The sequence below is a fragment of the Saccoglossus kowalevskii genome, chromosome 7, assembly GCF_978046115.1.
Source record: "Saccoglossus kowalevskii chromosome 7, keSacKowa6.1, whole genome shotgun sequence".
In the NCBI taxonomy this organism is placed as follows: domain Eukaryota; kingdom Metazoa; phylum Hemichordata; class Enteropneusta; family Harrimaniidae; genus Saccoglossus; species Saccoglossus kowalevskii.
In genome coordinates, this window is record NC_140647.1 from 8,022,982 (window position 1) to 8,278,729 (window position 255,748).

The following is a 255,748-nucleotide window of genomic DNA, read 5'->3' on the forward strand; positions in this document are numbered from 1 at the left end:
ACGAATTTACAGATGCAGATCCAGTCAACGGCTGGTGCTATACCAGTCAGGAATGAAAAAGGTCAGTTCAGTTAAATACGTATTTTTGCAGTATTACTAATGAATTGACTACTCATACAGTACCACGCTGACAACAAAAGTCGGGGAACAGGAACCGGGGAACAGCATGGCTCAGCTGAAGCAACGTCACACTATTACATGCAAATACATTAAATCGAAAAGTGTAAATAAATAATGCTTTGTTCACTTGCTTTCTGATATTCAAAATCAATTTACATATTTTATATGCTACCCTGGAATCTCCTCTTACTAATCCAATATTAAAGAATTGTGCTGTGTTCATTCACGGAACTGGACAAGTTTTGGAAAGAGTTCTTTAAGGCCCCCTTACCTTAACCCTAACACTCCACCCCAATGTAATTCACTATGCCCCTCCAAATAACTACAAGTGACCTGAAGAGGAGTATATACAATATGAAATGAAGGGAGGGGCAGGGTTTGGATTTGAGTTATAGGTGAGGGGGCTCTAAGGAACTTTTACCCAGGTGTTTGTTAGAGCCTGTCTGCATGATAATATTACACTATTACCAGACAAATATTTGTTTACCTTTGCAGTTCCCACCTCCAATATGTGCCCATTTTTAACAAAACTAAACTCACTCTAGATAATGCTGTTGTTTGTGTACTATATTTGCATTTGAAGTTTTGATAATTTTAATGAGAGTACAGATCACAAAAATTAATTATATAACCTGGACAGAAGAAAGCATATTTTGCATGTCTCTATGCTGTAATTATGCATTTTTCCAATATGTGTAACTTCATGCAGTAATCCTGTAAATAGGATTTGAAGTTCACAACTGGGGAGATGCAATATTAGGTGTTGCTAATATGCTTTTTATCACTAACTCCAAGTGTCAAAACGATGGAAGAATTGCGGTTTTACACAACCACACTAACAAATCATTTGCTAATTAGGCACATATTGATGATCATGTATTTGCAGTTACAATAATTAGCAATTTTTTTTCAAAATAAACTTTCGGTTTTCCTCATTATGAGTTATTGTCATTGCATCGTGTGAGTAATTGTTGTTATTCAATCTGAAATTCTCGTATTGCAGCGATAAATATGGTTCTGACACATGATTTGGCTTGCTACCCGTACTCTTCAAGCACAAACTAGCTGATGACGTTTAGCGTGAAATCCCAGTTAGCAAATTTTCACTCTAAGTGCTGCTACTGTGTATGACATGCACCATGGTTTAGTATGTGGTAATAAATAAATATTTGTGTTTTGTTTTAAGGTGAACTTACTATGCAGAAGGTGAAGGTGCAACGTTATGTATCTGGAAAAAGGTAAGCATAATAGCTGCAGAATGATCTAATTTGCATATTAATTTACCTGTCATAAATGTGTGCGAAGAAAAAAGTGCTCTAATTTAAAGCAATGGATGTAGATGTAGATGATAACACTTTTTAGTCAATCAATGCAAATGGAATTAACAAGCATCACCTTGGAAGACATTGGCGCTATGTTGTTGAAAAAATGTTCATCGCTACCATATATGGATGCTGTTAGTTACTTGATGTGGGACTTCATGTCTTTGATTGGATAGCTGCTTGGCCCTGTATTAGTGCAAGCTTGCTAGATGACGAAACTTGGGTGTAAATTGGATGTCACAGTGTTATTTTTTGGCAGATTTGTATTTTTTCTACAAAGCTCCATCCGAATAACACTGTCATTGTGTGCATGACATTTTTGCCAAACCTCTTGATGCATATTCATTTGTTTTTATGATAAATGTGTACATATACCGGATTCTGCCATAAATTCGCTCATCCGAAAAATCGACCTGGGCGGTTTCACTGCTGGTGGGCCATTATTTGGGGGTTCAAAATTTCAAAAAATGATCATCAAATATTTGGAGGGAGGCTTATATTTTCATTGAAAAATCCTCCTATGCAAACTTTCGACGCTGGCCAGTTGGACCACCCAAAACAAAAGAAACTATTGCAGAAGCTATTCTAAAATTTTATATATTTTTTTTCTTGTTTAAAAAGTAGGCCGCGCATCTTTCTCCAAAAACACACCCAACTGCATTGCTTAGTAGCAAATGATCATGGTAGCGCAATCCGGTCATGCCTAGTAATGATTATAATAACATGCAAAAAATAAATTTGTTAAATTGTTATGAAATGCAAATAAATTTATTTCATCATAAGCGAATGATTTTGATTGCATTTTCAACGCTCGATGCTGTAGAAATGAATATCCGCCATGTTTTGACCTGGGACGGTGTTCTTTGACCTGACAGCCTCGCAGGTCAAATCGCTAATTAACCAATAAAAACGATGGATGATGCCAAACGTGTTCAAATTATCCTAGCTTATTTAAATATGTTAATGATATTGAACCCAGCACGGAAGAGATTTGCCGATGCTGTTGTATGATCTTTTGGTTTGGATTTTGATGGGAAAGCGACATAATTTGTTTTTAAATAAAAAAAATTGGCTGTTTTCAAGAACTAAACTAAGCATTTGAAGAATAATTTAACATTGTTTACAGCGATAACAGCTTATTGTCGAAACGAAGCTTACTCGTTCACGCTAGTCGCAATAAACATCAATGCTCTTGAATAGGTGTCAATGACTACGGCGAAACTTTTAGGGATCAGAAAAGATTAAAGTAACACCTTAAAAAACTGCCGAAAAAATCCGAACTGCCGCTTAACGACCCAGGGCGAATTTAAGGCAGAATTCGGTATATTAAACAATGTGTGCAGTTGCTTGATGACACACTGCTCAACATATGTAAATGTATCTGCTTCGGTGAACAGAGTACCAGTATACTGTGTATGAAAAGCAATATACAATTGTACTAAATTTCCTTTTTGTATTGTGTTAGTACTGCCCTTTAGCCATGTTAGCCAATGCTAACTGAAATCTATGTGGCTTAATTCCAATATGATGCAATTTTATAGCACAATGCTTGATGTAAGAAAATCTACTATAAAGCTGAATACCTATATCAGGAGGATTTTTCGATGTACATAATAAATTGAAGTATTATAATTTATATGCAGCTAATGATAGCTTTGTGTGACTAATAACATGCTATACAAGGGCTCATTGCTCTATAGCAGATCGGTGTAAATAAAGTTATGAAACAAATAATGTAAACACATAGTGCTTAGTGGAAAGTCTTCTACCATTTTTTGATAACTACAATACTATTATTCTATAATCATAATTCAATAAAGATTTCAAGATAATAAATTATTGATCTTGTTAACAAAGACTGATAGAAAACAAATACAGGCTTTGCTTTCAAAACTGGAAAAAATTAGTCCTCAATCTTTGAAATGAGTAATGATTGATTTTCCAGATAAATTCCTGCATTAACTTAATAATGAATCATATAATGAAGGATTTTTGTAAAAGTCAGAATAGAGCAATAAGAGACTGAGAGTGATCAAAAGATTGGATTTACTCACTTTTATTTTTTAGTCCCCGTTCGGACATAGTCCGAAAACGGGGACTTATGTTTTGCCCTGTGTGCGTCTGTCCGTCCGTCCATCCGTGATCACCTGTATCTGTATCCTGATCTGTATCTGTATCGTGATCACCTGTATCCTGAACATGCATGGACCGATTAAGTTCAAACTTCACTCATACATCACACATTATATGGGACATATGCACATGCATTTTTTTCATGATCCGATTAACGATAGCCGAATAGCGGCCATTTTAAGGCCGAAAATGCATCAAAATCACACATTTTCACCATTCCGGACCCGGATCTCAGTTATGCATGGACGGATTTTGTTCAAATTTGGTACATACATTAAACATAATAGGACCTTGATGCACGTCATTTTTTTTTTTTGGATCGGGTTTGAAATGGCCGACTGGCGGCCATTTTATTTTAAAGAATTCAGTTCTGGATCCGTATCTGAGACATGCTTGGATTGATCGAGTTCAAACTTCACACACACAAGGTACATCATGTCACAAATATGTATGTGCATTTTTTTCATGATCTCATTAACGATAGCCAAATGGCGGCCGCTTTAAGGCCGAAAATGCATTGAAATTGCACATTTTCACCATTCCGGACCCGGATCTCAGTTATGCATGGACGGATTTCGTTCAAATTTGGTACATACATTAAACATAATAGGACCTTGATGCACGTCTTCTTCTTTTTCCGGATCAAGTTCGAAATGGCTGAATGGCGGCCATTTTGTTAAAGAATTCAGTTCTGGATCTGTATCCGAGACATGTCTGGATTGATCAAGTTCAAACTTCACACTCACATGGTACATTATGTCACAAATAGATATGTGCATTTGTTTCATGATCCACTTAACAATAGCTGAATGATGGCCATTTTAAGGCCGAAAATGCATCAAAATCACGTATTTTCACAATTCCGGAACCGGATCTCAGTCATGCATGGATAGATTTTGTTCAGATTTAGTACAATGTGTTGTACATATGCAGGTGCATTTCGGTCATGATCTGCTTTGAATGTATATGTCACTCAAATATGAACGGAACAGGGACGTGTCATTGACAATGACTTGTATTTTATGAAAGTTTGCAGTGATAAAATTAAAATATATAATACCCACAAATTTAGTCTAACTTACATTAGTTTAGTTAAACTTTCACCTCTTAAATTTTCTTGAAAGTTTATGCATCTTTAAATCTATTTTGTTTGGGTTTGTTTCAGACCGGACTTTGCACCAGAATCAAGTGATGAGGATGATGATGAACAGCTGCAAGTACCATTCATAGGTCTCAAAAGAGTTGTGCCAGAACCTGAGATACAGGAGCTTAACGAAGAAGAGGAAGACAAGCGCATACAAAGAGTGAAAGAACGTCATCGTGAAACTGAAGATCATGAGGAAGAGCAAATGTTTGTATTTATTTAAACTATGTCTTTGTGTGTGTGTGTGTGTATGCGTGTGTGCACATGTCATTTCAGTTAAATACAACAAGGGAGCACTACTGTAAACTGCCTAATTTAATTTTTAATGCTAGAATTTTTTTGCGTTTTGATGGTTTTGATTGCATTTGTGAAGACAAATTTTGCAAAAGTCCCTGACATTCCATTCACAGGAACCCTGAGGAATATCTTGCTTTTCACTTACTCGCGCAAAATTTTATAAAGTTTATCATTGTGACCATGAAATGGTTACTGTATTTTATATTTGCATATTGTATTTTAATTGTTACATTGTATGTATTAAAATAATGCAGACACAGAGACATATCAGGCCCTGAAGTACTATCAGCCAGTGAAGATGAATACCAAGGTGAGAGTGATGATGATCGATACAGACAGAGAGTCGGAATGGATGTCGAAGAAAGCAGTGAAGAAGAGGAAGAAGAACTTGAAGAGGAAGAAATAGAACGACGGCGACAATTGATGCGACAGCGAGCAAGAAACCTTTTACTTGAAGAGGAGGTGATGGATGTGGAGGAGGAGGAAGAAGAAGAGAAAGTCGGATCAGAAGAGTCATCCTCCGAATATGAAGAATATTCTGACTCTGAGGAGGAAACTGGGCCACGGTTGAAACCTGTGTTTGTTTCAAAGTAAGTCTTGAGCTACTCTTTGTAGATTCTTGTCAGCAGAGGGCAGTACATATAGCATGCTAATGATTTACATATTGAGTTTTCTCATGCACTGTGACTAATTTGCATAACCATAGTATATGTTAATCACCTCTATTTTTACCTTGCTCATAATGCTAATGAAGTGGTATGGTATAGTGGTTATAATGTCTGTCATTGTCATCGTTAATACATCTTATGGCTAAGATAACTCAAGTAATTGTTGTACAGTGTTATCTTATAATCATGATTTTTCAGGGTACCCCAGAGTAGTTCTAATGCTTTGGAAAGAACCCAGAGTAGTTCTGGCTCCCTGCTCCATAATGCTTTGGGAAGAACCCAGAGTAGTTTTGGGTCCCTGCTCTATAATGCTTTGAGAAGAACCCAGAGTAGTTTTGGGTCCCTGCTCCATAATGCTTTGGGAAGAACCCAGAGTAATTTTGGGTCCCTGCTCTATAATGCTTTGGGAAGAACCCAGAGTAATTTTGGGTCCCTGCTCCATAATGCTTTGGGAAGAACCCAGAGTAGTTTTGGGTCCCTGCTCTATAATGCTTTGAGAAGAACCCAGAGTAGTTTTGGGTCCCTGCTCCATAATGCTTTGGGAAGAACCCAGAGTAGTTGTTGGTCCCTGCTCTATAATAATCTGGGAAGAACCCAGAGTAGTTTTGGGTCCCTGCTCCATAATGCTTTGGGAAGAACCCAGAGTAGTTTTGGGTCCCTGCTCTATAATGCTTTGAGAAGAACCCAGAGTAGTTTTGGGTCCCTGCTCCATAATGCTTTGGGAAGAACCCAGAGTAGTTGTTGGTCCCTGCTCTATAATAATCTGGGAAGAACCCAGAGTAGTTTTGGTTTTCAATAAGAGTAATGACCTTTTTATGATTGGGTCCACAAAGACGTGTATATACTGATTCATACCTTTCATAAAGTGTTCAATTGCTGTTGTCATGGGGTAACTCCTAATAAAATACTTTGTGTACTATTCTCGTGGAGTGGGTACATTGACACAAGGAGAAAGACAGAACAGAACAGAATGTAAATAAATGGCTGAATATCAAATGAACATCCTGTTTAGCTTTATTCACGTTCTTATAGTGTTTGTGGTTCAAATGAGATCACTACACTCTGCATGTGCAATGAAAATTATAGGATTTTGAGCATATTTCAGACACACATCTCTGACATGCCTTGCCTGTTCGTGTTCAAACATTATGTGGGACTATGTGATGACATTACTTGTTTTGTTTTGGTGACGTCTAACCTCATGGCTTCAACCCATCCAACTGGTCTTACATGTGTATCTTTTATCTTTCTTTCAGAAAAGACAGAATCACGATACAAGAGAAGGAGAAAGAAGCTCTTAAACAGAGGGAACTTGAACTTGAGGCTAAAAAACTGGCAGCTGAAAGAAGAAAGCAGTCAATAAAAGTACATTTTCTTTAAACCCATAAACTTGTGTCTATAAACTTGTTGGATTGATGACCTTGATCTTTAAACATGTGATTTGATTCCATGAAACTTAAATGTAGTTCAAAACAAGGATTTATGATTTGGACTTTGTATGTTCATTCATTTTCATTTTTCAAACATTGACCAGTTCAAAGCTGGAGCACAAACAAGTCATGATGGGAGATTTAGGTAAATAGTTTCATAGATCTTTGGCCGACTTTAGTAAAAAACAAACATACATTTGAATATGTCATCAACCATTTCTCACGCATACATGAACGAATTTCATTCAAACTTGATATCAGTCATAGTGGGTTACTGATGCACATCCTTTATTTTATGATTTGATTCAAAACGGCCAACTACAACATTTTTTTTTACTTTTATTCATGCTACACTATTTTATTTAGGATGATTTTAGTTTAGTTCATGAAAGATCACTTTGTTACTAGTGTTATTTATTGTTACCGAGAGTAACTGCTGCTTTGTTTCTTGATAGATGGTTGAGACTGAAGCCAGAAAGGAGATGCAAAAGGAACAGAATGCGGAGGACCCCACCGACGTTGTCAATACTGATGATGAGAATGATGAAGAAGAATATGAATCATGGAAGGTTAGAGAATTGAAGAGAATTAAGAGAGACAGAGAAGAACGTGAACAGTAAGTAATAATTTAGTTATTAAAAAGCATGTATATCATGTCTATGATCTGTACATTCAACCAAACTCTTCTCTTCTCTTCTACTAGCTTCTTAGTACTTAGTAGTCTGGTTCGTATATAATCTGTAAAGCAAATCCATGTCTAATTCTTGCTGCTTTAGAATGTTTCTTGAAATTCTTCTCACAAAATGAAATAAAAGTCATGCTTGGAATTGAGTTACAGAGTAATTGATGACATGAACCACACGCAATACACACTGTGTTTAGTGTGGTTTATGTCATAACCGAGATTGATGTAATAATATACAATAGACTACAAAAATGTTGTGTATGTTTATTAGTTGTGTTGCTTACCATCCTTGTAAATCAAGCAGTTTAATTTTCACCAAACTTATTGACAATTCCATATTTTCAAATTCAGGTTAGAGAAAGACAGGCTAGAAATTGACAGAGTCCACAACATGACAGAGGAAGAGCGAAGAGCCGACTTAAGGAATAACCCAAAGCTTGTGACAAACAAACCACAGAAAGGAAAATACAAGTTTTTACAAAAATACTATCATCGTGGTGCCTTCTTTTTGGACAAGGAAGATGGGGTGTTCACTCGGGATTTCTCTAAACCAACGTTGGATGATCACTTTGATAAATCTATTCTACCGAAGGTTATGCAGGTTAGTTTGGAACATGTTTTTTTTTTTCACTGTTGACACCACACTAGTGTCATTAAGCATGTATAGTAATGAAACAAGTCTTGTCTACATGTTCTTTTATTGTCTCCTCAGTAACAAAAAAAATTTTGTTTGTAGCAATATTTTGTTTTTATTCCTCTTCATTTTGGTGTCAATATTCAAATACTTATGCTATACCACAATCAAAGATTACTGATCAAAAATCAGTGTATAATGTAATATTATTAAATATTTCTTTCCTTGTTTAAGGTTAAAAACTTTGGTCGTTCAGGTCGTACTAAGTATACTCATCTTGTTGATCAAGATTCTACACAGTTTGAATCTCCATGGTCGTCAGACGGAGCTCTCAACCTTAAGTTTCAAAATCAACATGCTGCCGGGATGAAACAAACTTTTGAAAGACCCACCGTTCGAAAAAGAAAGAAGTTAACGTAGTATGCACTGCCAAGATTATTTTTCAACAGTATGTTGACAAATGACAGCAAGAAAGTTTTCCATTGCCAAGACTTTTATATTAATTGATGAACTACTGCTGAGAAAGAATGATGAAGAGAAGCAGTACTATTACACTTGGTCCAAAAAACTATTACATGGTTTAAGACCAATGTGTGTATATATGTACAATAGACATGGTGTGTGTGAAATTCTGCCTGACGATGTAACACACACTGTCTGATGTGTGTGTTTCACTTGCCATGTAGTGTTGTGATACATATTTGAAGGATTATTTAAGTAACAGTTTCATGACTGGCTACAATTGAGATAGCAAAATGTATTGAATGATAATACCATTTAAATTCACCAACACTCAAAATATAAGCAAGCTCTGTTGAGTTTCCCGTCTTGTTTTGTATACTTTGATATCTATGAGTCTTTGTAAGTTGTTCATAACATTCTCCAGACAGGATCAATGGGATGACAATATGGTATTTGAGTTGTATGTGTTTTGGTGGATATAAACCCTCCTTGCACCATTTCTCATCTCTGCGTGTATGGCCAAAACAAACATGATTTGTTTCTAGTCAGTGCATGTATAAGCTCCCAACTGTTTTGTTTGGATTCTGTCGAAAGATAAAGAAATGCGAAGCTTGTCGCATAACATTTATATCATCTCTCACCCAAAAACAAATGTTTTTTATCATTTTGACAATTTGGTATTTTAAAAATTACAATAATAAATTCTTTTTGATGGTTGCAAAATAAAATTGTAGTAGTTTTAATACTAGTATTGTATTCCAACTTCGTAAGATCTGCAAACAATTTCACACTGACCCCTATAAGCATCATAAGGGCTTTGAATTTTGTACAGTTCATGAGAAATCGTATCCAACATAATCCTGAAATCAAATTTAGAAGATTCTTCTAAAATAAAGTAAAATGGCCTTGAGTGATTACAACAATGGTAGAGTACTGGTATGTTTGATTTGGTAACTGTACACCACAGCTTCAGTGCAGTCGAGCTTCAGTGCTCCAATATTTCAGAATTTGTTACCAAACCAACTGAGTTTATCATTTCTGTTAGTAATTACAATAATCAGTGGAAAGTGAGTGATCTGTATATGATACAAAATGTGAATACAACTTTAATAAACTCTTCCCAAATATATAATATTATACCTATGTCACTGTAACGCCACTGTAAGTTACAGCATGCCTTAATTTTGCGGTATTTTACGGGGTATTTTCATCCTACCATATAAGGAAATGCGAATTCCAAATATGGAATGATTACGCACGTAAACAAACATGGCTGCCACCAGGGTTTGACTGGAGTCCACACAAAGAAGTTTGCTGATTCTGTTCTAAACATTTTGGCATTCCCATGGTATATCCCTAGAAAGAAAAGATGTATAATAATAAGGTTATTACGAGAATACCTCAAAGTACCGGTATGTACTCTGACAGTAACGTGGTCACATCGCCCTCCGCGCATACTCCCACTGTACTGTCTTTGCGTATATTTTTAGGTATCCTCATAATAACTTTGTAGTATTGCTGACTCGATCTGTCCCATACGTTTAAACTTGTGACAGAATACCAGACAGAATACCAGAATTTACGTCATTGTACATCGCATATGTTATTGTCCTTAACAATTCACGTTACAGACATTGCCTAAATAAATTTTGGTATTCTGTGAGGAACCCTGTATTCAATATGAATTCATTATTTTGAACATGGTAACATGGAACCATGTACTGTATTTGTTATATTATTATCACCATGTGTTTACAAAAATGACATGTTCTGCATACAGTAAGTGCAGATTTTGGTTAATGCATGCATCTATTGATGTATTTTTCCAGATAGAGCAAAGTACGTTATTAATTTTCTCAGCTTTCATCATGCATTCACCAAAGACTTTATATAAATGTAGTTTCTGCCACTCTAGTGGAATGTGGTACAGCAGTCAGCTGTGTACATAATGCTTTGTGTACTGAATAACCATTACTTTGTAAAATGTTAAAATAACTGTATTGCATTCATCTTTCTGTGTCTCATCAGTTGGAGGGGGGTGTCTTGAATAAATCAAGAATGTATCATTTTATGGAATAATTATTTGTGGTGATCTTATTGACCTCTGAACATCAATTTGTTGTCTGCTGATATAACTGTCACAGCGACAAATTGTCAGCATTTATACATTATTTTTTTAGTTCCTGTTTCCGTACGTGTGCGTATTCAGAGCTGTATCTGTACCCTGGAAACAATTCTCTTCAAATCTCATAAATATTCTTAAAAAAAAAAGTGAGAGACAACACTTACACTCTATGTCCAGAACTGTCGCCTGGTACAAAAACATTGAAAAAAAAAATATCTTAATACCCTATCTGTTACAAATGCGGTGATTCCGTGATTCAGTCTATCAAATAGCAGCCATTTTTATTGTAAAAATACATGAAAAACTGATATTTTGAGAACTAAATCTTGGGCATGTGTTGATCAATTTCCTTGGTGGAATGATTAACCATTATGGGTAGTTTATGCACACCACTGATTTGTAAATGGCCGACTGGTGGCCATTTTGTTTTTGACAAATTCTATTTTAGACGTGCATCTCGCACATATCGCGGTACAATGTTATCTGATCAAGGACAGCCAACCGCTGACTGTTTTAATTGTGAAAAACACACTAAAAACAGTTATGTTGACAGAACCAGACCTTGGATACTTATTTGATTTTCTTCTAACTTAGTGGAAGGAGTAACCATTATTCAAGGTTGATGAACATCACTTTGATCTGTATAGTCTAAACTCAATCCATCTGGTCACTCAAGTACTGCATTATACGCAGGACAAGGAAGAGTTATTTTTAATTGTGTATAGTGTCATTTCATGAGTCACAGTGAATATTAATAGGAACCTTTATACTAATAATTTGTGCTATGCTGTTGACATTTGTTTTCTTGCTATGAAAAGATATCATTCATTGACACACAATGTGCATCTCCTTAGTGAAAAATACCGCAAGATACAGGTTTTCATTCCAAAACTACTTTTATGACTCACTTTATAAAACACTATATGCTTATTGTCTTCAACATTAAATACACAACGGAACTGTGCATTGCAAAATGTTTGTATAAATACATCGGCGTATGCTTTGGTTCTACCCAATGAGATGTCTTTGATTGCATGCGTGTCATGAGTCCACAATGGGAAATGTGTAAAGGAAGCAATATCAACAGAATTACAATTTTGGACAGTTGTACTCTGAATCCGAGATAAAAGTATTGTGGATGAAACGCTGAAACAATGATTGTAGGTCAATCATATTAGATCATGACATAAGTCAACTTGCATCTGTGTAAAACAATGTCTCAGTACCAAGTTTTATTACCAGTATAGTGATTACTTTAATCAAGTTACAAATCAAAATTAGAGAAGCATGCAATATAAAAGTCGACCAATTAAAAAAACAAACGGAAAAGAACTTGATGTAAGCTAACATGCGTTAAAAAAAAAACTAAGTTTAAACCGAATTAGTCGGTCTGTCTGTCATAAGACTCACTGATGAGTGAAGAGGGTTCTCATGACGTTAGTGTTTTTTTCAATATATACTAGTAGGTCATACATTTTAACTTGGCTACCACATTACATGCGAAAACAAATGGCGGAAGAGGAACGTCATGTGACAGTTTCAGATATCAAAATTGTGCTGTATACTAAGGTCACTAATTATTATCGTGATGGTTAATCTGAACAAAACTATGCATAGTAGTTCACTTTATTTGATACAATTAATCCAGAGTATTTAGAAAATGGATTTGCAGAATTATATGAATTATATACTGAAAACGAATCGTAATAGTGGTTAAAATATTAATCTACATTGATCATGAACGAAGCCAGTATATTCAGGACGTTAATGGTGCCCTCTGGTGGTGAGGAATGAGAAATTAAAAATGTTAGCAACTAACTGCCAATTGTATCTGAAAGTAACTAACTTCCTTCCTTCCTAAATAACAGCAACCAAAGCATCTAATTAACAAAAATAATAATAAAATGAATTTATCTCAAATATCCCGAATTCACAATAAACATCAACAGTCCTCCATCTCGCATTGAAAAGAGGCTTGAACTAACGGGTGAACAAGTCATTGTCAATGACACGTCCCCGTTCCGTTCATATTTGAGTGACATATACATTCAAAGCAGATCATGACCGAAATGCACCTGCATATGTACAACACATTGTGCTAAATCTGAACAAAATCCGTCCATGCATGACTGAGATCCGGTTCTGGAATTGTGAAAATACGTGATTTTGATGCATTTTCGGCCTTAAAATGGCCATCATTCCGCTATTGTTAAGCAGATCATGAAACAAATGCACATATCTATTTGTGACATGATGTACCATGTGTGTGTGAAGTTTGAACTTGATCAATCCAGACATGTCTTGGATACGGATCCAGAACTGAATTCTTTAACAAAATGGCCGCCAGTCGGCCATTTCGAACTTGATCCGAAAAAAAAGAAGACGTGCATCAAGGTCCTATTATGTTTAATGTATGTACCAAATTTGAACAAAATCCATCCATGCATAACTGAGATACGGGTCCGGAATGGTGAAAATGTGCGATTTCAATGCATTTTTGGCCTTAAAGCGGCCCCCATTTGGCTATCGTTAATGAGATCATGAAACAAATGCACATACGTATTTGTGACATGATGTACCTTGTGTGTGTGAAGTTTGAACTTGATCAATCCAGACATGTCTCGGATACGGATCCAGAACTGAATTCTTTCAAACAAAATGGCCGCCAGTCGGCTATTTCGAACTTGATCCGAAAACAAAATGACGTGCATCAAGGTCCTATTATGTTTAATGTATGTACCAAATTTGAATGAAATCCGTCCATGCATAACTGAGATCCGGGTCCGGAATGGTGAAAATGTGCGATTTCAATGCATTTTCGGCCTTAAAATGGCCGCTATTCGGCTATCGTTAATCGGATCATGAAAAAAATGCATGTGCATATGTCCCATATAATGTGTGATGTATGAGTGAAGTTTGAACTTAATCGGTCCATGCATGTTCGAGATACAGGTGATCACGGACGCACGGACGCACGGACGGACGGACGCACACAGGGCAAAACATAAGTCCCCGTTTTCGGACTGCGACCGAACGGGGACTAAAAAACTCGTAACGTATAGGACGCTTGAAACACTGATTTACAGGTTTGCCTTCCCAAATTCCGACTGTCCACACTCTTACGCCACAAAATCGTGTTAATGATGGACCATTATGACTAGAAAATGAATTTTACACAAGTGGCCTTGCTTCACTTTCAGGCAAAGGTGATATCCCTCTACATCCGATCAATTAACAGTATGGTTACAAATCATTATTGTCGTGGTTTCGTGTCAGCATACGTGATACCATATCTGACAATATATTGAATCAATGTGAATATGAACGAAACAACTATTGCGTTGAACTGTATTGTTTGCAGAAAAAACATCCAGACTGACTCTCAACAACATTATGTTAAAACCGTCAGAGTTAGTGTGACAGTTAGTCTATCTATGATCAACCGTATGATTCGCCCACCGACGGAGGACTAAACAAACTCATGAAATTTGCTAATTCAATAATGTAAGGCTGTTTCTTGCGTGGAAGTTGTAAAATGATAGTTGGTACTGTGTTTAATCTCTCCATGTAGCTACTCTAAGATAATTGTCTGTTGCGTTATTGCATTGAACATAGCTGCTGTACTTTGAATCTGAGCGCTGATCATCATGTATTATAGGGTTATTGTTATGATAAATAAACAAACATTTAACAAACCAAATGACAACTTGTATTTCCTAGTGTTATATCTATATTAATGCAGTTCTATGGCCACCGGTTATTTGTAAAAACAACGATACAAAGAAATTAATTATAGGGAGTTATTTCATTTCAATTCCCGGCGTTAAATTCATAAAATACAAACTTGTATTTGAACAGTTGGATCTTTTGTTTTCATTAAAACGTACAATTTCCATTCTAATGGTCTAAACGTGAAGTCCTCTAAGTGGCTCGTACGCAGGGAAAACTAAAAAAAATATGAAATTATTATTACATCATTTTTAGGCATTCTCTTTTAGTGCCATCTCTTTTCCCTGTTTCAATTGGTGGACGGTCGACTCGTCCCAAATCACTTTCATCCCAGAAGTTAATTCGTCCCACAAGTTTATTCGTTTGGCCACAGTCATTCTATAAACTATAGAGGGACTGTGGTTCGGTTTAGGTTAATAGCCCGATACTAACTCGTGCAATAGGCGCAAGTGGTCTGAGATCTAATCGTGGTCAAGCACTCATTGTGCATATAATAGGACAGTGCCCCGAAGACTTAACCCCATTCGTTTATTGCTTCACATTTGGCAATACGTTATTTTAATCCGTCAATTGTCAAATCAAGTTTATTCATATTTCATAATTATAGTGTAATTAAGTAAGAGGCAGCGGCACCAAATTTGGCATGGGGTGAGATTTGCTCACCAACCTTGTGCCGAATGCGCGACTTTACTTGGGGGTCCGGGGGCATGCTCCCCCTTAAAAAAATGAAATATAGACCCTCTGAAACGCTATTTCCTGCATTTTGAAGGGCAAATTTTGCTGACCATGAATTTCAGCTTGATATTGGAGGCGCGACGCCCCCAATATTTTTTCTGCCTCCCCGTCTGCCCGTGCCACCGCCACTGTACGTACATATTCCTTCATTAAAGTATACAAGTAGCCTGAGGTATGTTGGTCCCCTGTTGTTATATAGCAGACATGTCAGTAACAAGTAAACGGCTGGCCGAACCCACGATAGAAATCGACAAGACTTAGCACACGTAGGAAACTTCTAGAAGATAATATCACAAAAATGGCTTACAATGAGCAAAATAATTCCTCTTATGATTATACATTGAAAATATCCTTAAAAATAATAATCTAAATTCACTTTCCGAAAATAACTTGTCAAAGCTACATTAAAAAAACAAACTTATAAATACTGTTAAAGCAAGTATTCAACAAAGTAACAAACATCAGTCTTTGGAGAACACAGATTACAAAAGATGATAGCAGACTAAGACATTTTGCTAAATTCAAAATGGAGTACAGTTATACTTTACTATGTACCTGTCAATTCATTTTTCTTTTATTTGTTCAATGTTATTTTGTACTGTATGTTAGTCTAGTTTTTGTAGACATTATTATTATTATTATTATTATTATTATTATTATTATTATTATTATTATTATTATTACGTCTAAATTGATATTAAATAGGCATCACCATGCACAAGATCGTAATTAGACTGAACAAAGTCAATGGAACGAAAATGTATTGGGACGAAAGTGAATTGGGACGAATCGGCTAGTGGGAAGAATGTGTTGGGACTACGTATTAAAGCATATTATTATTACCAAACGCTTCAGCGTGGTATTAAGAGTTTGTTTTCAGGGGTGGGTGATACCAAGGTGGGAAATGGATGCACATATGGGGTTAATTCCTTGAATTGCAATATAGAGGGTTCAAGCTGAAATACAATATATAGTGTTTTCATGTTTCGTCTGATATTTCTGTGGTATTCTGCTGCTGTAAGTAATGCACGATTTGTTCCGAAATTCAGTATATTGTGTGTATTCCAGGGTTATTCGTTTTTTGCTAAAAACACCCCTATTTTTTTAGTGGCAGAGTCGAATAGTCTCACTCCCACTGGGAAATCTGCATTGTTGCTTGAATGTGAGTTAAAAAACACCTTTTCCAGACCGGCGAAAGAGTATACAACAGCCAATTTTAACAGCCTGTCACGTGATTTTAGTCTGAATGTCAACATGAAGAGGCTAGTCCATTTTACGCAGGAGTAATTGGGAGTAGAAAATGTGAGGGATAGTATCAACAGAGATGTGTATAGTGAAAAGTAATATCTATCCTTCATTTGCATCTCTGAGCATTTCTGTTTTAGTATATTGGTTTGAAAATGTTGAACTTGCATGATTTGCAATGTGTTTTTTTAATTGGGACTCCCCTATTGATCGAATCCCGGGTTTGAACGAGAACGGCACACCACGTGATTCGTTTGAATACAATGCTGATGGCAAACATGCCGTGTTACTGCACTACTGCACTGACGGGATGACTTACTGGTACTGCATGCTACAACTTCGCTTGTGATGTTGCTTGTTAACCATGGATTACATGAATCTTGATTACCAGTCAAATGTTGCTCATTTGACGTTGGTAATCTTTATTTGGAACTGAGTAACTTCCTGGTACTTCGTACTATGATAAAAATCAGTCAACATACATCAAGTTCTCTCAATCGTAGTATTCCATGTGATGTACACCTAATATGCCAAAAATGTTGCTGAACGATTTGAACTGAATAAAAATAGCAGACGAAAATTTGTTTACAAAATAAAAATACTTCGGTTGCCAATGAAAACCGGTAAAAAACAAGCAATATGTTTTCGGCTGTTATCATGGAAGGGACATGAACGTGAAGCTAACGTCTGTTTATAACTAAAACCGGGCACCTTATAACAGGTTCGCAAAATAACATGGCAGTCATTAGATGTCACTTTATTTTATTGTTAGGACGTATTCAGCCGTTAAATGTATTATTTCCAACCGTTTTGCGATAGTATTTTCTAGATTGGAGGCAGCATTTACATTTTATTCAAAGTTCAAAGCTGCGTTGGGATTCCGTTGACAGTGGTAACAATGTCGGCGCCGGTGATCTCTTACCAGTGCGCAACGTAGCCACAATAAAAGGCATGATCATTTGGGCACTGCTATTACAAGACTTTGGCTGTTGCCATGGTAGCGGTGGGTCAGGATTGTTTTTCCAATTAGTGATGGTACGACCTGCCTGTCAAGTATGAAACGTGACAAAATCAGCCCAGCCAAAAAAAATCACAGAAGAGTTAAAAAGCCATTCCTGCTGAACAGTTACTCTAACTTCGGGGTCAACTTTCTCATTAATGAAAACAGATATCAAAAATTCAAATAGTAACTTTTTGCCCACACTCAAGCCGAGTACAATGAGCTATGTCTGAGGTGTTGTATCACCACAGGGAGCCCAGGAACTATAACCAACTGTAATACGCAGTCTCTATGAGCGGGGGGGGGGGGGGGTATCGGCTGGTATCTAGTGTAAGAAATAGACAAGGGATGAAGGCTCCAGCCAGCTCACATTTTTTAAACTCGAAAAAACAGACGAAAAAAATAAAAAATAAAATCTAAAAAAAATACCAGGTTGAAGAATATTAGTTGCTCCTTCGAATTTCGCCAAAGCCTTACCTACATTTTACCGATATCTGAATAATAAACCAAGAAAACTACACAAATTGACTCCATTTAGGAATTCCTAACGGTTAGTCTGAACGCACGACACCGTTGGAGGCGTGACCTGTTCAGCATTTGTTAACAACCAATCACAAGACTGGTTACGAACCAGTTGAACAAGGCTAACCGAGTCGTGACCTCGATGTGGTTCGTAACCAGTCTTGTGATTGGTTGTTGACAAATGCTGAACAGGCCACGCCTCCAACTGTGCCGTGCGTTCGGGCAAACCGTTAGGAATTCCTAAATGGAGTAAATTTGTGTAGTTTTCTTGATTTATTCTGCAGATATCGGTAAAATGTAGGTAAGGCTTTGGCGAAATTCGAAGGAGCAACTAATATTCTTCAACCTGGTATTTTTTTAGATTTTATTTTTTATTGTTTTCGTCTGTTTTTTCGAGTTTAAAAAATGTGAGCTGGCTGGAGCCTTCATCCCTTGTCTATTTCTTACACTAGATACCAGCCGATACCCCCCCCCCCCCCCGCTCATAGAGACTGCGTATTACAGTTGGTTATAGTTCCTGGGCTCCCTGTGGTATCACAGGGAGTTGGACAAACTTATGTATTTTAATAAATTATTGAATAATAAAATGTTATATAACTTTTCTTTTACCCCCCTCCCCTTCCTGGTATCTATTTCAAGTATTTTTGTCAGGTTCAAATCGTTCACCAGCATTTTTGGCATGTTAGATGTACATCACATAGAATACTAGGATTGGGAGAACTTAATGTTTGTTGACCACCTGGAATCTGAGTTTTATAAATCTTGAAGGGCTCTCGGAAGATCCACCCGCTGCCTGGACCCGCAGTGAAATCTCCGATTAATATGGAGCCGCAACCATCAACATCGACCAAGACTCAGTCCATCCACGACAAGCAAGCAACATCACAAACGAGGTTGTAGTGTGCAGTTCACGAGTCAGCGACGACCGATTTCAACGAAAGTCATTCCGTCAGTGGAGTACTGCAGTTGCACGGCATGTTTGCCAATGCACAGATCTGTGGAGGAACTTTTAACTTCAACATCAACCGTGTATCGTAGTCGCCCAGTTTAAGTTCTGGTTCTGTCGTGGTCCCAACTAAAGGGCGACAGTCGTCGTGTCGCGTCCTGTTCAATATGGGACTCATAGCGACGTATACAACGCGTGTAAAATACATTGTTTATTTACATGAAATTCGAACACGCGCTGCGCTACGACCACCGCGCTTAAACATCCACGAGTTACTTATTCGGACAATGACTTAAATTAGACGTCTGATTATTTTATTTTCACATGTACAGCGACACGCGTTCTACACTGACAAGCGTTGCTAGGTCGCAGCACTGTCTTGGAGCATATTAATGGGCAATTGGGTTCCCCGATCTAAATTTCTATCCCGGTTTGTTGCACGTTCTTTTTTTAATATGAAATAATCAAATATGGGACATGTGTATAATAACAGAACCCCACACCCTCCCCGTGGCTTCGCTCGTGAAAGTACGGCAGCAGGATACACCGCATCACTCGTGAAAATAACTTCCATACGCAATGAAAGCCACGGGGAGGGTATCTGTCATAATACTTCATTATCACTGAAAACATTTTTCCCCTGAAATAAATTCCAGTGAATATGCCATTTCCCTCATACTCTATTGAGACACAGCGCAGTGAAAATTGGATTCACATGTAATGCTTGAAAACATGTCAGAAAAAATAAATTAAGTGAAATTCTACGTGACTTCATAATAGTTGGAAATGAACACATTACACCCGACCCTACCACTCTATATACAATGTAAACTACACCCCAAAACATCCTTTCACTCACAGTTACTACCGTGTTTCACCAGTGTATTCTATTTGACGTCAGGAGAAATTGAAATAAACAAATTAATTATAATTTCAGCCTCTAGTTGACCACTGATTAAAGAAACTACCTCGTCTTTATGTCAACTTGCAGTTATTCGTTGCCTACACCAGTGACTTCAAAATATATGTTTCAATCCCAGGAATTTCACTCGCTGTTAATTGCATGGGAGTGGCAGTCTTTAATGAATTTCTATTGTCATGTCAATTTCTTGCGATTAATCGAACATTAAGCTGTAACCACATACCGCCTAGGTGCTGTAATTAAATCCTGGTGTAAGCACCATATGAACTATGAACAATGTATGTGAAGCCAGCTGTGGGGTATATTCAATCCTATAGATTTCTCATTGTTTGGTAACTATTTGCTGCAAATGCAACAAAAATCAATATAAAAAATATTACCCACACAGTATTCTACAGGTTACTTGTTAGCAGTAGTAGTTATTGTCAGTATTGACTTCAGCGCGACATTAATCAGTGCACTGTGGTTATTTAGTGTTTGTTATTTTAATTCTAGCCATAATTGAGGCCTGAGGCATTACAATCGTTTGTTAGTCACAGAGCTCCTATAATCCAATAGTAAAAAACTGTTTACATTATTTGACTAGTAAATAACTAGTTTTTGTTAAGATCAGTCTTTTTTAAATGCTAATTTATATTTTTAGGAACCCCCTTCTGTCATTGGGTTGACTCGGGCTTCATTGGTGCCAGTAATATAAGAGATCTGTTACGAATACATGGGGAAGATAAACAACTATTTATAAGATCAGTTATAACTCGCAGTTTTATACTTTCCATACACATGCTTGGAACCCGAAGGGGGGGGGGGGTAGTGGTGGTGACGTAATGATGTATCCGTCCCATCAAATTGCCATGATAATTGATCCTGTCTGTATATCTTGAACGGATGAATCTGATTGGTCGAGAGATCCAAATATAGAGCATCCTTATACTGCTGACATTTGGAAAATAATAGTTAACAACAAAACGCAATATGAGCTAAACTATTAAAAGCTTTAAAATGACAATACTTATTGTGATTAATTATGTAGACGAGCGTGGTCGTACGTGAGAGTTTACTGTCGAATACTTCCCCCATCCTCGACTAATAGAAAGAGCCGTTACATATGCGACAAACATGTTGCCGCCATGTTAACCTTCATAAATGAAGTGAAGCTTACTTTAACGATACATAATTCGTCCGCATTATGAGATATTTTCGTAACATATTTTAGTTATATGCTTATGTATTTACATCTCTTAATTTTATATCCAGTAATGACTTACACACTCCATCTATATTTAATTTAAAACGCAGCCATATCAATTAAGTTCTTCGAATAGTGTATTCACAAATACAACACTACAGCCTAAGTTTTTTCCGGAGGGCAGCAATGGCGACCCTATGTTAGCTAAATGACACACTTGTTTTATAATTTTTCCGGCCCTCTTTCCGGCTCCTTCATCGTTGCACTGTTGAAACAGTTACTCAAGCCCAGAGTTAAGGCGTCACAAGATATACCCGCCGTCTTTCGTCTTATCTAGGCTTCTTGGTAAGTTATATTTTAACTAAAAAAAGTTGGTCAGTTAAGAAATTTCCGGTTAAAATGTAAAGTACGACGTTTGACTTGTTCCGCCACCAAGCCCAGTTTCCGCCATAATACTGTTCCAACATATCTAAAACGCCAAGCCACGTATTTAAATCTCATGTCATATCTGGTTATTATTTTCTTTAGAAACGCAAAATGATTTCCATATTCGAACGACAGTTGTCACGCTTGCTGCTGGCGCTGAAAACGAGGAAGTGAATGTACTTGAGTACTCGCTCTGATATGCCAACCCAGGCGTGAACAATTCACTTACTAATATGTCACCTTGCATGTTAATTTCAGTGATTTCATCCAGTTCGTGTGATTAATTTATTGATTGTGCATGTCGATGTTTTGATTAATTGTGTGGAGTACATGTTGTGACTGATTCAGTGATTTCAAGTTTCATCCCACCATTATTAGTACTGGCGACTAAACTTCAAATGCCTGTTACCCCTGTATCGCATTTAGCCTCATAAAAAAGTAACTCTATTCTTCATGGCATGGTATACATTAGCTGTGGTTCTGAAGCTCCAGATTTTGACCCATGTTACCGTAGCTTTATTTTATTCTTGTTTGATCACCATGTTTACCTATTTGAGTTACTTTCATTTAGACATACTGTGATAATATAGATCAACTCTCTCGTCAATGTAGATGACGCTAGGTAACATTAACATATAAATTTTCAAAACACGATTGTGAAATTTTGTAATAAAAATATTTCTTTAAAATAGACTACTATTGCCCCAAAACAACAAAAGTTCTGCCATTGATATCCCATATTTCCTAGCACAGGCTGAACAAATTCTAGCTTGTTGATCAGGGAAATTCATTTATTTACATTGTCAAATGACCATTAGATACATTGGTTATGTTCACAGGGAATACACTATTGTTTTGTCTAAAACAAAATTAGCCTGTGGATTTTTGTTGGGATTGAGCCATAGACAGCAATTCACAGACAAGTAATTAATTGTGTTTTTTTATTAATTTTTCAATATACATATACTGTAAAGGGGGTAATTATTCACTGGGTTTTAATTTAGCTTATTTCGCTGACTGGAAAAATGCGCTAAATTAAAACACAATGAATATGTAAAATTTAGCATAGAACACATTATCTAAATGATAAAACCGTGAATTTAAAACCCACTGAATATGCCTGAAATGGCAAATCAGTGAAATTTAAACCCAGTGAAAATTAGTCATTTTACAGTATTCCACAATGTACAAGATAGAAATGCAAGTCGTTGCACTGTAATGTTATTTGTTTCCATTTCTGTCCACCAGCATGCAAATGTCTAAAAACAAATTTTGCGAACTGAGCGATTCAAGTTGTGATCTGCTGTGTGAACGTTGCCTTGTAAGTTGTTAAATTAACAGGGAGGCATACATGTACATAACAATAGCAGTGAATATCATTATTTTATCTGGGATGCGAAAGACAAATACTTAGCACCCAATCATTGTGACTGTGTATAAACTACACTCGTGAGAGATGATTAGCATGTGCTTACGTAAGTCACCAGTTAAAACAGTAAGCACAAGTTGACCTGCATCTAATCAAAACAAGATGGCCCACAAGTTATTGTAGATGATGTTCTAATACAAATATAGTTTGAGATAGCACTGTGGCATCATGGGACATTATTGTCACATTGTGAATTTCTACATAATGTACATTGTTAATACAGTAGTCTGGATTCACATACGGGTTTAACATTAAAAATTAAAGATGGAAAATATGAATACAATATAATTTGAAATATAATTTCCATCATCCTATCACAAGTCTTAAAAACTCTTGAAGGCAATTTTGGACTACTGAATTTTGGTCGGGCAGTGAAAAAAACTGAAAATATACTAAAAGTATCTTTATTAACCTGTTCACATGAACATGCAATTTGTAAATTTATTCATTCGAGCTAGAATCTGCTTGTCTGGGACAGGTGGACAGACCTTAATAGAACAGGGACAGGCAATTTGTACATTTACGCATCCCAACTAAAATCTGTTTGTCTGGGACAGGTGGACAGGCCTTATATTTGTAACTATAATCTGAGTTTTTTTGGATACATTTATGGCAAGTATCAGGATACCTTTTTAGTTACCATCAGTTTCACAAATAGAAAACTAAATTTAGATTTCTGCCCTGTTGGGTAAATTCTAAAATGAAAGCTTTGTGTACATGTAAAATCTTATTTTTATCAAAAATATGCTTGTCAAATCGTGAAGCTTCCACAATATTGCTTCTTCAGTTAAATTCAGAAACTTCCACATAGTAGATGACATCATATTATAGCATGTTTGCAACATTGAACGAGATCATATTCAAGATGTCTGTTAATGTTGCTCTTAAGCCAAATATAAACAAGCAAATATAGTAAATTTAATTTTGTTCAGGTTCAACATGACTAATGCTAAATGGCATATTAATGGTATAAGGTTTTAGTGTCAGATCTCAAATTAACAGTTCTTGAAGCCAGCTGGATTACCAGTTTTAAAAGTTGTTTCCATGGTAATATTGAGTAGTCTATTAGATCAGTACAGGCTTTTAAGTAGCCACCTGTCTACAGGCATTCCACATTTTAAACATTCGCAAACACATGTGATTACTCATTACATGTAATTTGTTTAGAATAAGCTTCAAAGTCAAACTTATAAATATCAAAATTATTTATGTTGTGTCAATTTCTAGTGTATTTCTAGAACTTTGGAAAATGAAAACTTGTGACAAAAGTTGGTGACTGCATGTCCTTGGGCGACTGTTTATTTTGATGTCTGAGGTCATGAATGATTATTATCTATATAGTTAATTTTTTTTTGTATGGCTTCACCCATTGTGTGTGGCCTGTTGTGCGTGTTCAGGTTCTTTGGAGGCTTGTTGATTCTGTTGTGCATTTTCAGGTATATCAGTACAAAATGTACCTGTTTTCGAGTCTATCTGTATTTTGGAGGTTGGTGAATTCAGGCTTGGAATCATCTTCAATATGGTTTGATGTAGTGATGTGAAACAGTTGTGATTATTTATGATAGCTTCAAAAGCATGCATGCATGCACGCAGTTGGTTGTAAAACTCGTAATAAAACTGTTTTACTCTATTTATTTAACTTTTATTTTGTTACTTTTGTTATTTTCAATCCAATGAATATAAATTCTAGTGATGTTTTGCATTTTTGTAATTATGATATCGTTTGTGAAAGTCCATGAGACTGTATTTAGGACTCCTGTGAAATTTAGCTATTTTCACTCACTTGTGTAATTTGTAATAATTTGTCTATCAGAAAAGTTAACCACTTGATAGTATTACAACTCAAATACATAAAATTTGTCACAGCTGAATTAAAACAGTATTCCATAAGTTTTAGTTATCTTGTTATTTTTAAATCTGGAAGTAAAACAATATTATCATAAAACTAAATCTGGTTTACCTCCATGGTATCACTGGCCACTCCCTTGCCCAGATCGTGCTTGATTGTTTGAATATGCAAATTGGTGTCTGTAGACACAATGAAGATGGTTGTGGTGTGACCTACATGTCAGTGTAATGACCTTGTATAGACTGAATAGACAAATCGTCATGAATATTGTGATACGCTAATATCCTTTCTTTTTTCACTAATATGCGTTATATATGTACATTTATAAGATAAAACCAGATATCTGTAATATATAATAGTGTGGTCAGACCTTTGTAATAAGGTTTGTGGCATACACATGCTGTTACGTATCTGTTTTAGCCCAACACTCATTAAGGTAGAGATGCAGATTCGTGGGAGTAAAATTTTTTTTTTTTGCTTTTTATTATCCAAACAGTCTTGGCTATAGACTGTTGAAATTTTGTAGAATTGTGAATAGTGGAACATACTCAAAAAACGATTTTAAAATATAGATAACAGGTGCAAACATTATCTCGTTTGAATGCTTAGCAAGATTTAGCAAGGCTGTACATAAAAAAGAAACATGTTGAAAAAAAGAAATGACAGGATCTCCATATTATGCACTATATTTAACTTTTAACAAAACGATAATACATTTAAATTTGGAAATGTTACAGCCATTTTAATTATGAACATTAGCAAACTTCTTACTGCGTGAATTGTTATGCAAATTAGCAATTATCTCGGCTTCTTTTTAGTGCACATCCCAGAACTTGAAAAAAAAATAGCTCCTAGACGCTTTGACCTTTTGTTTTGAAATTTTCACAAATGATTGACAATGTGTTTATCTTCAAAACGCGGTTGGGGCATTGTTTTTGGTTGAACAGTGTTACAACAATTGTACAGACAACTAGCCTGGGTGTTAATTTATGCATAAGCTTGAAGTAGTGAAATTTGAGCTGCTGCCCTGCAAAATTGACAATTGGTAGACAGTTTTCAAGACGGCACTTTTTTCATAGTAAACAAATGTACCCATGAACCAATTTTGACAGGAAGCTGAAGCATGGTTTAGAACCTATTTTTTTTAAATCACTTTTGACCAAAAAAGCACAGTTTTGTGCATATTTCAAACTACAGTGTCCATAAAAAAAAAATTCTAACAAAATTTTAAAATTCATACAATAAGCTTTCCGAAAATATATAGTTTTGTGGACAAGGGAGGTCATCTTGGTGTCCTAATTAACTGATTAAAATACCTGTCGGGTAAACTGCATCTCTACCTTACATGGATTCATAAATAACTTTTTTCTAGATTGACAAAAAACTCAAAATTATATTTTTAGTAAAGTCCACTGAAATTATTTGTTTTCTTAACATTACGTGCATCAGTTAATATTGTGTGTTCCATGATATTTAGAATTTTAAAAAAAAGCAAATGAAAAATCCAAATTTTAGTGGAATTTCACAATAGAAGCACATGTTTCATGTTAAAACTACTACACATTGGTAACAAATTCATCAGTCGTTTTTTTTTTTTCTGGGTCTAATACACATATGTACATGTAGCTGTTATTTTTTATTTACGTTATTTAATACATTTCGCTGGCTAAAACATTTTAAAGCTGCCTGTTTGACATACTGCAGTGCCATTTACCAACTTGTTAAATGCAACAGGTAGTCAAAGGATAAAAATTGAAAATTAGTTCACTTTTTTTGTATGAGAATATGTGTATGTATATAATTAGATTTTACTATGCAGTTAAACATTCACAGAAACAATATGTATAATTTACTGTTCTGTAATTACCATAGGCCATGACCTACATTATTGCTAACACGTTTTCATGTAGTCTTACGTCTTAAAAAAAGTGATTAATGTGTAAAAAAATAAATAAAGTCCAGGTCAACCTCCTCGTCCTGTTTTGCCACTGCACAGAAATCTACTGTAGAATACTTTATTTTCGCTTGGAATTTATTTTTGCTATTTTCGCTGAAAGGATGATTCTGTGAAAATAAAATCCAGCGAATATACTTTTTTTCCTATATTTCTTATTAAACTCATCAAAAATCAGTGAAAATAAATTCCATACAAAATGCCCAAAAGCCTTTTCAGCAAAAATTAATTCCAGCAAAAATAAAGTATTCCACAGTATGTTGAGGAATTGATTAAATCTGCAAAATGTGTGCTTCATCAAATATGTTTTAAAACAAAATAATCACTTCGTTCGACCTGAAATATTTGTTTGCAAGGCCTTTCAACTGAAAACCTCCACAGGTAACCTGGGTGGGAAAGTGGGGGTGTCTCTACATGTATCTAATAGTAATTTGCCATTTGACTTGTGAAGGGTTAGCTTGAAGCTGAAGGTCATACAGTTTTAAGTTTGATGGTAGGAGCATTTGTTAGTTTATTTGTGGTGGAACATTTTTTTTTTAATTATTGTGTAACAATTCCTGATGCGATGCCCACCTTTTCAATTTTGTCGATCTCATCTTAGATACAATTAACAATTCAGCATAATAAAAGTTTTGAAATACATTAAACAGAACAGTGTGTCTACATGTAATAGTGAATACATTGTTCTACCAAGGCTGTGAGGCATTCATTTGCCAACCAGGATTTATAGGCATATCATCATCAAACTGCTGCAACACTACTACTACATGTATTTTGGCATGTTGTATTGAACAGCAAGTTTATTTCAGTTATTGGTGCCAATTGACCTTTGACCCTCTAAAGCCAACCCCTTTTAGATTACTAGTATGCATGTAACATGAGGATCTAGGTGTAACAGTTTATATAATAAAAACTAGGCCACTTCTGCAGATATATTAACCTGATACATGTATGTGCTTGTATACATCATTACATGTACATTCTATTTGGTTTGTCAACTAGGCTCATTCAAATTTCTACTCTGTTTTTACACACTTGCATCAACTTTTAAGCTGATATAACTGTTACTCTCACTGATTGTTGATCCAAGAATATTAGAGAACGTTTTCAAACTTTGCGAGGGGAAAACATATTGTCTCTTCATGTATTCGCATATTTCTGAGAGATCACCCCAGTGTTGTACTGGGTGTATTCTTAAAAATCACCTCGGTGTTGTACTGGGTGTATTCTTAGAAATCACCTCGGTGTTGTGTATTGGGTGTATTCTTAGAAATCACCTCGATGTTGTACTGTGTGACGACCCACTGTTGTTTGTCCCAGAGTGTTGATGGCATGTCTTGTATCATAGTACCCTCACCCAACCCACTGTTATTTGTCCCTGAGTGTTGATTTCATGTCTTGTACCATACTACCCTCACCCAACCCACTGTTGTTTGCCCTTGAGTGTTGATGTCATGTCTTGTATCATAGTACCCTCACCCAACCCACTGTTATTTGTCCCTGAGTGTTGATGTCATGTCTTGTACCATACTACCCTCACCCAACCCACTGTTATTTGTCCACGAGTGTTGATGTCATGTCTTGTACCATACTACCCTCACCCAATCCATTGCTGTTTGTCCGTACCTGTTGATTTCATGTCTTGTACCATACTACCCTTACCCAACCCACTTTTGGTTTTTCCCTACATGTTGATGTCATATCTTGTACCATACTACCCTCACCCAATCCATTGCTGTTTGTCCGTACCTGTTGATTTCATGTCTTGTACCATACTACCCTTACCCAACCCACTTTTGGTTTTTCCCTACCTGTTGATGTCATGTCTTGTACCATAGTACCGTCACCCAACCCATTGCCGTTGATAACAAATACCCTGCATGTCATCGCACTTTTTCTCCTGGTGGTAGTCCGTTATTCAAGACAATGTCTTAATGTGAACACTCTAGAATATCTGCCACAAGCAGATGTCTTAATATTTCCTGTCTCAAGCAGTTTCTATGTTTGTCTCCTGGAAGAACAGGATTAAACAAGCTGTTTTTACTGATAAGTGATCTTACTACTGACTGTATAATGTATAGTCTTTAAATTAAAAAAATAATTTAACAGAGCATACATGTATACGGTATGTTCAAGCATTTGGTTACCTATTAAGGTTAATATTTTAATCTTTTAATAGTTTTCGTAAATCAATTTTGCCATCTTTCACAGAAATAAATCTGCATAATTTTTTTCCCATATTTTTTCTCTAAATATTTGGACCTGTAGCCAATAATTAAATATTGTAGTTTTAATTTTCTCGTTATCATGGTCTATGAATTAACTTTATTTTTGTGTGAATCTACTTGGTATAGACATTTTTTTACTAATCAGTAGAAATCACTCTTTGAAATAGCCTTCTTGCCTTTTAGTAAATTTTGATGAATTACTGAGCTTTAATTTAGTTAAAATATCTGTATCATGAAGTTTGTCAGCTTTTCAATTTTGAGGAACCAATTCTGAAAGTTATGGTGTTCACAAATTACACTGATCAAAACCTTGTATTTTATATGTTTGCACATCCAGTGCAACTTCTTCAAATTTTAGTGAATATTTGTCATTTTGGTTTAAAATGCTCGTCCCAACTTTGAGTTAATAGGTTTTGTAATCAGTAAAGTATATGAGTAAATTTGTTAAAAGAGAATATTTTATTTTCTCTAGTTTGAAATCCTGTGGGGACTAATAATGTAGTATCTGTTTGTCTGTTCATCCGTCCTTGCTTCCTGAGCCATTTCTCAAACATGCTTCGACCAAAATCGCTGCTTGTAATCGTGTTCAGGGAGATTTCATTCAAACTTTATATCATGATTATGCATAATGCGTTTCAGGGTCATGTCAATTTTTTGGGCTCAACGGACCATATGAGCTGAGCCTATGAGATGGGTTTCTGTCCTGTGTCTGTCGTCCGTCTTTCTGTCTGTGCACGACTTTTTCTCAAAAACTGCCAAACCGTTTGACTCGATTTTTGGTGTGTGGATGCCTTGATGAGTGTAGATGGTAATTTGTTCATGAGTAGTCAATCTGCCAAAAATTATGCAAATTAGCCCCCCAAAACTCTAAAATTTCTTCTATGCTACTACGACACTAAGTGGTCTACAGTGCTGATATTGATAGTGCATGTGCCTTCAGGTGTCCTCTATCAGTTTTGTTAATTTGGTAAGGAAATTTTCATTTTCTTAATTTTGGCGAATATTTTAAAAAGGTCATTTTTTGGTCAAAAATTATATTTTTGACTTCTTCAATACCGGTAGCCTGAATGCTTTGATATTTGGTGTGTATGTACCTTGTGTTGACATCTACTTGATTTGTTTATCCCATGGGCATATCTTTAATTCTCTAATTTTGGCAAATATTTTTGTCATTTTTGGTTAAAAATAGAATTTCAACTAACAACTATTTCCAATGCTTTGGTGTTAGGCATACATGTGTTTATTATTCCATTGACAACTTTGTGTGGTTGTTTGGCGATATTTCATTTAAATGTGTATAGACATGATTGATTTTAATGGAAAATTATGCAAATTGCTCTATTTACATACCAATATTTAGGCTATTTTGGTGATATCTTGAGAACCATTTAATTTGTTTTAATAAAACTTGGTGCATAGATGTGTTGGGGCAGTTTCAAGATATACTTAGTTTTTGGTGGAAATTTTTGCAAATTATCTAATTTGCATATCGGCTAGTGAAATTCAAGCTATTTGGGTGCTATTTCAAGAACCATTCAATATATTTCAACAAAATTTGGTATATACATGCATTACGAATTCAAATAATTGCAAATATGATGTTATGTTATTCTCTCAACACACTGGAGTTCTTTTTAAGCTTTTTAATTCTAATTTATTGAATATTTGTTATTTTTGTAAAAAATATCACTTTTAGCATTATGTTTTATTGTCTCACTCGCTGCCTTTTGCGGTATTTGTCATATACAGCACTAATCTTTTGTACAATAGCCGTTGAGCAACAGGCCAATGGCTTATTTTTTAATATTCAAATAGGAATGGCCAACTGGTGGCCGTTATTCTTTTGGTTTTTTTGGAATTTTTAACAATAGTAGAAAGTGATCTCATGAGCTGAAACCATTTGGGTGTGGTTGTCATAAACTAGTAATAGTCAAGTGTATGTTGTAAATTGCTTATTCACTTCCTCCTTGTATCATTATACATTGTGCTGGCAGAGATATGTCTGTTCATATATTTTTGCATCTGTACAGAATCATATCAGGAGCACTATTGCAGGTAAAGACAGTTGAAAGGGTTGCATTTCAATCTCTCCTGTCGTCAAATTAGAGTCTAATTTTGGTTTTCATAGTCACTGATGCCTATTTAAAAGTATGTTTATTGTGGCTAGCACGAATTGGTAAACTTCATTTCGACAATAAGCTGTTATCATCGTAAAAAGTGTTAAAAATTTGTCTTTAATGCTCAGTTTATCTTTTGAAAACTACTAATTTCTTGATTTAAAAAAAAATTCCCACCCAAATCAATGCCAAAAGGTTGTACTACAGCAGCAGTAAATCTTTTTCGTGTTGCGTTCACACAAGGTCACTGAACTGTCATCAACATATTTGAATGAGCTATTGTATTTTTTTTTTACTAATATTGTTATTTGTAAATTGTTATTTTTCTTTTACTAATATTTGATTTGTAACCCTTTTCATCCCCTCCGGGGGATGTTGTGTGTTAATAAATAAATTGTAATTTGAACACATTGGCACCATCCAGCATTCTGAAGAACACAGTTTCAGATAAACTCCTGTATGGGGGAAAACATGGCATGCACCTGAAAACATTCATCTCTGATGAAACGTTAAATTTCACTTGCATTTCATAACAATCCTTCGAAAACGAAAGTTATTCACTTGTGAAACACAGCATGACCAGATTGCACTGCCGTACCCTGATCATTTGCTACTAAACAATGTATTCTTGTTTGTTTTTATTTGAAAAATCTTTCAGACTATGTTTCGTTACCAACAAAATTAAAACCAATGTTTTTTAATTTTTTGTCCTTTAAAAATACCGACATTTTTTTTTTTTATTGACTGTATTCTTTCAGCGTTTCATGATGCCTATTTTAGAACCAAATTATGGCCTTTCACTCTCACACACCTAAATTAGAGATTTTAGGGTACTACATATTTTGCTCAGAGCAAACTCCTCCATTTTCAATCTAAAACTAGTCTATTGTTTGCATTTACCAGTCAGATGGTGTTGGCAGGGTCACCTATTGACTTACACAGACATGTATGTCAACTTGCACTGATATGGTAGTAAGATTTGCTATTTTTTCAGACTTGGTATGGCAGGATAAATAATTCAGTCACAATGTAAAGAAATAAATCATTCAGACGAAATTAAAACTTAGGACCCCTGTAGGAACCCTGCCTTAACATGGAACATTCAGTTTTATTACCTTGCCCGTAACATCAAAGATAGAAGGGAAGGTATATTAAGGGAAAGATTTTTGTCCGTCGTTGTCGTTGTTAATAATTGTTATTGTGTGCACAATAACTTTACTAATTCTATTCCAAACTTTATCAAACTTGGTCACCATATTCATCAATATAAAGTCTTCCCCGAGTATGAACAACAGTTGTCGTCTATGAAAATATCATGCAAAAATTGAGAAAATCTGATAAAATATTTTGACTGTTTCTACTTGTTTCATAATGTATTGCTACATGTACTTTTGTAATTGGAAGTCCAGCTCTTTAAAGGCCCACATTTATGTTTGGTGGGATGGGTTGAGCTTAGTATTCTAATTTGACTGATTATTCAACAACAGCAACTGTCAATCATTTAATGTACGCAGATAGTCAACGTCTGCGCTTATCTCTTTGTGTGTATAGTGAAATAAACAGTTCTGGTGATGAGGCAGCTTGTTGGAATCCTAATTCAAGTCAGGTATTCGAGTTTGAAATAAAACAGTTGACCCTAAATAACATTTACATGCGTGCATCAGCGTTTTTTTTTTTTTATTTCATTCATTGAATTTGGGGACACAGAAATAATCTTTGTTTATATGTAAGTGAAATTTCACAGTGACAACTGCAATATTCCCCTGCTACCGGACAACCCAGTTTATTTAGTCCATGGCACAACTTAGGAAAATCCGTTGTAACCAGAGACATGCATTTTGATAAAATTCATCTCCCTATCTACCAAATTTCTAGTTGGATTTTCTCAACTTACGTCGGGTAAGCTGCAATAATAAGTGTTTTTGTCTAGAATATGCTTCAGTGCCAAGAATACATACAGAATTTGATGGAGGAGACATTCACAGCAATCAATTCAGAACATTATGAGAACTGTGAAACTGCTTTGCTAGAGGATTCGTCAGTTACAAAGGACGGCATAATTATGATGACTGATGCGAATTACTCATTTCGTATACGCAATAGAAATTGTCCATGAATGTCATGCTGTGGTGCTTCATGCCACATTAGATCATCCTCGCTACGAGCCGAAAAAAACGACTTATTATCAACCAGCATTGCGGCAGCGAATCTTTGGCTCATTTATTCAGAATTCTGTTATTTAGAAAAACACTGAATACTACGTCCACGCCCCTAGATTCCAGTCATGTGGAAAGCTTCAACAATTCGTAGAATGTTTTTCATGATATACCCAATACATTTCATTCCATGCGATTCTACATTGGAATGAGAATGTTGATCGACCAGACACCAGCCTGTGAACTTCACCCACTGACAGCAGTAGACGTAGGTTTTCTAACAAGTCACATCAAGTGCACGTATCATAACTAAAGGCAAACATGATGGAATCAATACTATTTATCGTTGATAACTTGTTTTTAATTATCTTCCATGTTTTCAAACCAACATTTTACATTTTGTTTAGTTTTGACAATGTCATGCCCCCCCCCCCCTCATGTTGCAAAGAAGCAGATCTTTTTGTGGAGCTTTCAGGTACCATTGTTTCTGTGGGCAAGGTTGTCTACATTTGAATAATAGACTCCACCTGTTTACATACCATGTCGGTCTCTAACAATAAACATAACACAATATGTGACATCCTTTTCCGATCTTGTGATGTGTTATAATTATCACTCGATGCTCAAGCGTCAAAAACATTAAAATTTACTGTTTATGTTTATTTTATTGCAGTTGGTGAGCCATGAGTTGAAGCCAAACCTTGTCACAGGAAACAACAATGTACACACCTTGTTCTCCTACCTATGTCCAGCATCTATGTAAATGTATGATTGCAACGTAGCATGAATACATGACAATTGATAACTAAACCAAAATGGCCAAAAAGACTGATAAATCTTTCAACATAGCTGTGGTCGGCCTCTCTGGTACTGATAAAGATAAAGGCGCTTTGGGAGTTGGGAAATCCTGTCTCTGTAATCGCTTTGTGAGTCCGCATGCCGATAGCTATACGACCAACCACATCTCAATTCTTAGTCAGACTGATTTCAGTGGACGAGTAGTGAATAATGACCATTTTCTTTATTGGGGAGAAGTCTACAGACAGTGGGACGATGATGAGCTCACATTCCATATCATAGAACAAACAGAGTTTATTGATGATACATCGTTCCAGCCCCTGAGAGGAACCAACACTGCAGTTTACCATAGGCGATGTACTGGAATAAGGCTTCATTCTGCAGAAAAACTCATGTATATTTGTAAAGATCAGTTAGGTAAGTTAATGAGGCAGTGTCATCATACCTGTATCATCATACCTGTATCAACTATATACTGTATACAACTATATCAAGATCATTAGTAGAATAGAAGAATATGAACCTGTAGTTTTAATGATAATAGTTTTTAAGTTACACTCTGATGATTCCTGTAGAGGGTTCTCAGGATTATAATCTGTTATAGGAAATGTTTTGGTCTGACTGCTGGTGATTGTGTTTTGGTCTGACTGTTGGTGATTGTGTTTTGGTCCGGCTACTGGTGATTGTGTTTTGGTCTGGCTACTGGTGATTGTGTTTTGGTCTGGCTACTGGTGATTGTGTTTTGGTCTGGCTACTGGTGATTGTGTTTTGGTCCGGCTACTGGTGATTGTGTTTTGGTCTGGCTACTGGTGATTATGTTTTGGTCTGACTGTTGGTGATTAGTCCCCGTACAGACACAGTTCGAAAACGGGGACTTATGTTTTGACCTCCATGTGTCTTTACGTGCACGTCAATTTGTTTCACGATCTGACTCAAGATGGCTGAATGGCGGCCATTTTTGTGCTAAAAATCATCAAAATCAAGAATTTCTCGGCTGTTTACAGATGGATTTTGTTCAAACTTGGTATATACATTAGACATTATGGGACCTTGATGCAAATAATTTTGTTTTTCAGATAAGATTCAAAATGGCCAACTGGTGGCCATTTTGTTTTAATGAATGTGGTTCTTGTGCCACATCTCTGACTTGCTTTCACTGATTATGTTCAAATTTTAAATATTCATTATACATCATGTCATAGATAGACAGATATATTAGTTTGACGATCCTATTCAAAATGGCCAAATGGTGGTCATTTTTGTGTTAAAAAATCATCAAATATCAAGCATTTCTGGCATTTATGGATGGATTTCGTTCAAACTTGGTACATACATTAGACATTACAGGTTCCTGATGCACATCATTTATTTTTCAGATCGGATTCAAAATGGCAGTCTGGCGGCCATTTTGTTTTAATGAAAGGGCTTCTAGATCCATATCTCTTAAATGCTTTGACTGGGGTCTGTCACAAGTACACGTGCTTATCCATAACATAACATTATGTAGTGACATAATATTTTATGACATGATATTTTAGCTCTATATTGTAACTTATAGGGAAGGTAGTACATGTATATTTCTACCATTACTTACTGTACATGGATTGCTTGGAATTCTGAATAATAATAACCATGACCCAGCACTTCAATCTGTGATAAATGGAACAAAGGCTGTGCTCTCTCTCTGCCATAAGTGAATGCAGTAAATTAAGAAACTTTCCCAAAATTTACTGAAAATGATTCAGTAACAAAATGAAAATGAATGATGAAAAAAAAAATGTTTGTAATTTCTTGTTTTCTGTTATCATATCACTTTTACTATCACTTCAGATCAGAGAGCACCCAGCCCAGCTATGTAATCATTCAGTGTTCTGACTTTGCATTAACCATTCTCATCAATTTTTCAGCATTGGAACACGAGTACCCACAAAAGCAGCTTCCAGATGGAAAGATCAACATTGATGGATTTTTATGTGTCTTTGATGTTAGTAATGTCAGCAATCGTACACTGGATCAGCAAACAAAGTTTCTGGACTCTGTACTCGGCTCTATTAGCAAGACTAAAAAACCTGTTGTTATTGCCACTACAAAGTGTGATGAGGGTTTCGAAAATTACAGAAAAGAAGCAGAGAAGTATGCATCAAGCAAGAAAGTCCAGATTGTGGAGACGTCTGCACACGAAAACGTCAATGTTGACACGGCATTCCTGCTACTGGCCCAGAACATTGATAAAAAGATTCGTGTAAAGAATACGCCGTACAGTGAGGCATCAAAGCATCAGAAACAACTCATAGACTCAGTCACAGAGAAGTACAGTGCACTTTTAAAAAGTGCTGTTGAGGACTGCCACACACTGTGGAAAATTACGAAAGAGAAATTTGTAAATAACAGAGACTACTTGAGATACGTAGATGTGTTGGGTGAAAAATCTGCTCATACTATATTCCGAAAACACATAAGGTTGTTGAAAGACACTCATCAAACTAAAAAACTTGTACATTACTTAAACACATTACCTAAGGCATTTGAAGAACTTCTTCCAGATTTGGAAACTATAGATGGAAGGTAAGTTTCAGATCTCCCTAATAGCGTGGTGGTTGTTGGATCTAGCGTGTGATCAAGTTCTAATCCTATTTTGAGTTGATCACTCGTTATGTCACAGACCCCAACACTTTTATGTTGCAGACTCTTACCCTGTTGTGTGACAGACTCTTACCCTGTTGTGTCACAGACTCTTACCCTGTTGTGTCACAGACTCTTACCCTGTTGTGTCACAGACTCTTACCCTGTTGTGTCACAGACTCTTACCCTGTTGTGTGACAGACTCTTACCCTGTTGTGTCACAGACTCTTACCCTGTTGTGTCACAGACTCTTACCCTGTTGTGTGACAGACTCTTACCCTGTTGTGTCACAGACTCTTACCCTGTTGTGTCACAGACTCTTACCCTGTTGTGTGACAGACTCTTACCCTGTTGTGTCACAGACTCTTACCCTGTTGTGTCACAGACTCTTACCCTGTTGTGTGACAGACTCTTACCCTGTTGTGTCACAGACTCTTACCCTGTTGTGTCACAGACTCTTACCCTGTTGTGTGACAGACTCTTACCCTGTTGTATCACAGACTCTTACCCTGTTGTGTCACAGACTCTTACCCTGTTGTGTCACAGACTCTTACCCTGTTGTGTCACAGACTCTTACCCTGTTGTGTCACAGACTCTTACCCTGTTGTGTCACAGACCCCTACCCTTTTGTGTCACAGACCCCAACCCTTTTGTGTCACAGGCCCCTACCCTTTTGTGTCACAGGCCCCTACCCTTTTGTGTCAGACCCCTACCCTGTTGTGTCACAGACCCCTACCCTGTTGTGTCACAGACCCCTGCCCTGTTGTGTCGCAGACCCCTACCCTGTTGTGTCGCAGACCCCCACCCTGTTGTGTCGCAGACCCCTACCCTGTTGTGTCGCAGACCCCCACCCTGTTGTGTCGCAGACCCCCACCCTGTTGTGTCGCAGACCCCCACCCTGTTGTGTCGCAGACCCCTACCCTGTTGTGTCGCAGACTCCTACCCTGTTGTGTCACAGACCGTACCATTTTGTCTCACAGACCGTACCATTTTGTGTCACAGACGGTACCATTTTGTGTCACAGATCGTACCCTTTTGTGTCACAGACCATACCCTTTTGTGTCACAGACCCCTACCCTGTTTCAGTCACAGACCCCTACCCTGTTGTGTCAAGACCCCTACCATTTTGTGTCACAGACTCCTACCCTGTTGTGTCACAGACTCCTACCCTGTTGTGTCACAGACTCCTATCCTGTTGTGTCACAGACTCCTACTCTGTTGTGTCACAGACCCCTACCCTGTTGTATCACAGACCCCTACCCTGTTGTGTCACAGACCCCTACCCTGTTGTGTCAAGACCCTTACCCTGTTGTGTCAAGACCCCTACCCTGTTGTGTCACAGACCCCCCTACCCTGTTGTGTCACAGACCCTTACCCTTTTGTCAGAGACCCCTACCCTGTTGTGTCAGACCCCTACCCTGTTGTGTCACAGACCCCTACCATTTTGTGTCACAGACCCCTACCATTTTGTGTCACAGACCCCTACCATTTTGTGTCACAGACCCCTATCATTTTGTCACAGACCCCTACCCTGTTGTGTCACAGACCCCTACCCTGTTGTGTCACAGACTCCTACCCTGTTGTGTCACAGACTCCTACCCTGTTATGTCACAGACTCCTACCCTGTTGTGTCACAGACCCCCCTACCCTGTTGTGTCACAGACCCCCCTACCCTGTTGTGTCACAGACCCCTACCCTGTTGTATCACAGACCCCTACCCTGTTGTGTCAAGACCCCTACCCTGTTGTGTCAAGACCCCTAACCTGTTGTGTCACAGACCCCCCTACCCTGTTGTGTCACAGACCCCCTACCCTGTTGTGTCACAGACCCTTACCCTTTTGTCATAGACCCCTACCCTGTTGTGTCACAGACCCCTACCCTGTTGTGTCACAGACCCCTACCATTTTGTGTCACAGACCCCTATCATTTTGTGTCACAGACCCCTACCATTTTGTGTCACAGACCCCTATCATTTTGTCACAGACCCCTACCCTGTTGTGTCACAGACCCCTACCCTGTTGTGTCACAGACCCCTACCCTGTTGTGTCACAGACTCCTACCCTGTTGTGTCACAGACTCCTACCCTGTTGTGTCACAGACCCCCCTACCCTGTTGTGTCACAGACCCCCCTACCCTGTTGTGTCACAGACCACCCTACCCTGTTGTGTCACAGACCACCCTACCCTGTTGTGTCGCAGACTTCTACCCTGGTATAAATATTACTGTAAATACTCTAATATAGGCATCATTTCCAGTCCAATTTTCAATAGTCAGTAATGCTCTATTATAGAGTACAATGTTTATGGTGAATGAACCACATTCGACAATGAGCTGCTATCACCATAAAAAGTGTTAAAAGGTCCACAATGCTCAATTTGTCTTGTATTTGTAATTTTGCAAGTTATGCCATTTCCTATCCAATGGCAAAAGATAATACTGCAACAATAGTAAATCTCTTCTGTGGTGTGTCTGCCATTCAGTGAGGTAGCTACCTACCTCATTAACTTATCTAAATGAGTTGTGCTAATTATACACCTTTGCACCATCAAGCATTCTTATTGGCTAATAATCTGTTTGACCAATCTGGTCAAAGAATACAGTTTCAGGTCAACTTGTGTACTTGGCGAAAAAAATGGTGGATACCGCATCAAAAATCTATTCTGATACCGATCTTATTGGAACTTTAGTGGTCTATTCTGTTACCGATCTTATTGGCACTTAGTGGTCTATTCTGATACTGATTAATTGGCACTTAGTGGTCTATTCTGATACTGATTAATTGGCACTTAGCGGTCTATTCTGTTTATACTCATCTTATTGGCACTTAGCGGTCTATTCTGTTACTCATCTTATTTGCACTTTAGTTGCCTATTTAGTATGTGTATTGCATCCATGAATTTATTTTTTCTATCCTACAGACCCTGGCAAGCTTGCCATCAGATAATTCTTAATCATCCTAACTTTGACAAGTGGTTTGTGAAGTTAGGTGTTGATGAGAACTGGAAGGAAAGTGACTTTATACATACTGAAGATCCCAGAATACCATACGATGTGCTCACCAGAAATGAACAAGACACTGAAATGATATTCAGGAACCATATCAATAAGCTTAATGCTGAGGAAAAGAAATCCAGGTTAGTGGTCCCCAGTATTGGCAATGTTTTTAGCTCCCGTGAAATGGAGCTTATGTGGTACCGGTGTCTGTGACTCTGTGACTCTGTTACTCTGTGACTAAAATTTGTTCCACTGATAACTCAAGATCTACAATTTCAATTCAAATGAAATTTGGCACACAGCATATACACACATATATGATGAGTAGATGCGCTGATTAGATTTTGGTGCAAATCCATGCATATTAATTAGTCAATTATTGCATTAATTACCGGTAGTCCCCATTCAGACGCAGTATCTGTATCTTAGAAATGCCTGGACCAATCACAATCGAACTTCACACATACATCATACATGATATTATACATATGCACGTCAATTTGTTTCACGATCTAATTCAAGATGGCTGAATGGCGGCCATTTTTGTGCTAAAAATCATCAAAATCAAGCATTTCTCGGCTGTTTACAGATGGATTTTGTTCAAACTTGATATATACATTAGACATTATAGGACCTTGATGCACATCATTTTGTTTTACAATCTGATTCAAGATGGCCGAATGGCGGCCATTTTTGTGTTAAAAAAACCTAAAAATCAAGCATTTCTCAGCTATTTACAGATGGATTTTGTTCAAACTTTGTATATACATTAGACATTATGGGACCTTGATGCAAATAATTTTGTTTTTCAGATAAGATTCAAAATGGCCGACTGGCAGCCATTTTGTTTTAATGAATGTGGTTCTCGTGCCATATCTCTGACTTGCTTTCACTGATTATATTTTATATATTCGTTATACATCACGTTTTATATATACATGTATTCAAAATGGCTGATTATGAATGCTGTTCCAGAGCAATATCTCTCAATATGGACAATGTCAAATGTCAATTTTAATGTTAAAAATTCATATTCCTGACATGGTTATATTCCAGCCATATTACTATAAACAAAACTATTTATCTTAAATTTGATAACTAACAGGGACTGTGCCATGCATGGCTTGTTAAATTATAACTTAGAGTCTTTAAAGTTTCTTAACAAATATTTGCATATTGCAATAACGTATTCTGTAGCCAAAAAAAACTGGTAATAATTCATTGGAAGGTCTGCAAACGTGCGAATTTTAGTATATAATGATTTATTATATCATGATGGATGTTATTTGAGCAGATACAGCGACTAAAAACATCAAATGTATGTGAGTATGGGGAGTACGTATGCGCAGTTACAAGAGTGATGCGGCCAATTTTTCAGTTTGACAAAAAGGCAGTACCCTTTCCGAAGACAAAATGGCGGTAGTTTTGTGTAGGGTCGATCGCGATCTTCGGTTTGTATCAAAAGCACGTCTCACAAATGAAATATTTATATTTTGAGCGATAATTTGATAGCAATTAAACAAATTTCAATCGTTGGCATATGTAAGGGCCGGATCACTTACTTTCAAGGGCTCAAAGTCCGGACGAACATTAAACTACGATGTTTTTATTTATCTGTTCTAGGTGTGTTGTACAGACTTTTTAGTTGTACTATTTTGATGATTTAATTTCAAGAATCTGTCAATAGCGAAATTTGCCCATTGCATCAGGAAGATCTATCCTGATTTGCTGCACTGAGGTTAATTGCGGTTTTTACTTCTCCATCGCTAATGACACTAATTACCAAGAATTAAAAAAACAAGTGAAATTAAGTCGCATTGGGAAAAAAAACCATAAGAAAATCAAAGCAAATATTATTCAACTGCAGACGAGACAAACCCAACCCTCTAGAAATACCTCATTCATAGAGTGCCTCATTAGTGCCCCTTGTTTACAAGTATAGTGTCCTTGCATGTTTTTCAAAATGCTCATATCAAAATCATGTGTTTCCATATACAGCATGTCATAGATTCTCAGACATCTTGATCAATTTTATTGATAGATTCACCTACCGTACTTATCCGGGTAGGAGCCCATGCCTGGACAAACGCCCACCCCCCACTTTTGACACAATAAAGAAGTTGAGGTCATATTCCGGGCACACGCCCAGGGGGTCTTTTTCTACCCAAAACAAAAAACAAAAAAAACTATTTTCTATTGGTTGACTGTGGTTGTATTAACAGTTGACTTTCTTGAAGTCTGTCGTGATACTTATAAAAATTGTTAATTGTGTAAAACAAGGGGTGAACCCAAAATAGCTGTGACAGCTTTCTGCCTTCAGGGCAGCGTGTTCACCGCTGATTTTTTTCAGAATCATAACAGTCAGCAAGTCTATAAAAATAAATATTAAAGCAGAAACGGTAGTTTCCTTTTTGAAATATGTCGTGGCCGTTTGGTTTGTGCTTCCTTAGAAACGATTCAAGCCAATCGTATAAGGAGAGCTGCTAAGCAAGTGTCGCACTCGTTCGGCTATAGCGTCGTCGACAATGAAAACAATGTTGCAATATTGTAGCAACCCGTACCTGGGAGAATGGTTGAAATCACGTTATTTCGGCTTTATAAAATATTTTGTAGCAGCTTGCAAATCCATAACTGGGGCCAGCAATTTTGCAATGTCACGCCGAAGACTGCCAACTTTTTTACCATCTTTTATCACCGCTATTGCATTTCTGTCATGAAAACTATTCTTCTGTCGTTGGATAAAAAAAAACTTCCTATTTCAAGTCCACCGCGATATCCATATAGTGAGACATTCCAACCGCCGGAACTTGCTGAATGATAACTGTGATTAATAAGCGTTGAGTCTGATAAGAAAGCAATGTCACGATTTGACCTTTATGATGAAATACTAGTAGTGATGTCATTCTTAGCCAATCAGTAAAGCAGATGCATAAAGGTCAAAGATGATTGCTAGACTGTAAACAAAAGCACCGTGTGCAATCGCAGCAGAGCGACCCCATTTTTCTTGTCTCTTTATTATGATTAGACATGAATGAAAAGTGCCAAGCTGACAGACTGCGAAATCCGTGGATTAAAAGTCCAAATTGTGTGGGACGATATCGACGAACTTCAGGAATAAGTTGTAGGGATTTTGTTCGACTTGGACATTTGAGGGTTTTGAGTTTGACGAAGATGGCAATGAAAGTACAAATAAAGATCTGAGAAGTTTTTTCAAACAGCTATGAATTTTTATAATTTTTACTGTGTAAATTTGTAAATTATTATTGATCTTGTATGACAGTTGATTCGTAATTTGTCGAGACCGGAAATCATTTTTCGCAGTTTAACCCATTTTAATTTTGACATTTTAATTGATTTTAAGTTCACGCGTATTTTGCGTGTTTGTCAGTGGGAAAATCCTAATTCGAATGGTTCTTCACTGTCGATTTTTATTATTTCTGGTTTATTTGTCACATTATAAGCAATACATTATTTTTGTTATACTTCTAGTGTTGCATATTGTTCATTTATTTCCGTTGCATGTATTCATTTGCCGTTCTATTCCTTGCCGCCGTTCGATCTGCGTGTTGACAATTTACGTTTTTTTGCCGGGGATCTCCTGGCAAACGCCCACCCCTTCTTTTTGGCAATTTTCCATGTTCAGGACCCTGGGCTTATACACGGATAAATACGGTACATGAAATTACATTCACTTGTTAGGCAAAGCCTATACCTTTATAATACATGCTCTGATCACACAGGAGCTATTTACAGTTTAACCTTGATTTGGGTTGAAATTTCCTAGAACTAATAAAAACGAGTTTCTTGCAGTGATACAACTGAAGTGGTAGAATGATTGTCACTGCCTCCAACCAAAAAAGTATTAGTACCATACTTCCCTTGAGTATAAGCCCCTCCCCGAGTATAAGCCCACCCCTCTGTTTTTGGACATTTAACGAGTTGAGGACATTCCCGAGTATAGGCCCAGGGTGTTTTTACCGGGCGTCAATGCCATTTATTAAAATATACATGTAAAAAGTATATTTTATTGCATAAAAATCATGATTGGTACGCTAGTTTGATTCCAGTTTTTAGCTCCGCTGTCGACTTGTCGAGCGGAGCTTATCATATGAGTGATTGTCTGTCATCGTCCGTGTCAATGTTTTACTTTTTCGACTTCTTCTTGAAAACTACAAGCCTGAATGCTTTGATACTTGGTGTATATGTACCTTGGGTAGACCTCTCTTAGGTTTGTTCATTTCATGTTGATATCTTCAATTCTCTAATTTTGGTGAATATTTTTGTCATTTTTGGTAAAAAGTGATATTTTCAACTTCTTGTTAAAAACCGCAAGTCCAATTGCTTTGATATTACATATATAGGTACTACATGTGGACCTCTCTCAGATTTGTTCATTTCATGTTCATATCTTCAATTCTCTAATTTTGGTGAATATTTTTTGTCATTTTTGGTAAAAAGTGATATTTTCGACTTCTTGTTAAAAACCACAATCATTAATGGTAAAAATTGATATTTTTGAATTCTTGTTGAAAACAGCAAGTCCCATAGCATTGATACTATTCATATTGTTCATTTTATAATATCTTCTGTTCTTTATTGAAATGTGCATTGCTAACAGCGGGGCTATCTCAGCCGAGAGGCTGCTTGTTGTAATTTCTGGTAAAAAGTGATATTTTCAACTTCTTGTTAAAAACTGCAAGTCCAATTGCTTTGATATTACATATATAGGTACTACATGTGGATCTCTCTCAGATTTGTTCATTTTGTAATGATATCTTTAATTCTCTAATTTTGGTGAATATTTTAGTAATTTTTGGTAAAAAGTGATATTTTCGACTTCTTGTTGAAAACCGCAAGTGCAATTGCTTTGATATATTATACATATAGGTACTACATGTGGACCTCTCTCAGATTTGTTCATTTTCTAATGATATCTTCTGTTCTTTAATTGCCATTTGCATTGCTAACAGCGGAGCTATCTCAGCCGACAGGCTGCTTGTTAAGACAAAACTTGCATTCATTACACGGCACAGCGGGCGAACGTAGGTGGCGGAACATAGTTCGCATGTTTTCTATTACGTTATTTACTCCGGATAAACCCTGATGTTGCAATACTGAAATAATCCATATAGTATTTTTCCAATCGGCAAAAATGTGATCGTCAAGTTGTGAAACCTGGTCACTGATCATCGATTTTATATCCGAATAATCTTGTCTATTGAAACTCGTGAATGGGGTGTGAACGAGCAAACTATTCTTTCACTTGACTTATTGGCGGCCGTAAAAGGTGTGAATACTTCCCTCGCCCTCAGTTTACCATTCAAAAATTGAGAATCAACAGCTTTTAGTGAAAAACGTCACTGTTTGTTATCAAAATCATTGTTAACAGATCGCATTTTAACACCGCGGTAATTCACTTCCGCATTGCGTTAAAAAATACTTTGTCAATAATCGGAAAACTTTGACTGTATGACACAGCATTTTCATTGGTTAACGAAAGATGTGAGCTGTTAGGTCGAAGGAAGTTGTTCAGGTCAAATTATGATGAAACCATGGTGGAAATAGCTTTGTATCAAGAGTTTGTGTACGATCTTGCCTTTGACCGTTTTCCTACAGACCCTACCCATTTTTGCACCGTAAATTCAGACGGTATGTAAATCGTATTGTAATAAAATGTTTGTATTTTTATGAACACGTTTGTTTCCTCATTATAAAAAGTGTTGTTGAAATCAATGACGACTCGTTTCGCCTTTTTCCCCCTCAAAAACACGCAATATCCTTCCGAGACCGGCGCTGTGAACGAGAAATGCAATTTGGATAATGTTTTGAGGTTGGGAAGATGGTTACTGTTTTAAATGCACCAAAAAAAAATTTTTCTGAGGTGGTCCTCGAGTATAAGCCAACACCTTATTTTCCCCGATTTTACTTGTCCAGGCCCCTGGGCTTATACTCGGGAAAGTACGGTACATGTGAGTGTACCTATAAGAATGGCATGTTCTTATGCAAGTATTTCTAAAAATGCTAATAGGTTGATCGAATTGAATTTTCTGCAATTTTGAATGTTTTTATAACCACATAAAGATGACCAAATCAGAATATTGTTTTAGGCACAATTGGATGGGCAAAGTTGACCCTACACAAAATAAATGTTATATAAAATATAATGTGAATCCATACATGTAGGCACGGATTTGAGATGGTGGTGTAATTATCATCTTAATTCTCTGTTTTGAACACAGAATGAGGCTTGATTTCAAGAAGCTGCTAGAAAAAACGGGCACCATTACACCGGGCAAGCCCTTTGATGATGTCATTATATTCCTAATGGGAGACGAAAGTTACAGGTTACTTGATGAACAGGATAAAAAGAAAATCTATCATGCTCATCAAAGAGAATTGGCTGAAGGTGCTAAGGAAGACTTTAGGGAACTCCTGTTTGAGCATTCTGAGTTGTTTGCTAAGCTGGACTCTAATAAGAATGTCTCAAAGGAAGACTTGAAAGAAATACACGAGGCCCTGAAACGAGAACCAAGGTAGTACATTTTGTCTTATTTGTTTTTGTTATATTGAATCGTGTAAACTTATGGTCTGTGTTTTCATAAATGTACATCAATACACTGTTATGTCATACATTGTCTATATATTCAGTGGTTGCTACTATAAACATATCTACTTACTGTTCATTTTCCTTTATAGATATGCTGCTTTGAGTCTGGTTGAAAATGACAGAGATGTTCTCCTCCTTCGCCATATTGGTTTTGTCCACAACCCAAGAAGAGAAACCTGTCTTAGCGCCGACACGTGTATGGATAATCTTGTAGAAAAATGTTTTGATGGGAATGCACACAGGTAAGAGATACATTTGCATGAAGGACTGTTTCCCTGTATCTGCTGTTTTGGCTGTATATGCTTTATAATCTCTGTAACTGACTGCTGACTACCACTCTGGTGAGGGACTCTTTCTTTTCTGGCAGGAGGACAACAATCAACTATTTAACTAACTACTGTTCTCTAGTTCTCTACACCTTTGAAAGTCAAACTGTCAGAAAAAATGTTTGTTTTTTTAAAAAAAAAATCATTTTGACAATTGCTTATTTTTCTTTTTTTTCTTACAATAATTTCTAAGCAACAGAAGAGTTAGGTAAGATTTGATTCTAATTCAGTCCTCATCTCCACAGTTTAAGCCATGCCATGCTGTTGTTGTTGTTCTCGTGTTTAATATTATTTTCAATTTGCTCAATATAACTGATAGTTGTAATGCTTGTTATTATACGCTGCTAGTTAGATTATATGCTTATGGCTGGAATGTTTTTTTTTTGTGTTTTTTGTAAGTGTATGCCCCCATCATATTAGCATTCCATTATCATTTATTTATTAGCTAGTCTTTTATACTGTTTTTTCTTATCATTCATGTCACCAATTTTGTTAATTGTACCGCTAGCAAACAGATTCAGTTGATTTAAAGTTTGCATATTTTTCTGTTTACATTTTCAAAGTCAACCACGTGCAAGTGTTGTTAGAGCCTTTTCAACTTCCCACTTTATATCAGATCACCTTGACACTAAAATATATAGGTGTTGCTGCAAAGCTGTTGAATTCAATTCATTTTTTTTTCATTTCTTAGCAGTCATGAACTCTGTTTTAACACATTGATGGCCATTGTGCCAATGACATACCAAAAAATCACTTGTGAATGCAATTGTATGATGGTGTCATTTTTATCACGTATTGACCATATTCAGCTAGTTTCATTGTCCCATACAATAAATAGCATGTGTAATGTTGACAGCATATTAATGATATCCACAATTGCATCTTTATTAAATCAATATTTTATGAAAAGACCATCTGCTGATTTATTTTCTTGAAAGAAAAACTTGTGTAGTCCTGATAATGTTTTTGTAAAACTTAATGACAATTATTTTTAGCTGCAGTTTTTTTTTTCTAATCACTTTTAGTTTATTTAATGTTTAGCTTCAATCTCCAAAATGTTACCGGGTACTTTTAATTCAAATTTCAACCACATTGTATTGGTCACATGATCAAAATCTAGAAAGTAAATTCACTATTTTAATGTAGTGACATGGTTTTCTTCAAAGTAAATTCGTCTTCACAAATTTTATTCAAACTAGCCATGACAACTTCAAAACCAACCATGTTACCGTAAATCTGTTCTGTAATCTCAACATTAATTGCTGTTTTAATTAAGTAATTAAAAGCACATTCCACTATTCAGTTTTTCCTAAATCATTTAAATTATTTTCTTTAAATGGTTGAAATCTGTAGAATCCAGTTTTACCGTGTCACAATATGTGAATATGTAGGCTGGATGAAACCAGCTTGGTTGACATTTCCATGGATTCTTCAGCCACCTGAAAACATTTGACATGTTCATTGGGATAGTGTATTCAAGCACCTAGACAATATTTAACTCTAAATTAGCTGCAATGACTGTTACATTGATATATCCATGGTATCGTTGTGAATATTTTTTTTCTTCAATAAAAAACACAAAGAACGTGTGTTGTGACATTCAAGCTTGAACAGTTTTTACTGTGCAGGTATAGTTTGTAGTCCCTGAAAGGTCAAATGGTTTAATGGACGCTACTTACTTTAAGAATTGCGTATGAAAGAATGTTTGAATGACCTCAACTAAAATTTAGAAAACACAGGTCGCTGTTTCAATGTGTTATACTATATTTGAAACTATGCTTATATTGTGACCTAACTGAATCACCCTAACATCGTGAAAGTATTCATCATAGCCTAATGCCTATTTAACTGAAGAAATTCAACAAAGTTTTCTGGACAAACAAGAAGGAGGATTATCTGCCAAGAGATTCTTGTTTTTTACTTTACATTATGTATATTGTTGTGGAGAGAGTATTTGGTATTTAATTATTATCTTTTGTTTTGTTTTTAGGCCGTCATCTTGGAACAGACATTCTTCTTATGTGGAACCGAATAATAAGCTGAACGTAGTCCTCTTAGGAGCAGACGGTTTAGCAGACGAGCTTGCAAATGAGATCAGGGTAGGTCTACTTTTAGTATGGTTAAAGGTGTGTTCATATTGGCATGGTTACAAATATAACATTGTTAAATCTGCCCTTTTCAATTTGTAGGATATGTGCACTTATTAATTTGCTAAACCAAGATCTGTTATGTGAATTTTTAATTATGTCAAAGTACTTTTCAAATGAGAAATCTGATTTTCTCCCTTGTTGTCATCATTTAACGCTTCTGTAATATTTTTAGTCCCCGTTTGGACACAGTTCAAAAACGGGGACTTATGTTTTGACCTCCGTGCGTGCGTGCGTCTGTGCGTGCGTCCGGACAAACCTGTATCTTAGAAATGCCTGGACCAATCACAATCAAACTTAACACATACATCATACATGATATTATACATATGCACGTCAATTTGTTTCACGATCTGATTCAAGGTGGCCGAATGGCGGCCATTTTTGTGCTAAAAATCATCAAAATCAAGCATTTCTCGGCTGTTTACAGATGGATTTTGTTCAAACTTGGTATATACATTAGACATTATAGGACCTTGATGCACATCATTTTGTTTTACGATCTGATCTAAGATGGCCGAAAAATCATCAAAATCAACAATTTCTTGGGTGTTTACAGATGGATTTTGTTCAAACTTGGTATATAAATTAGACATTATGGGACCTTGATGCAAATCATTTTGTTTTTCAGATAAGATTTAAAATGGCCGACTGGCGGCCATTTTGTATTAATGAATGTGGTTCTCGTGCCATATCTCTGATTGGCTTTCACTGATAATGTTCAAATTTTAAATATTCATTATACATCATGTCATAGTTAAACAGATATATTGGTTTGACGATCCTATTCGAAATGGCCAAATGGTGGCCTTTTTTTGTGCTAAACAATCATCAAATATCAAGCATTTCTGGCATTTATGGATGGATTTTGTTCAAACTTGGTACATATATTAGACATTACAGGTTCCTGATGCACATCTTTTATTTTTCAGATCGGATTCAAAATGGCTGTCTGGCGGCCATTTTGTTTTAATGAATGGGCTTCTAGACCCATATCTCCGACTTGTTTTGGCTGATAATATTTTCAAATTTTAAATATTCATTATATTTGACTATCCTATTCAAAATGGCCAAATGGTGGTCATTTTTGTGCTAAAAAATCATCAAATATCAAGCATTTATGGGTGGATTTCATTCAAACTTGATACATACATTAAACATTACGGGTTACTGAAGCTCGTCATTTTATTTTTCAGATTGAATTCAAAATGGCTGACTGGTGGCCATTTTGTTTTAATGATTGGGCTTCTAGAGCCATATCTCTTAAATGCTTTGACTTATTATATTTAAATTTTATATATTCGTTATACATCATGTTATATATATACATGTATTCAAAATGGCTGATTTTGAATGCTGTTCCAGAGCAATATCTCTCAATATGAACAAGTACTTGTTTGACGATCAGATACAAATGTCAATCATTTTAATGTTAAAAAATCATATTCCTGACATGGTTATATTCCAGCTATATTACTATAAACAAAACTATATATCTTAAATTTGATAACTAACGGGGACTGTGCCATGCATGGCTTGTTTTTTTCAGAATTTAATTTTCAATATTTTGTTTTCGGATTTTGCCACTTCCCTTACATATTTCATATTTATCATATTTAGATGTTTAATGCTGAATACCCAGTTTTGTATTCCAGCATTGTCTAGTTAAATACTTAGTTGATTATCTTCCTGAGCCCTGTGTGTTTATTGGCAGTGTGTTTATTCTTAGTCAATATTTCATAATTTGTTTTATGCCTGACAAAATAAGGCAGAGGCTCTCTAGTTCTAACAAACAAGCTAGGTTTATTGCTCTACTATTTGGCTAGTATATAAATAAAAGCTCATGACTCGTGGAGTAAAAAATATGGAATATGGTTTTTGCTAAATGCACTTTATACTGTCTTGTAGTTTTGTACATGCACTTGAAAATTGAAAGGAGAGACTACAATCGAATTCATTGTGCAATAAATATTGGACTTGTTTTTTGAAGAGATCCAAAGTCAGTTGGAGTTGTAACTTGTTTTTTTCTGTTGTATACAGTCGCAGTCATGTGAAGAAGACTATACTTTAGATGGCAGCATCCATAGTTTAGAACTTAGACCAATAGAAGGAAATGTATCACTAGCAATGTATGGTTTTAGAACACCTGAATTTTCACCTAATGGTAAGAAACATTACACAACTCAATTTGTACACAGTAAATAACTCAATTTGTACACAGTACATAACTCAGTTTGTACACAGTACGTAACTCAATTTGTACACAGTACATAACTCAATTTGTACACAGTGCATAACTCAATTTGTACACAGTACATAACTCAATTTGTACACAGTACATAACTCAATTTGTACACAGTACATAACTCAATTTGTACACAGTACATAACTCAATTTGTACACAGTACATAACTCAATTTGTACACAGTACATAACTCAATTTGTACACAGTACATAACTCAATTTGTACACAGTGCATAACTCAATTTGTACATAGTACATAACTCAATTTGTACACAGTACATAACTCAATTTGTACACAGTACATAACTCAATTTGTACACAGTGCATAACTCAATTTGTACGCAGTACATAACTCAATTTGTACACAGTACATAACTCAATTTGTACACAGTACATAACTCAATTTGTACACAGTACATAACTCAATTTGTACACAGTACATAACTCAATTTGTACACAGTGCATAACTCAATTTGTACACAGTGCATAACTCAATTTGTACACAGTGCATAACTCAATTTGTACACAGTACATAACTCAATTTGTACACAGTACATAACTCAATTTGTACGCAGTGCATAACTCAATTTGTACGCAGTGCATAACTCATATGGTACGCAGTGCATAACTCAATTTGTACGCAGTACATAACTCAATTTGTACGCAGTACATAACTCAATTTGTACACAGTACATAACTCAATTTGTACGCAGTACATAACTCAATTTGTACACTGTACATAACTCAATTTGTACACAGTACATAACTCAATTTGTACGCAGTGCATAACTCAATTTGTACGCAGTACATAACTCAATTTGTACGCAGTACATAACTCAATTTGTACACAGTACATAACTCAATTTGTACATAGTACATAACTCAATTTGTACGCAGTACATAACTCAATTTGTACGCAGTACATAACTCAATTTGTACGCAGTACATAACTCAATTTGTACACAGTACATAACTCAATTTGTACACAGTACATAACTCAATTTGTACACAGTACATAACTCAATTTGTACGCAGTACATAACTCATTTTGTACGCAGTACATAACTCAATTTGTACGCAGTACATAACTCATTTTGTACGCAGTACATAACTCAATTTGTACATAGTACATAACTCAATTTGTACATAGTACATAACTCAATTTGTACACAGTACATAACTCAATTTGTACACAGTACATAACTCAATTTGTACACAGTACATAACTCAATTTGTACACAGTACATAACTCAATTTGTACACAGTACATAACTCAATTTGTATGCAGTACATAACTCAATTTGTACACAGTACATAACTCAATTTGTACACAGTACATAACTCAATTTGTACGCAGTACATAACTCAATTTGTACGCAGTACATAACTCAATTTGTACGCAGTACATAACTCAATTTGTACGCAGTACATAACTCAATTTGTACGCAGTACATAACTCAATTTGTACGCAGTACATAACTCAATTTGTACGCAGTACATAACTCATTTTGTACGCAGTACATAACTCAATTTGTACATAGTACATAACTCAATTTGTACATAGTACATAACTCAATTTGTACGCAGTACATAACTCAATTTGTACGCAGTACATAACTCAATTTGTACGCAGTACATAACTCAATTTGGACATAGTACATAACTCAATTTGTACACAGTGCATAACTCAATTTGTACGCAGTACATAACTCAATTTGTACGCAGTACATAACTCATTTTGTACACAGTACCTCCTGGTCGCACGTTTGAACACAAAAGTAACATTTCACAAAGTAGTCTTGTATTATTTTTTCCTGTCTTTTTTCAAAACTTCTGAATAAGATATGTAGCTGATCGGAAATTATATTTATTTGATCCAAAATTTATTGAAAAATAAAAAATCATTAAAAAATGCAATTGTAGAAATTGTAAAATGCAATTATCTAAACTGACATTCTAAACTGACAATCTAAACTGACAATCTAAACTGACAATCTAAACTGACATTCTAAACTGACATTCTAAACTGACAATCTAAACTGACATTCTAAACTGACAATCTAAACTGACAATCTAAACTGACAATCTAAACTGACAATCTAAACTGACAATCTAAACTGACAATCTAAACTGACAATCTAAACACACAAGGCAGGCAGGCTGTGTCACGTTGTTCATGTCGCTCCAGAAAAACGTTAAATTTTCTTGCACGCCAGTAAGCAGTTACTGCACTATTACCCACACTTGAACAGCAATGAGGTGTGACGACTGTGGTGCAACAAGGAAAACTGTAAAGCTTTGCCAGGGAGATCTTAATCTCTGCAAAAAATGTGAATCAACTCGATTCCCATCGACATCACCACCCAAGATGGCTGCCAAGGGAGAACAAAGCTTGCCACACCCTGACGTATCAAAACTGGACACCATACAGGAAACACTACTCGAACGAACATCGAAGGTGGAATCGTTTGCAGATGTTCAAACCGAACTAGCAAATCTTCAAAAGTCAGTCACATATGTATGTGACTTTTTTGAGGACTTCAAAACCCAGTTGATTAGCCTCAAAAATGAAAACAAAGATCTACGAACCCAGCTAGCTAGAACGCAAGTGGATTTGAACGATCTACAGCAATACACACGCCGCAATAACATTGAAATTAAAGGAATCCCTGTTATGGAAGACGAAGACACCGACGACATAGTAATTAAGGTCGCGTCGAGTTGAGATCACCCGTGGCAACATCGACATCTCACACCATCTACCAAGCAGATCTACTCGCCATGACTACAATCAACTAGAAGAAACACGACATTCAACGATTATTGCGAAGTTTACAAGACGTACTGTGCGTAACAAAATATACAGTTCCAGAAAATACCTGAAAAACAAAACCACAAATGATATTGTTAATACCGGCAGCAATCCAATAACGAAAACCTGACTTTATTGAACAAACAACTATTCTACAGCGCAAATCAAAGACGCAAAGCAGCTCAATATCGCTACATATGGACCAACGCTGGTAAAATATATGTAAGGAAGGACAAAGGTGAACCAGTGATAAGTATAACACAACTTAGTGACATTCATCGCATCATGTAACTGTATTCAGTTTTAGCATCCATTATTATCATTATCCACAACCATGGATTCAACACCTTTAAAGTACAATTGTAATTCATATACTGTTAACCAATTCAATAACAGTCTTAATTCTTCCTCACAATCATGTGCTTTTATTCACCTGAATATTAGATCACTGTCTAAACATTTTGATGAGCTAACAACTTTTCTTAATGTATTGGAGAGAACATTTATGTTTTTTGGCCTCAGTGAAACCTGGCTGCATTCTGAAACCAATTGCGATTTATATAATATTCCAGCTTACAACTTCACTACAAGATCACCAATCACAGAGATAACTTATGGGGTGGTGGTATGGCACTGTACATTCATAGCTCTTTGTCTTTCACCCCTATTGACATTAATATTATGCACTGTTAATCGGTCTTTGTGGAAACTACCATTAACAACAAAACAGTTATCATAGGTGTTAATTACAGAAAACCCAATATTCCCTATTCAGAATTCCTCAACAGTTTAGAAGCATGTCTAGATCAGCTGTCTGCTAGTGGTAATGAATGCATTATCCTTGGCGATGTGAACATTGACACCTCTTCAGATTCACCATCTGCCTCCCAATATCTAACATTAACAAGTACTTACAATTTTACCCAGGTAATTAACATCCCAACACGCGTCACTGACAACACAAGCACGACCATCGATCACCTCCTTACTAACATTACAAATTATTTCTTCGATTGCGGTACTATTCAAACCGATATTACTGACCACTACCCCATATTTGGTGTCATTGAACGTCTTAATCACGTGTTTCAGACAGATAATCATGTTCAGAAATACGACTTTTCCTACTATAATAAAGACCGGTTTTTGACCGACTTAAGTAATGCATCTTGGTAGTCAGTTTATAATTGTACCGATCCTAATGTCGCGTACACATTATTTTATAATATTTACTAGGGTATTTCATCTAAACATCTTCCAATTAAAACCATTCACGTTAAATCTAAATCTCTTCGAAAAACCTGGCTATCCCAAGGTATCCTTAAATCGGTCAAAACCAAACATAAATTATTTGGCAAATTGAAAAACAAACCAACTGATATTAAATTGTTAAAAAAATATAAAACCTACAGAAACTTGTTAACTAAATTACTAAAATTGGCCAAGAAACGGTATTATTCAAACAATTTTTCAGCATCCCGTAGCAATAGCAACAAAACATGGCAAGTGGTCAACGAAGTCCTTAATAAGTCTAATCGTTCAACCGTTCCACAGAAATTAATCTCAGGCAATTCTGGCAAAATACTGACCACTAGTTCAGATATTGCAGATGAGTTCAATGACCACTTTGTTAATATCGGTCCAAATCTTGCCGCTCAAATTACTAGCTCTGGTGATTTCATTGATTACCTCACTGGCAATTTTCTAAACTCTTTCTTCTTTCATCCTGTAAGCGACATTGACGTTTTCAAAGAAATTATTTCCATTGACCCAAAAAAATCTGTTGGACATGACAGCATTCACCCAAAACTAGCAAGAGACGCCACGCACCTAATCTCTCATCCTCTCGCACATATTATCAATTGTTCACTGAGCCAAGGCATTTTTCCAGACTCTCTCAAAACTGCTAAAATTACCCCAATTTATAAAAAAGGACCTACTACAGATACCAACAATTACAGACCCATATCTATCCTGCCTACATTTAGTAAAATTGTTGAATCAATTGTTAATAAACAGCTGATTAATTTCATAGAGAAAAAAAGTATACTTATCAAAACACAATTTGGTTTTCGTAAAAAACACAGCGCAACACTTGCCCTAGCCGACCTGATCTCAGACATAGCCGAGAAACTGGACAAAGGTTATATTACTTTTGGAATTTTTATCGACCTGAAAAAAGCCTTTGATACTATAGATCACAATATTCTGTTCCACAAATTACAATATTATGGGATCAGAGGGCTCCCGCTACTCTGGTTTAAAAACTACCTTTCTGTCCGTTATCAATCAGTGAAAATTAACAATATTACATCTACATATAAACCAATAAAGTGTGGTGTTCCACAAGGATCGATTCTTGGCCCACTTTTATTCCTAATTTACATAAATGATATCAATAACTCAACTAATGCTTTTGACTTTCGCCTATTTGCAGACGATACTAACCTCTTTCAGTATATTAAAAGTAACACAATCAAACTTGCACATACTAACAACGATTTTCAAAGAGTCTGTGAATGGTGCAGTGCCAACAAACTTACAGTCAATGTAGAAAAAACCAAATGCATGACTATTAAAACGCCTCATAAACACCTGGGCATTGAGGGCAGCTTGGATATAAATGGGTTTGAGATAGAGGGCGTTTGTTCAATCAATTATCTTGGCGTGCCCATTGACCAGCACCTCAACTGGAAACCTCACATTGAAAAAGTAAAAAAAATAATTGCCCCCAAAATTGGTATTATCTCCCAGATCAGACATTATGTGCCCAAATCAGTTTTACTTTTGTTATACAATTCCCTGATTCTCTCGCATATTAGTTATTGTTTAGAAATATGGGGAAACGCCTATCATACACTATTAGAGCCTATCCTTCTTTTGCAAAAGAAAGTTGTACGGCTTATCTCATTTGCTGTTTACAATGCACATACTGCCCCTCTATTTAAAAATCTGGGCATACTTGATATTCACAAGTTGTGTAAATTTAAGATATGTCTGTTCATTTATGATCTGAAAAGCAACCGCTATGCCCATACTATCAATGACTATCTCTCCCCTCTACCTCATTTATATCCAACACGACTTGCGTCAGGTAATAACTACTATGTCCCCAGGATGAATCTTTCACTTTCTCAACATACTTTAAAATATACAGCCGTAAAACATTGGAATTCTCTACCTGAGCCAATCAAACAAATTACTAATAGTCTAAGAATAACTTTCAAAAGTTCCCTAAAACAACATATACTGAACAACGTACTTTAATATTTAAATACTAGCTTTATCATATGTATGATACAAATATTATTTGCAGCTAAACTTTATTTGTACTTGCCCACGATTGTTCCACTAATAATATGATGTGCAGAGTAGCGCATTAACAGCTCCATTTTTTTTTTCTTCTTTCTTTTTTTCTCTCATTTTTTTTGTTATTATTATTATTTTACTTATTTATTTCTGGAGATTTTGTTTTTTGTTTGTATGTGTATATATGTATGCGTGTGCATGTATATATACATATATATATATATATATATATATATATATATATATATATATATATATATATATAGCCTGCATAGAAATGTATATTGGTTAGGATTGGGCCACAGACTAGATTAGTTCGGATGAACTACCTCTGTGGTCCACACCAAGAAATTATTATTATTATTATTATAAGATTACTAGAATTGTTATTATTATTGGTGAAAATAAATCATATGTCAAACTGACAATCTAAACTGACAATCTAAACTGACATTCTAAACTGACATTCTAAACTGACATTCTAAACTGACATTCTAAACTGACATTCTAAACTGACATTCTAAACTGACATTCTAAACTGACATTCTAAACTCACTATCTAAACTCACTATCTAAACTTGCTATCTAAAACTCACAATCCAGTTACTTACTTATGTGAGAAGCTTGTTTCTTACAAACCCTCTATACATATGCATGAAATTCAAAAGAAACTCCCAACTAAATTCATTTACTCTTGCTTAAAACTTACTCATCTGTGATATCTGGAATTAGCTTATAGGGAAGGAGGGGTATGGGTGACCAAAAAAATAAAATGAATTTATTGTTATTTTTGTTTTTTCCCCAGCCTGTATATGTGTGTATACTAATCAGCCATCACTGGAATACATCAGTAATAGTTTACAAAAAACTGTCCTACCATCAGAAGAAGTACCAAAGCCAGAATTTCCTGGTCTGCCTCTGGCTATTATATTTGCCAGGGAGGTGTCAAACTCTGATGCAGAAAATTTGGAGCTTCAGCAAGCTGGACAATTGTTGGCAGACAGGTGATTATCGTACCTCTGACATGCTTTGACTGATTATGTTCAAATTTGTAGCTCTGCTGTTGACTTTGTTGAGTGGAGCTTATCATATGAGTAATTGTCTGTCATCATTCGCATGAACTTTTTACTTTTTCGACTTCATTTCATGTAAATATATTTTATTTTCTAACTTGGGTGAATATTTTTGTCATTTTTGGTAAAAAGTGATATTTTCGACTTCTTGTTGAAAACCGCAAGGCCGATTGCTTTGATATTATACATAAAGGTACTACAGGTGGACCTTTCAGATTTGTTCATTTCATGATGATATCTTCAATTCTTTAATTGAAATGTGCATTGCTAATAGCAGAGGTATCTCAGCCGAAAAGCTGCTTGTTTATATTCATTATACATCATGTCATAGATAAACAGATGTATTGGTTTGATCATGCTCAAACTTTTTATGCATCTTGTCATACATGCATGTATGCACATTTCTTTGTTAATCTGATTAAAAATGGCTGAATGGCGGTCATTTTAATGGGAGAATGCAAATGCAGTTCTAGAGTCATATCTCTGACACACCTTGACTGACGGTATCAAACTTTACAACTACTTTATACTTCATGTCATTTTCTTCATGTTCTAATTTACATTGACTTATTTCAGTGTTGTTTACTAGTGATTACTTGTTTTATATATGAATACTTCCACACAAAGCTGTCTGGTTCAACACTGCAAATATATTACATTATCCTTAAACCTCTGTTTTTATTTTTTTTAAATCTTTCTTCTGTAGATTACAGTGTGCATTTGTAGATATGCCAAAAGATCCCCTGTGGCATGGCAAACGATTTCATGATGCGCAAATAACACAGTCTTTCCGTGCTATAATAGCAACTATTAGAATACGAAGTGGTCTCAGCGGAGGAGAAAATAACCGAGAAATCATGGAACCAGACATCAAGTAAGAATTTAAATGCACATGAACTTGTTATAATTTGTATCTTGGATCATTTAAAGTTTCAAAAGTTTCCTATCAGACACCGAGTCAATACATTACATGTTTACATCACACAGGACTCCTATCAGACACAGGGTCAATACATTACATGTTTACATCACATAGGACTCCTATCAGACACAGGGTCAATACTTTACATGTTTACGTCACATAGGTCTCCTATCAGACACAGGGTCAATACTTTACATGTTTACATCACACAGGACTCCTATCAGACACAGGGTCAATACTTTACATGTTTACGTCACATAGGACTCCTATCAGACACAGGGTCAATACTTTACATGTTTACGTCACATAGGTCTCCTATCAGACACAGGGTCAATACTTTACATGTTTACATCACACAGGACTCCTATCAGACACAGGGTCAATACATTACATGTTTACATCACATAGGACTCCTATCAGACACAGGGTCAATACTTTACATGTTTACGTCACATAGGTCTCCTATCAGACACAGGGTCAATACTTTACATGTTTACATCACACAGGACTCCTATCAGACACAGGGTCAATACTTTACATGTTTACGTCACATAGGACTCCTATCAGACACAGGGTCAATACTTTACATGTTTACGTCACATAGATCTCCTATCAGACACAGGGTCAATACTTTACATGTTTACATCACACAGGACTCCTATCAGACACAGGGCAGACATTAAAGTTGTCATGTCTGAAAGTGCTTCACATTGAATATCTTTATGTAATATAGTCCATTCTAATTAAGCGATTCAACGGCTAATTGACATCCTGAAATGCTGAAATACACAACCTAAGCTACAGTACTGCTTGATGATTTTCAGCTATTGGCAAAGCAGATATCTTGTGAAGACCGTATCAGTTGTACTATTACAGTACACATTTGACTTTCCATTTCAAAGGCTTCAAACAATATTCACTTACAATACAACTTAATCATGCTTCTGCAGCTTTTTAGCTTAAATTTGTAAAACTGAGATAATTTTTTTACATGTATGCCAAAATTGAATTATTTTCTGAATTTTTCGGAATGTTTAAAAAAAACATTCCTATGACTACACCATTCACTATTAAAAGATTTCTGTGAACTGAATTTATAAAAAAAAAAAAAAAAATTATGGTGGTGCTTCTGCCAATAATTGATTATAAACTAATATTTTTTTTCAGAATTCAATTATGTATGATGTGTGGGGATCCCTACCCAGCTGATCTAGTCTTAGGTCCACTGGTCAACCACCAGTGCTGCTGGATCAATCCAGACAAAGCCCAAACCATTGCATTAGATACATTCCTCGGATCAGAGAAAAGAAAAGTTGAAGTTATGGCTGTATCCTACCATCAGGCAACAACACTGAAGCAAGACCTGCACCATGGTTACATCTTAGCTTACTCTGCCAAAAGAAAGGCCTCGTTTTCAATGTTAAAGTAAGGTTACATATCATAGCAAATAATTACATTGTTTTTTCACAGTGAAGTTTTTAGTCCATTTGTTTTAGTAATCTATGATAATAATTTGAAAGAAACCCCACCAATAACCCGACGAAACAACTTCCTGGCATGTTTCTATGTGCTATAAAAGGTCATGATTTTTATGGCAGCATGTCATTATGTACAATTGAATCATTATCTTTTCAAGATGTAAACTAAAATTTATTGACTATTCAAATCTGTATTGTTTGATTTAATGTTGCCCATAGCATTATTATCATTGAAAATGTAGCCTGTTTTAAAGGTCATACAGTGTTCCTATCACAGGTTTTGAAACTCTGGAAACAAAAATGTTCAGGGCATCGAGTTCAAACATGTTCACTTAGTCAACACTGTTGAACATATAGTTTTTGAGTAAGAAGAAAGGTGATTTATCTCACTAGCTCAAAATAGCTAAATTTATGTTGTGTTATTACTACTTGATAATACGCAAATAAAATGAGAAAGGAAATTGCTCTGAACCAAATTAATTGTTGGCAAGAAGAGTGCCACCATTAAAAAGATAATTATAAGCCAAACACTACTACTGAGCATGTTACTGCACATGTATGCAGTGCATTATGGGAGAGAACTTCTTATAGTAAAAATTGGCATCCTAGAGGCCGACTAAATTAATATGTAATTTTTTTTTAACTTAGTCTAGTGGAAATTTTTTGAAATGTTTTGACCAATCTCGTTCAAACTTCATATATGTATTTGTATTTCAGTCAAATATTGCTGACTGACTGCAATTTTAGTCAATCTCATGATTAAACATATCCAGTACCATTTTTCAGGGTGTTTTGTTTTCATTCTTTTTTGTGCTGATTTCTCATATATTGCCAGATTCAGTTCAAAGTTTGTACATGTACATAAGTTTATACCCATGGATGTGTGGTATTTTGTAATTTGATCAAATTGCGTGCATGTGTGCGTGCATGCGTGAGTGCGTGCATCCATGTTTTTTGGGAACAGCTGATGTTCGGACAGTGTATTGTATGTACTTTGTATTATTGGTTATTTTATGTATATCATTTGTTTCAGAGCATTTTCTCAGAAAGTGACCCATGTTCCTATCTTGATTGTGGCAGTAACTGATACTGACATGTTTTTCTCGGACTCTGATGCTCAGAAACTAGTGACTGAAGGGAATAAATGGGCAGATGAACTCAAAGTGAAATTCATCACAGCATCAGCAAAATTTAGACAGCAAGGTAAGTTAGCCAGTTTGTGTTTTAAGGATGGGCGTCGTGAAAATAGTAAAAATTTAAAATTTACCCAAAATTGTTTCCATTGAATTTGTGATTTTCCCATAGTTTAAACCTCTACTATAGTGGCTATTCTAAATTCAAAAACGAGTTCCCTCAAAATTTAAATAGCTAACCACAGAAAATCTGTGTGTCAAAAACTAGTTGTTCCATCTGTGTGTGGCAAAGTGTATTAGCTGCCAATAATTTCTTCTAACAACATATTAATGTACACAGATTTGTTTTTTGGAACTATACACTAACATTGATGACTTGAACTATCTGTTTATTCACAGCTGCTGTGTTTACATCATTCTTTAAAGAATCATTTGATAAGAAATCAAATTCTGAAGCTCATTTCCGATTAATACGCAGTCTATCAATAGAAAGTGTGAATACAGGACCAGTAATAAATATGCGGACACGGAAGCCAGAACCCTTGCCACCAGGAACACGACTTAGTTTGTATAACAAGTATGCTCAATAATGGTTTTAGTTTGTTTTTGTTTTGTTTTTTTTTGTTGTTTTTTTTTTGGGGGGGGGGTTAGTTAAGTCCGTTATTCATGTAGCTCACCTTTTAAGATTTGTGTTAATAAGGAGGGTCGGTAAGGGGTATTTTCATAAGATGTAATCAATTGTTTTTATTGTCGTAATCCAAATAAATAAAAAAACGTAAATTTGTAGACATGGGCAAGGTGTAAAATGTAATCCAATGTTCTATTCATCCGTAATTGGTACTAAATATTTTTTGTAATCGTATAAAGCGTTTCCACATTAAATGTCATAATTTGTACGCAATTTCCAATTTTGATTCTTGAACACAAATTATCAAATATGTATAAAAATGAAAAATGTAATTAGGAATTTGCCTTACCTGTAAAATTTAAAAACCTATTTTTTTTTTTACTTTAAATGGAACTTTCATTTTATTTTCTGTAAAAACGTGAAATGCCTTTTTCATTTCCTGTACACTGTACCAGCTATCCTGCCTTGCCCCCCCCCTCCCCCAATAAGGGCTGTTGATAGTGATGCAGTAACATGACATTTTTCTTGTGTATTTGCTATTTCAGAGCCTCTGACTATTATGATGTGGTCACTCCACCACCAAAATATAACACGACTGGCAGACCCCCCAAAAAATCTAAAGGTGAGTTACCAATATGTGTACATTCTTACTGATCGATAATTTGATAATCTTCTCCAGTCCTAATGCTTTCCCGGTCATAAACACCCTTACATTCGTATAAACCCAGCCCTTATCTCCTGGCATGTCAGCAGGGAATATAGTGGTCACCAATAAATATTGAAAACATTGCACATTTTTAATGACCATATATGGTTGTGTTATCTCATTAAAAATGTATAAATAGCTCATCTGGAGCACTATTTCAGATAGCCATTCAACCAGTCAACATATTCAATAACCATATATGGTCATGTGACTTTAACATTAAAAATGCGTAACTACCACAAATATTCTTACTAATTTAGGCGTCTGACAAGAGTGAAAGCCTAATTTGGTTCTAGAATAGAATTGCTATCAAACAAAAAATTTGTTGGTATTCCAAATAACGAAACTTACCCAGTGATTTCTATTAATGGTTTTTGTTTTGAAGGAATTTCAAATAAAAACAAATATGACTGCATTGCTTAGTAACAAATGACCACAGCAGCATAATCTGGTCATGCACAGGTGAATAACTTGATTTCAAAGTGTTACAAACTTAAATTATTGCTCAGTCATGATTACAATATTGTACAAAAATCAATTCGTTGATTTGTTATGAAATGCAAATAAAACTTGTGTTTTCAGATTAGATTCAAAATGACAGAGTGACAGACATTTTGTATAAATGATTGACTGATTGCATTTAAACATTTACACATTATGTCATACATACATATTGACATTTTGGGAATTTGTTTGGGAAATTGCTCACTCATTTCAGTTGTGTTTACTGTGAAACAACTGGAACTGTGTCATGTTATTATTTTGTCTTGAAAGTTAATTCAGCCAATTACAAACAGTGATTTCTGAAATGAAGTGAATTCCTATTGTTTTCTGCTTCAGATGCAATTGATCTGATACATAACACAAGCATTCAAAGGCGACCACCACCACCAACACCGCCAAGCAAACCACCACGGATATCTGAGTCACCACATGAAGGTAGGATACAAATACACATGAATCAAGGAGACTACTTGAATTTTTTCACCCATATTGGTAGTCTCTTCGGGTATTTTGATTCAATTCTCAGCAATGCCTGATCTACTGTGAATGAAAGAAGCATTTTTACCAATGAAAATGTTTTTTCAAAAACATTTGATCATAACCTGCAGCCATATTATTATGTATATTTCATTGAAAATTAGTAAAACAATTTTAAAAGAATACATGAATATTTTCAAATCAGTTTCACTGATTTCATGACTGGATATTTTTAATCCATTGTTTTATGATATACTCATCCTGTATACCATGCTCCAAGGTTTTTTCAGTTTAGATAATTTTACTTCAATGTCTTTAGTTAAAACTTGTCAGATATGTTGCACTTTTCATAGTTGTTTTTGTATTTTGCAATCTATTTTTATTATATCACAATAGCTGCATTTATCTAATGTTGATAATATGGCCCAGAAAAATGAATTACTGTTTCACTAACATGGGTAATAGTTTTGTGGTTTCACAAACAGAAAGTTGTGTTGCATGTGTTGTTTGGTTAATCAGCAAGTTTTATAATTTCTGTTAATAATGTTAAAATTTTTTCTGGTCACACTATTATTCAGGAACAATTAATGAATATTAGGTATAATAATACCCCATTTGCTTTGAGTCATTTAACAAATACTATTACCATTTTGCTTCCTTATTAATCAGAAAACATGCATGTCTAACCCAATGCATGATAACTCTTGCAAGCATCATCTTCATCCCATTTGACAATCCTACCATCTTACATAATCGAATGTATTGTTTTGTTGCCTGCTTCATATCTGCGCATGTGTTCACTGACTGGCCTGTCCATATGTATTTCAGTCTGTCTTCCATTATTTACAGATGGTGATGTGTGGGTTCGTAATAGTGTACCTGCTGTGTCGTCACCCAAAGAACCTGCTAATACTGGTATATGTTATATCTACCTCATCTACTAGCTTGCATAATCCAACTGTTGCACTCCCACACACTGTAGTACAGTACTCCTTATTGCACCACCACCACCACCACCAATCAAACTTAGTTGCAAGCTATTTAGCCGTGTATGTTTTCATTTGCAGGATGATAGATGCATTCACTTCTTAGTTTCTTCAATTCATGGCATGACTTGTAGTAGCATACATGTGGAAATTAACATTTCCATCCACTCTGCTGTGCTGTACATTCAGATCGGTTTCAACCCTTATAAAGGCATCACTTTTTACATCCACCAGTATGGAACATTCATGCCAAAGTGAAATGCATTTCTTCTAGGAGGTCAAATAGAACAGTTGCTGGAACATGTATAATTATCAATAAACAAATGTGGATATATGGAAAGTTGTACAATGTATATAAATATTTTAGTTACAATGCAGTGAATGCAGTAAAAAAACGTTACCAGTCGCCAGTAGTTGCTATTGGTTAGTTGCTCAAATCACTAGAAACAGAAATCAATGGCCAGTGTTTCCTCCAAATAAATTTAGCACTGAGAAATTTGCCATTTCATCTCAAAAACTACCTTGAATCAGATGTGTTTGGAAAAAAATGCATGAAATTAAAAGGAATGCCTTTGTCCAATTTCACTAAAAATCTTGGGTGAGTGTTCCACAGCAGTATTCCCTCGATACCTTGCAATGTATCCTTGGGTGAGTGTTCCACAGCAGTGTTCTCTCAAAGCCTTGCAATGTATCCTTGGGTGAGTGTTTCACAGCAGTGTTCCCTCAAAGCCTTGCAATGTATCCTTGGGTGAGTGTTCCACAGCAGTATTCCCTCAAAGCCTTGCAATGTATCTTTGGGTGAGTGTTCCACAGCAGTATTCCCTCAATGCCTTGCAATGTATCTTTGGGTGAGTGTTTCACAGCAGTATTCCCTCAATACCTTGCAATATATCCTTGGGTGAGTGTTCCACAGCAGTGTTCCCGCAATACCTTGCAATGTATCCTTGGGTGAGTGTTCCACAGCAGTATTCCCTCAATGCTTTGCAATGTATCCTTGGGTGAGTGTTCCACAGCAGTATTCCCTCAATACCTTGCAATATATCCTTGGGTGTGTGTTGCACAGCAGTGTTCCCTTAATGCCTTGCAATGTATCCTTGGGTGAGTGTTCCACAGCAGTATTCCCTCAATACCTTGCAATGTATCCTTGGGTGAGTGTTCCACAGCAGTGTTCCCTCAAAGCCTTGCAATGTATCCTTGGGTGAGTGTTCCACAGCAGTGTTCCCTCAAAGCCTTGCAATGTATCCTTGGGTGAGTGTTCCACAGCAGTGTTCCCTCAATACCTTGCAATGTATCCTTGGGTGAGTGTTCCACAGCAGTGTTCCCTCAAAGCCTTGCAATGTATCCTTAGGTGAGTGTTTCACAGCAGTGTTCCCTCAATACCTTGCAATGTATCCTTGGGCGAGTGTTCCACAGCAGTGTTCCCTTGATGCCTTGCAATGTATCCTTGGGTGAGTGTTCCACAGCAGTGTTCCCTTAATACCTTGCAATGTATCCTTGGATAAGTGTTTCACAGCAGTGTTCCCTAAATACCTTGCAATGTATCCTTAGGTGAGTGTTCCACAGCAGTGTTCCCTCAATACCTTGCATAGTACCCTTGGATAAGTGTTCCACAGCAGTGTTCCCTCAACACCTTGCACTGTATCCTTGGGTGAGTGTTCCACAGCAGTGTTCCCTTAATACCTTGCAATGTATCCTTGGGTGAGTGTTCCACAGCAGTATTCCCTCAATGCCTTGCAATGTATCCTTGGGTGAGTGTTCCACAGCAGTGTTCCCTTAATACCTTGCAATGTATCCTTGGATGAGTGTTCCACAGCAGTGTTCCCTTAATACCTTGCAATGTATCCTTGGATGAGTGTTCCACAGCAGTGTTCTCTCAATACCTTGCAATGTATCCTTGGGTGAGTGTTCCACGGCAGTGTTCCCTTAATGCCTTGCAATGTATCCTTGGTGAGTGTTCCACTGCAGTTTCCCGCAACACCTTGCATAGTATCCTTGGATAAGTGTTCCACTGCAGTGTTCTCTCAATACCTTGCAATGTATCCTTGGATAAGTGTTCCACAGCAGTGTTCTCTCAATACCTTGCAATGTATCCTTGGATAAGTGTTCCACAGCAGTGTTCTCTCAATACCTTGCAATGTATCCTTGGGTGAGTGTTCCACAGCAGTGTTCTCTCAATTCCTTGCAATGTATCCTTAGGTGAGTGTTTCACAGATATGTTCCCTCGACACCTTGCAATGTATCCTTGGATGAGTGTTCCACAGCAGTATTCCCGCAATACCTTGCAATGTATCCTTGGGTGAGTGTTCTACAGCAGTGTTCCCGCAGCACCTTGCAATATATCCTTGGGTGAGTGTTCCACAGCAGTGTTCCCTTAATACCTTGCAATGTATCCTTAGGTGAGTGTTTCACAGCAGTGTTCTCTCAATACCTTGCAATGTATCCTTGGGTGAGTGTTTCACAGCAGTGTTCCCTTAATACCTTGCAATGTATCCTTAGGTGAGTGTTTCACAGCAGTGTTCCCTCAATACCTTGCAATGTATCCTTGGATAAGTGTTCACAGCAGTGTTCCCTCAATACCTTGCAATGTATCCTTGGATAAGTGTTCCACAGCAGTGTTCCCTCAATACCTTGCAATGTATCCTTGGATAAGTGTTCCACAGCAGTGTTCCCTCAAAACCGTGCAATGTATCCTTAGGTGAGTGTTTCACAGCAGTGCCCCCTTTAAGCCTTACAGGAGGACTGCTAATTTGTGTGACTTGGGAAACATCTTCTTTAATTTCACACATATTACCTCTCTATCACAGACTTTAATTGGAAGGCCAAATCAGTAGATGTAAATTAAAAAAGCATTTCATTATCCACATTTGGTATTTTGTAGTATGTATAACAGTAATATTGCTCTTGTTAATCTTATTCATGGTTTGTAGGAACTGACCTCTTTCCTTCTTCAAAGCCAATACTAAACATTAATTCTTTCTATCGAGATATATCTGGGTTTTTCTTTTCTTATGTAGGTTGGGTATCTAACACTATCTATGAAAGTATTGATCCTATTTCAACGAAATCAGTTCCTCCTTGGCAACACAGGCCTCTACCACACTCTCTCCCACCTGGTGATGGTCCATATCCCACTGAGGATATTGGTAACTTGCATACTTTGCTTTGTCTTTTCTTGTAATGTTTTTTTTAAGTGCTTTTCAATATATACGAACAGCATGAAATTCACTCTGCCTTTCTAAATGAACCCTTTTATCTCAGTTTAATATAAGCCTAATCTCATATGATGTAGATCATTGTTAAATGCATGTGCTGGGTTCTTGACAATCATACTAGATTAATTATGAATCATCTAACCTTTGACCCTTAACCCAAGGCTGCTGCTTCTCTCATGACTCCTGTTTATAACAACGTTCATACCTGACTATTTGTTTTATATATGATTTACAAACTGGTTATGAAATAAATACTTGTCAACTTTACTCCTCCAATAATTATGCTCTATCTTGTTAGAAATCCCTGCATGTTTTATCCCTTATACGTACACTGTAAGTGTTATATTGCTCCGTAATTCTAACTCAGACACTGTGGAATTCCTCTAAGCTTATCACTCAGACTTCTGCTTCACATGTACATGTATTTCTTTCATTTTTGTATAAAAAAGTGTGTGTGACATAGAATGAAATTAAGACCGGGCCAAATGATTTTTTTTCTTTTGCCTCTAGTGCATTATTAATTTATGAATGAAAAATAGTAAATCAAATTTTCATTTAGTTTTTTTTTACTTTTTGGTAAGCTTTGTTAAATTTTACTGTAGTTAGATTGTGTAACAGGGATGTAGTCTCTGTATACGAGTTTAGTATTGACTATTCCTGGTCGCAATACTACCATACTCGACCGGCCCAGCACCTAGGGTACTCAGCTCCAAAAATTGCGTGTTTTAGTGAGCTGGCGCTTATCCAAGCACCAGGCTATTGCCAGGAATTTGCAACTGCCAGTCCAAAAGAATTCAACTCCATTAAAATGTAGACCAGTACGCGCACGGGTGACCAGTACGCGCACGGGTGACCAACTACGCGCACGGGTGACCACTACGCGCACGGGTGACAAAGAATAGAAGTTTCAAGGAATCCCTGTGTCACAAGCGTTAGTTCATCTTTCAACTTGTTTACAAATATATAGGAAAGGTTTCTATAGTTTCACTTCGCTAATCAGATTTCATTCTTTTCCCAACTCGCATACATTTTTTCCAAGAATTTGATCAAAACAAATTATGTCCATTTAGTTCAAAATTTTTGAAAAAAAATTGAAAAATGTTCAAATTTAGGTGGAAAAAGTTTGTGCTCAAATGGTTAATCTCGAAATGAGTACAGCATTTTAGCTTTTTCTCTCCCAACTTGTCATATGACTAATGTAACTAACTGATTTTTCCTCTATACAAGGGTGGAAAACTTGTGAAGTTTATGAAAGCGTGAAAGATAGCCCTGCCCGACAGGAACACACGTTGGTAAAGAAGTCTCATCCACCTCCAGTTGCCCCAAGACCGGCTCTTAAACCCAAACCTAATGTAAGTGAACATATAGTTTGGAGTGTGTAAAACAAGTCTAATCTATACTAATCATGGTTCACCCTGCTTTCATGTTGCCTAAACATTTCATTTTTGATGAGGGTTTTTAAGCTTAGCTGCTGTGTAGATGCATATGGGTTGAAGGTGTCTTATAGCATGAAAAAGTTTGGCCACACATAACACAATCTGTTGAATCTTTGTACTGTTACTGTCTTCTTGCTCATGATGAGTGAGTGGCCGACCGACCAGAGTTTCAATATTCCTGTGATTTGATTTCTGATCTATATTTCAATTGACTAAACATCTGTGAACACATACATGTGCACACTGGCTGCTTGGTGTCTTCCTACGCCTCAGTTGTCGTTTATTTCACAGGTTGGAAAATTAGATCTTTCACAGTATGCAATCAGTAAAACTGAACTAAAACTTCCAAAAGCAGCACCGTTGGCTACGCCCGATGAAGACGACTACTCGACACCTAAAGATTATGTGAAACCGCCAAAGCAGGGGGGAATCTATAGCGATGTGGCAGATGTTATGCCAAAGGGGAAATCGGTAAGAGACTTCTACTAATCAGTGACATGGTTTTCCTGCCTTGGGGTGCAACACTGCTGCTGTTAATTTTGCTTCTAATAGATCAGTGGGGCTTTGCATGGCTTTTTGTTTAACTTGGCGGTGTATGATTTCATAGTGGATTAATATTTTCTTTTTAAGCTTTTTTAATAATAATGCCAGTGTAATAATAATAACAGTATAAATAATATTTTATAGTATTTTAATTTTTCTGAATGATGCACATGTAAGACTGTCTGCCTTCATATCAATGTCACTTGTCAATTGCAAATCTAGAATGCTTGCCACATATGCAAACTGTTATAACCTCTGTTCCCATACAATAACTGACTATATTACTGTATGCATGTATGCATGTTCATCTTCATAGTTATGTTCCAACGTAATCCATAGGTATCTGACATTGTCACTATTCATGTTTGTTGTTCCTCCCATGTAATAGCTGACTGTATTATTATATACCGGTATACATGTTTGGATTCAAAGTCAATGTTTTTGGAAATGTTTGTGAATCATTATTTCCTCAAATATTTTGTCACTTATTTTTGGTCACTGTTACATCGAGATATCGGTTGTTGTACATGTGGGTTTCATAATGGTTGTTACTCAAATATGGAGAAGATATCTGAGAAATAAGTGTGTACATGGCTTTTGTTATTAGAACAAACAATTTTGAAACAGGAAAAGTTTGTGTTTAATTTAAATAGTTATACTTGAACTAAAAGCTTGAAACCTTTGTTATATATTGACTACAGATGATGGTTAGGGTAGCTGCTCCGCCAACTGACAGTGAAAGTGACCATTCTTCCCTGGAAAGAAACAAAAAAGGCAATGATGTGTATGCTATGGTTTCGAAAAAAGAACACAAAAAGAAAAGTAAGAGAGGGGCTCCTGAAAAGAGTTCATCATCCTCCTTGTCGGATCCGTCAATACCGCCACCATTGCCTGAAATCACAAGCAAGAGATTGGAAAGTAATGGTAAGATTATAAAATCAACAGCTAATGGTGCGACTCATCAGTTTTGCTTGACTGTTATACATCGCACCTTAGCTTCTTACTATAAATTACATTTTGTGAAAGTGAGTTCATGTTATAATTATAAACTTGATATTTTATTTATGTTCAGAAACGAGTAGTGACAGCGATGGAAAGGCTGAACTAGCTACCACCAAAAAGCCTAAGAGACGAAGTCTACGTCGCAGTCAAAAACAGATAGTTGAGAGTGGAACACCATCAGATGAACAACTGCCTGGTATGTATGATGACTACCCAGCCCGTGTACGAGTGTTACCACCATCAGCGCATGAAGACATTGAAAATGAGGATGTAAGTACTAGTAATTTGTCTATTTTTTGGGGGGAAGAAAGTGAGTTGGTGAGGTCACTGTGTCAGGTCACAGCTCAAATCAGGATTTGAAGGAACACTCGTCTGGTTCTTGTCATCAGCTTTAGTTTTCATCTTCAGCAAGAGATGAAGATGATGAATTTGAAGCTTTGGCTGTGACTGTCTGGCAATGCATTGCTTTGACTTTGGCTGTGACTGTCTGGCGATGCATTGCTTTGGCTGTGACTGGCTGGCGATGCATTGCTTTGGCTGTGACTGGCTGGCGATGCATTGCTTTGGCTGTGACTGCCTGGCGATGCATTGCTTTGGCTGTGACTGCCTGGCGATGCATTGCTTTGGCTGTGACTGCCTGGCGATGCATTGCTTTGGCTGTGACTGCCTGGCATTGCTTTGACTGTGACTGCCTGGCGATGCTTTGCTTTGATTGTGACTACCTGCTTTCTTACTGCCCAGTGATTCATTGCACTGCTTTCTTAGTACCTAGTGATTCATTGCACTGCTTTCTTAGTACCTAGTGATTCATTGCACTGCTTTCTTACTGCCTAGTGATTCATTGCACTGCTTTCTTGCTGCTTTCTTACTGCCTAGTGATGCATTGCACTGCTTCCTTACTGCTTAGTGATTCATTGCACTGATTTCTTACTGCCTAGTGATTCATTGCACTGCTTTCTTACTGCCTAGTGATTCATTGCACTGCTTTCTTATTGCCCAGTGATTCATTGCACTGCTTTCTTATTGCCCAGTGATTCATTGCACTGCTTTCTTACTGCCTAGTGATTCATTGCACTGCTTTCTTACTGCCTAGTGATTCATTGCACTGCTTTCTTACTGCCTAGTGATTCATTGCACTGCTTTCTTACTGCCTAGTGATTCATTACACTGCTTTCTTACTGCCTAGTGATTCATTGCACTGCTTTCTTATTGCCTAGTGATTCATTGCACTGCTTTCTTACTGCCTAGTGATTCATTGCACTGCTTTCTTACTGCCTAGTGATTCATTGCACTGCTTTCTTACTGCCTAGTGATTCATTGCACTGCTTTCTTACTGCCTAGTGATTCATTGCACTGCTTTCTTACTGCCTAGTGATTCATTGCACTGCTTTCTTACTGCCTAGTGATTCATTGCACTGCTTTCTTACTGCCTAGTGATTCATTGCACTGCTTTCTTATTGCCTAGTGATTCATTGCACTGCTTTCTTACAGCCTAGTGATTCATTGCACTGCTTTCTTATTGCCTAGTGATTCATTGCACAGCTTTCTTACTGCCTCGTGATTCATTGCACTGCTTTCTTACTGCCTAGTGATTCATTGCACTGCTTTCTTACTGCCTAGTGATTCATTGCACTGCTTTCTTACTGCCTAGTGATTCATTGCACTGCTTTCTTACTGCCTAGTGATTCATTGCACTGCTTTCTTACTCTTACTACTCTAGTTTGGGATTCTATTGTTATTTTGTTTTGTAGCCTCCTAAAATTAGTGCCCCCCCCCCTCTCCTATACATAGTCGTACTACTATTCTTCTGACGTGTCAAGTATTGTACCCATGCTTGATTTGGGCAATGATGATTTAATATTTCATTCACTAGGTCAATCATGATGAAAAACTACAGAGGAAGAAGAAGGGTAAAGAGGAGAAAGAGTTAGAAAAACAACGCAGGAGGGAGGAGAAGAGACAAAGAGAAGAAGAAAAGAAAAAGCAGAAAGAAGAAGTAAGTGAACATATTCGTACTACCGTTAAAATCCTATTATAAACCGCGGTTTTTATTACAATGTATCAAATAAAAAATTGGGATCAACAGCTCAAGTTTGGGGGTGCGGTTTCTATTACGTACATATTGCAATCACTAAATGGGCATGGGCATTTTTTCCCACATCACAAAACAAACAATACACCGTACAATATTTTGATTATAAGTGTCACGTCATAAAAAAAACTTCACATGAATAAAATACTCAGTATATTTAATGTAATATGCATTTATTTTTATTAATTTTCTTCGTAACGGAAAGTACATTCTGACACGAGTTTCGAATAAAAACAAACATTAATGCATTGCTTAGTAGAAAATGATCATGATACGGCACTAAAAAAGTACAGTACCGTGGCTACGGTAACGCAATCAGGCCATGCTTCGGCTCACAAGTGAATAACTTACTTGTTTTCGAAGTGTTGAAATTGTTGATTATTACTCAGTAGTAATTATAATAACCCACGAAAAATACATTCGTTGAATTGTTATCAAATGCAAGTAAAATTCAACTTAGTTTCACCGTAAGCAAATTATTTCGGTCACATGTAAACGATCGATACGACATGTACGATACGACATCCGCCATGTAGTTTGAATGCACACGAGACGTTACTTGACCGGATAGGTCAAGCCACTAATTAACCAATCAAATTGCTGGATGGTGCCCACGTGTTCACCTTAGTTCACCACCTTAGTTCATTTAAATATGTTAATGACAGGTCACCGACTTCATGGTGAACGAAACGCGGAAGTGATTTACCGATAATGTAGTGCGATCTTTTGGCTTTGATTTCCATGGGAAAACGACATGACTTTTTTTTTAAATCAAGAAATTAGTTTTTTTCGAAAGATAAACTGAGCATTGAAAATGAATTTAACAGTTTTTCGGTGATAACAGCTCATTGTCGAAAACTTGCGACACACGGACGTATTTATAAGGAGTATTGACAAAAGTTGTCGCAAGAACAGAAGCAGTTTCACTGTGCGATTGACATCCTAACACTACTGAACAATAAAGAGGTGTGAATATTTTTAGGCATGTTGACGAAACAAATGAATAGGATTAGGAACAATGTACCAGCTGGTTGAAACAAAGTCAGTCACGGTCATGTTGAATTGGGGGTGCGGTTAGTAATAGGTACTTTTCATGTTTTCAATTTTTGTTGAGAACTCTTCAATGCTGAAGCCGAAATCAGGGGTGCGGTTACTATTAGGTATGCGGTTTATAATAGGATTTTAACGGTAATTCATGTCGATTCATATTCATGTCAACAATTTAACAAAAAACGTCATGTTCATGTTGTGTTTTTTGTGACATGATGGCGTGCCATTCACAGTGATGATTCCAATGGTTCAATGTAGTGTTTTATTGTGACATGATGGCGTGCCATTCACAGTGGTGATTCAGATGGTTCAATGTAGTGTTTTTACTGTGTCATGATGGTGTGCTATTCAGTGGTGATTCAGATGGTTCATGTGTTAACTGTGACATGATGGCGTGCCATTCACAGTGGTGATTCAGATGGTTCAATGTAGTGTTAACGGTGACATGATGGTGTGTCATTCACAGTGATGATTCAGATGGTTCAATGTAGTGTTTTATTGTGACATGATGGTGTGCCATTCACAGTGGTGATTCAGATGGTTCAATGTAGTGTTTTTACTGTGACATGATGGCGTGCCATTCACAGTGGTGATTCAGATGGTTCAATGTAGTGTTAACGGTGACATGATGGTGTGTCATTCACAGTGATTATTCCGATGGTTCAATGTAGTGTTTTATTGTGACATGATGGTGTGCCATTCACAGTGGTAATTCAGATGGTTCAATGTAGTGTTTTATTGTGACATGATGCTGTGCCATTCACAGTGGTGATTCAGATGGTTCAATGTAGTGTTTTACTGAAACATAATATAGTGCCATTCACAGTGGTGATTCAGATGGTTCAATGTAGTGTTTACTGTGACATGGTGTGCCATTCACAGTGGTGATTCAGATGGTTCAATGTAGTGTTTTCAGTGACATGATGGTGTGCTTTTCACAGTGGTGATTCAGATGCTTCAATGTAGTGTTTTATTGTGACATGATGGTGTGCCATTCGCAGTGGTGATTCAGATGGTTCAATGTAGTGTTTTACTGTGACATGATGGTGTGCCATTCACAGTGGTGATTCAAATGGTTCAATGTAGTGTTTTATTGTGACATGACATTAATATGCTTTCTACTGTTACGTTCACAGGAAAAACGAAAGAGAGATGAAAGGAGGAAAAAGCAGTCGGTGCAAGCAGGGAAAGGAGGTGGCACTCCATCAGTGTCTTATAATTACTTTGGAGAAAGTTTAGAGGATATAGTGACGGATGAAGAGAGAGTGCCTTTGTTTGTTGTCAAGTGTGTTGAGTATTTAGAAGAGCAAGGTAAGGCCATTTATCATACATTGAGCAATAGCAGTACAGGTATTTACTTGTGATAACCTTACTTTAATTCTGTTTTATATTACGCTGTAATCAATTGATCAATACATGTATTCGATGCTATTTTGAATTTGGTTTATACTTCTCTTGGTCATTTGTTTGGTTGATTGTGTTAAAATTGTGTTAAGTCAATAGTATTCAAATGAGAGCAGTAAATGAGAGATATTTGTGTCTGTTCACCGTGATTTTAGTGAGTTATATAATACACCAATATATATGTGAATATTTACAAAAATAGTTCTGTTTTTTATCTTATTTGTATCTCAGCATGCAAGCATAGTTAACGTTAACATGATGCATGTTTATTTAATGTTTTAAAAGCATTTTGTTTCCATTGCCAGGACTCACTGCAGAAGGCTTATACAGAGTTCCTGGTAAAGCAATTGATAGTGACCTTATTCTTCAGAAATTTGATGAAGGTATATACACATCAAACAATAAATTTTTCACTTCAATATTGAAATTAAAAAAATGTTCATTCTACTATTACATTCTAAGCTGCTGAGGCTTACTTAGAGTTTATCTTTTGCTTAACCTCTTCATCAATTTGTCCAATTATTTTGTTTGCATTGCTCTATTACCGCATCATGGTCTTCTCATTGTTGCTCACGTCACATATTTTGATCCCACATTTTAATGGACCACACTTGGGGAGGAACTGACTCAATCATGTTAAATTTGTTGTGTATAGAGTGATTCTTTATAAAAACTAATTTGCCCAATCTCTGGCTTTGACACATATTAAATTTTCTTGGGCGATCATAGAAGTTATAAGAAGCCAGTTAAAATGGTGAAATGTGTGTTCAAATGTGATAATATATAAAGACTGTGCCAAAGAAATACTACAAGTCTCGTAACTTTGTTTCATTTTGTTGCAGACAACACAGTCAATATTGCTGAACTGAATGTTGGTGTAAATGCTGTAGCAACAGCCCTCAAGTTTTTTTTTAGTGAGCTACCTGAACCTGTCATTCCTGTCAGTATGCAAAGAGATTTTCTTGAAGCAGTTGGTATGTCCTATAATAGTTGATTGTCTTAAATATGGGAAAGGCAAATTTTTTTTCTAATAATATATGCTGTCAATAAATAAGGCCCAGGTCAGATAAGCACCTGCAGACTTCTAGTGCAGATTTCTTCAAGGCCACATCAATTAGTAATTTCAGACTTTTCAGTGAAGTTTATAGCCTTTTTTTTGTTACTTTAAGCGTCCTAATATTTCCTACTCAGATTTTGGTGCAACTGTTTGCCTGTTTTTATTTATTTTCTATCATTTTTTTTTTCTAATTTTGGACGAAATGCACATAATTTCCTATAAACTATAAATTTTGGTGAAAATATAAAAAAAAATGTGGGTTTTATATAATTATGTTGTGAATTGTGACTTTAGTGCTCAATGGGTTAAGAAATGAACACTACATTATTGGTATGTTTGTATGTTTTTATATTCATAACGTAAAATTATTGTTGAAGATGTTTAAAGCATCATATTAAAATATACTTGTAATTTGTACATATAGGTAGACAAGATGATACAAAGCTGACTGAATTGAAGAGATTATTAGGAACATTGCCACATGCAAATGCTGATGTGTTTGGTTATATGATGACTCATTTAAATATGCAAGTAGCCAATTCTTTTGTTTAATACCCCCGATGACTAGTTGGAATGAGTCCACATTATCAAAAAACAAGTAGCCAGAGTTAAATATGAAGTTGATGAAACTTTTGGCAATTTGTTTTCAGACTTTGTCCAAACAGGGACTTGTTTGGTTGGCTTAGGGCATGTATTCATCAACCTGTACATATCCAGCCCTATCTCGCACATGCTTGCACCAAACAAGTTCAAACTTAACACATACATCATACTTCAAATTGTACATATGCACATGCATTTGTTTCATGAGCTGGTTCAAGATGACCATTTAGCAGCCATTTTATCACCAACAATTTTCTCAAAATCACACATTTTTACGATTTCGGAACCCAATCTCGGTCATCCATGGACAGATTCTGTTCAAACTTTGGGATCTTGAAGCACTCCGTTTCTTTTTTCGAATTGGATTCAAAATGGCCAACTGGGGCAGTTTCTGATCAATATATTTAACATGCCAGGGCCAATCAAGTTTAAAATTCACACATATACAAGACATCATACCGAACAAATGCACATGCATTTTTATTGCCTGCAAATTCAAAATGGCTGACTGACAGTCATCTTGTTTAAACAAATGTAAATTCATGAAGCCATATCTCGTACACGCCTGGACCAATCAAGCTTAAACTTCAGTCATAATTATGTCTTAAATATACTCGCATCTACAATACAAACAGGGACTCTGTCAATTACTTGTTACAATAAGAGATGTATGATGGACAAAAACATGTATTTTATTTGACTGTTGTTGTTGGATACTCCATACTATATAGACCAAAAACTAAAAGTATAGTTTTCACTAGCCTAAAAATCAATAAAGCTAATACTCGCACTAATACGCATGTAGTGGTTGTTATTGTACGTACCAAAACAACCAGTGTTCATACTTATTAGAGAATTTCATTGTTTCACAGAACGAATACTCAAATGTGTGCTGAAAAAAAAACTTTTTATGAAGACATGTTTATGTGTTGATAAATCGTAATCTAATGTATCTATCTATATACAGTGTCAAACAAATAATACTGACAATTACACGTTCTCATCGATATTGCATCTTTAATATAGCAACATACTTTTTGACAGATTACTCATTACAAGCCTTTTGTTATTCTGTGATAATTCAACATTACTTCTCTCAATTAACGCAAGTTTCGTGACTTGTGAATCCAAGTGCTTTGTTTCTAATGCATTTTTTGTGACAACATTTTTGTAGAAAGTGTCATATAGTACGGTACATACCTTGCATTCACACTGTTTTCTGTATGATTAGTGTATTTATTCTTTTACCTTTATTTTCTGTTTTATTAACAGGGTAACGCAGTACAGTCAGGATAACTTAATGAACTGTGAGAACTTATCCGTATGTTGGTGGCCAACCTTACTACATCCTGAATTCAATTCTTTTGAAGCGATGGCTCAGAACATGAAAATGAGAGATATTATTGAACTCTTCATTTCGAAAGCTAGGTATTTTTTTGTGCCAGAAGAGACGTAGCTTGAATGCATATATAATTAACATAGTAATTTCCTAGTCTACACCAGGACTAAGTTAGCAAGGTTCTTTCAGTGCAAAGTTTTAGTCAACACTGTTTTTTTTTTTGTTTTTTTTTTACAAACTAAGTTTGGATGGTAGGAATTATTTACCATTTATCAGCTCAGAATATAATATCACGATGAAAATATTTGTCTACAAAGTGCAAAAACGTATAGCATAGCTTCATGCATTTTTTTTAATGAATAGATATCAGGGTTATAGATGAACTGTGGAACTTTAATGGCAAAATATGACGCATCATATTCCCATTTGTAATGGGTGCAGTTTTCTAACCATGATTCAACAAGCAGTAGTAGTAGATGTCTCTGTAATTTTCACCATCTATGAGACTTTATTAACACAATGCAGTCCATTACATTTATTGCTGAATTGTTACTTAGGGGTGCCCTCTGACTCGTATAGGGGTGCCCTCTGACTCGTATAGGTGTGCCCTCTGACTTTGTTAGGACCATGTAACCCTTTAAATATCATATCGAGGATACAAATCTGTGAATCTGCATTGCTACATTGTTTCATGAAATTAAAGATTTAAAAAATAAACTGATTGGCAAAAAAACCATCAAAAGCTAGCATATTGCAAATACCAACTATTTAAAATAACATGGTGCTTCAGCTGATATCAGAACCAGCCTCAGTGTGAGGAAACGTGGAAACACAGATTTGACACAATAAAACTTAGTCACTCAATTGAGATAACAAATCTTGTATGTACTCTGACCCTGACAGTATAAGCTAACATTTAGTTATCATCACATTACATGCTGTGTGATCAGTACAATGATCATTTTGTTGATTCCTGTCAATTCACTTTAATTGAAAATTGAAAACAATTGTTGTTTGGACGTCAGGCTGTGTTCTGTACTACTCATTGTTCAGAAGTTGTGTACAATTTCCGAATCACATAATTTAATAGTTTGTAAGAAGCAAGCACGTTTATAATTGTACAACATGTAGCAATACAGCATTGGATTAATTGAGGACATCATTGTGTTAATTAAGTTGTTGATTTTGTAAATGAAATGAATTAACACATTGCCAGCTAACACCTTCATTTACCATTCATATCAACTATCCATGAAGGCAGGCCATGTGTTGAATACGATACTATAGTTTATAGACTACACTCTATGCGTCAAATCAAGCCACAATTATTGCTGGAATCTTTAATATTCTACACTGTGCACAGATTTTAAAGAACATGTACTGGTACTGCATTTGATGACATGATCTGAATTTGGTCATCATTAGGACCTTAGTCAGTTTGGCCGTTGGTGCACCCATGACTTAACATCCTTGTGCCAAGGTACCATATGGGAAAAAAGTGCTAAGCCTGTACATTTTTAAAAAATGTGTAACACAAAGGTCATTATGATTTATAAAAATTACAATGCTTGCAGAAGCGCTGTACTATATCACCACTACAAGTGACAATAGATGTATTTCTAGGACATTATTAGGCTATTCTTGCCATATCAGAAGTGGAAAGCCAGGCATTTTTTGATTATGACACTAACTTTATAAATAACGATTCAAATCAAATTGCTGATCATGAACATTTTTTTTTGTAGCATAGAATGCCTTCTGATAATATACAGCAATGACGTAGTGTAATATCCAAATATGAACAATATTGAAAATATTATGTATTTCAGATACAGGAAACCTTAATTAATAGTACCCAGGGTTGTATAAATCATTGCTTTTGTTGGATGCTATTTAACTGTTTTCACTGACACAAATCTTAGTGAGGGGATAATTTGATTGATGCGGCTGACCCTGTTGTGTTTACTCCTACAAAATGTTTTATGTCTCTCCCCTGCTTGAAAAATTCAAAATTATGTCTCACAAATCAGATATGCTTAATGCTAACGGCCTCGGTATTGCCATTTGAATCAATAACTACCAACTCTGATTGGTTAGTATATTTGCTGTTCTCTTTGCTACCACGAGACAATGCAATACACTTACAGAATGAAATCATTTCACGTATATACTCTCAGTTATTCCCACTTCCATCAACAGGTGGATTAAATCATTTGAAATTTACATAATAAAAATTAGTTTTGTTTTTTTTCTTGATTAAAAAATCATGCATTTTCTAATTTCGTTGAAAGTGCTAACAGACGAGTGTGTTTATTTTTCAAGATTTACCTAAGGTATTTTTCTTATTAAATTGACAATTTAAAAAAAAAAAAAAATCATGCTTAAAATATGTAAGATAACATTTTTACTAACAATTGTATGTAGATATAAAACTTTACTCTGGAAACTGTGCATTAGTCTGTCACAGAAAACAAATTTTGTATAAAATGTAGTTAGTAGTTTTAGACTCTAATAATAATGATGTAATTGATTTTAAACTGCATATATCATGTACATCAAAAATGACTTATGAAAAATAGTGAAACTAAATTCTTTTTTACTTTGGTCAATTTTTATGAAGAAGTTTAGTTTTGAAACATAATTAGATAATAAGTCACCCAGAGCACAAGTTGGGGAAAATTTTGAACAGGTAATAAACAGACCAGTTAACTTGGTTACCCTAGAATAGGTTTCAAGCAAGTCAACTTTTGAATTTCTATAGTAGAATGTAAATTTCATGATCTCTAACTTTTCATGCACTTTAAATGATTTTGACTTGCCTGACTTTACATATTTCTCATTCTGTGGATTTACTTAAACTCTGGAGTGTCGCTATGGTGATAACAAAATAGAACCTAAAGTCTGAGAATTGGTGCTGTGTTTACAAACAGATGCATGTTGTTTTTCATGGCTCTGTACTGCACTGAACTGAAATACTAAAATCAATTGTAAAACTGGTGTGCTTTATGTCTTTGAGTGTATTGAGTTCTTGCAATAAAGTTGTATAGCACTCCAATACCTCATGGTTCAAGATTTCTATTTATTTCTCTAATAGCGACATGCTTAGTCTGTGTTTTGTAAATTGACATTTGTATGTCATGCTGTACTATGAGATTTTGCTCACTCAATAAATTCCATAATTCATTCATGCTGCATACTTTCCTCCAATTTCAAAGCCAACTGAAATACAGCATTAACTTAATTTTGGAATTGCAAAGACAGATTCCAAGTCTTCCTCATTCTCACAGATCCTTCATTTCAAATTTCAAGTGCATATTCCATCTATTGTTTGTATTAGGTGTTAGAAACTGAAAATACTCGCTATTCTGTGTTTATTCTATGTTTGATCAACTTTCTTCACATTGTCTGGTACAACATATATCCACTTATAATACCGTGCATTGTCAGTTTTAACTAACTTGTACGTTTTTATATACGATTGTTTCTTTTCTTATTTTTCAATTTTTTTTTTTTTATTAACCAAACTATTATATCTAGATTTGAATGTTATTGATAATATACATAGAGCAAGGCATAGCGATATTGATGAAAGTGATGTAAGTGATGTATTTTCATTCATCAACACTCTCACCACCCATTGGTGTGTGTATTTTGCTTCACTTTGATTCATCAATGCTTTCGCCACACATTAGTGTTTTTTAATCGATGTGTATATTATTCATACGACTTGGTGAGAATACAGCACACAGTTTTGGTGGTGAAAGCATTGTTTCCTGAATTGATACTTTTAACCAAGTTTAAGATAAATTGTGATCATGTGACAATCACTGCTTTTTGGTGACAAATATTTGAAGTTGTACTGAAACTGATTAATTGACCAACCACCATCAAGTTTCATATGTAAAGCAACTACAGTTATAAAAAAAACACTGCTTACATCATGCAGAGATTTGTACATATTTGAAGGTGTTTGTAGTCTTGCTTAGTTTGATTGTACCTAACATCTGTAGTAAAAGGCTCTTCATCTTCAAAACAGATGTTCATAATTCCTGAGAATCCACATAATAAATATGTTTGCATTATATAGTATCAGAATTAAAACCAAAAAAAAAATACTAGTACATATGAATTAAAATTATTTCTATTTTGGCATTGTGCGACATTTACATTGGGTGATTTATTACGGTGACTGTGGAATTGGGATGCTGCACTAAATGTTGTTTATAATTCAGAATGGGGAAGGAGAATGTCTTTTTGCATTCATTCATTCAGCTCTAGCTAGCAACCAGTTTAACCAGATATGTTTTATACTAGTCTGCCATTTATTCAATGACAACCAAGTGTTTCTTACATTTTATATGCATACCATATGTTTGATTTTGAGATGGTAATGGTCACTTTGGTAACCATATTCAGTTCTTGTACATCTATCACTAACATGATAATTCTTTTCTGTCACTGTGTCATGGATTGCTAGCTTTTTATGATTATTAATTAAAAGCAAACTTTAAAAATAATGTGCATATCTAATGTGTATAGGTTTGTGTATGCATGACTGGTATTTGTAAACTATTTTTCTCTATCAATATTACAAACCAGCTATGATTGGTTTATCAGTGTCTTGTACCCCCAGAAGTCTCATCTCAAGTGATTGCTGCTTTGACTCTAGTTACTCAGCTAGACAACAGTTGAGTGTTCAATATATGCTTGTCTGTTTGAAATGGTACAAAATAAGCAATAGACCACTTTCCCTGGAGTAGCGAGACTGGGGTGCAAAAATACTCGCACTTTGTTGTGGCTTAAAATACAAACATGTCAGTTGGCTGACAGTCCATAGAAAGGAATTTTATTTTTGTGACGTTTGGTACACCTAGAAGCACAATATCACACCCCTAATCCATATGTGCACGCATGGGAAACCCTGTATCTTTGACTTTCGAGAAAGTAGTCTATAACATGTGATTGACCATAATGCACCTTGCTCCAGGCTTTGGATGGAAAGCCACATGGCTAAATATTTACTTCAATAGAGGTTGATATAATTATCTGTTATCAAATCAAACTCAGAAATGCATTATTTTACATTTTAAAAAAAAATGTAGTCTTGACCCTGACCTGCAATATGATAAAGGTAAACAATTATTTTTGTTCAGATTTAAATGAAACTTTATGGATACTATGGGATATTGCTCAGACCTGATTAGTTTTGGGTTGACGTATTCGTATTAATGATTTTATTTGCAAAATTATGAGCCGATTTTTCAAGAGCTGTACAACATATTTCGATGAACCTTGGTATACAGATGTATTGTATTAATGTACAGACCTGATTAGAATATTTGTAATGCATCAAGTTCCCTAATTAATATGCAGTAAATAAAATTACGTTTAGAACTCGCTCCTGCAAAAAACTAGTAGTGCCAAATGAATGACCAACATATGCCATGGATTGTAAACACATGGCAAAGTCTACAATTATCAATATGACTAGTTTTATGCAAGGGTACAACACTATCAAATGAATGGCCAACATATGCCATGGATTGTAAACACATGGCAAAGTCTACAATTATCAATATGACTAGTTTTATGCAAGGGTACAACACTATCAACTGAATGGCCAACATATGCCATGGATTGTAAACACATGGCAAAGTCTACAATTATCAATATGACTAATTTTATGCAAGGGTACAACACTATCAAATGAATGGCCAACATATGCCATGGATTGTAAACACATGGCAAAGTCTACAATTATCAATATGACTAATTTTATGCAAGGGTACAACACTATCAACTGAATGGCCAACATATGCCATGGATTGTAAACACATGGCAAAGTCTACAATTATCAATATGACTAGTTTTATGCAAGGGTACAACACTATCAACTGAATGACCAACATATGCCATGGATTGTAAACACATGGCAAAGTCTACAATTATCAATATGACTAATTTTATGCAAGGGTACAACACTATCAACTGAATGGCCAACATATGCCATGGATTGTAAACACATGGCAAAGTCTACAATTATCAATATGACTAGTTGTATGCAAGGGTACAACACTATCAACTGAATGGCCAACATATGCCATGGATTGTAAACACATGGCAAAGTCTACAATTATCAATATGACTAATTTTATGCAAGGGTACAACACTATCAACTGAATGGCCAACATATGCCATGGATTGTAAACACATGGCAAAGTCTACAATTATCAATATGACTAATTTTATGCAAGGGTACAACACTATCAAATGAATGACCAACATATGCCATGGATTGTAAACACATGGCAATGTCTACAATTATCAATATGACTAATTTTATGCAAGGGTACAACACTATCAAATGAATGACCAACATATGCCATGGATTGTAAACACATGGCAAAGTCTACAATTATCAATATGACTAATTCTATGCAAGGGTACAACACTATCAAATGAATGACCAACATATGCCATGGATTGTAAACACATGGCAAAGTCTACAATTATCAATATGACTAATTTTATGCAAGGGTACAACACTATCAAATGAATGACCAACATATGCCATGGATTGTAAACACATGGCAAAGTCTACAATTATCAATATGACTAATTTTATGCAAGGGTACAACACTATCAAATGAATGACCAACATATGCCATGGATTGTAAACACATGGCAAAGTCTACAATTATGAATATGACTAGTTTTATGCAAGGGTACAACACTATCAACTGAATGACCAACATATGCCATGGATTGTAAACACATGGCAAAGTCTACAATTATCAATATGACTAGTTTTATGCAAGGGTACAACACTATCAAATGAATGACCAACATATGCCATGGATTGTAAACACATGGCAAAGTCTACAATTATCAATATGACTAGTTTTATGCAAGGGTACAACACTATCAAATGAATGACCAACATATGCCATGGATTGTAAACACATGGCAATGTCTACAATTATCAACATGACTAGTTTTATGCAAGGGTACAACACTATCAAATGAATGACCAACATATGCCATGGATTGTAAACACATGACAAAGTCTACAATTATCAATATAACTAGTTTTATGCAAGGGTACAACACTGTCAAATGAATGACCAACATATGCCATGGATTGTAAACACATGGCAATGTCTACAATTATCAATATGACTAGTTTTATGCAAGGGTACAACACTATCAAATGAATGACCAACATATGCCACGGATTGTAAACACATGGCAATGTCTACAATTATCAATATGACTAGTTTTATGCAAGGGTAGAACACTATCAAATGAATGACCAACATATGCCATGGATTGTAAACACATGGCAAAGTCTACAATTATCAATATGACTAGTTTTATGCAAGGGTACAACACTATCAAATGAATGACCAACATATGCCACGGATTGTAAACACATGGCAATGTCTACAATTATCAATATGACTAGTTTTATGCAAGGGTACAACACTATCAAATGAATGACCAACATATGCCATGGATTGTAAACACACGGCAATGTCTACAATTATCAATATGACTAGTTTTATGCAAGAACACAACACTATCAAATGAATGACCAACATATGCCACGGATTGTAAACACATGGCAAAGTCTACAATTATCAATATGACTAGTTTTATGCAAGAATACAACACTATCAAATGAATGGCCAACATATGCCATGGATTGTAAACACATGGCAAAGTCTACAATTATCAATATGACTAATTTTATGCAAGGGTACAACACTATCAACTGAATGGCCAACATATGCCATGGATTGTAAACACATGGCAATGTCTACAATTATCAATATGACTAATTTTATGCAAGGGTACAACACTATCAAATGAATGACCAACATCTGCCATGGATTGTAAACACATGGCAAAGTCTACAATTATCAATATGACTAGTTTTATGCAAGGGTACAACACTATCAAATGAATGACCAACATCTGCCATGGATTGTAAACACATGGCAAAGTCTACAATTATCAATATGACTAGTTTTATGCAAGGGTACAACACTATCAAATGAATGACCAACATATGCCATGGATTGTAAACACATGGCAATGTCTACAATTATCAATATGACTAGTTTTATGCAAGGGTACAACACTATCAAATGAATGACCAACATATGCCATGGATTGTAAACACATGGCAAAGTCTACAGTTATCAATATGACTAGTTTTATGCAAGGGTACAACACTATCAAATGAATGACCAACATATGCCACGGATTGTAAACACACGGCAATGTCTACAATTATCAATATGACTAGTTTTATGCAAGGGTACAACACTATCAAATGAATGACCAACATATGCCACGGATTGTAAACACACGGCAATGTCTACAATTATCAATATGACTAGTTTTATGCAAGGGTACAACACTATCAAATGAATGACCAACATATGCCATGGATTGTAAACACACGGCAATGTCAACAATTATCAATATGACTAGTTTTATGCAAGGGTACAACACTATCAAATGAATGACCAACATATGCCACGGATTGTAAACACACGGCAATGTCTACAATTATCAATATGACTAGTTTTATGCAAGGGTACAACACTATCAAATGAATGACCAGCATATGCCACGGATTGTAAACACACGGCAAAGTCTACAATTATCAATATAACTAGTTTTATGCAAGGGTACAACACTATCAAATGAATGACCAACATATGCCATGGATTGTAAACGCACGGCAATGTCTACAATTATCAATATGACTAGTTTTATGCAAGGGTACAACACTATCAAATGAATGACAAACATATGCCATGGATTGTAAACACATGGCAATGTCTACAATTATCAATATGACTAATTTTATGCAAGGGTACAACACTATCAAATGAATGACCAACATATGCCATGGATTGTAAACACATGGCAAAGTCTACAATTATCAATATGACTAGTTTTATGCAAGGGTACAACACTATCAAATGAATGACCAGCATATGCCACGGATTGTAAACACACGGCAAAGTCTACAATTATCAATATAACTAGTTTTATGCAAGGGTACAACACTATCAAATGAATGACCAACATATGCCATGGATTGTAAACGCATGGCAATGTCTACAATTATCAATATGACTAGTTTTATGCAAGGGTACAACACTATCAAATGAATGACAAACATATGCCATGGATTGTAAACACATGGCAATGTCTACAATTATCAATATGACTAGTTTTATGCAAGGGTACAACACTATCAACTGAATGGCCAACATATGCCATGGATTGTAAACACATGGCAATGTCTACAATTATCAACATGACTAGTTTTATGCAAGGGTACAACACTATCAAATGAATGACCAGCATATGCCACGGATTGTAAACACATGGCAAAGTCTACAATTATCAATATAACTAGTTTTATGCAAGGGTACAACACTATCAAATGAATGACCAACATATGCCATGGATTGTAAACAGATGGCAAAGTCTACAATTATCAATATGACTAGTTTTATGCAAGGGTACAACACTATCAAATGAATGACCAACATATGCCATGGATTGTAAACACATGGCAATGTCTACAATTATCAACATGACTAGTTTTATGCAAGGGTACAACACTATCAAATGAATGACCAACATATGCCATGGATTGTAAACACATGACAAAGTCTACAATTATCAATATAACTAGTTTTATGCAAGGGTACAACACTGTCAAATGAATGACCAACATATGCCATGGATTGTAAACACATGGCAATGTCTACAATTATCAATATGACTAGTTTTATGCAAGGGTACAACACTATCAAATGAATGACCAACATATGCCACGGATTGTAAACACATGGCAATGTCTACAATTATCAATATGACTAGTTTTATGCAAGGGTACAACACTATCAAATGAATGACCAACATATGCCATGGATTGTAAACACATGGCAAAGTCTACAATTATCAATATGACTAGTTTTATGCAAGGGTACAACACTATCAAATGAATGGCCAACATATGCCATGGATTGTAAACACATGGCAAAGTCTACAATTATCAATATGACTAATTTTATGCAAGGGTACAACACTATCAACTGAATGGCCAACATATGCCATGGATTGTAAACACACGGCAATGTCTACAATTATCAATATGACTAGTTTTATGCAAGAACACAACACTATCAAATGAATGACCAACATATGCCATGGATTGTAAACACATGGCAAAGTCTACAATTATCAATATGACTAATTTTATGCAAGGGTACAACACTATCAAGTGAATGACCAACATATGCCATGGATTGTAAACACATGGCAAAGTCTACAATTATCAATATGACTAATTTTATGCAAGGGTACAACACTATCAAATGAATGACCAACATATGCCATGGATTGTAAACACATGGCAAAGTCTACAATTATCAATATGACTAATTTTATGCAAGGGTACAACACTATCAAATGAATGACCAACATATGCCATGGATTGTAAACACATGGCAATGTCTACAATTATCAATATGACTAATTTTATGCAAGGGTACAACACTATCAAATGAATGACCAACATCTGCCATGGATTGTAAACACATGGCAAAGTCTACAATTATCAATATGACTAGTTTTATGCAAGGGTACAACACTATCAAATGAATGACCAACATCTGCCATGGATTGTAAACACATGGCAAAGTCTACAATTATCAATATGACTAGTTTTATGCAAGGGTACAACACTATCAAATGAATGACCAACATATGCCATGGATTGTAAACACATGGCAATGTCTACAATTATCAATATGACTAGTTTTATGCAAGGGTACAACACTATCAAATGAATGACCAACATATGCCATGGATTGTAAACACATGGCAAAGTCTACAGTTATCAATATGACTAGTTTTATGCAAGGGTACAACACTATCAAATGAATGACCAACATATGCCACGGATTGTAAACACACGGCAATGTCTACAATTATCAATATGACTAGTTTTATGCAAGGGTACAACACTATCAAATGAATGACCAACATATGCCACGGATTGTAAACACACGGCAATGTCTACAATTATCAATATGACTAGTTTTATGCAAGGGTACAACACTATCAAATGAATGACCAACATATGCCATGGATTGTAAACACACGGCAATGTCAACAATTATCAATATGACTAGTTTTATGCAAGGGTACAACACTATCAAATGAATGACCAACATATGCCACGGATTGTAAACACACGGCAATGTCTACAATTATCAATATGACTAGTTTTATGCAAGGGTACAACACTATCAAATGAATGACCAGCATATGCCACGGATTGTAAACACACGGCAAAGTCTACAATTATCAATATAACTAGTTTTATGCAAGGGTACAACACTATCAAATGAATGACCAACATATGCCATGGATTGTAAACGCACGGCAATGTCTACAATTATCAATATGACTAGTTTTATGCAAGGGTACAACACTATCAAATGAATGACAAACATATGCCATGGATTGTAAACACATGGCAATGTCTACAATTATCAATATGACTAATTTTATGCAAGGGTACAACACTATCAAATGAATGACCAACATATGCCATGGATTGTAAACACATGGCAAAGTCTACAATTATCAATATGACTAGTTTTATGCAAGGGTACAACACTATCAAATGAATGACCAGCATATGCCACGGATTGTAAACACACGGCAAAGTCTACAATTATCAATATAACTAGTTTTATGCAAGGGTACAACACTATCAAATGAATGACCAACATATGCCATGGATTGTAAACGCATGGCAATGTCTACAATTATCAATATGACTAGTTTTATGCAAGGGTACAACACTATCAAATGAATGACAAACATATGCCATGGATTGTAAACACATGGCAATGTCTACAATTATCAATATGACTAGTTTTATGCAAGGGTACAACACTATCAACTGAATGGCCAACATATGCCATGGATTGTAAACACATGGCAATGTCTACAATTATCAACATGACTAGTTTTATGCAAGGGTACAACACTATCAAATGAATGACCAGCATATGCCACGGATTGTAAACACATGGCAAAGTCTACAATTATCAATATAACTAGTTTTATGCAAGGGTACAACACTATCAAATGAATGACCAACATATGCCATGGATTGTAAACAGATGGCAAAGTCTACAATTATCAATATGACTAGTTTTATGCAAGGGTACAACACTATCAAATGAATGACCAACATATGCCATGGATTGTAAACACATGGCAATGTCTACAATTATCAACATGACTAGTTTTATGCAAGGGTACAACACTATCAAATGAATGACCAACATATGCCATGGATTGTAAACACATGACAAAGTCTACAATTATCAATATAACTAGTTTTATGCAAGGGTACAACACTGTCAAATGAATGACCAACATATGCCATGGATTGTAAACACATGGCAATGTCTACAATTATCAATATGACTAGTTTTATGCAAGGGTACAACACTATCAAATGAATGACCAACATATGCCACGGATTGTAAACACATGGCAATGTCTACAATTATCAATATGACTAGTTTTATGCAAGGGTACAACACTATCAAATGAATGACCAACATATGCCATGGATTGTAAACACATGGCAAAGTCTACAATTATCAATATGACTAGTTTTATGCAAGGGTACAACACTATCAAATGAATGACCAACATATGCCACGGATTGTAAACACATGGCAATGTCTACAATTATCAATATGACTAGTTTTATGCATGGGTACAACACTATCAAATGAATGACCAACATATGCCATGGATTGTAAACACACGGCAATGTCTACAATTATCAATATGACTAGTTTTATGCAAGAACACAACACTATCAAATGAATGACCAACATATGCCACGGATTGTAAACACATGGCAAAGTCTACAATTATCAATATGACTAGTTTTATGCAAGAACACAACACTATCAAATGAATGGCCAACATATGCCATGGATTGTAAACACATGGCAAAGTCTACAATTATCAATATGACTAATTTTATGCAAGGGTACAACACTATCAACTGAATGGCCAACATATGCCATGGATTGTAAACACATGGCAATGTCTACAATTATCAATATGACTAATTCTATGCAAGGGTACAACACTATCAAATGAATGACCAACATATGCCATGGATTGTAAACACATGGCAAAGTCTACAATTATCAATATGACTAATTTTATGCAAGGGTACAACACTATCAAATGAATGACCAACATATGCCATGGATTGTAAACACATGGCAAAGTCTACAATTATCAATATGACTAATTTTATGCAAGGGTACAACACTATCAAATGAATGACCAACATATGCCATGGATTGTAAACACATGGCAAAGTCTACAATTATCAATATGACTAATTTTATGCAAGGGTACAACACTATCAAATGAATGACCAACATATGCCATGGATTGTAAACACATGGCAAAGTCTACAATTATCAATATGACTAATTTTATGCAAGGGTACAACACTATCAAATGAATGACCAACATCTGCCATGGATTGTAAACACATGGCAAAGTCTACAATTATCAATATGACTAGTTTTATGCAAGGGTACAACACTATCAAATGAATGACCAACATATGCCATGGATTGTAAACACATGGCAAAGTCTACAATTATCAATATGACTAGTTTTATGCAAGGGTACAACACTATCAAATGAATGACCAACATATGCCATGGATTGTAAACACATGGCAATGTCTACAATTATCAATATGACTAGTTTTATGCAAGGGTACAACACTATCAAATGAATGACCAACATATGCCATGGATTGTAAACACATGGCAAAGTCTACAATTATCAATATGACTAGTTTTATGCAAGGGTACAACACTATCAAATGAATGACCAACATATGCCACGGATTGTAAACACACGGCAATGTCTACAATTATCAATATGACTAGTTTCATGCAAGGGTACAACACTATCAAATGAATGACCAACATATGCCACGGATTGTAAACACACGGCAATGTCTACAATTATCAATATGACTAGTTTTATGCAAGGGTACAACACTATCAAATGAATGACCAACATATGCCACGGATTGTAAACACACGGCAATGTCAACAATTATCAATATGACTAGTTTTATGCAAGGGTACAACACTATCAAATGAATGACCAACATATGCCACGGATTGTAAACACACGGCAATGTCTACAATTATCAATATGACTAGTTTTATGCAAGGGTACAACACTATCAAATGAATGACCAGCATATGCCACGGATTGTAAACACACGGCAAAGTCTACAATTATCAATATAACTAGTTTTATGCAAGGGTACAACACTATCAAATGAATGACCAACATATGCCATGGATTGTAAACGCACGGCAATGTCTACAATTATCAATATGACTAGTTTTATGCAAGGGTACAACACTATCAAATGAATGACAAACATATGCCATGGATTGTAAACACATGGCAATGTCTACAATTATCAATATGACTAATTTTATGCAAGGGTACAACACTATCAAATGAATGACCAACATATGCCATGGATTGTAAACACATGGCAAAGTCTACAATTATCAATATGACTAGTTTTATGCAAGGGTACAACACTATCAAATGAATGGCCAACATATGCCACGGATTGTAAACACATGGCAATGTCTACAATTATCAATATGACTAGTTTTATGCAAGGGTACAACACTATCAACTGAATGGCCAACATATGCCATGGATTGTAAACACATGGCAAAGTCTACAATTATCAATATGACTAGTTTTATGCAAGGGTACAACACTATCAAATGAATGACCAACATATGCCATGGATTGTAAACACATGGCAAAGTCTACAATTAACAATATGACTAGTTTTATGCAAGGGTACAACACTATCAAATGAATGACCAACATATGCCATGGATTGTAAACACATGGCAATGTCTACAATTATCAATATGACTAGTTTTATGCAAGGGTACAACACTATCAAATGAATGACCAACATATGCCATGGATTGTAAACACATGGCAAAGTCTACAATTGTCAATATGACTAGTTTTATGCAAGGGTACAACACTTTCAACTGAATGACCAACATATGCCATGGATTGTAAACACATGGCAATGTCTACAATTATCAATATGACTAGTTTTATGCAAGGGTACAACACTATCAACTGAATGACCAACATATGCCATGGATTGTAAACACATGGCAATGTCTACAATTATCAATATGACTAGTTTTATGCAAGGGTACAACACTATCAACTGAATGACCAACATATGCCATGGATTGTAAACACATGGCAATGTCTACAATTATCAATATGACTAGTTTTATGCAAGGGTACAACACTATCAAATGAATGACAAACATATGCCATGGATTGTAAACACATGGCAATGTCTACAATTATCAATATGACTAGTTTTATGCAAGGGTACAACACTATCAAATGAATGGCCAACATATGCCATGGATTGTAAACACATGGCAAAGTCTACAATTATCAATATGACTAGTTTTATGCAAGGGTACAACACTATCAAATGAATGACCAACATATGCCATGGATTGTAAACACATGGCAATGTCTACAATTATCAATATGACTAGTTTTATGCAAGGGTACAACACTATCAAATGAATGCCCAACATATGCCACGGATTGTAAACACATGGCTATGTCTACAATTATCAATATGACTAGTTTTATGCAAGGGTACAACACTATCAACTGAATGACCAACATATGCCATGGATTGTAAACACATGGCAATGTCTACAATTATCAATATGACTAGTTTTATGCAAGGGTACAACACTATCAAATGAATGACCAACATATGCCATGGATTGTAAACACATGGCAATGTCTACAATTATCAATATGACTAGTTTTATGCAAGGGTACAACACTATCAAATGAATGACAAACATATGCCATGGATTGTAAACACACGGCAAAATCTACAATTATCAATATAACTAGTTTTATGCAAGGGTACAACACTATCAAATGAATGACAAACATATGCCATGGATTGTAAACACACGGCAAAATCTACAATTATCAATATAACTAGTTTTATGCAAGGGTACAACACTATCAAATGAATGACAAACATATGCCATGGATTGTAAACACACGGCAAAATCTACAATTATCAATATAACTAGTTTTATGCAAGGGTACAACACTATCAAATGAATGACAAACATATGCCATGGATTGTAAACACATGGCAAAGTCTACAATTATCAATATGACTAGTTTTATGCAAGGGTACAACACTATCAAATGAATGACAAACATATGCCATGGATTGTAAACACATGGCAAAGTCTACAATTATCAATATGACTAGTTTTATGCAAGGGTACAACACTATCAAATGAATGGCCAACATATGCCATGGATTGTAAACACATGGCAAAGTCTACAATTATCAATATGACTAGTTTTATGCAAGGGTACAACACTATCAAATGAATGGCCAACATATGCCACGGATTGTAAACACATGGCAATGTCTACAATTATCAATATGACTAGTTTTATGCAAGGGTACAACACTATCAACTGAATGGCCAACATATGCCATGGATTGTAAACACATGGCAAAGTCTACAATTATCAATATGACTAGTTTTATGCAAGGGTACAACACTATCAAATGAATGACCAACATATGCCATGGATTGTAAACACATGGCAAAGTCTACAATTAACAATATGACTAGTTTTATGCAAGGGTACAACACTATCAAATGAATGACCAACATATGCCATGGATTGTAAACACATGGCAATGTCTACAATTATCAATATGACTAGTTTTATGCAAGGGTACAACACTATCAAATGAATGACCAACATATGCCATGGATTGTAAACACATGGCAAAGTCTACAATTATCAATATGACTAGTTTTATGCAAGGGTACAACACTTTCAACTGAATGACCAACATATGCCATGGATTGTAAACACATGGCAATGTCTACAATTATCAATATGACTAGTTTTATGCAAGGGTACAACACTATCAACTGAATGACCAACATATGCCATGGATTGTAAACACATGGCAATGTCTACAATTATCAATATGACTAGTTTTATGCAAGGGTACAACACTATCAACTGAATGACCAACATATGCCATGGATTGTAAACACATGGCAATGTCTACAATTATCAATATGACTAGTTTTATGCAAGGGTACAACACTATCAAATGAATGACAAACATATGCTATGGATTGTAAACACATGGCAATGTCTACAATTATCAATATGACTAGTTTTATGCAAGGGTACAACACTATCAAATGAATGGCCAACATATGCCATGGATTGTAAACACATGGCAAAGTCTACAATTATCAATATGACTAGTTTTATGCAAGGGTACAACACTATCAAATGAATGACCAACATATGCCATGGATTGTAAACACATGGCAATGTCTACAATTATCAATATGACTAGTTTTATGCAAGGGTACAACACTATCAAATGAATGCCCAACATATGCCACGGATTGTAAACACATGGCAATGTCTACAATTATCAATATGACTAGTTTTATGCAAGGGTACAACACTATCAACTGAATGACCAACATATGCCATGGATTGTAAACACATGGCAATGTCTACAATTATCAATATGACTAGTTTTATGCAAGGGTACAACACTATCAAATGAATGACCAACATATGCCATGGATTGTAAACACATGGCAATGTCTACAATTATCAATATGACTAGTTTTATGCAAGGGTACAACACTATCAAATGAATGACAAACATATGCCATGGATTGTAAACACATGGCAATGTCTACAATTATCAATATGACTAGTTTTATGCAAGGGTACAACACTATCAAATGAATGACCAACATATGCCATGGATTGTAAACACATGGCAAAGTCTACAATTATCAATATGACTAGTTTTATGCAAGGGTACAACACTTTCAACTGAATGACCAACATATGCCATGGATTGTAAACACATGGCAATGTCTACAATTATCAATATGACTAGTTTTATGCAAGGGTACAACACTATCAAATGAATGACCAACATATGCCATGGATTGTAAACACATGGCAAAGTCTACAATTATCAATATGACTAGTTTTATGCAAGGGTACAACACTTTCAACTGAATGACCAACATATGCCATGGATTGTAAACACATGGCAATGTCTACAATTATCAATATGACTAGTTTTATGCAAGGGTACAACACTATCAACTGAATGACCAACATATGCCATGGATTGTAAACACATGGCAATGTCTACAATTATCAATATGACTAGTTTTATGCAAGGGTACAACACTATCAACTGAATGACCAACATATGCCATGGATTGTAAACACATGGCAATGTCTACAATTATCAATATGACTAGTTTTATGCAAGGGTACAACACTATCAAATGAATGACAAACATATGCCATGGATTGTAAACACATGGCAATGTCTACAATTATCAATATGACTAGTTTTATGCAAGGGTACAACACTATCAAATGAATGGCCAACATATGCCATGGATTGTAAACACATGGCAAAGTCTACAATTATCAATATGACTAGTTTTATGCAAGGGTACAACACTATCAAATGAATGACCAACATATGCCATGGATTGTAAACACATGGCAATGTCTACAATTATCAATATGACTAGTTTTATGCAAGGGTACAACACTATCAAATGAATGCCCAACATATGCCACGGATTGTAAACACATGGCAATGTCTACAATTATCAATATGACTAGTTTTATGCAAGGGTACAACACTATCAACTGAATGACCAACATATGCCATGGATTGTAAACACATGGCAATGTCTACAATTATCAATATGACTAGTTTTATGCAAGGGTACAACACTATCAAATGAATGACCAACATATGCCATGGATTGTAAACACATGGCAATGTCTACAATTATCAATATGACTAGTTTTATGCAAGGGTACAACACTATCAAATGAATGACAAACATATGCCATGGATTGTAAACACACGGCAAAATTTACAATTATCAATATAACTAGTTTTATGCAAGGGTACAACACTATCAAATGAATGACAAACATATGCCATGGATTGTAAACACACGGCAAAATCTACAATTATCAATATAACTAGTTTTATGCAAGGGTACAACACTATCAAATGAATGACAAACATATGCCATGGATTGTAAACACATGGCAAAGTCTACAATTATCAATATGACTAGTTTTATGCAAGGGTACAACACTATCAAATGAATGACAAACATATGCCATGGATTGTAAACACATGGCAAAGTCTACAATTATCAATATGACTAGTTTTATGCAAGGGTACAACACTATCAAATGAATGACCAACATATGCCACGGATTGTAAACACATGGCAAAATCTACAATTATCAATATGACTAGTTTTATGCAAGGGTACAACACTATCAACTGAATGGCCAACATATGCCATGGATTGTAAACACATGGCAATGTCTACAATTATCAATATGACTAGTTTTATGCAAGGGTACAACACTATCAAATGAATGACCAACATATGCCATGAATTGTAAACACACGGCAATGTCTACAATTATCAATATGACTAGTTTTATGCAAGGGTACAACACTATCAAATGAATGACCAACATATGCCATGAATTGTAAACACATGGCAAAGTCTACAATTATCATTATGACTAGTTTTATGCAAGGGTACAACACTATCAAATGAATGACCAACATATGCCATGAATTGTAAACACATGGCAAAGTCTACAATTATCATTATGACTAGTTTTATGCAAGGGTACAACACTATCAAATGAATGACCAACATATGCCATGAATTGTAAACACATGGCAAAGTCTACAATTATCAATATGACTAGTTTTATGCAAGGGTACAACACTATCAAATGAATGACCAACATATGCCATGAATTGTAAACACATGGCAAAGTCTACAATTATCATTATGACTAGTTTTATGCAAGGGTACAACACTATCAAATGAATGACCAACATATGCCATGAATTGTAAACACATGGCAAAGTCTACAATTATCAATATGACTAGTTTTATGCAAGGGTACAACACTATCAAATGAATGACCAACATATGCCATGAATTGTAAACACATGGCAAAGTCTACAATTAACAATATGACTAGTTTTATGCAAGGGTACAACACTATCAAATGAATGACAAACATATGCCACGGATTGTAAACACATGGCAATGTCTATAATTATCAATATGACTAGTTTTATGCAAGGGTACAACACTATCAAATGAATGACCAACATATGCCATGGATTGTAAACACATGGCAATGTCTACAATTATCAATATGACTAGTTTTATGCAAGGGTACAACACTATCAAATGAATGACCAACATATGCCATGGATTGTAAACACATGGCAATATCTACAATTATCAATATGACTAGTTGTATGCAAGGGTAATGACCAACATATGCCATGGATTGTAAACACACGGCAAAATCTACAATTATCAATATAACTAGTTTTATACAAGGGTACAACACTATCAAATGAATGACAAACATATGCCATGGATTGTAAACACATATGACATGGTCTACAATTATCAATATGACTAGTTTTATGCAAGGGTACAACACTATCAAATGAATGACCAACATATGCCATGGATTGTAAACACATGGCAATGTCTACAATTATGAATATGACTAGTTTTATGCAAGGGTACAACACTATCAACTGAATGACCAACATATGCCACGGATTGTAAACACATGGCAATGTCTACAATTATGAATATGACTAGTTTTATGCAAGGGTACAACACTATCAACTGAATGACCAACATATGCCATGGATTGTAAACACATGGCAAAGTCTACAATTATCAATATGACTAGTTTTATGCAAGGGTACAACACTATCAAATGAATGACAAACATATGCCATGGATTGTAAACACATGGCAAAGTCTACAATTATCAATATGACTAGTTTTATGCAAGGGTACAACACTATCAAATGAATGACCAACATATGCCACGGATTGTAAACACATGGCAAAGTCTACAATTATCAATATGACTAGTTTTATGCAAGGGTACAACACTATCAAATGAATGACCAACATATGCCATGGATTGTAAACACATGGCAAAGTCTACAATTAACAATATGACTAGTTTTATGCAAGGGTACAACACTATCAAATGAATGACAAACATAAGCCACGGATTGTAAACACATGGCAATGTCTATAATTAACAATATGACTAGTTTTATGCAAGGGTACAACACTATCAAATGAATGACCAACATATGCCATGGATTGTAAATACATGGCAATGTCTACAATTATCAATATGACTAGTTTTATGCAAGGGTACAACACTATCAAATGAATGACCAACATATGCAACGGATTGTAAACACATGGCAATGTCTACAATTATCAATATGACTAGTTTTATGCAAGGACACAACACTACAAGGCCGTAGGAACCGTACCGGCTATGGCCGGACCACTTCTGCACGTCCCCTCTAGCAGACATGGTATATCCGCCCACGTCATCATACGCCTCGGGCCTACGGCCCTCGATAGAAGGCCGGCCCAACTATTTTTTTCTTCCTACGGCCTTGCACTATCAAATGAATAATAATAACAACCTTTATTGATATCGTATCCCTTCTGGGATCTAGATTAGAATACAATAAGGATATAAGGAACAATAAAATACATAAGTAATAATAATAATAATAATAAAGAAATAAATAGTAATACTGTGAAAATATTATTATATAAATATTTTTTGGTGTTGTTTTGAGGCAGCTGGTAAATTGCTTTTCATGAAATTCTCTCTTTTAGTGAAACAGTCGCTGATAAACTTGGCAATTGCTTGGACGGTTTCAGAATTTTTGTTATTGAGAAGTGCTTTCAGATTACCGGATAAGTTTACGTTTTCAAACAAAGCATCTCTTTCAAATTTGTACAGGTTACAATTGAAGAGGAAGTGTTCTTCATCTTCATTTTCATTGGAGTCACAGAGAGGGCATGTTCTATTTGAGATATCTATGTTGTGATATCGCCCAACTTCAATCTGAAGTATGTGGGCACTTATCCTCAGTTTAGTCATAGATGATCTGTGGATGGGGTTTTTAATAATTTCAAGGTATTTTAAGTGCAAATGAATGTCCAACATATGCTACGGATTCATCATGTACCAGAAATTAAAAAAATATATATTTACAATTTTAGCAGTTCCAAAAATGAAACCACATTAGCACGATCATATTTGATAAAAAACCATTTTGAAAACAATCATGTCATCTCTTGCAAACAGTTGTTTTGAAAATATAAGTAATACCAGAGGTACATTACTTGGGGTTTGCAACGCGCATAGTACTGTATGGTGACATTATGTCAAGATCCCATTCAAGTCTCATCTCGTAAATAGCGAGACTGGTGCTACGACCTTCTGACATGAGATAGGCGGTTTGTAATAAAATAATAAAACATGTATTACCACATTCATAGTGAAAAAATGTAATACATCGAAAATGTAAAGAAAATATAGTTATCGTAATCCGTCATATCGTGAGCAGCTATTTTGATCCACCTGGACATTCCAGTATCCTAGTTACCTCGGGCATGCGCATTCGAATTTTTCTGAGTTGGAACACTTATGCGAGAGCGAGATTGAAACGGGATCTTGGTATCATGTCACCGTAGTTGCAAACCCCAAGTAATGTACATCTGGTAATACTGGGTTTTTGTTCTTCTTTTGATAGGTTTTGGCATTAGCGCCACCAGCGATGAACAATTGAAATTGACCGACGCCGCCATATTGAATAAAATTACAAGCATGACGTTCATGTGTCGTTGATGTCCTATTTTCCCGAGGAATTGAGACTGTTTTAATACATAATCACAGAGTGATCCTATACACGACTATACATACAACCTGAGGATGCCGGCAGAGGTAACAAATCCGGTCGAGGGCAACAATCCGAACAATGAAGACGACGCTCCATCGAGTAGCGGGAAGCGCATTGTTGGTATTATTTATCCACCACCTGAAGTAAGAAGTATCCTTGTACGCTTTGGTCTGGGGTGATAATGTGCATGTTACTTTGTGGTTGAATAGGTAACTAAACTTACTATACACAAAAATAGTTTGATTTGATTACACCGTGTCCTAATTTGGTGCTGCGGGCTTGATCATTTCTGGCAATTTTTAATGTGCAATTGCCCCTTCAATATTGTCTAATTGATCACGGCTGTATGGTAGCCCTGCGTACAGTGCTGTGTGTACGGGGACGCGTTCGATTGATAGATGGGGACATCTATCAACCGAACGCGTCTCTGCACACACAGCACTGTACGCAGGGCTAAGCTGTATGGTAGCTACAGGTCTACAACATTTCGTCAAAATTAAAAATCATCAATATTTAAAGTGCCTGTGAAATGGCTGCTATTTTTACGCCTAAAATTATCCATTGATACATAAATATTATTAATTTTTATGTTTCTAAGCATGAATTATTTTTTTGAGTGAAAAAATGTGTTTTCAACTCAATCCACGGCAACTTTATTTTTGTGTATTTTAAAACGAGGCTCCTCATTAGCTTCTTATTTGCATACAGAAATTCCCCTTGTGACGTCAGAAGGGGAAGTCGTATGGCAGCTTGCATTGCCGATACGTGTAAATAAGGCAAATTTCTTGTGCAGTTTTCTTGTCTTTGACTAAATTTTCACTTATGTACTTGTTCGTCGAGGAGGAATGGACCATAATGAACACATAGTATCAATTTTTGTTGCATGGGGTTGAGTTAAATGCGAAATATGTCCGTTCTGGTATAGCTGGTCACCGTGATCGTCACCGGCACACGTTTGTACACTGTCGCTGGACAAAATAGGTTACTAGTCACGTCACAACACTGTTTTATTTCATCGTCTGAGTAAAACTTTCAAAATTAAAATAAAAGAGAACATATTTTGACATTCTAAACATTAGACTATAGTGATCACTATAAAATAATTACAAAATGACAAATCACAGTTATTAAATAAATGACAGCCATGTGGAAATAAATTGAAATTTTGTTGAAATAGGTGAACGCGTCGGGTCACGTCGAGGGCAAGTGCGTTAAAAGCGGCGTTTAATTGGATAACAAAAATAATCGAGATCGACACACATACAGATAAATTCAGAGTGGATTCGAGTTAGCGTGCTTCAAGGAGTGATTGTCATAATGAGCTATAACTGAAGTGTTTTATCCTAAATTTGTAACATCATAATATAACTTTATTTAGTGGAAACACATTGACCAAGCCCGGATTCTTATTTCATAAATTATTACGCAGATCAAGCTGCAAGCATGGAGGTAAAAAAAGAACAGAGGTGTGAATTCGACATTCAACACCAATCACCAAACAATTCAGAAACTTTTAGCCTTCGAAAATGAAAACAATTAGCAATGTGTAAGGGCTGTGTAATTTCCTGTTTGTCCGACGCTTCGTTTTCGTGTCACTGTCAAAATTATTGCTACTCTTTACTTAACAGGGACTAAATGGTCTTTATAAAACGATAATCAGGATCGCAAAAACAGTCAACTCATTTGAAACACTTGCCATCTCTCTCTTCTGAAATCCGCCTCGGTGATCATGGTCCGGAATCTATTTCTTTCAAAAGTTGTTTTTTTCATGGACGAGGACAGTTTTTCAAAAAAAAAGAAGCTGAGGTTAAGTGGCTTTCGTCCACTGATGTCGCACTTTCGGATCGATTAGAAACGTGTGAATACTTACACTATGACTATACGTTTCACTGCAACTGCCTGTAACACAAATCTAAAAACTCTCTCTCTCTCAAAAAAAAAAATGGACAAAAAAAAAGGGAAAAAAACGGCGACCGAAAAATGTATATCGTTTAAAAGTATACTAAATGACCAGTGTTATTACGGCTCAGGGGTATGACTTCCTCTCACATTTTGGCATTTGGTGGCGCACTTTCGGCGAGAGTCGGAAATCCGGAAACAGTCAACCGTTTCAGGATAGGTGGGCGTGGCTACAACACAAGAAATATTCCCAATTTACTTGGATACGAGTAATCATTTTCAGCAAAAAAATCAATAACTGCCCGTTTCAGTGGGACACAGGTCTAAAATGGGAAACGTGAGGGTGGGCATTGCACAGGCACTTTAAGTGTACATGTATTAATTACTTACATTAGTAGTCAAAAGTGTATTTAAATAACCTGTCAACCTGTGTAGACAGTTAAATTTGAAATTCTGCAAAAAAATACTAGGTGTGAATAAATTCTACTCGTGTAAAGCTGAACTTGGTAAATTTCCATTACTCGTAGATATTCAGGAAAATCTTATTAAATGCTAGTATTATATTAGTGTCTTACCAGACAGTAATATTACAAAACAAGCATTTGAAGAACAAAAACAACAAAATTTACTTTGGTTTACACCAGTAAAAAACATGGTCTCTGAAAATACTACCAATTTGTCCTTGTCCATACACTAAAATAAAAAACGTACGAAAAAACATTCGGCAGGACTCCAGAAGACGTACCTACACTTTATGCAAATTTGTTTTAAATTATGCTAATTTATTCATGACGTAGCAGTTTCTGTGCTCATGAATATTCATTCATTTGTGGGTCAATACATTTTAAAAGGGGCGATATATTATTTTGGGGGGAAGAGTTAGAAAGGGGGATCAGTAATCCTTAGGGGGTCAATACAAAAGAAGGGACCCATTTGGAGAGCAGCCATGCTCCTCGTGTCTGTTGTTGCACGTGACCTACAGCTGTCAACTGTGTTCGTTCTTCGTCGACTTCGACTGGCTTCCATGTGAGGTAGTATTCTTGTGTTCTGACTTGAGTTTTTGAATCCGGTGTTTATGTTTTTAACGTCTTTCATGTCTTTTGTAGGAGTGTCCAATCCGTGATTCGAACTTGCGATCTTTGAGTTCCCAGCGCACTGTCTTGTCCACTGTACCACGAGTGTCTTCACACAAGAGATAGGATTTAAGTCCTATTCATAGGAGCACTGTCTTCACTAGCATTCAAAAATCTAACTAAACATACTGGATTTGAACCAGTGATCGCTCACATTGCTGACATAGTACAAATCAACTGAGCTATGTGGGTAGTCATGAAAATTGAATAATTTGTTGTCATATTTAGCTTTATTGCAAATAGTGTTTTCGAGAAAAAGATGTGTAGGCAAGGGAATTGAACCCGGGTCCTCCTGATCACTACGTAGAGAACTGACCCACAAGACCACGATAGATTGACTGGTTGTGTTTGCATTTGATAGGAGTATATAGTGTGTATATATAGAAATACAACATATTACAATTACAATTGTGCAAAAAAATTGCAATTTTGTGTTTTTACTTGTGTAAACTATATACATGACATAACCCGTTAGTGTACATTTTGCCAATTGGGTGTTTGCCATTTGCGTTGCCCATACCTGACCCGACCCTAACCCTAATGCCAAGACACGTTCCTGTTAATAATTGCTCAATAATGATACTCTGTTGTGCACTGTCTGTGAGCATTGATGTCAACTGATTAAACAAGTTGCGTTTAAGCAATTTCCAAGTTTTAACAAGTTTTAACAAGTGATTAAATTGTGAGACTAAATAAGTGGACATATATTTGAGACTGATTTTGGTGTAGACACAGTGTTTAATTAATTGTCATCATTGCAGGTTGTGAGAATAAACCTATTGTGGGTTGTTTGAAATGGAATTTAACTCTGGGCAAATGTTTAATATGGCCACTTACACTTATTCTATAGTTGTGTATAAATTTGGTATTAATTTCATGTTACTTGTGTGAGATTTTATGTAATGCAGTGTTCAATGAGTGAATGAGTGTGTGTGTGTGTGTGTGTGTGTGTGTGTGCGCGTTTGGATTTAATGTAATGGTAATGTGGATGCAAAGCACATTAATGAACTTGTGCTATTTATACTCTATTTTTGGATTTGATTTGGTGCGGCCACCCTCTGGGTGAAACCGCGTGTGTTTGCGTGTGCGTTCTTGTTTAGGGGGGTTTAACGCTTTATTGTTTGGGAGACGGGCTTGTGACCTAAAACGGCCCCATATATATATACAACTCGTAACCCCGAGTAGGGACCCGGAACAAGGGACTACATGTACCAGCCGGGCCAACTGGACCTTGACAGGGCTATACAATTTGTATAGCCAATAACTTGAAAATAAATTAGTCTGAACTCTCATCCTCCAAAGAATGAAGAGGATAAAGAAAACGGATATGCTGAAGAAGTGGCGACCACGCTTCGATCTTATTACCAAAATGTTTTCGCCACATAAACTCATATAAATAAGAAGGAAACAATGCCCTAGAGGTAGTCGGGACATGTTTTTTGACATGACTCCACATGCCCTCGGCGGTGTTGGTACAGGCGCCGCTGTCAGGATCTACATAATGCATTGAATGGTTAACAGTTAAATGATAATACGGAGAATCAGGAGAACTGAAAGCAGAATAAGCCTTCCATTGGTCGGACATGATTGTAGTACCCGGTAAAATAAATTTGTTAATAAGAGGAATGAGAGTATCAGCGTCCCGTTGTTTGACGGGAACTAAAATACAACGACCCGTCCCCCGTTCAATGGCGCCAAAAACCCACTGCCCTTCTCGCCATCTGCCCCGGTTGTATTTGTTTTTGCCGAATTTGGATTCGTCGATTTCGACAATACAATCGGGGCCTCCTAATTGCACCGGGTTCTCCGCAAAATACTGGTGATTGTATGTTTCATCGGCCAGAATCGCGAAACAAACCTCTCTGCAGAAATTATAATAGTTAATAGCAGTAGTAACAGAAACACCCAAGTGAGTTTTAGCGTCAGTAACCGGAAACTTAATACACCAAAAATACAGTAACTGTAGAGTGGTAGCAACAGAAAGATGGCTGTTTGAAAACCACGTTCCGTTGCGAGCAGAAACACGCTTTCCACAAGCGCGATGGTTACACCGCCACTCCAGTGGTTCAAGAGCTGGTGTGCGCCTGCAGAGAGTCATGTTTCTGCCACATGCATCACAGGAACGTGATTTCGCAATCAGTCCGTTCTGCTGACACCATTCCACAGTTCTCTGCGGGTTAGAAGTTAGTGAAAACAGAGCAGGCAGAGTAGGCTGTTTTCCGTCGATCTGGCCAATCTTGTTGATGGACGCTTGAGCCATTTTTTGAGTGAGACTGGTCCTTGCTGCGAAGTAGTAGTAGTAGTATAGGAACATGAAATAAGTTTCTATTTCTGATGCAACGAAAGTTACTTGTTTGTCGATGCTTTATATATCTGTGCATCTGTGACGTGTGCCCCTGCAATTCGTTACATCTGTTTGGCAAGTGTTTCTATTATTTGTGGCTTGATCTGTTTGCGGGGCTGGACCAATGAACATCAGTTATCCCACCCCACTTCTAAGTACATTGTTTGTGGCGTCCGAATGTCTGTTTGCTATTTGACTGCTAATTAGTAATAATAGTTTGAACTCGATACGTGCCGGACTAACCGCAGCAGACGCATATCTATCTATTTATTTATTGCTGACCAGGTTTGTTGTTCTTGTGTTGTTAGTTCTGATGGTTAAAAGGTCACTGGAGGCAACATTACCAACAGTGATTTCTAAGGCGTACGAAATGCTTGCACTAAACACTGCAAGCGATTGTTGTATTTATTTTCTTTGAAAAAGTACTATTCTTCTGAAACGACGATTTCGTTCTACGTGTGTTAACTCACTGTATTACATCCACATAAATGACACTTTGACAGTAAATAGTCAATATTGCGAAATCAATGTTGTCAGTTTTATACAACTGGTTGTGTTGGTACTACTAATTACTCCTGTATTGCCATCACTGTGTTTCCAAAACAATGCAATAAAATACTTTCTCACGAACTTAGTGCTTACTGAAGTCTAAGTAGTAAATCGTTTATGTATATTTGTAAAATTTGCCAATGTGTTAGAAAATACTATTACTTGTCTTTGCCAAAATTTAGCTTGTGTCGATCTTCTATTTTCTTGCTTTAACTTTGTCGTAACTTGAACTGGACTCGAACCCACCACGTTTTTCGCTTTATATTTCGTTTTAATAGCACGCTTGTGTACTATGCCACGACGTTGGTCGCTAGAGGCAGGAGTTTCGAAGTGTTACTTAAACCTTATCAATTGACTTGTTCCAAATAGCAAATCTCTGAGGCGGCAGTTAAAACGTTTTGTTTTTGTTATTTATCTCGTGTATTTTATCTTGTTTTCGCTGTGTTATTTATCTCGTGTATTTGACATTGTTGACGGTTTTGTTTTATTTTTTCCTAGTTTGATTTTTATCGTGGTTGTTTTCGCGTTGGGGTTCGAACGATCTAACATTTTACTATTTTGTTTAAGTATGATGCGGCACGCTTGTGTACCACGCCACGACGTTGGTCGTTGAGTGGTGTTCATTTTGCTAACTACTTCAATGTTCTGATGAGTTGAACGGAAAAGCCAAAACGATTGCTGGTTTTCGATTGCTTCGGTTCTGATAAGTGTGTATCTAGTGTGATTCGAACCCATGTATTGGGCGGTTTTTCATTTCCCATGTTGGCTACGCCGTAATATGCAACCACTTCCCCGTTTTATTATGATTTTGTGAGTGTACAATGATGCCTCGCCCGTCACGCCATGACCCAGTTTCAACCACACGGCCATTTTGGAACACAGTTCGTGACCCTCGGCGTGACCCGACTGGCTATATGATCGTTCTGTTCAACTGTTAAGCTAGGATTTATTACCGTTATTATCATTATATTGTCACGTGATTTGTTTTACCTTATGTATAATGTCTTAAGTATCTTTATTGTAATTTGTATATACCAATTCGTATATACCGAGGAAACGACCCCGATTGAAGGTCATGTATTTTGTGACGTCACCAATTCGTGTGTAGGTACGTCTTCTGGAGTCCTGCCAAACATTCAACAAAGGTATGTAGAGTTCTGGAAGTTGAGTGTAACAAATGATCATAGAAAACTGAGAATGTGTAAAAAGACTCGTACACTTTTGAACCATATTTGCTCTTATGTAATCTGAAACATAAAATCTTAACGACTCGTTTCAGAATAAGCATTTCTTCATGAAATGTCTTGGGTACCAAACAGAAAGACAAAAGTTATTTAATAATATCAATATAGAATAAAATTCAAATTCAAATATTTTATCTGACACAAGTTTTCACTTCATACATTATATTCTTCAGTTTTCTGAAGCAATTCACACAATTTAAGCATGATGAACCAACCATGAAGGTAATGTCTCCATCAGTGTGACTTCTGAGTCATTTTGACTTGTCATTGATCCAAAGAGATCCCAAGTAACACACTGAGAAATAGTGATTTTTGATGGGTCATTGAGCAATGCAATCGAAAGAAATATGATTCATAAAAAAAATGTACCTTAAAAAAGGTTTGGTAACAACGTTTGGGAAAATAGTGAAAATAAGGCATTGGTTTACTGAATTAATTTTACATAAATTGCACCAGATGCCACCTTTCGTTCTCTAAAAATCGCTAACTGATGAAAGTGAGAGTGGGGGCACCCAACTACGGAACTGTAAAACACCCCCCCCCCCCCATTCATGACAAATCAAATGAGATATTTCGGTAGGCAATGTGTAACACTACCGGTACTATTCATTGTTGAAGTTTGAATTGAATCACTCAAATTTGTATTTCTCTTTTTTGACTCACACAAATCACAAACCTTCATAATGTTAGAAGGCACACTTGTCTCAACTCTTGTCAACAGAGCTTCACATGGTACATGTTCTATACTGATTGTGACAGGCATTTGATTTTTATTATCCAATCTGCTCAATGGGCATGCAACTTTTACTTTTTAATTAGAACCACAGTATAATTGAATAATGCAAACCATATGACTTATAGTTTCCTGAACCTTGCATCCAGATATCGTTGACAAGACTGCCAGTTTTGTTGCTAGAAATGGTAAGTTTTGCTTTATTTTGTTTCAGTTAAAACTATTATATTTTGATCAGAGTGACTTTGAGGCTGTGGATCTGATGAATTACAAGGGTTTAAACAAGGGATCACAGTAATTTTGAGACTGGATCTGATGCATCACAGGGGGTAAACTAGGAATCACAGTGACTTTCTTTCGTACAAACATCCTCAAATTTTCTAATTGTGTGAACATTTATAACATTGAAAATCAAATACTTGTTTTATCTTTTGTTGTTACGTTACTATCCTCTCGTGTATGCATTGTATCAAATAGAGAATGTACATTGATTTATTTAATCTACCGATATTTAAGTTCTACATCAATCAGTTTCATTCAGTTCTGTATGATTCACTTTTCACAGGGCCGGAGTTTGAGACGCGTATTCGCCAGAATGAAATAAACAATTCCAAGTTCAATTTTCTGAATCCCAATGATCCATACCATGCATATTACCGACATAAAGTAAAAGAGTTCCAAGATGGTACGGCCACTGAGCCCACTGCTTCCACACTACCCAAGGTAAGTCTGTATACCATGAATATTCTTATTTAGACGTCAGGCAAGAGTGAAAGCCTCAATTTGCTTCCTAAATAATGTGGTATTTTCTCATAGTTAAAAAGAAATGTAATATGCATTTGTTTTGATTTCTTTGAAAACATAAAGTAAAGTATACAAGCACATTGTGTAGTAGTAAATGATCACAGAAGTATAATCTGGTCATGCTGTTTTTCTGATGAATAACTTATTTGTTTTTGAGGTGTTACAAATGTTGATTATTGCACAGTCATGATTACATGTATTGGCGATCCGCAATACTAGGATTGCCCTTATAATCACTTTTGTCGTTTTGTGTGTGTGTGTATGTGTGTGGGTGGGTGTGTGTGTGTGTGTGTGTGTGTGTGTGTGTGTCTGTGTGTGTGATTTCCAGTGTTTTCACGTATGATTTCTTCTGTGATTTTTTTTGGCTTGGCTGATTTCTTTCAAACTTGGCAGGTAGGTCACACCTTCACCCTAGTTATTAGGAAAAATCTGAAAAATTGTTTTGACCCACCGTTGCCATAGCTTCGCGCCAAATATATCTCCTCCTACAAATTTAGGATAAAACACCGAGAAATTTGACCCCAAAGTTGGGGTAACTTTTCACCAGCAACGGCTTTTAACTCCTCTGTGATTTTTACAAGTAGGTCGTACTGTCATAAATTGGAAAAAAATCCTGGCCCACCACTGCCATTGCAACATCCAAAAACTGATTTTTGAATACTTTCGCCCCAAATGTATTACCTCCTAACAGTTTTGTAATAGCAGTGTTCAAATGACCGTGCTTTCTATTTTGGCTACGTTGCGCACTGGTAGGAGATCACCGGCGCCGACAATGTTACACTGTATCAACGTAATTCCAATGCAACTTTGAACTTTGAATGAACTGTAAATGCTGCCTTCATTCTAGAAAATACTATCGCAAAACGGTTGGAAATAATAAATGTAACAGCAGAATACATCATAGTAATAAACTAAGTGACTTCTAAAAACTTAATGGTGTTCAGTGTTCTCCACAAGGGGTAAAAAGCTTGCATTGTTCTTCCCAAGCCTAAACAAAAGTGTAGTTGCCCAACCCTTTATTTTGCTATTGTTTCAAGAGTCCAACAATGACCACTGGAAGTCTACAAGCAGTTATCAAGTGTATTCTTGGCAATGTGTCAATCGCCTGAATTCATTGTCGCCCGACATTGTTGCCACTTATTGCTCACGATACACAACTACAGTGGTTTCAATTTACAGCTGTAATTTTAATAATCGTCTTCCGATCACGAAAGAAAGAAGTAAATACGAACGAAATGTATATGCACAGAAAATAAACAAATATATTAGCAGATTGCATGTAAACTCGAACAAAAATTAAAATTCTAGCCGTATTTACAACCTTCGCTCGATTTCCATTGTGAAAACAGCATGGAGAAGGCAAACTGGTGACTTTTTGGCCTACCCCATTCAACGACCGTCTGCCAGCCACCGCTGTTGGCGCTGTAACGATTTTGTATCTAAGTTGCATAGGGGAACAGCGCATTCTGGGTGTTCCTGTACTGAATTCAGAAAGTGGTAATAAACATTAAACATGGCTGCCGGATTAGTTTACCGCAAGTATTTGTAATTGAATAATATTTTAGTTATCTTTTCCACGTACTTTTTTCAATTTATCCATTTTTTATGTCTAATTTTTCGAGAACATAGCAGATTCTTTTATTTTGCCGATTGCTAGCATTTTTTCTTGAATTCCAAAACAACATGTGAAAACGCAACGTATCGTGACCGTACATGCGTAAATGCATCTTACCGTCTGTCGGTACGGGTGAGTACTGATGCCACAAATAAAAAAAATTATTAGTTTTATTTTGACAAATCGTCCGTTTTGGCGTCGGGGACAAATCACCTCGTATATTTTCTACATGTTTTGTACTTGCTCTTGGTTACTCGAATTGCATTTCATGAACGCAGAATAATTTGCGAACGTATAAATCACAGATTTGAAAATTTTTGCAATTCGTAAATATTATAATAGTGACCAATCTGTTTGTATTTCAAAAAATTTTAACATGTTTCAATTAAATTAAAAAGAGAATAGTAAATAACTTAGCGTGTATTGCAGTTCATGACATAAATGCTAGAATGACGTATGTGAATATGCAAATTAATATGCAAATTTATGTTAATTAGGCCGCCCACCAGCTATTTTGGGTTGTGGAGAACACTGGTGTTTGCGAACTTCGTATAGGGCCCATTTAGTTTTAATCCGACATTAGATACATGTTTATGTCACACCATGGAAACAGCCAAAAACATATTGCTTGTTTTTGGGCGGAGCGGATCGCCAACCAGCCTACCGTCTTGTAATCATGTTTGTTGACATACATGATGAGTTGACCTAAAACTGTGTTCTTAAAACTGATAGGTCAAGTTGGTTATCAACCAATCAGAATGTTGGTTGGTGTCCACCAACCATGATATCTCATTTAAATATGATAATGAGGGTTCAGAGACCTCACTGAGTGGCAGACACAAGTTGGAAGATGCATGATGTTCCCGTACAATATATTGATTTTTATAGACATGAAGTCAGATATGAAATCAATATTTTTGTCTAGATATTTTAGTAATCAGAAATGTTTTCATGGTGATAACAGCTCATTAGCGAAATAGTCTTTACTCATGCAAGCTAGTCATAATAAACATTTTATTCTTAAATAGTCATCACTGAAAAACATAAATTTGACTGAAATCTAGGTGCCAGGGAAGATTGAAAACTGATGCCTAAACTAGCTTTAGAATGTTTATGGTACATTTTTGCTGTCACCCATGATAGTTATTTCACATCTTATATTTCCTCTAAAATGTCATTACTATGCTAATTTTTAATATTTTTCTATTATTTCTTAAAGTCAAATTTTGTTCTTTTTATGCCATCCTAGTTGATGCAGTTGACTGCTAAGCTGCCAAGTCAGGTTCAAGTGGAGCCTGCTGTACCTAAAGAACCACCCCCAGAGTACGAGTTTGTGGCGGATCCACCATCCATTTCTGCTTATGACCTGTAAGTCCGCTCTGTGATTCCATTTTTATATGTGGCAATATTTCAGCCCTGTCCTCACTAGACAAAAATAAGTAGTTTCTATCTGAATCAAATACAAATCAAAGTCAGTTCTGTTCCCACTTGAGACAATCGTGTTCAAAACCATGTTAAGGTAATTTCGAACAAGTTTCAAACGGAACTAATCCAGATTAACTAAATGTGGTTTATTGATCCAGTGTTGAAAGCAAACAACTTTTCACCTTGACTTCTAGGATGGAGTGTGCACTCGCATGCTATGTGTAATTGTGTGTTAATTTTACTCAACATAAGGTGTGAAAATTGAATGTCAATGACAGGCAAATGACGCTAGTAGGCAACATACATATGTTTGCTTTGATCCTGTCCCAGAGGTTTGACATGGTTTCTGGAAAAGAACACATTTTTATTTGAGTCCTCGTCAGATTAAAGTGTGCAGATTGAACCTGAAATGACAAAGCAAAACTGCCTAATTATACACTAAGATTGTCACATTACTGCATTAGTGAGAATCCAGATTCAAAACATGAATTTGCCAACAACCCCGGGCCACAATCATCCCAACTATTTTCTCTGGACACATCAAAAATAGACTATGAGTTCAATGTGTCAAGTTTAATAGCATGTGAGGACAGATAACTTGTTCAATTGCTTGATAATTGCAGTGCTGACAGAAAGTACCGGTAGTTCAAATTAACTGAATTGAATAAGTGAGGACTATAATAAAACAAGGAGCACTCAAAGATGAGAATGCTAGAATCTATATTTAGTGGAGTGAGATTTTTTTAACCATATTAATATAATTACAATTGTAGAGATGTGGTAAAGCTCACTGCTCAGTTTGTGGCTCGTAATGGACGCCAGTTCTTGACGAATCTGATGAACAGGGAACAGCGAAATTTCCAGTTTGACTTCTTACGACCACAACACAGTCTGTTTCACTATTTCACCAAATTAGTTGAACAGTATACCAAGGTAATTGTATTTCATGATTATTTATTTGTTAAAATTTATCTTAAAGGAAAAGAAATGTGAAAAAATTATAGGATATTTGATGTCAAAGTCATTACTAACAAGACACAAACAAAACTATGTAAATGCACGACATTGTGGTAAGAAACTTCTGGGCTGTTTAACTTGCCACACCATGGCAGTTCATACAGAGGTTTAGCTAACATCATTTATCAAAGATGTTCCATAAAATATAAAATGAGAGAATTCTTTACATTATTACATGTGATGTTTTTTTCCATGGTCCGCAGGTCTTAATACCGCCAAAAGATTTGATGAACAAACTGAAATGTGACTCTGAGAACCCTAAACACATCTTAGATCAAGGCAAGCACCGTGTGGAGTGGACCAAATATGAAGAGAGACAAAGAAAGAAACAAGAAGAACAGAAGGAGCGAGAACGAGGTGAGATTTAAAAAAACAAAGTTGTAGATTATCCCCAAATCGTAATTGCACGTATTTTACTTTGAATAGTCAAACTTGTCATGGAACAGAAGTGTGTTCATTGTTGTATGATCCTGTCTTCTGCAGTTGCTTACTCTCAGATAGAGTGGCATGATTTTGTTGTCGTGGAGACTGTTGACTTTCAACCCAATGAGCCTGGTAACTTTCCACCACCAACCACACCACAGCAAGTTGGTGCCAGATTGCTTGCCGAAGAGCGTTTTGAAATTTATGGGGTAAGTAATTTGAGGTATTCTTCTGTGACATTAGCTGTTTTTATTACATGCATGTACTTGACATTGCTCAAGGGTGGTTGACCACACTAAATTATATGCAAATAGAAATTGAGGTCTTTCAATTTGATCATGTTTCCTTGGAAGCCAGATGGTAAATAGCTAAATGGTCATCTACTTTTAGTGGTCTTCATGGGTGCTTTGATGGCATTCATTTAGTGGTTTGCATGGAAGTTTTGATGGTATTCATTTAGTGCATTCATGCACACTGTATGTTCATCTAATCATTAATTTCTTGTTTAGTGGTTGGAACTAATAAAGCATTCATCTTCATTCATTAGATATAGTTGAAAGTAAAGTTAATCAATGTTTTGTCGTTTCTCACAAAAGCAAGATGATCAACCAGAGATGGTTGAAATGGAAGTTGAGTCTGATGATGATGATAGCGACGAAGAAGAAAAGGCAGACAAGAGTAAAGCAGTTCAACCTCCGCCTCCTCCTCCACCTCCCCCTCTAACTGATGAAGATACTGAATTGCAGGATATGGATGAGGTGAGTACACTGTTACTATCAGTTACTTTATTACCTCTGATTATAACAAATAGACATTTACCACACCATGACATACAGCTACATAGATATCCTTCACAGATATTGTTCTTTTCACTTTCAACCAGGATTGTAGCTAAAAAATGGAAAGTGTCTGTCTAAAATCTCTATTGAAATACAAGACAGTCGCTGCTGGTGTATTGTGACAGATTTGTAGTCTTGTTGTTGTTGATAATCAAATGTTTATGGATTCATGGAAATTTAGCTTTTGTGTCAGGTGACTCACTAAAAGCCTGTCTCAACCTTTGTTTTATCTTCATCAGGGATCCTCTGATGAGGATGAGAAAGGACCATCAATGGCTCCACCACCAGCTCCACCTGCTAGTGATAGACCACACCAACCACCATTACCACCCATGCCCAATGATAGCAGTGTGGAAATCAGAAGAGATTACGACCCCAAAGGTAAGATTACCCACAATTTATGATAGATAAAGTGGCTCAATAAACATTTCCAAAAAAGTTGTGCCCACCAGCCACAAAGTTGAAGGAAGGCGTTCATCTGTTGTTCCTGTAATGGTCTTTCAATAACAAATTCAATGATTTGCTATGTTGTATTTGGCTTATCAGTAGTGGATGCACGTAATGCATTTGACAAATATGTTTGTAGTCAAAGTCAATAATATTGAAGGATTCATTATCCCATGATTCAATTGTTCATATGCATGCACTTCTATTGAAACAAATACGATAATTCTAAATGACAAACATGAACATATACAAAGTATTTTATTACTGTAAATAACATAACTTTTACCATCTATACATTTCGACATTACCATATGTGTGAATTCTACTTATAACAATAAAAGTAAATGCACACTTCCATCTATTGACGCGTCTAGGCATTTTGCACAGAAACCGTATTCTATGTTTGGGTCGATGGTAGGTCTGTGTAACAATCTTGTTATCATAAAATTGACTCATTATTTTCCTAAATACAGTGTATGTATGGTACAATTACTTGCCTACTTTTTTGATTGAGTAGATCATTTATTTTGCTAATTTCAGCCCCCAAGGCACCTCAGATGTCGGATGACAAGTACCTGATATCTCCTATCACGGGTGAGAAGATCCCAACTGATAAAATGCAAGAACATATGAGAATTGGTAAGTTTGTATCACCTGAAATGAATACAGAAAACAACTGTTTTGGTGTTAATTTCTCCAATGGAGGAATGGCAGTTCATAGAGGAAGTGATAGTTAGTGATAACTGATATCATTTGAATGCAAAAGAAGACTTTTGTTTTCTTTTAGGAAAATAAATATATTTTCAAAAGTATTTTGATCAAGTCCTGTAGTTAACAGAAATATGGCCTTTTTATCCCAAATTACCAAATAATAGAATAACACAAAAAAGTAACGTATAAATTTGCAAAATGTTACTCCAAAAAACTATAATTTAATATCATGATACTATGATCGAAAGAAATTCACACAACTGTGCATTTTGCTTGCTAGGATTACTTGATCCAAGATGGCTGGAACAACGAGATAGAATGATGCACGAGAAAGCCTCACAGGAGGAGGTATTTGCAGCTGGTTCTGCCATTGATAGTAGTTTGAAACAGTTAGCTGAAAGACGTACTGACATCTTTGGTGAAGGAGATGTGGAAACTGCCATTGGTAAAAAGGTAAGGGTCACAAAAGTTAGACAAGAATAAATGTTATTTTTTATCACAACACAAGATGAAATTGCTTCTTTGTGTTCCAATTAATTAAATCACATCAAATACTACTACTGTTTCAATACCATATGAAGATCTGCAGCATTGTAATTACAATATGACTGTAGATGACTCGCATTCATGATTTTATTTTATACAATAATGATCTTTATATTTAGATTGGCGAAGAAGATATAAAACCGAAAGAAAAAGTGGCCTGGGATGGACACACTGCCAGGTTAGTGGTATTGCTAAGTAACCATGGTTACAAGTCACACAACCTATGCATTGGCTTGCTAATTGATACCTCTGGAGTGAATTGTAAACCTTAACACAGTGGTTTCATAGTAACCAAAAAAGTAGTGACACCCATTCACATTTTAGTTCTTTCAGTTGTATACAAATATTGATCCCAGCCAAGGTCAATATGCAGATTTGTTGACCGCAAGAGGCCTTTGGCTTCAGCTCTGTCAACAATGCTTTCTGATGGTCAAAAAGGGTGTCAATGTTTATTTATGATGTACATACACAAACCAAAACAGCACACTGGGACCACTCAGCTCAAAATAAAAAAATTAACCCACATAAATGTATGACATGCAAGGAGTCATAAAATTATCTTGATAAAGTACATTGAACTAAACAAATTCTGAAATGCTAGCCATGTTAAAACTGACATTCCCACCTTTGGATGGCATAACAAATCATTGCATGATCTTCCACACCTGTAGAGACATATGTGATGACTACAAACAGTGATGCAATTATACCAGCAACACCTTATACTATCTCTTCACATTAATCAATTTATTTTCATATTAGTAAAATATAATTATTGCTGTAACATTAACCCTTTTCCGGTCAAGTCGGTGAAAAACCGCCGTCAATATGGGTATGCTAGAATTTCCCACTCCAGCTAGCTAACTGGTTAAGTCGTTGAAAAACGGCCTGTTATTTAGGTTGCTCAGACGGTCAAGCGTTTATAATACGTTGTACGGAACCTGATATTTTACACTTGCGAAATTATGGAGGGAGAGAATTTGTTTTCGATTACGCCAAGTCAAATAAATTAACCAAGTAATAAAGAATGTAATTCTATACTCTTGTCTGCTCATTTCACTATTTTACCGTCACAACGCGACGTTTGCGACGACGTAAAAAAACCGCCTTGACCACATTGCAAACTGCAGCATTACAACCGTATTTGAACGACACGATTCACGGTTATAACGGTAGTAACGTATTTTGACCAGCTTGGCAAATAGTCCCGGCACTTAGAATGAATAGCATAACGGATTCCAACGGCTGAGCTTGGAATGTCGGCAATCACCAACGTAAAATGACCGGGACAGCTGGTGGGAAATATTAAAGTCCACGTGATTTCACCGTCTGAGCTAGCATATGCAATTTTATGTGTATGCAAATTGTAACCAATCTGTGTTCGAAAAAATAACATATTTATTTACATAACAATAAATATTCAAATTGTGGGGAGATGCAGTCTTGTGGACATCTGGTCGTTCAGTATAAATATGGCCGAAGAAAGTGAGATAAAGCCCAGACTCGCTGTGTGCCTCCTTTCCGACACATACGTTAATATGCCGTCCTATACAGATAGAAAGTGTTTTATGAAGGCAAGAAGGAAACTGAAGAAAACGCGTCAATCGTGCAGTGGCACGGGGAGTGATAAGTTTGACATTGACACGACAGATTTTTCACCAGCAAAGCGTGGAAAAAGAAAGAAATCCAAAGCAAAGGAAACATTTGACGTCGGTGAGTTACCAGCCGAGCGTACCACGGACACCAGTGATAATAGTCCACTCAAGAAAAGGCGTAAAAAGAATAAGAACAAACGCAAGTCGGAGACTGTCTCCTCTGTCAATGAACATGCGATTACAGAAGAAAACCGTTTGAAGGACTGCAGGGGCAAACCAGGAGGCAAACGTAAATCGAAGACGAACCGTAAAGTGGTTGAATCGCCAGCTGCCGACAAAGCAGATGCCGAAGAAACGGAAGTTGGTCACGCTGAAATACAACGTGTCGTCGAAGATGTGATACAATTTTTGCAAGACAATGTTTGCGATTCGGAACCGTCGACATCCGCCACAACTGCCAACGCAGAAAAGCAGGGGCCTGAACATATCGACCCAGCGAGTACGCAACAAAACGTCGATGTCACCAAAGAAATGGTACAAGAAAATGTATGCGGTACAGAACAATCAACACTTGCGAGTTTCCCCGAAAAACAAACTATTAAAAAACGTGTTGTGTATGCACACGCATCGCCAATGGACACGCGTGATGATGAACTTGTATTGGACGAAAAAACGGGTGAGCTACGACACAAAATACCAGATGATTTCATAGTTGCAACTGACGATGATACAGATTCAGAAATCGATGAAGATCGTGCTGAGAATGACGATTTTTTAGAGCAACGTTACCCACCTGTACTCGATAGCGACATTGAAATTGAATCCGACACAGAAATTGGTGCTACATTCGATTATGTTGCCTCCGGCACTGGTGAATGGAGAATGGCCACGGAGGAAGACGGCGATATATTTACTATTCCAGTTTTTGAACCCGAACCTGGACCAACTTTCGAACTGCCTTCATATGCTCGTGAGGTGGAATATTTCTACAAATTTATCCCACCAGAACTGATAGAACTGGCTTCTACCGAGACTAATAAATACGCCAAATATCATCAAAAATGCATTGCAAAAAAATTAAATGCCCGCTGGCGTAATACAAATTTCATTGAAATGCAAGCATTCTTTGGTGTGATGATATGTATGGGTGTTGATCACAAATCAGCAATCGACGATTATTGGTCGAGTGACCCCTTTCTGCAGAACATGGGAATTGCATCAGTAATGACTCGGGCCAGATTTCAAATGCTAATGCGTTATTTTCATTTAGCTGATCCAGTAAATGACCCACGGCGGGATCCTGACATTGAACGTCGCCGTCAACGATCAGAGGCCGACCCGTTGTATAAAATCAACCCGTGGCTGAAACCCGTACTCGAAAATTGTCGGCGATACTACCAGATGGGACAGGAAATTTCGATTGATGAGGGTATGATTAGATTCAAGGGACGGTCCAAGTTTAAGCAGAGATTGCCCCACAAACCCGACCGTGATGGCTTCAAAATATGGCAGGTGTGCGACTCGACAACGTCTTACATTGCAAACTTTGAACCATATTTGGGGGTGAAATATAAAACTACAATTGAGGGGAGAAAGAAAGAAACTGGGACAATCAAGAAGACAACACACCGGTTGCTACAGCCCTTCACAGAAAAAAACCATATTCTTTTCTGTGATTCGCTTTTTACGTCAGTTAACACAGCCCTTGAATTACAAGACAAGAAAGTGTACATGGTCGGTAGTTTTAGCAGACGAAATCGGAAAACCATGCCGCCGCAATTAATTCCTGAAGGGAAAAGCAAGAAGCTGAAATTGAAAATTGGTGAAATGAAAGCAGCAACTAGACCGGACGACACTATCAATATTACTGCATACCAGGATGACAGCGCGCAAATATTGATTTTAAATACAGTCTATCCCCCACTGGCTACGTCGGCAGAAGCAGTAGATGACGAGAGACACGTGCCTGTATCGTTACAATGTTACAGACATCACATGGGTGGCGTGGATCGTTCTAACCAAAGGCGAAAATACTATCACACGGGCAGAAAAAACAATCGTTGGTGGATCTACATGGCCTGTTACCTCATAGATGTTGCATTGGTCAATGCTTATGAATGTTTCAAGGCATTGAATCGCACGACTAAAGTAACGCACAAATTCTTCAATATCCGCACAGGTAAACAACTGATTGGTGGACACTCGAGTAGAATTCAAAAATCCATAAGAGAAGTTGGCTCTCTTCCAAGTAACACGTCATTTATTCGTAGTGAAAACATGGATTCGCACGAAATATGCAGACTATCCGGGCGTCAAAAATCGTGTAAGCAGTGCAGCAAGGACGGGAGAAAAACTGCGAGTGGCCGATTATCAGAAACATCAAAAGGATGCCCAATTTGTAAAGTTCACCTTCACGCGGGCGAATGTTTCGCTGCTTTTCATCACAACATGGCACTGAGGGGAAAACGCACCGTGGGAACACAAACACGAAGTACAGAAGAGCAGCCCTCTACATCAGGCAGACGCATGGGAGCAGCCCGCCGGGGTGGACGACTAAGAAAGGCGTACAACAAATAAATTTGGGACTTATTACAGCGTCACGAACTGTACAATAGTTTGAGTTGGTGAAAATACGTTATCGTTAATTTAGTTTCATGCTCAGTCGGTATTTATACGTTTTAATGTCAGGATAGTTCATCGGGTCTAGTCGGTGGAAATACGTTTCTGCGTGAGTATATATACACGCCAAGTCCCTGCAGTTACGTTCTCGCTAGTTCGTTTTATTTCAAGTCGTTAAATATACGTTGAAATATTTAGTTGGTTAATGTGGTCATGTCGGTGAATATACGTTACCGTGTGAAGGTAACCCCGATCAAGTCGTTGCAGTTACGTTCTCGTTCGTTTCAGTCTCAGTTTGAGTCGTTAAATATACGTTGTAAGTGTGGACTTACTCATACGGTCAAGTCGGTTAATATACGTTAGAGCTTGAATATAACATCAGTTAAGTCACGGAAAGTACGTTGTAATATGTTACACATGTAGTTCAAGTCGTTGAATATACGTTGCAATTTGAAATGTACGCTAACGGGTCGAGTACGTCAAACACGTTTTCCCCCGTACATGTCCCAAATATCCCCATACTCACGCGTTTTTTTTCTTCTTACTTCGAACTTGCATTCATGTAGTGACCTTGTACTTGCTTGTAATGTGTTTTCAATTAAGCAATATTTATTTCAATGTTTAACACGTGTTTATTGAGACTGTACAAAGGGCAAAACATCGTTACTTAACGACAGTAAAAAATGTGTATTGAAATAAAACGGTGATTTTTTTTATACGAGAAATTGTTGTCCATGGTGGTAATGAAGTGTGTATGCAAACAGATTGCAAAAAATGTGAAAACTGTGGTCGATACAGTCTGTTAACTATGGCCTATTTTTGCAAAAATGTCTGGCAGGATAGCATGCTCAGATGCTGGCTACTGGAGTGCATTGAATCATGACCGTTTTTCAACGACTTAACCTGATAGCGTGAAACTCCCCTGACCGGAAAAGGGTTAATGGTCATATACCGTACTTATCCAAGTGAGAGCCCATGCCTGGGCAAACGCCCACCCCCCACTTTTGACACAATAAAGAAGTATTATTATATTAAAAAAAACTATGTCCTATTCGTTGACTCTGGTTGTATTAACAGTTGACTGTCTGTCTGTCATGATACTTATAAAAATTGTTAATTGCGTAAAAACAGGGGGTGAATGCAAAATAGCTGTGACAGCGCTCTGCCTTCAAGCAAATCGTATAAGGAGCCTGAGAGCCGCTAAGCAAGTGTCGCACTCGTTCGGCTTTAGCGTCGTCGACAATGAAACCAATGTTGCAATATTGATTCGTAATTTGTCGAGACCGGAAATCATTTTATGCAGTTTAGCCCCTGACATTTTAATTTAGTTCACGCTTATTGGGCACATTTGTCGGCGGGAAAATCCTAATTCAAATGATTCCTCACTGTCGATTTTTATTATTTCTGGTTTATTTGTCACATTATAAGCAATACATTATTTTTGTTTTAGTTCAAGTGTTGCATATTGTTCATTTATTTGCCGTTCTATTCCCTGCCGCAGTTCGATCTGCATTTTCCTGAATTTTTGTTTTTTTGCCGGGGATCTCCTGGCAAACGCCCACCCCTTCTTTTTGGCAATTTTCCATGTTCAGGACCCTGGGCTTATACCCGGATAAATACGGTATATCCAATTTGGGATCGCCTTAATAGAATCTGATGTCTATTGCATAGGGTCCATTACAAACCATAATTTAAGATGTTATTGACATATGCAATTCATATAGAGAAAATGTAATTATCCGTGTAGCTCTGTTTTTCTTATATCTGTATAGAAATCAGTGAGTTAAATTAATTGTATCTTTCTTTACAGTATGGAGGCAACAATAAATAAAGCTAAAGCCAATATCTCAATCAAGGAACAAATTGAAGCAATCCACAAAGCTAAGGGTCTAACGTAAGTCATTTACATGCACTATTTGTAATGAATCTACAAAATGATAACTAACACTCAGCTAGATTTTGATTGCAGTCTCTGCTAGACTTTGGAAAGTTAGAAGGTGTAGCTAAAATGACCTGTTAAAAAGGCAGCAGTCAGTAAATATTTGTTTCATTTTCTCACCTATAGACCTGATGAAGCAAAAGAAAAGATTGGTCCTGCAAAGCCAGCGCCAATGTTACCATCCATGTTAGGTGGGCATTTGAGACCCCCTAAGCCGTCAATGCAACACAAGCCACCAACCACACACCACCATCCACCTCCTGCACCACCGCCTCTCCCTCCACCAAGACTACCATCGTTAATCAGCGCACCAGGTGTTCCACCACCATTAGGCCTGCCGTCTCGTCAAAATATGCAGCCAATGCCGCCAATGCGACCACCTCAGTTCTTTCCACCAGGTAGGAGTTTTAAACTTTAGACTCTTTAGCTGACACCTCATTCAAGTTTTGTTCCTATTTTGTTAATCAAAGAGTGTCATCTTTGTCATATTCACAGTCTGGTCAAAAATTAAGTCTGGAATTCAAGAAAATTCAAGCGTTTCAGACTTACCTGGTTCTTGATATTTTGTTTGTCGTAACTCACTTTGTACAGACCATTTTCCGGAACATTACTTTATTTTTTATTAAGCTCAGAAAGTATGTGGAGTGGTAGATAGATAAATTGAATGACTATTTCAATGATATTTTATGATGCAAAAATATGGCAAAAATCACTGAAATCCACACAATAATGTTACATAGACAGTTGAGAGGGGAATGAATCTGGCAATAAATATGTTTAGAAATCAATATCAGCTTTTATACAATCTTCAAATGTTATTCATTTTTACCTTGCCCGTACCATCAAAGATGGAAGGGAAAGGTATATTAAGGGAAAGATTTTGTCCGGCGTTGTTGTCGTTGTTGTTGTTGTCGTTGTCGTCGTCGTTGTTAATAATTGTTATTGTGTGCATAATAACTTTACTAATTCTATTCCAAACTTCATCAAACTTGGTCACCTTATTCATCAGTATAATGTCTTCCCTGAGTTTGAACAACAGATGTCCTGTATGAAAATATCATGCAAAAATTGAGAAAATCTGATAAAATATTTTGACTGTTTCTACTTGATCTCAGTGGAAATATGCATTGTCGTATGTGTTCAATGAAGCAAATGATTTATCTTGTAATAATATCCTTGGTAATGTATACCAGAATCCCATACTGGGTTTCAAAACCAACTCATGGAGAGATTGCACAGTCTGATACACATTTGCAAACCTACCAATAAAATCTTTACAGAAAACAAGATGTCAGAAAATCAATATAAGCACTCCTATGAACTGGGTGCCAAACTTTGATCAAGATCTGAAGCTAATAGAAAATCTGTTTAGTTCAAAGTTATCAAATCAAAAACAATACATAAAAAATACATAAAAAGCAAAACATTTCATCCACATTTTAAAAAGAAAATTGTTCTAAAATATATGTATTCTGTATTTGACAAACCAGTGTCCACTACAAATTTTACGACCACCTTGTAACTCTCAACACCCGCCCACCAACGTACATCCAGCTGAAATTATTTGTAAAAAGCTTGCATTGTTCTTCCCAAGCCTAAACAAAAGAGTAGTTGCCCAACCCTTTATTTTGCTATTGTTTCAAGAGTCCAAACATAAACAATGACCACTGGAAGTCTGCAAGCAGTTATCAAGTGTATTCATGGCAATGTGTCAATCGCCTAAATTCATCGTCGCCCGACATTGTTGCCACTTATTGCTCACGATACGCAACTCCAGTGGTTTCAATTTACAGCTGTATTTTTAATAATCGTCTTCCAATCACGAAAGAAAGAATTAAATAGGAACAAAATGTATCTGCACAGAAAATATACAAATATATTAGCATATTGCATGTAAACTCCAACAAAAATTAAAATTCTAGCCGTATTTACAACGTTCGCTCGATTTTCATCGTGAAAACAGCATGGAGAAGGCAAACTGGTGACCTTTTGGCCTACCCCATTCAACGACCGTCGGCCACCCACCGGTGTTGGCGCTGTAATGATTTAGTATCTAAGTTGCATAGGGGAGCAGCGCATTCTGGGTGTACTGAATTCGGAAAGCGGTAATAAACATCAAACATGGCTGCCGGATTAGTTTACCGAGAGTATTTGTAATTGAATAATATTTTAGTTATCTTTTTTTCATTTATCCATTTTTTATGTCTAATCTTTCGAGAACATAGCAGATTCTTTTATTTTGCCGATTGCTAGCATTTTTCTTGAATCCCAAAACAACGTATGAAAACTCAACGTATCGTGACCGTATATGCATCTTACCGTCCGTCGGCACGGGTGAGTACTGATGCCACAAATAAAAAATGTTACGAGTTTTATTTTGACAAATCGTCCGTTTTGGCGTCGGGAACAAATCACCTCGTATATTTTCTACATTATAACTCGTACTTGCTCTTGGTTACTCGAATTGCATTTCTTGAACGCAGAATAATTTGCGAACGTATAAATCACCGATTTCAAACTTTTTGCATTTCGTAAATATTAATAGTGACCAATCTGTTTGTATTTCAAAAAATTGTAACATGTTTCAATTAAATTAAAAAGAGAATAGTAAATAACTTAGTGTGTATTGCATTTCATGACATAAATGCTAGAAAGATGTATGTAAATGACATGCTAATTAGGCCGCCCACCAGCTATTTTGGATTGTGGAGAACACTGCAAACAGTTCATTTGACAAATGAAAACTCGCAGGAATATGTTTCAGCTATTAGAACAGAATGATAGAGTTTTTATAATACTAGTTTAAAAACGCACTTTGAAGATTGCAGTGTTTGAAGATGTAGATTCTCAGGAGGCAACAGTACTGTTGACTTCTCCCTCCACTGGACACCAACTAACTATTTAAGTTGATTTGCATACAAAGCAGAGCTTGCAACATGATAGAGTTTTCATAATACTAGTTTAAAAACGCACTTTGAAGATTGCAGTGTTTGAAGATGTAGATTCTCAGGAGGCAACAGTACTGTTGACTTCTCCCTCCACTGGACACCAACTAACTATTTAAGTTGATTTGCATACAAAGCAGAGCTTGCAACATGATAGCTATTCATAAAGGGTGTTTTTTATTTTTACTTTTCATGTAGTACAAAATACTTGGACAAAAGCCAGCTAAGATTTTCTGTTATCTTGCATGTTTTATGAATCTATTCACGTCTAAATGCAGAACTTTTTTTTGCGATGAGGCATTTATTTTTATACTAAAATATCTGAATTACTTTGAATAAAACTGGAAATTATGTCCCTTAAAATAATTAAACAAATAAGGCACCAATGTTTTTGTGAGATATTTACATCTTTTAAGGTAGCGAGAAGGGAAATTTTCACTTTTTTCTTGATTTTTCACAAATTGATAAAACGGTTACTTTAGACCTTGATACATCATCCCAGGTTTACAAAAGATCGAAATTGCGAAATAACATTGCTCAAATTAGTGTTTTAAAACACTAGCAGAAAAGACTACAACTGGCGTTTCGTGGATATTTGCATAATGTTTATCTTTGAAAAGGTTTAAATGATAACATCTTATCTGTATACTCTGTTGTTGACGATTCTGATATAACGGGTGATAAGCTTCCAGTTGCAAACAATGCGTGTTTATCTAACGTCCATTGTCAGCATTATTGTCAGTCGAGACTTCGACCGAGAAACATGGTCATACAGTACTCATTTCGCCCAACCTTCCGCTTTTACATCGACCGCTTATCGCTTAATTTCCGACCACGCGGTCTTGTCCGACCGGAAACCGACCGACCGCATTTTAATCGCGTTTTTTTTTTCGCTCGCTGGCTCGCTCATTGAAAACATTGACCGCTCGCCCAAACACTGATCACTGGCACATGGGTGGTCGAAATGGTGGTTTTGATAGTAAAGTGTGAACATACAACTAGTATTAACTATTATTACATTCTGAACGACACTTCAAATCTAATAGTTGTATTACACTTGTATCGTGAAAGCAACTGAACTGGGACCTCTTGTTACGTGTTTTGGGTGCTTGTTCTAGATGTAATATTTTTTTTAATGAGACAGTTACGTGATAAAAGCCTAGGTAACTCCTTTTGAGAGAGCAGAGAAACGAGGAAATGTTAGTGAATAATTCCAAAAATAACGATACCGAATCCACATCGGTCCACGTCTGGTAAAATTTGACATTGAATTTTTAAAATTAAGTCACGATCATTGAACGAGTTCGGTCTATACCGTATACGTACCATAAAAGTGTTCCCACAACAAATATTTTCGACTAAAAACGGCCATATGCCCTGAAAGAATCGAACAGAGCTTGACATGTATGAATAATTTATTGGGCTTAAAAGAAAAACGTGTCAAATCTAGTTATAGCCATAACTTTTTTAGCGCGAAAGTTGCCAACAACTGTAAACAAAAATCGTGAATTTCATAGATTCGAATAAAATAAAGCAAGCGATTGATAAGGATGATTATTAATATTTTCCCCGATGCTCTTCGAATTTTTATTTTTTTATTTCAAGGTAAGAAATGGCTAGTTGAAGTTGCATTGTCTTCAATGCGGTTGTTTCACCGCGAACAACTCTAGCTCTGTTTTTGTATGGTTTAGTTTTGCGATGTAAAATAAAATATATATTAAAATAATAATACTTGTTTAATTATTTGGGGTTTCAGCCCACAAATTACGGACATGATCCCCATGAATTACGGTCAATGTTTGTCTTCTCTCGGCTGATTGTCACGGTGTTGATCGACGCTCTTCCTAAACTCAGCCTGAGTATGGAGAAACCAACGGGGATCGACATTCCAAACAAACAATCGAAATTATCAACGAAAGACGAGATTTTTCTAGATATTTACAAACATACTGTCATGACAAACATATGTCAAATTAACAAATACACAAAGAGGTGTAATATTAGGTTTTATTTTAGGCTTAGAAATATTTTCTTTCACTCAGCCCATGCATGTAACTGCCATTTAGATTTACGGTCCTTCAGCATCGGGGGAAACAACAATAGTTATACAAAACACATTGCGAAGACTCAACAATCGGGAAAGAAACCTCAGACAACCATGTCGTACTTGTGTTGAAATACATTTTGTATTTCACGTCAGAATATTGTTTAAAATAAAATATTCAGTCCAGGCCAAATCGAGGTCAAAGGGTCAGGTTGCGTGCATATAATTATAGATAGTTAAAGCAAAAAGTATTTGAACTTTTGTCAGCTGTTCAACATCTATAAAAAACAGAAAGACAATTATAAGACAATGTGAACCTCGGAAATTATTCTGTTAGTCCGAATTTTAAATGCGCGCGAGCGAGCAGGTGGGCGGTGATATTTCAGGGTTTGCGCGGTCGAAAATAAAGCGGAAATTGTCCGGTCGAATTCAACAAGCGGTCGCAAAAGCGAGAGAAAAAGGTGATTGGAAAGCGGAAGCGGGCGGGATGTTGTGCGAAAGGAGTACTGTAACTTTGCACAACTTTCTTTTAAATCGTTTTATTTTCCAAGTCAATATTCTATTTTATTAATACATTTTTTTTCTAACGCAATGGGGAAGAAAAGAAAGAAAGCGTTGACAGACGAGGCAAAGAAAAATCTGCCCCTCAGTGTCGCACTCTGACACAGCAATTTTTTTCAAACATCGGCCATTTTGTTTCACCATGAAAACCGTTTTATTAGATGTCTTATCAGAGATACTTGAAGGATTAGCTTGTTTGTAAACTGTCAGCGTGTATAGTGGGACAGTAATGTTTGTCAGAGGATTATCCTTCGTTGTTCGTTTGCATAACAATGGAAAACCCGAACGTTCCTGAGTACGGACTCAAATGCCAGCAGTTTTCTTCATTTTTCACGCTCGAGCTTGAAATTATTCATTATCTGACACTCTTTATGAGTTCTATGATATCAGTGGTTAATATGTTTGGCCATTTTCAGTGTATATTTATAATAATGCAGCAAATCTACAGTGTTTTATTAACCAAAACTGTTTTTCGCGTTTTTCTCGAGTTGAAGTTTTGATCGAGTACGACTCATTGGGACCGCCGCCAAATCAAGTGCGTTCGGACTAGGACATTCAAACTCGCAGTTATCGTTCAAAAGATAATGATGGTGCGAAATATGTCTGGGTTTTTAAAGAAAATGCTTTGTCACAGAATAATAGTCTGTTAAAGGTGCCAAGTATGAAATAATTTAAGGACAAAAAAACAAACCTGCATAGAAATCGGAATAATAGCTCTTTTGATTATCGGAGACGCATTTCAATGGGCTTGATTACGGACAATGCATGACGTAAATTTCACCAGGAAATTCCGCAGTGTGCTCTCGCAATCGCGTACTTAGTCATTTTTACAAGGTTCGCCATTTTTGATGTCACGTGATAATTATGTAAACAATGACTGTCCAGTTTGTGCGAACTTGTAACTCTATACTTAGTCTTTTGATATATATAACCTAAATTACTGTTCTCAACGAGACAACAGACAGAGAATGTTTTATTTAAAAACGTCACAAAACCCTTCTCGCTACCTTAAGGACATTCGGTAGACTGATTCCCCACTGTTGGTTCAACCCCAAAACTTGTTTGTATTCAAAATTAATTATGACAATGCATATTTATATTGAAACAAACTGTGATAGAGGGAATTATATTATATAACAAAGGGCAAGGTCACCAGAGTTCAACTATGTTCTTTGCAGGTCATCAACCCCCACCTGGGCCCCCTCAGCACATGCAATTCATGGGTGGAATCAATCCTAATCCCCCAGTGGCTCGACCTCCAGGTCATCCTGAAATGCAATCCATGCCATCGCAACAACTTCATATGCCACCTCAACGTGAACAGCAAATGATGCAGGAAGAGCCACCAGCAAAAAAACAGAAGACAGAAGACACTCTTCTTCCAGAAAATCTATTCTTGGTTAAAAATCCTGTAAGTAGCATTATTTTTACACGAAAGGAAGCATTCCACAATGTTGTTTCTGCACAATGGCTTGCTCATCTTTATAAAAAAAAAAAGCATTTTTAATTTTATTGAAAAGTTCTTTGACCCAAAATTTAACAAATCTTCCCCACTGATGCATCAAAAATATTGACTGCATTGTACCTTTTTTTGCCATGGTTACATATATATGAGAGAAACGGTGGAAGAGAAGGCGACACTATGTATGTTCTAGCAAACATTCTTGAATGATTTCCATTTACAGGGTCCAGTTATGTTCAAAGTACAAGTTCCTCACTTACCTGATAAACCAGAATGGAAACTCAATGGACAGGCACTTACTATGACACTACCAATCACAGATCAGGTAAGAAAAGGCATTTACTTGCAAGCACCTTTCTTATTGGTTGAATTCACTTGTTAAAACAACTTTGCGTATTGGCTTCAATTTTCCACAGCGAACAATAACTGACTAAGCTGATTTGACATTTATATTTTAACTCCATTCAATTTTACAGATATCTGTAATAAAAGCCAAACTGTTTGAAGAATTGGGTATGCCAACCGGGAAACAAAAACTCCAACTGGAGGTGAGTACGCTGCTAGGATTACATTTCTATGAATCCTTGCTTGCTCAGTAACATACTTTAATGCATAAGATCATTGTATTGAAATATTATTGTTTGTAATTTGTAGGGCATGTTTATCAAAGATTCCAACACCTTGGCATTCTATAATGTAAGTAGGAACAGTTTGGTGAAGTTGTTACTCAAAGACAGAGGAGGAAGAAAACGATAGGATTTTCCAACGCTGGATTTGCTGCTATTTTAAACATGTTTTCGTTCAATTTTTGCAGAAGTAGTTACACTGCAAGAGATCGTGTGTGCAACATCTTTTTTTTCCCTCTCAATTTACATACATGTATAACTTTACAGCATAGCCTTGTATTCATGTCAATTCTGTTTTCTGGGGAGGGTGTAATGCTAATTTAGATACTCTGTGATTTTGATGTTTGTATTGATATGTATCGGTGTGGCTGTAGTGTTAAATGATCATTATTTTCATGTATTAAATAAACATTACAATAAAATACATTTATGCCATAGTGATATTGTAGTTTCAAAGAAAACACTAAATTACCCATGATTCTTTTGTGTTATCTCCCGGATATTGCTTTCAGTTTATGGGCAATATACAAAGCGCTAAGGATTGTGGGCATTCAGTCTTTTACATATGTACATATACCATTTGTTTAATAAGGGACTATATACATGAACACAATGTGACTGGTATATATAAACAACATACTCATCAGTATTGTACTTGTTTAGAAATTTATTAATAAAATATTTTGACTGATTAGCCGATAACAAATTTCCAAAGAGTTTGAAAATCTGCATATTAATGAGAATTTCACATACATGAAATAGTATAAATTAGGTGTACAAAATAAAAATAAGCCAATTGATTGAATATTTGAAAAATAAATCTCTTCACATGGATTTGAAAAACTTGTGATTTTAAAGGGTGGTGGTCATTGTGAATGCTCAAAAATTGTGTTTATTAACATTGAATTCCCATAATCCAATGTGTTTTCACCTGGGCACGACTTGCACTAATTACCTCTGGTGACTTCCCAAAATATTACCCAATTAAATCTTGGTAATGTCTTGTTTATACGAGACCCATATCTCGCAAATATGTGGTGTGACTACCATCTTCCTTTAAGTCAAAATAACATAATATTTTTAACAAAATATAATCTTATGCTATACAACTTACAGAAATTTAATATGCCTTCAGTGATAAATTCAAGTTTTCTCAAGTCTAAAATAAGTTGCCTGGTGTTTGAATTTAACAGTTACCCATCCAATAAGATGGTTGGAGAATAAAATTACTTTCTACAAAAATTAGGATTTTATTTCATTTTTAGTTCATGGGAAGAAAATGGTTACATTTGTGACTGTCTGTAGCTGAATTTTGATTTTTTTCATCCTGTCAACAGGAACAGGTCTTTTTATCAATGTTGTAGCTCCATCAACACTCGGGGGAGAGAGTATCACTTCTCATACATGTATGCATTACAGCAATGCATCATGGTCAATATACCAAGCCATGTCACCATCTACTAACTCCACACCTGTGATTGGCCATTTACTGCTGTCTTTAACAGCATCCTTTAACACAGACACTATATTCTTTTTGCCACCACCTGTCACCAATACAGCTACATTCTTGGATTTATTGATTAAATCCAATGTCATTGTCATTCTTTTAGGTGATACATCTTCTGGTCCATTGTTGACCAATGCTACAAGGTCATTTTCAAGCTTGTCTTCCTCCTCTTTGTACTCTCTTTCTGTTTTATCTACATTATTACTTGATTGTCGTGGAAACAAAGATGCAGTATGGCCATCAGTGCCAACTCCAAGCAGAATAAGATCCATTGATTCATTGGGAACAATATTTTCAATTTCTGCTCCGTAAACAGCACTTCCCAAGTCTTTACCCGGTTCATATTCATTCTTGACAAGATCAACCGGCATGGAATGGATGTTATGTAACGGCACAGGCACATATTGCAATAGATTCTCATTGATGTGGTTGAAATTCAACAAATTACTTTTCAAATCAACACATCTTTCATCCACTTGCCAGACATGAGTGTGGTGCCATGGAAACGCATCAGAGTGAAGAACCAAATGGGTTAAGAGCTTGTTAGGTGTATTACCACCTGATAAAGCCATGTGAAACACGCCATTAAGTTCAACTGATTCTTTAGCAAGCACTTCAATATCATCTGCCAACTTCTTAATCACTTGATTTAAATTACCAGTGCGTAAAGGCTGAGACCGGTAATGTGATGGGATGGTTTTAGTGTTCACCGGATCTGGAGGAAAATCAATTACATTGACACCGTATAAATATTCTATTTTATTACCGAGTGTTACAACATTCAACCAATCAGAATTTGACTTCCCTCCTGGGTATAACCTTGGTTTTTTCTTCTTGATGCTTTGTAATAATGGCGTCCATATTTTCCATGAAGCTATTAAATCCTCTGTGCCGACAAATGAATCCCTGCGACCCTCGTACGCGGCTGTTATCAGATTACTGTATGCATCTTGGCTTTCCACCAAATTATAAGAAAAATAGTCAGATTTTTTGAGACCAAAAACGTCTGCACTCGACTCAAGATTACTAGCTTTCAAGTTATCACGTACATTAGGTTCTGGGAGACTCTTAGACACAAGTAAAATGGGGTGCTTTGTATCAGAATTACCAGTTACAAAGACAATTTGTCTTGGGTAGCACGAGTTGAATTCGTTTGCTGGTACTGAGCCACAGAGGATATTTTGTTTAAATACCACTCGAACATACCCACTCTTTTCATCCATCATTTTACCAGACATTAAAATAAATGGAACGCCTTTCCATCTAGGGTTATTTATCTCCATGGCAACCGTTGCAAATGTCGGAGTAACACTCTGAAAGTCATCGTCCTTCTTGAGCTCATCTTTAACTTGGGTATTATAGTTGGTGTACTGACCAATCACACAACTATCGGACCCAAGTGATTTGACATGCTTCAGAAGATGCAGTTTTTTACGATGGTGTTCGGCTCTGTCAGTTAAGTTAGATGGTGTTTCCATGGCAATAAGGATGAGAATCTCTGTAAGGTGGTTCTGGATAACATCTCGGATGACACCATACTCATCATAGTAGTTCATTCGACCTGTCAAAAAGAGGAGAGATATTTAGATGCCTATAAATATGTGAAGAAGAAAAAAAACCTGTTTAGTTTTTCTCAAAAGAGATATACACAGTGCATATTTTTTTTTTTTTTTAATTGGGTCGCTACTGTACTTTAGTCAAGGTGCAATGTCTCGAATTGACAAGTTTTTCCTCAACTATTAAAGAAGTGACCTGACAGTCAAAATACCTCCACTGTTTCAGGAGTAATAATAACAAAATAACTTAAACATCATAGTGGGGAGACATAATAACTTATAAAGTGTCTTAATACTGATGAAAGGATCTGTGAATCTTGTGATGGACAACATTTTGTAATGGTTCGACAAAATACTAAATGCACAGAAAGAAGTTGTTTTCAGATGCTAAAAACATGATAAATTTGAATACATAATGGCTGCCAATGACTTATCAAAACCTCTTGCACATTGTACCTCATTAAGTATGCAGCAACAGCACCTTAGTCTGATTTGACTTTTCATAGTATTTTTTCTTCTTCTACTTGTGTTTTTATTTGTTTGTTTTTTCATTGCTTTTCAATTGTAATTTTTTTACATCTCTTCCGAGGGATGTTATGTGTTGATAAATTAATAAATCAAATCTAACAAAGGTCCACCCAAGATATCTACATACCAAGTATCAATTTGAGCCGGTAGTTTTCAAGAAAATATTGAACACAGTATTTGTTACCAAAATACGCTAAGATATCGTCACAAAATACATAAATCTGACAGAGGTCTACACAATGTACCAACATTCCAAGTAATAAAGTAATTGGCCTGGTAGTTTTCAAGAAGTTGAAAATAAAATTGTTGCGACCTATTTGAATATCTCCGCTCTGTCATCTTTGATGAAAGCGGAGCGGAGCGGAAAGTTGGCCATGGGTTGGGTTTAACCCACAAACTCCATCAAATCAGGTTGAGTCTCCAAACACTGAGGTATTGCTAATTCTGATGGTGGTTTTCTTAGAATATCTCTTTCAATATCACATGCTAGGTATTGAATTATTTATAAGCAAATGACAAAATGAACAACAGGATAGAAAATGCTGAATTTTTCAATTATATCATTTTTTTTGTGATACAAGTCAAAAACACTATAGTGTGGGTTTCCAGGGTTGATAACAATGGGTTGCAGTATTAATGACTGGTTTACCTTTACAATCAAGTGTTTCTTTCATAACAATTTCTACTCTCTCAATATGATCTTTATTCCATATCTGGTCATATTTATCTTTGTTATCAAATCTAAATGGCATTATTTGCTGGACACCTGAAAATAATATGAAATATGAGCACAGAATAACGTTATCTGGTATGGTTCTCATCTCCGACTGTATCTCTCGTTCCTGCAACAATTCAGTGTTAATTGCAGCTTTCGATATGCGCTAATATGGATAATGTGGTCCAGACAAGGGACATAAACATAAATATAGTAAATGTATGTAGTATTAATTGAAAAACAGATTGGCCAGTATTTTTCTTGCCACATTTTGCTTATACTATTACTATATACTATTACATTGAGATTAACACAGTACATGTAGTATTAGTTGAGGAACATGAATATTAATTAATTAATTTTTTATGTTTTTATGATGACTTTTTAGCTATTTTTTTCTGCGTAAAATGCTTATACCGGATTCGGCTGATACCCCGCCCATGGGCGATGTTTCAAATAGTGGGCGATGTTTTGGTCCTCACATTGCCTGACTGAACCAACAAACATTTTTACAGACCCCAATTTTCCCGTCCGACATCTTGTATCGAGCGCGCTATTTCAAATACTAGTATGACGCTAAAATAATTCACTGTGAAGTCGAAAAGCATTAAAACTTCAATAAAACCAATGCTGTATACAAATTGTTGTTGCGTATTATGACTCGTTAAAATACATTTCACTTACGTTTATTACACTCGAATAAAGTCTATGCTTGAAAAGAATGTTAGGGATTGGTTAGTTACTTCGGCCTAGGGGGGGGTCGGTGGACCCTGTTTCTGATTGTGCGAATAGGGAGGGGGGGTCACCTTGTTTTTGATATCATGTTTTCAAGAATTCACACACGCGCTCATGCATATATTTTTTTAAATTTTATTTCAGAACAAATGATAAAAAAGTTAATCATACAAATGTGTTCTTAATAATAACTATTACCTATAAATTTGTTGATGCAAAAAAAGTTATAGGCTAAATATTTGGAGGTTAAAGTTGCCAAATAACTAACAGATTATGCAATGTGGCTTGAACCCCAATTATACTGTTAAGTTTTAAACACATCCCAAGTCTATTTGCTGCTGATATCAGATTATTTTATTTAAAGTCTGAAGTCACCATTGTATAAGATATTTACTGGATTTATCCAATTATAACAGGAGACGAAAAGACAACACAGCAATTAGTACAAAGAGCAGTGACAGTTTTTGTTCAGCAAATCAAAAAAGTTAAATATGTGAAAATGCTGATATATAAATTAAAATAAATGATGAAAAAATAAATAGTTTTTTTGTTTTTTTAACTTTTAAATATGCATATTTTGGTCTGTAAAATACCAAAATCCAACACAAATTTAAGCAAAATCAAGGTTTCCTTTGTTTTCATAAGCACATAATAATATAATGTTGGGGGGGGGGGGGTCACCCACTTTTTTTTATTTGATAGGGGGTGGGTCGACTGAGATTTAGAGCTAGCAAAATGGAATCTGCCGACCCCCCCCCCCCCCCCAGGCCGAAGTAACTGACCAATCCCTTATTTATGAAGTTTAAAATATCCAAATTTTCCTGATTCAAGCCTCTTGATTGTTATCAGCAATGTTTAATCTTTGTCTGTATCGCATTCCAGACAAAAAGTCGGTAAACAAGAAATGGGCGAACTAAAATGTCTCCTGCATTTCACATGCGACATGATTATTAAAACACTGAGTTAAGCGGTCATGTACGTTCTATAAATCTAACCTTGTACACATAATCTTGTACTGACGTGTTTTTTGTCCAAAAAAGACGTTTCCTTTCAGTTAACCCCCAGTTAATTCTTCGCGTTCATGGTATTTGTGAGAGTTGAAAGATTTTTTGAAATTATGACAAGTAACTATATTGATTTGCGTCAAGCTGGATGGCCCGAATTTAAATATCAGTGCGTGAACTTATGAGGTCATTGCCCAATACCGCACGTAATTCAAACGCGTGGTTATTAGAGTTCAGTCGAAATGTTCGTGAATATTGCGATTGAAGTGCGCTGTCCAGAGTTTATTATATTATAGTAAAATTTAACTTGACACATGGTATGGTTTATATTACATGTTCACTTCATTTGAATAAAAAAAATCACCATTGGAACATCGATGAATCAAAAGTATTTAAAATATTTTCTCGACCCGACTACTATCATTTTTAATGATTTAAATGCGCCCATGTTTATGTTTGCGTAATTATTGCGAATGCAACGTATTATCAAGTCGGTAATATTGAAATATTCACAGACCCAATACCCCGGGTCAGCATCCTAACAATAGTAAAAATTAACTTGAGTTTGCGGAATTATCATGAAAGCAATACATTACAAAGTTGAAATATTCAGAGCTGGTACAATATTGTAAACAAATTTGTGTAATTAGAAAAGCAGTGCACTAAGTAAACGACGTTGATATATTCAAAGCCAGTACAGAGTTGCATACAAGTTGCGTAATTACAGTACAGTCGGATTTAATAACAATTTTACTAGATCGACGCGCGGACCACAAAAGAAAAAGGTTGCTAAGGTAACGCACCAGTTAAGTGCGTGACTTGGGGTCAAACTTCGGTCAACACACACTTGATGCTAGCATCGCCGCGCAGCAAGTTTCGCAAAATACTTGAAGTTCAATTGCGTCCCAAAATGATGTCGCTGATCACCCAGTTGTAGCAGCGTGTGTTGTGTCCATGATGCACCCCGTTTCGACTTTGACTTGCTTTTCCTTCTTAGTGCATGTTCTTGTTCATGTAAAATGCGACCTCTCATCAATGTATTAAAATACTTTGAATTTATACTTTGCATGATTATATTTGGTCAACGCGAAACATTATTTTTTCTAGACCATTTTTTTCTAGACTATTTTTATCAACGCAGGGTTATTTTTCCAGACAAGATGGGCCTCGTAATATCTGCTAGATCTTTTGGTCCACATTTTTCTAAAAAAAAATCAAATCCTCCATAAGATCGCCCAGGGCGGGGTATCAGTCGAATCCGGTACTATAAATAATATATTTTTGCACTGTTTTTATACTCGCCTTTGCCATGCAAAAATACTATTGCATGGTTTGTATGTATACATTTAATCTATGTTCTCAATGGACAAGGTTGTAATAGTTACGCTATAATATCTTGGTGGTGGTCATATCAATTTTCCATTTGATACAGTGTCTGTGTTTTCTCATTTACCGGTAATACTATACTAAATGATCCATCAGTAAGCCTAAATTTGATCTCGGAGCTAATTGATGCATTATTCAAATAATTATCCTGATTCCTTTCTATTGCAATGTCAAAAATCATTCTCTGGTATCTCTAAATGATGTTAATTAAGAACTCACCTGGCTTTCCTAGATAATGATCAATTCTATAGATTTCATCTTCTTTTAAACTAGTCGCAATATCTCGGGACAACTTCTCTGCTGATTCTGTGTCATGTCCAAATGGTTTTTCTAATACCACTCTGAACCAGGAATCCTGTGGCCGACATTCTAGAAAAAACAAAACAGAATGATCCTGCAACCAATAACAACTGCACATATATTTTCTTTTAATTGAGATCAAAAATAAAAGTTGTCAAATTAAAATAGTGCACCGCTTGAACTTGTATTTAATTTATTAATAGAAATTATATAAATAAATAGAATTTAATAGATCTGTAAAAAGTTTAGTATACTGACTTATGTGGAGTACAAATGTATTCTACAGTATGGTAGACTGGTAGAATGATGTCATTAATTATGTAAATTGTATGCAAATGCATAAATAAGGTCATCAAAATAATAACATTTTCTAATTTTGGGTGATTTGGACACAGGATATCAAAAACTGTACACAATGAAGAAAACTGAATGTCAATTTGGTAATAAACAAAAAGTAAATTTCGATCAATGATCTTGTATTTCAATGAGTGACTACCATCTAAACTTGTGTTCTAAAAACTATTTTCTACACAAAGATTGATTGTGGACTTGAAATATAAAATTACTCAAATTAATGTAAATTATGTAAAGCACTAAAATAGAAGTGTACCAGAAATTGCATTAATAATTGTACACTAGATTATTAAAATAAGACAAATATTCATTGTATATGTCTATATTTAGCAAACTTAATAATTGCAATAAACTTACCTTCATGAAGATTATTAACAATATCTGCATATGTAAATGGTGGCACAGACAGAAAAGCTAAAGTTCCAGTTTCATTAACTTTCAATGCATTCAGTGCTTTCTCTATTTTTATAGTTAAGCTCACATAATGGTCTGCACTTTTCAACTGATGGTACTCCGTGGACTCAATAAACTGTCTTCTCCTAACACTGCAATCATCTCTATCTATATTATCACATTTTACATTTTCCTCCAGGATTTTCTGTAGAGCTGGTCCGGCAGTTTCTTGTGGAGTTCTTCCAGAACCGTAGAAATGGAAAATGTGGTCATTACTGGACTTTTCTGTGTGATAATTTTTATAGATAAATCAATATTAACAACAACAGAATAAAACTGCAAATTGTTTTACATTTTCTTTAATTTAGGACCAAATTTTATGTTGCCTACATATTTTGATCAGATTTTAAAATATTAAACCAATTTTAATTATTGTATGTGAATGTACAGTAACTCAAATAGGAACTAGATTATTTGTAGAGATTAACTTGAGGGCAGTATTCTATATATCATTTTATAATGTGACTATCACTGACATGCTTAATAAAAGTGTCAACGATTTCTACTGTCAAAATATTCTCATGTTTTATGACACATTTTATTCAAGAATAAATTTTGGTCAAGACTAGTAATAAAATTATGTTTAAATTGGCGCAAACATTCTAGGTCAAAATATTATATTGTGTGATGAGTGAAATCAGATTATGTTATACCCTCACAATTTTGATGGTTCTTAAAATAATTCACAGTAATCTTCTTAGAAATGATGCTCTCAGAAAATTCAGCAACCCTACAATTATGATAGATGTAGGAATAAATTTCAAATGCTTTAACTTAAAAACTGCTTGTGGAAGTCATGATTTTTGTAATATTTAGAATAACGATGAATCAGATGAAATGTTTTCACTTCCTCTGTTTTTAACATGTTTTAAATTTTGTTATTCAATCATAAAAGAAAACGAGTAATGAGTAATTAAAAAAGTATTTACCTAGAAAAAGATTAAACATTCCTTGCCATAGATATTTCTTGGCTAGATCTCCTGTGGCTCCAACAAGAATAATGTTACTATAGAGTACTTCAGTTGTTGCAGAGTAAGGCGAGGAAACCACAATCACTAAAGCCAACAAGAATCCGAATAATGACCTCATTTCCATATTTATCTAGTTTGGATGAAACCCAAATTATTTAAACCTTGACACAAGGAAGGATGCAATTGACAAGCACCGGATATTGTTCTGACTTTGCCCCCAGACTGCCCACAACTGCACAGTTTATCAAGATACTTATCAATGAATGGTTTATTTACACGTAAGGCACAAAGATCAGATAACCTGAAAATCAGACGTATTTTTAAAAGTTGTATGATTTAACACGGGTGAATCTAGAATTTTATTCTAGTCAGTTCTTTGCAATGTTAAAGGAAAAATAAAAGAGATAATACAAACAAAATTATACAATTCTTCAGTTTTTAGTAGGTTTCTACAAAACCTACGAATCCCCCTGTATCCACCCAAAGGAAGCAATTTTCTATTCAGTGTTAAATCATAATTTGTATCAAGGTGTGAGCATTCATGCAGGACACATATTTTTTTACTATTTCAATATTATTATACCTCCAGAGATTTATGATTTATTGTTACTCATGGTTAACAGTTAATAGGTGTAGTGGTAGGGATAGCATACTATAGAAACATTATTGTGTTTTTTTTAATCTGAGAATAACAATTATATTTGAAATGAGTGAATATTTAGTGATTCTTAGATAATACAGGTGAACTTAGATAACTGGCTTTTGATATAATTCTGAAATATGAATCGCAATGATAACTAAATAAAAACAAATTATCGGCCATAACATTTATTTACAAATAAAAGGTGTAATTATCCAGTAAGTGAACGGGCTGAATGAATAGGATATATATTTTGAAAAATAATGGATAGCACTGTACCTGTTTTATTTGGCGTTGATACCAGAGTCCCTGTATGTACGCGTGAAATGCTTGGACTGCCAGCTAATGCCTATTCGATGCGGCTATCAGTTATTAGAGCAGTCTGGTCTGAAATCAGTGTGGAGCTCATACACGATGGGACGACCGCTATCTGGTATCACCTGATAGGAAAGGTTAAAGGTTGAAAAGTTGGATCACGTGATGTGGATTCTACCATTTTATTTGCAGGTAATAAGATTGTTATTTGGCCTCATCGAACGTGTTGGACAATGTTAAAGCAAGCTTTTTGGGTGTAATTCATTCGAAATATGTTATCAGAATATGTTAATTTTACTGTTGACGTTATTTTTGATGTGCATTATTGAAATAGTAACTTAACGCTTCTCTTCGCCATCACAAGTGGTCTCTTCCACTAACTGGCAAGATGGCTACGCGTATGATAGGAAAAGTTATGGTTGACAATACGGCGCTTTTTCTCTGCGATATGCAAGAGAAATTTCGCCCAACGATCAAGTATTTCCCACAGATTGTAGAAGTATCTGCACGAATGTTGTCAGCAGCAAAGGTGTTGAAAATGCCGATTGTAACGACTGAGCAGTACCCGAAAGGTAAAGTACACCTCTGACCTCTAAGTCTCACACCAAAGGCATCTTAGAACGATCTCGTTGAAATAATAAGGGATGGCTCAAATCTGGGGGGGGGGGGGGTCAACTTGATTTAAAATGTACTTTATTTTCTTAGCCTGTCAGTCTTTTTCTGAATAACAAAAGTTTTATAATTCAATAGTAATTTAAATTCTATTGCGTGTAACTGCAACAAAGTAAAACGTTTCCATACATTTGATTATTGCTATTGAACTCTTGCACTGAAATAAAACATATGTTGCATCATGGACTAAGCTACATGATTGTTGTAGTTAAGTGTGCAAAAATTATTCTATAAGAACTGGACACAGCTTTTGCGGCCGAGGGTTTTAACAAGGTTATGACATAGGCATACATGTAGCTCATGAATATTATTTGAAAGTGCACTTATTAATAGAAAGCATTTATCATGAAATGCTGAAATCACTTATATTCTGTAAGACTGTACACGCTTTCTATCATACTTAACTAGTCACCAAATTTAACTAAAGTCTGAATGAACGTAGGCAAGCCTCAATAGGTTTTGATTGTATACAGCGCCACCAGTGGTTGCTCCCGGCTTCATGTGTCCAGTCCATGAAAGTTTTATCATATACCTTATAGGTGTAATTACAATTTTACCATGGTGTGACCTCAAACACACAACGTAATTTAGAATGACTTGTTTTGTTTTGATTGATGAAAGCTTGGCCAGGTGTGATACAGAAAATTATTGCCCTGATGTGAGGGTGCACTTCCCATGGAGTTACGAGGCCAGGCAAAACAAAGTATGTGATAACACATTGTGTGAATTCAAATTAAGAAAACACATGATTGCTCTTATAAAACTTATATAGAAGAAACATAACAATTAACCTGTACTAGATTTCTCAAATATTTATAGCCACAGTTTAGGACTTACCAGGGTATACAAATTTATACGGTTACTGTGAAACTGAAAACTAGAGAAATCTCCATCATGTCCACTTGCTCAAAAATGTCATTGATAATATCCAGAATCAAAAATGCATACGAGAAAATTATATCAATCTCTCATTTTTTTGTTTTTAATAGACTTTTTATTGGGTACTCAGTATTCTGAATTACATCAGTATAGCTTTGATGTTATACCGGGTACATATAGGTATCTCAGATAGACCTCTCTCAGATTTGTTCATTTTTCTAATGATATCTTCAGTTCTTTAATTGAAACATGGATTGGTAACAGCGGAGCTATCTCAGCCAAGAGGCTGCTTGTTATACAAATTGAAGATTATTCCATGGTAATCAGTTTAGCAGAGATGGTAGCTTCATTGATATAACCACACGCATGATAACATGTTTGTTGACACTGTTCATAGGTTTGGGACGTACTGTGCCTGAGCTGAATATTGAGGGAACCAAGAAAGTTGAAAAGACATGCTTTACCATGTTAACTCCGGAAATAGAAGAACATATTAAGAATCTTGGTGTGAAAAGAGTTGTACTGTGTGGTATTGAAACGCAGGCATGCATTCAGTCAACTGCATTGGATCTTCTTGAAAAAGAAATAGACGTACATGTCATTGTAGATGCATGTTCCTCTAGAAGCTTGGTAGACAGGTACTACTTTACTAATGAATCTACTAAGTGACTATAAATAAAGGTCGCTTTTTCAGGTTTCCCTTTTGCTTGTCCGAAAATTGAATTTTACTTTTAAACTAACATGCCTATCAATCTTCATTGAAGTAGATATTTAAACAATGCTTAGCTCTGTGCTAATTCACCTGCTTGAATTGAGACCACAGGTCTTGTGTGATATTCTACACTATTTCATATGACAATCAACTTGTTAATAATTCAACCAATCAAATAGCTACATTCTGAAAGGCTTACAAATATGGTGTAGCAACAAGCATTGTGTAACGCAGGATATTTGGTACGTGTACTTTGGGAAAAGCTGCAGTCCTGATTAGTTATAATATAATTATACCATATGTTAGTTGATGTAGCATTGTCATATTTTAGTACCGTAGGTTTAGCTTTACTATCCAATGTGGCAAAAATCAAATAACGCCCCCTTTGGGAAGTCCAACGAGGCGACTCCCAAGGGCACTATACATCACAGCGGAGTCCAAATTTTTTATTATAACCCCATAATTATACAATTATTACTCTTGTAATATTGTTGGTAGAGTAAGTGCTTCGGTCTAAAGTGGCGTCACATTTGTTTTATAACAATAACCACATTTTTTATTGTCAGGACTTCATCTCACACATGCTTGGATCGATCAATTTAAATATTTTCACATGTATTTTTTGTCAGCATCAAATCGACCGACTGGTGGTCGAATATATAATGAATGTAGTTCAATGGAGCCATGCCGCATACATGATATTGCTTTGGTAGTCAAGCGATAGATATCATGTACCTATAATACAAACAATGACTTGTTTTCTTTTTATGTTTAGATCTGGTTCAGGAGTAAATATTTACACAATGATTTTTTTTGTTTCAGGATGTATGCATTCAAACGGATGCGTCAAAGTGGTGCTTTTATTACCACAAGTGAATCAATGATATTACAACTTGTGCGAGATGCTGCTCATCCACAGTTCAGAGAAATTCAAAAAATTATATGGGAGTCTGCACCAGACACTGGACTATTATCCAAGAAATAGGACATCCTTGCTTCATTTGCATAATACATGGTCATGATCAATGCAAATAGAGACTCCATTTGACTCAAATAATTTACTCAAGAATGAAAATTAAACAAGCAGCCTGTCGGCTGAGATAGCTCCGCTGTTAGCAATGCACATGGCAATTAAAGAACAGAAGATATCATTAGAAAATGAACAAATTTGAGAGAGGTCCACATGTAGTACCTATATGTATAATATATCAAAGCAATTGGACTTGCGGTTTTCAACAAGAAGTCGAAAATATCACTTTTTACCAAAAATTACAAAAATATTCATCAAAATTAGAGAATTAAAGATATCATCATGAAATGAACAAATCTGAGAGAGGTCCACATGTAGTACCTATATATGTAATATCAAAGCAATTGGACTTGCGGTTTTCAACAAGAAGTCGAAAATATCACTTTTTACCAAAAATTACAAAAATATTCACCGAAATTAGAGAATTAAAGATATCATTACAAAATGAACAAATCTGAGAGAGGTCCACATGTAGTACCTATATATGTAATATCAAAGCAATTGGACTTGCGGTTTTCAACAAGAAGTCGAAAATATCACTTTTTACCAAAAATTACAAAAATATTCACCAAAATTAGAGAATTAAAGATATCATTACAAAATGAACAAATCTGAGAGAGGTCCACATGTAGTACCTATATATGTAATATCAAAGCAATTGGACTTGCGGTTTTCAACAAGAAGTCGAAAATATCACTTTTTACCAAAAATTACAAAAATATTCACCAAAATTAGAGAATTAAAGATATCATTACAAAATGAACAAATCTGAGAGAGGTCCACATGTAGTACCTATATATGTAATATCAAAGCAATTGGACTTGCGGTTTTCAACAAGAGGTCGAAAATATCACTTTTTACCAAAAATTACAAAAATATTCACCAAAATTAGAGAATTGAAGATATCATTACAAAATGAACAAATCTGAGAGAGGTCGACATGTAGTACCTATATATGTAAATATCAAAGCAATTGGACTTGCGGTTTTCAACAAGAAGTCGAAAATATCACTTTTTACCAAAAATGACAAAAATATTCACCAAAATTAGAGAATTAAAGATATCATTACAAAATGAACAAATCTGAGAGAGGTCTACCCAAGGTACATAAACACCAAGTATCAAAGCATTCAGGCTTGTAGTTTTCAAGAAGAAGTCGAAAAAGTAAAACATTGACACGGACGACGACGACGGACAATCACTCATATGATAAGCTCCGCTCGACAAAGTCGACAGCGGAGCTAAAAATATATATAAAGCACAATTATTTCCAACATGATGCGTGCACTTTATTCACAATGTTGTGGTATGTATGGTTGGAGTATTAGATCTTTGTCTTGTGACTACATCCAACAATTACAAATCAGAATCACTGTAGATGAACAATATAGTTTATTTCAGTAAGGCTTTTTGTGACTGGTTGACATATCCTGCCAGAGGAATGCCCAGAACCAAGATTCCATACATAATGTGTCTGTGTATAACACAGGAATATGTGACCAAAGTCTCTACAAGCATATCAGGTTATTAACTTGCATTAAGTTTGAGTTGTCAAAAGTTATAAATAGAATCATCATGATAGTCTTGCAGAAGTTAAACTGGTTCATTCAGTGATGGTAGAATTTAGCTGCAATTAAAATCAACCTCTTAAATGCAAGTATGTACAAAACGCATGCTGATTACCAATTGCATATAAAATATGGTGTTTGCCTTTTTGGTAACTTAAACTCGTACAATAAAACATACACACACTTTGCCCTATAGTGAATGTTTTAAAACCCCCACATCTTGAGTTGCAGCCATGAGATAATCTCTTCTCCTCAATATACTTTGCTGTTTTCTATTTGATCTTGCAAATGACGTGGGTCTTTAAATTATAAAAATATGAAATGAAACTCTAACGATAAACAAGAATAAAAGTCCATGACAATGATGAGACATTAAAAAGAATGACATTATATACATGTAATAGTTTGTCTGAACAAATGTGTGTGAACAGAAATGAGAACCCTTGATATTAAGCCACCTAACTATACCCAGTGTCAATTGGTGGTTTCCTTAAGTACCCCCCCCCCCCATAGACTGTTTTTCTAGAGGAAGTGGAAATTTGGACTGTTATGAGTAGGTAATAGCAGAGATTACAGTTTCAATGAAACACTGACAAAGTGTTAGTGCTTCAATAAAGAAACCACAATGGCTGTGTTTGAACTCTGCTCCTGGCGATGACGGTCTGACATATTGCTTATTCACCCATCTTAAACATGTCAGTTATTGGATTTTACTAGTTAGATCATAAATATTCATAAGTTGATCGTTATGCTGATACTGTGTATAGGGGGTACTCCTGCCCCAATTTTAGTATGAAAATTGACTACAAATCCCGAAAAGTCAATGCCAAGTGTTCTCCATTCACACATTGCATAACACAAGTTACTAAAGTTGCATAGCATTCGCCATTTGAAAGCAGGCATATGATCACTATTTACAGTAACTATGTCATCGAGTAAATGGGTAAACAGTATTGTAGTCTTCCAAAGATGGTACTTATCACATTTCCGGCTTTACTGCTCACATTCAAATTTTGACTAATTTTGATTACAAATACATAATTTGCTTTTTCATAAATAGTTTTCATTTTAGAATAACAAACTTGTTTGACAAGGCATGAGATCACACCTTACATCAGATCAGAGACAGTGCAAATACTTAATTCCATAAGGCAGTAATGAAATATCGATGATTAGCTCTTTTAAAACTGTTCTAATACTTATTTATATCATGTCCCCCTAACTCATTGGGTATTCTACTTTATATATTATGTCCCCCTAACTCATTGGGTATTCTACTTTATATTATGTCCCCTAACTCGTTGGGTATTCTACTTTATATCATGTCCCCCTAACTCATTGGGTATTCTACTTTATATATTATGTCCCCCTAACTCATTGGGTATTCTACTTTATATTATGTCTCCTCAAAGGCATTTTCGAAGCACTGTGGGCAGACTAATGGGATGTGGCTATTGAAATGGAACGTGCTAACTAGATATAAGACTATACAAGTAAATGCAGAAATCCTGTTTGAAAATAGATAAAGGGTAGTGTAATATTGACAAGAGTTTATTCACAAGGGACTTCTACTGTTTCTTCTCTCATGCTCAAGTAATTATTACATTTTTTACATACAATCTGTGCTATGACAATATTCATAGTTGTAAATTGCGAAAAATGGATGGGTTTTTGACCTTGTAACAGTGCAATATGAAGATTTACTAGATCTCTCATCAGAAGTGTTGTCTGTATGCTGCTTTAATCAGTGGATATTTTACTTTATTTTATGTCCCCCGAACTCATTGGGTATTCTACTTTACTTCGTATCCCCTTATGTTGCTAGTTACCTATTTCAAACTCATGAAATTTAAATTATTGCCTCAGACATTGACCGACTCTTACCGACATTGATATTTCAAATCCAGGTTTAGTTTGTTAAAATGTATTGGCTGGGCCAGGTTAGTCAGGTGGCTTATTATAGGTGTTCAATTCAAGTGAGTTTTGTGTGGACAGGTGTATGTCTAGGCTCATTTCGGACAGGCTTCATCCAAATATCCAATATCATATCCCATGAACAATTAATCAATGGTTCTCAAAAACAGGCCCTTTAAAATACAAGAATATATTTGTCTATAAAACATGACAAAGTTCTTAGAAAAATAAAAATTATATATATACAGTGTATAACGATGAAGTAATAAAATAGGTTTGAAAGTTTCCAATCAATGTTTGGGTAACAAAACTGGCCTTGTTTCCTTGTTTTACTGTTTCAATATCACCACGGCATGGCAGTACTAGGTGTCTGGATGCTAAAAAGAATATTAAACATCCCAAAACTCGGATACAGTAAATATATGATGATATTTTGGTAATAAAACTTGTTTTTTGGCTACTGTGAACAAAAAGCCAAGCCTTGATTTAATACAGACATTCGTTCTGTTTGCTCTGCAAGTTCTTTATCTTTGACCATCATTCTCTTTTTGAGTTCCTGTCTCTGTCTATCCATATCTGCAATACCATTTTGTAATTTCTGTAACAAAGAGTGCATGATAATGAGACACTGGAACCTCACCTCATTTCAAGTATCAAGCTGAGAATAATACCTTTCTTTTTCTACAGGAAAAAAACACTGTACAGTGTCATAGTTAAATTGGGAAGTCAATGTTCAAATGGCTGCAGGCCGTGGGGGAGAATACTGTATGGTGCCATAGTTACATAGGGGAAGCCAATGCTCCATTGACTGCAGTCCATGGGGAGAATACTGTATGGTGCCATAGTTACATGGGGGAAGTCAATGCTCCAATGGCTGCAGTCTGTGGGGAGAATACTGTATGGTGCCATAGTTACATGGGGGAAGTCAATGCTCCAATGGCTGCAGTCCATGGGAAGAATACTGTATGGTGCCATAGTTACATGGGGGAGGTCAATGCTCCAATGGCTGCAGTCCATGGGGAGAATACTGTATGGTGCCATAGTTACATAGGGGAAGTCAATACTCCAATAGCTGCAGTCCATGGGAAGAATACTGTATGGTGCCATAGTTACATGGGGGAAGTCAATGCTCCAATGGCTGCAGTCCATGGGGAGAATACTGTATGGTGCCATAGTTACATGGAGGAAGTCAATACTCCAATGGCTGCAGTCCATGGGAAGAATACTGTATGGTGCCATAGTTACATAAGGGAAGTCAAGGCTCCAATGGCTGCAGTCCATGGGAAGAATACTGTATGGTGCCATAGTTACATGGGGGAAGTCAAGGCTCCAATGGCTGCAGTCCATGGGGAGAATACTGTATGGTGCCATAGTTACATGGGGGAAGTCAATGCTCCAATGGCTGCAGTCCATGGGGAGAATACTGTATGGTGCCATAGTTACATGGGGGAAGTCAATTCTCCAATGGCTGCAGTCCATGGGAAGAATACTGTATGGTGCCATAGTTACATGGGGGAAGTCAATGCTCCAATGGCTGCAGTCCATGGGGAAAATACTGTATGGTGCCATAGTTACATGGGGGAAGTCAATGCTCCAATGGCTGCAGTCCATGGGAAGAATACTGTATGGTGCCATAGTTACATGGAGGAAGTCAATGCTCCAATGGCTGCAGTCCATGGGAAGAATACTGTATGGTGCCATAGTTACATGGGGGAAGTCAATGCTCCAATGGCTGCAGTCCATGGGGAGAATACTGTATGGTGCCATAGTTACATGGGGGAAGTCAATGCTCCAATGGCTGCAGTCCATGGGGAGAATACTGTATGGTGCCATAGTTACATGGAGGAAGTCAATTCTCCAATGGCTGCAGTCCATGGGAAGAATACTGTATGGTGCCATAGTTACATGGGGGAAGTCAATGCTCCAATGGCTGCAGTCCATGGGGAGATTACTGTATGGTGCCATAGTTACATGGGGGAAGTCAATACTCCAATGGCTGCAGTCCATGGGAAGAATACTGTATGGTGTCATAGTTACATGGGGGAAGTCAATGCTCCAATGGCTGCAGTCCATGGGGAGATTACTGTATGGTGCCATAGTTACATGGGGGAAGTCAATGCTCCAATGGCTGCAGTCCATGGGGAGATTACTGTATGGTGCCATAGTTACATGGGGGAAGTCAATACTCCAATGGCTGCAGTCCATGGGAAGAATACTGTATGGTGCCATAGTTACATGGGGGAAGTCAATGCTCCAATGGCTGCAGTCCATGGGAAGAATACTGTATGGTGTCATACTTACATGGGGGAAGTCAATGCTCCAATGGCTGCAGTCCATGGGGAGATTACTGTATGGTGCCATAGTTACATGGGGGAAGTCAATGCTCCAATGGCTGCAGTCCATGGGGAGATTACTGTATGGTGCCATAGTTACATGGGGGAAGTCAATACTCCAATGGCTGCAGTCCATGGGAAGAATACTGTATGGTGCCATAGTTACATGGGGGAAGCCAATGCTCCATTGACTGCAGTCCATGGGGAGAATACTGTATGGTGCCATAGTTACATGGGGGAAGTCAATGCTCCAATGGCTGCAGTCCATGGGAAGAATACTGTATGGTGCCATAGTTACATGGGGGAAGTCAATGCTCCAATGGCTGCAGTCCATGGGGAGAATACTGTATAGTGCCATAGTTACATGGGGGAAGTCAATGCTCCAATGGCTGCAGTCCATGGGGAAGTCAAAATCTCAACATCTTACCTCAACCTCATTCAGTAATTGTACCATTCTAGTTTTACACTTGTGTTCTTCGGACGACAAAGTATCAATAGCTTTTAAAATTGCTGTGAAAAGACCATACAATGTATTAGCAGCATGAATCGATTGAAAAATCAGCGTCAATAATTTCATTTTTAGCATAAAACAATAGTTTTAGCAATGCCAGGATGAATAGCACTGCATCTACTACTGCACCTACTGCATCCACCCCTCTGTACACACCTACTGCATTCCACCCTTCTGTACACACCTACTGCATTCCACCCTTCGGTACACACCTACTGCATTCCACCCTTCGGTACACACCTACTGCATTCTACCTTTCGGTACACACCTACTGCACTCCACCCTTCGATACACACCTACTGCATCCACCCTTCGGTGCACTCCACCCTTCGGTACACACCTACTGCACTCCACCCTTCGGTACTCACCTACTGCATCCACCCTTCGGTACACACCTACTGCACTCCACCCTTCGGTACACACCTACTGCACTCCACCCTTCGGTACACACCTACTGCACTCCACCCTTCGGTACACACCTACTGCACTCCACCCTTCGGTACACACCTACTGCACTCCACCCTTCGGTACACACCTACTGCATTCCACCCTTCGGTACACACCTACTGCATTCTATCCTTCGGTACACACCTACTGCACTCCTTCCTTCGGTACACACCTACTGCATTCCACCCTTCGGTACACACCTACTGCATTCCACCCTTCGGTACACACCTACTGCATTCTACCCTTCAGTACACACCTACTGCACTCCACCCTTCGGTACACACCTACTGCATTCCACCCTTTGGTACACACCTACTGCATTCCACCCTTCAGTACACACCTACTGCACTCCACCCTTCGGTACACACCTACTGCATTCCACCCTTTGGTACACACCTACTGCATTCCACCCTTCGGTACACACCTACTGCATTCCACCCTTCGGTACACACCTACTGCATTCTACCCTTCAGTACACACCTACTGCACTCCACCCTTCGGTACACACCTACTGCATTCCACCCTTTGGTACACACCTACTGCATTCCACCCTTTGGTACACACCTACTGCATTCTACCCTTCAGTACACACCTACTACACTCCACCCTTCGGTACACACCTACTGCACTCCACCCTTAGGTACACACCTACTGCATTCCACCCTTAGGTACACACCTACTGCATTCCACCCTTCGGTACACACCTACTGCATTCTACCCTTCAGTACACACCTACTGCACTCCTCCCTTCGGTACACACCTACTGCACTCCACCCTTAGGTACACACCTACTGCATTCCACCCTTCGGTACACACCTACTGCATTCTACCCTTCAGTACACACCTACTGCACTCCTCCCTTCGGTACACACCTACTGCACTCCTCCCTTCGGTACACACCTACTGCATTCTACCCTTCAGTACACACCTACTACACTCCACCCTTCGGTACACACCTACTGCACTCCACCCTTCGGTACACACCTACTGCACTCCACCCTTAGGTACACACCTACTGCATTCTACCCTTCAGTACACACCTACTGCACTCCTCCCTTCGGTATACACCTACTGCACTCCTCCCTTCGGTACACACCAACTGCATTCTACCCTTTGGTACACACCTACTGCATTCTACCCTTCGGTACACACCTACTGCATCCACCCTTCGGTACACACTTACTGCATTCCACCCTTTGGTACACACCTACTGCATTCCACCCTTCGGTACACACATACTGCATCAACCTTTACATAGAAACTCAGTACTCTAGAAAACTCAATCCACCTGTCCACTAAAATGGACAAAAATGCCAATATCACTAATATTCTACAAGCATGTAGGACTTACCTTGCCTATCTTTCCCACATGCTTCTAATTCAGTTTCTAATTTCTTTCTATGGTCTTGTAGCATGTTCCCTACTTGCTGTTTGACAGGTGGACTCATTGTGAGATACCTCAGTAATCCACTTGAATTATCCACGCTATTATTGCCTTGGAGATCAAAACAACATTAACACTGAGTTGAGAATAAACATAGTAAAACCATCTTAGCCTTACTCATTGAGAGATCTCTTAGTAATCCACTTGAATTTAAAAAGTATATAGACAAAAGTCACCAATATTGTTGTATACACCTACATTGTAAATATATGTACCGGATTCGGCTGATACCCCGCCCACCCTAAACCCCGCCCATGGGCGATGTTTCAAATAGTGGGCGATGTTTTGGTCCACACATTGCCTGACTGAACCAGCAAACATTTTTTCAGACCCCAATTTTCCCGTCCGACATCTTGTATCGAGCGTGCTATTTCAAATATGACGCTAAAATAATTCACTGTAAAGTCGAAAAGCATTAAAACTTCAATAAAACCAATGCTGTATACGAATTGTTGTTGCGTAATATGACTCGTTAAAATACATTTCACTTACGTTTATTACACTCGAATAAAGTCTACGCTTGAAAAGAATGTTATTTACGAAGTTTAAAATATCCAAGCTTTCTGGATTCGAGCCTCTTGGTTGTTATCAGCAATGTTTAATCTTTGTCTGTATCGTGTTCCAGACAAAAAGTCAGTAAACAAGAAATGGGCGAACTAAAATGTCTCCTGCGTTTCACATGCGACATGATTATTAAAACACTGAGTGAAGCGGTCATGTACGTTCTATAAATCTAACCTTGTGCACATAATCTTGTACTGACGTGTTTTTTGTCCAAAAAAAGACATTCCTTTTCAGTTAACCCCCAGTTAACTCTTCGCGTTCATGGTATTTGTGAGAGTTGAAAGATTTTTTGAACACATGACAAGTAACTATATTGATTTGCATCAAGCTGAATGGTCCGAATTTAAATATCAGTGTGTGAACTCTTGAGGTCATTGCCCAATGCCGCACGTAATTCAAACGCGTGGTTATTAGAGTTCAGTCGAAATGTACGTGAATATTGCGATCGAAGTGCGCTGTCCAGAGTATATTATATTATAGTAAAATTTAACTTGACACATGGTATGGTTTATATTACATGTTCACTTCATTTCGAATAAAAAAATCACCATTGGAACATCGATGAATCACAAGTATTTAAAATATTTTCTCGACTTTCCGTAGATACCCGACTACTATCATTTTTAATGATTTAAATGCGCCCATGTTTATGTTTGTGTAATTATTACGAATGCAACGAATTATCAAGTTGGTATTATTGAAATATTCACAGACCCAATACCCCGGGTCAGCATCCTAACAATAGTAAAAAGTAACTTGAGTTTGCGTAATTATCATGAAAGCAATACATTACAAAGGTGAAATATTCAGAGCTGGTACAATATTGTAAACAAATTTGCGTAATTAGAAAAGAAGTGCACTAAGTGAACGACGTTGATATATTCAAAGCCAGTACAGAGTTGCATACAAGTTGCGTAATGACAGTACCGTCGGACATAACAATTTTACTAGATCTACGCACGGACCACAAAAGAAAATAGTTGCTAAGGTAACGCACCAGTTCAGTGCGTGACTTGGGGTCAAACTTCGGTCAACACACACTTGATGCCAGCATCGCCGCACAGCAAGTTTCGCAAAGTACTTGAAATTCAATTGCGTCCCAAAATGATGTCGCTGATCACCCAGTTGTCGCAACGTGTGTTGTGTCATGTCCATGATGCACTCCGTTTCGCCTTTGACTTGCTTTTCCTTCTTAGTGCATGTTCTTATTCATGTAAAATGCGACCTCTCACCAATGTATTAAAATACTTTGAATTTATACTTTGCATGATTATATTTGGTCAACGCGAAACATTATTTTTTCTAGACCATTTTTATCAACGCAGGGTTATTTTTCCAGACAAGATGGGCCTCGTAATATCTGCCAAAAGATTGCCCGGGCGATCTTTTGGTCCACATTTTTCTAAAAAAAAAAAACGAATCCTCCATAAGATCGCCCAGGGCGGGGTATCAGCTGAATCCGGTAAATCAATCTTTGTTTCTGTTCTGTCATTGAACATCAGTGTTTCTGTTTTGTCATTAAATGCTTTGAAAATCTCATTTCCTTTTTGTCATCGATAGAGCTTTCCAAAACTCATTCAATGTTTCGGGCTAATCTGCACTGGCTCGGAAGGTTGTAAATGATTAGCTAGTTTGAATTTCTAATTTGCATAACATTACTGAGAATGAACTTGCATTCAACGCCACAAGTTTTTTGTTTTTTAGCCAATCAGAATTCATCTTCCAAGCCAGTGCAGATCAGCAGAATGTTTCTGGTTTGTCATTGAATGAGCTTTGCAAATCTTTTAATTTTTCTGTTAGGTCATTGAATGTCTTGTAAAACTTACCCAGTTTCGTCACAAGTTTGTCATGTTTTCTACATATGCACATTTCTTCCTGTACTTCAGCCTTGATCTGTATTGCACAATCCTTTGAATTATACAGCACATTATCACCAATTCTAAATTCATAAAGGACAATAAGTTGTTGTGAAACACGATTAACATAACATTAATATAACTAGACAACACTGAAATACCATATTCATGACCAAGTCATATAATTGAGAAAACAAGCACAAAATTTAACTCCGACTGGATCCACTATCACTATATGTGTAAAATATCAGAAAGTGTTACCGTTCTACTGTCAGATCTGAATCAGGCTCATGCATGTTACATTTCTTTCTCATTCTTTCAGAATCAGATAATTCTGTGCTTTCTGCACTCTCACTATCAGCTCTTGTCCTTGATCTGCCAAAGTGAAAATAACTGGTTTCAATGGAAAATCAAAGAAACTAGAGAATACATGAATGGCAATTGCGTTAAATAATCTTGTGGGTTTCAGTTTCAGTAATTTCACATGCACCTTTTTAATGCAATCTAATGGAACCGCTTTAAGGCATGGTTCAGTTAACATGGAACATATAAATGTTTATGTTTACAAGAATGACAGGAATGCTTGATTTGAATGCTTGTCCACTCCACACATTGTACATTACAACGCTATCATGTACATGTGGCTATTATCTATCCACTGCATACATTGTACATTACAATGCTATCATGTACATGTGGCTATTATCCATTCACTCCACACATTGTACATTACAATGCTATCATGTACATGTGGCTACTATCCATTCACTACATACATTGTACATTACAATGCCATCATGTACATGTGGCTACTATCCATTCACTGCATACATTGTACATTACAATGCTATCATGTACATGTGGCTATTATCCATTCACTCCACACATTGTACATTACAATGCCATCATGTACATGTGGCTATTATCCATTCACTCCACACATTGTACATTACAATGCCATCATGTACATGTGGCTATTATCCATCCATTACATACATTGTACATTACAATGCTATCATGTACATGTGGCTAATATCTATCCACTACATACATTGTACATTACAATGCTATCATGTACATGTGGCTAATATCTATCCACTACATACATTGTACATTACAATGCTGTCATGTACATGTGGCTATTATCCATTCACTCCACACATTGTACATTACAATGCTATCATGTACATGTGGCTACTATCCATTCACTACATACATTGTACATTACAATGCTATCATGTACATGTGGCTATTATCCATTCACTCCACACATTGTACATTACAATGCTATCATGTACATGTGGCTATTATCCATTCACTACATACATTGTACATTACAATGCTATCATGTACATGTGGCTATTATCTATTCACTACATACATTGTACATTACAATGCTATCATGTACATGTGGCTATTATCCATTCACTGCATACATTGTACATTACAATGCTATCATGTACATGTGGCTATTATCCATTCACTCCACACATTGTACATTACAATGCTACCATGTACATGTGGCTATTATCCATTCACTACATACATTGTACATTACAATGCTATCATGTACATGTGGCTATTATCTATTCACTACATACATTGTACATTACAATGCTATCATGTACATGTGGCTATTATCTATTCACTACATACATTGTACATTACAATGCTATCATGTACATGTGGCTATTATCCATTCACTGCATACATTGTACATTACAATGCTATCATGTACATGTGGCTATTATCCATTCACTACATACATTGTACATTACAATGCTATCATGTACATGTGGCTATTATCCATTCACTACATACATTGTACATTACAATGCTATCATGTACATGTGGCTATTATCTATTCACTACATACATTGTACATTACAATGCTATCATGTACATGTGGCTATTATCCATTCACTGCATACATTGTACATTACAATGCTATCATGTACATGTGGCTATTATCCATTCACTCCACACATTGTACATTACAATGCTACCATGTACATGTGGCTATTATCCATTCACTGCATACATTGTACATTACGATGCCATCATGTACATGTGGCTATTATCTATTCACTACATACATTGTACATTACGATGCCATCATGTACATATTATCTATTCACTACATACATTGTACATTACAATGCTATCATGTACATGTGGCTATTATCCATTCACTACATACATTGTTCATTACAATGCTATCATGTACATGTGGCTATTATCCATCCACTACATACATTGTACATTACAATGCTATCATGTACATGTGGCTATTATCCATTCACTACATACATTGTACATTACAATGCTATCATGTACATGTGGCTATTATCTATCCACTACATACATTGTACATTGCAATGCTATCATGTACATATTATCTATCCACTGCATACATTGTTCATTACAATGTTATCATGTACATGTGGCTATTATCCATCCATTACATACATTGTACATTACAATGCTATCATGTACATGTGGCTATTATCCATTCACTCCACACATTGTACATTACAATGCTATCATGTACATGTGGCTAATATCTATCCACTAAATACATTGTACATTACAATGTTATCATGTACATGTGGCTACTATCCATTCACTACATACATTGTACATTACAATGCTATCATGTACATGTGGCTATTATCCATTCACTACATACATTGTACATTACAATGCTATCATGTACATGTGGCTATTATCCATTCACTACATACATTGTACATTACAATGCTATCATGTACATGTGGCTATTATCCATTCACTACATACATTGTACATTACAATGCTATCATGTACATGTGGCTATTATCCATTCACTCCACACATTGTACATTACAATGCTATCATGTACATGTGGCTACTATCCATTCACTACATACATTGTACATTACAATGCCATCATGTACATGTGGCTATTATCCATTCACTCCACACATTGTACATTACAATGCTATCATGTACATGTGGCTATTATCCATTCACTCCACACATTGTACATTACAATGCTATCATGTACATGTGGCTATTATCCATTCACTACATACATTGTACATTACAATGCTATCATGTACATGTGGCTATTATCTATTCACTACATACATTGTACATTACAATGCTATCATGTACATGTGGCTATTATCCATTCACTGCATACATTGTACATTACAATGCTATCATGTACATGTGGCTATTATCCATCCATTTCATACATTGTACATTACGATGCCATCATGTACATGTGGCTACTATCCATTCGCTGCATACATTGTACATTACAATGCTATCATGTACATGTGGCTACTATCCATTCACTACATACATTGTACATTACAATGCCATCATGTACATGTGGCTATTATCTATTCACTACATACATTGTACATTACAATGCTATCATGTACATGTGGCTATTATCCATCCATTACATACATTGTACATTACAATGCTATCATGTACATGTGGCTAATATCTATCCACTACATACATTGTACATTACAATGCTGTCATGTACATGTGGCTATTATCCATTCACTCCACACATTGTACATTACAATGCTATCATGTACATGTGGCTACTATCCATTCACTACATACATTGTACATTACAATGCTATCATGTACATGTGGCTATTATCCATTCACTCCACACATTGTACATTACAATGCTATCATGTACATGTGGCTATTATCCATTTACTACATACATTGTACATTACAATGCTATCATGTACATGTGGCTATTATCCATTCACTCCACACATTGTACATTACAATGCTACCATGTACATGTGGCTATTATCCATTCACTGCATACATTGTACATTACGATGCCATCATGTACATGTGGCTATTATCTATTCACTACATACATTGTACATTACGATGCCATCATGTACATATTATCTATTCACTACATACATTGTACATTACAATGCTATCATGTACATGTGGCTATTATCCATTCACTACATACATTGTTCATTACAATGCTATCATGTACATGTGGCTATTATCCATCCACTACATACATTGTACATTACAATGCTATCATGTACATGTGGCTATTATCCATTCACTACATACATTGTACATTACAATGCTATCATGTACATGTGGCTATTATCTATCCACTACATACATTGTACATTGCAATGCTATCATGTACATATTATCTATCCACTGCATACATTGTTCATTACAATGTTATCATGTACATGTGGCTATTATCCATCCATTACATACATTGTACATTACAATGCTATCATGTACATGTGGCTATTATCCATTCACTCCACACATTGTACATTACAATGCTATCATGTACATGTGGCTAATATCTATCCACTAAATACATTGTACATTACAATGTTATCATGTACATGTGGCTACTATCCATTCACTACATACATTGTACATTACAATGCTATCATGTACATGTGGCTATTATCCATTCACTACATACATTGTACATTACAATGCTATCATGTACATGTGGCTATTATCCATTCACTACATACATTGTACATTACAATGCTATCATGTACATGTGGCTATTATCCATTCACTACATACATTGTACATTACAATTCTATCATGTACATGTGGCTATTATCCATTCACTCCACACATTGTACATTACAATGCTATCATGTACATGTGGCTATTATCCATTCACTACATACATTGTACATTACAATGCTATCATGTACATGTGGCTATTATCTATTCACTACATACATTGTACATTACAATGCTATCATGTACATGTGGCTATTATCCATTCACTGCATACATTGTACATTACAATGCTATCATGTACATGTGGCTATTATCCATCCATTTCATACATTGTACATTACGATGCCATCATGTACATGTGGCTACTATCCATTCGCTGCATACATTGTACATTACAATGCTATCATGTACATGTGGCTACTATCCATTCACTACATACATTGTACATTACAATGCCATCATGTACATGTGGCTATTATCTATTCACTACATACATTGTACATTACAATGCTATCATGTACATGTGGCTATTATCCATTCACTGCATACATTGTACATTACAATGCTATCATGTACATGTGGCTATTAGCCATCCATTTCATACATTGTACATTACAATGCTGTCATGTACATGTGGCTACTATCCATTCGCTGCATACATTGTACATTACAATGCTATCATGTACATGTGGCTACTATCCATTCACTACATACATTGTACATTACAATGCCATCATGTACATGTGGCTATTATCCATTCACTCCACACATTGTACATTACAATGCTATCATGTACATGTGGCTATTATCCATTCACTGCATACATTGTACATTACAATGCTATCATGTACATGTGGCTACTATCCATTCACTACATACATTGTACATTACAATGCCATCATGTACATGTGGCTATTATCCATTCACTCCACACATTGTACATTACAATGCTATCATGTACATGTGGCTATTATCCATTCACTACATACATTGTACATTACAATGCTATCATGTACATGTGACTATTAGCCATCCATTTCATACATTGTACATTACGATGCCATCATGTACATGTGGCTACTATCCATTCGCTGCATACATTGTACATTACAATGCTATCATGTACATGTGGCTACTATCCATTCACTACATACATTGTACATTACAATGCCATCATGTACATGTGGCTATTATCCATTCACTGCATACATTGTACATTACAATGCTATCATGTACATGTGGCTATTATCCATTCACTCCACACATTGTACATTACAATGCTATCATGTACATGTGGCTATTATCCATTCACTGCATACATTGTACATTACAATGCTATCATGTACATGTGGCTACTATCCATTCACTACATACATTGTACATTACAATGCCATCATGTACATGTGGCTATTATCCATTCACTCCACACATTGTACATTACAATGCTATCATGTACATGTGGCAATTATCCATTCACTACATACATTGTACATTACAATGCTATCATGTACATGTGGCTATTAGCCATCCATTTCATACATTGTACATTACGATGCCATCATGTACATGTGGCTACTATCCATTCGCTGCATACATTGTACATTACAATGCTATCATGTACATGTGGCTACTATCCATTCACTACATACATTGTACATTACAATGCCATCATGTACATGTGGCTACTATCCATTCACTACATACATTGTACATTACAATGCCATCATGTACATGTGGCTATTATCCATTCACTGCATACATTGTACATTACAATGCTATCATGTACATGTGGCTATTAGCCATCCATTTCATACATTGTACATTACGATGCCATCATGTACATGTGGCTACTATCCATTCGCTGCATACATTGTACATTACAATGCTATCATGTAGATGTGGCTACTATCCATTCACTACATACATTGTACATTACAATGCCATCATGTACATGTGGCTACTATCCATTCACTACATACATTGTACATTACAATGCCATCATGTACATGTGGCTATTATCCATTCACTCCACACATTGTACATTACAATGCTATCATGTACATGTGGCTATTAGCCATCCATTTCATACATTGTACATTACGATGCCATCATGTACATGTGGCTACTATCCATTCGCTGCATACATTGTACATTACAATGCTATCATGTACATGTGGCTACTATCCATTCACTACATACATTGTACATTACAATGCCATCATGTACATGTGGCTACTATCCATTCACTACATACATTGTACATTACAATGCCATCATGTACATGTGGCTATTATCCATTCACTCCACACATTGTACATTACAATGCCATCATGTACATGTGGCTACTATCCATTCACTACATACATTGTACATTACAATGCCATCATGTACATGTGGCTATTATCCATTCACTCCACACATTGTACATTACAATGCTATCATGTACATGTGGCTATTATCCATCCACTGCATACATTGTACATTACAATGCTATCATGTACATGTGGCTATTATCCATCCATTTCATACATTGTACATTACATTACAATGCTATCATGTATATGTGGCCATTATCCATCCACCACATACATTGTACATTACAATGCTATCATGTACATGTGGCTACTATCCATTCACTGCATACATTGTACATTACAATGCTAATCATATTTTTAAGGAGAGTGTGGTTTTTAACTTTACCTTTTTTTCATGGGCTTTGTTGCCTAAAACAAAGAAAGAAAACAAAGTATAAGTTCAATATTCCTACAATACACTAATTGCATTACATAGTCCTGTGATGAATTTTATAAAATATATATAGTTAGAAAATGTCAAGCGATACAAGTCTGCTGACAATCAAAGTGCAGTTTAAGTTGTACATTTCAAGTTGGAACAATATCTGTTCATGCATGCCTGAGTACCAGATTCACAATCACAGAAATGCTCGACTTTTTTATGAATTTTTAACATTAAAATGACCGCCATTTGGCCATCATGAGCTGGATAACCAAATGAATAAATATGCACATGTGTGACATGATGTACAATGGTATATGTAAAGTTTGAACATGATCGGTCAGGATATGTCAGAGATACATGTATAGTTCTGGAACTGCATTAGTCAGCCATTTAGAATCTGATCCTAAAAACAGACATGCATCGAGGGCCCATTTATGTATAATGTTCGTAACTAGTTTGAACGAAACATCCATACATAACAGAAATCCAGACCTTTATTTTGATGAAATTTTAACATCAAAATGGTCACCATTGGGCCATCTTAAATTGAGTTGTCAAATGAATACATGTGCATATGTGCTCTATGATGTTTATACAAACAATGTTGGAACAAAATTGTTTAAAACAAAATGGGTACCAAATGACCATTTTTAATCTGATCTAAGAAACAAAATGACACACCGGGTACATCAAGGGCATATGTCTGATGTTTGTATTAAATTTCTGTTAGCAATGCACATTTCAATTAAAGAAGATATCATTAGGAAATGAACAAATCTGAGCAAAGTCTACCTGAGGTACCTATATGTATAGTATCAAAGCAATCAGACTTGCAGTATTTAACTGTTTTAAAATAACAAAAATATTCACCAAAAAAAAAAAATTTAAAATATCATCATGAAATGAACAAAAGGTACATTTTCAAGTGTAAAAGCATCAATACAAAGGCATGTAGTTGCCCATGAACAAAGGAGATTTTTACAACATTGATGACACGAACGAGCCTTATCATGTTGTGGAATAAAATGTAGGTTATTTTATTCAGTTTAGCAGACTAGGATGTACTTTTTAGAACCAATAATTATAAAAATAATATTGTATTATCAATTTAATACTTGTATAGAACTAAAGTTCTATTTTAAAAATAATTGGAATATTCACAGAGAAATATATATATTCTTGAAGTTGTTCATTACTAATGTTTTAATTTTAAAACTTGAAAATTATGATAATAGTATTTATCACATATGACATCCATGATGCGAGGTGACACTTTGGTAGTTGACATCCACGATGTGAGGTGACACCTTGGTAGTTGACATCCATGATGTGAGGTGACACCTTGGTAGTTGACATCCACGATGTGAGGTGACACCTTGGTAGTTGACATCCACGATGTGAGATGGCACCTTGGGAGTTGACATCCACGATGTGAGATGACACCTTGGGAGTTGACATCCACGATGTGAGATGGCACCTTGGGAGTTGACATCCACGATGTGAGATGGCACCTTGGGAGTTGACATCCATGATGTGAGATGGCACCTTGGGAGTTGACATCCACGATGTGAGATGACACCTTGGGAGTTGACATCCACGATGTGAGATGACACCTTGGGAGTTGACATCCACGATGTGAGATGACACCTTGGGAGTTGACATCCACGATGTGAGATGGCACCTTGGGAGTTGACATCCACGATGTGAGATGACACCTTGGGAGTTGACATCCACGATGTGAGATGACACCTTGGGAGTTGACATCCACGATGTGAGATGACACCTTGGGAGTTGACATCCACGATGTGAGATGGCACCTTGGGAGTTGACATCCACGATGTGAGATGGCACCTTGGGAGTTGACATCCACGATGTGAGATGGCACCTTGGGAGTTGACATCCACGATGTGAGATGACACCTTGGGAGTTGACATCCACGATGTGAGATGACACCTTGGTAGTTGACATCCACGATGCGAGATGACACCTTGGTAGTTGACATCCATGATGTGAGGCAACACCTTGGGAGTTGTCAACATAGTTTTCATCTGAGCCATATAACGGACCCATGCTAGCATATGTACATGTATATGAGGAGATCCTCTGTGCTGAAATTCCACTCTGTATATATAGTCTTGAATTGTTCCTAGAAGACTGTGTGGACTTTTCAGTACAATTTCAATGAACTGCTGCACCCTTTCATTGAAGTATCTAGCACATGTGACTGGGTCAGAGCTAACAAGCCTTGTAACAGCATTCCATGTTAGCTTTTGTTCCAATAAATTGTTTGTGTAATCTTTCTTGTCAATCAACTTTCCTAACATTATAATTAAATCATTTCACTTTGTATCTGCAGCAGACAATGACATAAACCATGTTGTAAAACCAAGCTGGCTTATGCATACCACAATATCTTTCTACAGTGATCTAAATATGGTGGAGAATTTATTGTGCGGAAAATGTTGTAACCTTCATCAAGCTTTGCTATATTATTTCGTGTACCGGTATTTTCATTGAGCATCTGATCAGCAGTATATGTTTTGCCCTTACTCTGTACTCTTTTCATAACAAGAGTTCCTTTGTCTGCAACTTGCTTAATCTGAAACTTTTTAGCTTTGAAAAATAGATTAGGTACATTGTTTGCCACTCTACAATCTTCGGCACGAAGTTCCCATTTATAAATATTACTATAGTGCAGTTTAACCATGCTTTCATCACATTTGCGCCTTTCACCACTGTATATTGTCGGAAACGATAAAACCTCAGCATCCTTATCTTGAAATAAGCTTAATGGAGTCTGACCTTCACCTGGTGCAAATGTTAATGTTTTGTATCTATCAATGTTTTCCTCATCCATCTTGGTTACCTACAACATTGCTATCTTGGGTTAGTTGTATTTTGAATTTCATTGATTTTTTGTAACCAACAGTTTTCATCGATATTAATGTTTGCATTTTTATACAGATCTGTTTGCATTAGATAATGTAAAGCACAAAGAACTGCCATAGGCCTCACATTCTGTTTTATTACAGCTGTCTTGTATGCTCGCTTTCTTTTTAACCTCATGGATATTGTTGCAGCTTGATCATAAAATCGTGGCAGAGACTGCAGTCGGTGCGACATCAACAGATACATTGACAACTGATCCACAAAGCTGCAATTTGCCTCCTCTTGGCAACTCGTAAAGTGTCATGAACGGAATTCTTGGTGAAATTAATCGTTCTTCAAGTGCATGTAATGACAATTATGACTTTCACATGAAAACCCAAATCATTTACAATCTTGTAACTTTGTTTTGTTTTATAGATTCTCTACATATGTTGTATAAACATTCTTTTTGCATCAACCGATAATTTGCCAGTAAATCAAGACTTATCTCAGCTGTTATATTCGGTAATGCAGGTATCTGAGAGACAGAGTGATAAAACCAGGTCTAGTGACAGCATGTACATATATAAATGGGTCCAAGAATATTCATGTTCTATGTATTCTGGATTATTTTGTATATCTGCTATTCGGTGTGCCACACTCATTTTCAAATTGTCTGACAATGGCGTTTGATCATATCCGAGCTTTTGCAACTCTTTCAATTTCTTTATATGCAGCATTTTGTCTTTTTCAACGTTTAATCTGAAGTTCATTCAAGCTAAAATTTGCCTGCAATCTGTTTAGGCGTTTACGACCACGATCTTTTTGCTTCTCCACATTCCTAAACAAATCAGGTTGCCTGGCATCTTGCTTCCGTTTAACTTCCAATTTCCTATATCCGGGATTTTGTCTTGCTTTTTGTTCAAGTTTGGCCTCCATTTCTCTTTCTGCAATCCTGAATTCATTATGTTGCCTAGCTTTATGCTTACCGGTACTTTCAGATTCAATTCTCTTATATTCTAATTTCTTACATTCACGAGTTTGTTGAGATGAAGCTTACTTTTGACTGAAAAGTTTGTTGCTTCTCAGTTTTCGTTTATATTGTCGATTATACAAGCTCTGCTTATCCTGCAACTTAAAATAATTGGCTATCAATTGATTTTGGTTTAATAAATTCTGTGCACTTGTATCTTTACAAGAGATTGATAGGCATTGAAGATCAAATGCTTCATCTCTTGCAATATGCCAGAATCAAATAAGGCAAACAAAAACTGTAAAAGATCAGCTATTGTGCGAAAGCACTTCACCATGCTTCTGCCTTCTGGGTGTATCAATCCATTTGGTCCATGACTATGTGAATCAAAAATGGCACTATTACCATGTGGTGTTTCAAATAATGCCAAGCTATAACCTCCAACAATGACAATAATAGTAGAACATTTCCTGAAAGCTTTACTAGTAGCTTCGCTCAGTGTACAAAACACGTCATCATGCAAGTCTATTTCATACCTGTATAGCATTCTCTTTTCTCAATAGTATACTCGTAATAATTTACTAGGCAATTCACTTATCAATATTTGAGGATTTGCATATTTATTATGTTGCAATTCAGTCACAACAGAGTGATACAGGTAATCTTCTTTACAGAGAATATAATCTACTGGTAAATTATTGAATGTCATTGAATTTTGCCCTTGTAATATACATAAACAAACTAATGCATTACATTGTACACCTCTAGACCTTGAACTAAATATTTGGCTTTCTTGGTGGAAACTACCAGAGATAGACTGTAGAGCAGAGTCATTTTTTTCCATACACTTGATAGTATAGTTCTATCATTGGTACTTTCAATTATACTATTATCTTCTGGCGTAGTGGTATTTTTGGAAACACTTGGTTTATTTGCTACATTACTTTCTGTGTTTGTTCACTTGGTGACATTGTCATAAGCAACATTATAAGTCGTTTGTGTACTATGTACATAATATAGTTCAGAGAAATTTAACATTTCAGTAACAGTTCTGCTTTTTATTAGGGAGAGCAGACTACAAGGCACTGTTTTTTTGTATGAAGAACAGATTCCAAAGCACTTTTTTTTTAGTGAGGACAGACTCACTGCTGCTGTTCTGAAATTAAACAGAAAAAATAATTATAAAACATTTGTTAAATATTTCTATAATGTATAATTGTGTATACAATTCTGACAATCATAAGCAGTGTTCTTTTGCAATAAAAATGAAGCTCTATGGTCAACAAATTAAAGTGTTATGACAGTCAAATTGAGTGATGGACACACAGCCCTGTCAAGTAGTCTTACTTACGAAATTTACTCATATCTGTCAGCACTTGGAAATTTTAACTCAAATCAAGTCAAAATAGACAACCGGTAAAATACCATGTTATACACTGTTGTCTAGCGCAAATTTAAAAAATAAAAACATTTAAGAGAGAATCAAGATATACTGATGAAAAGATAAATATACAGAGAATGAAAAGAGATATAAAAATTGTAAATTGCATTCTCCTGTATTTATGGAGTTCTTTCATCTGGGAGTATCCTGCTGTTATCCAGGACTTTTGCTTTAAATAATTAAATTCTGGTAAAAATTGTACCTGTCTTTTAACAGCAGACTTTTTCCAATATTTTTTTCGAGGCATATTGTAAGCTGCAAAAACATAATTCATTTCTAGAATTATTGCAACAAGTTCATTCTCAACCTAAAGTATCACTTGTTAAGCTTTAGTTGAACAGAGTAATAACCAAAGAAAATATTAAATATTTGTTAATACATCCAATAAAAATAATAAAGTAAAATATAAATGTACCTAAAAATATGTAACACTTTATGGCTTGCGTTCAAGGGTTTAAAACAAAAGTTGCCGGTTCATCCTTGACACTCCACGTTTGTAACAAAGTAAAGACCTCAATTCCCCAAAATCCTAATCTACTGACTTCCTGTTTCGGTTCGTCTGTGAGAATAATTCACTCAATCGTTATTTTTACAGACAATATCAAAATGGCACGGCGTATTTGTCCAAATTCATACGTGGCACGGAGCAAATTTACATTCTCTCAGTCAAGCATACGTCACACACTGGTCAAAATCCCCCCCCAAACATTGCCAGCAGCTAATCACACACTAGCTTTCCCTGACGATAATACTTAGCAACGTTATTTCCCCCACGCTAACTTGAAAAATCTTTTGTTTTTGTCTCGTTTCGTTTCCGGTCAAAAGAAGTACATACATTATGTAAATTGTATTTAACAAATAATCTACCACAAACATATATAATCATCGGAGGAATAATGTCACGAAATTTAAAAACACTAAAGTTCGACAAAAGTATTATTGTCGATGAATGTCACATGGAAATTAAAATCACGTCACGCGAAAAAGTAAGACGTTTTTTTTTCTCGGAAATATCCGCTCAAAAATACACAAAACCAATGACAAAGGAACTGTGAGTTATTATGCAGTATATAGACGCATAAATAGCCGATAACGAACATATTTAAAGGTATATTTGATATAAAACTCTGAACTTACCATATAAAACGAAAGTGGCAAGAATCTGAAGAAAAAATGGCCGACTCGGTGGCTTTTGTTTACCGCAAAGGTTTCTGGGAAATGTAGAGCACCATCAATAATATTTCTGGATTCAACGTTGATGGCGCATTTTCCATGAAAAGTGCAGAGGTGGTTTATAAGTATTCTACTTATTAAATTCGGGTAAAAAATTTATCACATTTGCAGAATTTGTGACTTTGTACTTACCGGGGGTATTTAGAATTGTAAAATCCCAAAAGAACATTGTCCATAGGAATCCACTTCGAATAATTTTCAACAACTACAAATGCCTGTTTTATAACTTATTTTTTTAATAACTCAATTTTGAGATACATGTACAAGACTTTTTTCCCATTCAATCCACTGGTAAATGATTCAGGATGAGCATTTTCTGAACAACATAAAATAAATCAAGAAAGTCTGATAATCGTGATAATTGATGCAAACTACTTTAAGATCACAACACAGGACATTCAATACTAATTCAATAATTGTTATTATTTTCTTTAAGATTTAATAATGACCTCAATATATACAAAGCATCACCACAATTACTTCAATTAAATGCAATTTAATGATCTTTACACGCCACTATTTAAATGTGAAGTAAAAGATTTTGTTATTATACTGACACATCCCATATCTGGAGCCAATATACATGTTGTTATTTTGTATAAATTATCATTTTATACCATTCTTTTTCTGAACCAGAGGCCAATTGTTGACTTGCCTTGCATTTATATATTGTACAAAGATAAAGAGGGTGACCCAAAGATTGGCAAGGGATTTTGCGTGTGGAAGATGTAAGAATGAAGTTAGAAGGGTGGTGGAACAGGAAGAAAAGTTGTGTGATGAGGTTGAGACAGTGAAGGAGTTTACATACCTGGGGGACAAGGTAAGTGTGGGTGGGGGGTGTGAGGCGGCTGTGACAGCTAGAGCAAGGTTTGCTTGGGTGAAGTTTAGGGAATGTGGAGAGCTACTATATGGGAAGAGATTTCCCTTGGAGATGAAAGGAATAGTTTATAAGAGTTGTGTGAGATCAGCATTGCTGTATGGGAGCGAGACATGGTGTTTGAGTGAAAATGAGTTGGGTATTTTAAGGAGGACAGAGAGAGCGATGATGAGAGTGATGTGTGGGGTGAAGTTGATGGACAGAAAGAAAACTAAGGACTTGATGCAGATGTTGGGTTTGAAGGAAGTGGTAGATCGGTTGGCGAAGGCAAATGGGGTACGTTGGTATGGGCATGTGCTGAGGAGGGAGGATGGGCATGTATTAAGAAGGGCCCTTGATTTAGAGGTGAGCGGTCCAAGGAAAAGGGGAAGGCCAAAGAAGACGTGGAAGATGCAAGTGGAGGAGGAGAGTGGGAAGGTTGGGATGAGGGATGCTTTAAATCGTGCAAAGTGGAGGTAAGAGCGATTGCCACTAGTTTAAGGTGGATCCGGCCACCCTCGTCTTCGGGGACCAAACCGGATTTAAAACTCATGGACTACTACTACACAGTATAATTCCAATAAATTTACATTTTAATCTCCCCATACTGCAATGATACATATAGTTAACTTTATTTGGAACTGTTCAGGATCATGAATACAAGTAATTTAAAGCAGATTTTGTTTCTACAAGTTGTAATAATTATAAAATAATACTTAATACCATCAGTAATTGTGTTCACTATTTTATGCAATCTGGTCATGAAAAGAGCAAATCTTAGACAGGCTCCAACATAAAATCAAGATGAGCTGTTTTCAAGATAAAAAAAAATACATTTGTATCACTTTTTTTGACAGAATTGAATATATCATCATGAAGTGAACAAATCTGAGATGTCCACCTAAAGTATATTATAGTATCAAAGTAATTGGACTTGCTGTTTTCAACATGAAATTGAAAATACCACTTTTTACCAAAAATGACAAAAACATTCATCAAAATTACAGGATTGAATATATTATCCTGAAATGAACAAATCTGAGTGCACTCTACCCAAGGTACATATACATCAAGTATCAAAGCAATCAGGCTTGTAGTTTTCAAGAAGAAGTCGAAAAAAGTAAAAAGTTGACACAGACAACAGCAACGGACAATCACACAATGTCGAAAGCAGAGCTAATAAAAAGAATCGCACACCTGTGATAAAAAAAAGAGGGTGGGATGGATGGGAGAGAAAACCAGCACATCCGAGTACTGAATAAAAGAGGCCCAAAAAAAACAAGGTTTATTTATTTATGCTAAAAGATCAGCATAATCAATATGATTGGTCACAATCAAAATATGCAAAGGGGCCCTCTAGCTCCCTTCTATTTAAAACTCGTTAACATATTAACTTTGTCATTTTTTGTTGGGTGATCCAACAATCATTTTTATAATAACAAGTCATCGTTAATGACACAGTCCCCGTCCAAAATTTTGTGATCTGACATATTAATTTGATGCTGAAGTATCATTGAGATTAGATTGAAACCATTAATAGGAGATGGATTTGTAAAAAATTATGATTTAGTGCTTTTACACGAGAATTGGACATTGGGCAGTCGTATTGAAACAAAATTTAAACAGAAACGTTTATTGCATTCACGATAAAGTAGCATGGGTACCATGACAAACAAGATGGCCGTCAGTCGTCCATATTTGTTTGAATAACGAAAAAAGATGACGTGCACCTACAACCCAATAAGTATGATCATCATACCAACTTTGATTCAAATCGACCAAGTCATCTCCGAGAAACTGCTGCGAACACGTTTAGACATCAGAAATAGCAAATTTTACATCCAAAACGACTGCCAATCTGTCATTTTTGCTCCGATCATAAAGTAACTTGACACACATATGTAAGACATTATGTATTGTCTTCGTGTGAAGTTTGAATGAAATCTGTCAATGGGTGTCCGAGATATAGTACGTACATACGGATAGACAGACAGATGAAACAAACCCAAATTAATAGTCCCCGTTTTCGGACTTTGTAATAGCAGGATTATATGGTATCTATCATTTTGTCAGTATGCTAACAGTGTTAAGTTATACTTGATTTTGTAGTGTTGTTTTGTGTTCTTGTAGTTGTAATTTCAATATGTCTGTTGTTTAGTGTTAAAAGTCATTTAATACCCATAAAATGAATTGATACTCAATTCATATGTGTGAAGTACAGCCATATTACGGTAGTGTAATGCTTCTATGTGGTTGTATATCGTAATAAGGTAAAAGTTAATGTGGTATACTCACAGATTCTTGTTTTGAATCATCATCATTTCTGTTTACATACTTTTCATTAACAGATATACGCTTTCTAAGTGGAGATGGCCGACTACACATGAATGAATGAAATGAAATGAAAACAGGTTATTATTCTATGTAGTATGTAGACAAATGTGACCTACATATGATGCCACAATAAAAATTATCATAACAAATATATTGACTGATGCTTCCGGGTTTAAATTCAGTCACAAATATTATCCACTTCTGTCACAAATTAGTTTTAAAATTATGATTGAAAATTGAAAAAATATTAAAGATTTTGATTTTGTACGTTCTGGTCAATTGCAGAAAATATCATGAACAAACAGAATTATCAGAGAGCGTGCATGTGCCATTCAAGAATTATTTTGAAGTGCAAAAAAAAAAATTGTGTACAAGTACTACACACATTCAGACGAACAATGCATCCTCTTAAAAAGTATTTGACTTAACCAATTCTAATCATGGAACGACCTCAAAATGAGGACACAGCAACCCAGTTGTTGTTAATGATTTGGTGTTTGAAACAATCTGGTGGTGACAAAAAGTTGCATCTCTCCAAGTGTCACAAAACAAAATTAAGTTTGCTTACCTTCGGTTAGCCATGCAAGATGGCATGTGATCAAGCAACAGCTTGACATAATTTTGTTTACCACTCTGCTCAGCAAGAAACAAGGGAGTCAACCCTAAACCATTTCTAAGATATAAATTTGAGACAAAGAATGTAATGTAAGAATGATGTTCAATATGAACACAAAAAGTAGTTGAAAAGTTACTTTGATATTAGAAAGAGAAAGAAAACAAGTCATTGACAATGCACAGTCTCTGTGTGGATTTATTGGTAGTAAATCTCAATGTTTAAATGCAGTGACCCCTTGCTAAGTAGCAGCTCAATAAGTCGTGATTAATTCTGCTGTGTTTTGCCAGCAGTTTTGAAGTAAAAGAACTAATGTTTCGATGCATCTTGTATTTAATTGGTCGTTAAAGGGCTGGAGGAGTAAAACTTAACACTTGCTGTCCGTCAATTACTGAGATACACTGTACATAGGGTGACAGCAGTCTGACTCAAGGTGTTGACGGGGTTTCAAGTCGCGACTTTACGTACTTCTTGGACAGTCTGACTTTGATCTAGCTTGTAGCATTAAATTTTGTTGTAAAAGTTGACAAATTTCAGTAAAAGAACATTATCTATTTGTTATTAAAATTTCACTTGATTTGCAGACACAGGCAAGTTTATCAAAGCAGAAATGCTTTTATATACTCACTCCACACCAAGTTTACACTTGGCTTCCACTATGCGTTTAATATCAGTCAACATGCCATCTTGCTGAACCATCTGATGAAGTGCAGTATCACCATTTTTATTCTGTGTATCTAAAGCTCTAAATCTGCTTTCTGAAATCAAGAAAATATCATCAGACAAAATGCAAACAAGTATGAAATATGGTACATCATCAGCTCAATGATCGAATGGGTTCGGAGAAGAGAAAACACCAGCTCACTGATCCAATAGTTTTAAAGAAGTGACAAAACAGCAGCTTAATGCACAATCTGAATTCACCTTGAACTCTCTCCTATGCACAACACCCATTTTCGCACAAATGGGAATGATTTATCGTGTTATTTTTGAAAAAAATATTGAAAACAAGCCATGCATGGCTCAGTCCCTGTTAGTTATCGAATTTAAGATATTATAGTAATAATATAGTTGGAATATAAACATGTCAGGAATATGATTATGATGATTAACATTAAAATGATTGACATTTGTATCTGATTGTTAAACAAGTACATGAGAGATATTGCTCTGGAACAGCATTAATTAAAACAAAATAAGCAATTTTGAATACATGTATATATCTATAACAACATGTATAATGAATATATAAAATTTGAACATAATCAGTCGAAGCATGTCTGAGATATTGCTCTAGAAGCCCCTTCATTAAAACAAAATGGCCACCAGTCAGACATTTTGATTCCGATCTGAGAAGTAAAATGACGTGCATCAGGAAACCTGTAATGTCTAATATATGTACAAAGTTTGAACATAAAACATCCATAAATGCCAGAAATGCTCGATATTTGATGATTTTTTAGCTCAAAAATAGACACCATTCGGCCATTTTGAATAGGAATGTCAAACCAATATATCTGTATATCTATGACATAATGTACAATGATTAATTAAAATTTGAACATAATCAGTCAAAGCAAGTCATATATGACACGAGAACAACATTCATTAAAACAAAATGGCCACCAGTTGGCCATTTTGAATCTTGTCTGAAAAACAAAATTATTCGCATCAAGGTCCTATAATGTCCAATGTATATACCAAGTTTGAACAAAATCCATCACAAACAGCTTGATTTTGATGATTTTTTAGCACAAAAATGGCTGCCATTCGGCCATCTTGAACCAGATCGTGAAACAAATTGATGTGCTTATGTATAACATCATGTATGATGTATGTATAAAGTTTGATTGTGATTGGTCCAGGCATGTCTATGATACAGGGACGGACACAGGTGCACAGAGGTCAAAACACAAGTCTCTGTTTTTAGACTGCGTCCGAACAGGGACTAACAAAATGGTTAACAAAGTTAGTTTTGTATTCTTCTAGTTATGCACATGGGTAAAAAATAGGAGGTAAAAATAATTTCTGGAGGCATCAAACTGAAATCAAAGATGATTGTATGCATGATCAAATATAAAACTGACTCCATTGAGAAATTTGGAGGCATCAAATAGGAATCAGAAATGATTCTATGCATGATAAAACTGACTATTAGAAATGTTATTACCTGCTGAAAGCTTCATAGAACAAGCGCAAATTAAGCTAACAGCACCAGAGAAGAAAGCTGGGTTGGTTTCCATTTCAGACCTCATTTTAACCAACAAAAGCAAGGGAGTTTCTCCTTTACTATTCACTATGCCAATGTTCTCAGGAATTATGTTTAATAGGCCTTCTAATTGTACAATATTCTTTGTTGTATTCTGGCACTTTGATCCCAAACATTTCACAGCTCGGTGTATTCCGGAGTCTCTCTGGTCTGTTAATTGGTTTGGGTTGTAGCCTTCAGTCTTGATTAAGTACTTTACAGTGGAGACCTTACCTGAAAGGTAGATGAATGGTTTTATAATCTGGTGGCAGTTATTTATTAAATATAATTTGATGCGGGCAGTCATAAGAAGTGATTACCACTAGAGTGTGTATAAAATCTGATCATAGGCAAGGATTACAAGGGCTACTCTACCTGCCTTCATAGATGTTATACAGTAAAAAAATGTCAATGCCAAATTGATGTGCCTCTGCTAAAGTTTATTCTGTGTCAGTTTTCTTTAGAAATTCAGTAACAAATCAAACTGTCATTTCAATTTCAACTAAATCAAATTGATACGATGTATACCATACCCAACAAACATCACAGTAAAGCAATGGCATTGTGTCACATTATTTACTAATAACTCATACAAAATGTACAATGTACATTACAAGTATGGCATAATTATAAATATTAATAAACATATATTCTACTTGCAACATACATGTACAAGCATCAGTACTGTAAAATCTGTATTAGAAGCCACAGCTTCTATTAAAATGGTACAATGCAACAGAGGGGATGCGGCTTCTATTAGAGCATCTACACATATGAGAAATGATGAATTTTTGGTTCTCAATTATTCAAATAGAATGGATGCGACTTCTATTTCCATGGTTTGAACAAGTTCAGATACGTTTCAAAAAAATGTACATACATTTTTGTATTGAATGTTAAATCCTATTGTGTTCACTGATGATTATGTTTTCACCATACTACCTGCAGTGTAGACTGCAGAACTTGTATTTTTGGTTTCTCAAATTGTTTTCCAAATTGCAGCTTACCACTGACTCCCCAACCCTTGCATGTTTCAATGGTTCATTGCCAGCATGGCGGAGCATACATTACCTAGAGCACATGCCCAGTGAAGTAAGGGATAACAAAACTCAGGTTCTACATCAGGGATATTGTCCTCTCTATTCCAACCTTCTTTTTCATATTTTGCAATACAACTGCTCAGTTTTTTCTGATCCTCTTTAGTAGAAAGAGACATGCTGTTTAAAAGCTGCAAGATCTCATGGTGTTTGTTTTGCTTGCAGGAGATCTTTTCACAAAATGGTGTCAAAGTACACAGATGTTGAGAGCCTGATGTATTAATATCTGAAACAACAAATCAAAAAAGTTACAAAGCATTATTAGGTCATCATCATAACAGATGGGCAGTTATCGGTAGTTTTCAAGAGATATATTTTCAAAAATAGAGAATTGAAGATATTGCCAGGAAATGAACATACAATGTTATGTATCTAACCAGTATCAAAACAAATGAGCTGGTGGTTTTCAAGAAGAAGTTGAAAATGCAATTGTTGACGGAGGACAGATGACAGCGCATCGGCCAAGCAAAATCTAAGGTCAAAGGACACCACAGTACAGTGTAGATCAAGAAAACATGGTTGCTATGGAAACAATTTAACATCAGTTATCATATTTATTAGTGTTGGTAATGACAAGGATTCACCTGTTCACACAACACATTTCAAGACAGGATTTCCATAAAACAATGCAAAGACATTAAAAATTGACATATCGGTACATGCAGTACTATAGAATGAGAAATTAGTATGGTACAAAACTTTTTTGCCTTAATAATTCTACTCGCATTAAAATATCCCTATTATTTTAATTGCTCATGTTTACTGTTTGGCTCTTGTTCATACCTTTATGATACAAGTCTCCCACTTGGTGCAAAATTGGCTCCAAGTATCTTCCATACGCTCACCCCCAAAATGTGGCTCACCATGGGTGATGAGGCCATGGTGGTCGATGGCTTTCTCATTATTGCTGAAAGCTACACCACATGCATATTGGCCCTGAACACACTCATCAGCCAACTTCGCAAATTAGGTTTTCAGATTGCTTGGAGTAAGGTTATAGGACTGACTCAAGAGCTAACATTTCTCAGTATTGAAATAAATACCACCACATGCAAAAAAACTGAGTGTATTGCAAGAATTGCTGCTCAAGTTTTCTAAAATAAAATGTGCCAATTGCTGCCAGCTAGGGTCCCTTGTGAGAAAACTCATATGGGCATGTAAAATCATAAAAGGAGGTAGAACTTTCCTACGCCGCATTCTAGACCAGCTAAACAAATTTGGCATGAGGTTATTTTGTCTAACAAATTTGCTGCAGACATTCAATGGTGGTTAAACTGCCTCCTTCTTTTAAATCGCTTAACCAAATTTTTGACCCTCGCCCTATCATAAACATACATGTCCTCATGGATGCCTACACTCGGGCGTTTCCATTACTTTGGGCAGCTACATGTAGGAGATGGGACCCTATATACTGCATGTATTTACTGATAGCACAGTCGCAAAGGCCAATCATGGTATATCTCATAACCCGCTAGTAATGTCTGCTCTTCGGGAATTATTTTGGCTTTCAGTGTCTTACTTTAATATACATTCCATACACATCCCGGGAAAACAAAATGACATTCTAGATAATATATCAATGAAGAAACAATGAACCAGTTCATAGCCACACTACCTTCTACGTAACAACTACTCTCACTACAATGTTTTGGATCTTAGGGACTTTAGTCCATTAGTTTAGTCTGTTCAAGAGTTTTTAAAGTCAGCATGTTCACATTCACATAGCATTTGCATGAATTTGTATATTCCTCATGAAAACACTTTTTTAGCTCCGCTGTCGACTTTGTCGAGCGGAGCTTATCATATGAGTGATTGTCCGTCGTCGTCTGTCGTCGTCCGTCGTCGTCGTCCGTGTCAATGTTTTACTTTTTCGACTTCTTCTTGAAAACTACAAGCCTGAATGCTTTGATACTCGGTGTATATGTACCTTGGGTAGACCTCTCTTAGGTTTGTTCATTTCATGTTGATATCTTCAATTCTCGAATTTTGGTGAATATTTTTGTCATTTTTGGTAAAAAGTGATATTTTCGACTTCTTGTTAAATACCGCAAGTGCAATTGCTTTGATATTACATATATAGGTACTACATGTGGACCTCTCTCAGATTTGTTCATTTTGTAATGATATCTTTAATTCTCTAATTTTGGTGAATATTTTTGTCATTTTTGGTAAAAAGTGATATTTTCGACTTCTTGTTAAAAACCGCAAGTCCAATTGCTTTGATATTACATATATAGGTACTACATGTGGACCTTTCTCAGATTTGTTCATTTTGTGATGATATCCTCAATTCTCTAATTTTGGTGAATATTTTTGTAATTTTTGGTAAAAAGTGATATTTTCGACTTCTTGTTAAAAACCACAAGTCCGATTGCTTTGATATTACATATATAGGTACTACATGTGGACCTTTCTCAGATTTATTCATTTTGTGATGATATCCTCAATTCTCTAATTTTGGTGAATATTTTTGTAATTTTTGGTAAAAAGTGATATTTTCGACTTCTTATTAAAAACCACAAGTCCGATTGCTTTGATATTACATATATAGGTACTACATGTGGACCTCTCTCAGATTTGTTCAATTTGTGATGATGTCTTCAATTCTCTAATTTTCGTGAATATTTTTGTAATTTTTGGTAAAAAGTGATATTTTCGACTTCTTGTTAAAAACCAATAGTTCAATTGCTTTGATATTACATATTTAGATACTACATGTAGACCTTTCTCAGATTTGTTCATTTCGTGATGATATCTTGGATTCTATAATTTTGGTGAATATTTTTGTCATATTTGGTAAAAAGTGATATTTTCGACTTCTTGTTAAAAACCGAAAGTTCAATTGCTTTGATATTATGTTCATTTCGTGATGATATCTTCAATTCTCTAATTTTGGTGAATATTTTGGTCATTTTTGGTAGAAAGTGATATTTTCGACTTCTTGTTAAAAACTGTAAGTCCGATTGCTTTGATACTATACATATTGTTCATTTTCTGATGATGTCTTCAGTTCTTTAATTGAAATGTGCATTTCTAACAGCGGAGCTATCTCAGCCGATAGGCTGCTTGTTTTATTTAGTAGTGTTTTAGTAATAAACTACCCCCTATATGGATCCAAGACACGTGTGTGTGTGTGAGTGTGTGTGTGTGTGTGGTAACAACGTTGTGACAACTTAAATTTAACTTTCCACTGACTTGTGACGACAGGACCTATATTGTGATGAGCCACACTATCTTCATAATTTATGTTAATATTTAATCGAATTTAAGTCAAATTTGTGAAGCTTAGATTCACTAAAGGGGGAAGGTATAGTTCAATTTATGGCAGGACTCCAGAAGACGTACCTACACTTTATGAAATTTTTTTTTTAATTATGCTAATTTATTCATGACTTGGCAGTTTCTGTGCTCATGAATATTCATTAATTTGTGGGTCAATACATTTTAAAAGGGGCGATATATTATTTTTGGGGGAAGAGTTAGAAAGGGGGATCAGTAATCATTAGGGGGTCAATACAAAAGAAGGGAGTCATGTCGTGAGCAGCCATGCTCCTCGTGTCTGTTGCTGCACGTGACCTACAGCTGTCAACTGTGTTCGTTCTTCGTCGATTTCGACTGGCTTCCATGTGAGGTAATATTCTTGTCTTCTGTTTTTCTGACTTGAGTTCTTGAATCCGCTGTTTATGTTTTTAACGTCTTTCATGTCTTTTGTAGGAGTGCCCAATCCGTGATTAAAACTTGTGGTCTTCGAGTTCCCAGCGGACTGTCTTGTCCACTGTACCACGAGTGTCTTCACACAAGAGATAGGATTTAAGGTAGCAGAATAGTTTTTCACATTTTTTTTTGAAAATCACACGAATAGCTCCCTAAGGCATGCTACATACATGGGTGTATTTATTTTATTGAAAAAAAATATCTTGTACAAGTAAACTGATTTTTTTCTAGTGTGCAAACAAATGGCCAAGTTTTTGTTTTCCAGTGTACACCCAACTAGTGCATCTCATTAATATGCATGGTTTACAAACATAACTGAACTGAGGGTAAATAGTTTTAAGTTGGGCCACTTTCTTTATTTGCTATTTACAAACAACTGATAAGATATCTGTTTGTAGTTTACACACAGCTGATAAGATGTGTGCACTGCTGCCTTTCTAGACAGGAAGTACAGCAAAGACAAAACAATCGCTTTAGAAACAACAAATTTTGAATAATCAAAAAAGTACATGAATGTACTACTTCAATGTAATTGTATGTTAACAGAATAAAAACTTACAATAAATTTCTGTAATATTTTTTTCTTGGCTTTGTCATTGAAAGGTGTCTGACCACGGGGTTACTTTCTTAGTCCAGAAGTAATGCAGTTACATTGGGAGGGGGCTCCCTTTTACAAAATATGGTTGCAAACAATAAAATACGGCCATCTGTGGTGGCTATGCATTGCATGAAAATTCAGGCCACAAACTACATGTAAAGGTTGATCAATGATAAGAATATGCTTGGACCTGGTTTATATAATCCATTTTTCAGAGGAGTTTTCACCAAGTAGCCATACTTGCATGCTTAGGTTTTTCTAAATTCGTAAATTATGTTACATGTAATAAATCTGTCTGATAAATACTTGGTTGTTTTATCTAATGTACTCATGCGAACAAAATGCACGGCAACGAAATAGTAGCGTGCCCCCCCCCCCCTGGCCGACGTCTTGACATCGGATAGTGGACCAGTGTTTCACGCAAGGCAAGGGTAGATCTAGGTAGTTTTTATAGATGATAACAGTGAGTTCGGTTACAATTAAATTTTGAAGAGATTCATCTACAAGTATAAGACCTGAGGTTACTGCGACGGTTAAACGGCGTTTGATTTTTAATAGCACAGGAAATGCTACATGCCGGCATACATCACTGGGTCACATTTTACAATTATTATCAGTAATTCTTTAGTTTAGTTGTCATTCACTAATTATGGACGAGATAGTAAGCACGCGAAAATTTCCAAGAAAAAGAAAGCGAGGAAGAAAGAAGAAAAACATCAAAAGAATAATCACTCCTGTCAAAAAAGATTATGAAAGAGACGATGCTGGGTTCGTACAGAACGGATTTCCCCGTCGAAACCAGTGTCAGCCATGAAGTGGGCGAAGAAAGTTTTACCGTGACACTGGGAGTCCGATGAATCAGACTTCGATATAGTGGGTGATACTCCTGTTCAAAACGTTCGAGAGATGTCTGTATCTCGCAGGAAAATATTGTTAACTTCCGAATTAGAAGAAGAAAGTGAGAGTGAATGTCACGGCCGATCGTTTGAAGACGGCGAGATTCGACTCGTTGACATGTCACTGTTGAATGGCGCCCTAGAAAAAGAGATTTGTCAATTTTGCAAAGTAGGCAATATCTCAATAGTGAAGCGCAGGCGTCACGGTCTAGGCAGTTGTATTCGATCGAAACTGAGCCAGCCTAGCTTCCCGTCATCTCGAAAAAAGGGAGCGGTTTTCTAAATAAATAAAAAGGCTGCCATTGGAATGCGAGCGATTGGAAAGGGACGGTGCGCTCTGGTGAAACTGTCAAGCTATTAGGGGTTACCTCAACCAGTAACGAGTCCGCCCTTTCGCCAGTATGTACGAGCTGCCTCCAGGAGACTCCGAAACTCGTGGCATGCTTGAACTAATAAGTTTACAAACACAACGGCCCAACAATAAATACACTGTATTTGCAAACACTTCAACTGCCAAGTGTAGTGTCTGTATTGTTTGTTACTCGCAAACAGAACCACCCACTTTGCATAATCCAAGCTTTAACGAATGACGTCACCATTCGTTATCAGCACAGACCGTCACAAAACTCCATAGCGTGAAAGAAAACGGCCAAAAAACAAAGTTTTTCACAGATATAAATGTCGGTTCATGATTTTTCTCGAAAACAACTTTCAAAGCATTTTATTTACAATTAACCCATGTAAATTTTGCTGCTGAAACGGGAGTTAACGTTGATTGAAGTTTGAAATCATAAAAGTGCCGATTTCTCGGTGTTCAGTTTTTGGCAATTACCGTTGACCTAATTTTAAATGGCGTTTCACTGAATAGCGCTACGATGTCACCGTTTAGCTTTTCTTACTCTTTGATATGTTGGCTTCATATCCGTATTTGCATATTTGCAAAATTCTGTTGCGTTTTTTCACAAACCTCGCGCAAACCAACGGTATACTCTAACTTTAACACCAAAAAACGTGCTTGAAATTTGTGATTTTCGGAAAGAAAAAAAAAACTTAATGCAAAAAATAGAAATACGGATTTAAACTTCATATCCTTTGCTTCAAAACAGTGTAAAGTTTTTGATCGCATGAATGACTGTAGAGATGACAATTAAAATTTTATTTACGTTAGTTAAATTATCAGCCCCGCTGATTTTCAGAATCACGTGACGCTAAAACAAACACAATGTTCACAAAATATTAATAATAGGAAAATACAAGTCAAGAGCTTTCCAAACATATATAGATTGTATGGTTTCTTGTAAAATTTATTCCGATTATAGGTGTTTACATTTTTCATGCAAAAAAACTATCCTGCTACCTTAAGTCCTATTCATAGGAGCACTGTCGAGAAAAAGATGGGCAGGCAAGGAAATTGAACCTGGGTCCTCCTGATCACTATGTAGAGAACTGACCCACAAGACCACGATGGATTGACTGGTTATGTTTGCATTTGATAAGAGTATATAGTGTGCATATATATAGAAATACAACATATTTCTATTATTGAGTTACAATTGTCCAAAAAATTGGCAATTTTGTGTTTTTACTTGTGTAAACTATATACATGGCATAACCCGTTAGTGTACATTTTGCCAATTGGGTGTTTGCCATTTGCGTTGCCCATACCTGACCCGACCCTAACCCTAATGCCAAGACACGTTCCTGTTAATAATTCCGTTGCCCATACCTGAACCGACCCTAAACCTAATGCCAAGACACGTTCCTATTTATATTTGCTCAATAATGATACTCTGTTGTGCACTGTCTGCGGGTAAGTTGCATTGATGTCAACTGATTAAACAAGTCGCGTTTAAGTAATTTCCACTATTAACAAGTGGTTAAATTGTGACAATAAATGTGTGGACAAATATTTGAGATTAATTTTGGTGTAGACAACTCGTTTAATTATTTTACACCATTACAAGTTGTTAAATTGAGAGAATAAATTTCTCAACAAATATTTAATACTTAGTTTGGTGTAAACAACTCATGTTTGATTAATTCCCACAATTACAGGTTGTTAAATTGAGAGAATAAATGTGTGGACAAATATTTTAGACTTATTTTGGTGTAGACAGCTCTCGTTTAATTATTTTACACCATTACAAGTTGTTAAATTGAGAGAATAAATTTCTCAACAAATATTTAATACTTAGTTTGGTGTGAACAACTCACGTTTGATTAATTCCCACAATTACAGGTTGTTAAATTGAGAGAATAAATGTGTGGACAAATATTTTAGACTTATTTTGGTGTAGACAGCTCTCGTTTGATTAATTCCCACAATTACAAGTTGTTAAATTGAGAGAATAAGTGTGCGGACAAATATTTTTAACTTATTTTGGTGTAGACAGCTCTCGTTTGATTAATTCCCACAATTACAAGTTGTTAAATTGAGAGAATGAATGTGCGGACAAATATTTAATATTTATTTTGGTGTAGACAGCTCTCCTTTAATTATTTTACACCATTACAAGTTGTTAAATTGAGAGAATAAGTGTGCGGACAAATATTTTAGACTAATTTTGGTGTAGACAGCTCTCCTTAATTATTTTACACCATTACAAGTTGTTAAATTGAGAGAATAAGTGTGCGGACAAATATTTTAGACTTATTTTGGTGTAGACAGCTCTTGTTTGATTAATTCCCACAATTACAAGTTGTTAAATTGAGAGAATAAGTGTGCGGACAAATATTTTAGACTTATTTTGGTGTAGACAGCTCTCCTTAATTATTTTACACCATTACAAGTTGTTAAATTGAGAGAATAAGTGTGCGGACAAATATTTTAGACTTATTTTGGTGTAGACAGCTCTTGTTTGATTAATTCCCACAATTACAAGTTGTTAAATTGAGAGAATAAGTGTGCGGACAAATATTTTAGACTTATTTTGGTGTAGACAGCTCTCGTTTAATTATTTTACACCATTACAAGTTGTTAAATTGAGAGAATAAATGTACGGACAAATATTTTAGACTTATTTTTGTGTAGACAGCTCTCGTTTAATTATTTTACACCATTACATGTTGTTAAATTGAGAGAATAAATGTGTGGACAAATATTTTAGACTTATTTTGGTGTAGACAGCTCTCGTTTAATTATTTTACACCATTACAAGTTGTTAAATTGAGAGAATAAATTTCTCAACAAATATTTAATACTTAGTTTGGTGTGAACAACTCACGTTTGATTAATTCCCACAATTACAGGTTGTTAAATTGAGAGAATAAATGTGTGGACAAATATTTTAGACTTATTTTGGTGTAAACAGCTCTCGTTTGATTAATTCCCACAATTACAAGTTGTTAAATTGAGAGAATAAGTGTGCGGACAAATATTTTTAACTTATTTTGGTGTAGACAGCTCTCGTTTGATTAATTCCCACAATTACAAGTTGTTAAATTGAGAGAATGAATGTGCGGACAAATATTTAATATTTATTTTGGTGTAGACAGCTCTCCTTTAATTATTTTACACCATTACAAGTTGTTAAATTGAGAGAATAAGTGTGCGGACAAATATTTTAGACTAATTTTGGTGTAGACAGCTCTCCTTAATTATTTTACACCATTACAAGTTGTTAAATTGAGAGAATAAGTGTGCGGACAAATATTTTAGACTTATTTTGGTGTAGACAGCTCTTGTTTGATTAATTCCCACAATTACAAGTTGTTAAATTGAGAGAATAAGTGTGCGGACAAATATTTTAGACTTATTTTGGTGTAGACAGCTCTCCTTAATTATTTTACACCATTACAAGTTGTTAAATTGAGAGAATAAGTGTGCGGACAAATATTTTAGACTTATTTTGGTGTAGACAGCTCTTGTTTGATTAATTCCCACAATTACAAGTTGTTAAATTGAGAGAATAAGTGTGCGGACAAATATTTTAGACTTATTTTGGTGTAGACAGCTCTCCTTTAATTATTTTACATCATTACAAGTTGTTAAATTGAGAGAATAAATGTATGGACTAATATTTGAGTCTTATTTTGGTGTAAACAACTCGCGTTTGATTAATTCCCACAAATACAAGTTGTTAAATTGAGAGAATAAATGTGTGGACAAATATTTTAGACTTATTTTGGTGTAGACAGCTCTCGTTTAATTATTTTACACCATTACAAGTTGTTAAATTGAGAGAATAAATGTGCGGACAAATATTTGAGACTTATTTTAGTGTAGACAGCTCTCGTTTAATTATTTTACATCATTACAAGTTGTTAAATTGAGAGAATAAATGTATGGACTAATATTTGAGTCTTATTTTGGTGTAAACAACTCGCGTTTGATTAATTCCCACAAATACAAAGTTGTTAAATTGAGAGAATAAATGTGTGGACAAATATTTTAGACTTATTTTGGTGTAGAAAAGTCACATTTAATTTACTTCCACAAATTACAAATTGTTAAATTGAGAGAATAAATGAGTGGACAAATATTTGAGACTTATTTTGGTGTAGACAACTCTCATTTAATAATTTTACACCATTACAAGTTGTTAAATTGAGAGAATAAATTTCTCAACAAATATTTAATACTTAGTTTGGTGTGAACAACTCACGTTTGATTAATTCCCACAATTACAGGTTGTTAAATTGAGAGAATAAATGTGTGGACAAATATTTTAGACTTATTTTGGTGTAGACAGCTCTCGTTTGATTAATTCCCACAATTACAAGTTGTTAAATTGAGAGAATAAGTGTGCGGACAAATATTTTTAACTTATTTTGGTGTAGACAGCTCTCGTTTGATTAATTCCCACAATTACAAGTTGTTAAATTGAGAGAATGAATGTGCGGACAAATATTTAATATTTATTTTGGTGTAGACAGCTCTCCTTTAATTATTTTACACCATTACAAGTTGTTAAATTGAGAGAATAAGTGTGCGGACAAATATTTTAGACTAATTTTGGTGTAGACAGCTCTCCTTAATTATTTTACACCATTACAAGTTGTTAAATTGAGAGAATAAGTGTGCGGACAAATATTTTAGACTTATTTTGGTGTAGACAGCTCTTGTTTGATTAATTCCCACAATTACAAGTTGTTAAATTGAGAGAATAAGTGTGCGGACAAATATTTTAGACTTATTTTGGTGTAGACAGCTCTCCTTAATTATTTTACACCATTACAAGTTGTTAAATTGAGAGAATAAGTGTGCGGACAAATATTTTAGACTTATTTTGGTGTAGACAGCTCTTGTTTGATTAATTCCCACAATTACAAGTTGTTAAATTGAGAGAATAAGTGTGCGGACAAATATTTTAGACTTATTTTGGTGTAGACAGCTCTCGTTTAATTATTTTACACCATTACAAGTTGTTAAATTGAGAGAATAAATGTACGGACAAATATTTTAGACTTATTTTTGTGTAGACAGCTCTCGTTTAATTATTTTACACCATTACATGTTGTTAAATTGAGAGAATAAATGTGCAGACAAATATTTTAGACTTATTTTGGTGTAGACAGCTCTCGTTTAATTATTTTACACCATTACAAGTTGTTAAATTGAGAGAATAAATGTGCGGACAAATATTTTAGACTTATTTTGGTGTAGACAGCTCTCCTTTAATTATTTTACATCATTACAAGTTGTTAAATTGAGAGAATAAATGTATGGACTAATATTTGAGTCTTATTTTGGTGTAAACAACTCGCGTTTGATTAATTCCCACAAATACAAGTTGTTAAATTGAGAGAATAAATGTGTGGACAAATATTTTAGACTTATTTTGGTGTAGACAGCTCTCGTTTTACACCATTACAAGTTGTTAAATTGAGAGAATAAATGTGCGGACAAATATTTGAGACTTATTTTAGTGTAGACAGCTCTCGTTTAATTATTTTACATCATTACAAGTTGTTAAATTGAGAGAATAAATGTATGGACTAATATTTGAGTCTTATTTTGGTGTAAACAACTCGCGTTTGATTAATTCCCAGAAATACAAGTTGTTAAATTGAGAGAATAAATGTGTGGACAAATATTTTAGACTTATTTTGGTGTAGAAAAGTCACATTTAATTTACTTCCACAAATTACAAATTGTTAAATTGAGAGAATAAATGAGTGGACAAATATTTGAGACTTATTTTAGTGTAGACAACTCTCATTTAATAATTTTACACCATTACAAGTTGTTAAATTGAGAGAATAAATGTATGGACAAACATTTGAAACTTATTTTGGTGTAGACAACTCTCATTTGATTAATTCCAACAATTACAAGTTCTTAAATTGACAGAATGAATGTATGGACAAATATTGACCATTATATTTGTGAGTAAATACCTGTTGTTTAATTAATTTCCACCTCTACAAGGTTGTTAAATTGAGAGAATAAATGTGTGGATAAATATTTGATACTTATTTAGGTGTAAGAACTTGTGTTTGACCAACTTCCACCATTGCAAGTTGTTAAAATAATGAAATAAATATACTGGTATCATTGGATATTTGATTTAATTGTGAAACTTTCTAACAAAATGTTAACTGCTGGCTTCAAACCCTCAATCAACAATTCCGCAGACACAGTATAAATTCCACAACACCACAGAAGATATTCATCTGTTGCCTGAATTGTTTTCGTAATATAGGAAACTCCATCGACACTTTAACAAAACTTACCTTGACTTGGGTCTTGTTTATCTCTTGTGACTGTTGAACAAATTGCTCGTCGTCCAGTTTAAGACGCAAGTTATTTTATTATTTATTCATTCAGTTTTGTATGGTGGAGTTTAGTGAGGTTTATTATTTTTTCGCGACGTTCTTTGCTTACTTGTTTACGGTTTGAGAGATTTCAGTTTATTTGATTTACGTTTTTACGGTAGCTCTGAGCGGGACTCGAACCCACTGTCTTTTCAAGCTAATTTTGTTTTATTTTGATGGCACGCTTGTGTACCACGCTACGACGTTGGTCGTTAAGTGGTGTTCATTTTTCTAACTACTCCAGTGTTCCAATGAGTTGAACGGAAAAGCCAAAACGATTGCTCGTTTCTGATTGCTTCGGTTCTGGTGAGTGTGTATCTAGTATGATTCGAACCCATGTCGTTTGTATTGAGCGTTTTTTTATTTCCCATGTTGGCTACGGCGTAATATGCAACCACTTCCCCGTTTTATTTTAATGATGTCTTCCTCGCCCGTCACGCCATGACCCAGTTTCAACCACACGGCCATTTTGCAACAAGTGCGTGACCCTCAGCGTCACCCGACTGACTATATGATCGTTCTGTTCAACTGTTAAATTAAGCTAGGATTTTTTACTGTTATTATCATTATATTGTCACATGATTTGTTTTACCTTATGTGCAATGTCTTAAGTATCTTTATTGTAATTTGTATATACCAATTCGTATATACCGAGGAAAGGACCCCGATTGAAGGTCATGTGTTTTGTGACGTCACCAATTCGTGTGTAGGTACAGCTTCTAGATCCGTGCCCAATTTATATTACATGTACAGGGTTCTCCCCACGCTGGACGGCGGTGGACGGCGCCGTCCGGCACTCAGAATTAGCGACCGGCACACATGGCTGCCGTCCGGCACTATTGTTTTTGTCCAGGACGCAACAAACGCTCTGAGAGACAAAAGAATGTTCGAGAGAGTGGATAATCAAAGCTTGGGTTGTGTCACCAATTAAAAAAAACAATAGGCGTGAAACTCAACTCAAAGAGTTGGCGACGTAAGACGCCCAGTGGCAATCGACACTAGTAAGTGTGGAACCTTATTTTAGCACGGCGGTAACGCATAGAAAAGTGGATTGCCGTACCCATATTTTTACTGCCAGGGTGACGTCAAATATATAAAATCGATATCGGTAAAACCATTCGTCAAAATATAAGGTCAATGGTTAAAACCAAGTTAACGCCATGACTTGTAGCGGCAACATCGTCACCGCCGAGCGGAACAAAGGCAGCCATGCATGATCGGTAAACGACCAGCACAGCCGACGTACCATCACAGACATTGTTGATCACCAAGAAGTCCAGACGAATGTTTGATTAAAGATGTGAATGTTTATATTTTGACGTATGTCACTATTTAAAGTTGAATTTTCTTTAAATCACGATTTAAAAACCCCGGTGAAACGGCCATGCTTTCAACTCGCATCATAAGTGGAGGAAATAAATTCACTTGTGTTCTTCTTGGATCAAACATTCTGATTGGTTGTTTTTCGCGTCAATGCGTGGCTTTGTCCAATCAAAATCATCGTTACGTAGTATCAGGATGCACACAGTAAAATTAACTGTTTCCAGGTCATAGCTGTTTTCAACGAAGCAAATATCAACAAACTTTCGATTCGAATGAAAATTATTTTTTAAGTATGTATCTTTATACATAATGCTATTATTTTTGCTAGAAACTGTTAACTGCAGATCGAAAATCTTCTATTATGTAGATTTTATTACATTTGATCATCTTGCTTTTTGGCGCCGATGACGCACATTCATGCAAGTTTTTTAATGAACCGAACGTTTGTGCGACAACATAAATTTTATATTGCCACGTCCAAATGAACAAAAAATACAAACATAAAATTTCCAGCAGTAAAAAAATACAGAAAATAAGTTATAGTACTTTTTTGAAACATTATTTTATTTTGGCTGACTTCATAAAACATTAGTTTAAAAAAAAACGAATTAACATCAACAAATAGTAATATGATTTCATATTGTAACTGTTGTAAATATTTTGTGCTTTCAATTAGTTATGCATCATGTCTTCAAAGATGATTTGTTTGTGTATTATTTATCCTGTGTTGTGTTGTGATGTTTCATACTGTATAATAAATATCAATACATATGACCTGTCTTCTTGCCAGTATGTGGCCATTTTGAATATTAATTAGTTCATGCATATTAATGAGTGAATATTCATACCGTCCAGCACTCTCTGTCTGCTGGGGAGAACCCTGCATGTAATATTAATATAATTGTACCATATCTTCCCCCTTTACTAAACCCAAGCTTCGCAAACATTTCTATGTTCAGTCACGGGATATTCAACTTTTATTTAAAGCGGGGGAGTCGTCACCTGTGCATGCAATAGATGGCCATAGCGTGTCATTGTTTACAAACAAGCGTCTACCCATGAGCCTTCGCATTTTTCGATTGGGATTCAATTCCCACGCGTGTGCAGGTGACTAGCCTCCCGCTTTAATTAAACTTAATTAAAACGCAATTGTACGTTGTAATTCATTGTAATTGAGTTTAATTAGACTCCAATTAAAACACAACCCCATATGGGAATGCGTTTTAATCAAGTTCATATCGCAATTAAAAGTTAATCCAATGTGTGTCGTGAAGGTGTGTGTGTGTGTGTGTGTGTTACTCTCGTAGACGGACTGGAAAGATTTTTTCGTTAGCGTGGGGAGAATTTGGTTAGCGTGGGGAAAGTAGAGGTGTTAATCCGAAAATTCATTGACTTTTCCTGTTTGTGATTGGTCCTGGCAACGTTTGGGGGATTGTGACGTAGCTCCGACTGTGAGAATTCTCTTTGACCTCCCAAGCTCCCTTTCCTTATTGCTGTGGCGCAGTGCCCTCACAGGCCGTAACTGGATTTAACAAATGCTTTCTGGATGAATAAACTTTACATATCACACAAATATGGTACGAGACAATAAACTTCAGCAACTGTCTACCCTCAGTCTCGTATAATGCAATAAAAAATGGGGCCCAATAAAATTAAAAATTACAGGACGGGTCAATAGGGCGTAGGTACTACGGGGACAAAAGGAACTGTTACTGTCTTAACAGTAAAAGTCATGTTAATTCATTATTTGTAGAGGTTAACCTTACGTCCCACAGGCTAAAGAATAACGTGCTAACCTGATCGAGAATTCTCTGCCATGTTCAGTTAGGTAGTAGACCAATGGTGCAATCTAAACGTCGTCGACTGGATCTAAAGTTGCGTTGACACACGCCTACTGATATTTTCCGGAATAAACAATGTGATAAACAGCGTTCACGTTTGAAGTTTGAAGAGTTTGCACAACCTTGTTCAGGAACGTATTCTGTTCGAAACGTTTAATTTGTTTTAATAGCTCGCCAACATACGGATTATTGAAAACAAATTCCAATAATCCTAGTATCTAATATTTCAATGGTTGTTCAAAACCAAGAATATGAATAGAATAAATTCGTAAGGTTTTTAGGCTCCCCAACTTGGGTACGAGGATAGCTACAACTTGGCAAACTTTAAAATGGCGGCGCACACGAGAGGAGCGACTTATTTGACCTTTAGCCCAGGGCTGCTACTAAGACGTCTCTCCAAATCCACATTCTCTAAGACAGACCGGAAATGGAAACGAGACAAAAACAAAGATTTTTCAAGTTAGCTTGGCCATGCTTGGGGGAAATAACGTTGCTAAGTATTATCGTCAGGGAAAGCTATTGTTTTAGCTAGTCGTCTGTGATTGGTTGCTGGCAATGTTTGGGGGATTTTGACCAGTTTGTGGCGTAGGCTTGTCTTAGGGTTGGACCATTTGATTTTTGAGGGGGGGTCAGCTCAGTGAAAGGCAAATTTTTTTTTTTTTTCTTTTTTTATGTGTTTGGAATTTTTTTTTTTATCAGTAGGTTTGCTTGCAAAGTTTTTTTTTAGGAGTTCATCATATCCAACATTTTTTTTTCATTATCTTCAACGGAGGTAGAAAAGACTTGATATTTTACTGCTATTTTATGTTTTTTGACAAAGTGGCCTTCATTTCGACAAATTTGATCAAATCTCAAGACAAAACAGTCGGCCATTTTGGTTCAAATTTTGAAAAAAAATATGACCTGCACGTGTAACCCAATATACATGATCATCATATAAAGTTTGATTGAAATCGCCCTATTCAGCTTCGGGAAACAGTTCCAGACACGTTACAGACTGATTTTAAGATATTAAACAAAATGGCCGTCATTTCGACAAATTCGATCAAATCTCTAAACAAAACATGGTGTTGTATTGTCTTGAAGTATAGTACCTATGTAAAAACTTTCAAGTGAATCAGGCGATATCTTTCAGAGGAATCAGCACAAAAATGAAAAAAAAAATGAAATGGCCGTGAGTCGGCCATTTTGAACCGAATCTTGAAAAAAAGTGACGTACACCAATAACCCAATATGCATGATCACCATACAAAGTTTGATTGAAATCGCCCTGTTCACGTTTAAATATCACAATTTAGAAAATTTGAGGGACAAAATGGCTGCCAGTCAGCCATATTTAATTGAATCGTAACGAAAATTGGCATATGTAGGTCATCATAGATTGTCTGTATACCAAGTTTGAACGAGATCGGTCAAAGGCTGTCCGATAAATGGATGCAGACGGAACCCAAATTAATAATCCCCGTTTTCGGACTTCGTCCGAACTGGGACTAAAAAGGTTCGTCGGCAGTCCGAAAACAAAAAGAAAAAAAGAAGAGAAAGTGTGCATCGTCCCCACATCCTGTTACAAAGCAACAAAAGATTACTGACATTGTAACAAAAAGGGCTAAAAGGGAGTGACTGCTACATGTACTAAAGTGGCTGATGACAGTGGAATGGTTGGTGCGAGTGAGGTGGGTGGTGATAGTCGGATTGTAGGTCAGAACGAGATTGTTCTGTAAGAGTGTGATGTAAAACATTTACTGACAAAAAAATTTTCTCGTTTATTTTAATATTTATTTTATTACATTTTATTTATTTTTGACTCCTGTGTGCGAAGCACACAATGGGAGTCTTTGCAGTTACCCTGTCTGTATGTGTGATCTGATATCTCAAGAACCGTATGTTGGTTTTTGATGAAACTTGGTAAATAGGTGCTCAGGGCTAATACGTTTATTTGATTAGGTTTTGATTAGTCAGTTTTCGGCTTTTCCACTGATATCTCAGGTACTAATCATCACATTTCAATGAAACTTGCATAGATACATAGGACGATGCACAGACAAATATGAGAAATATTAATTACCTAATTTGCTTAATTAATCAATTTTTAGCTTTTCATATTTCAAGTACTATTACTTCATTACTTTTCAATGAATCTTGGTACATAGATGTTCTAGGACAATACACAGACCTGATTAGTTTTGGGTTAAAATCAGATCATATTAATTACTTAATTTGCATAATAAATCATAATTTTTGGTTATAATCACATTTCAATGAAACTTCGTACATAGACGGTCTGTGACAGTACTTATCTTAATTTAATGAATCTTGGTACATATATACTCTAACACAATGTGATGATCAAGTTAGTTTTATATGCATCTATAATAATTATATAATATCTATAATTATATAAATCTATAATAATTTACTTTTCAGCTTTCAACTAATTTAGTTATGATTAATCATCACATTATAATGAAACTTTGTACATGTGCACCCTGGAACAATATACAGACCTAAATCTATACATAATAATTTCTCAATTTGAATAATAATTCATTTGGTTCATTGAGGTAATCTACAGACATGATTAGTTTAATGCATATTGATTAGCTATGATTAGCCCATTTTTGATAATGTATTAAACAAAAATCAGATTTAAATTGAATTCATCGCAGAGGTGCTCTGGAACTAATTAGAATAAAAACCATGAATGAAAAATCAAATGTATTTTCTGTACGTATTATAAATTGTGATAATGTGAATCACATTTTTTCATGTTGTGCATCTCAAGACATAAATTAGTTGCCAAGCTTCTTGTTTGAAAAGCAAATCTTAAATTTTGATTAATTTTAATGTGTCTCCAATACTCTTAGCACTCAAGAGTTCTTTCTAAGCTTCCTTTGATATTTATTTTATTTTTTACTTGTTTAATAAGACATGGTTCCATACAATCATGAATGTATCTTGAATATTATTGTGGTCACATAACATAGCGTGGAATGCTTTATTTGTACTGGCATTTTATTTTCCCTGTTTTGCCTGTAGTCAATTTTCTGCAAAATAAATTCCAGTGAAAATGCAGCTTTCTCTATACGTTGCATTGAGCCTTAATACAACATAGTGAAAATTAGATCCACACAATGCCAGAAAGCTGTTTTCAGCGAAAATAAATTCCAGAGAAAATAAAGTATTTTACAGTAGTCAACAATATTGCAAGCAACTTTTCTAACAATGTTTCTGTTTTAGTCTGTAAATGTATTTAAACTAAAACAGCTAAATTGTTAGAGATATTGCATGCAATACCGTATTTGCTCTATTAGTAGCGCATGCTCTTATGTAAATAACAGAGGTGTTTCTATGGTCAAAATACATCATATTTTAATAAATCAGTATACAATCAATGCAATTGTTGCCGTACATGTGCTTCTATTGGAGATGCTCTTCTAATAGAGCATATATGGTATACAATCTAAATGCAACTAGAGTGAAATTGTTTTTGAAATTAATATTGAAATGCAGATATTAATTTTCCCTCTGCTATTAATTAATCCACAAACCAGAATTATTGACATCCATTTATATATGACCTAGTTTCTTCTTGTATTCTGTGTCCCCTTATCTTGGCAGGAAGAAATGTCATATTTTTCTTAAGTCTTATAGTGACAAATATTTTTTTTTTTACACTGGTGAAGCAGCAATTTTTTTTTTGAAGAACCCTTCACTTTGCAAATTTTTTTTTTTCGTTTCTGACCTCCCCTCCCCTCAAAATTCAAATGGTCCAACCCTTAGAGAATTGATCGACCAATCATATTGCTATGTTGGTGTTCTATATAGGGGAATGATTGGTGGTAATCAGCCTTGAAATTCAACAGTGGCGGCCATAGCACTGGCAAAGTGACATGGCGACTACTGTAAAAGGATGCTTATTTCGCTGACTGGAAAATGCGCTAAATTAAAACCCAGTGAATATGTAAAATTTAGCATAGAACACATTATCTAAATGATCAAACCGTGAATTTAAAACCCACTGATTATGCCTGAAATGGTAAATCAGCGAAATTTAAACCCAGTGAAAATTAGTCATTTTACAGTACATCGGATAAAATGGTTATTTCTGAACACACAAGCCTGCAGTAAAGTTTAATTTTGACTCCACTCCACTACTTTCCACTCCACATTCCACCTTGTACTCCACTCCTTTCCACTCCACATTCCACCTTGTACTCCTTTCCACTCCACATTCCACCTTGTACTCCACTCCTTTCCACTCCACATTCCACCTTGTACTCCTTTCCACTCCACATTCCACCTTGTACTCCACTCCACTCCTTTCCACTCCACATTCCACCTTGTACTTCACTCCACTACTTTCCACTCCACATTCCACCTTGTACTCGTAATCCACTCCTTTCCACTCCACATTCCACCTTGTACTCCACTCCTTTCCACTCCACATTCCACCATGTACTCCACTCCTTTCCACTCCACATTCCACCTTGCACTTCACTCCACTACTTTCCACTCCACATTCCACCTTGTACTCCACTCCTTTCCACTCCACATTCCACCTTGTACTCCACTCCACTCCACATTCCACCTTGTACTCCTTTCCACTCCACATTCCACCTTGTACTACTTTCCACTCCACATTCCACCTTGTACTCCACTCCTTTCCACTCCACATTCCACCTTGTACTCCTTTCCACTCCACATTCCACCTTGTACTCCACTCCTTTCCACTCCACATTCCACCTTGTACTCCTTTCCACTCCACATTCCACCTTGTACTCCACTCCACTCCTTTCCACTCCACATTCCACCTTGTACTTCACTCCACTACTTTCCACTCCACATTCCACCTTGTACTCGTAATCCACTCCTTTCCACTCCACATTCCACCTTGTACTCCACTCCTTTCCACTCCACATTCCACCATGTACTCCACTCCTTTCCACTCCACATTCCACCTTGCACTTCACTCCACTACTTTCCACTCCACATTCCACCTTGTACTCCACTCCACTCCACATTCCACCTTGTACTCCTTTCCACTCCACATTCCACCTTGTACTCCTTTCCACTCCACATTCCACCTTGTACTCCACTCCTTTCCACTCCACATTCCACCTTGTACTCCACTCCTTTCCACTCCACATTCCACCTTGTACTCCTTTCCACTCCACATTCCACCTTGTACTCCTCTCCTTTCCACTCCATATTCCACCTTGTACTCCTTTCCACTCCACGTTCCACCTTGTACTCCCCTCCTTTCCACTCCACATTCCACCTTGTACTCCTTTCCACTCCACATTCCACCTTGTACTCCTTTCCACTCCACATTCCACCTTGTACTCCACTCCTTTCCACTCCACATTCCACCTTGTACTCCACTCCTTTCCACTCCACATTCCACCTTGTACTCCACTCCACTCCTTTCCACTCCACATTCCACTTTGTACTCCTTTCCACTCCACATTCCACCTTGTACTCCTTTCCACTCCACATTCCACCTTGTACTCCACTCCTTTCCACTCCACATTCCACCTTGTACTCCACTCCTTTCCACTCCACATTCCACCTTGTACTCCACTCCACTCCTTTCCACTCCACATTTCACCTTGTACTCCACTCCACTCCACATTCCACCTTGTACTCCACTCCTTTCCACTCCACATTCCACCTTGTACTCCACTCCTTTCCACTCCACATTCCACCTTGTACTCCACTCCTTTCCACTCCACATTCCACCTTGTACTCCACTCCTTTCCACTCCACATTCCACCTTGTACTCCACTCCACTCCTTTCCACTCCACATTCCACCTTGTACTCCACTCCTTTCCACTCCACATTCCACCTTGTACTCCACTCCTTTCCACTCCACATTCCACCTTGTACTCCTTTCCACTCCACATTCCACCTTGTACTCCACTCCTTTCCACTCCACATTCCACCTTGTACTCCTTTCCACTCCACATTCCACCTTGTACTCCACTCCTTTCCACTCCACATTCCACCTTGTACTCCACTCCTTTCCACTCCACATTCCACCTTGTACTTCACTCCACTACTTTCCACTCCACATTCCACCTTGTACTCCACTCCTTTCCACTCCACATTCCACCTTGTACTCCACTCCTTTCCACTCCACATTCCACCTTGTACTCCACTCCTTTCCACTCCACATTCCACCTTGTACTCCACTCCACTCCACATTCCACCTTGTACTCCACTCCTTTCCACTCCACATTCCACCTTGTACTCCTTTCCACTCCACATTCCACCTTGTACTCCACTCCTTTCCACTCCACATTCCACCTTGTACTCCTTTCCACTCCACATTCCACCTTGTACTCCTTTCCACTCCACATTCCACCTTGTACTTCACTCCACTACTTTCCACTCCACATTCCACCTTGTACTCCACTCCTTTCCACACCACATTCCACCTTGTACTCCACTCCACTCCACATTCCACCTTGTACTCCACTCCTTTCCACTCCACATTCCACCTTGTATTCCACTCCTTTCCACTCCACATTCCACCTTGTACTCCACTCCTTTCCACTCCACATTCCACCTTGTACTTCACTCCACTACTTTCCACTCCACATTCCACCTTGTACTCCACTCCTTTCCACTCCACATTCCACCTTGTACTCCACTCCTTTCCACTCCACATTCCACCTTGTACTCCACCTCTTTCCACTCCACATTCCACCTTGTACTCCACTCCATTCCACATTCCACCTTGTACTCCACTCCTTTCCACTCCACATTCAACCTTGTACTCCTTTCCACTCCACATTCCACCTTGTACTCCACTCCTTTCCACTCCACATTCCACCTTGTACTCCTTTCCACTCCACATTCCACCTTGTACTCCACTCCTTTCCACTCCACATTCCACCTTGTACTCCACTCCACTCCACATTCCACCTTGTACTTCACTCCACTACTTTCCACTCCACATTCCACCTTGTACTCCACTCCTTTCCACTCCACATTCCACCTTGTTCTCCACTCCACTCCACATTCCACATTGTACTCCACTCCTTTCCACTCCACATTCCACCTTGTACTCCACTCCTTTCTACTCCACATTCCACCTTGTACTCCACTCCTTTCCACTCCACATTCCACCTTGTACTCCTTTCCACTCCACATTCCACTTTGTACTCCTTTCCACTCCACATTCCACCTTGTACTCCTTTCCACTCCACATTCCACATTGTACTCCACTCCTTTCCACTCCACATTCCACCTTGTACTTCACTCCACTACTTTCCACTCCACATTCCACCTTGTACTCGTAATCCACTCCTTTCCATTCCACATTCCACCTTGTACTCCACTCCTTTCCACTCCACATTCCACCTTGTACTCCACTCCTTTCCACTCCACATTCCACCTTGTACTCCTTTCCACTCCACATTCCACCTTGTACTCCACTCCTTTCCACTCCACATTCCACCTTGTACTCCTTTCCACTCCACATTCCACCTTGTACTTCACTCCACTACTTTCCACTCCACATTCCACCTTGTACTTCACTCCTTTCCACTCCACATTCCACCTTGTACTCCACTCCTTTCCACTCCACATTCCACCTTGTACTCCACTCCTTTCCACTCCACATTCCACCTTGTACTCCACTCCTTTCCACTCCACATTCCACCTTGTACTCCACTCCACTCCACATTCCACCTTGTACTCCACTCCTTTCCACTCCACATTCCACCTTGTACTCCACTCCTTTCCACTCCACATTCCACCTTGTACTCCTTTCCACTCCACATTCCACCTTGTACTCCACTCCACTCCTTTCCACTCCACATTCCACCTTGTACTTCACTCCACTACTTTCCACTCCACATTCCACCTTGTACTCGTAATCCACTCTTTTCCACTCCACATTCCACCTTGTACTCCACTCCTTTCCACTCCACATTCCACCTTGTACTCCACTCCTTTCCACTCCACATTCCACCTTGTAGACCACTCTTTTCCACTCCACATTCCACCTTGTACTCCTTTCCACTCCACAATCCACCTTGTACTCCTTTCCATTCCACCTTGTACTCCACTCCTTTTCACTCCACATTCCACCTTGTACTCCACTCCTTTTCACTCCACATTCCACCTTGTACTCCACTCCTTTCCACTCCACATTCCACCTTGCACTCCACTCCACATTCCACCTTGCACTCCACTCCTTTCCACATTCCACCTTGTACTCCTTTTCACTCCACATTCCACCTTGTACTCCACTCCACTTCTTTCCACTCCACATTCCACCTTGTACTCCACTCCTTTCCACTCCACATTCCACCTTGTACTCCACTCCTTTCCACTCCACATTCCACCTTGTACTCCACTCCTTTCCACTCCACATTCCACCTTGTACTTCACTCCACTACTTTCCACTCCACATTCCACCTTGTACTCCACTCCTTTCCACTCCACATTCCACCTTGTACTCCACTCCTTTCCACTTCACATTCCACCTTGTACTCCACTTCTTTCCACTCCACATTCCACCTTGTACTCCACTCCATTCCACATTCCACCTTGTACTCCACTCCTTTCCACTCCACATTCCACCTTGTACTCCTTTCCACTCCACATTCCACCTTGTACTCCACTCCTTTCCACTCCACATTCCACCTTGTACTCCTTTCCACTCCACATTCCACCTTGTACTCCACTCCTTTCCACTCCACATTCCACCTTGTACTCCACTCCACTCCACATTCCACCTTGTACTTCACTCCACTACTTTCCACTCCACATTCCACCTTGTACTCCACTCCTTTCCACTCCACATACCACCTTGTTCTCCACTCCACTCCACATTCCACCTTGTACTCCACTCCTTTCCACTCCACATTCCACTTTGTACTCCACTCCTTTCCACTCCACATTCCACCTTGTACTCCTTTCCACTCCACATTCCACATTGTACTCCACTCCTTTCCACCTTGTACTTCACTCCACTACTTTCCACTCCACATTCCACCTTGTACTCGTAATCCACTCCTTTCCATTCCACATTCCACCTTGTACTCCACTCCTTTCCACTCCACATTCCACCTTGTACTCCACTCCTTTCCACTCCACATTCCACCTTGTACTCCACTCCTTTCCACTCCACATTCCACCTTGTACTCCTTTCCACTCCACATTCCACCTTGTACTCCACTCCTTTCCACTCCACATTCCACCTTGTACTCCTTTCCACTCCACATTCCACCTTGTACTTCACTCCACTACTTTCCACTCCACATTCCACCTTGTACTTCACTCCTTTCCACTCCACATTCCACCTTGTACTCCACTCCTTTCCACTCCACATTCCACCTTGTACTCCACTCCTTTCCACTCCACATTCCACCTTGTACTCCACTCCACTCCACATTCCACCTTGTACTCCACTCCTTTCCACTCCACATTCCACCTTGTACTCCACTCCTTTCCACTCCACATTCCACCTTGTACTCCTTTCCACTCCACATTCCACCTTGTACTCCACTCCACTCCTTTCCACTCCACATTCCACCTTGTACTTCACTCCACTACTTTCCACTCCACATTCCACCTTGTACTCGTAATCCACTCTTTTCCACTCCACATTCCACCTTGTACTCCACTCCTTTCCACTCCACATTCCACCTTGTACTCCACTCCTTTCCACTCCACATTCCACCTTGTAGACCACTCTTTTCCACTCCACATTCCACCTTGTACTCCTTTCCACTCCACATTCCACCTTGTACTCCACTCCTTTCCACTCCACATTCCACCTTGTACTCCTTTCCACTCCACAATCCACCTTGTACTCCTTTCCATTCCACCTTGTACTCCACTCCTTTTCACTCCACATTCCACCTTGTACTCCACTCCACATTCCACCTTGTACTCCACTCCTTTCCACTCCACATTCCACCTTGCACTCCACTCCACATTCCACCTTGCACTCCACTCCTTTCCACATTCCACCTTGTACTCCTTTTCACTCCACATTCCACCTTGTACTCCACTCCACTTCTTTCCACTCCACATTCCACCTTGTACTCCACTCAACTGTATTCTACCTTCTATTCCACTTTGCTTCGCTCCACTCTATTCTACCTTCTACTCTATTCTGCTTCATATTATGCTTGCATTCACACATTCATTTGTCCCATATATTATGTTTGTACACCATAATTTATTGATATGATTTGAATGAATACAAATTTTTATCAAAACAGTTATTTGTGGTGCTAGATTATAATAATTATAGATTATACATGACTAATACCAGAGATAACACAACCAAAAATACCAAACGTTTAATATCCCCAGTTTTTGCCGTGAATGATCTCTTTGTCATATGTGCAACTGTATCAGCAAGAAAATACTAAAACAGAGAGCATTGTGTTCATGACCCGGGCACACTTTCGTAGTTGTAAATTTGTACATGGACATCAGTTCTCATCATTTGTTTGCATATTTCTGCTTATATCGCAAATTCACACAGTCCAATTACATCCAAATTTGGCTCACAGATGCTTGTGTTCAATCACATCAATGAAAGCTGATTCAAGATGATTGCCTGGTAGCCATTTTGTTTGACCAGGGAGCTGTAAATCTCATTACGGGGTACAGTCACTTCGCCCGAAATCCACTTCGCCCGAACTCCTTCGCCTGATTACCAGTTCGCCCAATTACCGGTTCGCCCGTTTTCCTTTTCGCCCGATTTACCGATGTTACACAGTAGGCCTACTGGGGGTTTCGATTCGAAATGTACATTTGGTAAAATGCATAAAATCTGCCATATGATCGCATTTTAGTCAGGATTTTCTTGTCGATGCAAACACTGCAACTGATGTCCGCCAATGCGGGTAGTCATCCCCATTCACAATGGAGGGGTGGCCGACAGGCAATGGGACAGGTATGCATCGGCCGTCATACACAGATTTTTCACTTGTTTCACCATCGGTGTTTGAATAAAATACTTTCGCAGTGGTGCCGTTGGCAGAATAATTTCAATCCGCACATTTTATGCAAAGAATTGACCATTGACGGAACCTTTGTACGCCATCCGGTGTTGGGAACTTGGAACACTAAGTAGTACCTAAAGCCAACCTCGGCGTTTATCAATCTAATAAAACTCGCAAATCACGACGTCGTTACCGTATTTTTAAAGTTTTAATACAATTTATATAGTACCAATAATATATTATTTCCTCTTTTTTTACAGTCAGATTTTACAGTCGATTCACGCTAATTTATTTTAAATTTCGACCATACTTTTAAATTGAAATAGAAACACAACATTGTATATAATTAATATAGTATTAGGGCCCAATTTACGCAAATTTATTTTAAATTTCGACCATACTTTGAAATTTCGACTTCTACGTTATCTTGTTTTGACTACACGTAAATACATGTACCAAACATACGAGGAATCAGGCGAACTGGTAATCGGGCGAAATGGCAATCGGGCGAAATGGTAATCGGGCGAACAGGTAATCGGGCGGAACCGTTCGGGCGAAGTGGTAATTGGGCGAAATGCCCCCAATTCCTCATTACAGCTCCCTGGTTTGAACAAAATCTAAAATTTTTGTCTCTTTTGCACAATTCTGTTTATATCTTAATTTTCCCTGCCTGGTTAGGTTTGACCTTAGTACACAGGAAATTGTATTCCAGCACATCAATGAAATTTGGTCTGTGTCACTATCCAATCAAAGACTAGCACTTTTTTTGGACTGATTTTGTAAAAACTTGATTGTTTTATATGTCGGGTGCTAATAATTTAGTGAGATGGCTTATATAAAAAATAAATTTATTTTATATTTAAAAATATTTAACAGATGAAAGCGTGAAACAGGCTGCAGTCAATTAGGTATTACCGGTAACTGCATCAAGTGAAGAATGATGTAACACCGCCACCAACACAAGTTTCATCTGTTGCAGCAACAACACCACCTATGCCAGCAACGCCAGGTGCTACAAATTCAAGTGAAGTTGTGAAACACAAGCTGCCTCAAGTCGCAAAAATTCACATTTGGACAGAGCTAGAAGAAAAACTGCTTAATTGTGTCATTGAGATCAGGAAACTGAAGGAAGATAAATTTAAAGCGTCTGTCAGACATGAACAAATATGGCATGAAAAAAACATGACATCATGGTCTCAATGACACAAGCAAGGGATAAATGGAAACAATTATATGTAAGTACATGTAATTGATAAAAACAAAAAAACTGGGGCTGACCATATGAAGATCTTAATACATAAAACTGTACCGGTAATTTATATGGGATGCAAGGAGGAACACACCCAACACGTAGCCTTGATTCACCCTGGGATTTGTAGTTCCATGATTCACCGGAGTCAACCAGTGGTAACAAGGATAGATCCTTAGTACCAAACAAAAAATTAATGAAAATACTGGTACTACAATAACTACTTCTAAAAAATATAAGTCTAAATTAAATAGAATTTCAACGCCAAACAAAATGTTAGGTGTGGCACAGTCCCTCTATCACCGGTCTGGAAACGCCTATTGTTTTACGTGTGAATTGGCGGGATTAGTGGGCTAACGCTTGTAACGGCTCTCCGCGAAGTGCGGTACTATACTGTTGATAGCTTCGAGATACATCGTGTTCAGTGCTGTGATCTATTTTTTAACGTTTCCAGAACATATTCGATACCGTATACAAATATTTTTTACCATAGTTGATTCGTAACGTCTTTGTTTTTAAGGAGAGTAAGTTTTGTTGTATACAATATGTTGATGCTCGACGTTTTCTTGTGTGAAATTATGTCTTTTTCACCTTTTGTAATAGAGGGACTGTGCCATGACTTGTAAACTGACTCGTTTTTCTGTTCCTCTCATTAACGGTACATTCTTGACAACATGACAACATTTGTGTTTTTGGTGGATTTGAAATACGTTTAGCACAATGGTCATGTTGAATATACGATTTTGATGATTGTTCGTTCAAAAAATGACACTTATTTTTAAGAAGTAAACGGCGTCGTTAAAAACAAAATGGCTGGTCCCAGTTACGATGTTGTACACATTTTACTTCGGTAATTTTTTTTCTGCTTATTTTGTTTTTCAGGCATATTAATTGCAACAACTATGTATATCGGCAACACAATCAATTGAAATACTGTTTAATGTCACAAGATGAATGATTTTTGGGTCTTGTTTTGCACGTCATTGTATTCACGACGGCGCCAATTTGGATCACATCATTCTCTCAGTCGTATAATTGTAACGCTAGTTTCTGTTCCGATTACAAGGGAATGGGGTGATTCTCCAATTCCATTTTTATTTGGTGATTAAAGAAACTGATTCTGAAACTAATGGGGTGGTTTAATTCTGTCTGGGGTGTAATAAAGAGTTTAATTTCATAGACAAATTTAGTTTACGTTCAGACAGCAGTTGTGGAGTTTTGACAGGAGTGTGGGCGTGGCAATCATGCCTCGTTAAAGGTTTCTCCGGTATGTTTTCGGCACTGGTTGAACTACATGGTTTATCTTTATGCACTTCATGGATTTCTTCCTCAATGACGTCTTTTAAAACAAAATCCCAATCAATGTTGTCATCGTCGAATTCGACAAAATCGCCGCAAGCCTTCCACATGGTAATCACAGGGAGCCCAGGAACTATAATCAACTGTAATACACAGTTACATTATATTACAATTATTCATTTATCTCTTATTGTGAGATGTGTATTTATTTCATTCATTTACTGTATTTTTAGTATTTCCTTTTATTTTCATTTTTTTATTATTACATGTTTTTGACTTTATTGTACTTTTTGTCAAGATCTCAAATGGGATACGATAGCAATAAAGAATTACTTACTTACTTACTTACTTACACAGTCTCTATGAGCGGGGGGGGTGTATCGGCTGGTATCAGTGTAAGAAGTGGACAAGGGATGGAGGCTCCAGCCAGCTCACAATTTTTAAACTCGAAAAAACAGTCGAAAAGAATGAAAAATAAAATATAAAAAAAATACCAGGTTGAAGAATATTAGTTGCTTCTTCAAATTTCGCCAAAGCCCTACCTACATTTTACCGATATCTGCAGAATAAATCAAGAAAACTACACAAATTTACTCCATTTAGGAATTCCTAATGGTTTGCCCGAACGAACGGCACAGTTGGAGGCGTGGCCTGTTCAGCATTTGTCAACAACCAATCACAAGACTGGTTACGAACCACATCGAGGTCACGACTCGGTTAGCCTTCCTCAACTGGTTCGTAACCAGTTGTTTATTTATGCACCTTACTTCCAGGAACAGTTCTCAGGCTGTAGATGAATTCTTGTGAAATTTTCAAAGCTTGCTGCATTACATTTAGGATATTTTGATGCACATCGTTTGTAGTTCCAGTCGTTTCTTTGAACAGCTTACCTGGTCCAATTCACACCAATCAATGGTAACTTGATGTTCATTATCTGATTATAACTAAGCGAATGAAATCAACATCAAATGAAAACAGACGATTCTCACAAATTTAGTTTATAATGCCTGCATTTAGCCAAATGATTCGCTCCCTTAAAATGGTTTGATTTCACTTTGTTTGAATCTTGTAATGATCTCTTGATGTAAAAACAAAACAATCAGTAATTAACTTTATGGCAGTGTTGTTCTTTTTGTGTACAAAACAATATGGTGGTGACACTAATTTATTCATGGTGACATAACCATGAAATGTAACATACAATTGAAATATAAAGGTATATAATGTATATGATGTTTACAGCCGTTCTGAGAATTATTCAGACAGTCAGTTAGCAATATATGTTGGAACTTTGCAAAACACTTGGGTCTTTTCCAATCTAGACTTGATGGCGCCGTTGTATTGGCACGCCCACAATTGGAATCATTCCATTATCTTGCAAGATGCGGGTAAAACGACACGCGTTGGTTACCATATACCGGTATTAACAGGTTATATGTTGTATATGTATTCAAAGTGTTATTTTAAATTGTTATAACCATCTGAGTCCACCTGACATAGCGTAATTTACAAAACAACTCCCGAGTGTTGAGTAACCCCAGGTATTAATGAACTCGTCATTTGCGGGAAGGCTCAAAGTAAAGTTTCTTAGCGAGACGCGCTGCAGTTTCGCAACAGTTTTGGGCCAAACTGAAAGTTGTTTTTACATTACTGGTGCTGTGAGTACGTCAGGAATACACAGACGGAAAACTCGATTATAATGGTTTGATGGATTTTGTCAAATCAAAAGTGCCTTCCTTGACAGAATCACTTTTTCAACTGCAGTTTGAAAATGACTGGGTATAACGACCGTTATGTCTAGTCCATTTTTGTAATAGGTACAACTGACTAAAATGAGCGAGGGGTTTACATTTTTTGACAGATTTAGGCAATATCCAACTTGTGATTTTCAAAATTACTGAAAATAATTACAATATAATTATAAAAAATAAAGAATGGTTGCTGTGAACGCACGCTAGATAATACTTATAATTCACCAAGCCGACAACCCCTATGAAATAGTAATCCCAAACCACACGCCCGTAATCTAGTGTCTAGATTAGGCAAAGACCAAAATGTTTTGCAAAGTTGCAAGTCATTTACCCCAGACCATTCGTCCCGGTGTTATCGCTATCGCCACACGAGACTCCAGCTTGTCTCCTATACAATTTTCCTTCCGCCCACTTAATTTTAATATTCATATGACCTTTGCACTGACATCGATAGCCAATCGCATTCGACCGCGGACGTCACTCTAAATAAACAACTGAATAAATTAATATACCATATTTGGAAGATAGCGGGTAAATTCAACGTTGTTGGTGTGTTCCTTCGGGTTCCAAAGTCGTACGAAACGAGTTCATGTTCCGTTATCTTTCGCAAGTAAAACAGGTCGATATGTATTAAACGTGGCATTTGTTTTCTTGTTTTAACCCCCTTATTACGCAAGCTTCCGTCGAAGTGGTGTTTTTTTCGACGATTTGTGGCATGTTGCAAAACGAACGAAACATTGCGGCATTCTTAGCGGTGGATAAGGGATCGACTATGTCGTCACATTTATGTCTCGTTTGAAAGAGAATAAACGTCTCGTTTGAAAGAGAATAAACAACCGCTCAGAAAAATATGTTGCTAATATTTAAGTGCGGTGCCTTGAAATCGCCTGCCCGACGTCCAAATTTCAAAAGGATGTTCGATTTGCAATGACGACCGTTCATATGTACTAGGCGACGTTACTAATTACTACTAGGGTCGGTGTTTGCATTAAGAATTATAGAACAAAAGATCAGCAAAGCGGTGCTTTTGTCGGCGATTTTGTCAAAGGGAATATTGATAAAATGTTGCAAAACAGAATCGCGAGTTGGGTGAAAAATTGCGCCGGCGGCACGTCTAACCACGTTTCCGCATTGGCAAACAACAATGAGTAGTTCCCCTCAATAATTCTATGTTCGGCTTTCACTGTCAGTGTACTGGAACTAACTCCAAGTTTCGTTGCCGCATTCACCTGATCCTCAATTAGCGCAACTAGCGGTGAAATTACCAGTATTATTGGGTTTGGATCTAACCCTAGTTCTTTGATGACAAGTGGAAGAATTTGGAAAATAAGCGATTTTCCGAAACCAGTCGGCAAAAAAGCGACAGTATCTTTCCTGTTACATATAGCTTCAATTGCGGACAATTGTTCTTCTTTGATAGAGTTGATGCCATCGATGTGTTTTAAGACACTGTCCACTGCTGACGCGACAATTTCCTTAGAAATCATTTTGATTTGATTTATGGATGGCGAGCACCGACACTCCGATCCGATCCGATGAACTAATCAAAACTAAAATGGCGCGTGTCACGTGACTTTGTTTACTAAAGATAGCGTGGGCCTTTGATTGACACTCAACTCATTAGTATTCCACCAATCACAGCTACATCTACTTTCTGGATGTGCGCAGTCAAATTGTATAGGAGACAAGCTGGAGTCTCGTGTGGCGATAGCGATAACACCGGGACGAATGGTCTGGGGTACAAGTCATTTTGCTAACTGACTGTCCCAATAATTCTCAGAACGGCTGTAAAGCTTTAGAATTTAACGTATACTGGTAGTGTACATGTGAAATAGTATATGGTTTCCAATGGCCACAATTATTCCAAATGTAATTATACAAATATGAAAATTTTTACCCCAGACCATTCGTCCCGGTGTTATCGCTATCGCCACACGAGACTCCAGCTTGTCTCCTATACAATTTGACTGCGCACATCCAGAAAGTAGATGTAGCTGTGATTGGTGGAATACTAATGAGTTGAGTGTCAATCAAACGCCCACGCTATCTTTAGTAAACAAAGTCACGTGACACGCGCCATTTTAGTTTTGATTAGTTCATCGGATCGGAGTGTCGGTGCTCGCCATCCATAAATCAAATCAAAATGATTTCTAAGGAAATTGTCGCGTCAGCAGTGGACAGTGTATGTATTTCTTCGGTGTACTGATGCACGAATGCACCGTGACACGGTGTTTCTCGGGTGTCGCCATCGCTGAGAATGCCGCCGGCGCAATTTTTCACCCAACTCGCGATTCTGTTTTGCAACATTTTATCAATATTCCCTTTGACAAAATCGCCGACAAATGCACTGCTTTGCTGATCTTTTGTTCTATAATTCTTAATGCAAACACCGACCCTAGTAGTAATTAGTAACGTCGACTAGTACATATGAACGGTCGTCATTGCAAATCGAACATCCTTTTGAAATTTGGACGTCGGGCAGGCGATTTCAAGGCACCGCACTTAAATATTAGCAACATATTTTTCTGAGCGGTTGTTTATTTACTTTCAAAGGAGACATAAATGTGACGACATAGTCGGATCCCTTATCCACCGCTAAGAATGCTGCAATGTTTCGTTCGTTTTGCAACATGCCACAAATCGTCGAAAAAAACACCACTTCGACGGAAGCTTGCGTAATAAGGGGGTTAAAACAAGAAAACAAATGCCATGTTTAATACATATCGACCTGTTTTACTTGCGAAAGATAACGGAACATGAACTCGTTTCGTGCGACTTCGGAACCCGAAGGAACACACCAACAACGTTGAATTTACCCGCTATCTTCCAAATATGGTATATTAATTTATTCAGTTGTTTATTTAGAGTGACGTCCGCGGTCAAATGCGATTGGCTATCGATGTCAGTGCAAAGGTCATATGAATATTAAAATTAAGTGGGCGGAAGGAAAATTGTATAGGAGACAAGCTGGAGTCTCGTGTGGCGATAGCGATAACACCGGGACGAATGGTCTGGGGTAGAAAATTTTATTCATTCACAAAATTTTTATTAAATATTCAACGTTCAACTGTTATATTATTCTGTGAAAATGAATATTAATATTTTGTATGTTTGTCACTTTTTCCATAAAATCTACTATAGGGTATACTTTTCAATAATGTTGGCCGATTTTATAGCAATCAGCGGTTCAAGATAGTACAACTTTACTTGGTTAGTTAAAATAGCAACAAGATATTCAACACATTTTAAGTAAATGTGCAATGTTTCAGTCAATCTTGTGTTGGAATTTGGTATTACTGATTAAATGTAAAACTAATTCATCTAACTCTACCAATATGTGAAATAAAACAAATAAATATGCTTTATATTTTTATTCAAAATAAAAAAAAAAACTTTGTGAAATTTAACTTGCTCAATTATGGAAAACCATACTGGACGTTATATCATGCTAGTACTTTTGGTTCTATCATACTGAATAATATGGGGTCTGTGTGTCCACTTTTCATTAAATACTTTTGTTTTTATTGTGTGTGCCAAGTTGAGACCATAGACTTTCTCATTGTCAAAGGGTTCTTTATCAAACGCTTCCCTAAATAGGATAAGTACACTGTCATCTTGAGTCGGTAAATGGACAAATATTGTATGGTTGTTCATGGGTCCCTGTGCTGTAACATTAAAAAATACACCGACGGTGGGACTTTATACTTCATTGATTTTCATGCCTTTCATGCAACAAAGTCAACTTTCATTCACAGAAAAGTGAGCAGCGGGAATGATCGAGTCATGAATAATGGCGCATTAATTCAAATTTGTTTTTAATATCCACCACTGTTGTATTACTTGATTTGGAAATTACAGTAAAGAAGATGAAGCAAGTTATACAACATTGTTACCCAATTGTGGTTACTTAAACGAATTATTGAGATTCGAAACTCAAAATATGATATAAAAATCAGTATACATTTCTCAATTTCTTTAAATGTAACAATTGCAGCTTTCCCCAGGACTAGATGTGATGTGTTTGCTTTCTGTCTGTATTACGCCACGGCTATAGCAATAATTATGTTTATTGTGGCTCCCTAGTAACAGCAGATGGATTTTAAATATGCAAATTGTATGCAAATGAGGTAGTCTTTGTTGTTGGTAGTACCTAAATATGGAATGGATGAAAAAAAATCAACAGGGTGGGTTGGGATGGGGCCAGGGGGAGATGATTGACAGCTATGACCTTTGACCTATCAGAAGATATGTAACCGGATAGCCTTGTGATAGAAGTAATCAATTACTGCAATTTGTCCACATACATATGTAGTTTGATGCTAACTAACATATCTGTATTTGTCTCAGCAAATTTGCATGGATATTGGTGTAAAATACAGGAGAGGAATATTTGCATACATAATGAGCTCATTAAGTATGCTAAGTACCGGTATAGCAGCAGGAAGAGACATGTTTGTGTTGGAAAAACAAGTCATGCCACTTCACTTTATTCAATAGTCAATCCAATCCAAATAATGTCTTTTCATTGATAGCTGATTTATTCCAAGCAATTACATAAATAAAAACACACAAAAATAGCCAAATTTGAGACAGATCTATCTTTTTTAACCCTTAATTGTAACTTCTATATACACCAACATAAGGTACTTCTTTGGACAGCCAGAAACCTGGAAGCAAAAAAAGATGTGCTTTTTAATTCTGTAAAAAAGTAAACATTTTAAACTAAAATATCACACTTAGTAGTTAGTCAACTTGAACTTTGTTTCACCACTTTTGACATATTGGTATCAAACAAGGTATCTCAGTATAGCTTAACAAATCTGAAACCCTCAAAAAAGCAAAATGTAGGTCATGTTCTTTTAGATCTTGTCTGTAAATAAATTTGATGATAACAGGCATTTATATGGCTGCATATTATATTATTTTGGGTCATTTCACTTGAAAAATCACTATTTTTATGTGATAAATAAATTTAACTTTTTACACCTATGTCACCTAAGCTAATTTGTAATAGGGACTCAACATATTGGCAGTGGACACACAAATCTTTCATTTCTTAAATAGCAACAGAGCCATTTTTTAAGGAGCCAAATACTTGTATATTCCCTTAAAACCAGCATTTTGTAAATCAATGTGGCTTTTCATACAAAGGAAAAAAATTGGGTTATTTTGAATCGTATGTGGATTTGATACTATGAATCATAAAATAGAATTACTGATTGTTATTTTTGAATTTATTTACTGAAAAACTGTAACTTACAACAACTGTATTTGCTTTATTATCTTATTTATTTATTTATTTGCGCATCGCCAATCGAATAGGAGCACATATAATACCTGAATTGTATTGATAGAATACTAAATAATTAAAATTATTATCAATTTGTCATAGAAACACCTTTAGTTTACCTAAGCACTTGTACCACTTAACATTTCATGGTTTTACTCTTACAGGTGATTGCGAGAGACTATTTGGAGTTTTGTTTATATATGTAGCTATTATTCAATATGTACCCCTGGTACTGCAAATGTTGTGATTAGATAAATTAGTTGACATGACATCACAAGACATTCTCAATGTTCAATACATGGGCATACACAGAACCAATCAAAGAAAGCTTAGAAAGAACTCCCATGTGCTGAGAGTATTGGAGACACATTAAATATAATTCGAAATTACTTAGCTGAAAACTAATTATGCAAATCAGAAAATTAATATGACCAGAATTGAGTGTAAAACTAATGAGGTCTGTGCAATGTAACAGAAAATCTATGTCTCCAAGTTTAATTGAAATGTGATTAGAACCAAAAAATTATGAATTATTATGCTTATTAGGGAATTAATATGAACAGATTTTTACCCCAAACTAATTAGGTTTGTACATTGTCCTAGAGCATCTTTATACTAAGTTTCATTGAAATGGAATAATTAGCACCGTGAAAACTCCAAAATTTCGACCCCTCTAAAAATTCGATCGCCTATTTATTTGCCGGGTTTCGGTGTTTTATTTTCCTCCAAATTTTCGATTCCACTAAAAATTGCCGACTCATTCTTATTCGAAAATTGCGACCAGTTTTAGTTTTCCCACAAACGAAAAAAAAAACGATGTGAGCGTTCAAACGGGACCTTCCTCGAAGGCATGAATCCGGGTTTCTGATTGACTGAGAGATTTTTATTTTATTGGTAACGAAAATATATTCTAAATAAACGAAGTTTGAAATAAAAACGAACACAAAAATCTCGGCATGCTGCGTTTCTGAATTGTTGATTATTACTGTACTCAGTAGTGATTATAATAATGTACACAAAATAAATTTGTTGAATGGTCATGAAATACAAATAAAAGTCAACTTAGTTTCATCGTAAGCGAATGATTCCGGTCTCGTATAAACGTTTGATGCTGTAGGATATCCGCCATGTTCTCTTAGGTCAAATAGGTCAAATCGCTAATTAACCAATCAAAAAGCTGGATGATGCCAACGTGTTCAAATTACCATAGCTTATTTAAATATGTTAATGTTATTGAACGCAATGCGGAAGAGATTGGTGTTGTAGTACGATGTTTTGGCTTGGATTTTGATGCGAAAACGGCATGATTTTTTTTAAATAAAAAAATTAGTTGTTTTTAAAAAATAAACTGGTCATCTGAAGAATAATTTAACATTGTTCACAGTGATAACAGCTCATTCTCGAAAGGAAGCTTACCCGCTCACGCTAGTCACGATAAAAATCATACACGTGTACTCTTGAATAGACAAACGTCAATGACTACGGTAAAACTTAGACTCTATTTTAGCCGGCAGGATTGATTGAAATGTCCGAAAAATGACGCCAAAATACACCTTAAAAGTCCCATTTTATTTTCTTAAATCCCATTTTATTTTTTAATCCAAGGGCAAATTTACGGCAGAATTTGGTCCCTCAAATAAGGGACACGTGAGCTTTGATTCTAACCGGATACATTGCACTGGGTCGGGGAGATAGTTTGCTAAACTTCCATGCATCTTTTGTCCAATGGGTACCTGTACTTCGAACATTCGCAAGTTTTTCTAGGTAGTGCGAGACAGCTTTGTCTTTTGACCTATTAGTTTTGTGCTGACCTCTTCTCCGCGTCTTGATGTTTTGTTTTGCTTGTCATAATACTCACTGATTGATGACTTTGTTTAGATTTTGAGTTACAACTCGGCCACGACCTTTGCTTTTACCGTGAAACATGAGGAAGTTTACGTCAATTGACGGACATTGCATTTTTTAAAAACTAATGAAGCACACTGTCTATCATCCCCATTTTTTCATTTGCCGATTTCTATTCTGAAAAATTCGACCGTCCGAAAATGCACCTTAATTTTGACTCTAAAAACACGTCACATATCTAACACCAATTATTTAAAACCGGTCGAAATTTTGGAGTTTTTACGGTACTTTAGATATCAGTGTGAAAGCTTAAAATTGGTTAATTATGCAAATTAGGTAATTAATATGTACAGATTTTAACCCACAATTATTCAGGTCTGTCTATTGTCCTACAGCATCCATGTACATTCATTGATATGTGATGTATAGTACCTGAGATATCAGTGTGAAAGTTGGTTAATTATGCAAATTAGGTGATTAATATGCACAAATATTTACCGGAAACTAATTGGGTCTGCATAATTCTAGATTCATTGAAATGTGATGATTAGTACTTTAGATATCAGTAGAAAAGCTGAAAATTAATTATGCAAATTAGGTAATTAATATGCACAATTATTTACCCTAAAACTAATCAGGTCTCTGCATAGTCCTAAAGGATCTATGTACCAAGTTTCATTGAAATGCGATGATTAGTACTTGAGATACCTGTGGAAAAGCTGAAAATTAACTAATTATGCAAATTAGGTGATTAATATGCACAAATATTTATCGAAAACAATCAATCTCTGCATAGTCCTTGAGTATGTAAGTACCAAGTTTCATTGAAATGTAATGCTAACTACTTATATCAAATGCTGAAAATTAATTAATTATGCAAATTAGGTAAGTAATATGTACTGATATTACCATAAAAACTATCAGGTCTGTGCAGTGTCGTATGACATCTATGTACCAAGTTTCATTGAAATGTGATGATTAGTACTTGAGATATCAGTGGAAAAACCGAAAATTGACTAATCATTATGCAAATTAGGTAATTAGTATCCACGGATTATTACCAAAAACTAATCAAAACCTAGCATTAGTTCAGAGCATCTATGTACCAAGTTTCATCAAAATCCAATGAGTGGTTGTTTAGATATCAGTGGAACAGTCATGGAACCACTAAAAAATAGCTAATTATCATGCAAATTAGGTAATTAATATGCACGGATTTTTACCAAAAATTAATCAAATCTGCGCATATGTTCAGAGCATCTATGTACCAAGTTTCATCAAAATCCAATGAGTGGTTCTTTAGATATCAGTGGAACAGTCATAGAACAGCTAAAAATTAGCTAATTATCATGCAAATTAGGTAATTAACGAGCATGGATTTTTACCAAAACCTAATCAAATCTGCGCATTGGCCCAGAGCATCTATGCACCAAGTTTCATCAAAAACCGATGTATGGTTCTTGAGATAGCAGTGGAACAGTCGGACACACATACACACACACACACATACACACATACACACATACACACATACACACACACATACAGACACACTAACTGCAAAGACTCCCATTTTGTGCTTCGCACATGGGAGTCAAAAACTAAAGTCCCTTTTTCATTCTATTTTTATAGTGAGCTTGTCATACCCATCTGTAGCAATTCACATCACAGAGCTATTTCACAGAATTATACAATTATCCATAATAATCATATAATTCATACCCAAATAATAATAATTTGTATTCTAGTAGTCTGGCACTCTGTACAATGTACACTTGTATTTCAAAATTAGATCACTAAAGTCAGATTCATAATTGAATGCTGCAGTATATTAGAAATGCAATTCGGGGTGCATATATGTGCAATTTTCAGTTTTTACTTTCAGTTTACTATAATTTTGTCCCAATCTTCTGAAGGAAAGTGCAGACTATAAACAGAACTATTTGTGAATTTTTGATGAAAAGAGGGAATTGGTGGTGAAAAGGTTAATGATACTTATTTGAAAGCATCAAAACCATCTCATTAAAATATATTGTAATAGTAAATCCGGTATGCAACTTTGAATGCTCAAGAAAACAAATTACTGGTAAGTATTGTAGCCAGCCATGTAACACATTTAGTGCACAAAATACTTAGTTTGAATATAAAATGGTATATTGTGGTGTGCTCCCCACCAAAGTGCAGTGGAAAATGCTCAAAACTACTACTTTGGAGTGATTCTTTTTAACTTGATTCCAGGTCAAATATCTATTGATTTTCGCGCTCACCAATAAATTGCTTTATATTACCATTAATTAAGTGAATCAAGCCAATTGTTTTAGTAAAATATCTGAACATACATAAGAAGAATAATCAATCCACTTGCCTATCCCAAACTTTTTAACATACCACAGTGTGTTCAGGCACAGTCCCTCTGTGGCTGAGGCATGGGACAGAGGGACTGTGGTTCAGGAGAGCTATTTTTAACATTTTTTGCTCAAGCTCAGCAAAATCTTGTTTGACTAAAAGATTGCAATGCAATACTACACTTTTATATTTGGCCAATGAGGTGACTTTGATCATACGGAGATATTTATTTAGGGAGTCTTCAAGATTTCTGATTAATTTAATGTGAAAAATATTTTGCAACATTTTACTCAGTGTGTTTTATCTCGCACAGTTAAATTTGTTAGTTGGATCTATCAACTTTCTAGTCGCTAATATTATTTTCTACTAATTAATTTTTGCTGTTTTTGGCTATTGGTTAATTTATAGTTATCAGTATATTTCCAAAAAAAGTACAGTCTTCCCTGAAGAAATTCCCATTTATTTTTTACCAATATTAATATTGCCTTAAATTTTGACTGACAGTGCATATTTACCAAGTTTTCTGTTATAATACCCAGTATTGTTTTTCAACATAACTCCTGTAGTTGGTCATCACTCATTGGATCTATAAGTCATTTAAGAATTCCTGTACACAATGTATACCTTTCTTTTAAAGTTTAGATTAATATTTATAGGATAATACCACAAAGGTGTCACAAGTTTATGCCATTATGAGATCTTATCACCTATTGAACCTAGGATCAAGTTTGATTTTCAGCTGTTTTTGGATCTTGTATACAGCACTATCCAAAGCTATTAAAAACAAGTTGACATTGATTTTAGTTGGGTATATAGTGTATTACAATTTTTGACCAATTTGGGGGCAATATTGTTAAGTTCCAATTTTGGATGAATTTCTTGCGATCTGGAAAACGATTGAGGTCACAACTGACAAATGTTCATAGGTTAGACCATGGAGGTAGAAAAGATGTACATCCATGGATAGACCAAGGTATATCGATTTTTCACCGAAGATTTCACTTTCCCAAAACTTGCTATTTCATTTATTCAAGTATGGTAACGTATACCAACACTTTGAGGCGATATATAATACACGCTATGGTCCAAATTACGAAGCAAAACTTACCGCATCAAGAACACGACATCCCTGCTTTTTCAGGTCACTTTCTTGACCCGGAAGAAAAGCGCCCCCAGTTAGCTGCGGTTACTAATGGCGGCGTACACGAGTGAAGCTGTGCTTTTGATGCTTCTCATTGTCTTGTGTGCAACACCAACAAATGCCTTTATTGAAGGTTTATATTGTGGAAAAGAAAGTTGTTATGATGGTAAGTGTGTTTTTTTTCAAACAATTAAATATCAGCGTAATGAATACGATCACGTAAATACTACGAGTCAGTCAGTCTGTTTATGTGTTTCGTTCCAGCTGGGAATAACCATGGATGTACTAGACTCAAGATGGACGCTGCACGGTGATTCTGACCTGATAATACGCATTGTCTTTCTATTGTACTCATCTTAAATTTATGAATAGGCAGACGTACTTTTCATCTTGGCTGAGTTGCCACCCGATCTTAGTTTTGATTTTTCACGACAAGATTCAAATCTTAAATTTTATTTTATATTATATTGGGTCAAAAAAATAAATACAGACCTTGCCCGTGAGCTGGTGCAATGTTAAGTTGTAAATCAAAGGTTTAACGCTGATCCGTATATTCTAGGCAAGTTTACGAGCATGTTTGTACCGATCTTCAGCATTTGTTAACAATTTTAAATGAATATTGCCAGTAAACCCGGTGTGAGCGGATGACGATTTTTTTATCCGATGTTCAATTCGAGTGAAATGGCACAAAGCTTGAAATGTTCGAAAAAGTTCAGCCGCAGTAATTCAATGTTAAACATGGATTTCTTTAACATTAGCTTTCTCGTTAATGGTAGGCTCTCGCGAGAAACAATACTGCTGTTCGTCCTCTTCAGGGACGACTGAGTCGACAGTTTCAATATCAAAATCATCGTCTAGTTCTAAAGTGTCGGGATCAACAAAATCCGAACCGAAACCAAATTTGCTCTGTTGCCTGTTCGTCACCATTTTGTTTTCTCTTGACGATCGTAAACAGATCATTGGGACAAAATGAAGATGAACCGAGCTATAATCGGGCGTGTTTGTGATCATTTCCAGTGGACAGGAAATTATGCACGATCTGGATTAACAGTAATCTGGTGGCGCAACGCACATACATCAAAGACAGTAAACACCGTGCAGTGTCCATCTCTAGTACGTCCATGGAATAACTGACGATCTGGTGCAGCTGAGCGGTTTATTAAATACCCTATATATAAAATATTTTTTTCAGACCCTCACCTCCTTGGCTATTATTGCCAATTTTTCAGCGATAATATGTTCTGTTTCAATACAGCATTCTGATATGCCAATCGGGACAATAGTCAACATGAGACTCGGAAGGCTTTGGATATAGCGTCATCACTATTTTTTTACTATTTTTGTAGTTATTTTTAGTTGCTTTATTTTACACTATTTTTACCTTACTGTGTCCACAGCAGATTACAGTTGCGTAATAAACTATTATTATTATTAATGAATGAAATTTACATTACAATCTCATGCTTCCGAACAATCCAACATTTAAGCTGGAGACTGTGGAGAACAAAGTATACAAGTACTGTTCATGATATACTGCAAAGTGGAAATAATATGCCTATTTGACCGTTGTTGTTTTTTGTACAAAATTCCAAGAACACAAAACAAACAACTGACAACAATCGACCAAACGAAACAAAAACTGCCGAGTATACCACACAGTCACTGTGGTCACATCAGGAAGAAGAATTTACTGTGGACGTCATGGTCAATGTAAATACAAAATAAATGTAGCGAATACAATATTTATAAAAATAATCGTGCAGCCTCCATGGACAAGTTGACAAGCACTAATATTGCAAAACCGTCAGTTGTGAACTGAACTTTAAATCTCATTAGGATTTCCATATAAAGTTACACAGATCGAAAAAAATAGCATTATTAGACAAGGAAAAATAATGCTTTTTTGTCAAAGCTATATACTAAATTCTCTTATTTTGAGGGGATTTTTGTGAGTTTACTCGTATGCATTAAAATATGTATATTGTATACCCATTAAAATTATCAAGAATGTGTCATTCATGTGAAAGAATGTATCTCAAGAGTATAATTTCAAAATTTTCACCCCAATCGGACCAATACTACACATGTAATTGCATAATTTCTGTTTTAACAAATGCCCAAGATGGCGGCCAAACCACGTGACTGATCTGAAATATTTTTTAACTTTCTGAAAGAGTCGATATATAGATGCAATGCAGCAAGCTAGAAGATAATCATATATAAGTGTGGCATGAGTAAAATAACTACTTCCTGGCGTAAAAAGTCACGTGATTGCTAAAGTTGTTATTAGCTATTGCTCATGAGTTATGCTACCGTACTGGACCATGTTGGCGCCCGGAGTTCTCAACTCAGAAAATCATGATTTTTTAGGGGTGGGCGCTTACCCGAGCACCCCCTCGCTGGATCCTATGCAAACTCTCGATAAAAAGCACTTTCTGCCATGATGTTTTGACCACGATTTGACCTGCTACAACGTCTTTTGACCTAATGGGTCAAGTTTGTTATTACCAATCAGAATGCTGTGTTGTACCAACATAATTCTTAGGAAATTCCCGAAGATGGAATTTATTTTTAAAAAAACTGGTAACTATCAAATTTTTTGCCGTAAAAAAATCAGATCACCTAGACCCTGAGAAAGTGGTCAAATAGCCACTTCTGGTTTAATTTCAATCGAATATGGTTGCCAAACCATTAGGGACTATCAGTATATTGCATTTCAAACCATTCCGTTCAGTGGTTTTCTCAAACAGCTTGACGAAAAAAGTTACAGAAGAACGAAGAAGATAATGAAAGAAAAAAACGACGATACTAATAGTAACCTAGCTTGGGTCCCTAATAAAACTGACTTAACTACAGAACATCAAAGCGTGTAAACTGTGTTGTAATGGATTAGCCGGGAACATGGAAACCATAGAAACCATTAAATCCTCAAGGAAATTTAAAAACAAACAAGCCATGCAGTCCCCGTTAATTATCAAATTTAAAATATATAAAAATATACAGAGGAGGAATCGCACATGAGGGCACCCTTCTTTCAACAGGATTTATTTTGTCTCATTACTGGTTACCTCGCATTAGGAGTCCACTGCTAGTGAATTGATGAAACACATACATCTGTCCCATATGGTGTTTTCTACAGAGGTATTATTTAAATCATCGAGGACCCTTCTTTTCCTGATGGAGAGCTATGGCAAATTTTTCTATTGTATTCATTTTGGGTGAACGTTTTAGGCATTGTTATTTATAATATTAACGAGTATGACATCGTCACCCTATAATCATCTTTTTCGTGAGAACTGCAGACAGTATAGACCAGATCTACCATCTCTGTCTTACGTCACGACACTAAACTATACCACTAAACTACACTAAGTTAATAAATATATTCACATGTCAAAATTTTAATATCACCAATATTCAAGAAAGAAACAAAATTTCTGTGAAGAGTTTTGTTCTTCGCAACGACTCCGTGAGCCAAGCTTTGAGGGTGATGTGGGGAATCATCGATCCTAGTGACACAATGTTGACACAATGTACATGTACCACCCTCGATCCTGAAGCAGTCATTCTTGGTAGTGCTGTCACTTATGGGATCCAGACAGCGAGATCCAAAGAAAAACCTGGGTGGATGTTGGTGTCATGCGGAATATAGGCCTAAGGTGGGGCAATCTCATGCTTTAACCCTTGCAGTGTCTGTTACCGGAGCCAGCAGAGTCTGGAACCAAATCTCACACCATGACCGGATCCCTTGGTTCCTTCCCCCAACCCCTGTACCACAATTTTTTGTTCGATGGGACGGGCAAAGGGGGATGGCCAATTTCCATGGAATTTTTCGGCAGTTAGAAATAATTCACCATGCCCTGAGAGCAGAGTTGCGACCCATTAACTTTTGGAGTTTGTGACCGTCACACTGAAACGCATTACGTGGAATTTCTAGGATTCTGAAGTCTCAGAGGCAAACGCACCAACCTTCTAGACCAGCTGACACAGCTGTTGGTGGGACAACACAAGGCTATGTGGGATATCCTGCAGTGTCATCTGTCTCTCTTGGCAGGGCCTACCTCTGTGCAGCAGGATGCTGTTTTGGCAGCTTGTGTTTTCGCCGGTGAGCTGAGTCACGGGTGCGTTTTAGCCTCAGTTACACAGACTAGACCTCCTCCACCCACTTTGATTTGAAGATGGAGGGTGCAGTCTTGGTGCTTCAGGATGCCACTGACCAGATGTTACAGGTGAAATCTGTTAGCCAGTCGACACCTACTGGCCAAAAGCAGCCAGGAAGTAAGTGCCTCTACTCTTCCGGGGGAGGGAAGAGTGCCCAGAAGTATGGTATACCACAGATAACGTCACCATTGAACTCTCGATTGAGAACTTACTCCCTGGTCGTTCTAGTGTCAGCTATGGTACTGTACAGTGTTCTCGTGATGTGAGTCACCCCTGGAAACCAAGCCGCCTGAAGTTTGTCACCACAATTGTTGCCCCAGTTTGTCATCGTACGTCCGGTAAAGTACATCCCCCTGTTTATCGAAACCGTCTCAAATATTTAGGCAATGCAGTAATATTTAATTAGTCGATTTTGTGTAGCTATTTGTAGTTTTTGATTTATAGTTATAGCTATATTTTAATTGTGTATTTATTGTCAAACTTTTGGGCTGGGCTGACTTCAATATGGCCCCACCATGGGAAAATTTTTGGTCACGTGAAAGGGTGGCGCCGCTAGCGACCGTTTATCTCGAAAGTGGGCTAATATATTGGCCTGAGATCCGAACATTGTCATCGTGTAACGATAACCATCTTAACCATCTTTATGGCCTGTGAAAAGAACCTACAAGTGTGATCTATATATTTTTATGTCATACAACTTACAGTTTGGCATTCCCATTCACTTTGTATAAATTATTTTGGATTTAATATAAATATATATATAGACCTCTTGACATCAAAAAAATCCAACTAATAGAACATTAGTGTAGTGATACTGATCATGCGTAACCGATAATTCTCAGCTGATTCCATGTATAATGTGGTATTGGTATAAAACAACACATGTTGATAAATTGAAAATCTCAGCAAGAGTTTATGTTGTCATGCTGTCTGTCTGTCTGTCTGTCTGTCTGTCTGTCTGTATTTTAATGATCCAGTGTATAATTACGGTATATTTTTTGTTTATTGCAGTGTTGGGAGTTACAAGAGAAGCAACAAAGGTACTATTAAATCCACGGTGTACATATATTTGATTGTCATCACACAGCAAATGTTTGACTTTTTATTGTCATCACACAGCGAATGTTTGAATTCTGATATTCGTGACACAACGAATGTTTAAATTCTATGTAAACAACCAAGGTGTCAATATAAGTAAATGTTTGTTTTTTTTAAATTTGAATATAAAGAATTATGTTGCTCATTAAATTGATATAATCTGTTTGTGTTTATCGCAGGGAGAGATCAGTAAATCATATCGACAGTTAGCCAGAAAGTATCATCCTGATAAGTATAAGGTAAGTTTATATTGTAAATAAGAGTACCACAACCATCACAGATTCTTGTGAGGTTAAGCTGTATTATTGCGGATTCCAACTAGTGATACTGTTTATACTGTAGAATGCGTACAATGTCTCTCTTAATTTATGCATAACTAAAATAACATTGATGGACTAAATGTCACTATAGTAACCATGCACAACTGTAAATCTATATGTGCTACTTAACAAATGTCTTGTCCTAGGGGCCTGATGCCGATACCAAGTTTCAGACAATAGCAACAGCTTACGAAATACTACGAGATGAAGATCAAAGAAAAGATTATGACTATATGTTGGATAATCCAGGTAATACAATCCTTTGGATTATTTATAATCTGTTGTTTCTTATCTGCTTGATGGATTTTATTTGTACATAAGTGAGAAGCCATGGATAAGAAAGACATTTGCACAAAATTCAAAAGCCAGTGTACTTGTTGTTGCATTATTTAGAGGTAGATTACATTTGTGTTCATGTTTTAATCATCCAAGACTACTTCGGACAGTGTGAAGTCACACTTGAAATGATTATTGGTGGGGCTTAAAAGTAACACAGTTATCCTGGGCCCCACACAGTGAATTCAATACATGTTACATACCATTGGTTGTTTTCACAAAATTTTGCTCTTTAAGAAATTATAAAAATGCCACAAATACATGATATATTGGTTCTTCAAATGAGTATAAAACCCAAAACAAACAGTGCTGTATTAAAAATTGTCAAAAAGAATTTCTAATGCAGTTTTTTATTTTCATTTCAGAGGAGACTTATCGGCATTATTATAGATATTACAGAAGACAATATGCACCTAAAGTGGATGTAAGAGTTGTTATTGCCGTCACCATAACTGTTATATCAGTATTTCAGGTATGTTGAGTAAAACCTTTTATTTTTATGGATTTTCTGTTTGGGATACTCAATTTTCTTCTTCAGATTGCCAATATAAATAAATAATAAGTGACAGTAGCTTTGTAGACGCTATGAATATATCTTCTGGTATATATGCTCCATGGTTGTAGCTTTTTATGTGCACACTATGGTTGTATCTTCTTACAATATGGTTGTAGCGCTATATATGTAGTCTACGATTGTAGTTCTATATATACAGTCTATGGTTATAACTCCATATATATATATATACAGTCTATGGTTCTAGCTCCATATATATGTACAGTCTATGGTTGTAGCTCTATACATACAGTCTATGGTTGTAGCTCCATATATGTACAGTCTATGCTTGTAGCTCCATATATATGTACAATTCACTACGTTCAATTACCCACCATAGACTCCGGTCAGTCAAAATGACTATTTTGAACTGTAGGCATTAATGGGATTCTTTCCAGCAGTATGTAAAAATAGCCGAGACTGACCGCGTCGCTCGCTCGCGAAAAGGTCGCGTGGCAAGTGCTACCAGCATAGGTATGAGTGAGTTGTGCGTTGGCATGAGTGATACAATGTAAGTCCTCATGCTCAGCTATCGGTTCTGATACCGGGATACCAAGCAAAGGGCCCGATAGTGGGGATGCCGCTGTATTTCGGCTTCCTACCGCTGATCGGAGGGCATCTGCACAGTCTGTTTTTTCAGGCAGTGGGTTACCCAAATTTACCGGCAACTATGGGGGCAGCGCTGGCACCGGTTTTGCCGCTGAAATGAGGGATTTGGTTGAAGTACTGTCGGGGCAAATTGCGTCCCGGGCAGGCAGAGTAGACCACCTGCAGGCAGAGCGAGCTGTCTCCACTGCGGCCTCTCTGCCGGCAAGTAGGAAGAAACACAGAAAGCACCATTCGCACAATAAACACGTTTTTTCCCACGTGTCCCAGCCGTGGGTCACACCGCCATCCCCTCTGATTCGGGGGAGGCCGCGCCTCAGGCTAGTCGGGGACCTCAGGCACGTAACACCAACGGGGATGCTGGTAGCCAAGGCTCCGTTTTCGGGGCAGGGCGTTTGGGGCAGGACATACATTGTACCTCTCCCTCCTCTCAGTCCAGGTAACACTATGTATATTCCCCCACCCTCGATCCTAAAGCAGTCACTTACGGTCACTTCTACGCTGATGGGATCGCAGGCGCCGGAGACTATCCAACACGCCCTGAGGGCAGAGTTGCGACCCATTAATTTTCTAGAATTCGTGGGCGCCACACTGGAGCGCATTCTTGTGCGCGCCCAGGACCCTGAGACCTCAGACGCAGAACGCAGTCGCCTCCTAGACCAGGCAACACAGTTAATAGTAGGCCACCGCACGGCTATGTGCGATATCCTCCAGTGTCATATGGCTCTCTTGGTCGGGGCTACTACTGTGCAGCGTTTTTAGACGCGTGTGTTTTTGCCGAGTCAGGGGGTACGCCACCGCCTCAGTTACGCAGACTGGACATCGCCCACCCTCGTTGATGGGGAGATAGCGGGTGCAGTCGCAGAGCTTCGGGGTGTAACGAACCAAATGGTCCAAGTCGAATCCGCTAGCCAGTTGGCCGCTGCCAAGGGTAAACAGAGGGCGCCCCAAGCACAGAAAGCACAACGCCCTAGGACTAGCTCCGCTAACCAGAGTCAGCCAGGAGGCAAGCGCTCATACCCTTCCGCGGGAGGAAAGAGCAGAGGCGCGCCCCCGGGAAAGAGAGGACCAGGTGGTGGCTCCTCCTCCGAAGGAGGAGAATCCCTCCCTCTTACAACCGCCGAACCCATGGTCCGGTCCCAAGTCCGGGCTTCTACTCAAATGTATTTGTAGTACAAAAATCTACAGGCCACTGGCGTCCGGTTCTGGACCTAAGCAGACTAAACCAGTATGTGCTTCTCGATCAGTTCCGCATGGAGACACCATCCAGTGTTCTACTCTCCATCCACCGGCTCGACTGGCTAGCCTCTTTAGACTTGTGCGACGCTTACCTGCACATACCGATGCACCCAGCGTGTTGCCCTCTCCTTTGATTCTCCCACCTGGTCCAAGTATTCGAATTTTGGGTTCTCCCCTTCGGGTTATCCACAGCGCCCTACGTGTTCACCAGAGTGATGAAACAGGTAGTACTGCTGCTCCACCAAATGTTGGTACACATCAATCCGTACTTAGACGACTGGTTGCTACACAACCCAGACAAGGGGTTATTAGCCATACATGTAAGGCTTACACAGAATTTACTTCACCAGTTGGGCTTTCTAGTAAATCACAAAAAGTCCCATCCCAACCCGACTCAACAGTTGGTGTTTCTGGGCATGGAGTTTGACACCGAAGTAGGCCTGGTTCACCCATCTCAAGCGCGTTGCCTCACGCTAAGCAACCTAGCAGAACGCCTAGTCAGCGTTCCATCAGTGTCTCTTCGAGAACTAATGCGGCTCATTGGAATGATGACCTCCGTTCGAAGGGTAGTTCCCCAGGCGCACTATGCAGCCACCCGGCCCAACGCTTGTTATTGGAACTCCGAGCTCACCTGCGGAAACTAATCAGGCGAGTATTGATCCCGGACCAAGTAAAGGAAACTCTGTCCTGGTGGTCGTCACTGACCAACCTCAGACAGGGAGTCCCCTTGGACCCACTCGTCACAGCTATGACTCTGGTAACAGATGCCTGGGGAACGCATCTATTGGACAAACAAGCCCAAGGAATATCGCCCCCACAGTCGGTTCGGGACCACCATATCAACTCGAGCTCGAGCTGAAAGCAGTGCACCTAGCATTTTCACGCTTTCGACCCGAAGTTCGAGACCACAGCGGTGGTCTCCTACATCAACAAGGAGGGGGGGACGCATTCCCCATCGTTGTCGGTCCTAGCAAAGCAAATTCTTCTTTGGTGCCTGGAATACAATGTGGAGCTAACCGCACACCACCTTCCAGGGGTGAGAAACGGTCTGGTAGACGCCCTTTCGAGGTGCCTCCGTCTCCAGAACATGGAGTGGCAGATCCCCCAGTGGCCTTTAGGCTGTTTCGGCTGTGGGACAACCCAAAGATAGACCTGTTTGCCGCACCCCGGAACGCCAAGCCTCCGCTGTACGTAACACTTCTGCCGAGACCAGGAGCCTGGGCAGTAGACGCCTTATCGATCCCCTGGTCCCACATGGATGCGTACGCCTTTCCTTCCTTCCCGCTAATTCACCGGGTGCTGGAGAAACTTCGAGAAAAGCCCACCTGCATATTAACTCTGGTGGCGCCCAATTGGCCGACCAAGGCCTGGTTTCCGCTCCTGCTGGAAATGATAGTCGAAACACCGGTAGTGCTGCCAGACATACCGGACTTGCTGTCCCAACCAGACGGGACACTATCAACAAGCCCAGCAGTGTACCACTTACACGCATGGAGGCTCTCAGTAGACTCGCGCAGATGAAAGGTCTATCTAAGCGGGCTGCCAACGTCCTGGCCAGGGCGAACAGGGATTCCACCAACGCTGCCTACGACTCCAAATGGCGAGCATACACCAGTTGGTGTAGTGGAAGGGAGATTGATCCATGCCATCCCTCTATCGGCTAGGTAGCAGACTTCTTTGTCCACTTGTTTGACGAAGTGGGTCTGTTCTACGCAGCGTTCGTTGGCTACAGGTCAGCCTTGTCCCCCGCCATAGAAAACTCTTTGGGGTCAAGTCTAGCCGATTGTCCCATTATTAGGAGACTGTTTACTGCTTTCCATAATCAGAGGCCAAGGGCCCGTTCAAGGGAACCGCCCAATTGGGACCTGTCGGTTGTTTTATCAGCCCTAAGCAGCCCTAAGCAGACCACTCTTTGAGCCCCTCGTTTCAGCACCTCTCAAGTTTTTGACGTGGAAAACAGTTTTCCTACTGGCCCTCGCCTCAGGTAAGCACCAGTCAGAGCTAGGTGCACTGTCCTTTATGGACAATCAAGTTGTACTAAAGACACGAATCGGGTTTCTCTTCAAGAATCAAATCCCAGGACACGATCCTCAACCGATTGTCATCCCCCGGCTGTCAAATATTGTTGGTCCGGAGGATCAGGAGGAATTGCTTCTCTGCCTGTCCGAGCACCGAGTTGCTACGAGAACCGTACCAGGTTTTCCAGACAGGGAACCAAACACATGTTTTTTGTGTTACGGCCCTGGCAAACAGGATAAGCCGGCTTCCCCCACTTCCATCTCCAGGTGGATTACTGCGACTGTACTGGAGGTCTATAATACACTATCCTCCTCAACACAGACCTTGCAGAGACACCAAGTACGAGCACATGAGGTCCGTGCAATTGCTAACTCACTAGCGCTAGTGTCAGGCGCCCCCCTCGAACACATTCTGAGGGCAGGCTTCTGGAGAAGGCAGAACGTCCTCATCAACTACTACCTAAGAGACACCCAATCTATTGAGCAGGGTCTCTTCAGGTTAGGCCCCGTCGTAGCGGGTCAGGCTTTGATTACCGACCCAGCCCGAACGACCGCAGGGGCCCCTGGCCATAGGCGATGAGTCAGTCTCGGCATTCTTGCGGGCTGATTGTCTGTACCACTAGCACTTACTGGAAGCTCCCAGGTTTCGCTTCCTTTTTAGACCTACGCCCTCATGCAAACTGTTTCGGTCCTACTTCAAGCTTATCACCTCCAAATTCCAAATTCGGCTTGGGTCTCGCTTTCTCGGGCACACCAAACCCTGTCACCACAGCAGCATTGGCTTATTGCTTCGGGACAGCACAGGCAAGGTAAGACACCACCCTTCTTGGGTCTTAACTAAGGTATTGAGTTTGTTTTCATCCCGGACTGGGAAAAGACTTTCATCATTTTTTCTGTTTGCTCGGAAAAACCCACCACCTATTGGCGTCTGACTGCCTACAGTTCAAAATAGTCATTTTGACTGACCGGAGTCTATGGTGTGTAATTGAACGTAGTGAATTTAGGCAAGGGTATAGTTCATACCCACCATAGACTCCCCCCCCCCAACCACCCCACTCTTTCTGTAGCGTTGGTCTAAGTCCTCGAGGCGAAGAGAAAGGAACCAGAGTGATTGTACGGCTGCCTATGGCGCTGCCATGTGACCTCGGTCACGTGGGTTCGTGACGTAAGGGTAAAAGAATCTTGAGGTCATGGGGCTTCCTCTGACCTAGATTCTATCTCCTCACCGGCAGAATCGCTGATTAATGCCTACAGTTCAAAATAGTAATTTTGACTGACCGGAGTCTATGGTGGGTATGAACTATGTGAATAGGCGAGTTCAGAGAACCCTCGCCTAAGTCTATGGTTGTAGCTCCATATATATAGCCTATGATTGTAGCTCTATATATGCAGTCTATGGTTGTAGCTCTATATATGCACAGTCTATGGTTGTAGCTCTCTCTATATATAGTCTATGGTTGCAGCTTCATATACATACATACTATGGTTATAGCTCCATATATATACAGTTATGGTTATAGCTCCATATATGTGTAGTTTATGGTTGTAGCTCTATATATATGCACAGTCTATGGTTGTAGCTTCATATACATACATACTATGGTTATAGCTCCATATATATACAGTTTATGGTTATAGCTCCATATATATGTAGTTTATGGTTGTAGCTCTATATATGCACAGTCTATGGTTGAAGCTATATATATGCACAGTCTACGGTCGCAGCTTAATATACATATACTCTGATTATAGCTCCATATATATATATATATATATATATATATATATATATATATATATATATATATATATATATATATATATATATATATATAGTTTATGGTTATAGCTTCATATATGTACAGCCTATGGTTATAGCTCAATATACATACAGTCTATGGTTATAGCTTCATATATATATACAGTCTATGGTTGTAGCTCTATATATGCACAGTCTATGGTTGTAGCTCTATATATAGTCTATGGTTGCAGCTTCATATACATATTAGGTTATAGCTCCATATATATACAGTATATGGTTATAACTCATATATGTAGTCTATGGTTGTAGCTACATATATATGCACAGTCTATGATTGTAGCTCTATATATATACAGCCTATGGTTGTAGCTCCATATATATACAGCCTATGGCTGTAGCTTCATGTATATATATATATTGTGTATGGTTATAGCTCCATATATATGTACAGTCTATGGTTGTAGCTCCATATGTACACAGCTTATGGGTATAGATTCATAGATATGTACAGTCTATGGTTGTAGCTATATATGCACAGTCTATGGTTTTAGCTCCATATATATGGACTGTCTATGGTTGTAGCTCCATATATACACTGCTTATGGGTATAGCTCCATAGATATGCACAGTCTATGGTTATAGCTCCATATATATATATATATATACAGCCTGTGGCTGACGCTCCATATATATACTGTCTATGGTTGTAGCTACATATACATAGTCTATGGTTCTGGCTCCATATATGTACAGTCTACGGTTATAGTTCCATATATGTACAGTCCACGGTTATAGCTCCATATATGTACAGTCTATGGTTATAGCTCCATATATGTACAGTCTATGGTTATAGCTCCATATATGTACAGTCTATGGTTATAGCTCCATATATGTACAGTCTACGGTTATAGCTCCATATATGTAGTCTATGGTTGTAGCTACATATATATGCACAGTCTATGGTTGTAGCTCTATATATATATACAGCCTATGGTTGTAGCTCCATATATATACAGCCTATGGCTGTAGCTCCATGTATATATATTGTGTATGGTTATAGCTCCATATATGTACAGTCTATGGTTATAGCTCCATATATGTAGTCTATGGTTATAGCTCCATATATGTAGTCTATGGCTGTAGCTACATATATATGCACAGTCTATTGTTGTAGCTCTATATATATATACAGCCTATGGTTGTAGCTCCATATATATACAGCCTATGGTTGTAGCTCCATATATATACAGCCTATGGCTGTAGCTCCATGTATATATATTGTGTATGGTTATAGCTCCATATATATGTACAGTCTATGGTTGTAGCTCCATATGTACACAGCTTATGGGTATAGCTTCATAGATATGTACAGTCTATGGTTGTAGCTATATATGCACAGTCTATGATTATAGCTCCATATATATGGACAGTCTATGGTTTTAGCTCCATATATACACAGCTTATGGGTATAGCTCCATAGATATGCACAGTCTATGGTTATAGCTCCATATATATATATATATATATATATATATATATATATATATATATATATATATATATATATATATATATATATATATATATATATATATATATATATATATATATATATATATACAGCCTGAGGCTGACGCTCCATATATGTACAGTCTACGGTTATAGCTCCATATATGTAGTCCACGGTTATAGCTCCATATATGTACAGTCTATGGTTATAGCTCCATATATGTACAGTCTATGGTTATAGCTCCATATATGTGCAGTCTATGGTTATAGCTTCATATATATATACAGTCTACGGTTATAGCTCCATATATGTACAGTCTATGGTTATAGCTCCATATATGTACAGTCTATGGTTATAGCTCCATATATGTACAGTCTACGGTTATAGCTCCATATATGTACAGTTTGTGGTTATAGCTCCATATATATATATATACAGTCTATGGTTATAGCTCCATATATATGTACAGTTTGTGGTTATAGCTCCATATATGTACAGTCTGTGGTTATAGCTCTATATATGCACAGTCTATGGTTATAGCTCCATATATGTACAGTCTATGGTTATAGCTTCATATATGTACAGTCTATGGTTATAGCTCCATATATGTAGTCTATGGTTATAGCTCCATATATGTAGTCTGTGGTTATAGCTCCATATATATGTACAGTCTATGGTTATAGCTACATATATATATATATATATATACAATCTATGGTTATAGCTCCATATATACAGTCTGTGGTTATAGCTCTATATATATATACAGTCTATGGTTGTAGCTCCATATATGTAGTCTATGGTTGTAGCTCCATATATGTACAGTCTATGGTTATAGCTCCATATATATGTACAGTCTATGGTTATAGCTCCATATATATGTACAGTCTATGGTTATAGCTCCATATATATATACATTCTATGGTTGTAGCTCCATGTATGTACAGTCTATGGTTATAGCTCCATATATGTACAGTCTATGGTTATAGCTCCATATATATGTACAGTCTATGGTTATAGCTCCATATATATATATACAATCTATGGTTATAGCTCCATATATGTACAGTCTATGGTTATAGCTCCATATATGTACAGTCTATGGTTGTAGCTCCATATATGTACAGTCTATGGTTATAGCTCCATATATGTACAGTCTACGGTTATAGCTCCATATGTATGTACAGTCTGTGATTGTAGTTTGATCTACATACACTCTATGTGCTATATCATTTGATCAGCATTAGACAAGTCTAAACATTCTCAAAATCATATTTTCTCAATCTCTTAGTATTTTAGTTGGTGGACTAGATATAATTCAGCCATAAAATACCTTGTCACTGTTCCCAAGTACAGGCTAAAGGTGAGTTACTTATCATATTTTATTTCCACTATTCCAAAAAAGTCAAAATGTAGGAAGTACCTTTATTAGATTTATTTATTCGTTATGATAAAGTTAATTTTCTCATTTCGGTGAATATTTAGTAAAAATGCTGTTCTTGTTGAAAATGCAAGACATGATTTGGATTGGAACATGAACAAATAAATATTTCCAGATATTTTGGAAATATAGAAGGATTGATGGATTATGAAGTATTACTTGTTACAACTGAGAGGAAGCAATCCCATTTCTTTCACAGACTTATTCATAACTATTTCTGAAAATAAGAAGTATGAATTTGTCTTACTGTTCTGTCACTACCTTTTTTTATTACACACAATTATACTTCAGCATTGATATATACTGTAAAATCTGTATTAAAAGCCGCAGCTTCTAATAAAATGGTACAATGCAATAGAGGGGATGCGGCTACTATCCTCGGGGGCGGAGCTACGTCACAGACGTTCTACATTGCTAAGACGCGCATCACTGTACCACGTATTTCTATGGGCTCTGTGCGCGCTGCTGTGGAACGCCGGTGGAGCCGGTGAAAATTCGAGAAAACAACACAAACTCAACTTTGAAGTAATCCTGAACAACCAAATTCATATATGTTACACACGTAGGGCTAATCTTGTTACACTGTTCAGGGGACTCTCAACAACCTTTGCAAAGTACCGTTTTCTGCGAGTTTTTGGTCTTTGTTTTCACCGCGAGGGTTGCCAGGCGGTAGAAAATGCCTGGATGTCTGCCCCCGAGGATTAGAGCATCTACACATATGAGAAATGGTGAATTTTTAGGTCTCAATTGTTCAAAAAGAATGGATGCGGCTTCTATTAGAGATGCTGTTTTTAATACAGATAGGAGTGGTTGAACTAATGGTTTTTAATTCTATTCAGGCACTGGATATAGCAAAGGAAACAGGCCTGTTGGACAAAGGAAAGAAACGAGGCAAGAGATCAAAGGTAAGAAATCCCTTGATGGAGTAAGAATAAGGGTGCTTTGTCATGGGTTACAATTGCAAACCACACTGGAGGTATGCAAGATTCTTGGATATATTGTGTAATTCCTCATGTGTCTCTTTGTGTGTTTGCAGATAAGTATAGTTTATAAAATGATTTTTCCATGATTCAAAGGAGCTTTGTAAATTGACTACACTTAAGTTGTATATGACAAATTTGTGTGGAGAAGTGTGGCGTTTGACATGCACCTCAGAGATAGACAGGCTCAATCATTTCATCCATTACATACTCAGTTTGTTGCAAATACACATATTCATATTTTAATGTTGTCATATAACAGGTATTGAATTATTAATGAGCAAATGACAGAGAAACAATAGACTCCATTGTTCAGCATTGTACAATTTTATCATTTTTTGTAGAATTGGTAATCTACTTGTTATCTCCACAGTTGGGATCAACACTCTTGGTTATAGGTTTGCTTTGAAAAAATTCTATATTACCAACACATTTGTTCCAGTGAAAGCATTTCTCAAGTGCATATAAAACTGAAATTGCACCATTAAACCATTAAAATATGACTTATTTTGACAATGGAAACACCTCAAATTCATGCAAGTGTATGCACTATTAATAGAACATAGCATAATTATGATGTATAATGTCTACTGTGTTGTTTTGTTTATTACCCCTTGTATAATAATAATAATAATAATATTTATTGCATCTTTAGAAATACAGTAATTCTATCGGTACAGTAGCAATAAAATTATAACAAAGTATATTAATAATAATGAAGTAATGAAGAAAGAGAAAACATTATAATGTATGACTATGACATGGTATTGGCTAAAATATGACAAATACTACTTAATATTTATGTCTTTCAGGAAGAAATAAAAGAAGAAGAAGAAAGCATAATAAAGAAAGTGGTGGAAGATAATATGGATATACGGTATGTACAGTAGTGTTCAGGGTTTGGTTAGTGTTTACATACACATGTATCCAGAACTTTTTTTTTTAAATACTCAATACAGTAACTATATACTAAAAGTATTCAAGTCTACTGCTCTTGCAAATTTTAATGGGATGCTTGGGGTTGGATTGCAGAACAGAAACACTAAACACATTTAAACAGTAAATTGATTGGCTAATTCGAAGTGGGTAGGCAAGATGGGTGGGTGAACTACAGTAAATACAGTATACCTACCCAAGGCCGCTGTGTACATGTAAAACATTCTGACACAGCACAGCAGCAAGTTGCCAACTCAGATTTGTGTGTGTGTTCATCTGTTCATCTAGAGCTGTATCTCAGACAACCTTAACCACTTCTTTTCAAACCATGCTGCACATACTTAACACCTAGTCTGATACATATGCACATGTAATGATTTCATGATAGGGGCAAAGATGGTCAACTGGCAGCCATTTTCAATGTAAAAATTTACTAAAATCAGGTATTTTGACATGTTCGAAACCAGATCTCAGGCTTGTGGTGGTCGATCAATCATTATGGGTTGTTGATATTTCACTCAAGATGACCGTCTGGTGGCCATTTTAGACATGTATCTCATACATGCATACAGCAAAGTTTATACCCAGACAGTACTAAGGTTGACAACTGCTGACCAATTTAGTTGTTAAAAAACATGCATGTATTGTTTGTTTTTCTTGGTGTAAGGATTAACTATTATGGATAGTCACTTTGATTTGTGAAGTCTAGTCAAGATGGCCGACTCAGTCCATCTATCAGGTCACTCAAGTACTGCACCATCATACAAATGTATGCTTTTGCAATTCTTGAAGCCATGCAGATGATTAGAAGCTAAATTATCATTAAATGTGTATGGTTTTGTAATTGAACACAACTAAAGTTTGTGCCTTGGTCATTTTTTATGTCACAATGATTATGAATAGGAACCTAATATTTTGTGCTATGCTGTTGACATTCGTTTTCTTATAAATATGATATCATTCATTGTCACATGCGTTGTGGGGAAAAATCCCAGGTTTTCTAAGTAATATTTTATGTAACTACCCTTATTACTCATTTTATAACAAACAACTGAATTGTATATGCCTATGGTCTTTAACATTAAATTTTCAATGATGAATTATTCATTGCAGAATACTTGTTTTATATGATTCAGTCACTGGCTGGTTTGTGTGGTAACTTCCATGATCTCTTGTGTTTTACAGGGGAGGATACAGTAAACCTCAGATTACTGATGTGCTGTGGATACAATTATTTATGCTACCATGGTACATATTAAAATACATCTACTGGAATGTGAGGTGGATATGGAAGTTTAATATTAAAAAAGAACCTTATGGATTGGAAGAAAAACACCATATTATTAGAAAATATATGAAGCTATCTTCAAGTCGATATTTGGTAAGTCTCTTTTTGGATTTCTGTTGGCTGTTCCATGTTTAGCTGAACTTGTCCGTTATTCTGTGTCTTATCTAGGATGAGAGTATCAAGGCATTCCATGTTTAGCTGAACTTGTGCGTTATTCTGTGTCTTATCTAGGATGAGAGTATCAAGGCATTCCATGTTTAGCTGAACTTGTCCGTTATTCTGTGTCTTATCTAGGATGAGAGTATCAAAACATTCCATGTTTAGCTGAACTTGTTCTTTATTCAGTGTCTTATCTAGGATGAGAGTATCAAGACATTCCATGTTTAGCTGAACTTGTCCGTTATTCTGTGTCTTATCTAGGATGAGAGTATCAAGGCATTCCATGTTTAGCTGAACTTGTCCGTTATTCTGTGTCTTATCTAGGATGAGAGTATGAAGACATTCCATGTTTAGCTGAACTTGTCCGTTATTCTGTGTCTTATCTAGGATGAGAGTATCAAGGCATTCCATGTTTAGCTGAACTTGTCCGTTATTCTGTGTCTTATCTAGGATGAGAGTATCAAGACATTCCATGTTTAGCTGAACTTGTCCGTTATTCTGTGTCTTATCTAGGATGAGAATATCAAGACATTCCATGTTTAGCTGAACTTGTCCGTTATTCTGTGGCTTATCTAGGATGAGAGTATCAAGGCATTTCATGTTTAGCTGAACTTGTCCGTTATTCTGTGTCTTATCTAGGATGAGAGTATCAAAGCATTCCATGTTTAGCTGAACTTGTCCGTTATTCTGTGTCTTATTTAGGATGAGAGTATCAAGGCATTCCATGTTTAGCTGAACTTGTCCGTTATTCTGTGTCTTATCTAGGATGAGAGTATCAAGACATTCCATGTTTAGCTGAACTTGTCCGTTATTCTGTGTCTTATCTAGGATGAGAGTATCAAGACATTCCATGTTTAGCTGAACTTGTCCGTTATTCAGTGTCTTATCTAGGATGAGAGTATTGAGGCATTCCATGTTTAGCTGAACTTGTCCGTTATTCTGTGTCTTATCTAGGATGAGAGTATCGAGACATTCCATGTTTAGCTGAACTTGTCCGTTATTCTGTGTCTTATCTAGGATGAGAGTATCGAGGCATTCCATGTTTAGCTGAACTTGTCCGTTATTCTGTGTCTTATCTAGGATGAGAGTATCAAGGCATTCCATGTTTAGCTGAACTTGTCCGTTATTCTGTGTCTTATCTAGGATGAGAGTATCAAAGCATTCCATGTTTAGCTGAACTTGTTCGTTATTCTGTGTCTTATCTAGGATGAGAGTATCAAGACATTCCATGTTTAGCTGAACTTGTCCGTTATTCTGTGTCTTATCTAGGATGAGAGTATCAAGGCATTCCATGTTTAGCTGAACTTGTCCGTTATTCTGTGTCTTATCTAGGATGAGAGTATCAAGACATTCCATGTTTAGCTGAACTTGTCCGTTATTCTGTGTCTTATCTAGGATGAGAGTATCAAGACATTCCATGTTTAGCTGAACTGGTCTTACACACACTTCACCAGTCTGCCATTGGTAGTCTTTTATTGTCCTATACTTGCATTTCATGCCGATTTTGTTTCAATTGATGGATTTTCTTTGTGTTCCTATCCTTAAATATTCTTTTCTGTTTTCAGGCCCTAGAAGACAGTGCAAAAGAAAAATTTATTAAACAAGAACTATGGATTTGGGAAAACTTTGTGGTAAGTTTAATAATTGTGTGTTTACCTTTAGAAGTAGAACAACAGAAATGAAACATGTATACAGTTGTACCATCTTATAATTGGCTTGGCTACTTTGACCTAATACCATGGAAAACATTGGCCCAGATAGTTCAGAATCTAATACAATGTGTACTGATAAAGACTACCTTTCCAACTGTTACATTTGTCTAATAGCAGCAAACATAAACATTGAAATTACCTCAACCTGAAATTAAACATTATTGTAAAATATTGGCCCAACAATACACTCCAACACTATACATTCAATGTATTATACATAGCCCATGTATAACTAATGGGAAAGTGGGAAAAATTAAAAAAAAATCATAACTTTCACCAAATGAACAAATTTGTTATTATGAATCTCAAAGCAATCTAGAAGATACTTACATATGGTCTCATGAAATTAGCAAGTCAGAGTCTAGTCATGTCAAGAACATTCATGCCAAATTTCAATGCAATCTGACAAGCAGTTGTTCGAAAAATGACAAAAATATTCCCCAAAAATAGAGATTTTGATGTGATTTAATGAAATGAACAAATCTGACAGAGGTCCACCCTTGGTAGCTGTGCTATATATAACAAGGTGATGTAGCTTACGGTTTGGGAGAAGAAGTCACTTGAATAAAAGTTGATGAACGACGGACAGACGATAACAGATCCAGTCAACACATGAGCTCTGCTCAGTCATCAGTATACCAGTACTCACAGTATGCAAAATACATTCAATTTTTTTTTTGTTCCTGTTTAGAGGCAGTCTGAAAACATTTTTTGATCTAAATAAAGATGGCAATTTTATGCTTAAATTTCATCAAAATCAAGCATTTCTGCCATTCTGGAGCCGGTTTTTGGTCATGTATGGATGAATTTTGTTCAAAATGAGACCCAGATGCTGCACCCCCTTCAGAAAAAAATGCAAATGACAATTTTAATCCACCATGTGACAGATTGAGGCGGATATTAAGTTTTTGAGGGAAAATTAAGTTTTTGGTTCAAGTCTGTTATTAACCAATCAGAATTCTGTGTTGTACCAACGCCATTGTTCGGAAATTCCCAAAGACCTTCTGGTAACGCAATGCGGAAGTGAATTATCGATGTCAAAGTACAATCTGTTGGAATTGATTTCTGCGAATAAACGGCATTAGTTTTTTTGAAAAAAAAACTGGTAACTAGCAATTTTTGACAGATCAACTTTTATTAACAGGTCATTGTCGAAGCATAGTTTACACACATTTACTGCGGTCTACGCATTCACAACATATTCACAGCGGTCGATATCCACTCTGTATCATATAAAAACGATTACCAGTATTCGTTAAGCAATAATCAAAGACAGTGGCATTTTGAAGGGGTTGGTGCTTTGTCGTATGCGTAAAAGTGTGGGGTAGGCACTTGACTGGGCATGGTCGATTACGCGGTCCATTACGATAATGTTGTTTTGGAGTCGTATCTCTGACATGCCATAACCAATCATGTTCAAACTTTATAGGTACATAATACATCATATATTTGTTTGATGTTCTAATTCAAGATGGCTGAATGGTGCCATTTTAATGTAATTCTCATTCCTATCTAAGATCTTGGTTATATATGGAGTGTACAATGAACATGTATATATGTACTTTAATTACTACCTTATACTAAAATATGTTTGTATAATTAGAGTAGTAACAAATTCTCACTTCCGATCCAGTTAGACTTAAAACATACCATATTTACTTTGTTGGTTCTTGGATTTTTCGCTTCGTCAAATTGTACTTTGTTTAGTAATTCGGACTTCCCAGATTGCGTAAAACAAATAGTTTCATGATTTTGACACCAAAAATGCCTGGCCTAAATTATTTGCTGAGGGACGGCCGCTTAGGTGTGTGCACTCTAACTTGCAGGACATGAACCTAAAAGCTTAGGCAATCAATCATAAAGTGACTGTGCTAAAGTACACATGTACGTTCAAGGTAATAGCATAAACTCACCCTTGCTTATTATGACGCCATCAAAGGTGAGTAATTTCAGTTCCCCTCTAGAGTAAACAATGGTTAAGTCCTGTATTTTGAACTATGATGTGAAACAGTTTATTTATGCTTCACGTATTTATTTGCCTTCAATTACATTTTGGTAGTCGTCACTACCGTCACTGGAATCTTGCCAATAACGTTTTGGTTCCAATTTATGTAGCTATCACTGAGGAAATTAAGAAAAACAAATTGCAACTATTGTTAATTGCCAACGTGTAATTATCATACTAATGTTTTGACACCTTGTTTGTTTCACGATTCACATCCCAAATCTTTGTTAATAATTAATAAATCTAACCGCTGGGCTGAATTTTTGACATAAAAAAAAATCATAGAAGATTGGCCAAAAATTGTTTTTTGACCTCTGCTTTTCTTCACTTGGAAACGCAAGGTTGATAAAACTTAATTTTCAAGGACACAGGTCATTTGGATCAGACGATTTCTTTTGTTTTCAGTTTGTTCTGTGCAGAGAAACATAGTATTGCTGTGAATATAGCACATGTTCTGATTTTGGTATGCCAGTCAAACAATTTTAACATAGTCCTCTTCTCAAATAGAACTTCGTGTCTTAGATTGTAGCAATTGTTTTTCAATTTGTTGTATTGCAATACATTATACATATCTTTATTTCATTGCCAGAATGATATGATACATGATTTTTTCATACTGTAATTGTTCTGGGGATTAATAATTTCAATAAACAATATTCAATGCTCCTTCTGCAACACAAAGTACATATGTCACTAAGCAGTATAACAAGAATGAATGATGCAAAGCCAATTCTATAAATGGTCAAATGTTCTTTGGTCGAAGTAAGAAGCTAGGAGGAATATCGGAGCATGGGTTTTATTTAGGATAAGAAAAAATTAACAGCTCCTAAGGGTGGCATTCCCAGATTAACACCAGTTGTTCTTGACACACAAACGTTACTTCTCAACTCTGATGAATGGACCAGTTACCGGACAAAGCCCTACACACTGCGAAAGTTACTCACTACAAAAGCCACCCACTGCCAAATTGCGAAGCTACTATGTAATATCAGAGGTACACTACTTAGGGTTTGCAACTACGGTGACATGATACCAAGATCCTGTTACAATCTTGCTCTCACATAAGGGTTCCAACTCTGCGCATGCCCAAGGTAACTAGGATACAGGAATGTCCAGAAGGATCAAAATAGCTGCTCACGATATGACGGATTACGATAACTAAATTTTCTGTACATTTTCGATGTATTAAATTTTTTCACTATGAATGTGGTAATACGTGTTTTATTGTTTTATTACAAACCGCCTATGTCATGTCAGAAGGTAGTATCATCAGTCTCGCTATCTACGAGATGAGACTAGAATGGGATCTTGGCATGATGTCACCATACAGTACTATGCGCGTTGCAAACCCCAAGTAATGTACCTCTGTTAATATATGTAATTTTTATTTCCCTTTCCTTGAAATTGGCTGACTCATTTTAGAGTTTTTTACTATTTAACTAACAGTAACTCAGTCATGTCATGCCATGGCTTATACATGTATATATAGCTTTCTCTCGTATATAGGCCTTAAAATAACTACATCTAGCAGTTGAGGGTACGTACATAAATCCCTCCAACATCTAGCAGTTGAGGGTACGTACATAAATCCCTCCAACATCTAGCAGTTGAGGGTACGTACATAAATCCCTCCAACATCTAGCAGTTGAGGGTACGTACATAAATCCCTCCAACATCTAGCAGTTGAGGGTACGTACATAAATCCCTCCAACATCTAGCAGTTGAGGGTACGTACATAAATCCCTCCAACATCTAGCAGTTGAGGGTACGTACATAAATCCCTCCAACATCTAGCAGTTGAGGGTACGTACATAAATCCCTCCAACATCTAGCAGTTGAGGGTACGTACATAAATCCCTCCAACATCTAGCAGTTGAGGGTACGTACATAAATCCCTCCAACATCTAGCAGTTGAGGGTACGTACATAAATCCCTCCAACATCTAGCAGTTGAGGGTACGTACATAAATCCCTCCAACATCTAGCAGTTGAGGGTACGTACATAAATCCCTCCAACATCTAGCAGTTGAGGGTACGTACATAAATCCCTCCAACATCTAGCAGTTGAGGGTACGTACATAAATCCCTCCAAACAAAATATATTTAGGTCACTTCATTGATTCATTCATGATAACATATATATATATATATATCTACCCAGTTTATCAACAATTTATTTTCATTCATAATATAAATAAATTTTCATTCCATTGCTGAAGAAAGGTAAAATTTATGAATAATAATAATAATAATAATAATAATAATAATCTTTATTGCATAATCGTATCCTTATTTGGATATTGACTCCAGATGAAAAATGAAGAATTGAAAAGAATAATAATAAAAAAAATAGTTTATTTATTTAGGGACAGCTGGTAGTTTTTTGAAATGATTTTCCCTGGCACTAAAACAATTATAGATGTAGCTTGCTAGTTTTGTTATTTTTTGGCTGTTATTGCTTGTTAGCATTGTAATCAATTTATTGGTATTTGTGTTGTTGCAATGTATTAAATTTATTTCCTTCAACATTTCAGTTCTCTCATTTTCATACAGCTTGCATTCAAGTAAGAAATGCATTTAGACTTCAAACTCATTTTGGTCGCAAGCAGTGCACTTTCTACCACTGCAAGGAATTTTTTTGTATCGTCCTTTCTCTATTTCTAAATTATGTGCACTAATTCTCAATTTTGTTAATGCTGCTCTATGTTTTGCATTTGTTACTATTCTAAGGTAATTTTCATACTGACAACTTTTCTTTAGCATATGAATTATTCTCTGAAACTTTCATACATTAGGCAAATCAACAGTGAGCAAAATACTCAATTTTTATATGAAATTTGCCCTTGATATGAACTGGTTCTCAACATATTACCAAATTACTCTCTGTAAAGATGCTGATTATGTCATTTTTATTTCATACAGGTATTTCAGAAAGAACAGGAAGAAGAGATGAAGGCCAAGTTAGCTGATAATAGTCAGTATAAAAAATACAGGAGATACATGAAAAATAAAGGGCCTGGCAGAATGACCTTTGAAGATTAAAAATATTTGCCTTGCAGAATGACCTTTGAAGATTAAAAATAAAGGGTCGGCAGAATGACCTTTAAAGATTTTCAAAAAAGGGCCTGGCACAACGTCCTTTGTAGATTAAAATAATGGGCCCAGCAATGTCCTTTGAAGATTAAAAATTCAAGTACTGCATTTGCATTACAAATGGAAAGAAATGTACGGTATGTAAATCAAATAATGCATTATTTGCATCTTTGATGATTCAAATATGACTTATAAAAGATATGCCTCCTTTACATAAGTGCATGCACTATTGAAGCAAATGCAGTAATTTATTCTATTTCATCATTATTTAAGATAATGTAAGTGTTGATGAGTTTTTTATTAGAGAGGCATATGAACAGATGGTGCCTTAATCATAATAAAGGTATACTAATACTTTAATGGCATTAGATTGTGTATAGTGTGTGTGCGGCTGAATATGAAGAAAACAGAAAAATTACCTTAATCTCAAGTGATATACTATCTGTACTTCAGTAATGAAACCCTACAACATGGCAGTACTCCCATGATGCATCTCAAGATATCACTACTTTAGTAATGAAGCTCTACAACATGGCAGTACTCCCATGATGCATCTCAAGATATCACTACTTTAGTAATGAAACCCTACAACATGGCGGTACTCCCATGATGCATCTCAAGATATCACTACTTTAGTAATGAAGCTCTACAACATGGCAGTACTCCCATGATGCATCTCAAGATATCACTACTTTAGTAATGAAGCCCTACAACATGGCGGTACTCCCATGATGCATCTTATGATATCACTACTTTAGCAATGAAACCCTACAACATGGCAGTACTCCCATGATGCATCTCAAGATATCACTACTTTAGTAATTAAACCCTACAACATGGCAGTACTCCCATGATGCATCTCAAGATATCACTACTTTAGTAATTAAACCCTACAACATGGCAGTACTCCCATGATGCATCTCATGATATCACTACTTTAGTAATGAAGCCCTACAACATGGCAGTACTCCCATGATGCATCTCAAGATATCACTACTTTAGTAATGAAGACCTACAACATGGCAGTACTCCCATGATGCATCTCAAGATATCACTACTTTAGTAATGAAGCTCTACAACATGGCAGTACTCCCATGATGCATCTCAAGATATCACTACTTTAGTAATTAAACCCTACAACATGGCAGTACTCCCATGATGCATCTCAAGATATCACTACTTTAGTAATTAAACCCTACAACATGGCAGTACTCCCATGATGCATCTCATGATATCACTACTTTAGTAATGAAGCTCTACAACATGGCAGTACTCCCATGATGCATCTCAAGATATCACTACTTTAGTAATTAAACCCTACAACATGGCAGTACTCCCATGATGCATCTCAAGATATCACTACTTTAGTAATGAAGCTCTACAACATGGCAGTACTCCCATGATGCATCTCAAGATATCACTACTTTAGTAATGAAGCCCTACAACATGGCAGTACTCCCATGATGCATCTCAAGATATCACTACTTTAGTAATTAAACCCTACAACATGGCAGTACTCCCATGATGCATCTCATGATATCACTACTTTAGTAATGAAGCCCTACAACATGGCAGTACTCCCATGATGCATCTCAAGATATCACTACTTTAGTAATGAAGACCTACAACATGGCAGTACTCCCATGATGCATCTCAAGATATCACTACTTTAGTAATGAAGCTCTACAACATGGCAGTACTCCCATGATGCATCACAAGATATCTCTACATTAATAATGAAACCCTACAACATGGCAGTACTCCCATGGTGCATCACAAGATATCTCTACATTAATAATGAAACCCTACAACATGGCAGTACTCTCATGATGCATCACAAGCTATCACTACTTTAGTAATGAAGCCCTACGACATGGCGGTACTCCCATGATGCATCTCAAGATATCACTACTTTAGTAATGAAACCCTACAACATGGCAGTACTCCCATGATGCATCTCATGATATCACTACTTTAGTAATGAAGCCCTACAACATGGCAGTACTCCCATGATGCATCAAAATATATCACTACTTTAGTAATGAAGCCCTACGACATGGCGGTACTCCCATGATGCATCTCATGATATCACTACTTTAGTAATGAAGCCCTATAACATGGCAGTACTCCCATGATGCATCTCAAGATATCACTAATTTAGTAATAAAACCCAACAACATGGCAGTACTCCCATGATGCATCTCATGATATCACTACTTTAGTAATGAAGCCCTACAACATGGCAGTACTCCCATGATGCATCTCTAGATATCACTACTTTAGTAATGAAGCCCTACAACATGGCAGTACTCCCATGATGCATCTCAAGATATCACTACTTTAGTAATGAAGCCCTACAACATGGCAGTACTCCTATGATGCATCTCAAGATATCACTACTTTAGTAATGAAGCCCTACAACATGGCAGTACTCCCATGATGCATCTCAAGATATCACTACTTTAGTAATGAAGCCCTACGACATGGCGGTACTCCCATGATGCATCTCAAGATATCACTACTTTAGTAATGAAGCCCTACGACATGGCGGTACTCCCATGATGCATCTCATGATATCACTACTTTAGTAATGAAGCCCTACAACATGGCGGTACTCCCATGATGCATCTTATGATATCACTACTTTAGTAATGAAACCCTACAACATGGCAGTACTCCCATGATGCATCTCATGATATCACTACTTTAGTAATGAAGCCCTACGACATGGCGGTACTCCCATGATGCATCTCATGATATCACTACTTTAGTAATGAAACCCTATAACATGGCAGTACTCCCATGATGCATCTCATGATATCACTACTTTAGTAATGAAGCCCTACGACATGGCGGTACTCCCATGATGCATCTCAAGATATCACTACTTTAGTAATGAAGCCCTACAACATGGCGGTACTCCCATGATGCATCTCAAGATATCACTACTTTAGTAATGAAGCCCTATAACATGGCGGTACTCCCATGATGCATCTCATGATATCACTACTTTAGTAATAAAGCCCTACAACATGGCAGTACTCCCATGATGCATCACAAGATATCACTACTTTACTAATGAAGCCCTACGACATGGCGGTACTCCCATGATGCATCTCATGATATCACTACTTTAGTAATGAAGCCCTATAACATGGCAGTACTCCCATGATGCATCTCAAGATATCACTAATTTAGTAATAAAACCCAATAACATGGCAGTACTCCCATGATGCATCTCAAGATATCACTACTTTAGTAATAAAACCCTACAACATGGCAGTACTCCCATGATGCATCTCAAGATATCACTACTTTAGTAATGAAGCCCTACAACATGGCGGTACTCCCATAAGGGACTTCAACAAGTAAAGGTGGTTCAGTCCCTTCTGACTCCAATTCTTTCATTCCACCGACTACAACAGGTAAAGATGGTATACTTTATGTTGACACCAATACATTCTCTCAAAGTACTGCATGAAGTAAAGGTTGTTCAGTCCTTCCTGAAGATTCAAATTTACCAATTCAGATATGGTATAGTGAGTACTAATTCAGATATGGTATAGTGAGTACTAATTCAGATATGGTATAGTGAGTACTAATTCAGATATGGTATAGTGAGTACTAATTCAGATATGGTATAGTGAGTACTAATTCAGATATGGTATAGTGAGTACTAATTCAGATATGGTATAGTGAGTACTAATTCAGATATGGTATAGTGAGTACTAATTCAGATATGGTATAGTGAGTACTAATTCAGATATGGTATAGTGAGTACTAATTCAGATATGGTATAGTGAGTACTAATTCAGATATGGTATAGTGAGTACTAATTCAGATATGGTATAGTGAGTACTAATTCAGATATGGTATAGTGAGTACTAATTCAGATATGGTATAGTGAGTACTAATTCAGATATGGTATAGTGAGTACTAATTCAGATATGGTATAGTGAGTACTAATTCAGATATGGTATAGTGAGTACTAATTAATGTTGATGAGATAACATTACCAGCAATTCCCTCACTATTGAGTATTTGAATGAAAGCTGATGACCACTCTTTACTAGTCCCTGTTCGGACGCAATCCGAAAACGGGCACTTATGTTTTGACTTCTGTGCGATTAAACGGCACTGCTGGTACTGTCATAGCGAAAACGCACCGCCATTTTAATGACCTCCACCGAAGACTGTTGATTTTGTGATTTAAATTATTTTGGCTTTCAAATAATTTTTACCATAATAATGGATATGTTTGTTTAAAATGACTATGTATTTCTGAGAAATGATGGGTGAACTGATTTTGTGGTATTGCGATTAAAATAGACCATTAATAACAAAACTTCTATTATTTGACTCTACGTTTTTGTTTAATATCAGTCTCTGCATCATTCTGTGATTGTTTTGTGTATATTGCCATAGTTTGATGTATTTTTCATTGGAATATTACTTTAATAGTCTCATCTTTTTAACAACTTATGCGTTTTCTTTCTTTTTTCATTTCAACATTATATTAATTTTCTTATCAGTGTTATTATAAATTGAGGTTACATCGTTTGTTTGCTGAAATATCATAGCCATTTATATATCCATATTTGACCATCTCAAGACTTCTCCTATCATTACAAGGTACCAAAACAATGCATTCTATTTCAGAATCTCATGGGTTTTTTTTGGTTTTTTTTTCCTCTTTACACAATTTTATTTCATTTGATTACAAACATTACAGTAAACATTAATTACATAATACAAAACGACAAAGACAAGCAAACAAGAGTAAAAAAATAAAACAAAAACAAAATAATTGCTAATACACTGAAATCAAAAAAAATTTACACACTATCAGAGATAATAGATCACTTCCGTAAATGTAATTCCAATTTGTTTTTAGATATAGCTATATGCTTTTCAATCTCGCATGCTTCAGTTACCACTTTATGAAAATATACATCACTCGGTAGACTCTTACTCATTTTACAGTTATAAATATATTGCTTCCCTAAAAGTACCAAATAATTCGCCAACACTGAAAAATCAGTACAACCTAAAATTATCTGCCTGAGGGAAAGAGCATCTGGACCAAAGATGTTTTTAAATACATCACTAAAGGCAAACCAAAATTTTTTTGTATATTTACAATAATAAAAAAGATGGTAAGTAGTTTCCGTTTCCTGATGACAGAACGAACAATTCGGACTACTAACCTTTGATGATTTCATTTTAAAAAGATCATAATTAGTAAACAAAATTTTATGTAGTAACTTAAATTGAAATTCTCTTGATTTCGTGTCGATTGCTGTCCTAAATGGTAAAACGTAATATTTAGACATTTCAGCAAAATTGAGTTTAAAATCTTTTATAAAATACTCTGAACTATTTGAATGAATAGTCTTTGCACGAAGAAAGTTATTTTTTATACAATTTTCTCATACAGAATCTCATGTTTATGTACCCGACTATTCTTAATTCTTAAGATAATCGAATAACACTTTATAAATCTTTTCATTTTGATAGAAACTGTTTAACTTGGCGTTTATGATTTCTACTAGTTAGACTATAATAATTTAATATTCTACCAGTTCTTAGATAACATATTTCCATCGTATATAGACGAATTTTCTATGTATTAGAGTGGTTCTTTTCTTGGACACATTTCACAACCTAAATAGTGTTGCATTGGGTTAGATTACCAAACATATATACTGTAGTATCGAATATTGTAATTTTTAGTAATTTAGCAATATATATTTCATCATATTCATATATTTTGATATCATCCATATGGGATGCCTCTATTAAATGTGAAATTTAGAATAGCCTCTGGTTACTTTATCTATATTTTAGATATTACATTGAATTACTAATTATAGTAAAAATCAACTTATGTAAATAGATAGTGGTTGTTTGCATTTTAAATGACAAGTGGAAGTCAGCTTGCTGTGCTCAGTTTTCTCTCTAATTTACGTCTAAAATAACATTAGTACTATTTTTTGTTAGTTTACTGAAAGAATACACTAAAAGGAAGTTATAAACTGATTATTTAAAAAAACATGAAAATTTGAGTTCCCCTGTCGCTACATTATTTATAAAGAATAGTTTTGCTGGTTTAAATTCCATCTGTTTATCTCACATCAATTTCGCACTTAAATGGCTCAGTAGCGTCATGAATTGTATAAATTGGTATAGGTAATATATTTTTGACAGGATTATTTAGATAATTTACATATATTAACATTTAGCTTATTTTAGATAATAATGTTGTACTAATCCATTGTAGAAATCGTCTAAGATCTGTTGATATATTAGTTTCATATTTTTAAATAAGGATTTACTGATGACAGTACATGACCAATTGAAATCACAATTTGTATATGTTTCAAATACTTTATAAAACAATGGTTTTCTTTTATTATAATTTGTGTTTCAATTTTTGCTGTGATCGATAAATCCATCTTACATACCTCTGTTATTCCAATGCATATGCGAAGTTCATTTTGTTACATATATCAGGGGGAATATCTTCTCTCTGGGGTTCGCCACACGTGTCAGGTGGGAATCTCGTCTCGTCTCTATATCTCGTCCCCTTGAGGTACGGGATCGGGAAAGTCACTAAACTTTACAGTCAAATAGACGCACACAACAAAATACGTTTCAACTCTCGTCTTAGTCGGTCATTCGAGTACTCTATAAGATACAGCGCCCTGGGGAAAAGTCTCCAAGACTATCGCAAGGCTGACCCAAGACTCTGTCCAAGACTGCGTCACAACTCGCCCCAAGACTCTCCAGGACTGGACTGCGTCTATCGTGGTGTACTCGCCAAGACCAACTCAAACTCTCTTTATTCATTTTCAAAACTCTAACCAATTACAAAGCAGTAAAAAGACTCTAAGGCGTAACCTTCAATCATAAAGCCAATCACACTAAGTACTGAACACGTCATATCTTTTGATTAATCGTCCATTACATTAATAACTACGAATACTAACTAATAGTAGTCCGAATAGCGACGGTTATCTCGTAATTAGTTCCAAATCACTGAGTCGAGTTCCGTCCAAAACTTCACATGGCCTAAACGGTGCCAGACATCATAACACAGCATTTCACTCGTAATCAACTAAATAAGTCGGTCAACAGATACGCAAAAACAAATTCATCATACATATATCTATAATTGTTTGCATTTTCACGTATTTTTGGAGAAAAAAAAATGTTATTTTCTTAGTTCGAATTGGCCTTTTCATATTCTGATTGAATTTTGTAATAGTTTCGTGACGTTTTGTGCATTTCAAATCAGACATGCATATCGCTGTCTATTTCAATTCAGAATCTGTGATAAGATACACGTACAGATGCTATTACGTAAATACATTAAGCAACATATACCAATCGTACATATTATTATATAATATTAATTACTCATTTGGTTGGTTATTTCTCTGTAGAATCGAATGCAGCACAGGGACACACGAATCACTCAATTGGTTGGAAATATCTCTGTAGAATCGAATGCAGCACAGGAACACATTAATCAGTCAATTCCTAATTTTCGAGTTGTTAGTTTTCTACGGAATTCCGCTAGAGGGCGCATCCAAAATACCCGGATGACGAGCCTGAGTGGGGTTGTTTTTATTGAAGTTCTATATACTTACATGCGTAAATCAATAGATTGGAAAAGCAAAAAAGTTCCAGAACTCCGCAAATTTCTTCGGGATCGTGGTATAACTTGCAGCAATATTACTGTTCGTAAAGCTAAACTTTTTGAACTTGTTGAGTTAGCAAACGAGTTAAATGTTCGCCAAGAGTCAAACAATCGTCGTCGTACTGTAAAACACAGTGAGTCGACGATAACTCTGGTAGATCCGTGTAACGTAAAAACTTGGCAAAAAAACCTTCATACTTTGCCTTTGTTTGAAATAGCTGATATGTTCGCATATGTGTTGCATCGAAGTGACTGGACAACAGCCAGACTGAAAGAATATCGACTTGATAATGGTTATTTATTTCATCATTTCCGTAAAGCTTCATCATGTGCAGAATACAGAATTTAATTTCATTATGGCAATGATCCATGAAGGAAAATCCTTACAAGCCATGGTTTATTATTAAATCAAACTCTAAACTAGTTTCTGGTGTTTGTAATTGTGTAGTGTAAGTGTGAATTAATATGATTCACCAGGCGATCAGCAGATGCAGTTATCATAAATGTTTTCGTTTGCGCTCGTCTCGGGAAGATGACAGTCTTCGTTTGTCAATCGATGTATAACTGCGGTTGAAAGACGGCTGTCTCCAGTTATTGAACTAAAAAAAATACTGGCGCAGGATGGAAAATGCCGTGAACAAACCCGGGAATATAGTTTGGCGTCCACTCAGGTTCCCGACGACGCATTCGAATCCACTGGCGTTGAAATGATTTCTTGGACGAAAGAAATGTATGAAAAGTTACGCCTTTCATCTCAGGATATTTCGCTGTTTTTTTCTTTTTAATCGAACCCCAGGAATAGCATTACAATACCAGTTAACCATTTTGACCAATTCTTGCAAAACGTTTGTAAAAAGTAAGACTTAGGCAACAGTAACTACTAGTATATTGCTTACAGCAGACGCCGCTCAAATTCAACCCCACCACGAACGTTGAATGGACTGTCATCCGGGTACTTTGAGAACGCCCTCTATCGAATTTCGTGAGAAAAATAGTAACTCGGAAATTAGGAATTGGTTGGCCATGGCATTTACTACAGTACAATCTGATGCTTTATTCAATGCGGCTTTTGCTGAAGACTACATTAAACACAGGCCATCATACACCACAAATGTAACCGAAAGTATTATGGATTTTCTTCTCGAAAAGGTATGTACGATTGAAACGTTATGTGCTATGTTACGTTATTCTGTGCTATGCTATCCCCAGACCCCAACTTTTTTCGAGACAGTCAAAATGTGTAGTTTATGTGTTCAATGTGTACATGGGTATTTGCAATATGAGCTATTTCTCCAATTTAGCGTTGTTATGGTTAAACCAACGTTTCTAGCGGTTTTTGTTGTACATTATATTTGTACATTAATTTCAGTCATTTTTAATTGTAATACATTATTTCACAAATATATTCATATATGCTATTTTATTTCATGTCATACCATTACTATGTTTTCATTCAATCCTTAGAAACCTGGTCCACACTCACTTGCTGTGGATGTTGGATGTGGCTCTGGGCAAAGTGCAATTCAATTTGCTCAACATTTCAAAAACGTCATTGGTTGTGATGGGAGTACTGAACAAATTAAAACAGCCACCAAAAACAACATATACCAGAATATAGACTATAGGTGAAACCACGTAATGTTTTATTGTTCTGGGTAGCAAAGCTTCTTTGGTTGTGTTGTTAACCACAGAAGTAAATTGCAATCATGATTTTTCAGATTCGGGAATCTATTTTTGAATTATCAACCATGGAAACGACCCAAAGTTCATTATCAAGTATCTTTGTTTTGAGCCCAGGTTCGGAACAGCAGATGCTCTTCCAGTTGCGGATGAGAGTGCAGACCTAGTATCTGCCTCGAATGCTGCACATTGGTTTGAAGACATTGATGGATTTTATCGAGAAGTAAACAGAGTCCTTAAACCAAATGGCTGTCTGGCTATATATGGCGTGTCGAATATTCACATCTGTCCTGATAGCAAGAGTGATGAGTTACAAACAATGATCGATGAGGTACGTAGTGTTAGGACAATTACTCTTTAACTCCAAAGTTTAACGCACGTTTGCCAAGCGAAATCGACATCACCAAAAATACGTGATACGTCCACTCATTAATAAAACATTGAATACGATGTGTGTCGTGACGAAAGTAACTCATTGTACGGTGCAATGTTGTCATTTACAGAGTGCATTATTTTAAAACACTTATATCGTGTTAATTTGTTTATGAAATAAAATTAGCCAAATCACTCTTTGAAAAATTTGGATACCGAACGTCGTACTAATAACCCTGCTTTAAAAGTTATTTACAGTTTAAATAATTGTACTCTGAGATTTGTATGTATGCGTATGTCTCAATTTGTGTGGTCAGATACATTTCATACATTTGTTATTATTTAACTGTTTTGTTAGTTTTATTATGTAACACTGAACGACTTCTGGACAGAGAATTGCATCAAACTACATAAAAATTATTATGGTTTTTATCATCCCCCATTTCAAGTAGTTAAAAGGTAAATTAAACGAATTTGTATATAACCGGTTAATTTTTCTGTAAGTCTGTTGTACCTATGTTAAGCATTTATAATAACCACAGTAGAGTCCGACTGTTTGAGTGACAATACACAAATAGTCTTGTTTAAAGAACTTACCGGTTAATAAGATTCGTATCGTTTAATAACAAATATTTGATTGAGAAATACCACACCCATATGTTTTAAAATGCGATGTTTGATTGATGTATCGTAAACTAGGCACGCTGTTACTGGCACCATTGTTCATACATCTCAGAGCATATTAGATGCTGTATTCACGATATACCATTATATTACTTTATTTTATAGACACGATTGGATACCATTGCACGTGCGTGGCACAGTGTCTGATGTTATTGGTTATTTACGTTCCCTCACTCCCTGTCATAAATATATCAAAGTTAATCCACAAAGCAATGTGTTGCAAGAGCTTGAAGACAGGTATGTTTTATGACATTCTCGTAAACAAACAAACAAACAATCAAACATGTGTACCGTTGGCATGTGACGTCATCGAGGCAGTCTAAACATGATGTGCGACCGGTTATTTGAAATATTAATTTTAGGCTAGAAATGTTACAACTAATACCCACAGGACCCATTGATTGACCACTACTCTTAATCAAACCCATTGTATTTATGCTACTTGTAAAAAAATATGTATTCATATGCAGAGTTAAACGGGAATTGTATTAGATACAGGTAACTGACATAACTGGTAAATATTCATTGTATAATGTACATCAGACATTGTACTATAGTAGCTGATACAATAGATACAATGACAGGTGTATCCAATGTACATCTTCGATAACCAATATTCGTTTATTCGGCCATTGCCTAAAATAAGTATTCGGTCAATGGCTAATGCACAACACCTGGCTTTGACCACAATATAAAGTTATTGCTCAACTGTGGAAAAAGTAGTCAAGTTCGAACCAACACCATCGTCCACGACATATGGATGTCCAGCGATTGAACGTATTCCAATATACCGTTATAAAAGTCATTTCGATTGTCACGTACTTGCATTTAATAACTATAGGTATTCACAAGAAAACAACCAAGCGTACAGTACATCTTTTGAATTTATACAATGCAACTAGTTGCTAAATATTTCAAGCTCATCATATTGTCCGTGCTATTAGACCGAAACACTCGTTTATTTACAGACATAAATCCATTTTTTGTCAGCGTATTGTAAATTGCACTCAGCCTTCATTTTATGTCTGTAAACTCACACCTTCGAAAAGTTTTCTAATACATAGATATGACAGGTAAACGACAGACAAACAATTAAAATGCATTACAATACTCGGTGAAATCATAGAAATCATTTAGGGTCTATGATGAAATCAGAGAGAGAACCCCGTCCAGGCATATGCACTCGAAATTATGGCAGGTGTTTCAACAAGTAATCAATTCTGATTCACTTGTGACACCCGCTTATCATTCCAAGTCATAATTAGGTAGTTAGTTTATGATTATTTATTTATTTGTTTGTTTTTTTCACACAGGATCATGCGCGTTCTTGGCGTCACCTCATCTCCAGAACAGACGCCTTTGCACTACTTCTATCTTGTTTATCTAATCACTGCAAGAAAAACTTAGCATCCGACACCGTTTATCGCAATATCCAAATCCTACTGGAGTTCCTGGATTCTTACGAATATAGAGCTTATGTTATACATTCAAGACAGGTTCTCGGGATGAAATCAATTTCAGGTAGTCAGTGTTCCAACGAAAAATACGTGATAAATATAGTAAGGCCAACATTTGTATACAAAAGAGTACGTGCTCGTGAAATAGGAGGTAGATGACCTCATGTATTGGTCAAGATAGTATCACACAAAGATAAGATGCAAGTGATGAAAGCTACGCGTACTGTAATGGAGAGGTTTAAATAATGTTTTTCTGTTATATTTTCAATAATATCCAATTTGCTGCTATGTATTTCCACTGTGGCTAGAGATTGAATAGTTTAGTTAAACTACCTCCTTTGGTCCCCATCATATCAAATGCACTTCTTATATATGTTATGCTTTCAACAATGTAAGATGGTGAAATAAATAAATATACAAATATAAATGCAATGTTTTCGCTCATCGCTTCATTTTTGTTGTTGAAAAATTCGAGACCCGAAACGTCATCGACAAAAATAAATAAATAAATAAATAAATAAATAAATAAATAAATAAATAAATAAATAAATAAATAAATAAATAAATAAATAAATAAATAAATATATAAATAAATAAATCGGTGATGTAAATTAAACAAAGTAGAGGGCATGAAGTGAAACCCTGTGGAACCACTCATAAAATATG

The 255,748-nt window shown here is 36.5% G+C and overlaps 8 protein-coding genes and 3 long non-coding RNA genes across 18 annotated transcripts in view; 7 read left to right on the forward strand and 4 right to left on the reverse strand.

The window, feature by feature from the left end:
* Positions 1–9,251, forward strand: part of LOC100373233 (microfibrillar-associated protein 1-like) — a 9,498-nt gene extending 247 nt beyond the window's left edge. The window contains exons 1-8 of the mRNA XM_085501023.1: positions 1–61; positions 1,307–1,358; positions 4,741–4,926; positions 5,271–5,606; positions 6,941–7,049; positions 7,570–7,730; positions 8,151–8,400; positions 8,668–9,251. The exon at positions 1–61 is cut by the window's left edge and continues 247 nt beyond it. Of these exons, the coding sequence (XP_085357149.1) occupies positions 1–61; positions 1,307–1,358; positions 4,741–4,926; positions 5,271–5,606; positions 6,941–7,049; positions 7,570–7,730; positions 8,151–8,400; positions 8,668–8,853 (1,341 nt within the window). The 3' untranslated portion in view covers positions 8,854–9,251. The remainder of the gene's footprint in view (positions 62–1,306; positions 1,359–4,740; positions 4,927–5,270; positions 5,607–6,940; positions 7,050–7,569; positions 7,731–8,150; positions 8,401–8,667) is intronic.
* A 12,218-nt stretch (positions 9,252–21,469) lies between these two features.
* LOC100373081 (rho GTPase-activating protein 5-like) lies at positions 21,470–102,223 on the forward strand. Of its 7 annotated transcripts, XM_085501025.1 has the most exons (28): positions 21,470–21,650; positions 34,138–34,679; positions 36,170–36,827; positions 39,803–40,018; positions 46,118–46,411; positions 46,575–46,727; positions 48,802–48,910; positions 50,999–51,122; positions 58,129–58,327; positions 59,103–59,270; positions 60,486–60,743; positions 61,830–61,999; positions 62,329–62,506; positions 63,103–63,179; positions 64,104–64,202; positions 65,094–65,159; positions 68,245–68,373; positions 69,670–69,794; positions 70,170–70,349; positions 71,123–71,345; positions 71,494–71,693; positions 73,297–73,419; positions 75,702–75,876; positions 76,275–76,352; positions 76,812–76,943; positions 77,451–77,553; positions 78,902–79,057; positions 101,938–102,223. In XM_085501025.1, exons 2-28 carry the CDS (start codon positions 34,280–34,282, stop codon positions 101,948–101,950), a joined length of 4,806 nt encoding a protein of 1,601 aa, XP_085357151.1. In that variant the 5' UTR covers positions 21,470–21,650; positions 34,138–34,279; the 3' UTR covers positions 101,951–102,223. The 7 variants fall into 7 exon arrangements, with proteins under 7 accessions (XP_085357151.1, XP_085357150.1, XP_085357154.1 ...); XM_085501024.1 differs by lacking the exon at positions 101,938–102,223 and having other exon boundaries at positions 78,902–81,343; XM_085501028.1 differs by lacking the exons at positions 70,170–70,349; positions 101,938–102,223 and having other exon boundaries at positions 78,902–81,343.
* Positions 102,000–132,041, forward strand: LOC100373683 (splicing factor 3A subunit 1-like). The gene is made up of 18 exons (XM_002739021.4): positions 102,000–102,234; positions 110,136–110,174; positions 110,552–110,709; positions 113,655–113,773; positions 114,604–114,763; positions 115,051–115,204; positions 115,331–115,479; positions 115,867–116,028; positions 116,349–116,490; positions 117,097–117,195; positions 117,548–117,720; positions 117,933–117,991; positions 123,838–123,921; positions 124,093–124,364; positions 130,695–130,927; positions 131,202–131,303; positions 131,455–131,526; positions 131,633–132,041. The coding sequence occupies exons 1-18, from the start codon at positions 102,117–102,119 to the stop codon at positions 131,732–131,734; spliced, it is 2,397 nt and encodes a 798-aa protein (XP_002739067.2). The 5' UTR covers positions 102,000–102,116; the 3' UTR covers positions 131,735–132,041.
* Positions 132,042–132,253: 212 nt separating this feature from the next.
* On the reverse strand, positions 132,254–142,174 carry LOC100372939 (GDH/6PGL endoplasmic bifunctional protein). The gene is made up of 6 exons (XM_085501031.1): positions 142,033–142,174; positions 141,072–141,243; positions 140,047–140,367; positions 139,255–139,404; positions 135,845–135,961; positions 132,254–134,672 (listed from the first exon to the last, which is right to left on the reverse strand). The coding sequence occupies exons 2-6, from the start codon at positions 141,235–141,237 to the stop codon at positions 133,018–133,020; spliced, it is 2,409 nt and encodes an 802-aa protein (XP_085357157.1). The 5' UTR covers positions 141,238–141,243; positions 142,033–142,174; the 3' UTR covers positions 132,254–133,017.
* Positions 142,175–142,446: 272 nt separating this feature from the next.
* LOC100373534 (isochorismatase domain-containing protein 2-like) lies at positions 142,447–145,363 on the forward strand. The gene is made up of 3 exons (XM_002739020.4): positions 142,447–142,640; positions 144,017–144,257; positions 145,154–145,363. The coding sequence occupies exons 1-3, from the start codon at positions 142,457–142,459 to the stop codon at positions 145,314–145,316; spliced, it is 588 nt and encodes a 195-aa protein (XP_002739066.2). The 5' UTR covers positions 142,447–142,456; the 3' UTR covers positions 145,317–145,363.
* A 1,367-nt stretch (positions 145,364–146,730) lies between these two features.
* LOC102810282 (uncharacterized) lies at positions 146,731–192,232 on the reverse strand. Its single transcript, XM_085501032.1, has 12 exons — positions 192,032–192,232; positions 176,923–177,174; positions 175,774–176,085; positions 174,232–174,361; positions 173,559–173,663; positions 172,952–173,033; positions 163,247–163,269; positions 156,260–156,373; positions 155,969–156,081; positions 153,486–153,629; positions 151,604–151,686; positions 146,731–149,441 (listed from the first exon to the last, which is right to left on the reverse strand). The coding sequence occupies exons 1-12, from the start codon at positions 192,051–192,053 to the stop codon at positions 149,301–149,303; spliced, it is 1,521 nt and encodes a 506-aa protein (XP_085357158.1). The 5' UTR covers positions 192,054–192,232; the 3' UTR covers positions 146,731–149,300.
* Positions 167,716–169,778, reverse strand: LOC144359991 (uncharacterized). 2 transcript variants are annotated; one of them, XR_014929883.1, is made up of 3 exons: positions 169,705–169,770; positions 168,770–168,822; positions 167,716–168,282 (listed from the first exon to the last, which is right to left on the reverse strand). It is a non-coding gene; the product is annotated as an uncharacterized LOC144359991 (long non-coding RNA). The 2 variants fall into 2 exon arrangements; XR_013422118.2 differs by lacking the exon at positions 168,770–168,822 and having other exon boundaries at positions 169,705–169,778.
* A 19,632-nt stretch (positions 192,233–211,864) lies between the features above and the next one.
* Positions 211,865–218,008, reverse strand: LOC146740219 (uncharacterized). The gene is made up of 2 exons (XR_014929884.1): positions 217,939–218,008; positions 211,865–212,016 (listed from the first exon to the last, which is right to left on the reverse strand). It is a non-coding gene; the product is annotated as an uncharacterized LOC146740219 (long non-coding RNA).
* Positions 217,983–243,547, forward strand: LOC144364197 (dnaJ homolog subfamily C member 25-like). Its single transcript, XM_085501033.1, has 11 exons — positions 217,983–218,137; positions 223,144–223,172; positions 223,410–223,469; positions 223,697–223,799; positions 224,252–224,358; positions 232,866–232,937; positions 233,855–233,920; positions 234,808–234,872; positions 236,117–236,312; positions 237,944–238,009; positions 243,017–243,547. The coding sequence occupies exons 1-11, from the start codon at positions 218,023–218,025 to the stop codon at positions 243,134–243,136; spliced, it is 999 nt and encodes a 332-aa protein (XP_085357159.1). The 5' UTR covers positions 217,983–218,022; the 3' UTR covers positions 243,137–243,547.
* Positions 243,548–251,912: 8,365 nt separating this feature from the next.
* LOC146740220 (putative methyltransferase DDB_G0268948) lies at positions 251,913–252,930 on the forward strand. The gene is made up of 3 exons (XM_085501762.1): positions 251,913–252,038; positions 252,354–252,514; positions 252,687–252,930. Exons 1-3 carry the CDS (start codon positions 251,913–251,915, stop codon positions 252,928–252,930), a joined length of 531 nt encoding a protein of 176 aa, XP_085357888.1.
* An 876-nt stretch (positions 252,931–253,806) lies between these two features.
* LOC144350641 (uncharacterized) lies at positions 253,807–255,514 on the forward strand. The gene is made up of 2 exons (XR_014929967.1): positions 253,807–253,862; positions 254,939–255,514. It is a non-coding gene; the product is annotated as an uncharacterized LOC144350641 (long non-coding RNA).
* Positions 255,515–255,748: the final 234 nt, after the last annotated feature.

Excerpts from the sequence above, each read along its gene's own strand:
- LOC100373081 (XM_085501024.1), top strand. The coding sequence starts at position 34,280 with ATGGCCAAAAAGACTGATAAATCTTTCAACATAGCTGTGGTCGGCCTC. Across the intron at positions 73,420-75,701 it reads AGAAAAAGCAGAAAGAAGAA|GAAAAACGAAAGAGAGATGA; the intron begins GTAAGTGAACAT and ends TTACGTTCACAG. Across the intron at positions 77,554-78,901 it reads ATGATGACTCATTTAAATAT|GGTAACGCAGTACAGTCAGG; the intron begins GCAAGTAGCCAA and ends TTTTATTAACAG.
- LOC100373683 (XM_002739021.4), top strand. The coding sequence starts at position 102,117 with ATGCCGGCAGAGGTAACAAATCCGGTCGAGGGCAACAATCCGAACAAT. Across the intron at positions 115,205-115,330 it reads ACAGAAGGAGCGAGAACGAG|TTGCTTACTCTCAGATAGAG; the intron begins GTGAGATTTAAA and ends TGTCTTCTGCAG. Across the intron at positions 115,480-115,866 it reads AGCGTTTTGAAATTTATGGG|CAAGATGATCAACCAGAGAT; the intron begins GTAAGTAATTTG and ends TTCTCACAAAAG.
- LOC100372939 (XM_085501031.1), bottom strand. The coding sequence starts at position 141,237 with ATGGAAATGAGGTCATTATTCGGATTCTTGTTGGCTTTAGTGATTGTG. Across the intron at positions 140,368-141,071 it reads AATGTTTAATCTTTTTCTAG|AAAAGTCCAGTAATGACCAC; the intron begins GTAAATACTTTT and ends ATTATCACACAG. Across the intron at positions 134,673-135,844 it reads AGAAACACTTGATTGTAAAG|GTCGAATGAACTACTATGAT; the intron begins GTAAACCAGTCA and ends TCTTTTTGACAG.
- LOC100373534 (XM_002739020.4), top strand. The coding sequence starts at position 142,457 with ATGGCTACGCGTATGATAGGAAAAGTTATGGTTGACAATACGGCGCTT. Across the intron at positions 142,641-144,016 it reads GACTGAGCAGTACCCGAAAG|GTTTGGGACGTACTGTGCCT; the intron begins GTAAAGTACACC and ends CACTGTTCATAG. Across the intron at positions 144,258-145,153 it reads TCTAGAAGCTTGGTAGACAG|GATGTATGCATTCAAACGGA; the intron begins GTACTACTTTAC and ends TTTTTGTTTCAG.
- LOC102810282 (XM_085501032.1), bottom strand. The coding sequence starts at position 192,053 with ATGGCAGAGAATTCTCGATCAG. Across the intron at positions 156,374-163,246 it reads ACAAAGCCCATGAAAAAAAG|ATCAAGGACAAGAGCTGATA; the intron begins GTAAAGTTAAAA and ends TCACTTTGGCAG. Across the intron at positions 156,082-156,259 it reads TCAGATCTGACAGTAGAACG|AATTGGTGATAATGTGCTGT; the intron begins GTAACACTTTCT and ends TTATGAATTTAG.
- LOC144364197 (XM_085501033.1), top strand. The coding sequence starts at position 218,023 with ATGGCGGCGTACACGAGTGAAGCTGTGCTTTTGATGCTTCTCATTGTC. Across the intron at positions 232,938-233,854 it reads TTCCCAAGTACAGGCTAAAG|GCACTGGATATAGCAAAGGA; the intron begins GTGAGTTACTTA and ends AATTCTATTCAG. Across the intron at positions 238,010-243,016 it reads GGATTTGGGAAAACTTTGTG|GTATTTCAGAAAGAACAGGA; the intron begins GTAAGTTTAATA and ends TATTTCATACAG.
- LOC146740220 (XM_085501762.1), top strand. The coding sequence starts at position 251,913 with ATGGCATTTACTACAGTACAATCTGATGCTTTATTCAATGCGGCTTTT. Across the intron at positions 252,039-252,353 it reads TGGATTTTCTTCTCGAAAAG|AAACCTGGTCCACACTCACT; the intron begins GTATGTACGATT and ends TTCAATCCTTAG. Across the intron at positions 252,515-252,686 it reads TACCAGAATATAGACTATAG|GTTCGGAACAGCAGATGCTC; the intron begins GTGAAACCACGT and ends TTTTGAGCCCAG.